Source organism: Tinamus guttatus, unplaced genomic scaffold (genome assembly GCF_059628265.1).
Source record: "Tinamus guttatus ecotype Peru unplaced genomic scaffold, ASM5962826v1 Tinamus_guttatus_pri_ptg000311l, whole genome shotgun sequence".
Classification (NCBI taxonomy): Eukaryota; Metazoa; Chordata; class Aves; order Tinamiformes; family Tinamidae; genus Tinamus; species Tinamus guttatus.
The window spans coordinates 3,384,410-3,672,767 of NW_028288845.1; the positions used below are offsets into that span (position 1 = coordinate 3,384,410).

General features: G+C 40.7%; 2 protein-coding genes across 2 annotated transcripts; one reads left to right on the forward strand and one right to left on the reverse strand.

The window, feature by feature from the left end:
• Positions 1-50,143: 50,143 nt before the first annotated feature.
• SLC9A9 (solute carrier family 9 member A9) lies at positions 50,144-158,962 on the reverse strand. Its single transcript, XM_010211800.2, has 14 exons — positions 158,688-158,962; positions 153,025-153,227; positions 148,668-148,745; positions 148,011-148,087; positions 125,691-125,806; positions 119,365-119,470; positions 101,496-101,634; positions 100,743-100,848; positions 96,836-96,924; positions 83,704-83,817; positions 81,772-81,883; positions 77,124-77,277; positions 55,563-55,611; positions 50,144-50,257 (listed from the first exon to the last, which is right to left on the reverse strand). The coding sequence occupies exons 1-14, from the start codon at positions 158,860-158,862 to the stop codon at positions 50,159-50,161; spliced, it is 1,617 nt and encodes a 538-aa protein (XP_010210102.2). The 5' UTR covers positions 158,863-158,962; the 3' UTR covers positions 50,144-50,158.
• A 17,552-nt stretch (positions 158,963-176,514) lies between these two features.
• On the forward strand, positions 176,515-189,516 carry DIPK2A (divergent protein kinase domain 2A). Its single transcript, XM_088528556.1, has 3 exons — positions 176,515-177,174; positions 186,064-186,367; positions 189,182-189,516. The coding sequence occupies exons 1-3, from the start codon at positions 176,521-176,523 to the stop codon at positions 189,511-189,513; spliced, it is 1,290 nt and encodes a 429-aa protein (XP_088384682.1). The 5' UTR covers positions 176,515-176,520; the 3' UTR covers positions 189,514-189,516.
• Positions 189,517-288,358: the final 98,842 nt, after the last annotated feature.

Below are 288,358 nucleotides of genomic sequence, written 5' to 3' on the forward strand. Positions count from 1 at the left end.
CTTCACGGAAGCAATCTCTAAGAACAAACTGTCTTTAACCTCAGTGCCATAATGAAAATAGAGGAAAATCTAATGACACCTTTAGTGGTTGCAGTGATCCATCACCTGGGCTTGTAGCCAGAGTGGCTGTTGAGCAGGAGCTGCTCTTGTCCTTTCTCTTGTTAGCAGAGACCAGGCAGTAACAAAGCCCTGGGTGCAGCCTGCACCGAGCTCGTTAATCGCGGGGCTTAATGAGCTCTGCTCCGAGTGCCTTGCTGGTGGGCAGGCGCAGTGGATGTGCTTTGTAGGTGACCCCCCTGCTTTTATCCCCGCGTGCTGAAAGGCTGCTATTGTGTCCACTTTGTAGCCACTGGGGTGAATTCGGAGGCTGTATGCTGGGGATGGGAATTTCTCAGGAATATTCTGGGTGGGATTCCTGCTGGGAAATGGGTGGTGTGCAGCTTCCCCAAAAAGTTTCTTGTTTTTTTTTGGGGAACTTTTTTTTTTTTTAAAAAAAACAACTCCGTTGGTTGTAAAGGCAGACCCCAAACTAGTGCAGACGCCTGCCCTTTCCTCCCGCACAAAAGCAGTGGTGGAGATGGCTCTGTTGCCGAAGGGATGCTAGCGGGTGGGATAGAGCATCCCCTAACCCTTCTGATGGGCAGGGCACTTTTTTTTTTGCCTTTTTAAAAAAAAAAAAAAAAATATATATAATGAAGACTACCTGTGCTATGGGGCCATTTTCAGAGTAAGTGTGGGAGGAAGGAATCCGCCTGTAGCTGTTAAACACACAAAAGCCCAACCACAGTTCATAAAGGATCTGGGCTTCCTATTCATGAGGACAGACAAGCTTATTAGCATTGCAGTAACCCATGGTCAACACAAGTATTACTACATCTTTTGAAATGTGCCTCAATGTTCAGGGAAGGCTTAATCTGCCTTTTGGTGTGCCTGACTAGTTGTATTGCTAATTGGAGTAAGTTTGAGGGCTGTTGACCTTCATGTGTCAGTGAGAGCTGCAGGCGCCCAGTGCCTTGCACGAGGCAGCCTCTCCATGGTCGCTTGCTGATGTAAATCAGGAGTGAAAATCCATAGGTGCTCTGGCACAGCTCATGATGAAAGGGAGAGGAGACTGGACCCCTGAGTTTTCTTGCTGTCAAAATTAGCTATTGCAGCAAGTATCTGCATGTGTGGAAGATGAGGGCAAATAAATTGGGGAATAAATAGACAGGAGTGAGTTGAGGAAACAATTGATGTGTGCAGCAAGAGATGGGCAATATGGTTAATATGGCGTCTGTCTCATGCTTCATCTTTTGAGGATGATGAACACCTGAAAAATAAGTGGGAGGCTGCTGCCTCCCTTGCTTGATTCCCAGGCACTCTCCCTTTTTCCAGTGTAACTAGGGGAACCTGGCAGTAACCACTGTTCCAGGTGACTGGGAGCAGGAGGGATTTTTGGCTGAGCAGTGGAGGGTTTAGCAGTTGATCACAATTTATCTAATCACAGCCATTGAACTGGCTTTGGTTCAGGAACAGTTGGTGTGCAGTTGGCAAACTCCGTTGGCTGTATATGCGGACCCCAAACTAGCGCAGGCGCCTGCCCTTTCCTCCCGCACAAAAGCAGCGGTGGAGACAGCTCTGGTGCCGAGGGGATGCTAGTGGGTGGGATAGAGCATCCCCTGACCCCTCTGACGGGCACGGCGCTGGCTTGGAGGCTGTGGTGAGAGGAGATAGCAGGTACAGAGGAGGGGATGGCACCAGGAGAGGAGCATCTGCCTCCAGTGGCTGTGCTCAGAGGCGGAGCAGCCCTCAAAACAAGCCCAAATGATGAGTCCGCTCTGTGCTTGACTTGGCCAAAGGCAGCCATGTTGCAGCCAGCTGGATTCCCCTTTGGGTCACAAAGGGGATGCTGTGGTGGCCTGTGAAATGAAGGGACAGTGCTGTAGGTCTGGGTGGGGGGGAATATCCAAGGTGAGACAGCGGGACCCTGGTTTGAGGCTCTGTTTGTGCAGAGGGATAGTATCATCCTAAGCGAGACTGAATTCACTGCTTTATCCCGGCCGGTGGACATGGAGGGCTGCTCCACTACCTATGTGTTCCCGTTGAAAAGTGGAAGTGGGGAGAAGCTGTGGCTTGGGCTCTGCCTGTGCTGGTGCACTTTGGGTCAGGCCATTTAAATGGAGGGGGGGGGCGGGGGGAGTTGTTATATGTGTAAACTCCTTTTATGCGAGAACATGAAAGCCTTGGAGTGTCTGAAGGGTGCAAGTGCCAAGTGGAGAGCAGCTTCATTTTCATAGTGATGAGCAACATGCGGGGAGCAGCTGGCTGAAATTAAGGAAGGGGAAGTTTCAGCCTTGCCTTGCTCAGCAGTGCCCATCAGCGGAGCCAGCGTGTCCCAGGCTGTGTCTGGAGCAGGAGGCAGGACACGAGCATGCGGATCCCTGGAGCAGGAGGGTCACACCTGAGGTGTGACCGGGACCCAGGGAGCAGGGCTTGGAGGAGGGAGAGGTTCTTTGGGACCTGCTGCCGGGCTGTGGCAGCAGCTGCCCCCAGGCCGCAGCCCTGGGCCTGTCCAAGCACAAACCCCTTGGTGAGCTCACAGGCGCCCGCTTGGACGCGGAGCCCCGCTGCGCCGCGGGACAGGCCAGCGCGCTGCTTTCGGAGGGGCGCTCGCTTGTCCACCTCCTGCAGCTGCGTGTGCCCCTCAGTGTGAGCGTTGGCGAGGTCTTTTGTAAGAGCACATGAATTGAAGTAATTAGCTGCCCTTGCCACATGTCTCCAGGGTGGAGGAATTGGGAGTCTGGACGTGGGCCTTACAGTGAAGGTGGTGGCTGCCGTCTCCCTTGCCACAGGGCAGGAGCCAATGGGGATGTAGCAACCTCACCGTTTCCCCCAGCGAGGGTTCAGTGGGCAAGGAAATAGCCATGAATAAACTCTGTTTCACACTCTTTTTATAACTGCACTCTTCCCAACCCCTCTGCATAACACACAGCTTAGAGCTGCCCGCTGATGCGCTCGCCGAGTGCGTGGCTCTGCGGCGTGCGGCTGCTCCGGGACAGCTTTCCATGCTGCCCCACTCCTGCTCAGCGTGTTGGAAGTCGAGGCACCGACACAGGGTTGCTTCCCATGGCCAGAGCTTGTGTGTGGGTGAGGGTAGGTGGAGCACAGAAGAGTTGCTTATCTGTTTTTGTGTATGTCAGCCAAATGAAACACACCAGCTCTTATTCTAGTAGATGAGGTTTTACTGGGGACAGAATTTGTGTCCTGTGTCCATTTTCAAAAATGATTTTTATCTAAACTTTCTTATATGCAATTTTTCTTTTTTCTCTTCCAAATTTTTCTCTGGAATTAAAAAGAAAACTGGGGAGCTTGCCAAGTTCTCTCAATTGGTCTTATTTTATAGATTTCCTTGTATATAAAAGGAGGCAATATTTGAAAATATCTGAATTTTTTTGTGTAAGGGGATAAAATGAATACATCTGCCAAGTGGACAGCATGTATGAATGACTTGTGATTTTTGTTTTTAACAGGAATCTGCCAGCTATGTGCAGCTGGGTGTATAATTCATATGGAATAATTTAAGCAGGAAACTTTCTTCTCCCCATTCTTCTTTTTAACATAATTTTAATTTTGGGCATAGCTCCAGTTCAACAGATGCATTTGCACCATGAACATTATTAATAGACAGCTCTCCTTCCTTTAACTAGTGGGAGCTTCCTGGCTTTGTTGTCATGTTCCCAAATTAAACCCTTGGGGGATTTGAGGTCTTGTCGTGGAAAAAAGATTATTCTTAAGGAGCGGAGCTTATTTGGGCTGAGGATGGGAAGAAGAGCTGGTATCGCGTGATAAATGGCAGCGCGCGGATGGGGTGGCAGATGCTGCTCCTGCCTTATCTGTGCGCGGTCTCCAGCCCCGGCCGGGGCTGCCGGGTGCTGTTTGGCAGCGCAGAGCTGGGGCCCTGCGATGGGCAGTGACGGCTGCTAAGGGCCCCTCCAGTGGTGGGGGAAAATCCATGAAGGTTCCTCCCACTGGAGATCATCTGCCCCTCCTGAACTGGAATGCAAACCTGAAATTCTGCTCTGTGAAGCTTCTGAAAAACTGAATCAATATTTTTTCATTATTTTGACCTCTAGTTTTCTTTTAAACTTAGAGCATGCAATATCAAATATCTTTCTATACTAATATTTAATGCAGTAAAGAAATAAATGAGTGAAACTAGTCAAAACTCAGTAATGATTAGTATTGATGTGAGCTGTTAGTAAGATCAGCACATTACTGCACACTGTTTGATTTTGCTGTAAAGGTGCTTTGTGCCTGCAAAGTGGTGGAGCTATAGTTTTGATTGATTCTGCTTCAAATGGCCTGAGCTACTCTGGATCCTGGAGCTTAGATTTAGTCTGTACTGTGGTGGGACAGCAAAGGCAGAGACCGTTCAAGGGGAAGAAAAATACAAGGCACAAAATGGGCTGTCAATGAATGCCAAAAACAGAGGACTCGGATTCTGCCCTGTGAACACTCTGGTAGTTGTACACCCTGGTGAGACATGACAGAATATAATATACAGAAGAAAAAGTGACTGAGTCTTGGGGCAAGAGGGTTCCAGGCTAGACCTGGACACCTTCAAAGGGTTGGTGCTTGCTGACCTCGACCTTGGTGTCCATCCTGTATTTTTAGAAGGCTTTTGAAGCCACTTTGCCTCATCCAACAGCCTGCAGGAAGGTGAGCAGCCTGTGCGGAGGAGTTTGGGCCACGCAGCTGTGACCGACACGGGGCCACAGGCTCTCCCCAGGCCCTGGGGCTTCCCCTTGCAGAGCGCATGGGGACACGGGAGCGCTGGCAGCAGGAGGGCACCGCGCTGGCTGGCGGCTCCCACAGCTGGGAGGCTCTGTGGTGCTCCTGGGCGCTGGGGACACCCTCTGCGGCTTGGCCCTTTGGGCAGCTCCGTGTTCAGATGCCACCCCCTTCGAGTGGTGATGGCTCAACTTGGTGCAGTGGTCGCTTAACTCTGTAATAATTCAGAGATATTAATTTCTAGGATAACACATTGATTTTTTTAAGGACTGTATGCAGGTAGGTAATGTATTAGAGAAGTTAGGTGGTTTATCTTTAGTTAGAAAATCTTATAAGCCTTATTGCCTAGTTTTGGCTTCATTTATTGCAGCAGGGCTGCTCGACAGCAAATTCATGTAATCCACAGAATGGTTGCAAAACTGAAGCTTCAGAGCTCCAATCTTGATTCCTGCCCGAGGAGAAGCCTTGGGGATCCCAGGAGCTGTTTTTCCTGTGTGCAGTGCACAGTGTGTCCCAGTATAAATTGCAGAGCTTGTGTGTGTGTGTAGCTGCTCATATTCCCTCCATGTTCTCAGGGCCTGCAAGAACAGATGGTGAAAGCTTGGTCTGATCAAACCAAGTCCCAACCAGGGCTCCCAACATGAGTAAATCCTGATTGCTAAAACCTCAAAGAATCCAAGAGCTGCAGGCACTGCTCAGCACTTGCTAAAATCCTCAGTTCTAGGTGTGCTTTGCTGTGCCTGAAATGATATGTTTCTGCTTGTGAGGTTTTGAGAAAAATCCCTGTCAATTAATGCTGTGACGAGCAGGAGGCCAAACAGCACTGCAGGTGTGTGCTGGAGCAACTGTGGAAGACGAATTCCTGCTGTGCACTCGGGGCTTCCACGTGAGTCCTGGCCCTCCTGGAAGCAGTGCAAGCTGCTCCCCATGGCCTCGCTCAAGGGCTTGAGGTGCTGAGTGAAGGATGTGCTCGCCCAGGGCTCAGCCATGTCCTAGGGAGCTCCCTGGGCAGCTCTGTGTTAAACTCTTATTATTTATTATCCCCTGGAGGGGGTCAGCACTGCTCAGGTCTCCAGGTCATTCCTTAGGCACAGGCTGAGTCATGCTGTGCCGGAAAGCGGGTCTGCCCTGAGTAGGGAGTTTACTGTGCTGGTCAGATTAAGATGCGCTTTAGTGCGGGGCCTTTGTTTTACCTCCAGGCCCTGCTGGGAGCACAGAGCATTTTGGCACTGCCTGTGCACTAATTTCACTGCGGCTGAATGCTGCACTGGCTCCAGCATGAACAACGGGGTATTCATCACTTCTGAAAATTGCATCATTTAATTAAGAGACCATGAATTTTAGGAGGTTAAGCTTAGATTCACTGTTAAGAAAAATCATGTCAGGATAGCTTACCACAAAGCAAAATCTTGGAAAGCTTTTCCAGAAGGGATTGAGCCGTATAGATGATAGGGGTTATCTGTGCCCCAGCCTGTTTTCCATCAGGTATCTTCACAAAGTGGGAGAGGCGCCAAGGGAGGCTGCATGATGCCCACAGCTTCCCAGTGCCACTTCCAGCACTGGAGAGACCTGGTTGTGCTGACTGTGCTAGTCCAGGTCACACAATCACAGAATGGTTGAGGTTGGAAGGGACCTCTAGAGATCTAGTCCAGCCCCCTGCTCCAGCAGGGACACCTAGAGCACGTGGCACAGGGCTGTGTCCAAACTGGTTTTGAAGATCTCCAGAGAAGGAGACTCCACAACCTCTCTGGGCAGCAGCGTGGCAAATTCAGGGGTACTTGAATGACTTTCTGAACATCCAGATGTCATCACCAGGCCTAGCCCTGGAGGGGCAGTGGGTGCATCCCTTGTCTTGTTTCAGACTGCCCAGAGGTTTATTTTATATAGAACACCTAATGTAAGTGTTTGAGGTCATTTAGACAATACTCGTGATAATCCATTACAAAATTCTAGAAGATGAGTCATTAAATCAGAAATGAGCTGTGACCCTTTTAATTAAGGGCACCCAAATCTGATTTTCTTTAATAAGCCCTGTTAACCAGGTCTTAAGTAATTATAGAAAGTGCTGTCAAGTACTCAGGGAATAACCATCTCTCCTTGGACTTCTGCGTAAGGCAAGACAATACGTAGTGTTTGTGTTGCTTATGCAGACACATTCAGAGTGTCCTGGCACACAAGATGTGTCCTTGCAGTTTGTTCCTTGGAGTGGTTTGAAGGAAGTTTCCAACATCTTAGAGCTACATGTGTCCAGGAGCAAAGCCTCTGTAATATAGTTAGAGGGGTCTTCCTTGGGAAATTTAGTTGCTGTATGTGCTTTTGGTTAGAAATGTATGTTGGTAGTACTCCTTACAGGCTTTGAAGCCAGGATGACGTGACTGGTGGCAAAGGTGGTTTAGGATTACTCTAGCAGAGCACCTAAACTATATTAGAAGCCTGGAAACTGTCCTTTTTGATTCTCATTCCTTGTTCTAAAACTGCAGCTTTGGCCTGGGCCATTGCACTTGCCAGTGAACCCTGTGGGGACGAAGGCTGTTTTGTTGTGCATTTAGATCACTAAGCACAGTGCTGCTCTGCTAGTTGGAAATGCGTTTTGGGCAAAGTGGCAGTATTTTATTTATGTCCCTCTACCTGTGCTGCAGTGTGCAAGCAGGCAGGTGGCCAAGCAGCAAAGAATGAGGCAGAGCAACAACCAGAACACGGTCCAGCATCCCCTACCGATGCTGACACTGGGACCTGGAGCCCTGCCTGGACTGCAGCAGGATGGTGTCTGTTGGACTTGCTTGGGCTTGTAGTCCTGAGGCCTGAAGTGGTGTTTGCTCTCTTGTTCCTCTGCGTTATGAAGGGGAATCATAATGACCAGGGACAAGTTAGGTGGGAAAATTGTGCTTGTTCTTTGATACCAGTGGGAAAAAAAGTGTTTGAGTGGAGTCCTTCCCATTGCATGGAGCTTGTGCCAGCACCTGTGGACTGGGGCAGGAAGAGCCTGTGGAGAGCATCAGCAGCAGGAGGGCTGGGGGAAGTGTCACTTGCTGCAGCAGGCTGCTGGGGGGGATGTTCACCTGGTCACCCCTGCCTCTGGCTGTCCTGCTGCTTTCGTGTAGGAGGAATAGAGAAAAAGACCAATATCCCATTGGCAGACAAAGTTTTCTTTCTTGCACTTGGATATCTAGATATGATCCACCATTATAAGTGGATAATAAATAATAAAATATAAACAGTATTCAAGGAAAATGTGTTCAGATGCTTAGTGCAATTATCTTGAATAGTAACATCTACTAGGAAAGCTAATGACTGAGCTAAAGGGAGGGAGGGGATTTCAGGTCTGAATTATCTGGTATTGGGACCAATATCGCAGGTTAGTTCAGTGCTTGCTCTGAAAATTTGGATCAGCTGGAGATTTTTTGAGTTCTGAAAGACTGTTTATAAAATAAAAATGTTGACAAGTCTTTCACAGTTCAGCAAGCCAAACTCGTGTCTGTTGGGATTATGCTGCCAGAAATGAGCTTGCTTGTGTTAAGTTATTTAAAATGCTTTGAAGTGGTTTGCTGTAAGATGCTGAAAAAGGCCATTTTCCAACTCACTAGCAGGAAGCAGAGGAAAATAACTTTGTCTTAGAGGAAGCATGTTTCCACTTAAGTGCTATTCAGGATATTTTCTTTGCTTTCTGAAGAGCACAATTAATATTGTATCCTAGGGGCCCTCCAGCTTGGTGAGAAGTTTTGAATGCACATGTGTAAAGCTAGTGTGTATCTGAGGTGTGTTCATGTGTATTGCTGCATTTATGTTTGTATGGGGGAATTGGAACCCTTCAGGCTCAATATTACCTGATGGTTGATAGCAAAACATAACTAGCTTTCCAAGAAGGAAACCTTGTTGTAGAGATTAGGGGACATCCTCAGCCCAGCAAGGCACTTGGATGAGTTCCTAGCTGAAATGGTGCGAGTTGTTCTGGTGCCTTCTGTGTGGTTACTTGAGCAGCTGAATGTTTTGCATAAGGCCTAGTGCTTTCCCAGGCTTGCTCCTAATGCAGTTACTGTGGAAAAGCTTGAGTTTTCTCCAGAGCAGGGTAAATGTTTACTTCTAATGGCCCACGCTTTCCATGAGGCTGCCAGATGCTGCACTTCTCTGGGAAAGTTATCATTGTAACCTGGTATTTTTAGTACAGTCACTTGTGTACTGGCTCTTCTGGATATCCAGGCTTCATTTGCTGCTTCTGGCCTTAGGAAGTGCTCTGCAGTTCAGTGTAAAACTTCAGTTATTACAAATTTTCACTTTTTATTAACATTTTGGCCTTTGTATATAGCTTTACTATACTCTGACGGTGTGTTTTAAAACTCATTTTCCAAGCGGTGTTTTATTAGATTAAGTCAGATGGGAAGAACAGCCTCACATTTATCATGAGTGACTTGCGTGTTCAGTCAAACACTGTATGATATTAAGTAGTTTAAATCTCCAGCCCGTGAACTGTAAATTAACATTAAAGGCCTCTCTTAACATCCATTACTCTGTTTAAACAGTTGTGTAGAATTACTAGCTGTCAGTAATTCCTACTTGAATACAAATACGTCTTCTGTTCTAATGTTGTTTTGGCTCTCCCAAACCATATGCTGTGAAAAGAATATCTTAAAATCAGGAAATGGCAAAGCTGAATAGTGTAATGGGTCACAGAGTTTTATTGTTATTTAATAGAAGTTTCAGGTTTGCTTGTGGCCCAGATTGTTGGTTTGCTTTGAAAGCAATGGTATTTTCCTTGCTGATGAGCGCACATCTCGCTAGGACACTGTGCAGCTCCTCAGCAGCCCTGGCATGATGATCTGGCCTGTGAGGACATGAAGAACAAGCTCCTGTGCAGCCAGGAGCCTCTAAGGCAAGTGAACAGGACAGTGTGGGGTTCTCATTACTGCCTCTTTATTTGGATCACCAGAGAATTTTGGCCCCGGAGCTCTCAATTTATCACATTTCACAAGTCTGAGACATTTGAGCATTAGGCATAATAGGCAAACCAGTAACAATGCCATGCTGTAGGGTACACTTTGCAGCAGACCTAAGAGCAGGACTTGTGGTAAACAACTTGTCATTTCCAGTTTGTGTAGCAGTTATGGAAAACTGCCTAGCATCTTCATGATACTGGGACGGAGTATTGATTTCACTATCATCTATGGGCTTCTAAGAAAGGCAGATGTTGACTTAATACTTTTGAGGACGGAGATCAGAAGATCAGAGCTGTGTTAATCCCCATGATAATTCCCTTCTCATCCTGTTTGCCAGGCTTTCACCTCACTGGAGTGTGTATCTCCAACTGCTTGTCCTGCTGCTGCCTGTGGTCTTTACCGTGTCCTATCCTGTGCTGCAGGATGCAAAATAACACCATATTATATAAAATAATCATAAACCAAACTTGCTCATCCTGTCTGCCTTCCTGCTTGCAGCCTTCTGTGCATCTTTTCCCACTGCATACTGCTAGGCCTGGCAAAGCCTGGGGAGGTTGACAATTCATTACTTTTCCTCCAGACTTGTTAAAAATCAGCCATGATAACATCATGTGAGCACCAAGATCCTTTGAAGTTCCTTGATTAGTGTTTGGGGGAAAATAAGATGCCAGTTTAAGCTTCTGACATTTCATGAGAGCATATAGAGCTCCAGTGCTCAAATTCCTTCTTTAACCAGCTGCTCTAGAATCGTATCCAACCAGTAATTAATTAGCTGGAAAAAATGATGAAAATTTGATTATACTTAAGTTTGTATTTCAGCTCTCATCTATGGTAAAATCAAGACCTATTCAGCTTTATGCTCCATCATGGAAATGAGATGGTTTTTGTTCTTACAGATTACAAGTTTCTTGCTCACAGTGCTAAGAATGACCTTATTAACAAGTTATCCTGGTTGAACTTTGTCACTAGATACATTTTCATGCACTGTGATAAGCAACTTAGGGTCTGAACTGGAACTTCAGAGGTGGGCAGAGATGCAGAGGACTGACACGAGCAGTGCGGCTCTCCCAGCAGTGCGGCTCTCCCTGCACTGCAGTATCCAGCTGCTCCGTGCATGCACCACTCTGTGCAAGGCTGGATAATGCCAGCTCGCTGTGTGGGATGGCTGTTCAGTTACTGGGTTTATGGGGGCACAAGTGATGCTTCCATGTCAAAATGCTGCTCTTGATTTTGTATCTACTGCTGTCCTGACTAATGTAGGATTGAGGGCCCACCACAGATACATGAAAGGGACATCTGTCTTCACAGTATCCAGTTTTAAGACATTGCTATTTTATAGGAGTTTTTGATTAGGAACAATTCATTTTCCTTAAAACAATAAATGCTGAAACATGTTTAAAATGATCCTACAGAACAAGAACAAAACTGTTCCCAGTTTGTCCCATACACGTACAAGTTGTGTATGCCACAAAGCTGTAATGTCACATGTGCCTTGTGCCATAATTGCTCTCTAATAGTGGTCTTGCCTGTGGAATGTCACAGCCCAAAGGACTCTGTCCCGGATTTCCTTAGCTTCAGTGTCTCATCCCTCTGCCCGTGCTTGGGGGCCCTGGTACAACCTGCAGGCCCCTAGGCTGGGTGAGGGGCCCCTAGAGCGGTTGTGTGGGAGAGGCTGTGCTCTGTTCGCATGAAGGAGATCGACCTGTTGAGTGTTTGAGATGCTGCAGCATGTCTTACATGTGCTCATACAAGATGCTCATTGGACAAAAAATGTCCCCCTTCTCCCGTGTGAATGTAACTGTTACTGGCCATTACTGGACCAGCCATTCCTTCTGCCATGCCTTGTGCTCACATGTCCTTGTTCATACTCTTCCCCTCCCTCTCCACCTACTTTTGTTTAGCTGTACCTAGCAGGACCCCCTCGGCAGAGGAGGTGTCCTTGAGATTAGTTTTCAGGCTTAGAGGTTGCTGTATCTTCAGATAGATGGAAGATGCAGCTTCAAAATCACACTAGGTAGAGGCAGGAATGGAGGCCTATTCCTATGTTATGAATGTGGAAAATCTTGATCTCAGGAATGCTGTGTGAGGCAGCTCCTAGAGTCTTGGTGCTGTAGAGACCTTAGGCAGTAAGAGACCTGAATTCAAGTTCTTTACCTCCTAGCATTGATACCTATTCTGTTTTTGTTTGGGATGCTGTGTGTGTTGGGGTGTGTTTTTGTTGCTGTTGCTTTGTGTGTGGGTTTTTGATCCACCCTGGTGTTTGGAAAGCAGGAGAGCTGCTACATATTTGCTCCTGTGAAAGAACTCCTGCAGTTGATGTGTGGATCAGTCAGGATCAGGGTGTTAGTGGCTGCGCGAGCTGTGAACAAGAGCACCTCAGCCAATACCTTAGACCAACTGGAATGGAGAGGTATCAACAGCACTCAAAGGCCGTTTTGTGTGTGACGGAGGATGTGACAGTCACAACTACACAGCTGTAATGTATTTACAGGGCACTGCCTTACATCTTTTTCATAAGAACTGCCCCAGGAAACTGAATGCTGTTGTATGTATATGGGCGATAAACTCCTTCTGTAGGGGAAGGGGAATTGCATTGGTGAGACTTGTTTTCTTCAATTAATGTGCTTAGTACATTTTTCTAGCCTCATGTGCATGATAGGGACTTTTTATGTCTTTTCCTTGTGTCTCACAATTAAATTGCGCTGCTCATGCCGATGAATTCAGCTGGGGTTGAGCTGGAGCGTGTTCAAGCTGGACCTTGTAGCTGCCCAGGCCGAGGTCCCCTTCGCGGACGTCCTCCCCGCGCGGGGGCTGTGGGGACCCTGTGTCCCGCGCCGGCGCGGCCGCGTGCGCCGGGGCCTCGTGGCTGGCGCTCAGCTCGTCGTTGTGCACAATGCAATCTGCATCCTCGTCCTTCAGGCGGTCCTGAGGGTTTCAGACAAGGAGAAACATCAGTGGAAGGGAGGTCTTGGAGGAAGCTCTTTGATAATGATCAAGTGAAGAACAGCTGAGGCAATTCCACTTCTATTTTGTTATTGGCTCTTTCCCTTGCTCTGTTTTACCATATTGATCTTATCTTGGTGCTGATCAGAATGAATAGCTGCTCACCATATTCTGCTCTAGGGGCAGTGCCCAGAAGCAGAACCCGCTATTCAGGCCCTCAGGATCCTTTTCGTGCCCGAATATCATCCATGTCAATAGAGTTGGGCAGACAATACTTTCAGAACCTGTGCGAACCACCTAAAATGTGGCACCCCTCTTGAAGACGTAATGCTGCACCTTTCCAGACCTCTCCAGCCTTAAAAATAGTAGGCTTTAGCAGGGCACTTTACCAGAGCTTTGTGTTAAGCATTGCAGGATTCGGGTTCCCCCTTCGATGCTGCTATGTGAGGTAGGTACTTACGCTGTAGGCGCTGGGGCTCGTGAGCAGCCTGGCCACGGGGCCGCACCACCCGGGCAGCGTCGTCGTGAGCGGTGGGCCCGCATGGGTTAAAATGGGCTTTAGGTATCTGTGCAGTTCGTTAAGGAATATCTCCCACTTGGGTGCTGATACAAACTTGCTTCTCCATTACACAAACCTAAGACGTAACTGAGTGACTTGTAAAAGTGGTGGTGAACACTTTCTCAAACATTCAGCTTCTCGTAAAACCTTTGCATTTCTGCCATAGATGGTGTATTTCATCAAATATTAAGTTTGCTTATTGCTGGGAGTGTGCATAAGTTGTTCTGTGATATTTATTTTCAGTATTCATGCATTCGTTCTACACTTCATACATCAATGCTCCTTTATATAAAATTATGTAAATAAGCTAGGAACAGGCTTTATGCTATCTTTTCACACCTGTCTTTCTGATCTTTTCATCCAAAGGGGCTTTACTGAGATAAAAGAAAAGCCTGACAGCAGAGGCAATTATATCATCCTTGTATCTGTCAATAACAGCTCTCCCTGGAGTGCTGCAAGTTGGCTTCTTTCTTGCTACTTTTACTCTCAAAGTCATTTTTGGCGTTGTTTTGGAAGCTGGCCTGCCAGCCACTCTTGCTGCTAGGGAGAATTTTCCTTATTGATTGTGTTTCCTTTCTCCATCTCCCTCTCGTTCCTAAAGGAGGAGAGGAAAACAAGTAACAAATGTGAACCGAATAAAGACTCGCAGCTCTGTGGCTCTTGCAGAAATAGTGAGCTAGTAAGAAAGGATCTTAAACCTGGCTGTTTCAGCCCTTCACTTTCTGTTGTTGTTTGTTTACAGCTCATCACAGCTCTGCATGCCTAGCACAAACCTGGGCTCCTAAGCAAACAGTCATGTAGAGCAGCCTCATGGTCTCAGAGGGCTAGATAATCGACTCTGCGCTATGTAATTCAGGTGGGGAAGTGGTTTTATTGTGTCTGAGTTGTTTGTGTGTGCATGCATGTACTTGTGGACTCTTTTCTTTCAAATTGCCTCTCTTAAAAAGATAATATGATTATTTCAACCAAGGCCACATACGAAATTGGCATAAAAATGAAAGATGAGTCCACTCCAGGAAAGACTGCATCATGAAAGCTGCTCAGAACCATGGTCTAGGAATCGAGGTGAGAGTCTCATGGGATAAACCCTAGAGAAAGCTCAGCTCCTCCTGCTTCTGTGAAAGTAACATCAAACCAAGCAACCTTTTCCTAATCCATCCCAGTTTTCTTTGAAACCTCAAGAAAGCCCTTCCAAAGTGCCAAGCAGTTGAGATCCTTTATCGAAGGCCATAGACTCAAGCCACCATTTAGAGTTGTTTTTTTCTCAGCATGTTAGAAAACCTAAGTGACAAGGTAAGGCTGGAGCTCAGAGCTCTAGGTTTTAGTCTTTGTTGGGACTGGCTTTGCTAGTGCAAACCCCTGGGGATGCTTGGAGTGAGCTGTTGGGCCCGGTGTGACAAGTGCAGGCTGCTGACGAAGGCTGAACCCATCCTGCCTCCTGGTTTTATTCTTTTCAGGAGTAACAGAAGATGCATTATTTTTCTTCCTTAATTTGATGGGATCTCAGCTAGGCCTTACTTCTAAGCAGCTTTATAAGTTTCTGGTAGCTTTATAAGCCTCCACGTTGCTTGAGCCCTGCGCTCTCCGCGCACAGGGCTGCAGCACACGCTGGGGTGAAGCCTGGGCGTTGCAGGAGGTGCTGAAGCAGCCTGCAGCGGGGGATCCCCTCTGAAGAGCATCAGTCACCCCATTCCTGAGGTGAACTCGCTACTCTGGCTGTTTCCAAGCAGTTAGTGAGGGAAGGCTTCGTTCTGAGCTGCAACGAGCCCTCCAAGGCCCCTGCCTATTGCTTTTGCTTCGACACATTTATTCTCTGCTCTCCGTGTGCTTGCTTTGCAACATCTTGAGATGCAGTTTAAACTGAAGGCAATTTTCTTGTGCTTCTTGAGAAGTTTCTGATGCTGTAATGAACTAGTTACTGCTTTGTTCCTTAGCTAACCAGCAAGCCCACTAAAAGAGCTTAGCTTGCATTAGCCTATTTTCATTGTTTTAATAACTTGCACCATAAGTTTTCACTCGATTTTTTTGGCACAGTTCTGTAGCTTTGCGGACTGTCTTTCAGTACAGCACGAAAGAGGAATCCTAATCTGTGCACAGTACTGGTGTTTGAAACTTATATCAGCCGTGGGTCTAAAATGTTTTAAGGTTAACAGAGGTCCTAGCACTTTCCAGCTGCTCTGGTTGTATCTTCCAGCATCTCCAGCAAGAAATAATCCAGATGGTCTAATAGAAAAAGGTAGATATTGCTCAAGGACTGCTTTAAAAATGAGAAGAAATCAAGTGTAAACCTCCTAGCAAAGAGTATCGTGCTCTGAAGCGAGGGGCCTCCGCTCACCTCTAGTAGCTCTTCTTGTTAAGAGCGTGTGAACAGAGGTGTTTTTCCAAGTTTCCCCGTGTGGTCTAGCTTGGGCTTTCAGAGAAATGCAACAGACATCTCCGGGGGGGCATCTGAGGTCTTTGCTCTAAGCACAGAGCACTTAATGTCCTGAAGGTTCATCAGAGTCAAGCATGGCATTTTTTGTTTTTTTTTTTGTTTTTTTTTTTTTTCCCTAGATCACATTACCTGAAACAAACCTCCATGATGGAAGCTTCCCTCTCAGATAGCTACTGTTTAGCAAAATTGTAAATATTTCAGAGCAGACTCCTAAAATGAGAACTGCCAGGCAGTCTTGATGTCTGGCATGGCCAGTGGCAGTAGTGTTGCGCAGCGTGTAGGAGTTCCATTCTGCAAAACACCTTTGAGATTTCAATAACTGATTTACATTTTTCCTCCTGATGGGAGGAGGGGAAGCGGCCCTGGCTGCTCGCAGGCTGGGCTGCAGGCCCTCGGGGAAGGCTGGCTCAGAGCGTTGGAGTAAGTGCTGCGAGCAGGAGAGGGGCTGCAGTCAGGAAGGCCAAGGGCAGCTCCGCTCCGGCTCTGCGGAAGCCCAAGCTGTTCTGCCTGCTGCCTCCAACGCGATGATCCTTCATCAAAATAACTGCCAAAGCCCCCAATGAACTTGGGGTTTTTGTGATACTTGTCAAAATTATGCTACAAAATTGCTTTTCAGAGACAATCTTTGTCTAGCAAGCAAGCTGTGCTATAAATACCCACTTGTTAAAAGTCTATCATTTATCTCCTGTTATTAGGTGTTTATTCTGTAGGCGTAAGTCCCTGGAGGTAAATATCAGCCCTCCTGGAACTCTTTCTTTGTGCTTTTTTTTAAAGATTTCTTGTGGTTTGCAGCCTTTTATTGTAAAGGGCCCCTTTTGTGAATATTTTGATTTAAATCAGCTAGTAAATTTGAGTTACAAGTGTACTTATGGTGAAACACATGAAGGAAGGATACAAAGGAAGGCATGCAACTTGTGCCCAATGAAAATGGTCTCCTTAGTAAGGACAAATCTTTGTTCCTTGGTAGGGCTTCACATTTTGCGAAGAGAAGGGTGTGTGATGGCCTGGGCTGGGGAGGCATGGGGATGGCTCTGGGTGTTAAGTTCACAGCAGATGAAATTGACCCCCTGAAGAGGTCCACAGACAGATCTCCTCCTGACTCTTGCAAGAGAGGATAATCCTTCCCTTGCACCAAAGAAATGTCCTCCATAGATGGGGCATTACTAGTGCAGGCCAACCAAAGAGGGCAGGGCATTGCTATATACTGTATCTTAGTATTAAGCTTTCACTATTAGCGGAGCAGAGGGTAGGCTTTGGGGGACCTGTGAGATCTAGGCAGTGAATTAACCTCTAAGGATAATCTAATCTGTGCTATGGAGGAAGCTGGGGGGAATGGCCCATCGCTGGGGAATTCTGCTCCGGCTCCCATCTCGTGTGTGCAGAGGATTACAAGTCCTGCAGATTCCCTCACTGTCACTGGAATTTGAAATGCTAAACAACAGCAAATAAACTGAAGCAGGCTGTAGTCATGTGAAGTCATGTTTATGGGTCTTACAATATTTGTATCATTTGAAATTCATGGTTTCTGTCTGTCTTAGGTCTGAGAGCAGGAAGGATGGGGGAAATCAGTGGTAATAACTAGTTCAGTGCATCCTGTTCTGTCTGACTTACCCTCTAGGGTCTGGAGCCAGACATGGTATCAGACCCAGAGAATTAACCTTGGCTTTTGTAGAGTAGGGCTGGAAATTTGCTGTTTTGGACTTGGAAGCAGAAGGTGTAGCACAGATCGGGTAAGAGGGACGGAGCTGATGCACCTGACCTTTGCTGGTGGTGCTATGGTTAAGTAGCTGCAGCCTGAAAAGTGGCTTGTTTAAGATGCATTGAGTGCAATATCTGGGATATTTGCAAACTGTGGGTTTTTAGTTGTGAGCTCACCGCAGCAGAGAGGAAGATTGAGACATTCTATTCAAGTGACTTGCAGCCTGTTTTATCCCAAATTTAACACCTCCATGCAAAGAAAAAATATGGGAGACATAAATGGGGACTTGTTTATGTAAGTCATGAGGGGTAATGCAGCTGCCCTTGGTAATAAAAGGATAGGGCTTGTGAAAACATGGGATATAATAGTCATATATGACTAGGAAGAAACATATGAACAGATACCAATGCCAGACAAATCAATACTAGAGAAAGCTTTGGGGGATGCAGACTACAAAAGGCAATTAAAAAGAGGAAAAATCCTTCCTGATACCACCTGCATAGTAATAATAAATGAATACATAATAAAAGAACCTCTACCCAAAACTCCCAACCACGTAACCTCCCCTCCTCCAAGATAACTGTATTGCACTGGTGACATCAGCCATACAGAAGTTAGTGACATTGTCCATATAGCTTTATAAAAAGCACATGAAGTCCCAGACAGGGTAGTTTTGAATGGGTATTTCATGGGGAATGCAAAGGAAATATTTAAGGCAAATGCCTGAATGCAGATGCCTCCAAGAAAGCAAACTTAGCAACAGGAAAACACTAGAGTGGTCCTTTTGGTTCCAGTGCAGGAAAAGGGTTTTGGTAACATACATGCAATTCTTAGCTAAACCTACTCAGTTTTGACACTATTCAAAACTGACATGGTCTCCCCCAACTTCCTATACCTGGTGATAGGATAACCCAGGTCACTGCTGATCTTCCTGTCTTAGATATCAATATGGAGAAATGGACAAGTCCTGAGGCAGGGAGCTCCATCCTGTAGTGTCTGGGCTAATTGGAGTGAATTGAAGCTGGGATGAGATTCTGTCCTTTTATTGACTCTAAAGGAGCTCAAACACCTCATTTAGGCTTAGTTACCCAATTAAGTTATCTGAAGTTGAGCGAAACGAATGTCTAGGACATAACTAAAAGCAGATCGCTGCAGCAGAACATAAGCAGCCAAACACAAGGTCCATTTTATCAGGGAGCTATAAGAGTATAAAAGGCAGCCATCTGCACAGCAGGGAAATACTTTCTGAAATGCATCTAGAAGAAAAAAGATAAAAATACTATGGACTTGTAGGTAATAAATATGACACCAAAGCCAGCAGCAAAACCAAAACTTGAAAATCAATAAACTTGACAAAATGAATGGTCTTAATGACCATGGAGGTCATAATTCCAGGGTGAAATTGCCTTTTATTTATATATAGTGTATATATCCCATCCTCTTTGCAGGAATAGGAAGTGTATGAGGATGCTGCTGACTGGGCACTAGGCGCAGTGCTGCAGGTACGGTCGGGATCTGCAGTCCCTCCCTGGGGACAGGAGCGTCGGGGTGGCAGTTGTGGTGCTTCTGTGCTGGGAGAGGAGAGCTGGGCACCGGGGGCTGGTGGGACGCGGGGTGGCGAGAGCAGCCGGAGCTCTCCGGGTGCCGCGGGCGTCATTCCCGGGAAGCGCCCGGACCCGCCGCAGTGTGAGCGGGGCAGCGCGGCAGCCGCAGCGCAGCTCGTGACACGGCCGGAGCTGAAGCCAGGGCGCCAAAACGGTGCTCAAGGAGCAGAAGAAATTCTTGGCACTTCCTCGGGAACTTGGGTATTTCATGATTATCTAGACATAGCTGTGCAAAAACAAAGAAAATACCTTATAAACCTAGAGATGCTTTCTGACAGCCCTCCGGCCTCTGCCTTGCCAAGATGTCAGGGGCTGCTCTGTCAGCTACAAAGGTGCAATTTGCAAGTGAAAGAAGACCCCACTGGGAAATGAGAGAGGTTCTTGTGCGGGGCTGTTCTGTGTGGGGCTGGATGGGGAGGTGGTGCTGTGATGGGAGGCCTGGAGGAGCAGCGCAGCCCGTGCTCGTTTGTAAACACGCTGCCGCGATCGAGAAACACACTGGTGCTCGGTGACCCTTGTAAAGGCAAAATAGTCACGATTATCTGTATGAAAATAGCACAGTCTTTCCTTTGTTTTTTTTTCCTTTTTTTCCTGCTTTTTGCTGTAGTTCAGAATACAGTAATTAAGAATCTAATGATTTTAAAGGGCACTCACTTGGAGCAAAAGATGTGCAGCTTAATGGAAGGTATTCAAACTGGCCTTCCATGCCTGAAGAGATCATGGAGCCTTTAGCAAAAGGATGTTTAATCCACACGTTGCAGCGCTGTACAGCTGTGCAAGCAGAGACAGCAGGGGATGCCAGGCCCTAGGACTGTTGGAGGGGGGAGAAAAATCCCCCCTAAAACCTATAACATGTGCTTGGAGGGCTCTATTTTTGCTTCTCCTGGTGAAACTGGTACCTGACAGGTCTGCCACAGCATGTGGTAATCTGTGACCTTGCAGTGTTGTCATTGCTATGTTTGACTAAAGTATAAAATGCTCTTGTAATTATTTGTAATGGATTATTTCAACGTGTTATTAGAGATGTTGCAGGTATTAGTCAAGCACCTATTTCAGAAAGGTTAAGCCCCTTTCTTGCATACCTCATGTCTCAGTTTGTTATGCTTCAGTTGAAAAAAGCTGGAAAAAAGGTTATGAAAGATATTTTTATTTTAATTTGAGTTCTTTCCCTTCACTGCTTCTTGTGTCCTTCCCCCCTCTGCTAGCATGCACACTATCTACTTGGCAGATGATAACCTTGATTGATTCTAAAATCAAATCCATGAGGGGATCCTAACAAATAAGGAGTGAAGGAGGGCTGTAGAAAGTGTGGAAACATTCAAAAATATTTTAAATCCCCCCAGACTGAGTGTCTTAGCCACCACAGTCTCATTTTTGTGGACTTGCTGGATTGTGCATAACATGGCCAGGTAAAAGCTTTTGGCATCAAGGTGCTGCCTAAGACCTGCAGAGCCGGCAGTGCGTGCCAGGGAATGAGCTGCTGAAAGATCACACACGAGGTCTGCTAGATAAAATAAAGGCTCAAATAAAGATGCTTGGCTGGGCCTGGAGACTGTTACTGACTTATACTAGATCTTTTCTAAAGCTTATAGAAAAGATTTTAAACTAGACTATCTTCACTGTACTTACTGTGAATTCTGGGGACTAAATACAAAACAGGCTTAAAATTGTAAATTGTCAAAAAATGTACAAAACAAAAAAACCACAAACTAGCCAATCATCACTGATTTTTAGTTTGGTTAAACACATAGTACAAATTTTGGAAAATACATTCTTATTTCTGGTATTGATGCTAGAAACCTTCTTCAGTATAGCAAATACTGTCAATGTAAACCCAGGGACTACACATTTGGTCTTGGTTTTTGAACTTTTTTTTTGCCCCATGGTTTTCCGGAAAAGACAACTGTACCACAGTGACATGGGTGACCCTTCTGCATGGGAGAGCCCTGTGGGGACAGAGGCTGCTCCTGTGGAGCGTCCGTGAGGTGGCAGGGAGAGAGGCTGGGCACAAGCTCCAGAACGCTGATTCCTCTAATCTGGATTGCTTAGTAGTTGGCAATAGCGTGACAACTTGTTTAGCGTCTGTATTGGGAGGGACTTGAGCTCATCTTTTCCTGGTTTGACTTAAATGGCCCAAAGGAAGCTCCTAGGAGCCATTTTTCCTTCATCTGTCCCAGCTGGACTGTTGGTGTTACCCTGATCCAGACTCTTGACCCCCCAGCTCTGTTCTTGCTGGTGGCTGTTTTCTCGCTGCCCCGGCGCGCGGCTCTGCTGCCCTGGCACACGCGCCCCGCGCTGCCCGGCCGAGGTTACGGTGTTCTGGAGCCCAGCGGGAGGCTGGGAACCCTCCCGGGCCTGTTGTGGCACTTGACACATCCAGGGGTGCTATTTTTGATCACAGTGAGGAGCTCAAACTACAGTTCCTGTGAGATACCAAATTAACATTTACAATAGGTAGTTCTTTGATTTCTTAGATGAAAATATTTCTGGGATTATATGCCTGACATTTCAATGAAAAATTAGTTTTCCAAGGGTGTTTTCATTCAGTTGAAAGTTTATTTTTCTATTGAAAAACATTTTTCTGGGGAAAGCACAGTTATGGCCCAACTGTCCACACAAACAGAGCAGTCTGACCTGGAGTAGCTGTCAAGGACAGTGTATTGCAAGTGTTTGGGCTGCAGGAGGGCTGCATTAGTCTGACCTCAATACTAAATAAAGTCTTTGAACACATTTTGAGGAGAAAGAGTAATCAAGGACATAGTTATATGGAAAATTGGATAAAATGCACTGCGTTTTTTAACAAAAGTAGATTGTGTCAGGCTAGACCTATATCTTTGATAACTGTTTTGCTAGACAGGGTCAAAACAGTAGATCAAATATATATCTGGGCCTAAGTAAAGCGTTGATGCACTGCCTTGTATGAAAAGAAGAGATGAGGGGAATAACATACAGTAAAAGATGGCTCAGATTTTCCTTTTTAGCTGGTTTGGATCTGTACAAAGGGCCTCCCTGGGATGCAGGGAGGCAGGGGGTGGCTCTGAGGCCTGGGACAGTCCTGTGATGTGTGAAGTCATGTTGCGGCCTGCACTAGAGCCCATCTGCAGATCTCATGAGCAGGTGCCAAGCAGGGGGTGTCACAGCAAGGAGGAGCAGCTCCTCGGGCAGAGCTACTGTTTGAAAAGTGTAGGCTGTTTCAAACTGAAAGAGCCTGAAAACAGTGAAATGAACATGAAAAGAAATGAAAATAGGATGGCTTTTGTAAACAAACAGACCAAGACTCACATTCCAGTCATTGGAAGGACTTAATGTGAGTGTGCAAATTTTAATATCAGCTATGCTCATTTACAGACTAGAGGTAAAATAAGGCAGGTAGTATAACATCTTGTCATTCTGAAATAGCATTGGAAGTGAAAACATGTTTAGATGACACATTACCGTACAGTGTAATGATTTGTGTCTGTTTCTCTGCAATAATATCATCAAGCTAAATAAACTTGAAATTTGCTTTTACTCGTCTCACTTTAGTCTCTCTTTAAATTCTCTTTATTCATCTCACTTCTGCAATTACGGCTCCCAGGTAGCTTAATCCTAAACTAATCTGAGAAGATAAGACATGCTTTCTATTAAAACCTCTGAAAAATGCTATTGGCACAAATAAATGTGATCTGATTATATCCTTTTCACAAAGCAAGGTCTGCTGACAGCAAATTAAGCTGCCTCTCATGATAAGATTATGTTGTCATTAAAGTCCCCTGTGTTTTGAAATGCGTGGCGGTGTGTATTGTTTGGGGACAAAAGGAGAACAATACCCGAGGTTTGAAATTTGCAGTAATACGTAGGCACTAAAATGAAAAGGATGGGAAAAGTCATACTGCAATTTCTGCTCTGTTTTTTTGTAATTTTACCTCCTTTGCCTTCCTCATTGTAAGGTTCATCCTTCATGGATGTTCAGCTTGCTTTTAAAAGTGGTATTGGTACTTAAACACTTAAACTATTGCTATTGTGCAGTCCCTAGGGTTATCAGCAGCTTTGGTTCAGACACTGAGGCATGGGATTTGAGGCACGGTCTGTCATGGGGAATTAGGAAGCAGATCAGTCTGAACCGTCATGCGAAGTTGGAGTGAACCTTTTGGCCTGTTTCAAACGTCTGCGAGATTTTGTTTCCTGGTGTTTATGTTCATGTGCTTACATGGTAGACAAGAGAAGCATCTTTTCTATGTCTTGTAGAGCAATTAGAAAACGAGCAGTCACTCATACATCCAACACACAAGTGTGGCTTTAAGGTTACTGTGGCAGTTAGCTCCCAACTCCTTGTTTTCTGCTCCCTTCCATAAGAATGAATCCATGGTATGTGAAGCTTACAAGGCTCCACAAATGTTTATGGATAACTCGCTGCCCCCTGTTAGCGTGGCTTCGTGTACCTACCAGCTAGGTTCTATGCAGCAGTTTCCTGCCGGTGTTCAGACACCTTCCTAATCGATGCTCTTGTCTTGTGTACAAGACACTTTCTTGGACCTCTGAGAAGTTCTGTGAGACCTCAGAACTTGTGCTTCCAGGGCACCAGCTAACTGGCAAAAGTTACAAAGTCCTGAGTTGTTGCAACCTATTTTATTCTTCATATTTCACTCTGACTCCTGATGCTGTTCACCTAAATTTATTTAGGCTGATGGTATTACCTCTGATAAACAGACACAAATCATTACATTCTGCACATGAATCTGTCGTCCAAACATGTTTTCATTTCCAATACTGTCTCAGATTAAGACCGTCAAAGTGTTATACTACCTGCCTTATTTTTTCCCCTGTTTTTGTAAATCTTTTTACAGGTTGCTCAAATGCAGGTTTAGCAGTGACATTTTGTTTTCTGCCTTGCTTAAGATTTTTGCTTTTCAAACTTACAGGTAGGATTTAAAAAAAAAAAAAAAATCGGTCATGGATTAGCAACTGTAAACTCTAATTCCGAATTCCAGAAAAGTGCTTTTAAAAAGAACTTAAAGGAAATGGCTGACCCATAATATTCAAACTTCCTTCAAACAAGTTAATGTTCACTTATACTGTCTTGCAGGAAGAGAAATCAAATTTCCCCACAACCTTGAGATTATGCTCAACTGTAAATTGTTTTTCACCAATTATGCAAATAAGGTAATAAAGACAGGGCTAGAATGATACTAGAAACTAGGTAAATGAGCAGTCACTTTAAATTATTGGAGGCAATTATTGAAGCAATACAATTGCTTTGCTATTCCTATTGAAACATAGGAAATGCCTGATGACATTTTGCTGTCCTATGAACTGTCTAATGAACTTGCTGGGTTTCCAAGAGGAGAGGTCTGACACACTGGAAAGAAAGGCCAATCTCTGACCCTGCTTCACAAGGTAGTGAAGGGTGTGGGAAGATGTATGAAGCAGAAAATATAAAAGGCCTGGGCATTTTTCCTAGTCTTCTGCTGACTACATCTGTGATACTTGACATCTCTCTTAACTTTCCTTGTCTTGCCTTTTTTAGTCCTTGAGATTAGTGGTAAAGACACTCATCCTTCTGTAAAGTGCTTTGAAATCTATGGATAAGAAACCTCTGTGCTTCACATGTGACTGAGGCCTGCTTGCAGCCCGGTGTGTGCAGCGGGGCTCGCGCTGCCCGGGACGGGGTGGAGACGCTTTCCTGCCGCCTTGCACCCTTGATCCCAGTTGGAGACAAGCTCCAGAAGGTGATATAGGATAGCGACAAGGGGGGCTGCCTTGGCTATGGAGGTGAATCTCGTTTCTTAGAGACATAAGAATGGCCACGGCTACATTTTCTCCCTGTGCAATTCCCTTCCTGGTTTTGTTATTTCCAGTCGTTTCTCCTATGGCATCCATCTGACTGTCACTTACAGTAAACGCTTTGACAATGTGGAGAAGGTGCCCGAGAGGGCCATGTCTCTGCTCCTGCCATCTGGGGACACCACGGTGAGGTGTCCTCCTGTGAACCTCGTCAGGTGAGCAAACCCGCAGCGCTCTGCGGCATCTGAAGCAGAAGGGACTTAACACATAGGTTTAATACCAGTCTGCTCTTTTGACCTCACAGTTTTGAGAGAGAAGCTTTTACAGTGTTATCTTATCTTGAGAGGCAAACGGGAGGCTGCTTCTGAAAGAAGATATGATGACAGATTATCTCTGATGGCTGCAGTAACTTTGTCTGAACAGACGCATCAGGTTCCTGTGTGTGTTTAAGAGACAGTACGATGCTACCTTGACCTAGTGTATTTTCTGAGATTTTGCATGTCAGGTAGCTTTATTTGTCTGCATCTTAGATATGTCACTGTGGAAACTAAGACAACTCCTTTGCAGTCTTTAGCCATAACCTGCTGAGCTGCAAAATGTTCAAATTCTGGCCCTAGCCTCAGTGAGTCTCCAAAAACTATCCTTGGGTTTCCTTGAGGAATTGAGGCTGGCTGGTCACAACTTACAACAGGGCTGCAAGTACTAGCTGGATCTTGTCACTCTGCCGTATTCTATATTTTGGTCCGTTTTATCACCGGCAGCGCAGTGCTGCCTAAAACACCCCCTCGGAGCCTGAGGAATGTTTTTTACTGTAACTTATGTGCAGTGCTGAGCAAGTGGGAGGGGTGCTTCTGCTTCCCCCTCTTCCCAATCCTGGCTCATCCCACCCCAGGATGTTGTTCATCTTGGGGCTAAAGCCCCTGTGGGAGCAGCCTGGCTCCTTACAACCTTGCTAACCTTCCCAACTGCCTGTGTTACTCCTTGCTGCCCCCCCTTACTCTCATTGACTTTCCTTAGAAAAGCTTTTCAGCTATATAAGCCTTACAGTTTCTTAAATGCTTCCTTCAAACAATGCTGCTCCAAGAGCACAAAGTGCCATGTTTCCTGCACTCCCTCCAAAACTGAACGACTACCCGGGTGAGAGGTAGGGGCTCCTAACGGCCCACGAATGAAAAATTAAAAAAGCAAAAAAACCAAAAAAGACCCTAAAAATAGTGAAGAAACGATGACTCTATTGCCCTTTATGTTGTGGACTCTGATTGCTCTTATTCAGTGCTCCTCTACCCAGTGCAGGAGCCACTTCCCGCAATGGGTTTCCCCTGAGCGTGAATGCTCTGACTTTCCCTCTGGTGCTGGATATCCCCTGATCCTGCAGCGTGCCCGAGGATCCTGGGCCGCAGCCGCTCGGCCGCGCTGTCCTGGGCTGGTTTGGCCTCCGGCGCGGGCGGCTGCGGTGGGCAGGAGCGGCAGCCGCTGCTGGTAACTCCTGGTAAAGCCCTGGGTCAGCAAGGGCGGCCTTTGCCGGGGCACGACAGCCTTAAATCGTGAGCTAAACTTAACGAAAGCCATATGGGGAAAGAAAGCATGAAGATTTTATGGAGAAATAAGTTAAGTTGGAGAAAACAAACTAAAACCAAGTACAGTTGCAAAACATGGAAAAAGTTCTTGACATTAAAATCACTGTTTCTCTTACAATCTAAATGCCAGAGCTGGGTAAAAGCAGTATTTATCTTCCCTTTAATCGCTGTTTTTGCACATAGTATGCAGTCTAACCGTTGGCCAGCTGGAGGGTTCACCTGGTTTGCTACCTCCAGCAAAGACAGGGCAGCCTTTCTGCGTGATGCTTCGTGCAACGTGTCGTGTATTTGGTAGAAGGAGGGTGTGTCATTTTTTGTGGAAAATTTTGTTCAAATTGAGGGAACATGAGCACAAGCCAAAGCAAGCACCAACGTGACGGCAGCTGGGCAAGGGGAGGAGACCTTGGTGCTGCCGCGGCTGTGGGCAAGGCTATTGTGGTGCTTACATGTATGTGTAGGAGAAACAAAGATTTAAAAGTTTTGTTAGGAATTGATTTATGCAAACAGTGTTAATAGTATAAAGGTCTCTAAAGTTTTAGAAATGATTTTTTAACATACATTCAGTCAGATTTTTGAACTTTGCATAAATATCTGAATGCACATAATACTTTCAGGTAGTAAATACATTTTCTTTGATGCTCTAAAAACACTGGGGTACAACTCTAAACTGTTTCAGATTTAAAATTAAAAGGCAAAAATCTATGGGCAGAACTCCAGGTTGGTGCTAAAGTGTGTGTGAGCGCCAGGTATCAGGTGGAAGTGGCTGTGTGGGTATCAGAGCAGACTTTGGCCTTAGCACAGATGCAGTCTGCTCAGAATCCACTTGGGAAATGAGCTACCCATAAAGGTGCCTTTTAAATGATTTTCTTCAATTCAGCATGCAAAAACTCAGAAGGGTCAAAGGTGGTGAATGTTGAGTACAGGGAAGTAATTGTGTGTTCTTAAAATAATTGTACCTTACAAAACACTTGTTCTTTTCTTTTCCTACTCTTTTTAAGTAAGCGCTCAGACTTGCGTTCCTCATTTCTATCTTAATATGGTTCCTGGTTGGGCTTCCAGCTGTGTTAAGACTTACTGCACTTAGCTGTGTTTGAGCAACACCACTTTGTACTGCTCAGAGTACTCTGCCCTCCAGGCTGGAAGAGGAAAGGGAGGATGGCGCGCGGGGAACGACGAGGAAAGGGAGGATGGCGCGCGGGGAACGACGAGGAAAGGGAGGATGGCGCGCGGGGAACGACGAGGAAAGGGAGGATGGCGCGCGGGGAACGACGAGGAAAGGGAGGATGGCGCGCGGGGAACGACGAGGAAAGGGAGGATGGCGCGCGGGGAACGACGAGGAAAGGGAGGATGGCGCGCGGGGAACGACGAGGAAAGGGAGGATGGCGCGCGGGGAACGACGAGGAAAGGGAGGATGGCGCGCGGGGAACGATGCCGGCTGCGCGGCCGCCTGCGCAGCGCGTGATTCCCCGCGGCCCGGCAGAGCTCACGGCTCTGCTGCGCGATGGCAGAGCTGAGTCTGGCTCCTCTTCTGGAAAAGAGTCTCCCTGTTGCCTCATCCCTGGTGGACCTGGTGCCCCAGCGTTTTTGTCAGGGGCTGTTCTGAGCACAAGGGGCCGTGGAGGCTCCTGTTGGGCGGGAAGCTTTGATGGAGGAGCAGCTTTGCCAGGGATAGTCCCATGTTCCCGGGAGCACAGGACCTGTGAGCTCAGGGTGTTCTGCTGAAGAACTTATGCCCCGAATCTGAGTGCCAGGGACTTCCTTGGCTCTGCACATCCAGTGGCATGAACAGAGGAACTGGGCTATCCTCTGTACTTTCAGTGCAGCCACAAAAATAACATTGTCTTGCAAACATAGGATAGATGTTATGCGTCCCTAGCAATCACTTCTTAGCCCTTAATCCAGTAGCTCCTTGCGCAGGTGCAAAATCATATAGTCAGAGTATGATTATTAAAAGCAAAAGCATTTTTGAAAGTATCTCAAACTTTGTAGGAGTTTCTATGTTGCCCAGTGGAGTATAGTTTCTGTTCAGTCCTTTCCACAGGCGACTGCCAGTCTCCTATGGAAGTGTAAGGAAACATGCAGTTTTTAGTCCATGGTAATAAAAACTTCTGTTTGTATCCACCCACCAGAGAAAGTAACGTTAAACTATTGTAAAGGGTAGAAGAACGAGGGCTTGTCTCTGTTCTGCAGAGTGGAGTGCTTGTTTTGACTCTTTAGTTTTGAACAAGCTCTAAATCTTCAAAATTCTTAATATTTTTAAAATGGAGTAAATCCTCTGCTTGTTTACAGCCAGCATGACCAAATGCAACCTCATTGGAAAAGCATTTGAAAACCTTCTTGATCTGGGTAATGAAACCTCATCTATATCATTAAAGGACTCATGAAGTAGCTTTGCTTGTAGACAGGAAAAATTGTTACTGAAGATCATAGGGTTAGTTTCAAGCTTTGATTCCAAGAGTTGCATTAATGTACCTATTCATATATATAAAAAAAGTTTGCAGTAATAGGTGTAAGTTATTTCTTTCAAGAAAGATTGGTCCCTGTTTTATATCAGCGTTTCTGATGGAGGCATAGCACGTTGATGGGCACAGAGCATGCAGAATCCCCACGAGCCTGCTGGTGTGCGTGCGCGCCTGCAAATGAGTGTATTCGCACCAGGAGATGGTGCAAAACACAGGTGTTGCTTTGAAAAATTGATTTTCTTCACCAAGTATGTTTATTCTATTTGTGTTATTAAATTTTTGGCATCTCTCCAAGGAACAACTAGACTGCTCAGACTTTTTGCTGTGTTTTACTGCTTAATTTATTAGCTCAGGGCACATTTACATTCAGAGCTGTTCCACTGAAACCTAAATCAGGCAATTCAGTCATAAATTAGATAACGTTGGGTTTCTAGTCCACTAAAGGTGTCTGCACAAGGCTTGGTGCAATTTTAAATATGTCCATTATAAACTATCCCTGCGGGCTGAGCCGGCGCGATGGGGAACAGAGACCCGGTGGGCGCCGTGGACCTGCTGAGCCAGGAGCAGAGGGGGGTTTGTCGTGCCCAGACCCGCGGCTCGGGGCAGACGGGTGTCCGGAACGGGGCCGGGAGCCGCTCTGTGCGGAACGGCCGCCCCGAGGGGGCTGTTCCCCGGGAGCAGCCGCGGAAGCGGCTCCTCCATCCAGCCGCGCGCGGTGGCTGATGCACAGCCAGCTTAAAGCAGCACTAATAACGAAGAGCTGTGTGTGCGGGGGCTGCCGCTGTCCTGTGGGAAGCGCCACAGCGGGGACCTGGCGCGGGGAGGCTGAAACGAAGGGTGTCCCGTCTGCGGCAGCGCCCATGAACGCCCTGCAAGCCTCTAGCTTGTCTGGGGGGCCTTTTGGGCCAGTCGGGTTGTGATACGCTGCTTTTCGTGCCCTTGTCCCTGCAGATGAGTATGCTGGAAGTGTGTCCTTGGGTTCAACAGCTTTGCTTTGCTGAGCTCAGCCTATAAATTATGCTACAGCTGTTCTATGAAACAAGATCAGAGCCCTAAAGACCCTGGGCATTCAGTGCACACTTTATTTTAGCTCAACATTGCAATCTGTTTGAGAAAACTATTTATGTAGTGAAAAACAATAACAGGAGGAGTAACTCGTGCACAACATCTCTGCAAGTCAAGGCAGTGTGTGCTTAAAAGCAACAAGTGATTGATGTCCTTGGGTGACAGGCTAAGAAGAAATAGGAAAGTGAAAAACTAAATTAAGTTTTTTTTTTCCTCAGGATTACAAACTCTTTTTAGGGGCATCTGCCTGTAAAGTGGAATAATAATGTATGGAATTTCATTTATACATGTTAGCCAAAAGAAATATTTACTGTGGCAGAGTGTGGGCAGCAGGGGAGCACGCCGGGGAATAAGCCCCTGTCTGGGTCCCTTTGTCAGAGCTGGGTCAATATTCAGCGTTTTGTTGCTGAGACTGGGTAAAGGCAACTGATGGGCACTGCCAGGTCACTGTGGCTACCGTCATAAATGTCCTATAATCTCAAGGAGACACCTACCCCCTGCCTCTTCCCAAGCCCATTCTTTTTTCCTTTCATAGACTATTTTCTTGGTAATTTTCTTCTCCTCCTTGACTCACTCTTTCATGTATGGGTAATAACTTATCTTCTATTTTTCACGTTCAGAATTGTATTCAGAATTCTCCATTTAATTTACTGCCTTGTCATTCAGTATCATCAGCAACTGTCTTTCTCTTCTTTCATTTTTCTTTGTATCTAAACTTGTAAATGCTTTTAAAATAAGTATTATTATATCTGCTGCCTGTGACTGCAAAGTCTGAAATTCCATTTTGAAGTTTTGTTATACTTTTTCTATGTCAGCTGAACATTAAGATTGAATTGGCTCTGTGTATTACATGCTAAATTTCTTGCCTGGCACTGAATACAGATTGTTTTGGTGGATTAGTTATAATTTATTGCAGCTTTTTAGAAAAGCAAGAACTGATGGAAGTGCTTGATATCTGCCCAGAGAACAGCAGGAAACACTGAAGTTTCTGCTCTTGAATGTGAACATATTCTTTGGTTGTGACCTGAAACACGTTTACTGATCTAATGCTCTGCTGAAAACCTCTCCGTTGAGTAGAAGTTCTTCAGTGCTTTTGACACTCCTTACAGCGTGAGCAAGGCACTGAGATTGATTTTAGTTTATAGCTCAGCTTGGATTTATTATCAGACATCGGATGTGATAGTAACGGTAACATTTTTATCCAGTGTTATGCATTTATCATGTAGCTTAGTGTTTGAGATGTGTTTTGGCTCCCTGGCAGGGACCGCTTAAATACTTCTACTCATTAGAAAGACCAAAGTAATACAGTACTTTACATCTTCATAATTTGAGTTCTTAAAATGGAATATTGGTCTCTGACTTCAGAGGCACACTAATAAATTCAGGGTAAGAAAACTAAATCAAGTCTATGAGGAAGAAGTCTTAAGTTCACAGACCATGGGCACACCATGTGTATTTCTGCTGGCAAAGATCTTGGAGAACAGTAAAGGAAAGCCCTATGAAGCCTGTTGAAGTAGCTGAGTGATACTCTGATACATTTCTAAGAAAACCTGTTCTTAAGATGCTGTTCTGATAGTGTTGGGATAGTGGACTGTGGATCACAGTAAGCGGCATGCAGAGCTTTGTCCAACTTTCCATCACCAAATTTATTTGGAGTTTTTGGACTATTTAAGGTACAGAAGGGACTAGGATTGAGTGATGTATTTTTGATGCTTAACTATTTTAATTACAGAAATATCTAGAGGTTTCTGTGGCAGTCAGGACTTGTCACTATGTACAGACAGAATAACAAACACACACAGATTTAGCTTAGATGGGGCAGAGTGAAAAAGCCCTGAACCACGAACACGGGTCCTCTCAGGTAGGGGCCAGCTGGGAGAGCAGCGCGGGCAGCGTGAGCGCCGTTCAGGGCTCCGTGGGACGCGTTAGTCTGATCCTCAGGTGCAGAAACCCATGCGGCAGGAGACTACCCGACAGCTTGGAGCGTCTGATCATCTCGAGCTCCCTGCTACAGCCACTGGGTTAGCTGCTTTCAGGGAGCTGGGTAAAAATACTGCATTTGTTTTGCTTTGAACTGGAGTGGCAAATGGGGGAAACTCCTTTGAAATCTGTAAAATAACACTGGACTTAGAGCACTATAGCTAAAAGCTGAATTTTCCCCCAGTGCTACAAGCAGTTTGCTTTCTACCTGTCTCCTTCAACAAATACTGAAAGATGTTAGCTGCAGTAAGGTTTCCTGCCAGTGAGCCAAGTGAAGCACAGAATATTCCCTGCATCTGGTTTGAGCCTTCTCCCCAGCAGCCTGTGAACCACTTGCTCGCAGTGGTATCAGCGCGGTGCTCCCGACCTCTCTGTACAACGTGCAACGTCAGCACTAACTGCACGGCACCTGAACGGAGAGGGGCTGCCCAAACCATTCTCCAGAGGCCACGGCTCTGCCAGGAAACATACTGAAATGGCCCAAAATATTGGAATGGGGGAACATAAATGGGAGTCAAAGCATCAAGGTGTGATGCCTCTAGAGAGGGTGAGTCAGGGTTTGGATCTCTCTTCAGTTCATCTGAGGAACTTCTATGCCAGTGTGATAAATATGGTAAACCACTTTCTCATAGAGCTTTGGTTTATTTAAAAATTCTCACATGTTAAACACAAAATATAGCTAATGTTTTTAGTCATCTGAATAATGCATGAAGGGATTTTTAGTCCCATTTTTGCCAACTGTGGTACTGCAGAGGTACTTCCCCCAGACTGCATCCTTCTCACTACAAAATTCACTGGAGCCATCAGGTTTCCTTGTGCAAGTGGATTAAGGAAGGTGTTTTGCCTAATTTGTACTTTTTAGTTGCAAATAGGAAACTTACCCTCATTTTCATATCCAAAAGCCTATCCTAAACCTGACCTCAAGCTTATGTACAGTTGTGCCTGACCTTTATTTAGAGTCCCTTCTGCCAAAATTCCTGTTTTTGTCAGTTAAAATTTATTTCACTGTCAAAGTTAGTCAGAATTCAAAGAGAAAAGCTTTCAATCTAGTTATAGAGGTGGGGTGCAATCCTGTCTCCGCTGATGCCAGTAGCAATATTTCTGCTGTTTTGGTGGGACCAAGGTAATTTTTACTTAGCTTATTATATCAGTTGCTTTCACTGTATTTTTCCTCCATTTTTTCTTTTGATTACAAAAAAACACATTATTTTGACAGAGCAGCATATGCACTTGTATACATAGAAACATTTAGTTCCTCATTTATGCAATGACAGCTACGTTAGCATAACTGTGGCGTTTTCATGTTTTCATCACTCTCATCTTTATGGAAGAAATTGTATTTTTGCATCTCTTGAACTGCATAAGAATTGCACAGAGTAGATTCTAAAACATTCTTGTTTCTTCAGAAACCAACCTACTTTTCCATAGCGAGAGCAGTGACCCTGCCTACAGACAACAAACTGAGAGCATGAGAAATGCTCAGTAGGGAATTTTGCATCTTTTCTCTCTAATGACACCAAATCTGATGAGGTGCCCTCCCTGAGAGCAGGGGCAGTAGCAAAATGAGGGTGTTTTATGTCTGTGACTTTTTTTTTCCTGCCTACTCTTTTCCCCCTCTCTCTCACCATAAAATGATGTAGGAATATTTTGATGTTAAAAGTTTTCTTTGGTAATTAAAAATAATGTGGTATTATGAGGTGTTCAAAGACCATCTCATAAAATATCTGTAGCGTCTAAGAGAAAAAGTAGGCTTTCCAAACAGGCTCCATCAAGTTAATGTTTTCTTTCCACTCTTTAAAATGTTTTCCCTGGACTATTTACCACAGCGCTGACATTTTTTCTTATCTGGTGGCAAGTCCTATTATATCCAGAGTCTTGTCTGAAATGAAGAGGGGAAAAAAAAATCCCCATAAAGCTCACGAATCAATTGTGCAGGTAGCTTAGTGTAACTGCCTCTGTATAAAGAGATGTCTGGGTCAATTTGTTCCTTAACAACTTTGTACTGTGGTTTATTCAGCTGTAAAAAGGGAACAGTAATATTTACATCATAGGCCATTTTGAAAGAACAGATGCTGTGAGATGCTTGGAGACCTGTGGTGAAAGACTCTGCTCAAATCGAGCTGTTGGGGCTGATTTGAAAATGGGGCCCCAAACCTGCGCGTTTCAGCGTGGATGGAAATTTCCCCTTCTCTTCATGGGGCTGAAAAGCCTGAGAGCCCTCAGTTTGCTGTCCCAGCCAGTCCATAAGCTGATGGTGAAAGAGGGCCTTGAATTGTAAGGGAGTTTCTAATTCAGCAAATCTGCAAAATATTTGTTTTTGTGAAATTTACCTCCTAAACTCATCTATGTGGGGAAAAACTTGGAAATTCATGTATTCATAATGTTTTAATATGATTCAGAACATGTCCTCATCTGTCTGGGAAAAAGAAAGATGAGTTTCATTAGCAAGATCATTCAGATTAGCTGAGGATCTTAAATCCTTAAAATCCTTAATTTAATATTAACCTAACTCAAAAAACATTCCAACCAACCAAAAAACAAAAAAAAATAAAACAGTGTGGAACAAAATCAGAAAGTTTCTGCTAAACTGTAATGTTCTTAGTAACATAGGGTGGCTAGAGTTGAAGATCTATTAGAGCATCAGAGAAGAACATGGATAATTCTGTGAATAAGTTTCTTGGAAAGAACCTGGCCATTCAGTCAAGACTGTTGTGATGAATTCAGAAATACTAACCAGTCCCTCATAGCTAAAGGAAACTTTGACCATTTTAAGGGGCATGGATTTGGGGTATGCATACCTAGAAAGTCACTAAATGGTTAATTATGAATCAATCACTGTGTGATTATGAATCAATCACATAATGATGCCAAGGAAAAACGGCCACTGCACTCCTTAGTGGGAAAGCAAAATAGTCTCCTAAAGCACTAGAGAGAGTTTGTAAATGCCCAACTGGGAAGGATGAAAATGTGAAAGCAAAGGCAAGAAAAAGATGGTTAATGACTACTCGAAACTCCATCATTGGTGGTGTTTTATGCAGGGCTGCATCAGCTGTTAGCATCTAACTGACCGTTTCTTCCTTGGAAATTACAGTGCCTCAGTCTGGAGCTAGCTCGGTGCTGAGGCGCTGGCCGCTCGCACCTCGCGCGGCTCACGCGTCACCTTGTCCCCGTGCCCGCTCACAGCCTGCAGGTCAACCTGTGCTGTGCCCTGAGTGTCCTCAGCTTCCCAACGGCTGTGGAGTAGCCCGGTCCGGCTTTTCGGAAAGAGCAAGCTAGGTCATTTATCCTTGCTAAGTGCCATCATATCTGTGAACAGAGCAAATAAGCACAAACAAGTACAGCTTTAGATGTAAGCTGCTTGTTTTTCTCCGCTGCATCAATAATAATTAGCCTTAGAATTTGTCATTTATATTTTTAAATAATGCAGAAATCTTAAGGGAACACTGAGGCTGAGTGAAGTTTTTACTTGTATTCTTATTGACTACATATGTTTTACATGATCATGCTGATGAAATGTCACTCCTTAATATCTGTCTGATCCCCTTTATTGCCTGTTCTCTTCTCCGCTTGTCTGCATGATTTATAAATAGTGCATGTGCATTCTGTTAAAAATGTAGCTGCCGTTCGTGAGAGCATCCTACAGCATGGATCTTTTTGCTTGGGTTATAGATGTTGAAGGGAGCCTGTCTCCCATGAAGAGGCACATGCAGAGGTTGGGCCCCTGCTCCCCAGGGAGATGGGGAAGGGTTGGTGCTGTCAGTGGTTGCCCGGTGTTTGCAGCTCCTGGTGCTCAGCTTGGGTTGGGCTTTTGTGGAAGACAACAGGGAAGGAAGCAGCTCTGGCCATGGTGGCATTGACAGAGAATGTCCTTCGGCTTCCAGAGCCAGCAGAGCTAGTTCCAACCTAGTGTCGGTGGTTTTTGCTGCGTCCTGGGAGTGTGGGAGGGATTTACGATGCAGGGATTTATGGATAAGTACTGAAGTGTACACTGAACCGCGCAGCCTTCAAGAGAAGAGAGGCTATTCTTGTGTGGTGCGACCATGGCATCAGTTCTCATAACTCAGTGAAACAAGGGAGAGGAACCACCAAGAGAAATACTGCCCTTGGTTGCCGCAGTGTTAATTCAGAATAACTGACTCCATCTGTGCTAGATGTAGCACTTGGAGCAAGGGCTACTTTATGTCAGGAGTCATATCAATTCCATTCATTCCAAGAGGCTTATTTTGGGATTTACATTTTCATTGGGTCATTTGTTGTTTTATTGACACTAATACAAGATGGCAGTGAACGTGTGTGCTATTTTTGCATATTTCATGTGTATACTTTTCCTGTGTGCCATTTTCATAACAATTTGTGTAACTACTTTTAAAACAGCACATAAAGTAGACAGGGCAATCACAACATAAAGTCATCTCCATGCAGTGATAATGCAACTTCTATACATGTAATTAATGCAGTGTCTAAGGGGACTAGCTGCAGTTCTGTGCACAATCATTGCACCTTGTGACCCTCTGAACTCTCTATCATTTACTGTTAAATTTGTAGCTAAAGCTTTTTCTCTCTCCAGTTTTGCTTCTGCCTCTGAGATGTGTGCGTGCTGGCAGCAGGCAGCAAAACCGCGAGTGTTGAGGTGTAGGATGCAGAAACCTGTAAGAATCCAATAACCTCCTGAGTGTGATGGATGGTAGTTTGTTCTTGAGCGTTGTTTGATAGTCAATTTTGCATATAGTAGCTCTAAAAAAAGAGAAACGCTCATTGCTGAGGAGCTTACTCCCACCTCTCTAAGCAGCTGGGATCCATATTAATGAGAGTTGCTCATACAGTACAAGGAGGAGGAAAACGCAAGAAAAGTCATTGTTCTCCTGCAGCAGCCCCCTGTCTCCTCGCCTCCCTCAGGAGAGGGAACGTGTACCTCAGGAAACCAGTCTTCTCTGGTTAATTCCAGCTGAAATGTCTCTGAAACATTTCTTGTGACTATTCTGACAGCACGATAGTCCAGACGAGGGGACCTGTTCCTCTAGTGCTCTAACTGCAGCAAACAGGGAGGCTGCTCTAAAGGGGAGAGTGAGGGGCTCTGTCCTCAGATAATACCCAAGCCAATAAACCAGAAGGCTCTTAATGGATCAAAAACATATAACAAATGGAAATGGATACTCAGCCTTCGTCTCCAGCCTTCAAAAGAAGGGCTTGCAAAGACTGGTGCTGATAGCACAAAATCTTATGAGAGGTGGTGATCAGGAAGGGCCTCAAATGTAAAACAAACAAGCATTTTAATTCAATCTATTAAAATAAATTAGGAAACAAGGTTTAAAAAAAACCCACCCACCCACAATCTGATGAAGCATTAGCTTGTTAGTGGTAATTCCTGTTGTGTTGCTGTTTGTGATAAACTGAGTCATGGTTATTTGCTTTGCAGCAGATGGGCTGCTCTGCAGAATCTGTGTTTTCCTTCTACTCATCTATGGAGGTTTGGGCAGAAAATACCCATCTGCAGTGACAAGCTCCCAGGCAGCCCCATTCCCCGTTCCTGGTCTCCAAGCCACGGGAGGGGACGAGGTCTCCCCAAGGGCTCTCCTGGACATCTTGAGAAGGGCCACGGGAGCTGCTCCCACACGGATCCTCTACAGTGAACTCCTGGGAGAGGGAATCTGTGTTGCATTTGCCCTTGGTTCCCAACCTGATCTGACACACAGGTATTTGCCGCAGCTCCCTAGATGTATTTCACAGTGCACTGGCTCAGTGTTTTTAGTGCCACGTGCATTCCAGAGGTGGTGGTTGAGGCTTGGCCCTGCTCTAATGTGAGTGCAGCCTTCAGATTTCAAGTCCCTTGCATGTGGAGGCAGGATATTGTGTCCTCTGGGATGAACGGTCTGCAGCCTGGTCCTAGTGTGCTCAATCTAGTCTGAAAAGTTTATTTTAGTCAGACATGGCTAATGTGAGGGAAACCTTTTCATTCTGTTGTTTTCAGAATAGATCATAGCTGCCTCCTGGGTATGAAGGACGGATTTGTAGCAAAGGCTCAGAAAGCAATCTGAGATGTACTGCTTCCTTTGGAACTGCCCCCAGAACGTACGTGTCCCTGTATTTATGCGCAGGAAGTAGGATCCAGCTCTCCTCAGCGGGAAACCAGCACAACCCACTATCACAAATAGAAACGTGATTGGCTTGTTGAATCTGCAGCTACGCAGCTTAAAACTAAAACACCCAGAGATGTGGATGTAGCTATTGCCAAATAATAAGTTAAAATTTAAATGCAGTTCTCGGCGGTCTTTTACGGTCATGGAAATATTGGTAAAGATGCATAAACCAGTAAGAAGAGCACAGTTGATATTTTGTACTCCTAGGAATGACCCACAGTCCCTGTGTTTTTAGGTACAAATCTCTTTGGGTTCCTAATCACCTGCCTATGGATGCTCTGAAGCAACCAGGGCTGGGGAGAGAAGTGCCAAGGAGGCAGCTACTGCATCACTGCAGGGCAGAGGTGGTTGGGGAGATATTTCATTTCTGCCTTCTTTCCTGGAGTGACATGATAAGTTAGGTGTCCCTGTACCATGCCTAACTCGCTGAGACAGCGGTGAACTCGATCAAAAAATCTCAGCTGCCAGGTGAGTTACTGGCCATTTTTTTTTTTTTTTTTTACATAATAGTCTAGTGCCTAAGGGCACTTATCTGGGTAGCTGAAGATCGGGATTTTTGGTTCCCCTTGGTCCAAGAGGGTTTGAATCCACTGTTTCTCTTTCCTAAGAGAATATCCTAGCAGCCAAATAGAGGGCAGTGTGGGGTGAGGACATGCCTTGGGTGCTGAACCCTGCTGCTGAGGCTGTGCGTTGTGCAACCAAGAATAAAGGTGGGTGGAAAGACAGCGTTGCAAAATATTTATATATTTGATAGGGACTACATATGTATGTACACATGCATATTTTTTCCATTTCACTTACCTCTTAAGATTTTAAAATCTTGTTGCACTAAGTATTGCAGATAAGAAAATGTGAAACCGGTATGTCGTTGCTTCTTTAAATCTGTATAGCAACCTGTGGAACAAGCGGATCCAGAGCTGCTTTATCTGCCTTTTTACCGATCATTAACAAATAGCCTTAGCGTGAAGTATTTGTCTCTAGCTAGCACAATCACAGACCAATCACATCTTTATTCACTCCAGCTCCACACTGAAGTTGGCCATGATGCTAAATAGCAATGGCAGCTTAACTATCTCTTAGAATACTGCATATATTTTAAAATCTGAGTTTTAATTAAATGTGAATAAACCTGACACGTAGTCATTTGTACGGGAAGTATGATCATATCTTTTGCTTTTGAAACTCATGGATGCCTGCAATACATGAAAAGCACTTTATGAGTACTTGCATTATTGCATATTTCATTATAATGTAATTCTATATTAGATATTCTATTTATGCACAATCCTAAAATAGGCTGTGCTATGTAGTGATGCAAATTTCAGTGAATAATCCACACAACTTGAAAACCTGAACCAGTTGTGACATGCACTACTCTATCTTTAATGAAGGACCAACCCTTTAATAAATCATGCTGTGCTTTTTGATGACCAGCAACTCTTTCCATGCTCCCCGTTAGAGAAGGATCTATCACTTCTTTCTTAAACATATTGAAAATATTAGGGTTTACTATTACTGTTTTAAATTCCCTGAGCTGGTTTTAGATACCTGATTTTTTTTTTTCCCCACTCATTTGGGGGAACAACAGACACGGAGGGATGTGTTTCCCTAGTGTAAGGGGACTCCTAAGAGGCTGAAGCACAAGGCAGGTCGGTCTAAGTGCTCAGAGGTTTTACTGATTGCAGCTTCTCCAGCACTGGCATAAAGTGAGGCTAATGGACTCTGCTGAATTCAATCTACCTGCACTGGTAACAGCCAAAGTTCAAATCACCCCTGAACTTAGACCACAGGTCTGTAGTGATGCACCAATTGCACTGCAAAATGAGGTAGGAACCTCTTGAACTAACAACCCATGTTGCAAAGCAACAGGGGACCTTCCAGCCTTCCAAATAGCTAGTGCTGAACCCTTGGTCTCAGGAAACTCTGAGCAATGATGCTGGAATAAAAGATCCAGCAATAAGGATTTACTATTGCTTAAAATCTCAAGATGTCTCTATTTTGATAGGCTTACCAACATCCCTACTTTTAAAAAGCAAAGAAAACTGTTTTGGTTTTCAACAGATTTTCTCCACTTCTAAAATTAAATATTTAAAATACCATAATGTGGCAGGGAATTGGTTCAGAAAATCACCAGGATGCTTTTAGTAGATTGAATAAAACAATCCCTACGAATTTCTACGAACATATAGTAGAACACTCCAAGTCCATCAGCACTGCCTTTAAAGAACATGAGAGAGATTTTGCTGTTCATAGCGCAACTGCCCCCCACAGCCCATGTTTATAGGGAAGATGGAAAAGGCTTCAGAAAAGCTGCCTGCTCAGCTGCATTAACAACATGTCCTTTACAATAAAGCACCCGAGTGTGCGCCGTGTGGCCAGCTCCTCGGCTGCTGCGGAGCTTTAGGAATGGCTCCTATATCTGAAAGCAGGCAGGCCAGAGTCCATGAACGTTAGTTCTGCTGTCCCATTCTGTCACAAAGGACCAAACTCTCCAAGTTGTGGAGTTTTCCTGTCTCTTCCTGAGAGTACGGCTCAGTGCTCTGAGAACCATAGGTTTTAGGGTTATGGTGCTGTTCTCAGAGTGGTGCAGCTGGGTCCGTGATGGGAACCGTGGGCTATTTTCTTTATCCCTAGGTCAAACTAGGCTCAATTTATGCCAGATAACTATCTCAAGTTCTAAAAATACCATTTCTGAAATGCCTTCATCTTTTGGGCCTGCAGGAGAAAAATGCAGTGCTCAGGTTTATATAATTACTATAAGTAACTAGGCAGATCACTACATACAGAGAAGGTCATGATGATGATTTTTGTCAAATGGCCTTCGTGGGGAAGCCCATAAACATGTTCAGCTGGAAGGAATCATGACAGCTTTCCAAAAAAACTGCTAGGGTGACTTGAAAGAAATCATGATATTTTTCATACAGTCTCACTTTCAGTATAGACCTAGAACTCACATAAGACCATGGTCTTGATTTTTCAGAAGTGCTCTGCCCAATTTTTGCAATCTAAATGAAGAGGCTGTGTTCCTTGAGGGACTGAGCTTCCCTCTCACGTGACGCTCTCAGTGTAGTGCAAGGTGGAAGGCAGCCTGTCTCACCTCTTTGGGCCTTCTGCATCCTCTGAGAATAGTTAGAGTTTGCTTGTAAGATGTGCCTCATGCAAGCTTGAGTATATTAGTAGATTTTTAATTAGAAAATACTAAATTAGTACTTTCACCCATGTGATTTATCCTCTCTACCTCCTCTTGTCATCCTCTTGAGAAGAAGTGCTGAATTGAGAACTGGCACTAAGATAGTTGATTTGCATTATATTTGAATGCGTGATGATCCATGTGTTATAGTGAATCAGGTGCATTTTTCAAAATCAAAAATAGCAAACAGCTCTTGAGTTTGTCAGCTGTCAAGAACTGCATTATTTTGAATCACTGATTACCAAAGTATTAAAATTAGAGCCAAACAGGTTTTTTTTTTTTTTTTTTTTTTTTTTTTTTATGCACTTAAAGTGTTGCCTTATAGGTGGTTCTGTGTTTGCAAGGGCTGAAGTAGTTGTTTAGCTACTCACAGTTACCATAGCTAACACAAGCCTGGAGTGTCTTTTCTCAAACAATCCCCTAGAAATGAGGGGTATTTGAATATACAAAGTTTCCAAGTGATGAAGCTTTGATGGATGGGGGTATTGAGGGGGCTGGTCCAAAGCCTGCTGAAGTCAATGGAAGGACTTGAAACAAGTCCCCAGGTTTTGTGTCTAGGTATTGGCTTTCCATAAAAGAGTTCAACAATACTCCCTCAAATGTGGAAAATCATTAACGCACTCCTTGGTTTTCCTGGTAACCTTAATCACACTGAATTGCTTTGTGTCATGGCTTTTATAGCGATTCCACTGTAATTCAGCATTACGAAAAGATGCTTAGTAGGAATCAGAACCAATTTCTTATGCAGAGTTATAATTATGAGTATCTTGTTGTGGCAATTGGGCTATAAAAGAAGTACCATTTATACATGGCATTTGATATGCAGCATGTGCTGCAGGCAAGCTGAAGCATTCAGATATTTTTGCTAAGTGACTGGAAAGGCAATGGAGAAAGAAACACATGCGGAAGAACATCTGAAAACACCTGAGCTGCAAAGTCACTTTTTGCACATACAATGCTGTGAATGAAATAAGAAGAGGCTTGAAAGAAGGTTCCAGGTTTGATGATTAAGCCTGTGCAATGAGGTTTGGGTGCTGCTAAATCATACCTGGGTCTCCTGGGTGCTGTTAAGTATTGTCAGCCCACAAACTGTAATTTCTTGCATGGCTGCAGGAACACAAGCCTGGGCTTCTGCTGCTCTGCACAGTCAGACTACAACGTGCTCCAAGAATCAAGTGGGAAAGGGAGGAAAAACTAAAGCAAAATAAACAAGTGGCACATGGAATAATAATCAGCGGAATCAAGTGCTAAGGTAGCCTGAGCTATAAAGTAGTGATGGTCAGTGAGCTGTGATTGCATTTACTTTGCCAGGCTTTGTATCAAAACCTTAAAATGTCTAGTATGATTCGATGGGTGCTATAACAACAGAACAGACAGAAATGAGCTGCAGAACTGGAAAGTTTTTTTTTTAATAACATGCAAAGTGTTTTAAATACAGTAACTTTTCTACTAGTATTTTTTCCCTTGCAAGAACATTTGGAACTCGGCTATTAGCTATTAATATAACAACTCTGTATAAAATATGTCTGTAAGAGGAATCTAGTCAGTCTCCGTTCAGTCCTGTTAATATATGTCCTGAATTTCTCTTATGCTAAAACATAAATGCTAATGCTGTCTAGACTTCGCATGCTAGAGTGAACGGTGGTTTAATACAGTTGTAAAAAGCATCAAGTGACAAATAGAAGCAGCTTTGGGAGCTGAATTCCCTTGTCTGAGGCCTGGGTTCTTCCCCTTGCTGCGAACGTGGTACGGTACCAGGAGCTACGTGCTGAGGTGCTTAGTGGGACCTGAGTGTCCCTCGGCTGCTGGAGGGCTTTGGCCAGGGCCCTCAGGAAACAGGGAGAAGAGCAGGGGGTTCTCAGGTCGCAGTGCAGAGGGGTTGAGGCCGGGGGACTGACCTGAGAGGCACCGAGCCCAGAAGAGCGGCCTCAGCAGCCCTGCACCTTCCCTGGCCCGGGCACCCCAGGGGCAGCCGCTGTTCTGCAAGGGCAGATTTCTCTGTGCTCCAGAGCTGCCGGTTTGACTCCTCTCTCTCTCTTTCTCTCTCTCTCTTTTTTTTTTTTTTTTTTTCTTCTCCTTTCTCAGCTTCCTGACCTACTTGATAGTCTGCCTGACCCTACACAGTTGAAAGACCTGGGAAACATTGCAGAGATGTTAAAGCATTTTTAGTTTTCCAGAAGACAACTCCAAAACTTATTTAAAAAGTCAGAAAAGTTTTTTTTCTTTTATTTCCGCTATGTTCATTTTTATTTTTATGTTTTAGAGTGCTATATATGGAATGAGGAGTCTAGTTTCTAACTACTACTGATTGTAATGTTGTTTTTTTTTTTTTTTTTGTGAAAGAAGATAATATAGTTGCTATAAAGACGTGTGCATTTATAATTGGGACTGGGAGGGTCTGTGAAGCATTTTCTGTATTCAGATGTGGTCCTTGTTATCAAATCCCAGAACCAGGCATGGTGTGTGACGCTGAATGAGCGAGGTGGTGGTGACTTTACTGATGGCCTAGAATAAGCTGCAACCCAGAATCTGCCCTGGCCTCTATGCAAAATTCCCACAAAAATCCCTGTTGGGTCCCCCAAAGAGCCCAGAGCAGATGCTGGCGTGCCTGCCTCGGAACTTTTCAGAGGTTTCCATTACTTTCTCTTAGGGTGGTGCATTAAGGGAAGAAAGATGTCGTGGAGATCAGAGATCACACATGACACTGCTTTTAAATATTGAATTTTGATCTGCAGAAATCTTAGCAAAATGACTTGCAGTCACTACCCACAACAGTGTGTCAGTCGGGAGGAGAGCCTGGCCCTGCGCGTTCAGCAGTGACGCTTCTCCGAGCAGGGGGTTTGGAGCAAGGGTGACTGTAGCCCTTACCTCTGTGCTGGGTGGCTACTCAGGAGTCTGCAGATAGGCCAGACTATACAGAAATGTATGGACAATTGCAGAAAGGGAAGGACACAAAGACATGGCTCCTCTGTGTACAAGCAGGGAATGAATCCCCAAATATTAACAATGTAAAAATCCTAATAATGGGGACCCCAGGATTGGGGAGGGGAGGACTGTCTATAAATACCCGTGCTATATGTGTACGTGCATTCTTTCTGCGATCATAACACCACGTATGTATCATTTACATATCTTTCTTGGTGTGCTGAGACTTTATACATGTATTGAACAAAAATAAACAGAGATGGAGGTGGAGATGATGGTGATTTTTTTGCGATAAAAATATCAAGGAACAATTGCTAATTTTTACCTGACTCTTAACAATGCAAGCATGAAAAGGAACAGACATCAAGTGCAAAGCAATCAAGGTTTTTTTAACCATCCACTATCATCTCATAGCCATTATACTGATGGGAATAAAATGCTATTACTGTCCTATGCAGTGCAAACACTGAGAAAGTGCTATGGTTTTAGAGCTGCTTTCTGAGCAATAATCTTCCCTTGATTCTATAACAGGGCACACACCATCTTATCATGAAGTCTTAAGTTCTGACTCAGTCTGCTGAAATAAATATATCTAAAGTAAATCTTGCCTATTCTCAGCTATCATGTTGATGACAGTATTTAAATGAGTGCTTAAATGAGTAGTTAAAATAGTATTTAAATAGTGCTATCTACTCTGCAAGTAAAACACTTCATATTAGCTTATATTCACAGTTAATATTTAGTTTCATGTTTTAATAATGTTCTTTTCACTTGTAAAAATATTTGAATGATGAACAGGCTTTCAAAAATTGTCAGAAGAAAACTTTACTAATGAGAATTCTTTTCCTTGAATATTCAGCACGGAACTGTTCAAAAACTGTTTATACAGGTTCAGCCTAGGGATGGAGGACAAAGCGAGGTCACTTATTATTGTGGTGAATCGTTAGCCATGTTTGTTTATTATGTTAATCTGGAGGGTTTCAAGCAGAAACCAAGATTGTTTCAACAATCTTGTGTCCTTGGAAAGGGTCAGGAAAGGGCCCTAAATCAGATACAGTGATTACCTGTGCCAAAAGAGAACTGTGAGTTTTCTTAGATCAGATGTTTGCACATGTGTGTTTGAATGAGTTTTGAACCAAGCTTGGGGTAATGGCGATTGCCGCCAAGGGCAAAATACATCTGGGGACCCTGCCCTGCCGGAGTTTGCGGAGTCTGAGGAAGCCTTATGATGTAGTTAGCTGTTTTGCTTCATATTCTTGATATCAACTACAGTTTGCTCACTAGGCTTTGTTTTTTCCTCTTAGCTTTTACTGTCACTTGTTTATCATGTGTGCAAAGCGGGTTCCTATTTCCTACCGGCCGGGCCGGGCTGTGCTGGCTGCTCCCTGCGCCCCTGCCTTTCCCGCTGCTGCTTGGCTTCCTAATGAGGCTGGCATCTCCTGGGATGGGACTGTCTCTTCTCTGTTTGAAAACTGTCTAGGTCCAAAACTAGGACACTGCATGCTATTTTGATGTTCCTACTGAAGTGCTAAAGATAGTAACAAAATTACTAATCAGGAAACCTTTCATTTATTAGCAGATAAAAGAAATGGCAGAACACACATTCCTACTGCCTCTTCCCATCTCTTTTCAAAGATTTCCCTGATAAAGCAGTGGAAAGCCATACCATAAGGAAAGTTCAGCTGAATGCAGGATGGTGACTTTTGGTTCAATTCACTGTACTCTAGAAAGCATTTTTGCTTTTAGTAACTTTTCCATTTTCTCCCAGGCGCAGGGTAGTACTTATCACACCTCATAGGCAGTCATTATTTCCATTTTTATCCATGTCCAAAGCACAGGAGAAATAAAATGACTGGTGCCCTGAGGAGTGAAGACTTCAAAAGTTTGTCCTCTTTAACAAGTGATGCAATTCCTTTGGCTGATGGAGCCCAGGTAACTGGAAAGACCACACACAAGTTTTTTTCCAACTGAAAGGAGTGCAGCCAAAGGGATGCTGCCACTCAGGGAGAAATGGAAATGTTCTTAGATGTTTCTTTAGGCAGAGCTGGTTGACTCTTTAGGCAGAGCAGACTCCTCTTCCTCTTCAGTATACTTGAATGCTAATTCCTTAAATTCCAAAGAAATCTCTAAAGGAGGAGCAAGCTCTGCTGCTCTGCTGTGGCCGTGTGCGAGGGGACCGAGGGGGCAGCTCAGTACAAGCTGGGTGTCACCTTTGGTGGCTTGGCACAGGAGCAAGGGCCGCGTGTGCGGCGGGGCCCGTCAGCACGAGGCTGCAGCACCCGGCTCTGCAGCCAACGACACCCACGGGCTCTGCCTGTGGCTCCGCTCACCCGCAGCAACGTGTGCCGGAGCCGCGGCGCTCCAGCCACGCTCCGCCTTGGAAGATGCATCACACCCAGGTCCTCCATCACCCCATGGCAATTCAGTGCTTATGAAGTAGTAAAAAGAAACTTACCTTGCATTTGAGGCCTTCGTCCCTGTTTTTCCTTCCCTTGCGCTCTGCTCTCGAAACCTTGCCCACGTTTTCCTGTTGCAGCAGCCCTGGTTTTACAATGTGCTTGGGCACGTGAGACGGGCAGCCGGCGCTCCTGCTAGACGTGCGTGTCCGCAGCGTCAGGCAGGCTCCTCCATAGGAAGGGGGGCATTTATGCAGGGAAGCAGCATCTTAGCATATGCTCTGACTTTCTTTTCCTTCTTCAGATTCAATTATTTCTGTGTTTTTGTATTTTAGCACAGCAATCTCAAATACGTCTTTCAATATGCAGCCTTAGCAGCATGGAGGGCAGTGTTGTCACCTTCCTGAATGATGCTACAGAACGGCCAGGAGAGCAAAACTGACCCCATGGCAGGAAGTGGGAATTACGTGAAGAGTGAGAGAAGGAAAAGGGGAAAAAAGCCGTAGTGAACAAAAAACCTTGCACAAAATTGTGCAAGTTTAGTCCAAAGTAAGTAGAAAAACAGAGAAAGATTATTTGCAATCTTACACTATTTATTTTTACCTTAACTTTTGGACTAGGTTGTGGCTGGGAATGCAGGCTTCGATTAAGGAGAAAGAAATCTCTTCTGATGCTAGGCAAGTACCCCATGACTTGGGACGAGGCAGGCAGAAACCAATGGCAGCCTCATGCATGCCTCCCGTGTGCAGTAAGTGGGAAGGCAGGTTTGGGACTGAGGTTAAAATCAAATTGCTACTACCTCAGAGTAAAGTTTTAACTTTCTTGTGAGAGGCATCTGTAATGGGACTACTTTCCTCACTGGTTTTAGCTGTGGCCTTACATACAGGTGACACTGCTCTTGCAGCAAAAAATCTTTATAGTCTATGTAGTGCTTGTTTATTCAGCCTGTTGTTTTTCTTTAATTCCTGAACTATTTACTCATTTTCTCTCCCTTTTTTTTTTTTCTCCAGTAGCTTTGAACAGTAAAGTACTACTGGGTATGAAAGTAAAGAAGCTGATATAGATTCACTGGCATTTACACTCTTACAAATACTGTGCATTTTATTCTGCATATTAGTAGTTTTAAATTATTGAGATGAAAATCCAAGAGGATACCTCTAAGTACTCCAATGATCTCTTCAAGGTAATTGTTCCAATATTAACATTTCTTAGCATTGATTTTAGAGAACACTGTGTTATGCTCAGTGTCAATACTTGACTCAGAGACTCATTTAAATAAAAGGACCCTACTGAGTCCAGCTGGCTTTCGAGCAGGCTCCTGCTGCTCATTTCAGTACAAGAATAATAGTTGATTCTCAAAGTCCATTTCTGTTTTTAATATAGCCCTCTCTACTGTGGTGGTCGCCTTTGTCCGAGACTACTGAATTAAGTGGAAGTCATTTAGAATGACAGCAAAAAAACAGCACAATCTTTTGGTTTCTTCAGTGATATTTCCTCTCTTGTTTTTTCTCAGTGAAATGAATAGGCAAAGAGATGTTATTGCCAAAAGAGTGGGTAGTGCTCTGCTAATGCCTAAGAGCAAATGTCGAACTATAGAAATGTCAGTCACACATGGTTTCGAAGTATAGAACCAGAGAGATGATTATTTTTGATATCTTTTCTTTGAAAACTTTATCATAATCCAGAATACAATCCTGTATAAATACTGTATAAATCCTGTATAAATATAAATCCATGGTGATTTCTTGTTTTATCTTTATTAGCACAGCTTTGTAACCTTGGGCAGTGAAGGGTACAGACATGAGGAGTTAGGGTGGATAATCTCCCTAAAAAGAATGTATTTCGGAAATACTCATATTGTAGAAACACACAGAGCTGTGAGTCCCAGCACTAATGAGACATCATTCTCATAATCATCATCATAAAATGTAGGAATATTAATTTGAATGAAAATATATTTTAGCAGAGTAGCGGGGCTCTAGTCTTTGAAAATGAGTTCAAAAAGAAGATTATCACTTAACTAGAAATGAGATTGCTACTTAAGAATCATTTTGTGTTGTGTTTTGTCTTTTTAAAAAAAAATTCTTAAAATATTTTGTTGAAGTACAAAAACTTTGGAAGCCAGACAGAATAAAGCAGCAGGGACCCAGATTCAACGTCTCTACCATGCAAATAACCTCAGAGAAAGCAGTAGCAAAGATGACCTTTGTTTTTGCTCCTTGTGAATTTTATAGCCCCTTCATTTTGCATGTGCTGCTGTCAGACTTTCATATTGATTTTTCTCTTTCTCTTTTGCCTCTGTCTCTTGTTTTCCATATCTATCCTTGCTGTCTCTTAAGTTTTTGACTCACCTCTGCCCTGTTCTTGCCATTCCTGTCCACATTTTTGCATGTGTGCTCACTCTTTTTCAGAGCACATTTTTTCCCTTGTTCCTCTCTCCTTTCTGAGTTATTGTTCTGTTTCTAAGATATACCACAACCGTAGGCTGTTTCTCTCTTCCTTCTGAGGGAGTAGGACTGGTGGTAGCTAAAGCCAGTATTGCTGGTACTTGTCATTAATTTTTAAACATATTTCCCCCTTTCTACTGCATTCACATACTATTTCTAAGTATCCTTGAAGAATTATCCTAGGGAAAAAAATAATTCTAATTGCTTTTTGGCTCTTACAACTGCTCTGGTAGATAAATTAGGGCAATGCATTCATTTTTAAATGAAAATATGTTTTTGCCATCAAAAGTCTTTTTGAAGGATAACTTTGCTTGAGCTCTCCTAGGAAGCTGTATTCCCGAAGAGTTGCATTTTATCAGCTGAAATATTATTTCATCTAAGTTTGCTGCAGCTCACAACAGAAAAAAATACAGATGTAGTGTGAACACTAATCTCGGCTCAATAGCGGAGGATAAGAGGACAATAGTCATGCCTGGGGAGAGTGGGGGCAGCTGTTGCGTTCCTAAGGCAGGGTGCATGGAAAGGAGCAGAACTGTATTCTCTGCACTGTGTCGGGCTGCTAAAGGCTTAGGGTATGATTGTCACTGTGGAATAACAGCTAGATCTGGGAAGCCTTTGTGAAGAGAGGATAATAGGATAGTAAGGCAGAAGGAGAGCTTCTATGTTTCTTTGCCCAGGCATTATGATAGGTTGAGTGTCAAGGAGGGAATCAGCACGTGCTCCACCAGAACTTTGGGAGGCAGACGTAGTGCTGCCTCAGTAGGAACATGAATAGAGGTACAAAAGTTCAGGAGACTGGGGATGATGAAGCCTGAGCTCCAGGGAAGCCCTAGGAGCTTTGTGTTCACAGCGGGTGCCCCTTTCTCTGGCTGTTTGTAGAGATGTGGGTGACCCAGTGGCAGCAGCCTTTGGCCTGAGGCGTATGGAGCTGCCAAGGGCCTCCAAGGAGGTCTGGGAAGGGCTCTGCCCACCAAGCAGCCTGTCCCCTTCCCAGTCAGTCACTCTGGAGGGTCCAGTGTCCACGGCTAATTAATAATTGGCTTAAATTTATCCTGAAATTCAAACGGGTTCCAGAGAGCAGCAATTCTCATTTCTCTTCATTCTCACTCCCTGTAGCCTCACTCAGGAAGGCCCTGCTGCTTCGCCTACTTCTGCAAAACACCTCTTGGTTTCCTAATTTCTTCTCCTTACCAAGGCTGTAATTGAAATGAACGTGCTTAGGTTTGGGGTTTAGAAGTACAATCATGTTTGGATTCTTAAACATTGTGAAGGTGTCTTATAACAGAAAAGGATACTTGTGGTCAAACCCATACCAAATTCTGAACAGCCATGCACTCTCCGCTTTGGTTGTATTTTTATCCAGGTTGGATGCTCTCTGCAAAATAAGTAAATGCATACAATGGAAAGTGTTTTTAAAACAAAGCAAAGTTCCAATATGAAGAATAGATGTCAAACCAAATGATAATTAACTTTTTTAAATAATTTATAAAGTTTTTTTGGTCTAGGAATTTAATTTCTGTGAATCAGTTCATGAGCAGATTGGCTCATGCAGTGCATTTCTCATTGCTATATGCTCATTGGAAGGCTTCAACATTTACTTTTAATTATGAAATAATTAATTGGAATTAATTATTCCAATTTTATTAAGCAGCTGCAAAGCACTATACTCTGAGATCAATAAAATGATATTTCAGTTTAATTACTATTGTGGGATTACTTCGGTTTACTTTTTTCAGCACAGATGCCATTTGTGTATGGCTAGCAAAATGTCATTCCCAAAGGGCTCCTGACAGTCGGATCATGACATAACTTTCCTTTCTGTGTTCCCTTCCACGGAGAATATGGCAACTTTGGAAAACGGGTAGTCTTAAGAACCAATATGTGCTGGCTCAAAACACTGCCCTACATTCTGCAAATTAATTCTGGGAAGCTCCGTACAGAAATACGGGCCGTCCTTTTGCTCAGAGTCATAATTGGGAACAGCACATTAGCAGCAGTCCTCTGTGCAAAGGCAGCTAGTTTGGTTGTGCTCTGGGTATTGCATCAATATGAGCAGAAGAATTAATGGCAGGATGGAATTAGGAATGGGAATGCCAGGTCCCTAAAGGATCCTCCAGTATTGCCCTGCTGCTGTTTTGCTGCAAGTTAGATTGTTTTAATGGGAATGTTTTTCTTTATGCAATTTCAAAGCAATTCATCTGATGATTTTTATATTTTAATCTAATATGTTCAAAATTCCATTTGTTATTGTACATCAATGTGCATGTATATTCATTAATGATAATGTTAATGGTCTGATCCTTAAAACTCTAAGAGTTAAGCCTAGCGCAAATAGTTCAAATATAATGTTTGTGTAGGAACTTTTACATTAAATTTGTTATGTTATATGGCAGTGTTGAGTAGAGACTGAAATTGTGACTGATCTTGGTACTGCCCAATGCTGGTCACAAAGAATTTAAAAATGCACCAAGTAGGCTGAATATTATTCTTGGGATCTGATTCCTTGTGCTGAATCGAGTTTCAGGGCCGTGCCTGGCAGCTGCTGCAGCGGGAGTAGATGGTGCTAATCCTTCACAGAGCAGCAGCAAACTCGTCTAAGCCACTGGTACCTAACAGTGTGTGTTGGCAGGATAGGTAGAGACAGAGCAAAGGGCTACAGCATTTAAGCAGTAAGTGCGATGGCAGGTAAGAACTATGGCAGGTCTGTATTTTAAAAAATAGTTTTTGGTGAGCTGCTTTAAGAAGGCATAAGCCAAATGGAAATCAAAGGAGAATACTGACACTAGGAGGAGGGTGTGGATGAAGTTGGGACAGGGACAGAGATGAGAAAAATCAGCATGGAAGAAGACATGCTTCTGAGCCTGTGCTTGGGAATGACCAGTTCACCACCCAGCCAACAGAGGAAGCTGGTGGGAGAGAGATGAATATTTTCCTCTGTTACCCACAAAGATAGAGGAACCAATAAATAAACTTAGTTTGTTTAATGAGCATTAGTTTAACTGAGATGATTTTGATAGGTGTTTAGCGGGCTACTTAAATTTTCCTCTGAGATTAATACTGTATCTACAACATCCTTCCAAAGTGCTTGTAGAAAATGCACTCATATATGGTCTCTGTGGAGATTAACCTAGCAGAATTTCTGTGATTTTAAAAAAACTGCCTCAATAAAAGATTTCAACTATCTTTGTTCAGGGGAAATTAGTTTTAAAAAAACTAACAAACAGAAAAAACCCAACCAAACAAAAACAAATTGCCAGGCAAGTTTTTGACTTTTTTATTGTATCAACTGTGCAGCTCAGCTTGGTGATTATTTGTCCTGTATTCTGCTCACCAGAGTTAGCTCTTTGTGTTTGAATGCGTAGGAATGTGTGGGCATGTGTAGCAAACTGGCTGCTTTTGGTTATTTCTATATATTATTTGTGTTTTTTTTTTCAGACCTGACTTATGAAAGTCCCTAAGTAAAGGAATAGTTATTAATGAGTTTGTTTTTATATCCTCCCCTTAAGCATAGTGGCTTGATGATAAACATGTTCAAAGCAAGACAGCCCAAACAAAGAAACCACGAGGTGTTGTTGATGGATGCAATCTTGGCGTGGTGAAGTCCAGGTGGTGATTATAAATTAAAAGACTATAACTCTGCTAGGCAAGGAGCCCAGTTTCTTACAACTGAAGTTTTAATCTTTCTGTGAGCTGACTGCCCAAATCATTGCTTGAAACAGTCCAGAATAAGCAATGAGCATAATCAGAAGGCCAGAAATGGCTACGTGTAAGGAACTCATAAATAATAATTCCAGGCCTTCAGTGAAGAATGATTCTGTGGGAGGAGAGGGGAGGGAAGGAGAGAAGAGGGAAAGAAGTAAAGAAATAGGAAAGGAACAGGGCTAAACAGCCATGTAGCTGCTATTGCCTTCTGCCGTGCTACTCCCAGGTAGGAAAGCTAGGTCTGATTACAGATACAGAGTGAGTGGCGCTCACCAGAACACCCTGTGTCCTGGGGGTAACGGCAGCCACACGGGACACCAGGATTCAACCTCCTCAGCAGTCCTCGAGGCTGCCCTGTGCTGGCTGAGCGCTCTGTCTGGAAGCAGAGGAGCCTACAGGATTGGTTTCTACTAAATTTGCTGGATTCCACACATCCTACTCTTGCGTGCATCTAGTCCTTATTTCTGGTCCAAATCCCACTGAAGCCATGCTTTAAGGTTTGCCTGGGTCAGACCTTTAATTGGCTGTGGGGGACACTGGACTTTTGTATGTTATTTGCCCAGGTTCTAGGTGAAGCTTATGCATTCTGCAGCTGTTGAAAAAGGCTAACAAAATTTAGGAGAAATCATGCAAGTGTTCAGATGATGGTATGTGCTAATTCACCTATCGTTTTCCCCGGTCATGTCTCCCTGGGAGAGGAGACAGAAGTTTAGGTACTTTGGCCTAAGTTGCATGTCTTGCTCAAGTAGCTTCATCTCTGCTATTGAACGAATGGCCTTTAAAATTAAATTTGAAGGTTCAGCAGCATGGCCAATGTGTCCTGTATATCTATAGTTCCAGCAAGTCTTAATCCAGAGGAAAGGGAGTTAAGTTTGCTGCTTTTCTCTCTCGCTCTGCATTGAGGGCTATGGTGTGGGGGACATCTAGGGCAGAGAGGAAATAGGACTTGTTCTTTGCAAGCTGCTTAGCTGGTGAGAAGTGAGGGGAATAAATGACTGCTGGATCTCCAGCCACAGATCTGCCCGTCCCAGCCCCGCGTTTCTGCCTCTCCACGGCAGCCTTTGCAGCAGGCAGGACCCTGGTGTCACCCACCAGCCAGAGCACCCGCTCCCTGTGTCCTACAGCCCCCAAGTCCATCACTCACAGGGCAGCCGGGGCTGCCCCGAGTGCAGCAGGGCTGTCCTGTGTGGGATTATATGGGAGCAGGGAGAGTCAGTAGGTGTCATCTATAGGGAAGGAAAGTGTAAAAGCAAGATAAAAAGATGGAACTCTGGAAAACTGTGACTAAAAGCTTGGCTTTGTAGTCACTTCAGCAAATCTGCGCTTGGTGTGACAGAGCTGTATGAGATACAGAACTGAGTCACCAAAGAAGTCAGGAAGCGTATAATTTGGAAAATCATGAAAGAAAAGAGAAAATTTAAAGAAATAATTGGAAGTAAATTGAATAATAAGGATGAGTACTGAGTTGAAACAAAGAGATCTCGAGCAAATGCAGTAGAGGTCTGAGATAATAAAAGGCTGAGATGTCAAATAGAAGAAAGTCAGCAAAATGAAAAAAGATGACCATGAGGGGAAAAAGAAAATCAGAGCAAACAAAACTGCCTTCCAATGTGAGGTTTACTGCTATAAGTAATGCTGATTTAGGCATGACGGGGCATGATATGTGTTATATTTATCTACACCTAGCATATTGTATTGCTGAGATATGTCAACAGAGCGAGGTGTTAATTCACTGGACGCAGTTGGGATACTGGGTGTGTTATTGATAATCATGATTTTTTTTCTTTTTTAATAAAACAAGGAGAAAATGAGAAGCCTTTTGAATTCAGTAAAATTTATATCTTGAAAATAATTCAACATTCTCTGATGTTTAATAATTCATGAGTGCTGTTAAGTGGATATTTTCTGAAATTACAGTTTTGAAATGCAAACAAGATTAAGTTGAAGTTAAGATTAAGGTTCTGGACCATAGTCTTGGTGTGGTTGTGGGCAGGGACTTTGCAGGAACTCTTTCCAAGATGTTGAAGAGGGTGATATTAGTGAAAATTCTGCCTAAAGTTATTTTTCATGTATTTTCAGGTGAACTGCCATAACTTATTTCCTATGTTTATCTCACTGTTGGTTTATTTTACTATTGGTTCCAGCTGTGCAGTCTGAAAGAGCAGGGGAATTATTACCTGAAAACAGGGACATGGGTGGCATTAGGCAATTATTTTGCCTTTTGCTTTTGCACCTTAGCTAAGGTAGCATTGATTTTTTTCTCTAGTCCTATTTCTGTTCTACCTACCACGCTAAAGGACGTGTTATGTCTCTGTATTGACTGTCTTATAGATTTCTACTGTTGTTGCAGGCAGTGCTGCGTTTGAAGCAATTTCACACGGATATGACAAAAAAGAGGAGAGGCAGATGAACAGCTGCAGCTTGTTAAATAACTCCTTTAGTTTAAAGTTTTTCCACTTCACTAGATATTCAGGTTGTTATGTGGGAAATTAACTGTATTTCCAGGAAAATGACCTACTAAAACCTAAAATTTGAACATTTCAAATTTTACTTATTTAATGGAGGCAATTAAATGTCCAGGGAATTCAATGTCTTGTTTCCATAAATGCAGCATTTGGGAGATCATAAATGTTTGGATTTATCATGGCACTGCTTGCTTTATTTTGTGTATTTGACCTCTCAACTTTATTTTTATTTGGTCTTATTTACAATTGTTTTCAAAATTCTGTAACATTTTCAGTTATATATTTCTTATATATCAGTTTGTGTGTGCATCTATATATACACACGCGCATATATATATGATTTCCTCTCTCTAGCCCTTGGACAATAAATAGTTACAGAATGTTTTGTAGCTCCCATTATTTTAACCTGCCTGTTTAAATTTTTTTTAGGTATAATGTTATTTTTTACACATGTGATTTGCGAACAATTTAATAACTTTTAATTCAGCAAATATATTTGAAATCGTAACATACCTGGTGTGCAGCTTCTGCTTTCAGGTCTTCATCTGGATCCACACCAACTCTGTTTAAAACAAAACAAGAGATGGTCATGATCTGCTATAGGTTAGAGTTCTGTGGGTGGAAAAGTCTCTCCTGTGCCTCCCATTTTCCACCAAGAAAGAAATGCAGAGAAGAGCTGGTAAAAAACTAATATCACTTTCTTTGTTGAGATGAGTACCTAGGAAACACAAGATTCTTCCTAATGTCTGTTTGTAATACCTGGGATTGGCATTTTATTAACTTGACAGGAGGAAAAAAAAAAAGAAATAGACTGAAGTGATGGGGTGGAGGAACTGGCAGGTGCTGGGTAGGGTCCTAGCGCAAGCGGAGGGGAGCGCAGCCAGGACGGATGGACGGGAGCAGCGATGTGGGGCGGGCAGCAGCCTTCCCCCTCGCTGCGGTCGGGATCCAGCCCGTAGCGCCCGGGCGCCTCCCGGTCCGCCGAACAGTGCCAGGTCCAGCGAGCTAATGCAGGAGTCAGCGATGCAAAGACAATGTATTATTCCAGCAGATGGTCAGCGAGGCCCCCATCCCTCTTCCCCTAACATCCTCCCGTGTTGAGTAGGTTTTTGCTCTCATTAGCAACACATCAAAATACCTTTAAAAATCATATTTATTATTAACCATTACTTGGCTCAGCAACTTTTGGTGTAAATATTAAGCACATGCATGTATGCAGCCAGAGCCAAGGACAGGAACGTATGCAAAGGAGCCGCTTTTTATATGTAAATTTGAGTGGAGGAGAGAATGGAGGCTTGTTTCTATCACAGCTCTTGAGCTTAAACAAATCTGAGTCCTCCAGGCGTAAATATTTCTTTTCATTAAAAATAATGATCCTGGTGCTGACTTGACAAGGAGAGAGAATAAATATAGCTTTTTTTATTATTTGTCCTGTTGTTCTTTAAGTTGCTAGAAGTTTCTAAGGGTGCTACCCTATTCATTTGTTTGGTGCAGCAGCATTGGTGATGTTAGTGATTTTATTAAGTACGCACTAAGCAGGCTCCGTTTAGTCACTTCTGAAACCGAGGCTAATTAGTTTGTTTCCAGACATAGGCTTTGGAGCCTGACATTGGGCATCTAGCATAGAAAATCATGGTCTGCTATAATTAACTCTGATATACTAGATAGGAACTAGAATGTGATTTTTTTAAATTGCAAATTTTGAAAAAACGTAGTATAACAAATTACAAGGGACAGTCGAGACAACTGAAATTAAGCACGGACATGCAATTCAAGCTTCCACCTTTGGCTTCCTCAAGTCCTGCAATATCTAGTGCTACAGCTACTACAATCTGCAAACTTAAAACTGTTTGCTGTGAAGACCTCTAATAAATATGTTATGGCCAATTATGTGTTTAAAAAAAATTACCTTTTTATATCCTCATGTTTTTCCATTGTCTGAGAAGATAAAATGGATGGCCAGAAAAATATTCTTCAAACTATATATTTTTTCTTCTCTAGTCCTACTTGCTGTCCATTTTGTTCTTTTCTTCCACTGTTTTCTTTTTATAATTTCCCTTTTTCTTCTGTCCTGCTTTCCAAGCTCCTCTCTGTTCCTCCTTCCTTTATTGTTGGATATTCTATGGCTATTGTATGTTTTTATTTCTGCTTTTCTGTTTCTGCACCTTTTCATTTTATACATTAAGCATTTTGGATGACCTTTCAACCAGTCTATTTGGAATGAATGTAGGTTAGATGGCTTTCTCTTTGTTATAAAAAAGCAACTAAGAAAGATCTTTCTTTTCTTATTAAAACACTGGCACTGCTGTGATCTTTATCAATTTTCATTGTTAGTGGAAACTGTTGCAAAAACTGAGCTTTTGTATAGGAATCTGTGTTTACTGGAACATGTCTCTTTAAGAGACAAAGAAGCAAAAATATAATAGGATTTTTTTCTCCAAAAATAGATAAGGAAGTCACAGGGGGAATCTCTTCCTCCATCCTTCTCTGCTCAGACTTGTCTCTAGCCACAGACCTGGTTGAGCTTACTTTGGCAGAAAACCTTTAATCCTGGTTTCACAACAGAGTGAATGTTTTATGTTTTCAGAATGTGAAATATGACATTTTACTGAGCAGATTTTTCGTCATCAGTTTATTCTTAGGTAGCTTTAGATAAGCTGAGCATTAGGATTGGTAGAAAGCAGCTGTAGGCAATGCAAGATTTCTTTCCCTGACAAAATCTTCCTTTTTCTAGTATCTGCTGCTTCTAATGTTTGTTTGAGCCCATGGCTTGGACCCTTAATATTCACAAATTAGGCCCCATAATATCCACAAATAATATGGTGGTTTGTTTAACAAGTGGCTTTTCGGATCCCAGTAGCAGTCAGGCTTACTTCAGTTGCTGCCAATCACCATGAAACTCCATTTTTTTCTCCTACAGAAATCAGATTGTACAAGATGAGAATTAAACTTTTGTTTTAATTTTCAAATATCTGCTGTATGCATTTCTGTTTTTGTATTTGTGTTCTTTCTCAAATTTGCTAAAATATAAGGAAAATTTGGCTGAAATGTACACATTTTAAAGAGGATTTAGCTTTTATTAAAAACAACATTTTTTCCATAAAGACAAATGTAGTGAAGACTTCTTAAATCAGCTCTGCACGGCAGCACGGTTCATCTACCGTTGGTATTTAGATAAGCTTTAATAATACCATAGGTTCAAATGCCCCAGATATTAAGGAGTTCCAAACTCAGAGTAAATACCTGAAAGCTCTTCTTTGTCTTTGGTTTTTTAAGAGTGGCCGGTTCAAAGTCTGGATTCGGACCCTGCTCAGAGCTGCTGGATGTGAGAGCTGGAGCTGAGGCCGGAGCCTTCAGCTGCTCTCGCAGTTAGGCCCAGCTGGTGCCGAGGCTGCAGAAGGGCTTTGCAGCTGATGGTGTTTAACTCCCTGTGTGCTATTGAACAGCAGTTGGAAGGTGTTTCATAATAAAAGGAGGAATTTGTCACAAAGCTGCTGAGAACATCTTTTTCTTATGTTTGTAATGAAAAATGGATAGAAAGATAAATCCCGAATTGTCAGGGAAAACAGAAGCAAGAAATACACAAGCAATCCATAGGAATGCTGGGCAGTAAGTCACTTTGAAACAGAGACCGTTCCATTCCCTCACGTGAAATTACTTCAAATTCACCATCGTAGGATAAGATCTCCGCTATCTCTGGCATAACAGAGCTATGATTAGCTATAAAGTCTAGCATAACAGAGCTGTGATTATATTTGAGCCTTAGGAGTGCTACTGCAAAATAATAATTACATCAGCTTTTTTTTTTTTTCCCTCCCTTTGCCCCCTGTCAAAGATCTTCCTGGAAGGAGCAGCCTTCTCAGTGCAGCTTTCTCCATAGCCTCTGTCCCAGCCCCCAGCTGTCTCATTGTAACTGAAACAGCCTGTAAGCCTCAGCCTAGATCTCAAAAGCTGCTATATCAGGAAGGGTTTTTTGAGTAAGTGATTTATAACCCAATTTTCAAAGACAGACATTAAACAGCTTTTGCAACAGGAGTCTTGAATATTTTTGCATGAATAAATCTGAAGTTCGTGGCTATCCATCAGCCTATTGCATTGAGTACAGAATTATTAACTGTAAAGACTAGAAACATGAACAAAATCCCAAAGATTGTTTCACCATCCCAAATAAATCATTATAATTGAAATTAAGAAAGCTTCAGAATAAATAATGATTGCTCAGAGCATTTTTCTTGTCCACATGGCTGTAACGGTGCTGTCTGTTCCAAAAAAAAAAAAAAACCTGACACCTAAAGTGTGTTTTTTCTTATAGATTGCTTACTCTGTGCATCAGCCCCACAAGAAGCCATCCAAAACATCTGTGCTTTTATAGTGCATTTTGATTGACATAAGTCCCATGGAGAATTATGGCATGTTTATAAATCTTTACTGTTCAGCTCAGACTGATACGGTTAGTAAATGAAAACACTTTGGTTTAAGTTTAAAGCTAGAATAATCACTTGTGGCTCACAGCAGAAAGAGCAAATCAGTTTCATTTCATGCTGAGAGGGATCAAAGAAAATTATCAGGTAAATGATGCTTCTTAAATGGTTCTGACAGCTCTTTATCACGTGGCTAATGCTTTCTTTCCTATGTATGCAAAATGCTAAAATAAAATGAAGTGAATGGAAGCATGTAAATAACAGAAATTTTGCCACACTTTGAATTTTGAACTTTTAGTTGCATAAAACTGGAAACACCATGTTTTTATAAAGGTAGTTCTAAACATAAGTTTTACTGCCAAGGTTCATGGCACATTTTTGGGTGACTTATGGAGAAACTATGTGGTTGCAGAGTTGGCAGTCACACAATTAATATACGGCTGCAGGACATGAATGACTGTGGAAGTGCAAATGAAGCAGAAGGTTGAACACGCAGCTGGAGTGCTCTATCAGCAGGCCACAAGTTTTCTAGATGTGGTTTTAAATATCAAAAAGAAATTTGAATGATGCTACTGCATAAAGTTTTACACATAATTTCCTTAGAGCCAGGCAGCAGCTGTATGTATTTAAATGCTGCAAATTAAAAAAAAAGTTTGCATTCACATTTATACAACGTGTGTATGCAAGTAGCAACTAGAATGATGAACTACCTCTTTACCTAGCTGGGAACTTGCTTGTTACTCTGTTCCTCCTATTTTTTCTTGGTATTAGTGGAAGCACTAAAAATATTTATCATCAAAATGGTATTGCTTTGAAGAAACATGATCTACATCTGTATGAGAAAGGCAATAATACAGGTGGTGCAATCAGGCAGTCTAGATGGTGATTTTTGCTAAGTTGTGATCTATGTCTCTAATGCTTCTGGCACCAAAGTGGATCAGGGCACTGTCCTGTGTGGTCGTACCCACAGAGCAGGCTCAGCCACTTGCCTGGAAACAGGAACCAAAGCAAACTCAGGCAAGCACCATTTCCCTTCTTCCATGTGACTTTCTGAAATCATGAACTGAAATCATCAAGTGGTATCATCACACATGAATAAAATTAGAGCAGAATGAGCGCGAAGGCTGACAGCAACCAGAGTCATGAGACCTTAGTTCTGTGTAGTGGCAGCTTTACACATTGTGCAAGTAAAACGGGTCTGTCTTGTACAGTCCCTGCTCTGAAATTATCCTGTTTTCCTTTTTATTTGTTGTGGTTTTGCTTTTCCTTTTAATATATTCCTATAGACATATGCTGTTCTTGTGCCTTTCATTGCATTGCAGTATGTGATGTAGCTTTCACATCCCAGTTTGCCATTTGCAGTTTTGCTTTGCCAAGTGACAATTCGCTTGCATGTTATAATTTTCTACTGCCTTAGGGAGAAGCAAAACTTTCATAAAATGGATTTTTTTTTGCTAGTCTAAGTTTCAATTAATAAACTTTGTTTTAAAGGATGTGGCAAACCCAACTCTTCCCCCTTTTTTATATCCTTATCTGGAAAACATATCTTATGGATGTGGCATTTTTTTAGGGAACATAATACTGTGTGGGCCCGTCTGCCAGCTTGGCTAGGCCGCGTCCTCTCCCTGTCGTTCGTATGGGCAGGACAGTGCATGCTGTGCGTGTGGGGCTGCCATTCTCCCTCACAACAGAGCGTTTTCTCTTCAGTCTTTCTCTTTCTAGATTTCCCCCATGGTTTCTGTGTGTGCACAGGGCTCCCAGTGTGCGTGTGCCACTGTGGCAGCGACGGCAGAAGCAGCCTGGGCACCAGCACCCAGGGCCTTGGCATCCCCTCCTGCAGCTTCCCCTGGGTTTGTGGAAGTGGTTTCAGTTCTCCAGGTATCCTGCTCCTGGCATCTCTTATCTGGCATGTGTTTCTGTAGCTAATTCACTGGCCAAGGGCATTTGCTGTCTTTTGCTGTTTTCTCAGTGAAGGGAAGTTTCAAGCAGCTCCCTTGTTTTGAAAACAAGAACTACGGAGCAAGATGAGCCTTTTACTGCCTGCTCTTGAAGCACGTAGCTCCTGTGTGTAAGCACCTGAGACTATTTGGGTTCCCATTCTGAACAGCAAGCACAGAAAGGAGTTGGGCACTTGAAGAGATGTCGTGGCCACAGCTGGGTAATAGTCGCTTCCTTCTCAGTGGCACATATCTAATGGGCAAATGATGGGAAGGTTGGCAGGATTGCACTCTTCCTAAATTTTTCTTTTTAAACTCAGATACAGCAAAACATCTTCTTCTGGGGCCAACAAGGTGTTTCTTCTAAGCAGCAGCCCCAACAAAACTGAGCTTTTGAGCCACTGATGGAGATATTGTGAGATATTTTTGGACCACTGCACAGAGTGGCAAGGCTGTCCTGAGGTGACTCTGCCATCTCCCATCCAAATTCATAGCCCAGGAGTGGCCCTAAGACCAGAAACCAAGGGCTCGGGTGCTGTATGCGTGACTTCCCATTCCCTTAAGCCGGATGAGCTTATGTTTTGGATACCACCTGTTGATGTGTTGATCACTTGTTGTTAACATGTTGTTATGGTGAGAGGGGGAACTAGCAGTAACGGCAGGTGCTTTATTTTTTTTTTCAATGGTTGGAAATGTAAGATCTTGCAAAAGGAGGAGGAGACACAAGACACCTGCATTTCTCTGTAGTTCCTGCAAGGGCCGGCAGTTTGCAAAACACAATATTGATGAGCACCCACATGCTTTAAGGAACCCAGCATTACGATCCCTCACCCTGTACTGGGAGGAAGTCTGTGGATCAAATGCTCTGTGTGTGGTCTGAGACTGTATTAATAATAATAGTAAAAAAAAAAAAAAAATCTGGAATATTACTAAAAATGCAAAAACACAAAACACCATCACATTGCAAGAACTATCATTTTACATGTAACAAATGACCCAATTGCTACTTTTATCAACTCTATGGAGATGAATGCAGCTTTCAGAACAAACAAACAAACAGGAAAAAAGTCAGGAATTAGGCCATTTTGTTGGCATCTTACTGAAACTACTAATGAGCTTTGCCTGCCAGGAAAAAAATGAGAACTGATTTTACAAAAGATCTGTATGAAAAAAACAAACTGTGCCCAGATGCATTTTGACAATTTCCTACAGATGAGGCTAGTTAATTCTTGGCTCTGAAGTAAAAGTTCCCTCCAATTAATTATGTCAATAAATTTAAAGCAGTGAAACACTTGTTCTTTGAACCACTTTAGGTGTCTGTTGCTTTACTTTCCTTGAACATAAACAGTACAGTTTTGAAAAGAAGCCCAAGCTATTCTAGATGCATTAATATTACTGCTAGTGTGATTAACTCAAAGTAAAACATAACGTGCTCCTGAGGCATTAATGTAAATGATGAGCTGACCAGCGCTCCGATGCCGGGGCTCATGGCATGGGAAGCGCATCTCAAACCTGCATCTCTCCCACCCCCTTTGGTATTTCTCATGTACAGCTGGTGCTCTGCATAGCTGGTTTAGGTCAGTCCCGAAGCTAGTCCAGCTAACTGTACACTGCAAAAATTCTGCTTTAACCAACTTAACATCAGTTACATAACTACTGAATCACTACCAAAAAGACTGTGTAAATGCTGCTGCCTTCCCTGCTGAGAACAGGTGACAGCGGTGGCACCAAGGATGTAATATCTTAACTGGATCTATTTAGGCTACTTAATTTCATACCACCTTGTGAAATATCTGCTTTCCTTGAGTTCTTGTTTAATTTCCAGTTTCAAATGCTGTCACCTACAAGCTGTCTCAAATGCTCCAGATAGCAGGAAATGGTAGGGACTTGTGCTGACTGACTGATCCCAGGTTGCATACATGCAGAGTGCAGAGTGTATTGGAGTATATGTTCAAATCTATGCTGTACAGGAGTTTAGCTCCCACGTGGCTCTTTCAGATATCGTGGCCATTCATATGAAAACATACAGGCTGTAAGAGATACTGATCAGAATGTCCTGCTCTGGCAGCTCACAATGCTGGGCAATACGAAGCTGTGGTCAAGGTGAACGTGCCTGTGTGCTCACCGGTGGCCACCGCAACCGCCTGGGCCTCTCTGCGTTGCAGAGTGTACAGAGGGGCAAAATATCTTGTAATGTGGTTGACAGATGGGAGTGGATTTGGACCAGATATCACCCATAATAATCTAAGTTCCACTAATGACACAGAGATCATAGGGCAGTATATAGCTTAGAACATTACTTAGTGTTTTTTTTCTTTTTTTTTTTATGGAAGAGTTTTACTTGCACATGAAAAAGGATAAGTACTTATCTTAATTGCCAAGCTTCTCCAGAACTATAGGAGCCATTTATCTGACGGTCTGTGAACTTTTTTGGGATTCAGAAAATACACTAAATGCAGATGTAAGGTTTGATTTTTATACCTTGAACGTAATATTCGTACATTCTTAAATATCCATGGCTTGGTAAAAGATTCAATCATAGGGAGAGGGTAGGAGCTTAATCAGATGCAGTGATTGAGAGGGCCAGGTCCAGTGCTGTTAGATGGATAACATTCAACCTGCATACGTGTATCTGCATTATATCATGCTGTATGCAGAAGAATTTAGGAACTGTCAGCCGCTTATTGTGCATTTGTAAGTATTTTGCTTCTTTTAGGAAAGCAAAGGTTTCAAATATGACCACAGGCTGCTGTCATTTGTGTCAGCAAGTCTGTGGACACGATTCCCGGTTCTGCTAATTCAGGCCATTTCAAGGAAACTAAAGAAATCAAACATTTCCTTTTCACTTCTGGTGATGAGGGGCATTAACGTTCTTGTCTGGTTTGCTGGGGGCAGTTTTGTAACCGCTGCTGTTTGAGATGTGCTGGTGCTTGCAAGCCTGAGCACCTGGCAAGGAGGTTAGTCACCCACCTGTTAAATGCTGCTTATCATCTGTGACACTAATTATGGCTGATAAAGCACTTTCATTTTAAACAACTTAAACCTTTATTTATTTTATTTGGTTTTACAAGATTATTTGCAGACATTCACCAAAGCTGCTGTTTTGTTTAGTTTTTGCATTGAAGTGTAACATTGGAATCTTGAGAGAGTATATACAAGAGCTGATTTCTAAACCACAAAAGTGATTTTAATTTTTTTTTTTTAAGTCCTATAAAATAAAACTTTCCTTTCATCCAGTGAGAGAAGTTACTGACAAAATCATCAATAAAACAGGTTTTCTAAAACAGGGATTTTCTTTAGCTGTTTGGTTCGTTATGGGCTGACAGTCTGCTTAGCTTGGAATGGATCTGGATGTTGTACAGAATTAGCTTGCAGGCTAAGCTACAAAACTAGGAAGACAGGATACAGTGGGAAACTCAAATAAAAGATTAATTAGTTCTACATTTTAAATGTATGGCTGCTCCTTTTTGGAAACCTCTGTGTTCTTTCTCATCTTTAAGTGCATTGCAAAATGAGGTGCCTGTAATAAATTGGATTGAAAGCTGTGACATTTGACTAATCTAGATTGGAGGACCTGTCACTTGTTTATAATTCACATTTCAATGGAAGTGATAGCAGAATGGCACACAGCCATTATGACTTAGATTTCAAAATGATATGGCAGTACAAAGACCTGCCCTGACATTGCTCGAGTCCAATACAATGCTTGTTCTTGCAGTTTTGTATTGAAATTAAGTTATCAAGCCTGTAGGCTGCACATTGTATTTTGGAATCAGGTTGTGCCAATGACGGTTTTATTACTATTACTGTGAAAATGTTTAAATAGTGTTTTTGAAAAGGTAAGAGAAGGGAATAATGCAGCTTTTTGGTCAGTAAACAGATACATGGCTATTACAGCAGCTTTGGCAACTCACTTTATGGGCTCAGAAGTACTTTCAGGAACAGTGAAATGTTAAACCGTGCCCAAGCATCAGTTTCAAAAGGAAGTGCCGAGGACTCTAAAATGTTACCCATTTCAAACAGGAGCTAATCGCCAAGAGCCCGAGCTTCTCAGATTAATGAGACACTGTCAGGTTGACGGGAGATAACACAGTCCCACTGATTTCAGAAGGAAAAAAACATTATCCATGGTCTTTTTTTGAAAACTTGATCTTAAGCGAATTCAAATGCGAGTATATGAAAGAGTCCCTAGGTCACGAAGCCTGTGAGCATCATTATTCTGCAGCATCAGTGCTGCCTGCACTGATCTAGAGGAAAAGGGACCTGCTTGCTTATCTTTGCTACCCAGCACATTGCTGTATTTTAGTGTATGACTCTCTTACATCAAACGGCAGCACTCATCCAGGGGCTGCAACCTGCCAGTGCAGAGGGCAACAGGACGGGGAGCCCCGTCCCCTTTCGCTGTGTCTGCAGCGGAGGCAGAGGTGCCTCTGCTGGGGTGGGGATGCCCCTGAGCACAGGCAGAAATGTCCTGAGAGCCCAAGCGAGCTGCAGGGGTGCCTGGACCTAAACAGTGGGTTCTGGTGGGTCCTGACCCCTTGCATTTTTTTTTAAATCAACTTTTTTCAAGTAAGAAAGGCCATTAGACTTGCAAGTAGAAGCACAGCCAAACTAAGATTTTGGGTATTTCTCCTTAGTTTGTATTTTTATTTATATAGAAAAGATGAGGTTTTTTTTTCTTTTTTTTAAAAAAAGAATCATTTTGTGTATGATTCTAAGATTCTCTTATATAACAAATTATGTTTTTTGTCATTATGTTACAAAATGGTGGTAACTCTGAAGATGCAGCTGATACTGTATTTTTAAGAGCATTGAAATCAATTACTTTCTTGCTGAGATAAGAAGTAATTTTCTCATTTAAATCTCAGAGATGTACTGACTAGCAAATCACCGCTGGGCTGTTTCTGCACTGATAATTCACTATAAAAAGCTTGTATTATAGCGTAATTAGCTGTTTAGTAAATGCTAAAAGCCCACACTGCTACACAGAGCCTTGGTTGTTAAATATCTTCTTTAATTAACCTTTCACATTTAACTAATTCTGGAACCACGCAAGTGCCAGAGCTTTTCCCTTTCCGTTTTCAAGAAGGGCACAAAGTTTGGAATTCTAGAGGGAGTGTTTCCTCAGGGCTGGGCTTTGCGCCTGCCCTGTTCAGGCAGGAGCAGGGCAGCTCCGGAGCTCTGTGGTGGCCTCCTGAGGAGGGGACATGGTGTCTGCCAACCTCCCCGCTGCAACCCCTGTGCCCCTGTGGGCTTCTGTGTGTTTCCATTTGCACCGAGTTAGATATCATAATTTGCCTTCCCCTCCAGCATCTTCTTCCTTGTTGGAAAGCAAAGCATATATTTATTTTTCTGCATTCCATGTATAGTTTGAAGGCAGAATAAAGTGTTCTTCTAGCGAGTAAAAGGTTGGTTAGAAGGAAACCACAAGAAAGATTGAAAAAAAAATTGAAAAAGTTAAACTGAGCAATACTATTCTCTCACACCAAACTGTATGATTATTTTCATTTCATTTTGCCTTAAAATATCAATCGCAATGAAATCTTCACTTCATGTTTTCTTGCTGAAAAAGATCAATATTCTTTGCCCAGAGAAATGGGAGATGAATACACAATTTGGAAACCGAACAAATCAAAAAATCTGAGGAACAGATTAATCTTGTGTTCTTCAATTTTGGGGACCAAGTGACAATATTGAAAGTTCCATAGGCTCCTATAGCAACTCTTTTGTAAGAAACAAGAGCATAAGCTCAATTACAGAGAATTAAGAGCTAGGTATATGCCCTGTACCTAAATGCCCTTCCCAGCCCCAGCCGGCCCTGCCCAGGGGCTGCCGGCGCTGCCTTTCACAGCCGGTTGGAAAGCCCAGGTCTGTGGCTTGGTTGTGGTGTTTTGTTACCAGTGACTGTTCCAGAACGAATGTTTATAAACCTTCTTTAGTGTCATTCAAGCAAAATGCTATGGTGAGGATGGATCAAGTACACACCTTATCCTAGCAGAAAGTACCTTGCAATAAGTGATAGGCATTTGAGCAGTTCACTGAGATTCATTACCTGGGTGGTTTCTTATTTTCAGCTAAAAATGAAAGGAAATTTCCAATTTCTCTTTTTATAATAACTTCTCATATATTTAATGTCCAATTTCATACTGCTTCTTGATTTATAGCATTCACCAGGCTAATCATGCTCTAGCTATTCTTATGAAAGCAGCTATTTTTTATCAACCCTACCAGTGTGCTATGCCCTGGGAAGAGTCAATGTTACCAAGTGCACGGAGCTGGCCAGCTTAGTGCATCTGGAAATAATTGTGCTGTTAATGATTAGACGTGTTACACTTAATTACAGGCGTTTCTGGATTTTAGGAGTTAAAAGCCTTTCCAGGTCTCCACCTGGAAATCTCTATTAAAAGTGTGTCTGGGGTTAACTCATTGGGCAGCAGTAGCTTGGCTTAAACTGGACTCCCAACAGAAATCTTTATTGTAGCATAATTTAAAAAAACCTTACTGCACTAGGGATAAAGAGGAATCTGTCCCTGGAAGCAAGGACAGAGCTTTGCTCCTGTGCTGGCACAGCAGCTAGACTGATTACAAGTATTCTAAAACCACCCAAATCCATAACAGTATGCAGTGCACAGAAATATAATGGTCCTTAAAAGCATACTGCCTTTCATTTACCTGTGCATCTCGATGTTGTGGTCACTCACAAATTACAGTGATGGTTAAATACTTGGCAGTCATTCCTTTTGCAATAGTAAATCAATGGATCCTGCATTTTGCTGTATTGTTTTGTAGGACTCCGGAGAAAATATGACCAAGTGAAATACAGTTATGGAAGGCAGAATGTGCCAAGGCCAGGAGTAAAGTATTTAATTAAACCTCTTTTTCTAAACTGACCTTCTTTCCTCTTAACAAATGGTGAAAGGAAAATGTGTTCAAAGGAATATGAGCAAAACAATTAAGGAAGTTCATAATAAATATTAGGGATTATCTGAAGACTGGAACATTAGCTCTTGTTGGTTGAATTCAGAGTATCTCAAGGACTAGCTATGTTTCAGGAGGGAAAATGGATAAACTTGTTATTCTATTCCTGTGTGGGGCTGAGGAAGGAAAGATTAGATGTATTTACTCAAAGCAGGCCTTCTATTTCATTTGGGGGGAAATGAGGAACAGGAAAGAACAATTTCCTTTTCTTTCCCCTAACGGCTTGATCATTGCACTTGTGTTAAGTGTTAAGTAATACATGAATCCAGCATTGTGCCTGCAGCTCAGCAGATGCTGATTTGAAAATCATGGTGACCATGATTTGGGAACATTAGGTTTTTTACACTGCTTGTGTCTTATTTAGATTGGTTTTTAGCCATTTGTGCTTGTCCAGGGATTTCTAATTAGCACATATCATTAGGATTATGCAATGGTAAGATAGGAGTCCACTTACATTGCTCTCTTCCAGATTTCCCATTCATGCAGATTGACCCTACAAGTACGATTTTGAAGAAAAGATGTAATTTTCTGCTAAAACTCTGATTTGACTAAGAATGAAGAAGGCTATCCAGAAGGCAGAATTCTTTCCTAAGCTATCGGGGTGTGTGTGTTTTTATACATATATATATATATATGTATATGTATATGTATATGCACACACATATATTTAAGTATTTAAGCTTGTTTAAAGCTTGAAGTATGGACCATACCAGATCAAAGCTTCCCAATTGGCAGTGTAGAACCCTTTCTGCAGTAATTCTTTAAAGACAGCTGCTTCTAGGCATAGGAATACCAGCACAGCCTTTGGGAATAATGAAAAGAACATTTTCTGTTATTGAAGCAGTAGCACTATAATATTGGTCGATGGCACGCTGTAGCAAAAGTTGAAAAACAGAAACTCACTCTGACAAGCAATTCTTCTTGTTGGCAGATGGCCACTGCAATGGTCACAAGCTGTCAAGTCACGGCTCTTCACCCATTCCCTCCAACAACCCTGCCCTTGTATCCCAAATGAGATAGTCTCATAAATAAACATATTTCCTTCACCTTTCCTTGCTCATTTTTAGAGATCCAAAAAATGATTCTCAGACTCAGGCATCAGAGCAATGGATTATAGAGTTGAAGGTGCTAAAGATGCCGGAATCTTGTCATCTTGACAAGATAACTTATCCAGGAAATCTTTTACCTGGGCAAAGTTATGCAAGTATTTTCAGTGACAGTGAACTCCACTGGCTTATGTCTTTGTGGTGTAGATGTCTGCTGAACATTTGTTTCCTATCCTATTCAGCTGATTTGCCATATGGAAGTAGGTGGGAGGTTAGGAGCTACCAGTGTTTTGATCTTCCTGGTTTAACACCATAACATTGAATTATCTAATGATATATTTTAAATGATACACAGTCAAATAATTGGCTTTATTTCAAAAGCATTAGCAGGTAAGCCAGATTCTCGACTGTTTTAGATACAGCTCTAAAAATGTTTTTTTTATTATTATTTTTCATTTAGAAAAGCATGCTGTAGCCATACTGCAAGGGAACCCACACAGGAACCCAGTCTGTTTATGTTTTGTGGCAGGACTTCTAAAAGTGTAACAACAAAATCTCAGAATGAAAGTGTAATCTTTTAGATTTTTACTTTGCCAAAATAGCAATATATTGCATAAGTTGGGGAGCAACTTCCTATTAAACCTTTATTCTGCTCCAAGTTTCTTATGTTCTATGTCAGTGTTATTCAGTGCAGATTTACAATGAAAATATTGTAAGTCCTATAAGGACTATATGTTTGAGTTGGGGAATGAGTGATTTGATCTATAAGGAATGAATGGAAGGGCTAAATGCATCCTTAAGACAATTTTGGTGGCATCATGTTAGTGATATCTATAGAGTTCTCCCTATGTGTCATCTCTAATGGGGTTGTTCTTTTCTCCATGGCTTTAGACTGGGGGCAGTGGGGAAAGTTGCAGCCTGCTTGGCCTTTTCCAAAGGGTGTGTGTTTTTTTTTTTTTTTTTTTTTCTTCTTCATTGCACCTAGCTTATCTCCCTTCTCCACCCAGCCAGTCAGCATTGTTTCCCTTGCAAAACAGAAGAGTCTTCCCACAGCAATGACACCCTATTGATTTATTTAGTTTCTTTAAAGAGGTAAGTCTAATGACTTTTAATTTACAGGATATGAATCCTTTCCTTCTGTTCTTGTTACATTTATTAGACTATTTTTATGTTTTTTTATACACTTGACATATTTCCATATTTTGTGTTCTCAGAGATCACTGACCACATTAAGGTATGTGTAGTGTGAATGAATGACCAGCTGCTATTCATCATCAGAGACCATCCATGCCAAGGAAACTTTGGAATTGCATGAGCTTGACATTTTTAGGTTTAGTTTTAGGTTTAGTGAAAGAAAAATAGCTGTCAGAAATTATAAAGCTGAAGTATGAACAATGAAGAGAATCAACATTGCTCTGAAAACCTCTGAAAGTGAATTTGAAAGTTTAGGCCATTTAGAAGGTAGGAAGGGCAATAGTTAAATATTGAAGAATAGTTTGGATTTGTTAATTTCATTTCCCCTGTTAAGTTTCAAATAGAGAAGTGCACTGAGGAGATGTTCTTGCTGAGAATGTGAGTTTGGACAAGCTATGTCACAGAATCACAGACTGGTTGAGGTTGGAAGGGACCTCTAGAAATCATCTAGTCCAACCCCCCTGCTCCAGCAGGGACACCTGGAGCACGTGGCACAGGGTGGCATCCAGGTGGGTTTGGAAGGTCTCATTAAGTGCTGTGGCATTGCCAGGTTTCGGGCACTGGTGCTTAGGGAAAGCTCAAGTTCTGAATCCAAGGCTTAAGGTGAACTAGAGATTTCCTGGGTGAGTAATGGCCTGTCTTAGAGGTCAAGGGCAGCCAGACACACAGACATACAGGTTTGTAAAATGTATGCCCAAGGCAATGACCGGACAGACATAATATTGAAAGCTACTGTTCAGTGCTGCTAAGTATTTCTTCAGATAATGGAATAAAAATCTCCTTATTCATTGAAGAACTGCTGCAAATAAGATGCACAAAGTGCTTGGAAATCCCTTGACAAAGATTTTCACACGAGGTGATGATAAACAAACAAGATGTAATACCTAGCACGATAATACTTTTATAGGCCATGTTTTATTAACAGCTTTGTGTATCAGCTCTGCCTGTTAGGAGAATCCGTTATCCCCCAGCCACTCACAGCAGATTTACTGTAAAATGTAGCTCACTTTTTAATCAGAGTATGGGGAATGAAAGGAGACGTATATTCAAAAGCATTAGTAGGTAACACTCTGTGTCTCTGAAGGCACGTTTATGGAATCCTTGATTTTGGCTGTGAAATCATGCTTAAGTTACTATCTTTGTTTTGCTGTCAGTATATCAGGGTATCGTTCTCATTCACTAACTCAAGCAATATATTAGAGACCTTTCACGCAGGGAGTAGGGACAATTTTTTTATTAGTTATTACTCTCAGATAAGCCAAATGATAATGTATTATTTAGGAATGGTGCAGCCAGTTCTGCTCTTGGGTGTCCAGCCGATACCTGTGTCAGTGACTGTGCATGTGTCTGCATGCTCAGAGGTGTTAGGGTCCCGTGTCAGATAACTTTATATATTTAAATAGGTTCTGATTTTCAGAAAGAAGACACGAGGAACTTCCTGAAGCTCATTTTTTAAAGGCATCTAAAAAAAGTAGAGAGCTGAAATAGAATATTGAAAATGTACATCCTGACATACTTTGTCAAGAGTTTTAAGACTCATTTTGAAGGTTACACCTCATGGGTAAGTCTATTAGTGAATTGACTCAAATGATTAGTATGGATGTCTTCTAAAATTGTGCTTTGAAAATTTGAAATGTGTAAGTGTTAATTTTGCCATTAAAAGATCAGACTTTCAGGACATTCAGCACCTTTCTTGGATTCATGCTATAGTTTAAATAGCAACATATCTCTCAGTGTAATTCATTTGCTAATGTAAGGGACTTGGGTTTTCAAACCTTAGGCAACTTGGGTGAACTCCTAGTTCAATCAATTTAAAATTCTTTTATGAAGGCCTTCAGCACAGGTGCAACCTTACAAGGTAGCTCAGTGATGGTGCTGTGTGAAGTGGGAAGTGAAACAGAGTCTGTCCTTGGAAGCCCATGGTTGGTTTTGACCTATATCATACTATGGGATTTAGCAACAGTTTGGAAGTGTTAAGCGATGCATATTGTAGGAAGAAGTCAGATAATAGTTAAATGTGAGGGCACATCTTTTCTGTAGAAATGAAGTGACAGATTATATTTACATTAAACTGAAATTTAATTTAAAAAGAAAAACATATTTGATATTACTATTGTGAGAAGAGGTGGAAGATTATGGAAATTCCAGATGTTATGGAAGCAAATATTGCTTTTTAAGATTATTACTTTTATTATAACTTTTTTTTTTTCTGGCACTCTGATATATGAAGAGTTTTGGTCACTATTATGAGAATTTTATAATGTAAATTACAGAGACAGGGCAATAAATCACTGAAACACAATATAATGTGCAGAGAATAATATATGATAAGGAGGCTGTACAGATCTTGCAAACTGACTTTTCCTTTGACTAAAGCTGCAGTGCATTACGGTAGAATAAATGGTAACTACCTTAATGCTAATTATTTGTAATTTACCTTATTTTTACATAGCTTTAACTTAATGTGTGACAGATTTTTTGTTATTATGCTAAACCCCAAATGAGTAAACTGCCAGTAACATGTAAATATAGGAACTTATCTCTAGGATAAGACTAATGATCGGCTCTGAAGAGGTAAGAGCTGCCTCTCCTGAACTACTGATAGAAACTGCTGCCTATTCTTCATGGCTAGAATGGGCAGAAATTAAAATGTATGCGAATAAGATTCCCTTCATCCAAACAGATTCAGAAATCAGATATCTATCTTTATTATTTGCTGAATGGCTCCCATATTCTGTAAAATAAATGACCTTCTGGATAATCATTTTATGAGAAAAACAGTTAATGGGCAATACAAGCACCCTCAGTATTGGTCTTTTGAATCTTCACAGTTGACCTTTCCTGTCTCCTCATCTTGCCCCTCCATGGTGGCTCTTAGGTGATAGGGAAACCCCATGTCTGATGTGGTCATTGTGAACTTAATGCAGCCACTGATTTTTTTATTATTTATTTCAGATAAGTACTTATTTAATTTTGACATGCAAATAATTTTATTTCTAGTTGTTTATATTAAGTGATCCAGCACTATGCTTTGGATGTGGCCACCAGTAGTTAATCAGATTCGCTAAAGCAGCCAGAAGGAATCACTCCATAAATGATATCCAACTGCTCTGGGATGGTACCTGATGCAAATCTGCACTGGCGGAACACTTGAGGGCTAGTGTGAAACCAGGCTCTGCTGTACTCATAGGTAGAGGTGCAGTGTTTCACTGGCTTAATTTTTTTCTTTTCCTGTAATTGATGACATCCAACCCATTTCTTGGGGACTCTTCACAGATAGTCAGACCAATAGAATCTCCCATCACTTCAATGAGCTGAATGCTTCCAAATACAGCCTTTCACTCCAGACTTTGTAGAAGAGATGCGGGCAGATGCAACTGTGAACTACCTTTTAGGCACAGTGGCAAACATCTCCCAAGCAAGATGCTGTACTTGGGGGGAACCCCACAGCACTCTCAACAAACCCATGCCTGCTAGGATCCGGTCGCGTAGTCATTGGGATCAATTACCATCGCTTTTGGAATCCAATTACTTAGCAAAATTGCTTACTTAAGGCTAAGATGACAAATGCTCATAGCTAAACCCAGAATTCCACACAGGGGTGTAGTTAAGTATAAAAGATGGTTTAAATATCTTCACTTGAAAGATAAAATAGGGCATCAAAATACATTTTTTAATAAAAATATCTGTTTGTATCTCTATCTTAGTTTGACCATGAATCTGTAGGGTTTGAAGCTGTGTGCTTGGGTACAGAGAAACTAAGGGGGATCTTACCTTTATACTACAAAAATCTACATCCCAGTTACTAAAACTTTTTTTTTTTTTTTTTTTGGCTAATAAATCTGTCTTGTGGGGTTTGGAAGGCATGCTGAAAGACATGAGCATTTCAGACCAATAATAGCTGTCTACTACTTTGATAGTATCGGTTGTATAGGTGGGTAAAGTAAGATGAATATGCTGGTATTCAATAATATGAGTAGTTAATATGGAAATCAACCCCTTATTTGTAGTCTTGCAGATCTTTCTGCCTCTGGATAGCCCTAAGATGAATGAAATTGCTTTTGCTAGTGAAATCACTTGCCAACAATCACTTAAGCCTGAATTTCCTGAAACGTTAGATGCGTCTAATGACCTAAGGGTGGTAGACCACATGACTACTACCCCACCTTCTTTTTCTCATAAGCTATTCTCAAAATTATTTATTCTCCTGCTTTAGTAATCCACGTGATTTGGTCCATGAAATGAGAGGAGAATACTCCTCCTCAGCCACATCTTTTTATTGCCATACAGAGCAACCCTGTAGCTGACTGGCAGGAAATCTGGCAAAGCTCAGAGAGATGCCTTGTACTGGTGGAGTGTATCCAAATGGGAGAGAACTTGATTGACATTATGGGATGAAAGAGAGAGAGATCATGAGAAAAATCAAACTACCAAGGAAAAGGGAAGCTCCCACATTGCATATGGATGCCTGCATTTTATGTTTATACAGTAAATCTGTATGCTAGACCTTTGTCTACAAGCTTTTATCTATGCTCTTTGTTGAAGTTACAAATTAATTATCTTCAGCTAGTGCTTTATAGTAACAGTCTGACATGAAGGCTTGTTAAACAGACATCACTTTGTAAACAAACTATGTATAGAATAAATGATAAGGATTTGTGATTTACAACTCTCTCTCGGTGCTGAGGTTGCCTTTGGTGACATTAGAAAGCATGGCAGTGAATCCTGACTAGGTAGTGAAGTAACCAGATCTCAGCAATAGTGTTAGGCTCGTATTACTGAAAGCGGTCTTCAAAAAAGGCACATTGGGCAGGGCACCGTATTAGAATTAAGCACTCTTCATCCCAGCTTCCTGCTTCCCTCTCTTTTCTCATTTAATGTCCCCTTCTCATTTATGAATGCAAAATTATTATGAAGTCATTCAAAAACCAGTGCATTGAAGGAGCATATATAAAACAATGAGTAATAATTAATCAATGGCTGAGTGATATACCAATGCAGGCAGATTTTCCAGTATATTAACAGGTATATCTGTTAGATATATTTAATTATTAATCTCTGTATGGGTTATAAGGTGATCACTGCTGGAACAGATTTTACAAAGACTCTGATGGATTCAGAAAGAGAAGACAAATTCTGGTGCTGTTTCCAGATAGTCTTCTGAGTGAAAGACTGGGAATAATCTGGACTCATTTAAAGTATCTCAGTTGCAGTAGTTTTCATATGGTTAAAAATATTTGGCTAGATATGTAAATAGTGTGTCCTTTACTGTCATTGAAAGTTGCTGTGTGTTGGTTTCTTGGACTTTGGATTTCTCAGTCCCGAAGCTACAAAACCTAACTGCAGGAAAGGTAGACAAGGACAGTGTTTGTGCTCCTGGTCTGTGTGCAGGCTCTGAACAGCTCCTTCATTTGAGAGAGGATTGTGTAAGAGATAATGACAAACACTGTGAGCATCCACAGAAAACAGAAAATCCTTGTGCCTGTCCTGGAATTTGTGAGTTTCTGGCATTTTACAGGAGCAATGTAAATTAAGAAGTGGTTCCTCTTAAATTCTTCACTTAAAAGGAAACTTGCTGGCTCACATGTCTGAGAAGGAGCTCACAATTTTTCTCGAGTCTGCCCTGCGGCAGACAGTGGTTGTTAGTTTCTCTTACAGCTCAGAGCTGAATCGCTGAATTAGGATGCTCAGGTCTGTGACAGCCTCTGCAAAGGAATGCAGCCTTCTCAGCCACTAACTTAGTTTTGATATTGTGCAGTCATAACATGTGAACTGAGAGAATAAATAGTGGTGTATAAAAATATACTCTGAGCCAAACGTTCCTGTGTGCTGGTATGCCCTATCAGATTAGGTCAAATCAAATAAGAATATTAATTATATGTTGTATGGACTATGCAGAATTAACGTTCTGTGAAAGCATTTCGATTAAAAAGCCCATTTGCAATTATGAATAAACAGAATTAAGTAAATGATTTCTTCCTTTCTACAGTTGGTACAGAACATGCATGCACTCACACTTACCCCTAGAGAATGCCAGCAGATTCCACCAGCGCCTTCCAGCAAGCTGTACAAGCATATTGCTTGCATGTTGGCTTTCTGAGCCTTTGTATTATGAAAGTGTGAGTGTGATATTTTCAAAAATACATTACTTATGACATGTTTGTGTAATATCTTCAGTAGTAAGGAGAACACAATTATTTAGAGTGTTTAAAAAGAATAGTCATGAACCAGACTCTTAGGAATCGAGGATGGATCTGATGTAGATCCAAACCCATAGCGAGCTTGAGAGGAACCTGTTTCTTGTTGCCCAGTTAGCTCTATCAGGTGGGGTCCATAGCTACTCCATTTGTAGGAAGTATTCAAAGTCAAACGCTACCTTTGTGCTTATAACTGCTCTACAAATAACGTGACTAGGACTTAGAAAACTGTATGAATTTAGTGATTGAGCATATTGGTTTCATTGTATTTGATAGTTAATATATTAAAGGGAGTACTAACCTGATCTGAAGCCATGTGAGCATTGGTGTGGTGCCCCCTCCGAACACCCAGACTGTGAAGAAGACAACTAGCAGTGTTGTTGTAAACATCATTTGTTTGGGTTGGGATTCTGTGTCTCGAATAGCCAGCGCAAATGCTATTGCACCACGTAGACCTAAAAGAAATAGGCAAACAAACTTAATGCGATGGGGAACAAAATTTATAAGTGAGGAAGGGTACTGGGATAAAAAGCTGTGTCCAAACAGGCTACCTTTTTGTTTTGCTTGAACCAATAGAAAATTTAATCTCCTTAACATCTTTGTGTGTGGTCATAAAAAATTACGATTAAAAAAAAACAAACCCGAAACAGTGAATAGTTTTTTTTTTTTTTTTTTATAATTATTTCAAGTATATGAAAGGGGCAGTCATGAGAACTGTAGACTTTTTAGCTCCTAGTGCACTAGAATTATTACAATAACTGCAAAATTACAAATCTACAAAACTCAAGTAAACAGAAAAAGCTACAAAAGTGGAGGAAAACCTAACAATGATTTTAAAAAAATGCCCCATAAGCAGTAATAAGCTAACTAAAGAAGTCTTCACAGGGTAATGCACGCGCACACACACACACCCACAGAAGTATTTCTGGATGCACAATATAATATATGCCTTTCGTTTAAATATTTAAATTTTCTGTATTGTTTCCTTAAAAAAATTTCACAAAGTGTAGAAAGCTATAGAAAGTGAAGTTACTACATGTATACAATACACACAGAATCCAAAAGGTATTTTGCAAATACCAGGAGATTAAACCTAATAATTAAACCTCTTGTAAGGCACTGAGGTTTATGCAAAATCATTTAATCAGCGGCTAAAAGCAGCTATTTTGGGAGTGGAACACTGAGGCTCTTCACGAGAACTGAGCCAGAATGTGGAATATTTTGTATGGACGATGGGCACTTTATCCACAGAACAAAACACGCAATTTGTGCAAGCAAGCAGCCTATAGCTACAGCAGCTGAAATGGATCTGTGGCAGCATGTTTAATATCCCTGCTTTTATGAAAATGATTCAGAAGTCAACAAGTAGGCTTTCTCTTGCTGTGCTTTTGTTTATCAGACACTTCTAAGGATGGTCATGGTTTACTGTTTTCTCGTGCTCTGTTCTCTTTTAAACATGAATCTGTAGGAGAGCATAAGCCACTATTGAAGCTGTCTTTTACTATGGGTTACAGTGATAATCTAGAGGACTAGCTTAGGAAAAAAATGGTTAAATTCTAGGTAGCTAAAATTAGCTGCTGCTTTTTATAATGGCAGTACAAGTGTCAATGCAATATTAAATTTAGAACATCTCTTTTGAGAAGAGGAAATGCTTAAAAAAAATTATGCTGCTAAGAATGTCCACTACTTGAGGTGTTGGACCTGGTTTGTTCATTTTTGTGAAATATCGAGTACCTTCTTCATATCTTTCATTTATAAAGGCTCAGCATGTTCTGTAAGTGCTGAAGAACCGAGGAGGGCAGCAGTGTTCGTGGCTAGCGCAGGGAGCGTGTGCCAGCACAGGAGACTCTGTGTAGATCTGGGGCTTGCGTTTTCACAGCAATTCTATCTTTCTTCTTTCCTGCTTTATCTTCTTTTTAGCTGATTTGTTTTCATATCTATCTTCTTGGGTAGTCCCACTTGAACACTCCCCACCACCGTGTATATCCGAGTGTGCTTTGTAAGTGCCTGCCCAATAGCTGCCTGTGCACAGATCGTCTTTTTGTATTTCTGCATTTGTGTTTCACCCTTTCAGACTGCACTGCAAGATCTTATATTAATAGCAACTACCCCTGCAGCATTGTGTCTCACAAGCCATTCACTGACTGATTTATATACTGGAGAGAAGAGGAAAGTGCAAAAAGGGTGAACAGAGGCATTTAAATTTGAAATATTGCTTGCTCTACTCCTGTGGCAGTGGTGTTCAAACATCAAACATGTTACTGCCATTAATAAACCTATTCAGATCTATTCTTTCCTTTTCTATTAACCTTTTATTTTTATTTTTTATATATATATACTTATTATTATTAACTTGTAAAGGCATCATATTAGGGTCTTCACTGAAATGAGGCTTTTTTTTCATGCAGCATAGACTCCTAGTGTAGAGTGTTAGTTCCCTTATAATTTAAAACAAAATATTTTTCATATGAGAAGTCTGCTGGTCTGCTCATTTTAGCTGATGTTAAACTTAATTTGACAAACACAAGCTTAATTAAAAAATAACAAATCTAGTTTTGATCAATGATGGGCCTAGAAACCTGACAGAACTGGGATTTTATCAGGGATCATGATTAAACACAGTTGCAAAAGACAGTTCATCCTCCACAATGTGTTGTTATAGGAGTGACATGAATGAAGAATATAATAAATCAAAATGCTACATAATCTACTTCCAGGCCTAACTTTTCTATGTTTCTTCATACATTTTAATACTTCTTAAGAAGTGGCACTTGACTTCAGTGGAATTCTTGGCAGACTAGTATATACTCAAATGCCAATCAACAAAGTACTTGCATGACCTTAATTGCTTTTTTTTCCCCTCAGACTTTGTTATTTGTGGTGACTGTCGCAGTAAAACTCAATTAAGACAATAATAAATACTGGATGTATTTGGAAATGACAAGGTTGAAAGCAAAACCACCCCTAAATTCTCTGTTTTCTACATCTTACTGTGTTATTAGTCTGGAGTGAGAGAAATACAATTTTTGCATGACCTTTTATCTTCTAGAACTTGGTGCTATAGGAATGTATTGCTGCTGTGAAGCTGTGCTGCCAGCAATAAGCCCATTCTTCCCAAGCTCGAATTCAGTGTCTTGTTTGCCCGTATCAGAACAGACTTTCTCTTCTGGCAGTTGGTTTCCTCTGTTTGTCACTCTACACAGTATGATCAGCTCATAAAAAAGTAGATCATTTGTGGTAACTTGAGCACAAATCCTAATGCATGTTACAAGTATAATTACATGGAAAAATCCAAGTGTTACTGGTGTTGTGAAGTTTGCAGCTGATAGCAGTGTGAGAAGCAGTCACTTTCGTTTGTTTCTCTAATTACATATTATGACTTTTTATTGTTTGAAAGTATTGTAAAGGCATTTTTTTTTCCTCCACAAAACACAGTATTTCTTTGAGAGCAGTTAAAAGTTACTTTTCAACTATTTTAACGTTTATATTTTAGGAGCTTTCAGTTCTGCCATTTTCAGTTCTCAGCTGACAGACTGTACTGGAAACCTAATGTGTGAGAGTTCTCACCTTCAGCTATTGGCTGCAGGCTACTGCTAGTTATGTGGAGAATTAAATTTCACTGGAGAAAATGAGGACAGAAAAGATAAAGATGTATTTTAGATTTTTTTTTAATCTGTACTTTATCTGTAAGCAAAAATTGGGCCAAGAAGCTAGATAACTAACAATATGAAGCTTTTGACTTCTAGACTTTTGATCTGAACCCAGTTCATGTGGATGCCCAGTTACAACCTTCTAGCTGAGTTAGTGATCTACATGTGCATTCTACACTGCTAACAATCTGAGATGAGCAGGTGGCGTGAAAACCAGTTCCTAATAGATGTATGTCATCATCCCTCCCTACTATATAGCTGCTATTGACTAGATTTTCATCAGCAGCTTTTAGGAGAAGGACTGAATAGATATAGAAGTGAGCTACTGTGTTCATGCTCTGGGCATATGGAGCTATTAAGACATAAATGAGGTGTCCTGATGAGGGGTATTTCTGATGAGGAAGCTTGAAACATGGCCTGTTGTATTCTGCTTGTTATGTGGTTGGTAGAGCATTGTATTCAGGACGTCAATCAGAAACCTTCACTCATCAAAACTGCAGTAGATATTTCATATAAAAAGCAAGAAAATGAAAGGAAGTGCTGACTTCCTCACTTCAAGAGATGATTTTATAAATGGCATTCTGGGATCTGTATCTATGTCTTTCAGTGACTAAATGTTCTCAGATTCTAAGCCAAAGAGTTTTTTCTAACAAGGATTAGAAAGTCAAGTGGAAATATTTCTAGCTTGTGCATGTCCAAAAATACAGTTTCCAGATGAGATTGAGCAGTTCAGTGGATGATGTACAAATCAGAGTAGAACATGGCTCCCTCTCTTGGATTTTTTTTGGTCTTGCAGTGCTAAACATAGTTAAAATCAGTAAAACCTTAATTTAGAAAGTAAGGCAAACATATCAGATTGGAATATATGCAAAATAGTTTGCAGAATAAAAGTCTGTTAGCCTCATGTTTGAAAGTATAACTATTCTTGAAACTAAAAAGAACTGCTAAAGATCACGTGTGATCTGTGGGTAGCAGTACTAAAGCCTTCAAAGCTGGATATTTATTTTCCTGTATGTGAGCATATGGTCTAGTACCTATGTTACAGGTGCCTCTAAAACAACCCAAACTAAAACCAGAATAATCCCAAATTGCCATGGAAGTGTAAAGACAGATGATGGAGTAAAAGACTATCTCCTTGGGTAACAGATCTCAAAAAAAAAAAAAAAATTAAAATAGCTCCATGGTGAAGTTGATGAGAATGTGCCCATTTTTCTGAGTGGCTCTGATAAGACTATGCTGAGTTTTAATTCTGTCAGGTGTTAATCGTGGACAGGAAAAAAATAGCAGAATAGCACTTACCTGAAAACATCATCATGTGCTGAAAGTTCCTGGGAATCTTTTGTTTTCGACCCAAGTTCAAAATGAAAGATAGTGGATATATGTTGCATGCTCTTGCTATGAAAACTGCCACCTAGAATGCAAGATGTTAAGGAAAATAGTGGAGGAGCTACTGACAAAAATAGAGCTGACATTATTTCTCCAAAGTTAGCTTAAAAATATAATTAAAATACATATGAGTTTATCTCATTTCATATTTTACATATCACATGAATTTCTTTGGTTCCAATAAAACTGCAGTGGCAGAGATTGTTTCCCCAGACATCCTAGTTTTAAATTCATCGTTACATATTCCACTTGAATCACTCTATTTCTACTCATCACATTTGTATTGCATTCGGTTTCATCTTCAGTCTTTCAGTAAAATGCCCGTCATCAATCGCAGAGATGGCATTATCTCCTTCAGCAGCAATTTGCAAAAGATAAATGTGCTTTTGGACATGATTACTTTCTTATTTCCTGACAATTTATATTGTCTATATCCTGCAGTCTTTGCTTTTTCTTTTTTTCTCTTGGGATGTTTTTAGAAAGATGATCTTTAGTATTGCTCTGTGGAACTGTCACAAAAGTTACCTTAATTAGAAACATGAAGCTATTTTAGAGTAAAACAATCATACCTCCTTATAGACGCTTTTAGCGAACTCCATCCTGCCCTTGTCTTGGGACCTCTGGGGCTCCATTATGGCTCTAAGGACTTTGACAGGCTGTGGATTGTAGCACAGGGGATACCTTGAGAAGCAGCGTGTGGATGCATCCTCCCTGCAGGGCCAGGAGCTGCTAAAAGCTCCTGTGGCCTGGGGATGCCTCGCGCATTAGCTGTGCTCGCTTCTCCCGTGCGTGGTGTGCCCGTGTGCTCTGCTCTGGTGCGCCCTGCGAGCCCGCTGGCTCAGGGCGAGCGGCTGTGGGACCCGTGGGGCTCCGTTCCCGTGGGCTGTCGGGCGCTGCTCTCACTGAGCTGAACTCCCCACAAGTGGAGCGGGAGCAGGAACGGGTTTGGACAGGCTGTGCGGGGCTGCTGGCGGCGATCCTGGGGTTCTTTCTGTCCTCTAGAGCAGTCTATAGCCAAGGGAGCTGTGGTGCAGCTCTTATTCTTTTGGAAATTGCATGTAAAAATTACTGGGGGGGAACTATGGTCCCAGCTTTCAAAGCTACTACAGTTCATCAAAAAGTGATAAGCAGAGGGCTGCTGCTCTGAGCACCCAAAAAAAAAAAAATCAGTGGGAACTGCCAGAATAATAAAAATAATAGTGCTGTACAAGCAAGCAGTAGGCTTTGCTGGGAAAACTGGCAGAATTAGAAACTGTCTCTGTTTCCTACCCATCTCTGAGGTACTCTTCATGACATAAATAATTCCACTATACACTAGAGATATAGCATACAAAGCAGGTAAGCTTTGCACACTGCAGGACTGTTTGTTTCTTAAGGACTTAATAACACTCACATTGCTCTGGCAGAGTTCTGCTTACAGCACACATCTATTTGAGGCAGCTCCACAGTTTGTAGATCTGCTCTGGCTCTGGACAGGCAAAAAGATTTTCTGCACCTGCAGATGTCCACACAGATGTGCCCCAACACACATCCCAATTTCCCACCTCAAAACAACATCAAGGCCAGTGGCAGAAATTCCCCATGTGGTTTAAAGCTATTTGCCGAGCAGTGTATTTGCAAAAAATGCAGCTGCCAAGACACCAGTCACTCCCATGGACTGAGCCAGATGTTGACATCTGTGTAATGAAGACGGTTGTCTCTGGACCTGACAAAAAAATGAGTTTTAGCATTTAAGAAACTGATGGATCTTTTCCTTCAATTTGGCTCACATGGAGCACACATTTATTTTACCTATATGTAATTATACGCACACATACATGCATAGTTATTTGAAGCAAAGGATACAAATGCACCAAATATAAACAATGTGTTGAAGATATGATTTTGGAATGTGAATAGTGCGAGTCCCATGTAGCAGAAGATGACATTCTCAGCCAGAAAATTCATGAACTCGAACAACTTGAACAAGACAGAAAGAACATAGTTATGTCTCGTGCCTGGAACTAGCTTCTGTTCATCACATAGTTAATCAAAGCTGTCAGCTTGGAATGCAGGACTATTTAGTTAAGAGATAATAGTTTTAAAATCCATTTCTAAAGTAGATATTCAAGTTATTACACAGTATATGTGGTGCCTTTGGTATAGCTTTTAGCTTTAAAATCACGGTTACTTGCATGCTTTTCCCTATTTGCATTTGAAAACTTGACACAGACAACTGGTAAAATATAGGGAGAGCAAGTAAGTTACACAAGTGTCAATGCCAATTGCAAGGAAGCTGAGGGATGAACTGAACTTCACTCATGTTTATCCAGATGAGTTGGGGATATTGATCAGATCCTGATTACACAAGTGAGTTACTCCAAAATGTAACTGGGTATGGGCTCCTGCCAGAGAGGAAACATTTTCCTAAATGGATTTTTTATGAAGATGTTTCTTTAAAGTGTACATGCACATATATATATATATATATAAAATAATACTCTAGAGTCCTATTGCACTACATGAAAATCAAGTACTGATTTCAAATGAATCTATTTAAATATCATTTAAACATATTATAAAGTATGCCTAGGCTATGCCATTATGAAAGAAGTTCTGTGAATAAAACAACTAAAACCAAAACATCCATTTGCCTTGAAGGGATGGTCTTGATTGCATTTGTAGATGATTATATAAAAAGTAATATAAAACCCAAATTTTCATATTAGTCACACCTGGAAGAAAATAAATCATTGCTACCGAGTAACTACAGAAGGCTGAAGAGAGACTTTACTCTTCTGAAGCCACTTCTGGGCTCAGGAGTCTATGCTAACAAGTCCTGTTACAGAATTGGGGCCTAATTTTGTCAAGTCTCTTTCCAAACAGTCATAAATCTCTCTATGGGGAATGTTACTATGGAGATATTTTTCTTCATCTTCTGTGGGGCTTTTGTATTTTTTGTAATATGTTTGTGCTAAAAATACCCAATAACAGTCACTAAGATCTAACAAAGGAAAAATAAGAGCTGTCAGAAACATTATTTAAAACGTTTCCAAGCAGAATGGCAAAACAGTCAGCAGTTCAGGGCATGATATTTTGGGCCCCACGGCAGCACCCTCATTTATGCCCAGCAGCCTTCATGGTCCCTGTAACGTGCTGCATTGCTGAAGAGCAAAGCATAGAACAAAGCGTGGAAATCGGCATTTTGGAAGATGTAATTTTATAATGAGAGAAACCAGATGTCAAACCAGATTCAAATTACGGCATTGTTGACCCATAGCGATTCCTATGATAGCTCTTTGCATTTCCATTCTGGGAGCAAACATGATCCCACCTCTTTGCTGGAATGTCATTGACACGTTTTCTTAACTATTTGAACAATCTGTCAGGAATATCAGGACATGATTTTGTATATATATGCACACACGTATGTACGTTTATATGTGATAGATTAATCTATTTTGAGGAAAGGGCACTACTATAAGGAATGACAGATACTTTAGATGTTGGGGTAAGATGGAAGTATTCCATAGTTTTAAAACTGAATGATGCTTCACTCTTCAGTTGCAAAATCTCTTTCAATGCTTATATATAAAGTATGTCTATTTTTGATTCAATTTTAAAAATCTGGAGCTACATTTTTTTTCTTTTGTCCAAGCTGTTTTGACCTCTATTTTTGAAGAAAAATAGATCTTGCTATATCATTCCTTTGTTGTATGCTTTTTCTTGGTAGTCTTCAAGAGTAAACTCAAGCTCTTAACTCTTCCCTGAAGTGTTTTCATGGCATTACTGCTTTTAGACTTCTCACCCCTTGCCCCCTGGCAGTCTGGTCAGGACGCAGTCTTTTTGTGTGCCTTACAAATTCAGTTGTAAATGCTTGATTGTTGTCTGTGTATTCTCATCAACACAAGTATTTTGCTTTTAGGGCCATTTTTTTTCAGTGCGACTAGCACAGGCTTATTCGTTTGCTTTAAAGAATATGTGACACTTTCTAGCTATGTTATCTGTATTAAATACATGCAATGCTGTAATCTCTTGCATTTCTTTTCTGTGAATACAGCTGCTGAACTGTGCTTTTTTCTTCTTTTCTGCCCCCTAATGCCCCCCCTTTTTTTCTTCCTTATCCCTAATTTCTTAGTATTTTGATCTTTCAGTATCAGAACACTACCCACTTGCTAGAAGATTAAATCCAAACCAGTTTATTTCCTTTGTATAGCAAAAATCCAGGTTCTATTTCAAGAGTCAATTTAGAATAGACTCTTTCTTATTGCAATCACAATCCTGACTTGGTCTCTGATGAGGCACTTCTCTCCTTAGAGAGGCCAGACTAGCTCATCAGCCTCATTCATTCACATCGTATGCATCCTTTCTCTCTCTCTCTCTCTTTTTAAAAAAAAAAAAAAAAAAAACTCATATGTTGCATTTATTCATGAAGTGCAGCCAATCAAAATTCTCACCCGTTCTTAAAAGATATATTAAAAATGTCAAGTGCTTCAAAACTAGCTATTGTCACAAATAAAACTATATCTAAGCATCTTTTCCTGGAACACAGCACTGATAGATATAATGTAAAACTCATCTGCTCTCCTCAAGATTTCCCAAGAGTTTCAGTTCCCCTACCCTTTTAATCCATGTGCTCAGCATATGTTTTATTTAGGATTTTTTCAATTTCTGTGTTTTGTTCAATAGTTATACAGAGCTCACGGCGATACTCCATTAAGCATCTGTCAGTGTTGTGTAGCTTAAGTCCCATGAAAACAAAACCATTTATTGCAAAGGGTTCCTGTGAGAGCCCCTAACTAACCTCTTTTTAGTATAAATGAAGTTGACTTTGAAGTGCTCATATCCAGCCATTAGTTTTCCTAAGGCTGCAAGGAAATAATACTACAGACCATTTTAATACACACTAGTAATAGCACTGTTTTGTGTTAAACCTAAAATTCTCATTTATAGACTGCCCTTTCTACCTCTTCACAAAGTCTATGAATGTATTAAACGTTTTAAAGTAAAAGTTCTAATGAATCACTAGTATAAATCTGAGGTAATTTTAACACATCTGAGAGTAAAGTTTTGCCAGATACCTTTTTTTTTAATATTAATTACTGTAGGATTAATGCAGAACCAACCCATGCATTTAGTTTAGGTGTTAGCTCTGTGACTTACTGATATTTGCTGTTTCATTTCTCTTAAAGAGTAAATATTACAATAGATTGTTATTAAAAATGCCTATTAAAATTGATATAATACTTATGCAAAAACTCATCCTTCACCAAATATACCGAGGCTTTATGTTGTTCTTAACTTTGTAAATACTGAGAGGGATGTGTAAAATATCAGTTTAAAGTTGGGATGTTGCTCTGGGAAATGTCACTTGCAGATCAGTTCATACAGGCAGAGGACAGAATAAATGTGAGTTACCTACAGCTGGAGCCTTGCTGTAACCACTAGGGTTTATCTTCTACAAGTAATTAAGTGAAACATATAATATAAAAACTGTATTACTTTTATATTTTGAGCAAGAAAAAGAAAGCATTTTTAATTTTTTTTTCTCCTCCTTTCCCTCTGCCCCACAGTTAGAATCAGGCCAGACAGGGAAACAAGTTACCCCAAAAGGATTTTTCATGTTGTCCTAATACAAACATTTAAATTCTCTCTGAGTGTTAGGGAGACTATCTGGCTAAGTTGCAATCTCCACTGCAGTAAAATACAATCAAAAAGAGAAAATGAGCATATTTTATACCACAATCTCCCTGTGGTTGAGGAGAAGAAAAATGTAATGTTTCTCAAATCTCAGCGTTTTTAAATAGCATTCTTTCACCTCACTTCACTTCAAAAACTTCTTTTTAGCAAAGCTCTATAACTTTTATTCACTAACTGTTTTGATCTGAACAATATTCTATTCTTTTAGTTAATTTAACCAAGGGAAATCATCCATATCTACCTGCGAGCCCTCTCTAGTTGCATTGATTTTGTGAGCAACATGTAGGAATTCTGCCTGTCTAGGGGTTACATCTTTGTGCTAGAGCCAATTTCAAGTGCTTTGCCACACAGCTAGCAGAGAAGACTTTGACACTTTAAAATATTTTAAGCACTTTTAATATCTCTTCCTGCTAAAAGAAGAGTAGTATTGTTATTGGTGTAATCCAGTTGTCTGTAAAGTTTCAATGAACTAATATATATTTATCTTTGTGTTTCTCGTTTATGTTAGAATTAGAGGCATTTCTGCTGATGCTTCAAGAAGAGAAAGTACCAAATCAATCTCATCTTCCTCTTTTCATCTACTCCAAGTGCTTTTTTTCTGTTACTTGCCATCACATCCCTTACCTCAAGCGATCAATTCAATTTCTAAGGAGGAGAAATACAATTTATTCTGTTTCAATATGCTGGGAGGACATATTCTTTAATATTAATTCTTCAAGTCCAAAAAACAATTTACCTTCTATGCCAATTTTGGGAGTTTGAAATAAATTTGCTTAGTCTTTGAAACATGAGGAGCTAGCGCAATATGAGGCCCTTTGGCCTATCAGAGAAAAGGAAGTCTATGGTGTCTTTTAAGTCAAATTGTGTGTTTGCTGGCAAGAAGCAAGAGTGTAAGAAATTATCTGTTTCTCACCATTACAAGTTTTTCATCCCATTGCAAATCCAATATAATTCAAAATAATTGTTGTGTTGTAGGGTTGTTTCACCCATGCTGATATCTCTTTTTACAGTCTTTTTTCTGTGAAAAACCTTGAAAAAGCTTTAAGAACCACGAATCGGGAAAGATGCACTTTCCTAATGTAGCAAACTGGAGAAGTATTTGCTTGGGTTTTTCTGATGCAGATAGGGTCCGGCGGCCGGAAGATATCGTGCTGTATGGAAAGATAGGGCCCCTAATAGCCAATAGCGTTTAGTCTGTGATGTAAGCAGACGGATGTGACGTTGTAAACCTAGCTATATAACGCCTTGTTACCCATCAATAAACGCCATTTGCCGTCCACCACATTGGTGTCAGCGAGCTGATGGCCCGAGTGGCCTGGGGGTGGTCGCCGTGCTGTTCCTGAACCAGGTTGCCGCGCCGTTTGAACGGCAACAGACATGCTGCTTTGCTTTTATTCAGGGCTTATTCTAAGATAAAAAGAGATACCTACAAAACCACTTTGCTTTCTGGGGGGGTGGGTATTTGTACAAGGTCTTCCAAATATGTGTTCTTTTATTTTAAGTCTGTTAAGAGATGATTTGAGGGTAAAGGACCCAAGACCTTACCCCGTTCTAGCGCAGGGAGAGCGCACAGTCCAAGAACTGCTCTTGCTGTAACTGGTGCTGAACACTAGGAGTTTCTGACAATGTTGAATTCCATTTATTATTCTTAGAGACTTAATGTTCACAAGACAACTCTTAAATACTCTATCCTGGCAGAATGTTATCCTATATTGATATTTTGCAGTGTGATTTAACAGGATATATGGAATCAGTGGGACCACTAATCTGCTTTTACACAGTAGGGTTTGGGGTGGTGGCTTGAATTTTTGTTTTGATTTTAGGAAGATCCTTAACCAGCTTCCCTGCATCTTAATGTGGGATGTGTTCAGGAATCAATGATCCATTTGGATGAAATATGAGAAATCTGGAGGATGTGTTTTACAGGGTTATCCTATAATCAAGGTTAGGAGGAGAGATTGGCTCTTTGTGTAGACACACCAAAAAGCTGGGGACAAGCAGCTAGCTAAGGCCAGGAAGGAGAAATGCTTCAGAGTTTGCTCTTCAAACCCCTGTGACAAGACTAAAAGAGACACAATAGCAGTCGTGGCTGGAGTAAAACTACCTGATCTACACAGTGACATGAAGGAGCTCCTCGATTCTGCAGTGCTCACACACACGCGCTCCGTTTGACTCTGTGCAGGTGAAGACGTGCGAGGTGTACGAGTCTCATTTGTGATTCGGTGCTTCTTGCAAAGAAAAAGCAGCATATGTCTCCCTTTGAAATTCCACTGTGCGTTTCTCTATTTGCCAGTGAAAACGTGGCCCGTAGGTTTTAATTCCGGTTGGTATATGTTAGCCAACTGGTGGCATCTGCCACTGTGCTGTAAAGAGCAAACTATGACCTTAACAAAGAACTTATTAATATTTAAAGAAAACATTTAACATTTAAACAGATTATAAAACCTTTAATGAGATGGTCTGGAAACTAGTTTGCATATGGCATTATAAACTGGATATACAGATGAGGTTTCTGTTTGGAGACACCCAGTATTTTTAGTGTTATTTTGAGGATAGCAATGTTTCTGATACAATAGTGATTCTCCTTTCCTTCCTATAACAAACAGAAGATTTTAAAATTATGCTTGTATTATTTTTTTAAAAGTTTTATCCACCTGGTAGCACACAACTTAATAAATAAATAAAGTAAACAAAGTATTTCTGCAGAATTTTAAAGTCTCTATGTAAAAGACTGCAGATGAACATTCTTTTAGCATGGTTAAGTAATGGGGAAAATCAGTCAGATAATGAGTCATTTTGCTAAGAAATTGAGATTGAATGACGTGGTAGTATAATTGCTTTTACAGAAATCAGCCCCCCCAGTAAGCAGCTTTAGCTTTCTTTACAGCGTTATACTGTTCTAGGGGGTTCCGCACGATCTTATGGTACATCTGGTCAAACAATGCATCTGGCGTATTTCCAACCTCCAGCTTTTTCTGGTAAACACAGAAAATAACTGTGTAGAGTTCTGGAATTCATTGTATGCTTCCTGTTAATTCCAATCCATTTCAAACGTAATAATTACTGCAAGCATTATGCATGCGGTACATATGCAGTCAGAGCTAAGAAGGCAATTTATAAATGAGAGTAACCTGTTTGCAACCAACGCGTTGGCTCTTGAATCCCGCAGAGATGCGCTGAGTTACCCTGCTCTGAAGGGGCGGCTTTGGCAGCCTGCCCGAGCCCCAGGAGGCCAACCTGGAGCTTAGGAGAGAAATTGTAGGATGAGGGTGAAGGGGCTACTTCCCTTCAGAGGGTTGGGCTACGTATGCACGGATAGCTGATGCTTAAAGAGAAGTGAGAAAAGGACTTTTAAAAGGGTCTAATTCTGTGACTGCTACTGATTTCAATATAGGTTTGCATCTCAAAGTTATCAGAAATTCCTGCCTGCAGTTTCAGATACCTGCCCTTAATAACTAGGGACTAAAAGCAGCATAAGTCTGTCTGTCTGTCTGTCTGTCTGTCTTTCCAAGCTTGGCTGGATCTGCAGAGGGGAAAGTGGACCTTACAGAATGGCTCATCACACTGAATGGCTGCAGAACGCGGGCTTTGACGTAGGCCTCGTCTCACCAAAACATAGGCTTCCTTTGTAATGCAGCTTGGTTTCAAAGAGTCTGCCTACAACACGAACAAAAATGTACTAACACTGATCCATGGGGGATAAATTGTCCCAAGATCCCATTTATTTTCTCATTCTTTTACGAGAAGAAGTTGCTTTTTTAGACCTTTGTACTGTCTGCTGTGATTTGGTCACCTTGCGCTCTTTCCTCAGGAACAGTGCCTGCAGTCCCAGGCTTTATGGCTTTTGAGAATACTGGTGGATTCAAGGAGGCTGGAAATTAGTTTTTCTTGTGTTCACTTGTTGAAAGGAAATCATGAGAGGGCAGTATCTGTCAGAGGAAACTTTTATTCCCTATTTAAAAGGAATAAAGTACTTCACGCTTACAACCTGTTTCATGGTAGCTGGGAATTCATACTTTCTTGGAGCCTGTGGCCAAGGATCTTGTTGGTTTAACGTATACTTTTTGAGATTGCTAGACCTAAGAGCTAAGTATTAGTTAAACAGAATTTTCAACTTGTATTAGAAACAGCATTAAGTATCTCATCCTATTTTGGTATAGGCTGAGTACCATTTTCAACCAGTGGTACTCAGCTAGCACCAGAAGCCAATGCAAAATCCTCCTACAGGTCCTATAACTGTGCTGTGCTGGAAAACAGATTCCTCCTGCACAATGCTTATGGCGGTCTTGTTTCAAAGATAACTTTCTTTTATCTCAGTCTTTCTCTCTGACAATCATTTATGTGGAAAAAATCGATCTCTTGCAGTACCTTTTTTATTGCGTAGAGCTCCTGGGCAAATCATAACAGCTGCAGATAAGTTACTGATAGCAGAAGGGCCCAAATTATGGACTTATATTTTGTGGTCGTTGTTGTTTTGCTAATTAGTAAGGACAATTTGCTCTATGTAGAGTCTAAGTCTAGGAATAATCTTTAATTTTTAAAAATCAAGGCAGAGAATTGTAAGTGCCATTAAATCCTGACATTTTGTGGTCTTTTTTCCACAGAAGCATAAACTAATCATCTTTAGGTGATCTAATGTCTGATAACGGGAAGTAGTTGGCATTGTTAGTGATAAATTCATATAAGTTGTATGCTGTAGATGTATGCCTACTTCTAGTGCTTTGCTTCTAAACATGCCTATAAATAGCAGGACCAAACCCACAGGGTGCACCTGTGCCCTGCGTGACTGTGGAGGCTTTAAGATGATTGGCACTAAAACCATTTCATTTTGTGTGGTTTCTGCCTCTGACTTTGTAGCGTTGCTTCTCCCACATGCAATGTGGGTGCTAAGCAGCTAGAGTGGGACCCCTTGCAAGCAGCAGGTTCATGCAGCTTTGTTAGTGGTACCTAGACTTTCTGTACAGCCTCTTCCCTTTTCTCACTACAAACATAAAAACTGTAGCCCCTAGCATGGGCTTTTAACAGCAGTTTCAAATGCAGGAGAAAAGATTCTGCCACTGGACCAAAATTAACAGCACATGATTTTTCTTCTTAGAAAAAATGACTGATGGAATAATCCTATAAGATGCTCATTGTACCACGGGTGTAGAGAAGGGAGACGCGTTCTTTCTGTTCTGAGGGTAGGTCTGCTTTTCTGCAGCTTGTTTACAGAGACGTTTAGGCCATCAGAAATGCAGTGGAATGACTGAATTGACTTCTGCTGTCTCTGCCTACAGGCCTAGAGTACCTTTTTTTTCTTTACTTCCTCTCAAACATTGTTTGTTATTTGGGACCCTCTGCTTTGATTCACTGAATTCCCCTGCCCCGCTCTGTAGTTATGGATGGAAGAGCGTCACATCTAAAGATACTCTTTTATGATAGGTATTCAAGGCACTATAACGATCTGATTTACATTTTTGGGGTAGAATTTAGAAAATAGTTTTCATGACAGTTTCCAGTTTGTTTCAATTCATATGGAAAATTAATATTAAAGAATATGCTTATAAACACAACACTGACGCTAAACTTTTGCTGTAATACAAATCAATTTGTGATGTAGCAATTGGCTGACTCCCTTGCCTGTTTACATGAAGGAAAATATACAGCTATGTTACAAATGAGGTAGGCAAGTTTTGAAAATTTGAGGTATTTTCCATGGAGTTCCTGGAGATAGATGCTGCTTTTCTGCAAGGTAATGACATTTAATATTCAGAGATAATCATGTCTGCATTACATTGTGGATATTAAAATCTGATGCAGACAGTACGATGGCCTTCAATGAGACCAGTCTTCAGTACTACGCCCATTAGTAAGACATGCTCAGTGTGAACTCCCAGTCCTTCAACGTAAGTTGATTTCCTCAAGCAGTCCTAGTAGGACTATGTGCCTCAGTAAAGTTACTCCCTGGTTACACAGCACTGGGTTCTCTTGTTTTACTCTTATCCTGTTCTAAAGCTTCTACGAAAACTCGTAGGTGAAGGGCTGCAGAAAACTTTATATGGCACCTTGTAGGTAGATACTGCACTCTCAGCACAGCTCAACATTGAGAGCAGAAGCTTTTTCTCTATGAAGTGAGTATTCCCCATGAGTTTGCTGTAGGAACAGCAAAATATGTGGGTAACCATTTACCTAGTAATGTATTTAGAAGGACTGTTGCACTTAACTTCAGAAAGCAACCTGTATGAGCTTGTTAACACAAGTATTGCAGAGATGGCTCCATAAACCAGGGATAGACTGGTGGAATGAATGGTGACAGGCAGGGCAGTAACTAACTTACCCTCTTCCTGGCTGGATGCTTTCCCTGTTCCTACTGAACTTCCCTGTTCCTGCCTCCACAGGAGGTCTATTTCAAGATACCATTTCCAATTCCTAACTTGTTGGCACCATATTTTGCCTGAAAGCAGCATACTCCATCCCTTTGCACAGTGATGCAAAGAGAGGTATCGCCCTGTTCCCAAAGGGTTATGTGTTTTTTTAATTTTATTTTTTATTGTAGCTGTGAGGAATGTCTTTTCTTCTTCCAGGAAATACAACACTATCCATGCATCCCTTTCCAGAGCTGACCTGTAGCAATTTAGAGACCGTCAGCTTTCAACAAACCGGTGACTTCTATACATGTAGATGCATCCTGCTCAGCCACTGACTTGGCTGTAGCTGAGCAGATCAACCCAACCCAGCTGTACAGCTGGAGGGCCGAGTGTAAAATCTGGGCTATAACGTGCCAGGTTTTAGAAGCAACTGCTGTTTGCCTGCAGCATAACTTGAGGTTACGCTTGTACCTGTAAATAATGCACAGAATCAAGTAACTTTCAATCAGGTCTTAGCAGTTATATTTTCACCTTCACTAAAGATATATTGGATAAATTAAACCTTAAATATACCAAACTCAGGAATACTTTGTTGCACTAACATGGTCACCACTAAAGGCAGTGGCAATTTTAATGTTAAAATCATTGTGGTCATAGCAAGGTCAGTGAGGATGACTTAAGAATTTTACTATAAAATATCACTATTCATGTTAGAAACAAACAACAACAACACAGAGAGGGAACACACATAAATAGTAAAATTTTGGTTAGCTGGATTGAGTGAAATCTCTTGAAAATCTTCCTTTTTTTAATCTTTATGTTAATTTTCTTCTTGCAGTGTTAAAATAATCTGATATTTGTGACAAGACTTGTATTACTTTAGAGTTTCGGATTCTCTAAGTTTCAAGTTCCTGAAATGTCATATATCTCTTTTCTTGAATGCAGAATAGTGATTGGATAGATAATAGAGGATATATTAGAACTAATATTCATATGGCATCTTTCAGTTGAGAAATTTTCATTTAAGAACCTTCGATAAATTTTCATTCTCTATAATATCTGAAGAAAATCTTACAGAACTCCTTTTTTCTTACATGTGCTCTTAGGAGAAATGATGAGGAATTATGGGAAAGACAGAACTCGACATAATGGTCAGTGAATCCCAATACTCTCATTGTACTGCATACAGAATTTTATTATCAGTTATGAAATTTTAATGGCTGGTAAATAATGTAAAGAAAATTATGTAAAGCAGAAAAAAAAATACAAGTAACAATTTCACAAAGTCCATTTAGCTTTAAATCTAATTTCATGTTTTTTTCTGGCCTTAACTTCATCCTTAATTCACTTGTCAATGTGCATTACAGCTCAGGAATCTTACTGAAAGATCTATCATATTGTAACAGAAGATACTGACTGTTTTGGAATAATTCTATAAATGAATTGAAAAGCCATTGATTTTTGCCAGTAGTGAGTAATAAAAATGACTTAAATTGGGAGCAAAGCTGTCTTTGTTTTAGAATCAGAATGAGCAACAATATTCATTTAAAATGCAATAAGGTCATATATGATTATGAGAATGCCAAGTGTATGTCTTGGTGGATTTTGCTTCAAGAGTAGGAAAGAGATAGTGCAGATCTCACGGAAACAGCTGCATATGAAAGGGTAATCTATGGATTAGAAAATCAATTAGAAGAATTCAAAGTAAGTCGGAAACAATTTTTGAACCATATCATAAGGGAGACCAGGGATTAAGATTTTATTGGGGAAAGGAAAAACAACAGAAGAGGTTCATAAAACTTTTAAGTCAGTAGGAAAAAATAGAATGCTTTTTCTGTGTGTTCAAGGTTAGATTCTTTTTTTTTTTTTTTTTTGCTATTTTATTATGAAGGTTTGAATGGGAGGGAATAAATGACAGAACAAGAACAAAGAAGTCACTTGTATTTAAATTAAGTGTTAGTTAATTCTATAGTTGGAAAGATTTGTATATAAATAAAAATACCATGGCCTTTCTCTTTCTCTCTTTCTCACTTTTTAATTAGTGGCTGACAGTGGAGCTGAGTACTTTTTCTCTTGATCTGTTTTTAATGGAAAATTGGATTTTTGATTAAATTTAAATATGCAAGAAATTACAAAATTTTGTATGTAAAAATCTTCACTTATCTGAAATACATTTAACTGAGGAGCTGCAGAAAAGGTACCAGATTTTATCATGAAAATTATAGTCTTGGACCACATGTTTCCATTTTGCTCTAGGAGATAGATTTTCTATGATTTGGGGTTCGTGGCACATATGAGGGAAGAAAATAGTGCATTTAAATGAGTTTTCACAGGAGCCAGTTAGTGGCTAGGTACCATAAGCTTATTTCTTGTGCTGAAATGTGTTTTCAACACTGCAATGTCACAATTCCTGTACCAAGACCCATGTTTTCCAAAATATTAACAATTACAATACTCACCTGTTTAAGTTAAAAACAGAAAGCTAAATTTTTTTCTCTCCAAACTTTAAAGGAAAAAAAAAAACCCTTTCTGACTGTGTCAGACTTTTAATGAGGTAGAAATGAAATGATTTCATTGCTCCAGGCTGTGGGCTGCCTTGAGCAGTTTTTAGAGCCCATTTGCAAACACGCATATGGGTCTAATCTCTCAGAATATTTTCTTCTAATTTAGCGGAGTTCTTGCATTTTCTTTTAATTTTGCAACCTGGTATAAATTATCACCTCCTTACCTTTCACCTCCTAAACTGACATTTCAGGTCTCTTGGGAAGGACAGATTATTATATTTGTTTACCCAGAAAATTGTTAATGCTTTCCTGGCAAAATCTCTAGTCTTTTCCCCAGAACAATACATAAAATCATCCCTTGCATTAACAAAATCCCACCCAGCTATATTTTTCTACATATTCATTACAGCAGCTGAGGAAACAAAGTCAGTTATTTCCATACCCTACCTGTTTCGTCCTCATTTTGGAATCTGGCGACAGGTTGTTGTAGGTGTAATGGGCCTGTGTGACACCGCAGAAAAGGACTGCGACAATCCCTGCAATGCAAAGCAAAGCCGGAGTCAGCTGTAAGGAAAAACCAGGGTTGGCTGTAAAGCAAAGCTGGAGTTAGCTGCTTACAATTTCTTCCTTAAGTTTGTCAGAGGGCTGCATAAAACAGCTCATTAGACCGTGTGTTAGATGTGTTTTATAGAGTTTATTGCAAACAAGCTAGTTATTGTTGTTGTTAAGTTTTCAAAAAATCATAGAGATTTGGTCTCTTCTAACTCTCCATTGCATTTTGTAGCATTTCCACTCCCGTGTGATTGTCCCGTGTGTGTAGTACAGTGTGTCTGAATTAATACATGGCAACATCTGATCACAGTCTGACGGATAGTTAACCAAGATTATAACATAACTGTCACGTAAAGAACTGCCAACTACAGAAATATTCTGGCAGCAACTGAACAGGAAAGGGAGAAATTGCGATGCTTTTATTACGTGAGGGATTTGTGAGCACTTGGTGCTGAATGAGCCCAAGAGCAGAAGGTCGTTCAGTGTGTGGCACCTCACAGGCTTCCTGCAAGCAACAGCGTGCAGTCTGCGAGGTGCGCGCTGGTCACTGCTGAAATGGCGCTGCTCACGCACGGCAGCCCGTGAGGTGCGTGCTGGGCGCTGCTGAAATGGCGCTGCTCACAGCGGCCCACGAGGTGCGCTGGGCGCCGTGAAATGGCGCCGCTCACGCACGGTGGCCCACGAGGTGCGCTGGGCGCTGTGAAATGGCGCTGCTCACAGTGGCCCACGAGGTGCGCTGGGCGCCGTGAAATGGCGCCGCTCACGCACGGCGGCCCACGAGGTGCGCTGGGCGCTGTGAAATGGCGCTGCTCATGCACGGTGGCCCATGAGGTGTGCGCTGGGCGCTGCGGAAATGGCGCCGCTCACGCACGGTGGCCCGCGAGGTGCACGCTAGGCACTGCTGAAAATGATGTTCCACCACCTAAAAATTGTGCTGCTCATGAGAGCTGTGCAGCCCCCAACGGCAGTGATGCCGACGGCTGTGGCTGCCGGGCTGGCAGCAGTTGTGTTCCCAGCCTCTACAAAGCCAGCAGGAGCAGGGCAGCGTGACTGTCAGGAGTACAATAATATTATATTGTAGTAGAGTTTTTTATATATATATATATGTGTATATATATATATATATATATATATATATATATATATGCTTCTTCCTCAGCCTTGGCTCTGTTTCTAACTCCTTAGCAGTGTTGAGTAACAAGATTGCAATGCAGGATTATAATTCAAGTACCTAGAGAAATGGTAACTGCAATTTCCCTGGACACAGGTAAAACAGGAGGAAAGAGGGAAATAGAAAATAAAAAATAAGTGTCCACCGGTGACCAAATGTAAATGTCCATGCAGGAAGAAGTCTCTGGTTTGTTTTCTGTAAACCTGTGACATGTCTATGCTGAGGATCATTGTCATTGCTAATTAGCAGCATTAAGAATATGTAATAAAATTTCAGTTAAAAAAATACAGCCAGGCGGTAATTTTTACTAGCTGCAGGCTCCGAGACAAGATCAGAGATAGTGTTTTCTGATTCATTTTTTTTTACATGAACCATCATGATGCCTAGTCTAGCACTTTTATATTGACTGTTAAATTCAAATATAATTATAAAATGTTTTTGTGACTGCTAAGAATCCATGAACTATAGGTAGTGAGAGAACTGAGACAGTGATGTGAAAAAAGTAAGAACAAGCAATGAATAATGGCAAGAACATTATATTGCAAGTTGTACGTTCCTCATTTATTTTGACAATTGCTTAATTTTAATTATTTATGATTTTTTTTCCCTTAACCTTCTAGCAAATATTCTGTAATGCAGTTTGGAAATTTAGTGCAGATATACTTGAGACTGACCTTACTATGGCATTCTCTTACGGAAACTTTGCTCAGTAGTCAGGAATGACTATCACTTTGGGACAAACTATAATGTGCGCAAATTAGATTATACTGTATAAGAATCAATTTATCATGCATATATCATAGCCTGAAGAGACAGCTATATTATTAATATCTGTTACATTAATTTATAATTTACAGATATTATTATAACAATAATTGTGTTCTCAACCCAAATTTTTATTTTGATTACCTGGTTTGATCATACCCATTCCTCAGCCATGATCTGGCCCATACATTGTGTGTTAGCATGGCATGTCTTGAGGCAGGGGAATGAAATAGTTTGTAAAATATGGACCTGTACTGATATCCTTTCATTAAAAAACAGCAACAACAAAAGCCCCCCAAAACATAAGCTAAATAGTGAGCTTTACCACTTACTGAGGTATACAAAACACATTACAGGTCTGACATATTTCAGTATTAGAAAAAAAAAAAAGGCTTTCGGAATTATTTTGCATTTACATTATTTAATAGCTGCATGGAAATATTAATGTCTAGTATTAATCCTTTGTAGTTCTACTCAGAATGTACTTAGGAAAAAAGGGCTAATGACAGACCTAAACTGGCTTGATATGTTTTGCTTGCAATTTGTGTGTGGGCAGAGCAATCCTCCTTTAATATGTCTATATTAATGCCTTAGATATAAGAAATAGCTTAATTTCCCTGCAATCTTCTTTTCTTTTTCCCTTTAATTGGTTCTTGACTGTTTATCACTTGCTTTCTGGCCAGTTAAAGTAGCTTACCATGGTGACAATAAAAACAACTATACTGTTCAATAATTGAGTCTTCTACTTCAGATACAAATGGTTACAGAAAAACAGTGAAACACTGCTTGGGGTGAGTAATGAGAGAGGCTACAGTGTCTGTACCCCACTGTGCCAAAAAGACATATGCTGATTATTTTTGTCTGGGTAGGGAGCCTGTTCCTTGTCCCAGGAAATGGAAATTACCTCTGGTACCGGAAGCATAGAGAAGATGTATTAGTTTTTCCCTTCCAAACTGACTTTTTGGGTATAATATATAACTTACCTACTTTACATTTATTTTCGGGTGAAACACAGCATCTTTGCTCTTAGCTGGAAGGTATTTTTAAATAGCCTTTCCTTGGAAGTCACTGGCTTGGGAAATCATTGCCTGCACTTGAAGGGATTGTTCAGCAATCATCCTTCTTTGCTACCAGTTGTATGTAGTAGGCAAAGAATCAGGTCATGGTTTTAAGAGCCATTAAGCATGAAGACAACAAATGGAGCTTTATTCCAACTGATACCTGATTGTCTCCATATGACCATTCTGTTCACCTCAAGCCTTACTCTTGTTATTTATTGTGCTAAAGATTGTAGTATGAGGCAGGACACATAATCATACATTATAGAAGGCAAAGATGTCTAAAGATGCAGATGTGTGGCTAATACTAAAAAAAAAAAAAAAAAGGTAACATGATGGCTCTATCAAAGCCAGTTGAAATGTATCTGTGAGCTTTAGAAAGGCCAAGATTTCCCTCAGCTTCTTTGGCCTTGAAAGCTTTTCAACACTAATGCTTGTTGAACTTGGTTCTTGAACAATTTTGCTAAGGAAATAGAACAGGCTAACTAACGCTCCATTAAGCAGTTTTCATGACGTCCCCTGACACTAATTAGAGCACTAGATTTCAGAAATGGCAGCACTGAGAACATTAAAATGATCAGGCTAATTTTTTTTCTTCAAATCACACTAACAGGTTGCAATAAAATATTACCTGGGTAATCTCTATCCATTTACAGTTTTTATCTAAACTTCTGTGGCCTTTTACATGCTAAAAAGCAGTCCCTGAATATGCACTTGAACTGTGAGTGCACAATACAAAAAAGTGGCATTTTGTCCCACTAGAATTGTATTGTAAAGCTCTCTCTGTTCAATAAAATGCAACACCTACCTGTAAGACCAGCAGCTTCGGCTGATAAGAAGGCACTCCAAGATAGGAGGAAAAACAGACCTGTTTCCAGCATGGGGAATTCACACAGCTTTGTGAATTTTGTCAAGTGCTGAAAGATAATTAAGGAAAAATAAAAAGCATCTATTTTGTAAGCTAAAATGGCCCCCAAACTGATGACAGAACGAGAACTGTCCCAGTGTGATCATCTATGCAAGCTGAATTCAGGAAAACCTGCACAGCTTCTGAACTATTTCAAACAACGATGAAAATCCTGCACAGGGTTGAAACAGGTAAATTCTACAAGTCTGCCATTTAAAGTTACATGTGGTAAATTGACTGGCTTGGTGTGTGGTTTGCCTTTTGTTTTAGTGTAAATAGTAAGGTAAGAGTATAGTAATTAATTGTAAATGCTGTTAATCTGTAGCTCAAAAATAAGACAGATACAACATTTGTGTTTTAATCTCAAAATGCTTGCACACAAATGTAATTATTTACAAGTAAAAAAGTCAACAGTACAAACAGTCTTGTCTAATGATAAATAGAGATTTGCATGAAATTTGGAGCTAGAGATGTTTATGCTTTTTGTGACTTCAGACAGACGAAATTCCTGTCAGTTTATGCCACGAGTGTTTGCAGTCTCGAATGCAGAGTGCAGAAGTTCAAGCCCAAAGCAGAGATGGTCAGTCTCACACACTGCACAATCTTTCCAACATATATAGATTTTACCCTCCGAGAAGAAACCATAAAGGATATTAAAGCTGTGACAACAGCGTAAGAGGAGCCCATGGCAAATGATCCAGCAAAGATCCCCAGAAAATTTCCCACTGACTGGAAGAAAGCAGCAGCATCAAATGCATTAGGATTCTCCTTGGGACTGTAAATGGATATAGAGCTGAAAAAAAAAAAACAAAGGAATGGGGAAAAAGAGAATAATTAATTCAATCTATTGTTATTATATTGAAATCAATAGTTAAAAATAGACTTTCTTAGGGACTCTGAATGCAAAACAAACTTCTCTATGCTGACAGCAGGTATGAAAGCAGAGCAGATAGAGACTGGGAGGAAAACAGTGTATTTGCAAGGTATCACTCTGAAATCAATAGTTTACTGCCAGTCAGTAAACATTTTTATACTAGAAGTGCAGTAAAGAATGCTGTTTCCAGGCCAACTAAATATTAAAAGGTGGTAGATGTATAAGAAATCTGCAGGGAAAAGAGATAGCTTTGAATTATTTATTGACCATGTGTCTTCAGAGCAGTTATATATTCACAAATAGGCCTGCTAAAAAGTATAACTTTATGGCTGAGGCTCAAATGGGTGACACAAATCACAGAACGCACCCAATCTGCAGCAGCTATCTGTCAGAAAACACCTACTGTTCCCTTCCTGGTGTAACCCTTAGTAAACACCACTGTAAGCATATAAACAGCTAAAGAATATGAAACCTGCTGGAAAACAGAATAAATGTTTTTCCACAGAAAGAAACTGCTGCAGATGTCAGAGGTCGTCTCTTGTATCCCACCTCTTGAGTACCGCCATCAAGTGTATTTTTTACTGGAAATTATGCCACCAAAGGCAACTTAAATATTTTCTAGAGTATTTGCCGCAAGTCAGTTATTGCCTTGAATTCGAGCAATACCAAGCATATATGCCTTTTTGCTGTTCAAACATTAAAATTGAAAGATACGCAGTAGCCTTACACATCCTGAACGCTAATTGAGCCACATTTCAGATTTTTGTGGTTCTGTTACTGAAGGTCTTTTATGTTGTCTGTCAAGGAAAATTGACTGAGCTTGGCACTGGATTTCAGGAAGTAACTTGAATTGCCGGAAAATGGTTGGTATTTTAAACATGAAAAATTTAGAATTTTAAATGTGTTGAATATTTTATGTTTTTGCATATTAAGAACATGTGATCCCTGCAGTCTGATATCTTCCATCTGGACTTGAGGCTTAGAAATGCAGTTGTGTATGGAGGATTTTCTAAGCAGGTTCTAAACAGTTGCATTCATTTGGAGAACTGCAAACATCAAGAAACATGCAACTAGATCTTATGCTTTTAGTCTGTAAAAAGACGCAAGGTTTCTAAAAGTATACAGTGGAGACTAAAAATGAGCAGCAAATATTTTTTACAAGAAAAATTACTTAATATCAAAATCGGTTATTTCTAGACATGGATGATTAGCAGGACCAAAGAAAGAGATGATCTTTTAATGGAAAATGCTGTTAATACTAGTATGTAAAATATTGCTAAAGAACTGTACTAAACCTCGCGTACATTCTCGCAGCAGTGAGAGCAGCTTTCCCTCAAAGAGACTGCTCTCAGCTATGACACTGTATGTTACTACACTAACTTGCTAAGTGCATTTTATGTAACTAGGGAGGAGTTCAGTTTAGTTAGAGTCGAAACTATTGCATTAGTATAACCTGAAATGCTAAATCTAAACATTCTAGGGATGTCTTGAGGCTGTAGCTGCTAATACCGTTTGCCTAGCGATTTATCAATCCTTAATTTGATCCTTTGTGTCACTGGTGATGACAGCAGTACTGAATTCAATGAGGTCAACATAATAACATCCTGGAGAAAAAACAACAACAACAACTATTTATTATACTGAAGAGTATCTCTGCCTGCAAAAGGGATGTTCAATGATAAAAAGAAACTGACAAAAAATCCTGTTGTGGAGTATAGTTAAATTTCAGCTCTAGCCATTAACTTTAAGGTAAGAAAAGATGACTTTGTTAAAACTGGTTAGGATTCTAGTATATCTTCCAATTTACCAACAACTTTCAGATGTGATAAAAGTTAGAACAAAGCATCAAATTATTTATTAAGTTATTTCAGTAACAAATACAGAGTGACTGTCATCTCAATGGGATATTTTTTTTCTACTAAATACGTCCTGCAAAATCTTTACATTTTTTAAACCTATGGCTGCAAGTCTAGATCTTTCCAGAAGCGAGGTTCCCCATCTATATTTTTTTTCTTGCAGTTCAAAGTGTATTTAGCACTATTTTTCATCATGCCTTATTCTGTATTGGATCTATGATTTATTTTCCTGAACATATTTCTTCATTAATGCTGCCTTTTAACTCTCGCAAGTGTCTAAAATACACGCTAATTTATCTGATAATTTTTCTATATAAATTGTAGTTTAATGGAACAGGATTTTTTTCCTTTTTATCTCAGTACTTTTTGTGAAGCCAATTGTTTGACATAAAAGCAAAATTTCAGAGTTTAACATGGCACAAAATCGTAATTAAACTTACAGTGCCTCTAGTCTTCTTCCCTCTCAGAGCGCGGTTCAAGAAACCTGCTGGCAGAACTCACTGCTCCTGCTGGTCTGACCTCTCTGACTGAGGGACAGACAGATAGAAAGGGGGGATCTCAGCTCACTAAGAAACAGTGTGCAAGAGTTTGATTTTAAATTTGAAAACCTGTTTAGTTTTTAAATATTACAAGATTTCTATTTGTTGAACTAGTATAGGAACGAAATGGGATGGGATATTTGTGTAAATTTCTATCAGAGCTAGTCTCGAAAAAGAAAGGGAATAGAAAGTTATCTCAGAGATTGATAATTGAGCAGAATAATTCCACAAATCCCTTTTTCTTCCCAATTTTTCTGTGCTTCATTGGTCAAATAACAATGGGCAGGTTGAATTGCTTTCAAAAAGGATATATAGACAATATTTATTTATGTAATAACTTATAAGTTAGGATGGTATCTTTTAGTTGAAGCAAAAAGGAGGATTTCTTGTTTGTGCCAGTTGTACCACCCTGACCTCTTCTCTCTTATGATCATTTTATATCAAAAGATGGAAGTGTTTAAGGTTACAGCAAACGTTTTTTAGAAAGTTGGAATTTTTTTTTTGAGGAAAAATCTGCAGATGAGATTAAAACTTGCATCTAATCTTTTGTTCCTGACAATAAGGTAAGCTTAGGGTTAGGGTGATAGTATCAAATAAAGAGATATTAGTTGTAACTGTTGGAAAAGCTCAAAAATAATTGGTTTTGATATTAGCCAAAGTGACACAGTGCATGTTTTAGATGAGTTTTGGTAAAAGGCAATATCCTGAAGACAATACAGTCTAGCATCAGAAGAAAAATGTGTGCAAACAACAGAAAATTAATAAACCAATTTAGAATCAATAATTAGCAATGACTAACAAATAAACTATTCCTTCCTTTCTCCCTGGGTTATGTGGCTGACATGGAAACAAAAGCTTTGGAAAGGAATGTTCCCTTCAACTTTCTTGGTCAAAGGGCCCAGTGGCCTCCTTCCTATTTGCTGCAGTATCACATGATACATAATACTGCCGAGAAGAGATGAGAACTATATAAAAAGATAAAAATTAATACCTAAAAATACAGAAACCTCAAATATTCCTTAAAATACCTTCAGTAAATGAGGAGTGATCTCCCTCAGGTGATAAATAATTACAGAACCACCTGGTATTTCATCGGTTGCTAATTAAGAAAAATAAAACAGGCTAGGAATAAAATAGCCAGAATTCAAGGTTATTTTTAAGAAGAAAAGGAAAGGGTTTTTTTCCCCCTAAAACTATAATGATCCAGATATATGTAGGTCACTATACTGTATTAGAAAACATGGACTTTGATGAGAAGTAGATTAAACAGAATAGCTTCTATTTCCACACCATTTTTTAGCAATGTCATTTTCCTAAGTGCGTCAGAAGAAAATCCCTGAGACGGAGCTGCAGTTTCTGCAGACTTTGCGCCACCAGAGGCTGGGTGTGGAAGTGCCCGCGCAGCAGCAGGTCCCCACAGCTCCTCTTGGCAACCCGTGGGCCACTACAACCCTCCTGGCTGCCCCATAAAATACCTCCTCGCACAGTAACAGTCGGTAGATGACCTGTAAAAATGAGGCTGGGGATGTGAGTATGCTAAGCCAACCAAAGCATGTGTACGGTGGAGATGGGTTTTGCATGCCAGTTAGTGGGGGAGAGCGATGAGACACACCAAGGCAGGAATAATCCGGGGCTAGAAGAAGCCCTACAATGTAACAGCAGCCTGAGGAAAACTGGTAGAGATCAAGTCCTCTAGATGAAAATTTCCAATAAGAAACAAATTTGTATTTTTTAGCAAAGTGGTGATCAGTAAGCAGAGCAAATACACAGCAGATGCACTTAAAGGAGATAGGTGTGTATTCCCTACAACCTTCTAGATAAGGAATGCTTTCCTGAAATTTGTTCCTAGCTATATTTGTGAATGTTTAGAGAAGTAAGGTTCCAGAAACTTGGATTTCACAGGAATATGCGCTTTGGCTTTCCGTTTGTGTGCGTGGGAACTGCTAACAAAGCCACTAAGGCTACTGAGGTTAGCAGTGTTTAGCAGCTCAGCCTCCTTCTTCCCGAATGTCCCAAACTGTGCTCGCCCTGGCCCAGCTCATCATGCCCTGGTTTTTGTCCCAGTCACAACCTGGTTGCACGACATTCCTAGCAGTGCCACTTCGTTTAATTCTAGAAAAAGGTTTGACAGATATTTTATAGACTACCTTCTAACTGGGTTTTTACTCTATTTCCTTTTCAATACATCATGACATATTTGTTTCCTGTCTTTCATACTGCTAGATCTAACCACCTAAACTTCTAAACATAATGATTTGTATTTCCTTAATAATAAAATACTGCATAGAACTTGCTTTCTTCAAATATGACTAGATCGTAATCTCCTATGACCTTTATATTGCACCTCAGTGCTTCCGTTCTTGTTTCTAAGTCACGAGTATCCAAAGTTACTCGGGAGGCCTAGAGCAGAGCAGGGCGACTGAGCCACGTCTCTGGTAAAGCATCTTAGTGACTTCCTCCTCAGAAAGCTTAAACCTTCCCTGTAAGTGACATCACTGTGTAAAGAGCTAATGTTATTCTGCCTATATGCAATATTCACTATATTCACTATGCACTATAGTGATTGTATATAACAAAAATGTTTGTTTCAAAAACAAATATATATTTCATAAAATATTAATATATACTTTAAAGTTTTTTTTCTCCATCAGCTAATTATTCCTCTATTTCCCAAGAAATCTGTGATGTTAAAAGCCATCTATTTGAAGTGAGAATTTTATTGATCTAGAGAAGGTGGAGATTCTCTGTCTCCTCTTCCACTTCTTATACAAGTCCAAGGTGATGAGCAATGGCCTTGAAATAAGGTTTTTCAGTGAAAATGAGGTATTTCTTTTGAAATACATGAATTCATGTGTAGTTGTAAATATTCTATGAGTGCAGGGCAAAGAGTTTAAAATGCCCTTGGAGGCCTAATCTATCTACAGCTCTGCTTTATCTGTACTGAAGTGGCACAAGGTGATACTATGGGACTTACTGTGCACACCCAGGGTGCAAAGAATAAAACCTGTGCACAGTAACAAAATGTGGCTGGTGGGTCAGGCATCAAAGGTGTCTGCTGATTACTGGCAGACAGGTAGTGTTAAGTCCTCCCCTTTGTACTGAAATTGCTGGTATGAATCAGGTTGGGACAGTGATGTTGTTCAGCTACCTTTGTCTTTTATAGTGCTCCCACTCTTGCAAATAAGTGTGACATTTATCTATTTCAATTGAATTCTAGCTCCCTGTTGATAAAATGATGCAGCGTGATGGTTGCCTACACTGAGCGATACGTGTTAGAACAGCAGAGCAGATTGCATTAAATGACTGTGATTTAGTGTCATTCTGCTTGAACACCAAGATAAAAAACTGTTTCAAACTCTATTGATATATTGATGAACATCCAGTGTAACTCCACTGACTTGACACAGTTTTTCCATATTCATGCTAGAGTCACAAATAAAGCAGAATATTACACATTAAGAAGCGTTTAATATCTGCTTTTTCATGTCTAGCCAGTTCTGAGTGCCTAATCCTCTCTCTTGAGGAAAATGACTTGATCCTTTTTGTCTTGTCTCTTCAGTGCTGGTTAAACAGGAAAGAAGCCCATTTTTACCACTGCTCTGCCAAGCCTCTACATTCTATATAAATGTCATGATTTACGTATAACAGAGGTATTTAAGTGTTTAAATAAAGCTTATATATGGATGTCAAAGAGAAAGGAAAGAATAGGCTACCAAGGACATTTACAAAGAATTCAAAGCATTAAGTGGGGGTAACGGGAGTGACTGAAAGGGAAAAAAAGCTATGTGATTGCTACCACATTTAGTCTCTTAAAAATAAATGGTATGAAACACATGCTTTAGGTAGATTTTTCTCAGACATGGCACAAGGGATTTTGTTTTTACTTCTGTTTCCACTGTATGTTGCCACCCTGAGCTAAACCGCCCATGGCACAAAGCACTTAGCGAAGCTGGATGAAATGACAATCTTTGTTCAAAACAAACGTAGACTTTAGTAAGCGAGGAATGAATACGTATTGTCTGTTAAGAGATCTGAAAGCTTATTGCAGAAAAGAAAAGCTACTGTTTGTGACTAAAATACTACATCCCCGGCACAGCTAAATCCCCTTTCAGGAGGATGCTTGTAGGAGCCGGAGCTATTGGATGTCCAACTGTCGATAGCAGAGAGCTGCGCCACATCTGTGGCCAGTCAATAACCTCAGGCTCTTTCACTTCAGGATGTTTTCTGTAAGAGATTAAATCCCACATGAAAAAGAGTGAAAGGTGTCTGAAAGTCGATATGAAGCTTTTTTTTTCCTGTCAGCACTCTCCAATACTTGCAGCTAAGACTCTTTTCTGGGTAATAAATAGCAAGAAATGTGAGCTACAACTTGGTATGTGGTCACTGCATGGTCTGCTCTTACAAGCCATGGTTCATCCTAGTCTGAAGGGTCTTAAGTAGGAAAATAGTTTTACATTTCACGTATGTTTTCAGAAGCTGGAATAGAGTTTGTTGGTTTTCTACACAGATTTTTGCAGAGATTTTCAAAAGGGGTTTAATGCTTTGAGTACCTGGACTATATGAGATGAACCTTCCTCAGTTCTGACCCGGAGCTCTGGGTCAGAAGTTCTCTCTTTGGCCTCATTTTTGTAGGAAAAACAGTGCATTATTATCTTGGGTAGCTGAGTAGGTTTTGTTAGGAAGCAAAATGTTAAAGGAAGGGAATACTTGGGTTAGTATTACAAACTGCCTATAAGATTTTCCTGTGCATTAGACATTAGAAGCTATCAAGGACAGGTCACATTCTTTCTCCCCAGGTGATGATGCCCCCTCCCTATGTACTGTTGATGGAAGTGAGATTTTCAGACCTTGGTGGCCGTCAAGAATATCATGCCTCTTCTAAATAGATGATAATTCTTGGTGTTGGCTAATCTGGATTTGAGATTAGCCAGTAATGTAAAGAAGAAAATCTCTATAATCGCCTGAGCTATGCAATCCTACCTACATTTCGTTATTGAAAATATTTTCTATATTCTTCTTAAAAAATGAAAAAAGAAAAGGCAAGGGAAATATGACTCTGATATTGTGTGAACTAAATACTATTCCGATAACAGAGCTTCTCTCACAAATATTAGTTCCACGTCTATAGCTTTATAATAAATGGTTACAGCTGTTGCCATGGTGATTTTCATTTTTGAAAATGTATCCAAGTGAAGACAAGAAATTCAGCTGTTATCATGAGAAAGTCTAAAATAAATCCAGATGTGAATTGCATGCTCTGGTCTTGGCAGTAATAATGCATATTTTGTAATCTTGATATCCTGGATCTGAGGAAGGGAATTTAGAGGTACCCTGAGTTGTAGGACTCTGTTACTGATCCAAAAGTAGCAAATGGATAGAGTGAAATTTCAGCTCAGGGAAAGCCACTTCGCTTGCTACACAGGCTGGTCAGTCTCGCCTGGATAATGACAGTAATATTCCCGTGGGAGCTGGCAGGCCAGAAACTCTTCACTTTCCTTTTTGAGGGTATGTTAACATTTTGTTTTTACAACTTTTAAAACGGAAGGAAAATAAAAGTTATGGTGGAATTTTCCAAGTTGAACTCTTATGTATTACTTTTCGTCTTAACATTCTCCAAAGTTCTTTAAAATCACTGCTGTATATTTAATGCTAGACCTAGCACATTAAAACAAAATGATCTGACAGTAATCTAAAAAAATATGTAATTCAACAAGTTCCAACTCATGTACTCATAGTCAGCCACTGGGAAAGGGTGTTACGTTGGGAAGATACAGTCTACTTAAGTTTATTTAAAGAGAAATGTATTTAAAGGCTTAAAGTACTTTCTGAGGAGATGGCAGAGGAATCTGCACTTCTGGATAGAAGCTCTGGACTTTCCAAAGTGGAAAGGTAATAAATAGTTTGGTGATTTTGCTGACTGAAAATCCAAAACTCATAATTGCCCAAAGCGCAAGCAGAGGAGTGTCTAGGGACAGACTGTCTATGTGGTAGAATAGGGGCAGGTTGGGAGGTGCCTTTGCCCAGGGTCAAGGCTCCCTCCTTGCCTGGGAGCCCGAAAGCCGGGATGGCAGCCGGGATGGCAGCCGCGATGGCAGCCGCGATGGCAGCCGCGATGGCAGCCGACCGCCCGCAGGCTCCGAGGCTCCTTCCAGCAGCTCCTGCTGCTGAGAACAACAGAGCTGCGGCTGCCGAACCTCTGGAAAACCGTTCTGCTCCGGTCTACGGGCTGCATCCACTATGACACCTGCAAATGCCATTTCCTTTGAAGGATTAATGAGCTTTCTACTCATGATAAAATAACACAGAGGAGGAATCACTAATTAGGAAATGATGGTGGCGTAGCCAGAATATCAGTCCTGATCTCTCTGTCAGTCACAATGGTAAAAATCCCTTCTGTCTTTACAGATCACAGCAGGAGGAGGGTAAGAGAACTGCTGTGCTATAGTCCTTACTTTTCTCTCCAGGGACATTTTTCTCAAAACTCTTTGTATGGTCTTTGTTCCTCTATCCTTGATAAAGGAGTTTCAAATGATAAGTCAATGGATAAGCTGTGCTATATAAACATGTGTCACTCTTGGAGGAGGGGAAAAAAAAAAAAGGCTAATTTGCATACTTAAAACCATCTGGATAATTAGGTCCATAAAAAATCCCTAAACATATTGCAAAAGACATAATCAGAATGGTCATATCAGATATGAAAGTTCTTACATCAGATATATCAGTTGAATGGTAGTTTTTGTTTTGACAAGGATGTGCTGCCCATAAGCACTAAGGTTTGAACATGTAACTGGCAGCTGGATTGGAGCGATTTCTCCACTAGAGGATCAAAGAGGTAAGATCTCCCTTTATTTAAAATTAAAAAATCTGCTATAACCTAGATCCAATGCAATAGAAAATCTCACAAAAAATGATAGGCAAGGAAACAAAGATTTTTTCCTCCTGAATTTGTGAAAATGCCATTGTTTTATGGATAAACATTTAGTTTAGCTCACTCATTTCCACCACTTAGTTTCACTGTAGATTATTTCCACAGTCAGTTCCACGAGGCTTAAAAAAGCTATTAATAAAATGAAAATAATTCTTACCAGCTTCATTACCCTCGTAATTACTAGAATAAAGTAGTCTTTCTTCAGAAGCTTTTGCATTCTCCTCAGTGTAGCAGTGTGCAATGAAAACACTCTGCCAACTATGGGCTAAGAATGACTTAGAAATGGGATGCGGAACTGCAAAACGGATCCTGAAATGATGGCTCAGAAATACGTTTAGCTTTATCTAGGTGACAGAGCACTGCAACAGGCTGCCCAGAGAGGTTGTGGAGTCTCCTTCTCTGGAGATCTTCCAAACCCGCTTGGACGCAGTCCTGTGCCACGTGCTCTAGGTGACCCTGCGTGTGCAGGGGGTTGGACTAGATGATCTCTAGAGGTCCCTTCCACCTTAACGATTCTATGATTCTATGATCTATAGGAATAAAAACAATGTCCAGGAAGCTGAAATATTTTCTTCAGGAATTTTCAACTACCTATAACCTTTTCTCAGTGTGCCTAAGGCAGGAACATGGGCACTCTCTCATTGTTATCTCTCTCATTTCTGGCTGTGCTAGCTACAGATCAGTAGAACAATGTAGAAAGGAAGAACTGTTTCATTTCTTTTAACATGTAAGCATGTGATAAATGGGGATACAAAATGAAAATGCCATTTAAGAATGATTTCTCTTTTTGAGGTTTTGTAATGCATAAATTATTAAGGGAAAATAGTACATATCAATTTATGAAACGTATTTTTGGGATGCTATTTTAATTCAAAGATTTACTCATATTTAAATCTTTCCCTTTAAAAATCCAAATTCTAATGTCACCAAATCTTCCCAGATTTTTTTTGAAATTGCCTTATGATCCCAAATAACATATGCATACTGCATTCAGAGTATGTAGATCATTATAATTAGCAATCAGTTGGGGAACATCAAAGTACCAAACACATTAAAAGGAAACTGATAATAAGGCTGTTCTTTTTCCTTGCTACAATGGTCTTCACAGCAAATGTTTTAAGTCCCATTTCCCTAAACCCAGGAGAAATTAATGAGCTTCAACTCTGTCCTCTCTCAAGGCCACTTGCACAACTGCTGCCCTGATGTTTGCTGTTTCTCAGTCTAGCTCGTAGGTGTAGCAGGCCAGGCAATGTCTGAACTCTGAGTGTTTATTTTCTGTAACTTACGACTTTGTCAAACTGACGCAATGTAGGCTATATTTCCATGTTGCATTTGCACTTTTATTGAAGGCTTTTTTGTCTTTCTGAAGTTTCTGCAGCAGAAATTGAGTCATCTTGCACTACAGAGAAAATGTATTTTTGCCTGTCTTGGCCAAAGCCTTACAGTCACATAATTCTTACCCATGTGTTTTTCATGAAAATATGCCAGAATGGAGCAATTTGTTAAAGTTTCTAAAATGTCTATTTGATGAATGCTCAGTAAACAATGCTAGTTGACAAACTAATAAACTTCATCAGCTAAAAATCTCCTACGACTTCATTTGCATTAGGCATGTAAACGTGGAGCGTGGTTTCCCCTGCCGCTGCTGCTCCCCCGGCTCCGCTCCGCTCCTTCAGCAGCCTTCGGAACGGGCCAGCAGCACCGCGCACTCCGCTCCTCCCGTTTCCTGTTCGCCACCAAGTAGTAAGTAGGAAAACGAAGGGGTTTATGTGTGAGAAACAAGGAGGAGGTATCTCCTTAGCACTAGCTAGAGGGGTACACTCCCTCCTCCTGCTGAGCCTGGCTCTGAGAAGGCTATATGCTGTTTTTATTGATTATTCTCTTTCCTCAAATGGCACAAGTATATTCTGAGGCAATAAAAATTCCAAATCCAAATGGTGAACCATGTGCACAGGAGTAATGTCTTGGGTATGGACTGAGGGAGGATTTTGTATATTAAAAATAAGCCCTAACATTTGATGAAAATGTTTACAGAATGTGCCTCCCAACTTATCTGCTATAGTATATATTTTGGGCACTTTGTAACTTTGTGCTGTGTAGACCCTGGAAATATGCAGACCATTCTACCACAGCGTGAACAGATTCTTTCTCTCTTCCATGTAATCACAACATGACCTCCAAAGACTAGAGGAATTTTCTTGGGGTTTATAGTGTCCTAACAAAGCCTCTGTTTTTTTGAAATTGCCATAGTCTTCCAATGGTGTATTTCTGGAAAGATTTCAGCACTGAATAGGTGTAGATGGGTGCATGGTAAATGAAATGGCAAGCTCTCTTCATCTTTCCAGTTGTTATTCCTTTTCTCCTGCCTTTTCCACCAAGAAGACTTGAAAAATAGGTTGGTCTACTGCAAGTGCCAGTCAGATTCTTGTGTACAGTAGTTCCATACAGGGAGGGTGAAATGAGCTTGTTTTTGGAATACCTAAAGGAAATTAGTATCAATACATTCATTTTAAACTAAAGGGAAGTTGTCTCTGCAAGTAAAATTTGACTCTATATGTAAGTATTTTGCTCTCAGAAAATCTGTCTTATTCACTAGAGAAAAATTATTTGGATAAGAAAAAACATCTGGAAGAGCTCAAAAAACAAGCTGACTCATACCAGGGCGTACTTCAGTTCTGAAGAGCTCCCAATAGAAATCTTTGAAATGAGGAAGCTTTGATGCCAATTCGGTCATTTGTACTGAAAATGTAGCTAAATAATTGCCTCTCAGATGTGATTTGCAAGCACTGCAAGCAGAATTCTTAATTTTGAGCCTGCATTTCATACTTTTAAATGTTATCAGTGTGGTTGTGTATAAGTGGACAGAAATACCTGCAGCTAGTCTGATTTGATTGGGTATGACAAGTACAGACATTCCCAGCTGATTGGAGCTAAGTTACATTTTCATACATCCCTGAGGGCAATCTCCATAACAGTGCTCGCTGAAATCTATTCTAGCTTACCAAACAGACTGCAACTAAGGCTGCTTGTTCAAATAAATTGCATAAACAGAACAGAACCCAATTAGATAACTTATAGTGGGAAAGATCTTTAGCATATAATAACTAGAAGCTAAGTAGAATTTTTAATTTGGAGCCAATATTAAAAAGGAATATGAAATATTTAAACACAAATGAAACAAAATGAAGGGATATGGTTTAACTCCTGAAAACTATTCTGTCTCAAGCCCGCTTTCAGACAGAAATTCCGTCTGTAACAAGGGCAAAAGAATTCCGTAGCACTGTTTTCCCTGATTTCCATGCAACATTGTTCTCTGCAGCCAGGCTCTTGGAGAAAGGAAGGTTTATCGTGCTATGTGGGATTTCCTTCATTCTAGGAAATATGAAACCTTTAAAGTTTCTGATAAGAGCTAGTTTGGGCAATCTTCCAGTGCTCACATCTCCTGTTCCAGATGGTCAGTGACGTGAAACTCTAATTATCATCAAGATAATAAGCAGGGGCTAAACCCTCCCTCAAAGGTAAAAAGAGCAGATGGGCAACCATAATTTCATTATTATAGAAATAATAGATAGAAAGAATTTCTCATCCACCTTTCTAAATCACTCGCTAACTTGCTGCACAATTAACTCCTCACTGTATTACTTTATTGGTTACTCTGTTATTTGAATAGCTGCTCCATCTAACAACAGTGACAATAGGAGCCAGATTCATTTTATTTCAGTAAGTAAAATGTTTGGGCTGAGCTTCCATCCAGCATTTTGCTTTCTTTCAAGTTTTCAGTAAATTCTACGCTATTCCTCTCCACAGTGTTAGTTATTTTTTCTGACCTATTATTTGAGGTATACTTGATCAAAATAATGTCTTATATTTCTAAGATATCTCAACTGAAATATGATTAGTAGGATCATGACTGCATCTATCAGTAAGAATCACCAGTGCGACAGAAGCAAATCTCTTGACTACCTAAGGCAATTACAGGGATCACTGTCTGAGAAATGCCAACCTTAGAGAATGCCAGTACAAACCGAACTCATCTCTGACTCCTCAGTTATTTCCCCTGGATATGGATGCTGTCTCAGTTACCTTTGCCATGCTATTTATAGGAAGCTCTATACAAGTTTCAGAAAAACTTCTGAAAGAAAGAATGATTTGAGCATAACATTAAATTGTATATGGTACTGCAAGACTAGAATGTAAGCACTGTTGAGCAGAGGTGATCTATGATATGAAATGTATTGCTACACATCCATCCTAGAAAGATTCAGGAGGAGTCATGAAGCTATTTTTATTTGGCATTCTTTCTTTATTCTTTATCCTACTCTAGTGGATAAGCTCTATTGTGTAGACTAAAGGAGAGAAGACACAAGCAAGATGAAATGTGTAATCACCAAATTATTTCTCATAAATTTCAAGCATTTAAACTTGTAAAAAGGGGTATGGTTTCTAAGGATATTTAATTTATCAACCACTGACACAGTGTCATATCCTACTTGGATCATGAAAAAATGGACTTGAAATATATATACTATTAGAGAAGCACTGTCCTGCAGCAGTTTGGAAAATGAAATTTCTTTATCACCAGAAACGGCTTGGTAAATCTTTGACCCAAACCTTGTTATATAGCTGAACAAATAAGAATACGCCTTTCTAACAGCAGAGATGTTAAAAAAAATCATAGCCCTGTCTATGACATATTTTATTGAAAAATAAAAGCATCATCAATAAATGAAAAGTTAAACTGTATCACGCAGTTTTAGTAATAGTTCTACTAGATGCTAGAAGGATGGGAGGAGTCTACACATGACTGAGAAAAGTTTGATCTCTGGGGAGCTATGGGTAGATTTGATTCCTTGAGTCAAAACACAAGTACAGAAGCCAATAATGAAGTCCATGGTGGTAGAATAGTGTGCATGCTGTCTATCTTGATGAGCCTCCTAGCTTATGTATCTGATACAGTGAAAATGCTACATTTCTGAAATAAGGAAGAGATCTGTTTGTCATTCCTTTCAAGGCACTGCTCGGATTAGCGCGGTCTAGCTGCTTGACTGTTTAACAACTCCTCCTTCCCTCAACCTAAACATGCCTCCATTTCTTCCAGATGCTGAGCACTCCTCTGAGCGACTTTCTAAGGGGCACCGTAAGGGGTAGTTTGCTCCTAAAATGTGCACCACGCACCATTTACTGCAAAACCCTGTGGTAAGATTGCAGCCATATCTCATCTATCCATCTTCTGGTGTTGATTCAGCAGAGCACTGAGCTTCGAGCCTATCCTAAAGGACTTTGTCCTGTCCATCACTGTCCTTGGCAGTGTCCACATGCCTCCTCTCCTTATTGTACCGGAGAGCTAGGGTCTTAACTATAGGGACAATCTTATTGTTCCTATAGATGCATTCCATGCCACATGTCCTGTGTCCCAGCTCCCATTCAATTGCTTTGATTCCATGTGAAACACACGTGCTATATGCTGCTGTTCCTCGAATTTTTGTTCATATCAGCCAACATGCCTGCTGCCCGTGTGACTTCCACACTTCTATCAGGAAGGGGATGAAGCTCATCAGACCTACTGAGTAATGATACAAGAGCCAGTAGGGAAATGGAGTCATATCTTTGACATAATGATGATACAAACCTTTCTGACATTCTCTATGATGGAAACATCTCTTGTGTAACATTCGTATAGATAATTTCTCTTCTTATAGATAATTTATCTTAGTAGTGAACATATATCAGTATTCATTACTACTTTCCATATCCTCCACTCACTGAGCATTCAGCATGAGAAAGATTAAATAGCTCTGCTAAATATACTATCTCAATGCTAATGACCTATTCAGCTACTTTCCAGTCACATCTCTTAACTATTCAGTGCTATTCCTATACTTTCTTCCACACTTTCTTCATCAAATTTCTCTGCAAATGTGCATAAAATATGTAAAGTGCAAACCCACAACATGTACATTCAAAATATATGTAGATTTTTGCTTCAACAGTAACAGACAATATGGAGAGAGAGCAGTAGAAATGGAACGAAAGGGATATTCACAGTTAATCTTCACAGTTATCATAAATATCCATAAATTCTTAATATTTAGCCAAATGCATCACATAAGACTCCAGCTGAATTTACTGGTATGCTTCTCAGTTAAGGTCTTCAGAATATGCTCCGGAACCAGCAAGCTTGTCACTACACAATTTATTGGATTTATTATATCTACATATGTTCCTGGCTGTGAAATCTGTGAATGAGAAATGTCACCCTAAGGGTTGCATCCTCCAGTGAATGGCCAGGGACACCCTGGGGCTACACTGAGCAAATAGCTGCATTATTATATTTGGGAAGAAGAATGGCAGAAGGTTAAATCTGCAGCTTAGAAAACAGGCTTATGTGTGCTGGACCTTTTGTAAGCTAAATTTTGTTGTTGTTAATAGCTATCATGTTAGTTTTCAGGCATATAGCATTTGTGCAAAAGCTTATTATTTACTCTGGAAATTAAAGTATAACTGATGACACCTTATATTCTTTTCAGTCTCTACAAATGACTTAATCTGTTGCAGAAACCAAGGCATCAATCCTACTGAATGCACTGAAACACTACGTTAGCTTTCCAGCCACAAGCTGTAAGGTAAAGAACAGAGTTGTAATTTGCTAGATACAGCAAAGGAAACATGAGAAGAGGCTGGGCAGCATTTTCAGTGGGTTTCTTAGGGTTCCTGTATTCAGGCTTTATGCAGGGGGACATAACCTAGACCTGAGTACAGGGAGAGCAGAGATTAGAAATTATGAATCATATGCTGCATGATAGTACTTTCTAGATATGTTTTGCAGTTCAGCAGCTCCTTGGAGCTTCACCTTTGAAGACATCCATACACTTTGACATTGCAGTGGTTGAAAACTACAGACACTCAGTGGGTTCTGGGCCTCTCCGAGTTGATTGTAGCCTTACCTGTAACACAGTCACTAGCAGCCTTGAACTAGCAGAGGAGTTTAAATGAATTTTGAAAGTGTTAGCCTGTATTATATAAAACCAAGTACTTACTATATAAAACCAAGGGAAACAGTAAGAGAAAAAAATCTCAGACTTTTGTCACCTACATGCTTCTTTCCTATTTAAGAACCACTTTAGTGGCTGCTAGTCTAGCTGCAGTTTGTGCTTGCTCCTAGACTTCCTTTTGTGCATTTTATTTTCTGATGTACTAGATGCTCTGCAAAGTGACAAATTCCAACCAGAGTCACTGAATGTGACAGTGGTGCTGTGTCTAACCATCAAGTGCTCTGCTCAGACACTTGACAGTATTTGGAAATATTCTTGCTTTAAAAGCAGTGCAAGGAGATTAGCATAGGTGACTGTAACCAAGTTGATAATTGCAGAATATAAATTTAATTGGAATATTATTTCTCTGTATTTTGAAACAATTTTGTTTGTAGCAGCTAACTATTAGACATTTCTCCACAGAATTTCAGAGAAAATGTAAGCTCATTTTTTAATAAACATAAACTCTATTTTCCTTGAGGACAGAATAAATCCCAGTTAAGGAATGCGTGAATCATTTATTTGGTATTTTAAGGAGATAGGTGGCAATGAATTGGTGCTTTTTGTGAAATATCTTCAAGCATCTTGGGAGACAGAATTGTTTTTGCAAAGTTATGTTACTATTAAGATTCCTTGAGAAGATTATTTGTATTTCTAGCAAAGCTCCATCAAGTATGTGATACATACAGAGAGGAGTTAACATGAGACCCTGTTAATCATACACTTTGCATGTATGCTTTTAGGACAGGATATACTTGTGATTCTGGCTCATTATTTGTGATCTGTTTGAGGTTTCTTGCGAATGAAAAGGCTATATATAAATTTAAGATAATATTACCAGCTGAAGCTCTGTCAGATGTAATAGGCAGAGAAAGATAAACTGGGATACAGTGTACCACTTCATGGTCTTAATCTTGGAAAGTAATGGATTGCAAAAAATAAGAAGGATATGAGATATCTTCTGCTTCAGAACTTCTGTCTCTAATTTTACAGTTGCCCGATGTCCTCAATGCCCAATCGGCATTATTTTGTCAAGATATCTTTTTCTTAGATGAGAAAATAAATATAGAAATGAATTACAGAATATACTGTTTTCTAGGCTAAAGAAATCAATCACAAATTGTAGTTTGGCTATATAGCTACCATTAATAATATTTGGATTCTGGTGATTAACAAACCAAGAATAATTCTAGAACTTCATATGCTGTATATGTACTTGCACAGAGAGAATTTTATCAGCAATTAAATTCTTGGAATTCCTTCACCAAGTAAAGGATGCAGGTGGATATACTTACTACGTCAGTACGATTGCCACAGCGTCATTTAGGACACTCTCTCCGAAAAGGAGTGTGTACAAGTCTGTGTCGACATGGAGCTCATGGAAAATAGCAAGGACCGTCACTGCATGGAGATAAAGCAAAGCGAGTCTGTTATCCTCATATTGCTTTAGCAGCTCAAAAATAAAGCAATGCTAGGGCAAGTGTTTTGAAAAGTCCACTCTGATTTTATTATCTAAGGAGGTGACAATAAGGAATAGCGATCAAATGAATTTAAGATGTAAGATCCTTAAATCCAGCAATGCTATGAGTTTTGTTGCTTCAGCAGAGTTAGGAAAGAATTTTCCTTGTTGCATCCAGAATCACACATAAATAAAAGTATCACTGTGTATTTCACTGTGCATGATCTTGTCACCCCAGAGGAAAAAGCATGCTAAAAAGACTTTGGTTTTGCCATCTGCTTTGTAAGTTATGAGAACAGCAGTTTAGCTATTTTAAGAAGGATATGTTTATCCATCTGTAGTGTGTGTTTACAGGGGGGCAGTTATTGGGATAAATAGCCTTATACCCTGCCCCATTGACAGCACAAATCCTTTCACGTCAAGTGGAATGTTTGTAGTCATGAAGCCCTCTTCTTTAGATTGGGACGTCTCATATCTGTAAGTCATTCTAAAATCCCTTCAGCATATAATTAAAATCCCTTTCCTCTCCCTGATTTATATGTTATATTTATATTTTATCTTTCCAGTGCAATATAAGAATTTAGATTGTGTCAGATTTTAATTTTAAAGTTTGACAAGTCATTTAGGCACACATATCCTCACAGGCATTTAGAAACAAGGTCTGTAATTAGAAATCTAATTCGTATAGATGTTAAAGGAGGTCTTAGTCATTTTAGGCCTCAGTTTCCTTACCTGTAAACAGAGGGGCATAATGCTTTCTTTAACTGACATATTACTTTGTAATCTCTAAATGAGAAATCCTATATGTGCTCAGTTTGAGATTAGTATTTTCTCTTTGTGTACAGGAAGCAGAACTTTCTCTTTTCAAAGTAAATTTAATGGAAAGGCCCAATTATTTGTAAGGTGGGAAATTACACAGTAGCTCTCTGCTTCACTGGTGCTCTTTCTCGTGAATAATTGTACCTTTGACTTAATCCTTGTAGCACAGGAGACTCTTCTCGTCTCCAGGATGTCATGTTAACATCTGACATTTCCAAAATGGAAATTGGAGACTTGTACATTAAGGCGGCTGCGGAAAATTCATGCAAAATCATGAGCAGGTGATTTTTTTTCTCTTAATCAGAATTATTGGAATTTTGCACATAATCCTGGTAGCACTGAATCATTGTTCAGAAAATTTTCTAAACTATGCTTAAATATCTGGGAAATTAAAAAATCAATCTATAGCCAGTTTGTTGATTATCAGTTTTTCTGTGTAATTTTATGTCGTTAAATGGTAAACCTGAACAATTTTGGTCCTACCGTATCAAAACAGCTGCTTTGTGAAGGATATTTTTTTTTACACACGTAAAAACAAATTGTCTTGTTATTAATTTAAAGTATATTTATCACCAAACTACAAAACCTCCTGAGCTAGCTGTATCTCATACCTCTTTGTTGTTATTTTGTGTGAAAGGAATAAGGAAATCCAGAAACTGAGACCAGTATATGAACTATTGGTATTATCTTAGCTTAATTATCTGACAACAATAATTAATATAATTTACAGCTCATTGGTCTGAATTCTTTTTGGGGGCAAGTACCAAATAGCAAGAAAGACGAGGGAAATCTTGTTTTTGATTCCCATCCATTTTTCTTGAAAAAATAACAATTACAATTTAATTACAGACTCTGCTAATCAGTTTTGCCACTCACAGATTGCCTCAATGGCAAGTAAGGAGAAAGCATTAAAATATTTTAATTATGTTTATATATAAACTTTTATAAAACAATTTATAAAATGTATTACCTGCTGTATAAATTATCCTTTTAAATGCAAAAGTCTGTGATTTTATGAGAAATGGGGCCTGCTCTTTATGATAAATATCCATTTTTATCAATAAAAACAGCAGCACAACTCCCATCTTTGGCTCAGCTGTCACCATAGCAACTTTAAGCAGAAAAGGGCCTTGTGATTATCACTATGACCGAGGTAAGAGAGTTCATGCAGCTCAGAAATAGCTCTGCTTCAGAAAACCTTTCTGAAGGGAAATCTCTTTTCTATGCTTGAAATGTCAAAAGTTAAAAAAAAAAAGTGTTGAAGATACATGAAATGTCTTTGGATTGGAAGGTCGTTGCACAGGATGTGTTAATAAGAGTGGCTAAGACAAGCTGCCAGAGTTGTTCTGTCCGGTTATTTGTGGTGGCCAAAGCAGAGGCCACATCTCCTCCTCCACAGCTGCTTTGGGTCTGTCACCCTCCTCGCTGCTCACAGCCGGCGGCGCCCGCAGGCCTCCTTGCTGCCGGTCCCACCGCCCGCCTGCAGCCCTCACCATGGCGGGCCGGGCTGCGGGCCCTGCGGCCTGGCTCGGTCACCTCCTCCTGGCTGCAAGTGAGGAGCGATGAGGAACCGCTCACGGCCCAAAGCTTCCACTCTCTAGAGCCAGGCTCTGGTGGAAAACAAAACACAGCACTTAAAAAAGGGAGAACCTTAAACTGAGGAAACTCGGAGTGACCGTTTTAACTATGAAATTTGCAAATGACTCTACCTACGCTGTCCATGCGGGTTGAGTCCTTTCTGGTCCTGCTCTCCAGCTGAGAGCAAGCCATGGGTCTCCAGCCATGGGCTGTGGTTTCTCGCCTGTACAAAGCCCAGCAGGTTCACAGGCCTCAAAATAGGCATTTTCTGCTCTGCCTGCTTGTCCCTTGCTCTAAGGCTCTGCTCAGGTTTGTCAGCCCTGTCCCACCCTCGACAAGGCTAACTGAGGTATTTTGTATAAAAATCATTCCAACATGAAAGAGAGAGAAAGGCTATTACCAGCTGCTTTGCTTTTCTGACCAAAAAGAAAAAAAAAAAAAAAAAAGAATTTTCACTGTAAAAAGTGACATCATTAGTGATGCAAGCTTAGGCTAAGACTAGATAAAGTAGGATTAAATTCCTTTCATTAATACTATTGCTTAAATATAATCTGGTCAAATGGCCATGAAACTTAATGGTACTTAAAGGTGCACCTGTAACAGTGCTAATAATCCCACACCACGAGAGGTTTTCTGTGACTGATGAGGCACTTGTGTAAGAAGATGAAGTGTAAGAAGAGAAGAGATGATATCCCCAAGTACATTTGATTAACTTTTGATAAATGATACCTATCAATCAGAATTATGAAAAATATACATATTAGTCTGTCATTTTAAATAAAAGACCAACAAAGAGTCTGGCACAGAGTTTGAAAGCCCTGTGCCTTGAGAATTAAAACTCTCTTCTGAATTATTGAAATGAGGCACTTTTTTTCTCCTGAAAATGATAAATTATCAGAAGGAGATATTTCGAGAAAAATGAATGATGTGCTATTAAGCAAGTTTGTTTTGTGCCTAAAGATTCTAGCTTTTTTTCTAGACACCTGAAGTTTTTTAAAGCATATCTAAATATTAGAGATAACATTAGGGATTTCAGATCTCAGCCTAAAATTTCAAGTTTAGAAACACAAGCAAAAATTTTGGAGAACTAAGACTTTTCAATTAAAGGATTTTTTTAGTTAAAATTTTTATTTTTAGTTGAATATTTGACTTCATGTTCGTCTGTATACCACCTTGCTGTAATTCAACTTTATTTCATTGAGATTAGAGGAAACTAAAGGAATCCCAAAGAGTATCCCTGATATAGCAAATCATGACTTCAGTTACTAATCTTACTTAATATGCAAATTTTCTATAAAAGGAAAACTAGCATATTGGAGAAACCCTTCTGAATTAATTTTACAGAAAAATCTGTATATTAAACATCAATAAGCATGCCTCAAACCCTGCAAAGTGCTACAAGATCATTTCTTTCTTCTTTCAGGCAACATTAGGAGCTTCTAGCTGCATACAGTTTTTAATGTCCTGGTAATAAAATTTCTCATTTACCATGTAAACATCTACCAGTCTTATCTTTACTCTTACAAATAAGAAAATTGAAACAACTTCTGACATGTCAACAGATCAGCTTTTAGCATCTTGTTAGACTTAATTGCTTTTCACAGCCAAGGGAAATTAAAACCCTTTTTGAAATGAGTTTATAATTCTACATAGTGAAAAATTAAATGAGAAATCAAGTACCAACTCTGACAGTAATTTACTATTTTATCCTAGTAATTTATTATTCTATCCTTTTATAACACTAAAAACATTTGACCAGAGAATTCTTTTTAAGCTAGATATCACATATGAATCATTGGACTGATTATTTTATGCCCTTGATCTATCATTCCTCCAGAGGACCATGTTTGAAATAGTTTGGGAAGTCCAATGAGCAGTTTGCATGGCTTGAAATTATAATTCACTTGCAAATCCTTCAGCGCAATGGAATATTTTTACTGACTTCTACCATTAAATTCAACAAAATTTTCATTCAAAATTCTGTAATTCTTTGGGAGGCAGGAGGTTACAGAGAGGTATAATAGTTTAAAGCATTGTAAATCAATAACAGAAGGGGGAAGACTGAACATTAAAATGATGCATAAACACTGTATAAGCAGAAGACAAGCTACAAGCAGCATTAATTGTTCATAACTTTTCACACTAGAAATATTTTTCACAAATTCAATGTTAACTATTTAAACTTGTTAAGAAACATTTGTCACTTCTTATTCTTTCCAGCAAAAGTGGAGTACCTTCTTTTTTTATCATCAGTGTTCCAGATGAATGAATGGTGAATTAATAGCGTAATCAAAATCAGTGTGTTTGTCTTCTACATGTCTCTGCAAGCCAACTTGTTAATTTGTGCAACTAAATAGTATTGGATTGCAAATCAGAAAGAGAAACTAAGCCAATTGTAAAACTCTATTCATACTACAATTAAGAGCTGTGTTTGGAAGCTTTAAGCAACCCTTATCCCATAAGCAATTTATTTTCCTAGGTTTTGTTTGTGCTCTCAGTCTCTGTGTTGTTCAGTTGCTCTGAAGATTGGCTCCTATTGTGTGCTGAATCTTATTAAAGAGGTTTCATAAGAGGCAGGGTACTGAATGTTTGGATAAATCTGATAATAAGGATTTGATGAATTTTATACAGCAATCTTGCAACAACTGTTTTTGTGAAAATAAATTATTTTAGAGCATATTTTAAGCCATCAAAATGATACAAGTTGTCAATTTTCTTTGTAAAATACCATTTAAATAATGGAACTAATTGGTAGAACAGTCTTGCTTTTTGTCATTTCTTTTAATAGTCACAAGCCTGAAAGATTTATTCACAAGTTCCTCAAAGAAGTTTCCGGGGTTAGTTAGCACCAGTGCGTCTGCCGCGTGCATCACGCGGTGCCGTCTGCTCCCGCCAGGATGCTGCGGGAATGCCCTGCCAGGCCGAGTGCGGGGAGAGCTGACGGGTAAGACTGCCAAGGTCTCTTTCCAGCTTCTATTAGATTACAAGAGTCAGCACAGTTTTATTATTGTAGATACGATATCAACAAATTCACCTCTTCCTTCATGATTGTCTTTTTGATGCAAAAAGCAAAACTTTTAATAGCATGGTGTTCTTATTAAAACCTTCAGTTTAACAGAGACAAGTCTCTGGATAACTTTGAGGTTAGCCTTGTTTCAGTTAGGACATTGGATCAAATGGCCTCCTGAGGTCCCGTCAAATCTAAGTGATTCTGTAATTATAAATTCTCTGTCTGTTTCCCAGGCCAGAATGTTTGCTGTAATTTTAGGCTTCAAATCTCATATCTGCAAATTCAGATCAACAGATTAGTATTTATCATGCAACACTGCGTTCTAATTGCAAATCAGTACCTTAAAAATAGTATTTATATACCCAAATCTGAAAGCTGGGTTCACTGTATTGTTAAACAGGCCTGGATCATGCATGGATAGAGAGCCTAAGCTATGAACACGAGGTTCCAGAGTGACAGCAGGCCTTGTATCAGCAGTCAGTACTCAGGTTTGTGAGGAATGAGACAGAGTCACCTCATAATAACACAGTAACCTTGTTCCAGTCTCCCCTAGTTCATGAGCTAATCATAGCTTAAGCAGTTACTAAAATAAACAATGAATTACTGGAGTACCATGCTTTTAAGAGTTATGGCAATAAGTAAAATCAAGAAGAATACTGTCTTTGAACATTTATATAGAACATACTTTTTTTAAAAAAAAATATTCTTATTTATCCCCCTAAATATTGAAGAAAAAAAATATTTTAAACAGTTACCTGGGTCTGTGGCAGACATCAGTGATCCAAAAAATAAACAGTCAGTAAAGTGGAATTCCCATCCTTTTAGCTGGCCAATGTGTACCATGGCCTTCACAAAACCATACATTATCAGCCTGTCAGAGGAAGGAAAAGACATTCAGGTACAGTATATCACACTTATGACTGATTCAAAATATTAAGGAGTTTCTTCTTGTTCTCTTCAGCTTCTTTTAAATGCACAAATTGTATGAATACTGAACCAAAACACTGCTGGCCTATAGAAATTCTATTTAATTTTAACTGTTCAAGTCTTGTATCAAAATTTCATGGACATTTTAAAGGAAGAGACTCCTCTGAATAATTTCCATCTACTGGTGGGAGAGGACAGTAAATTTAGATTTTGTATAGATGCTGTGTTTTAACTTTCAGATGAGGTCTCCAAATGAGACACATATTTAGCAACTTACATTAGTAGTGAGTCAATTAAGTGACACTTCAAAATGCACTGATAAAACCTCACCAATTTCACAGAAAATGTTATCTTTGACCTTTATAATTAAACAATAATAGCTAAGATATGTAATCTAACAAAAATCCTCAAATAATTTGAAAAACTCAGTTCATTTGCTGTCAAAACCTATACTAGATTTTTGTATTTTCCATACATTTCCCATCTAGTTAATAAAAAACAAATAGCTTTCAATACCATTCCCTTAGACACAACACACAGAGTTGACAGCTGTGCTCTTCTAATTACAGATTTAAAAAAATGTTTTAAACATACCCACTGTATACAGAGATTTAGCTGTATTTTGCCCACAGCTATACTCTTAGGATGCTTCTGAAGTCATGGGAGTACAGAAAGTTTGACAGATTCAGCCCTACTGAATAGGCAGCTGGAGAGTTAATCACAAATTGTTTTCAGATCCTATAACACGCTTTAGATTTTCTGAAATATAGTAAAACTATTAAATTAATAAGGATGCAGAGTGGTCACCACAGAGATCCCCAAATGTCCAAGTACTTGGACCTCTGCATTTACCTAATCTGCCTAGCAAACAGATAATCACAAATTGCACTAAACCCCCTTATGCATCCGTGGTGCTCCTTGACCGATGATCTCACTTTCTCTCCATTCCCAAGGGAGAGTCAAAACACTGTAGTGAAGTTAGCTGTTTTTATTGCCAGCACATATGTTGTTAAGGAGTTTCTTTAAAAACTGACTGTGGTGCTGCTATCCAGATTTGAAATTGTCTCAAAAATCAATAGGAATCTAAGTTTGCCTGTGCATGTCTTTTAGAAACAGCTGCTCAAACCTGCTTGCAATTATGACCAGAGATACTCCTCGGATTCAGTTAAAAGTATTTAAAAAAAATATAATTAAGTTTTGACTATCTGGTAAATTTAGTCATGCTTTTTCTTTAAACATTGAGTATAGATATCATCCTAGTCTTTATTTCTGCTTTTCATACAATAATAAATATATTCCATCACATCAGTGATGCAGATGATTCATAGACCATTAAAGAACATACAAGAATATCAGTATTCTGCTTGTTCAGATTTCCCAAGATTGACTCTGATGAGCGGTGCTGTCTCCAAGGGTTTTCCTGCTTTGCTATGCAACTATAGAGATTTCTGCTCTGTGCTTGTTTAAGGTAGCTTAGGTACATGTGAGGTGGAACAAATACAGGTTGAAATAATTCCTACAAATGGCTCATGGTAAAAAAGTGCTTCAACAGTGCAGTCAGGTGAGAAAACATGCGCTGAGCTTTGCTTCCTAAAACATCCTGGCCAAATCATCACCTTGCATAAATTGGCCTCATGACACCTGTGCCTCTTTATTGGAGCAAAACTGGAAAAAAAAATGGTAATCAAGGCATACTCCTCTAAATAAATAGCTGCCTCCTCCTATGTGAGTGACAAGGAAAATCTATCAGTTATAAAAGAACCTGCTCTTAATTTGATATTGCAGGGGGCATAGTTAAAATGTAATAGGACATTCTAAATGAAGAAGTATAATTTACATCCTGTAGCCTCAACATGAGCAGCTCCATCTGTTTAATGGCACTATCAGAAGTTGTTGTTCCTTCAGTTTTATTAGTGCTAAGTAAAACACTGCTGAATCTCACTACTGAAAGTCTTCATTGTGTTAAAGATTTAAATAGAAAAATTCTCAATTTGAAGTTTGTGCAGTTTTGTTATGTAGCATGAATGAGACTTCTAATTTAAACCTTTCTGGCCAAATATGTTTTCTAATCTGCAGAGAATTTTTCATCTCATATTTTAACTCCCTAAAGAATCTTACTCTATCTAGACATGATTATCTTGTAGCCTGAAGCCAACTGAACATAGCAACAGACTGTGATCATGCAAGCAAAAGATTAAAAAAACCCGAGGAGATGTATTTCTTCCTTTTCACAAGAAATAGCGAGATTAATAAGCCAACAATGGGAAAGGTAGAGGATTTTATTTTCTCTTAGATATGGTGTAACACAGTGATTGATATCACAGCAGTATGAAAAAAGAATCATTACTCAGAATTAAATATGCATGCTGCAAAACATAAATAGAAGAGATAGAAATGAAATATTAATTCCCTTATTCTGCTCTTTCTATTTTGCCATATCAATATTCTTGACAGTGGAATGCTTCACATCGCACATTTTGGCTGCAATGACTCCCTGTTTCAAAGTGCTCTGTGTGCTAGTACATCCTTCTTGTTGTCATCTTTAAATCACTTTTGGCCTTAAAAAAAAAAAAAAGGTATGTTCATGTTTTTCTTTTCTTTTAACAAATCACTAAGTAGCTAGGGAAGACCTCACTCAAGTGTCTCAGGTAACAATAAACCAATAATACATTTACTCTAAACTATTTCTTAGAAATCCCACCTGGAGAAAAGCCTTTTGGCTATGCAAATCACTGGAAGAACACAAAGGAAACTGGCTTGACAAATTCTCAGCATCCATAGCTGCCCCAAGCCCCATGATTGCTCATCGTCAGGACTGCACACCTACTCACAGACTCCATAGACTGGACAGAACAATTCCCATAGGCACAGCTGCGCCCCGGTGTTACTCAGGTGATGTAGGAAGGGCCTTTGCTTAATGTTTCCCAGTGAGTTATGGGTTTTCAGGTTATTTTTCAAAACAAAAACACTCTCCTTTTCAGATTGTTTTTCTTAAGTCCTCACTATACTATGGTTTCAAAACATTTTGGTTGAAATTGCTGCAAACAAAATCACTACAGCTCACAACGGCACAATATTGCTTAATGCATTTTTAATATTCCTCTAACGAGTGTAACAGTCTGAGGAGCCCCATGTTCCTGAGCTCCATCCAAGTCTGAGCTATTATACATTATATAAAGAAAACTCTGAATCTCTTTGCAGTGGGAAAGGTGCACTTCACCTTTGAGTGATGACTGAAACCTCATAATCATTTGGGCAATTGAGCCACGAAACACAGTCAGCTGCACTGTGTCCAAATCACAGTGCCATTGCATATTTTATTGTGTCACAGAGATTGGAACGGTATATCAAGATTTCCTTGATTCAGTGTTATTTATTGAGAGAACCTCCAGGAAATACTGGGTAACTGTAATATGTATTTTGAGACACAGGTATCGTCATGCCAATGAAAGCTATAAAATGTACAAAATCAGGCTTAAGTGTAGGAGTTTCTAGATACCCGTTAAAGAATCATTTTAGAAATTAATATAACAATCAATAAATAGCAGTTGTACAATTATTGGTGGAAGAGTGAGAAAAAGAGACAGTAAGAGAATTCCTTTTAAAAAACAAAGAAGAAAAATACCTATTTTACCGAAAAGCAAACAAAAGGAGAGTTGAAAACATCTTAATTTAATGACAATTAATTCTGAGTTTCTCAGAGTAGAGAACTATCGTTACATACAGCACTAAAACAGAAAGTCAGGCAGGCAAATCAGTCACTGATTGTATTGGCTAATTTGGTCACTCTGTACTGACTCCGTCTTCAGTCAGGCATTTCCAGGATGATCATTATTAGAGCAATCATCACCTGAAAGGTTTGTTACGTACGTGAAAGGTGTGAATATCCCCAAGAGTGTGGCCTAGGCTACACAGTAGCTAGGAGAATATGTAGTCAGGTTACAGTTTTTAAGAGTAGAAAAAAAAATGATTTTTATAAGGATTGTGTTCTAACAATGATCAAAGACTGTATTGGTTGTAAATGTTGTATGTTTTTCCAGAGAAAAAGGGAGACTCTGTCTTTCCCCCTTGTCCATTTTAGATCCATTTTCAACATTTTATAACAATTAGATCTCCACAATACCAAATTCAGTACTGTGTTTCTGAGAGCAGTCAAAACAAGAAGTTCAGAAAAACCCTGTTGCAGACAAGCATAAAATTGCTTTCTGAAAGAGATTCTCTCTAGCTGAGGAAGTGCTTTGTGTTCATGCTGAAATGTGAAGACTTCTAATCCCATCACATTATCAACATAAATGTTTGACTTAAAGATTCTGCTAAATCCATGGCATTAATGACATCTGATAGCATTATCACTGACTAGCTACAGACTAAGAACAAAAGGTTTTTTTCAGTTTTATTTACTTTCGCTCAGATTCAAATATGGTAACCATTCATGTAATTGCATTTCACATCATTGTTATATTGGCAGAAGGATGAAGTGAGGGTCATTTTGACTTTTCAACCTCAGAAACATCCCTTGTTACACAACACTTTTATATAAGAAAATTCTTCAAAAGTGCAGGAAAAACCAAAACCTTATTTTAGAGCTTTTTTTTAAAAAAAAAGAAATGAGAAATAGGTTTCAGGACAGTTGAATAAGAATGTTAGTATAAACAACCTGTCCAGGAAAAATCTCCAAGCATCATGGATTTGAAGGATGCAAAGAAAAGCAAAAACTTTTAGCATTTTTATTGAATTAACTCAATCAAATAGAGATACCAGTGCTTGAAAATAAGGAAAGGGAAAACTCATACTCAGATTTTAACTAGACGTTGTCAGGTATCCTAGATGGATATTTACTACTCTATTTTAGTAGTGAAAAGTTTCTACCAAATATAATGTTATTTAAGAAAGTGGTAATGTCCAAGATGTTAAAGATAAAAAAGCATCAAGACATGAACAAGTCAATTTTCTAGGTATTGAAAAGCTTAGAAGAAGGGAATATGAAATTTGTGCTTCTTCAAATGGGCAGTTTGTTGCACATTATATTTACCAGAATGAAAATGCTGACACAAAAAAACTTGACATACGTACACGGAATCAGGCATGAACTGGAGGAGAAGAAAAACTATGAACAAACCATTTTGCTAAATGTTTTAGGCAACAGACTCACAGTTTGTTGTTTGGAGTTTATAGGACCTGAAGTGATTTCAGATTTAGATTTGTTCCCACTAATCTACTTTATTCGAGGTCTCATAACAGGTGATTGATACTATTATGATAATCACGTGCTTATTTTCTTTTCAAAGTCAACTTGAATATCATTAATTTTTTGCTGACATTTTGGTCAACATGATATTGAAAGTATAGATTTTATTCAAGTATTATAAATTGATCTCAAATAAGAAGTATAAAGAGATTTGGCAAAACAAAAAATATAGGATGATTTAGTCAACACAGTCAACACAGATGATACCCCGGAGCTCTTCTATGAACACCACTGGCTACAGCTTGCTGAGAAGAATTTGTCATTTTTTTCCAAGGTGGCCCAGTTACAAGGTAGGTCTATTCAATCTCATTTTTCCCACAAAGAGATGGCAAACTTCTACATTCGTATGGATTCTAAAGTGAAAGCATTTACTGCAAAACAGTAAAGTTCTTTCTTTTATGATCTACTTAAAGAAACATCCCCCTAACATTTTCAATTCATTAACAAAAACAACAACAACAAACCCAAACAGACAGGCATTTAGCCTTACAACTAGCAAAGGAAATTAATGCCAGATGTAACTAGTATCAAAGTTCTAAACTCCTATAAAAAAGATTTTAATTGAATGATAGACAGCCAGGTCTAATGTGACGCTCTTCTAGACCAGTCAGTAACTTCTCTGGGTGAAAGTATTCGTCCTGCTTGGAATCCAAAGGAGTCAGCAGACACTGCACATTAGCACACTACTACTTAACCTGGGGCAAATGGGTATCTCCTGCTATGCTGCTAGCCCTAACTGGGGTGTTCAGCAGAAATAGTCTTTTAATACATGAAGCACGCCTGCAGCATCCCCAGGAAGCTCAGTATTCTTCTCCTGTATTTTTATTAAAAAATGCTCATATTCAATAGGTCTGCCACTTCTAAAGAGGTAATAATAATACAATTTGACAAGGATCAGTGTCCTATAAAAAGGGCCGGGTCTGCAATGTTTTGAGAGCTGTGTCATCCTCAACCATTATATTACCTTATCATAAAGATTACATTGTTCAGCGGATACATATTTTGATTAGTCCTTTCATGCAGTGATGTTGGTTCTGCTTCATGCGACATGGCTTTCCCTTCATTGAACTTCCATAATTTTTATACCAAAATACAACTAATATGCATCTGTTAAAATACTTCCTTAATTATGATGATGATGCTGTTGTGCTTAAGATTTAGCTTTTTTTTTTTTTTTTTCCTCTCTGACACCATAAAATGTCTATGGCTGAATATCTACCTACAGCTGCAAGTGGACTTATTAGCTCCATCCTGAATGGGACAAGATGCTTGAATGCCTCTCATGATGGGTGCTGTTCTCGCCTCCCGGGTTTACACAAGCGCAGGCACAGGACAAACTATTCCCACTGTAGGGTCTTTGTAAAGGCTTAGGCAGCCCTTAAAATCTAAAGCTATTACTGGTGCTTTTACTCAGAAGGATTAAGTGGAAAATTGCCTCAAATGATTCCTGGGTGAGGCAAATGAATGATAATTCAATTGACTAAATGGAAATGTAGTTGCAAAGCATTGGCTGCTTTAACATGGAAAATTTACTTTGTAAATATATGAAGAATATGATTTTGACGAGAAAAGAATGAGCTACCTATAGGAAAGATTTTGACTTTGGACCAGCTCTTGCAGAGTGATGGTAGTTTAGATGGGAGGTAATTCTTCAGTGTGTAAGACAAAACACCAAACCAGGTGACAAATCATTTTTACATTGCTCATGTGAATTACATATCAAGTTAAATGAAACTACAGACATGAATAAGGTAAACATGTGGGATCTGGCCTACTATAACTGAAAATAATACTAAAAAACTGCTGTCTTTTTCTTCCTTTGCTCAGATTGAGCGTCACTCTTGTTATATATAATGCATATAACATGTATATAATGCAAAATGTATAAATGCAAAGTAACTTCATGAGGTGCTTTACAAGGGACAGTGTTTAGTATCACAATTTAACTGAGAGTAAAAAGGAGGAAAGTAAATTTGGCTCCCCCAGTAACAGGTTGATTATTTCATAGTAAGTTACACTTTTTTTTTTTCCCTTTAAGCCAATAAAAACTGGCTGAATGACATTTTCCCTTTCACCTTGCACGTTAGGGCTGCTTTAACTGAACCAAGGGCTACCAAGGAGCAGAGCTGGAACGCTAGAGAACCGAATGATCCCCCCTCAACTCTAGCAAGTCCTTTGCTCATAGGAGTGTGCCAGCTGTGTGGCCAGTCAACTATTGCTGTGCTGCATGAGCGGAATAAAGAGGCTGGATCCAGCCTGAGAACTGTGTACTGAGCTTACCCTGGCCTTAAGCTGCTTGTTCGTGAAAGGAGAAGTGACTGGTAGAAGCGCAGGTGCAGCCTGCTGAGCTTCAGGCTACGTTTATAAATGTGTTCCCTCACGCTGTACGGCTCCGAATGCAGCAGGAAGGGAGACATGGGAGACACGATAAAACTACAGGGCAAGTTTGGGGGAGAAAAATGCACTGTAATTGCTATGTATAAAGCTGGCAAGAACACTTGGGCGCGTGTCACTACTCCTGCAGAAGAGTGCCATGGGATCCTTACACATGCATTATTCAGGACGTCAAGCAGTTTTACAGATCTTCTTGCAGCACCGTTACCTGTGCATGTTGTACTTGGCAACAGTCTATTAAAGGGGAGAGGGATATTTTCTGAACCACTGACACTGCTATATTATGCTTCATGCACATCAGCACTGGCTTCAACAGCTCACACCGTTGCCCTGTGCTGATGCAGGCCAGGCCAGAAAGGGAGTCAAGCGGCTACGCTGTAACTGTCGCAATCAGCTTCGACAAGGGGCTGGAAAATACTGCTCCAGCAATTGAGCTGATTAGACATTCACAGCCAGGGCTGCAGTGCTGTAGAAATGCTAATAATTTGTTCTCTATAATGGAAGCGATTACAGCTTTGCTTCATCCTATAGCTGGATCCAAGCAGAGAGAAAAGAGCTGATATTTCTGCACGCCAGAATTGTTCCCTCATTCTCTGCATGCTCCCAGTTATTATGTATAGTGGACAAAGCGTTCATGGATGAACTGCAGAGGGCTCACGTAGGGATGAGAGTAATGAGCTATAGGGTCTAATAGTTCTTCTCCTCCTCTAATTTCTCTGCCTCCATGGTTTATTCTCTTATTTCATGACTTCAAGTGTCAGAGAAAGAAGCTGATTTTCCTAAACAAGCAAGACCAAAGAACATTCCCTTCTTGGGAGGACATTTATATAAATTAACTGATATTACATCACTGAGTATTGCCTACTGCGAGCTGTGTTAACTTCTGGTTTTGATATTATACAGCAGCTGCAGCCACATTTGTCTAAAACAAACAGTCTTACAGAGCATCTGTTTAGAGTTCATTGTACACTGTAGCTTGCAGAAATCCCTTTTTTCTTCTTTTTTTGTAAATCCAATATAGACAATCAATTATTTAAAACATTTGCCAGTAGCATTGTGTATTGTGGGTTGAACCACATTGTTCATGCTGCTCATATCCCATTAGGGAAGTCCTCTTTTCTAAATCAGACAGGGCCTCCGCAGATGTGCAATTATTTTGAGGCTATGCACAAGCATAAAAAGTGCTTCAGAAATGAAAAACAAAAACAAAATAGGTTGCCTCTTGATAAAACTCCCAGTAATTCTGTTGAATAGTGGATTTGGAATTATTTTAAAGAAACTTTAAAATTTGGCCTCAGGAGCTTTACTTCTTTCATTATCAAATTCTTGCTAATGTTAACTTTAAATTATACTTTTTATACCACATTTTGTTGTTGTTGTTGTTATTTCTTTGTTTTGTTTTTACATTTGCACACACAAAGCCTTCATTTTTATTGGAGATTTCTCCCTTAGAGTAATCACTGTTCTGTTTTGGAGGAATCAAAAGGTTAGATGTTTCACCAGAATTACTTGAACTTGTCAAACACCAATTGAAGTCAGCCCGGGTTTGCGCTGCACAATGAAATAACAGTGTCCAAGTTCTTTCTAATAACTGAGCGGACAGTAAAAGCTAAGCAGGATCTGAAAGACAGGACAGAACATGGCAGAGCTGTCTGCAATTTAGCACTAGCAGTAAGAGACTAGAGAATAAATCTCAGTTCCACATGATAGCTGAAGAACGTTCAGGTCTGGAAATGAATTTTAAGCATCCATCCAGGAGCACAAAACCTGCATGAGCTTCGAAGGCAGAGGGGAGTCACCAGTTATTTCTCGAGTGTGTTTGTGGGCTGCACTTTGCCACCCTCTGCTGCCCAGATCCTATACAAAGCAGCACTGGGTAAGTTAATTAAGCCATAAGCTTATCTGAAGCAAATGATATTTTGTGGGACGCATAGGGTGGGTATCGGTATCTTCCAGACTCATTTCACTCTGCAAAGGTTACAGCTGAGCTTCCTTCTGGGCTGCCCACACCTCCCACGTCAGAACCAAGCAGCAGCCTCCGCGCACCGCTGTGCTGTGTGTTGCCTGGCACCTCTGTTGCAGGCAGCCCAGTAGTGGTCGCAGTGACAGGCTCATCTTCCAGTGCATGGACGGAGGCTTCCCCAGCTCTCCTTGTCCAGAAGCCGGAGCGTTGCTACCGTGCAGCAAATGGCTTTGGCCTGGCTTAAGGAGCCCACCGGGATGAGTTTTGCCAACCTTTCTGCTCCTCCTCATCCTTTTTCAGCTCCAACCTACAGAATGCCAGAGCCCTGTTTGTCCTAGAATGGTCCTATTTGTACCTGCTTCTGCTGACTGAAAATACTTTCAACCTCAAATTAGTTTTAGTGAGCGTTAGAACTTCTAAAGGATAAAAAGCAGCTCCAGAAGCTTCATTTACATGCACTGTAGCTTGAATTTATTTGGTAGCATAGAAAGCAGAACCTGCCTGCAACACCTTGCCAGAAGAAAAAGTGCAGATGAAAGGAGGAATCGTGGCATTAAGGATTTTACATTTCCGTTGTGCTTTGATGTTCAGCTCTCACTCCCCTCTACACAACACAAGCTCATGGTGAGCGGCTGGGTCTGCCTCCAGGCACCCTCCTCTTACTCTTTCTTGCTCCATTTGAAGGATCATCTGCCTCCCTAGCATCTGTTCAAGAGTGATGATGATCAACGCTAAAGGAAGAGAAATCCCAATGGCAATTTTGTCAACTGGAAATTATACAGGAGACTTTCAAAATGCTATCACAAGAGAAAATAAAGAATAGGGTAGAAGACTAGAATGATCAAACAATTCAAAGGAGGGAGAGAAAGAGGGAAAAGTCACTCTGACATCTTTTTAAAGGCAGAAACCCCTGCAGAAAAGGAAACATGAAGGCACAAGTATCTTAGCACAGCATCTTGGCAATGCACTAATGTTGCACGTTCCTTTCAGATAGGGCCTTACATAGTATCAGTAAGGAAAAAAAAAAACAAAACAGTATTCCAGCAGGGGTATTAGCTGAATAGCACTGCAGTGCTCCATCCCAAACATGTTAAATAAGCATCAGAATATAGGAAGATAAGTCATCTTTCATTTCTTAATTATTAAATGACATATTTTGTATTCTTTGGATTATTCAGCTTATACTTGGATCATATTTTCAAGTTTTTCTTCACAATGAGACATCAAAAAAAGAATGTGAGGCCTTTGAACAATAAAAAATGTCTCACTGTGGCAGTTTAATTAAAATATAAAAGATAATGCAGTTTGCCAGTAAAACCAGGCTTGATAACACAGAAGCATGGCACACCTCTGAAATGTGTTTTTCTGCTTCCACCATCTGATCTGGCAGTTACCAAGAACTTACGTCCTTGTCACACAATGGAGGTAGTATTTAGTTGTGGCTGTTGAAAAGAGATATGTAGGAAGAGTTTGAATAATTAATTCTTTCAAAGGGAAAGCCACCCAGAGGCCAGTAGCTAATGAAAAGAGGAGGCACACAGAGGAGAAAGTTTTGAAGGGTATAGCTGCAGACTCCTTGTTTATAGCTTATCTTCTGGTAACTGAGCGCTAGAAGTGGCCCAGCCCATGACAAGCTAATCTCATGTTGTGGCCTTTTTTCTTCTCAGCAGAGATTTACTTGCTAAAGCCCTTCTTAAGGCTCTTTAATCAGGGGAAATATTATTTGAGCAGCTTCTTGGGATCGTTTGTCCTTCACAAAAGCATCTGCGAGCAATTACGGGAGAACGTGTTAAGCTGCTATCAGTGTGATATGGAAGCAGCCCGCCCGGATGCTCTGCAGTGAATTGTCCCCCAGAGAACCTAATGAAAGAACAGCCTGATTTAAAGATTAAGATTAGAGAGAGGCAGAGGCAGGTTGGAGGAAACTGCAAAGTGAAATAAAGCTATCCAGGACACTTCAAGAGGGAAGGAAGACAAAGACTTTTTTGACAGAAAATTGTCCAGTTAACTGCTGGTGTTCCAGAGGTCTTTCAGACCAGAACGAATTCAGGGGAAATAAAAACAAGTTTTCTGTGAGTCAACACCTGCCGACATTTATTTTTAAGTTTCTTTATTCTGTTTATATTTATACTAGTATCAGTCTGGTGTAGCTCTACTGTCTTCAGTGCACTTAACTTGGTTTCACTAGTATGAATCTATGGGCAAAATTTGATTCTGTCTTCAGTTATATTAAGCATTTTTGCCTTCACAACCCAGCAGCTGCTTGTGCCTATTCTGCAAAGAAATCCTGCCAAGTGACAGCTCAGATGGAGAATGAAGGTGGCTGCTCTGAACAAACGAAGTCCAAACAGCCCAGAGAGCTTTGGTGACCATGGACACCTGTCCTGCTGGCAGGAGCATCTCCTAGCCAGACTCTAACACTCATGGATTGGAATCCCAAGTGTTGACCAACAGTCGCCTGGTCTTGGTGGGGGACACTGAGACCACTTTCCATCCCAGCCCGCGATGCTTTCCTTGCTGTGGTGGTAGCACATATCCTGGCCTCTCAACCATCCACCTGCAGGGGAAACACCTTGCTTTTTTAGAAGACACAGATAAAGATAATAATACTGCTTTACAACGTGCATCGCATGTGCTTTCCGTCAGGCTGTGCTGTGAGTGACATGTGAGGGAGCACCTGAGGGACAGGGTGATCCATTTGTAGCAGACCTCCTTCCAATTATACAAATGTCTTTGCTTAATGGGGTATATTAATAGAGCTACCGACTGCCTGTGTGATAACTATTGCTTCAGAGTACTGTTAATGCATGGCAGGTCAATATGTCATTAATAGATTAAGCCATTCTTTTGTTAAAAAATAAAAAGATATATGAAGTCTCTATAATGCAGCAGGCACTGTTGAAGAGAGAAATTGATAACATTTTTGGCAGCAAGGGAGAAGTTACATTAGGTGTCTCAGCTCATGGGCAAAAAAACAAGATTTATGTGCTTAAAATTATCATTTGATCTTAACTTTCAGCAGGTTTAAGTACTATCTTCTCTTCCCATTTACTTTTCAGTTGTGTTTTCATGACTGTGCCAGTTTGATAGCCCCAAGGCAGAGAGCATCTGTTGGCCTATAAAGGAAATATATTTATAACATTGACTTCCAGAAACTCCTCCCAAGAGAGCTCTTCAGTCTTCCACTTTGGGGCTAGCCGGGGGTCAGTAACGTCACCCCTGTCGTGTTGTGCAAATTACTAACCAGGCTGAAATTTGCCAGTGAGGGGTGGTACCTGTGATGGGTTTTGCTGTCCCTGAATTTCACTGGATGATGATTTTGTCACATCGTCACATTCATGTCACTTCTGATCCTGCAACAAGTGTGCCCATAACTAGTGTAATATTGTCACTGATGTCCTCAAAGTGTTGTGGTCAGGCTCAGGTAACTAAGTTCTGTCTGGGATAAAATGACCTTTTCCCCCCTCTCCTCATCGCTTTTCTCTAATCACCTAGACGCTGTCACAAAACATGTCTCGGGACCAAGGGGACGTTTTCGTGTCACTTTTCCCGCGCGCCGCTGCTGAGGCGAGGCCGGCGCTGCCCCCGGCGCGGAGCGCGGCTGCCACCTGGCGGCGGCGCCGGGGCGCTGCTCCCCCGCTGGCCCGGCCCGGTGCCGGTGCCGGTCCCAGCTGGCGCCGCGGGGCCGGCGCCTGTGCACAAAAGCCGCGGGTTCGGGGCCGGGGCATCCCTGGAAGTGCCGTGTTCTCGCAGTTGGTGCGCGGCTGCTGTGCGCGGCAATGGGGAAGGAACCTGAAAAGCTCAGAGCAAAGTTCAGGTGTGATTCTGGGTTCATTTGGGATTGTGCTAAAAATGTGAGTCTGTCTCCTGCTTGGAATGACTGACATGGTTGCAGCTGCACATCTTGGTTTTGGCTGTGGTAGAAGCCTGTTTTGGAAGGGTGCCAAGCTGTGGTAATGTTTTGGCCAGGAAGCTAGGCTTGGTGCAACTGTGTTGTGTTTGCAAGTTCTCCAGCTCTTACATTACAGTGCTGGGTGTTTGGGGTCTGTGTAGTGGGTGAAATGCAGTATGACTTCAGGGTCTCCATATGGGCAGGTGAGAGGTATTGCTTGGGTTAAATTGTGCTAATAGGAGGATTGCTGAAAGGTGGCTGAGTCAGACCCCTTGGTGATCCTGGCGTATTGGGGAGGACGGCTGTGTAGAGCAGCTGATGGGGGTTTGCAAGAGGAATGTGCCATTCCAGGTAGGTTTCTCTATTTGCCTAATATTGCTTTATGATATGCCTCATAGAGGCTCTGTGAACCCATTCTTCACCTCCCCAAAATCAAATAAATGAAGATAACTTTCAGGAAACACACCTAATATTTTTCTATATAGTCTTGCTTGGATTAATTCAAATGAGTGAACAGAACTGTGAATATAACACCTATTCCATGGTCTTTCCTTATTGTTGCTGTGGAGTGGGTGGTGAGGAAGGGTAGAAGGAAGAAAGAGAGAAACATTTTATTTTAGAAAAATTTAGTTACTCGTGGCTTCTCTAATATGTGTAATAGTAACTATCTTATATAAAGGAGCTATAGACAGCACCATATAAGGCTTTATCTAGGTCAATCATATGTGTCTAGTCTATGTATGACCTTATTCTGGAGTTGCGCTATTAGTCATTGTCTTTTGGTGGATCAAGCTTTTTACCACTGACATCATTCTTGTGTTTGCAGTGTGTAGATGAACATAACTGAGATAAAAGCACGCATGCTTCAAGTAAGGAAGAGCTCAGAAGAGCATAGAGATGGTGGTGGTTTAACACTTCAGTTTAGTTTGCTGATGTGCTCCAGAGAGAGGCTATGTAGCTGGGAGAGGTGCTGCTGCAAAGAGTTAAGCAATGGCCCCATCAGTGTGTTACTGATATAAGGGAAAGTGATTTTTTTCTATTCTGGGTTTGGACCTGGCTGTGAGCAGGAGCTGATTAGCATTTCAAGATCCATCTTTGTGTGTCAAGTCCTTGATGCAGAAGGAAGTAGGATCATCTCAATCACTTCTCTTCTGTAAGAAGAAATATGCAGTCTGCATATTTCCAAAAAAGGTGATAAAAAAGGAAAAACTGCCCGGGAAGCTAACTGCTGGGTGAGGAGGGATGATGAGGACAGAGCTAACCGAGTCGAAAGAAAAAAAAAATATATTACAAAAGATGAAAGCATAAAGTTTCTTAAGCAATAGACTGGGGACAGAATATGTTTTGCTGTAATGTATATAATGGATCGCATAAAGAATAATGGGATAATACAGGCTGAAAGGGATCACCAGGTGCCTCTAGCCTGAGCTCTTACTCTGTAGGCAGGATCAGATAGAGGATCAGGCCATGTTGCTCAGGGCTTTATGCAGTTAGGTTGTGAAAAGCATTGAGAATAGAGAATGCACATCTCCCTACACAACCTGCACCAATGCTGGAGTGAATAGTTTTTTTCCTTATATCAATTCAGAGCCTCTCATTTCTATTTATGTCTGTCATCTTGTCCTCCCACCATACACTGCTGTGAAGAGTCCATTCTTGTTTTCTAGATGACCTAGAACTCTTCTCTCCAGTGTGGCATTTCCTCTTAGGGAAATATCTGGATTTGGGTGTTTTTGCTATTCTGCAGAAAACACCATTTTTCACAGGAGTGCGTCATATAAACTTCTGCTGGCTTCCTGGAAAATTTACTGGATGCCAAGTACTAAATCAAGCATCTTTTTGATTGCAGGTGAGGTTCTCGGCACCCCAGGTTCTGCTTCTCTCCCAGGCCCCATGTCTTTTGCGTTCTCTACAATTCTTGAGCCTTAGTATGCGGAGGGGTTTCTCTGGAAGATAAAAATAGTTCATCCCCTGCTGCTTACCACATCTGTTTGAGAAGACAAATGGGGTTTTCGGCATCTTCAACTCTGCTGCAATAAACAATGTCAGATAGTTATTGCAAAATGGCTGCAAATTCTAAGACTGAACTTGCACCAGCTCACATCCTAAATGCATCAATTACAGTACTCTGGGAAGAGCCTTCAGCTCAAGGTGGCTGTTACCCTGATGGAGAGACACTATTTTATACCAATGTCTTATTTTTATAGTGCTTTTTGTCTATCACTGGACAGCAGTGATGTAGCAGGGCCTTTTTACTGCTCTAGAACTCTTGGAAATGTTAGAGCTGAATTATATCTGAAAGAGAGAGAAGGTGTTTTTAATCCCTCTACAAAATACCTACACTCAGACATCATAGTGGGTGTTTGTTTTCCAGCTTCTCTAATGTTGTGTTTTTACAAACATGTTTCACAAATCCAAAACATCTTGAAAGAGAAGTAGTAATCAGGGATCACCTCTTGTAACTGCAGCCATCAGTTGCTGCTTGTGACTCCACAGACTGCAGCAGAATTATCTGTTGATTCAGGCTGAAGAAGGAATCAGAGCTGCCACATTGGAGCACTGAGCTATGCACTTAGGACTAAACACACTAATTCTTTTTCTGACAGGGTTTGGTGTTAGGTTGCCGCCTTTGGACTCTGGAGAGAGCTAGTTAGATTTTTAATCTAAATCATGTCTGATTTTGCACAAGTCCATGTGAAAATGGTATAATTCTGCTCCATAATTAAAAGAAGACCTGTGTTCACCCAAAGGTGGAACATGAAGAAAGTAAAAAAAAAAAAAAAAAAAAAAAAAAAACTCTGGAAGAATATCCACCACATGTACTATGTACATGTATATAGGTTACACTACATTCAGAGGAATGTTTACTGGTTTTGTCTTTGTTATTCCCAGTCATACTTACAGGCTAGTTTCAAAGGATTAACGGAAATGATTAAAGACAGATATCAGAAGGATGTTCAGGGGCTCTATCACTGGGGAGGGTTGCTGGTCTCCGTTTAACCTTCCCCTCTCTCCCTGTCACTCCCTCAGTTAATATAGACAGCAGCAAGATACTTTAAAACATTCTCACCTCCCATGCCCAGTTCTGTTGATACCAAAAATACAGTTTTCTCCATGAGGAGATTAACATTTGCTGTTTACAGGTGGAGCGTGGAGGAGAGAGAAACTTGTTTTCTTTGAGGACATGTAGCTTAAAGGAGAGAAAAAAAAGAATCCTTTTAATCAGGAAAAAAATGCTACTTTTTTTGTGGAGGAACTATTTCTGACCTGTGGAAATGATCCTCTGGGAAAGCAAGAGCTAGATGCTGTAACAGTGGATACTGCTTGTAAAGATATTTGCTTGGCTCACAAAGGGGAGAGCTCTAAAGGTTTTCCTGTTACCCTTAACCTGGCCCCATTTTACTGCAGGAAGAGTTTCCAAAATCCAGAAGAATCACATAGCACTTCCTGCGCAGGAGACTCAGGCCAAACAACATTAGGTTTTGCTCTGCTGAAGCACACAGCTACAAGTGTCCAGTTTCCAAGTCATGGAGTCTGCCTGCAGCCGCCACATGAGACGGGCTCGCGGAGCACGACCCTCTCGCGTGCGATGAGCAGCACCAGCTGGATGTTCTGTATGTGCAGCCCCATAATCCAACCAGACACCAGGCATTTCCAAACTACCTGAGTTTCTATGGAAAAGGCAATTGGAGAAGAGAGTCATGCCGTGCTCAGTGAATGTGATTACCAAGCGCTGAGCTACGCAGGTGGGTGCTGTGGAAACTTGTGTCTACTGAACATATTGCAGTATCTGCACAAGTCTTGTCTCCTGTTACTAGGAAGCCACAGCTATCTGTCTGTTGAGAAGAAGGATGTAAAATGACCTTAATTTTCAGGAAAAAATCCTCTTTGTAAGGATTAAGGTTAATAAAGATTAGTGGGTTAGGGGGAGTGGTTTGGGACACTGATGAGGGAGCAAAATCTTTGACTGGACAGTTCTGCCAGGATGCACTATATCCATGTAACCCATGGAAGGAAAAGTTGAGCATTTCTTGCAACTGCCACTTCTAAATAAATTCAACCCATCCCTTACAAAGTACTAAAATGGGTTGTTGAAAAGGTGGTACTAAGAGTGAGGAAAAAACATTTCTAAATAACAGTGGGATTTTGATACCTCGACACTTGAATGGAAAGTGCCTACTTCCTTTAAAATCTTATGACAGAAAACCAATCATGCTTTTTTTTTTTTAAAGTATTTGGAGTTGTGTTTAGTATTTCTTCATATGTACATTCTTCATAGAGATATTTTTCTGTCTTGCTCATACGTATATGCAAACATGTATGCATGCATATAGTGCATATAGCATGAAGTGGCTCCCCGCAGCCATAGTTTGCTCCAGTGAACACATACAAAGCATGTGCAAAGGATTCTCTTCTCTTGCTTAGAGTTTTAGAGGATATTAGAGTAACTGATGATATAATATCAAAATGATACCTCTGCTACAGGAACTGGTCAGCAGGTTAGATGATGAAGCCATCCATTCCTTCAAAGAACAGTCTCCCCAAACAGCCCCAAATCATGTTTCTGTTATGACCCCTGCTTTTAGCGAGCATTAGTAACACATTTAAGCATTCAGTTGTAACATGGTGAGGCAAGGGTTTTGTGTCTGCCTACAAGCTTTAAGTATGAAGACTTACTCCTTAAGCCCTAATTTAAATTTCAGGAGAGGCTTTGTCCAAAGTGTTAGTCTCCACGGATAAATTCAGATGTGCAAGGAAAATATTTTCATTTGAGGTCAATTCTAATCATTTCTTTGCTGAAAAGACCACTTTAAAACACTAGTTATCATAGACCAATCTAATGTACTTATTGTGAAACCAGCATCCATCCATGCCCAGGCTAGTCCTGGAAGTGAGCTTTCCTCCCCTGCCTCCCTGGGATTACGCTGAGATGCAGAAGGCACAAATTAGCAAGGGCTGAATGATTGCCAGGAACTTGTCAAGGGAAAAACAACAGCTCTGTGGATGAAATAAAAGGGGTAGAAATAGGAAGATGGCAATGGTAGGGTAAAAGTGTAGAAGTCGGAGCATGGCGAGGGAAGACATTTTGAGTGTGAGAAAGAGCAAAAAAGAGGAAGGGCTGTAAAGAGCCTGTGGCCAAAGGGAAAACAAGAGAGGAACGGGAAAAGAATGAGGGCTACCGAATAGCGAGAAAACTATGGAAGGAAGGCAAAAAACTTTTTAGCCCAGGGTGCTGTCTCATCAGAGATAATATCACAAATTTATCCTTCTAAGCAAAGGTGGATACTTCAAATTTTCACTCCATTAATGTGCAGTGGGAAAATACCTTGATCTATTTTTGAATACTAGATTGGAGTATGGAGTATCCTTCTCCTTTTACACTAAATTTTGAGAAAATTTCATGCCAGCTTTTCAGGGGTTTTCTATTCTTCAGAAATTTGGCATATCTGTTGAGTATATATTATTTATAAATTACTATCCAAGGGCTTAATCTTTGGAGTAAATAGATTTTACAAAAGGAAACATCAAACTGTTAAGAGAGGGCATAAAAGTGTAATGAACTTTAAATAAGTCAGTTCCTAATGGCATATCATATAAGGGAAGCTTTTTATGGGACTTCCATATTTAGGCACATCATAAAAAAGGAGTGGCGTTCATGGGAAAGAGTAAAAACCCATGTTTAATTAGTCTGCTGTAGCCTTTTTGTTTTTCTGTTACCAGATTAAAGCCAAGCATAAATCTTCTGCCTGAACTGTGCACTGCTTGAAGTAAATTTAATGAGAGGTGAAATCAAGACGGCAGCAGACACTTTGTTATGAAGAGGCAACAATGATGATCTTGAAAGGTTTCTTCCTAACACTTATTTCCCAGCTGTTTGTATTTCATCATTCCACTCTCTTGAAACTACAATTACTGTCATCTTTCTAATCCAAATCCTACATTTAATAAATAATCTTTATACAAGCAAAATTCTCATTTCTGCCATGAAGACAGATCAAGTTTGGTCTGAGCTGTCTACAATACTTCTGCTTTCAAGTTACACATTCACAGAGTTTTAAATTCCAGGAAAATTAGGCCTTGCCAAGCCTCCTAGACAGTGTGGAAAAATTTAAGTAAGTGAATGCAAACATGTTGCCTTCTGAATATATAAAATGTGTTATTGGCATTGCAATTCAAGAGAACCCAAGTGAAGCCAATTTGAAAATCCCAGATAGAGCCCGTGTTATGAAAATAATCACTGCTCTTGTACACAGACAGCTTGGCCCTGGCTGGGAGTGGGGTAGCTGATCTAAGAAGTAAATATGATTTCAAGCAAATCTCTGCTTTCCCTGCCACTCAATTCCCTAACCATTTTAGGACTTCCTGTTTCTTCCCCTCAGTAAAGTTTTCATATTATTTTCCTTTGTTCTTCATGTATGTGTTTCATTCTTGTCCTGATGTGTGCATTATGCAAACAGACTTCATATTTGAGAGGTTTTATTCTGGACATACCATCTACCCCTCTGCAGGGATTTCAGTGGGAGCTGTGGGTTTGTATGAACACAACATACAGCTAATATTCAGTGTTTGTTCCTGTTTCTTAGGGTTTTGTTTAGATCTTTATCCCTCACTACAGACTTGAACTTTGAATTGCAAGATCTTGCTGTAGTAGATTATATCTGCATTTATTCTGTTTTAGATAATATGGATACAGAAAATACACGATTTGGAATTTGGGCTAAACTTTTTTTTTTCCCCCTTTCCTTTTGAGGGGGACGGGGAGTGTGTTTTTACAGGCTTATCAAAGCTGTTTGGTTGTTTTCCTGATACCAAGGGCAGAATCTCCTGTGAGAGCTCAAAGAGCAGGTAACCCATGTGTAAAGGCATCACTGCGCTGGAGAGTCCTGCTGCTTTTCTGCAGTCTTGCAGAGCTATTGGCATTTGGCTTCAAGGAGAGATATGTCCAGTGGTCGGGATAAATGAGAGGAAGCACAGGAATAGTCCTAATGACATCTAGAACCAGCCTTATCTCAGAGAGATGTCAGCATTCAGCTCAAAGTATTATCAGGATGCAGAATCGTACTGAATTTGTTATTCTAAACCTTAGTGGCTCTCTGTGGGTGTGAGTGGAAGCAACTCCAGGAGCTGGGGTCCTACTGAGATGGACGTTACTGCAAGCAGAGATGGGAGAGTGAGCTGGGCAGCTGTCCAAGCTGTGATGCTCCTAGATCCCTCGTGCAGGATCCGTGTCGGGATCATCCAGCTCCTGACAGAGCGGTATGGCTGCTATTTCTCTTTGGCAAAGGTAGGTGCATTCCTGGGCTTCACCACAAGCCATAGAGCCTCCCAGAGAAATACACAGGGGCACATGGAGGTGCATGGAATAACCAGACAGTGAATTGTAGTGCTGTGGGATACTGCGTGTTCCAGCCTTTTGCAGCTCTGTGGTGGTCTCTGTTAGAAAAGAAGGACCCTGTGGTTTCCAGAGGTTTGTGCTGCACATTTGTCTCCAAAGGAGATCAAGCAAGAGGAGAGGTCAGAGGATGAGATGCCATTTTCTGATGGAAAGCAAAAATTTTAAAAAGTCTCTTCCAGCTGGCTCACAATCCATAAGGCCTCCTGCCCCCGTTGCAGTCCGACTACCTGCAGCTGCATTAAGCTACAAATAGTGCATTCGAGACCCGGCACAGCCCGGGACCCCAGGTAAATCCTACAAGATCCAGTGTTTCCTAGTCTACAAGCTGAATACCAGTCTTTCTTGCTAGTACTCAGCAAGAACAAGGCTCTGTGCAGGCACAGATAGCCACTTTACAAAATCTGGCTCTGGTCATTAATTATCACCCGGAACATGAGAGCTGAAGCACCTGCAAGGTATTCGTTAATGCTTTGAAACACCTATGCTTTTCAGTTCCTAAAGGATTTTTAAATGATTTGTTTGACTTTTGCTTGAGCTACCCAAACAGATAAGCCAAAGTTTCACTTCAGACTGGCTTGGAAATATATAATCTGTCCTTGGCTCTTCTTTCACTAGGCAACTTTTGAAACAAAATTAGAAACTTTTCATTTTTGAAATACGGAAATATAATGAGATTTTTACCCTCTATATTTTTCTGGCTTCTTTTTTTAATGCAGATACTATTTAGTCATACCCAGGATAAATTCACATGGAGTTTCAGATTGAGCCTTTTAGCAAGAATTTCAGCTAAAACTTTCCCTTGGCCCTTAGTAATGACTTAGCTCTTTTACACATATGTCAGTAGCTATCAGTATCCCCCTTTCATGCCCCCTGAAATTTAAAAATCTTCTTGTTAGAAAGCTCCTCTCAGAATGAGTTCTGTTTTCAAGCATAATTTCAAACAAGAAAATTGTTCTCTTTCTTGGAACAGGTTGTTCGCGCTACGGAATAGTGCGAAGCTGTTCATATTTGTATTGGTCACAAACCAGAATGAAGGATTCAATTTCTTGAGTGTCTTAGAGCTTACTCTTTAAGAGTATTGGCTTTTCCAGCTCAGCATCCCCTGATAAGGAATTACTTTATCTGCCTCGCACATTGTGAAGTATATTGACCATGCAATGTCAGCAGTTTTTTTCTGCAGTCTAGTTTGTAATTGGGAAAAAGTACAGAGCAGTGATACCGACTTCAATAATAACAGCAGAAGGTGTTCACTTACCCTATGACAATGCAGGAGATAGCAGTTCCCAAAAAGGCGTAGGTTAAAATTGATCCTAAGTTACGAAAAAAATGTCTCTGGAGAGGAAAGTTTGAAAAAAAGCCTTTTTTAAATAGTAAAGCAGTAAAGCCAAATTGAAACACTGCATCTCTAAGTTCCATTCTATCTATTCTTGCTCTTGGTGTAGCCAATAGTTTGGATGTCAAATAAAACAGTATAGGCTACAGAAGGTGTTTTTGAAAATGATCCATGTTTTCTGCCTGGAATGCATCGAATTTTCCTCTTTTATATATGGTCAAATGCTCCACAAGGAACAGACGTTCACCTTAAAGGTATCTGATGCAAACATTACCATACTTGCATCCCTTGCACACAGCAAGTCCATGATCATATAAAAGTCTGATGAGCTACTGCCTACCTGCAGTGTCCCCAGATTCAACGTGGCCTTTTCTCACCACTGTAATATGCTCAAACGGCACAATCAAGACAAAGGGGAGCAAAAAATTAAGTCTACTTGTTTTCCATGTTCCCCCATTCAGGTTACTGCCATGCAATGTAATTGTTAACTGACTATTTTTCTCTGTCATTAGCTTGTTGGATCCACAAATGTAGTAATCACGTCCACCTACTTTTGTAACATAAGAAAGAAGCACATACCTTTTTTAAACTATATCCAGCATGAAATATAATGGGTGGCAGCAGAATGTTGAAGAAGATCGAAGGATCAAATGTCATCTGTCAGAAAGAGAAAAGGAAACTATAAGGGGAAATAAACCAGCATTGCATTTAATGTAGTAGGTTTTTATTGTACATTTTTATTAGGATTTATCTCAGTGTCAGCTTTAATAAGTCACATATGAATGTCTGGAGCTCAGAATGTTATTTGGAGTTATTCATGTAAAAGTACGAGTGTGTGTTTTCTTACTGCATATTTATATATATGTATACATATAATACTACTTAAGTGTTTAAAATATGAACTAGAAGGAAATCAGCCATGCACTGGTCTACCTGGAACACCACAAGTGATGTTACAGCTGGCAGTAACTACCATCCAACCTGATGGTACTTCAGACCATCCAACCTGAGAGCTGTGATTCAGGCACAGGCTCCCTGTTCAGTCTCAAGAAAGGTGCAAGCTTGTGCCTCAGTTTCCTGCACACAGAATGTCAGTGACAGAAAATAACTGCACTACCAAAAATCCAAATGAATGTTTCTCTCAAACCATATCTGTTATGTTCAGATAGAGCCTACTAATGTTGCTTAATGAAGGTTACCAACTGGCAATATATACTTTCTTGTGCTACTGCACGTGAAAAGTGTGCACACCTAGACCACCTTCATTCCTTTATGACAAGTTAACCTAAAAGTGGTACATTTCACCTCATGTTTTTAGCAGGCAAGGAAAATGCCTGTGGTTAGGTAACACAAGAATATGCAATGTGATTCGTTACATCAAGATGTTATCAGCTTTGCACAACTGCCAACACCGTCGTCATGAAGTCACTCAATCCACTGACTGCTTCTGTAGCTTCTTTTCCCTCTCAACATATCTAGTAAAACATAATCTGTCCAGTCCATCAGTTTGGGCTGGCTGCAGCAAAGTAAATTCTAGGCTCTCCACAGGAACCGGCTGTTTCTCCTGGCTGAGGAAATGTGAGTTTGGCAAGGCACAATCAGCCCTTTCCTGCAAAAGCGCTGCCTGATGAAACTTGAAGCTTACAAATGGCATGAAGCCTTTTCTTTCAGATTTAAAGGTTTTGACACTCCTTTTAGAAGAGGTTATTCATTTTAAGGGGTTTTGGATTGTACCTAATTATTAGCAACTTGCTTTAGCAATATTATCTTATATGTTGTTTTTTCTATTTCTATCTGTGCTGACATTGCAGGTTGTACTGTCACAGCAATGAAACTGAAACATCTTTGTGGTGACAGCCATCTAGACCGAGAGAGCAGCTTATTAACTTTCCGTGTTAGCAAAACCACAGAATATCACCGAGCACGGAAACCTGAGAGGACCTAACTGGGACTGTCCTTCAGCAAGAAACTGATGGAGAACAACTTGGCTCCATGGTCAGAGAGCAGCTGACTCCTCTCCTACGTGTTCCAGTGTGTTCCTGGCATAAAAGGGGATAAATGGTTGGCATAAAAGCTGGACAAACCAACTTTACACTAGCAGAACATTCCCTTAAATGGATCTAGGGATGTAAGAAAAAGACCAAAATACAACAGAATATGTTAACCATTTCAGTCACCATACGTGATTCTGCTCTCCACCTGCCATTGCAAGTAGGGAGCTGTGGTGAAACCGGTTATGCGCCTGGAGTTCAAATAAAACGCAATCATCAGCTAACCCTGTATTTTATATACTTCACACAGATGCATTGTTGTTAAATCTCTTAAATAATGCTGGAATGCACGTGGCACTAGGCAGGGGAAAAGCCATTCCCCTGCTCTTGCTCTCATGTGGCTCCTCTTTGCCGCCTACTTGAGGTAGGGGGAGCAGTGAGGACATTCAGCCACGTGCTTCATTCCAGGTAATGTTCAGTAACACCGAATCCTGTTTAAAACCACAACGTTGCAGGGGAAAAACATTTTAATAAGTCTGTGTATTTTGCTGTTCTGACATTGGGATATGTTATATCAAGATCTTTAAAAGCAACACGACATAATTAGCACAGTGGCTGGCAGGTCCTTTGTTTGGATAAAGTCCCATTTTAAGGCTAGAGTATACTGGATGAATTATTTAATTTCAAAAGAATAAGATACATCAATAAAATTACTGCTGTCTTCTTGCTAATGTATAACTTGATTTGATAAACAGGAAGTGAGGGCTAAGCTTTTTTTTTTTTTCATTCTGCTTACTTTGAAAGAACTAGCTGGAAAATGTGTTAGCAACTTTAGCTATGCTGACAAAATTATGGAAAATAAATTTTTGTTTCACTTACAAAGTAAGAGTCTCAAATGTTAATTTTGAAATCAATTCAGCAAATAAGATAGCTTTATTTTTTTCCCTCAGCATCAGAAGCCCTGCCTGTATGTCCTTTTATGATAAACTGCCCTGTAAAGGATGCATATTTGTAAGTCATGGCACAGACTGTTGTTTCTGACAAATCCACATAGTAAACTTTTACACTGAAGTCAAGAGGGAATTGCAGTTGTACAAGCAACCAGAGCATGGTGCAATCCCGTTTTCTACTTTCTGTGCCAGGCAGGAAGGCTGCCCGCCAGTGTTTTTGTCCCTTCAGTACTGGTGAATTCTTCCCTCTCTTCCTCCCCTCCTGCCCCTCTTTTTTTCCAAGAGGGCATTTCCCAGAGCCTTTTAAGGGGAAAAGGTGTGAAAATAATCATAGGCTGAGCCTTCTCTCTTAATCTGGAGACATCCACAGTAGTAACTGCACAGCGGAGGCTTTTAACCGCCTTGCAGCAAAGTAAGGCTGTGAAAAGAAGACCAGGCAAAGCCCTTTAAGGGCAACGGAAATTTCTGTGCTCCTACTTTCTTAGGATACGAGCCAGCTCCCGTATATCTGCTTTGGCGAAGATGTTCAGATGTAAGGGATTAGTACATATCGTTTGGAAGCCCACACGTGCTTTGACTGAGACAAATCTCTCGCAACCGACTTACGGGAAGCAGGATGAGGACTCAGCAAACCTGCCCAGGGCACCCAGCGCTCTCCGGCTGCGCCGCTCTGCAGCAGCCGGCGATTGGACCGATGCTTAAGTGCTGCTGCCACCGACCTGTAGGTACTCGAGCTCCCCAGCGTGCTTTATAAGCCAGGCTTAAACATTTCTAATGATAACAGTATAATACTATGTATTGAGAATACTTGGGAAAAAGCAAAGCGATATATTTCAATATTGTAAAAGAATGAAGATAATTTCTGAGGGGTTTAGAATCTTCAGGTGAATATTTGATGCCTTTGAGCATAAAATCTGTTTTTAAAAAGTCCCTCTGCTATCATGATTTTTTTAATTTGTCATTTTTTTAGGAGGTTCACATTACAGGAAGCAGAGGTTGCATAGGTGTATGATCGTAACGATTTCTCTTGGTAATGTAACAATATATCTCTTCAAGTAGAACTGTTTAACACTGACAACATTTTTCTCTACGCATTTTCCGTGATCGATGAGGGAAACGTGTTGAGCCTGGGTGTGATTTGCCCACGCTGCCTCCAGAGCAGCAGCAGCTCCAGCCTCTTCAGCTGGCCGGGCTCTCGGTGGGAACTTTGGTCGCAGACAGGGTGGGTGGAGAGGCACGTGTGTGTGTTCACGCACACATCTAGCACACTTTAGGAGAGGAATATCATACAAAACATGAGCAGTGCAAGTCATTGGGATAATACCAGTGAGATAAATATTTAATTGTTACACAGTAGAAAACAGAATAAAGGCCATGACCTTGTAAGGGACTCTCAGCTTCCTCCCACACTTCCCTTTTGCGCCCTGCCAGAATTGCCGTATGACTGTCTGCAGACTACCAGGGAAATGCCAGCTACTGCACGGATGCAGGAACGCAAGAGATCCCTGTAATACCCATCCATAGAAGTTCACTTGTTTGCAAGCTCGTACAACATATATTGCCCATTCGGGGTCTGCAGTTACCCGCTGTGCACAGGAGGTCACCCGTGCTGGGCCACGCTGCTGAAAGCAGTCGCGTTTCGGGCAGAGGACAAGAAGGGTTCCAGTGAGGTTTATGAAGTGCTGGTGGGGTGGGCACAAGGATGAAACCTGGGTTTTAAGGGAGTGGAGCTGTCATGCAAGACAGCCGAGCCACTTAGGCTTCTAGCGTATGGCTGCCTGAATTCAGACCTCAAAACCAAGTGATGATCAGGCTTCTACTGCATCTTACGTCCTTTTCCTGTTCTCCCTCCTTTCTTACCTTTCTCACCCTAAATTCAGAGCAGCCTCTCACTCTCTGCATTGCATTTTAACTTGAAACTTCCTTTTCTCTCTCAAGTGTCGAAATGAAAGAAACATCTTACATGGTCTAGAACCAGAAGAAGATAGCTTTTACCTTTTGAAGAATTGCATTTCCTTGGTGACTGTTGACGTTGTGATGGCTGATTTCTCTTTTGTACTGATATTCATAGACTTGGTTAGTTATATTAATGAGCAGCGTGGATGGCCCAAACTTCAGCTTTTCACATTCATAAACAGTTCCACTTTCAAAATCTGATGGTTTTGTTGCATATCGTATAATTAATCCCATTACAAGTCCTGGAGAGCAAAACACACACACACACACAAACAAAAGCAAAGTGATTCAGAGATGCTTTGCAATTTATTGACCTAGAGAAAAATTAACTTTCCTTCTTCTGTTCTACTGTAGCTAGAACACCACTTTCTCGGCACACCTCACACAGCATTTTATGGATGACCATAAAACATTCTTCCAAAATAACATTCATTGCAATACAGATATTGATTTGGCATGTGCTCAGTTTAAATCCTGTTTTGCGATCCAGCTGCTGGAGTCATTCTGGGGGGTTATTAACTGAGTTAGCATCACAGGCTGGCTGAGGAAGGAAGGGACCTCTAGAGATCATTTAGTCTAACCCCCCCTGCTCAAGCAGGGACACCTAGAGCACGTGGCACAGGGTCCTATATGGTCATCATCACAGTAAAGTTCTTCCTCATATGAAGGTGAAAGCTCCTGTGTTTCCATTTGTACCCATTACTCCTTGTCCTAATACTGGCCACCAACAAGAAGAGTTTGCCCCCCCTTTACATTCTCCCCTCAGGTATTTGTACTTGTTGATCCCCTCTCAATCTTCTCCAGGCTAAACAGGCCCAGCTCGCTTAGTCTTTCCTCATAAGACAGACACTCCAGTCCCTTAATCATCTTCGTTGCTCTACACTGGACCCACTCTAGAAGCTCCACGTCCCTCTTGTCCTGGGGAGCCCAGAACTGCCCCCAATACTCCAGGTGCAGCCTCACCAGAGCAGAGCAGAGGGGCAGGATCCCCTCCCTCGACCTGCTGGGCCACACTCCTGATGCAGGCCAGGATCTTATTGGACTTCTTGGCTACAAGGGCACATTGCTGGCTCAGAACTCCCCAATCCCTCTCCACAGAGCGGCTTTCCAGCAGGTCAGCCCCCAGCCACAAGTTGCTCGACCACAATTTCAGTAGATACTCAAGGATGAGTGCATAACTGAGTGCTATCCCAAGCACATATAAGCCAGCTGAGCTCTTGGTGTTTCACTCCATTCATGGGGGCAAAACTCTGCCGCACTGACCATGGTTAATATCTTAGTTCAACTAACATTTATGGAATGCACTGTCTCCTTTAAATGTTTTTTTTGTTGTTCAATATTGTTCAGGAGCCCAGATCATATTCTAACAGAAATAATTAATTATAACTAGGCCTATCTATAATATACTTTTTGCCCTACTGCTTCTCCTTCCCAAGTGAAATAATGGTTTTGTAACGTATTTTCCAAAACATCCTTTATATTTCATTTAGAAAGAACATTCAGGAAAAATCATAATTATTTTGAATGGCATTAATAAGCGAAAGACTAAGAATTTTTAGTTTACTTGCAATCAGTTTCTCCATGGCAGAATATGTAAACATTAAATTATTTTCAGAATTTATATGGACTTAATACATAAAAACACATCTTCAGTATAGGTAACAGCACCTCGTTGTGTTTTGTCGCAGTGGCACACACAGAAAGCCTGACTTTACCATGGAAGGTATCACGGAATTAAGCGGTTAAGAATCCCTAAAGATCAGTCAGGAATGATAGTGGATCAGCAGTTACTTGACATGGGAAGGAGGCAGCGTGCTAATGCACTGTTAGCAAAAAGAAGCCAGTTTCAAAACGCGTCACATCAGTGAAGAACGCGGTGACCGCGGCTGCAGCAGCTTATCGTGGGCACGCAGTGTAGCCTGCACGCCTCGGGTTCCAGCAGCCCAAGTCCTGGAACCGTTTTCACTCCAGCATCCTCATTTTTAATATATTTTCCTTCAAAACGATTACCAAGGGTTGATTGAATTCATTTTTAAAGCACATTTATTTCAAAGCTGGATTGAAACAGAAAAATTTCTCATTACTATCACTTTTTTTTCTGTCCTTTGCAGTGAGCTCTCCCTACAACAAAATCCCCAGCCAAATTCCTGAGCCAAACACGACTAAGTTTCTAGCTCGTGCGCAGTTAAATGCCTTCCGTAAGTAAAAACACCCACGGATGCAGTTTTGTGCATTACTTGATTTTCCAAACTATTTTAGAATTTCTTAAAAAGCTCTTTATTGGGCTTAAGAATGATATCCCTTTCTTCATCCACCCACTATAAAATGCTGATTTCTGATCTAGGCCAACCATGTCCTTCATACTTTTTGTTTTCCTTCCTGTTTGATGAACTTCTCCCTAGAAGCACCACTTCGAAGGCAGGTGCGTCTTTGACCACCTGGATCAATATCACAGTGAAATCTGTTCAAGCTGAGGATAATCTTCCACCAAAGTTGCTAATTAACCTAGCAGATAAAAAGAGCACAGATTTTTCTTTCCAGTAGTGGGTGCTGGTGCCTGTGCCTTTTTTTTCCTTTTTGCTATTATTTTGGGAAGGATTATTTCAGTCTGCCTACCAGCAGGCTTGCTCTAGTCTCTTAATCATGTGTAATTGTGCACAGTGGATCTAGCCCTGATACCTAATTCTGTGTGGATTAGAAATTTGGATGTTCACAGTCAATGCTTCACTGAGCTAGCCCTGTAGACAGGTAAGTCTGTGCTCTTTTGCGTTGCTTGAGAGTAGCTGATTTTTCAGCTGGGTGCCTGAACACCCTCCCCCTTCACTATCTAAATAGTTTCAAACTATTTTGAAATGTGTAAGTATAAAGTCTGAGTTGAAATATTCTGTTCTCTTGTGAACTAATTCTGAGACAAGCCAAATGGTTTTTCTTTGCAGCTATTGAAAGGTGTTTAATGTGACTATAGCTGTACTTAGTGTAGAAACTAAATATGGGATCTTTCTCAGCTGAAGCTCTTTAGCTGACAGTGCATTTTGCTATGAAGCTCATGTGCCAGGAAAAAAAGAAAAAAGAAAAAACCAACTTCCACTTTTGCTATTCTTCAAAACAGAAGTTTTATCAGTATGTTCATAGTGTCCAATTTGAGGCTGTTCAGCACTTGGCACTAACGTGCAAACTTCTCTTCCTGTTTTTGTATTTCTATGCTTTCTTCCTGGTCTTTGTCGTTTGTCACTCTCTCCATGCCTTCCAGCACTCCACCTCTCACTAAATGCAGTCTTGATACAGACTTGATTACAGCCCCATCTATCACAGCATGGGGCACAACCTGCCAAGGGGTGCCCGTGCTCTTCCACTACCTGAAGCATCTGCTTCTTGTGCAGTCATTTATGTGTAAATCTAGCAAGCTCAAAGGGCTGGGCTGAGGCTTTCAGTTTGTGCAAAACCAATATAAAAATAATTATTACAATGAAGATAAGTGAAAAATTGCACAAAGTGAAATAAAATAAGTTGTAGCAGTTACACAGGCTTAACCGCATTGTAAGCGAGGACAGAAATTAGCTCAGTGTCAGCACTTACTGCAATGAGTATTTCCTGAGATGATTTTTTCCTGAAATGTCTGCCTCTCGATCTGACACTGCTGTCAGGACCCCTAAAATTCCACTTTCTTTTCATTATTAATATTTCATGCCACTAAAGATACCCAAACCCATATCCAAAATTTCTAAGGGTAAAGGTAAAATTTTCACAAGCTTTTAAGATCCTATGAATAAGCATTTTCTCTATTTGAAGGCTGCCATAAATAATACAAGACTAAATGGATTAGTTTGTTTACAACCATGAGGAATGTGTCCTTTGTTCATGGATGTATTAATAATTCAACAGCTCTGTTCTTCTGGAGGACTCATCTCTTAGCTGATCAAAAGGGTCTCATAAGGTGGTTATCCTCACGATTTGCAGATTGTTCTGGGCAGAAAGCAGGATGGTTCCCCAAAATGGTTAAACCCTAAAGAAATACTGATTTGTTTGTTTATAGTTGTATCCCACCTCCCCTTATTTTTATAGGCTTTTGTCTAAATCTTCAGCTAATGTTAAGCTGTATGTAGGGAAAGTGTTTCAAAGTAGTGAAGGAAGCTGCTAAAAGTTACCCATGTAATTAGAAAAAAGAAAAATATCTTGTAATATTTTACAGGGTTATTCCAGTGAATATGTTGCATGGCATTTCATGTTTTTTTCTTTTGGCAAATACTAATAGAAATGCAACAAGCTAATGTAGTCTCAGTGATGCTATGCAGCTTGCACAGTCTAAAGCCTTGAATACCTATCAAGGCGATGCATGACGGGAAAAACACTGTATTTAAGTATCATGTAATATATGTATATACTAGTGTCAAGTGATTCAACGAAAGTGTATTTTATAGGTGTGACAGACTGCAAATTAATAAAGGGCCATGTTTTCAAATAAATTATTTTTCACAACTTAAAATACAGGACAGGTAAGTGAAATATCTCACTGACTTTCCCTACCCAGGTGACAGAGGCTTCATATAGGAGCTGCTGCTTTAGTTGCTTAGAAAGTGAGCCAAGATGATGAAATAGGCCATGTTTCTCAAATGTAAAAATTTAATTAAAATTAAACAACTTAAGTAGTTTGAAAGGGATACTAGGAGGGCTGTGGTATTCCTATGCCATCCTCCCACAGAATGGAGATCATCTTAAAGGGCTTGGTAGAGAAAAGAGCTAATAAAGCCTCCAGCCCTAAATGCAGGGGTAAGCAGCTTTTTGAGCTGCAAGTTTGCAACTGAACCCCCACAGGAGTTTGTCATGTGCTGTGACAGGACAATCAACAGAATATGCAACCTGAATGAGAACTGGTTTGGTTGCCACCCCTCTCTTGTATGTGATGTGCAAGGAGTGAACGGGAGTCAGACAGACCGGAATTCAGATGTCAAACGATTGAGCTTTAGATGTGTTTTTCTCTGCAGTCTTGACAGTGTGACTACTAGATGTGTTTTAGGGCAACAGAAAGGGAAATCATGTATTTGTCTCAAAACAAACCAGGAGTAAGAGACCAGACCAGATCATTATACACATAAGGGCTTTGAATTAAACTGGCAAGAAACTTCCTAGCAGGGGGACAATGCACAAGGTTGTACATGAAAGTGATGCATCATGTTGCAGAGCTGCGAGGCGGATGGGCCAGGGCAGGCAAGCTGGAGCAGCGGGACAATGACACCATTCAGAGAGGCCAGAGGCATTCTGCAGAGCTGCCATCCAAAGGCACAGAGGGGAAAAAACAAATCGTGAGATGGTCACAACTTTATCAGAAACACGGGTAGACCTGCAGGGCTCGAGTCCAACACATTTGAGTGTTGCACAAAAGCAAGCAAAATATGCACATTGCATGGCCTCCTTCAGTGTGGGCATTTCTTTCATTTGAAAACAGGACTACCAAGTGTTATTCAGGGGTGCCGTGCCCAAACAGTAACAGAAGGGGCACATCTTGAGGGTAATAGGATATTTGCTCCCCTGACCTGTCAACCTCTAGCTACTTCCCGAGTGATGGCTACCTGAATTATTATTTTGCATTTAAGGGACGAAGACATTTCAGCAGATTTTCTGACCTTTGTCAGACTTGATATCCACTGCCCGACTGTACATATACAACTAGTCCCATTTAAACTGGTGCTGGAGTTTATACTCACCGTAAACCATGGCTCCTCCGGTTTCATGCAGAAAGCGGAATCGATGGTTTTTAAATAACCAAATAGTTAATATTGTAAGAATGAGCAGAAAGTTAAAGACCAGCAACTCCACAGCTCCCTGGTGATAAAACTGATCTTCATCTTTCACTGATATATATTTCCTTAACTTGTCCATTTCATATCCTTTATGGAAAATACATGCAGAAGAGGCTCCCAGAGGAAGGAAAGCGTTATCACCTTTGCTGCAAAAATGTCCTAGACCCTACAGAAACTCACATCTGCTTCGCTTGCAGCCACACAGCGAAGTGCCCCAGCTCCGAATTCAGCTGGATTCTCGTTACAGCTTCCTGTTTCTCTCTTAAAGCCGCCCCGACTCGTTTCTCATGGTGCCGTCGCATCGCGGGGCTGGGCTTCCTCCAGCTGTGCGCAGAGCTCTGCGCGGCCCCCCAGCTCCGCCGCTCATGTTAGACTGAGCCTGGGCTCGGAATGCCTGTTCCTGTAATTTACAGCATAATCTGAAACACAAAAATCATCTTCGGCCTTGGTAGCTTTAGATGCCAAAACATAAATGATATGGAGAAAATGACATAAGCGACACTCACTGCATTTGGGAACTTAAAAAAAAAAAAAAAAATCCACTTTCCCACTTACCTTTATAAGAAGCATAGAAGGAAGGTTACTACTATCCAGGGCAATGGATACGGACTTCAAGATTTTGGCCCTGAACTTGCCTTGATCTTGCAGGAGAATAGAGAGCAGAGGTCTGGTTACCTAGAATTGAAAGTGGTTAAAATAACCTAATCAAACTGAATACAGTGCTGTGAAATTCACTTTTCAACTTTTCTGCTGTTTGGACATTTTAATTTACATTAGTACAGTTAAAGCAGAATGATGGCAGAAGTTGCCTTTTTCTTTATAGGCAACTGTCACAGAAGTGTCACTGCCCTATCCCATGGCTTGTGCTGTAGCGGAGAGAGGAAATCCAAATAAACCCTCATCTTCAAAGTATCAGGAAAAAAACTGCTCCTGCTGCTCAGCGAGAAGGGCAATCTTCTAATTATCTATTGTCACAAGTTGCAGATAATTTATTTCATAAAAAATATTTTAGGCTAAACAGAGCAATACAGTATCCATTCCAAGTCAGGTATTTTTTGAAGGTGAATAAAATAGAAATAGATGCCTGGATATCTTTGCTCTCAAGTATCTTCAGAGCTGTAGCTCAGCTTAGCATGACTACCCTAAGCTTCAGTCTGCAGTGTTTTTTAAATATTTCTACTGAGCAAGCAAGGAATTGTCTTCTACGTAAGCTAATTTCATCATAGTTTTTCTTTCCCTTTGTGTGAAGTAAAATAGTATTATCACAGTTTTGAACTCATGTTTTTTTCCTTGTTCACTGAACTTTCTCTCATTTGTTTTTCCTCTGTACTCTCCACTGCTTCCTCTTCCTTTTTCTCCCCTGCATTTCTGTTGTTTTCCCATTCCTCTTAATTTTATCAGACTTCTTGCAAGATCCTTAAAAATGTTAGCAATATGACTAAGGATTATAACTTTTTAAAAGAGAAGAATAAAACTGAAGATTTGATTTAAATATAATTTTTATGATTTGGAAATAAGTGACCTTTCTTCAACATTGGAGTGACCTTAATTATCAAAAGCAAAATAAAATAAATTTAAAACTCAGTGCACTTAACCTTTAACAGGAATGAGAAACAATATTTCTTCTTTTGTGAAAGACACAGCTGTTTGCTACCCTCACCAGGTAAGTGTGTGAACTTAGTGCTACTAAGCACTTGGAGCTTGCGAAGCTTCCAAAAATATTTTAAATGGCCAGACTGAGGCAATATAAGCTCATCCAAAATATCTGAAAACGCTCTGGTGCAGTTCTAGCAAGTAGGAAGCTAAGATGCAGCAGACGTGGGATGTGCTTCTCTAGTGACTGAGTCACATAGGCCAAAATATACAAATATTTCCTTTGACCAGGTGATCTGTGACTGAGCTTGACCTCTTGTCTGGACTCAAAAGCTTATTGAAGTGTCTCTAGATATGACTGAATACTTTTCTTTCAATGTTATTTTGCTTATACAAAAATAAATCAGAAAGTATAAGAAGCAAAATGTTTGCAAGTGGATATTTTACACATATGTTACTGGGGGAAATATATTGGCACTAACTGATATGGGACCATCTTAAACTGATGACATACTGGCGTATATAGGCTACACAGAAGGGTGCCCCAGACATTCGGAATCGGGGTTTCAGCTCACAAAAGGGCAGTGCAAGCTAGTGTTTTGATTACGCTCTCATTTGAACTTTGCTGGCAGCGTGACCAGATGGTTTGATTCTTTCTGTGCTCAAGAATTTCCCTATCTTATATGAATCCACAATTCAGTGGCATCCATTTCCTCACATTTTTTTCCTAAGTGGAAGAATTTGTCTCCAAATTTTGGTCAGTTTTGAGGCCTGATGGAATGTAATTGCTTGCAGCAGCTACCTCATGGTTACAATTTTGATAGCAGGTGACGAATCAAGAGAGAAGAAAACTGGCCCAGAATAAAATGTTAATTTTTTCTTTAATTGAAATGTTACAAAGGAAGAAAGCTTTCATAGGAAGATACTTCAAATATTAAAGAATAGGTCAAGGGCAAAGCCAAGCTAAGTTCAGCTCTGAAACTTCCTGTTGGAAGTTAACATGTCAGGTGATTCTATATTGTGCTTTGATAAGCATGATAGCTAAGATTGTGATAGCACGATAAGCTAAGATGGGCTTCATTTCTTTTAACGTAATTTTTCTTCCTATGGCCAAGAGGCAGTAGCTTGCCCCCCCCCCTTTTTTTTCTCTGCTCTCTATTTTTACCTTTTAGATGCTTCTTTTTTGCATGTCATAAAAGCCTTGTCCTTTCTTTCCTTCTTAGTTTTGCAGACGGGTAAGTCTAGTCTTAGAGAAACCTATCAAGCAGCAGAGACTGAACAGTAAGTAAGCAAGAAGAGTCTTGTATTCTCCAAGATGAGAATGTCTCTATTGATTTACAAGTCAGAAAAGCAGTTTGTTTTAAAAAATATGATTGTAGCTAGTTATAGTAATTAGAGTTGATGGAAATTCCAAGCAGAGAGGCAATGCTTTAGCAACACTGGCAATTTTACAAGAATATGAGAAGTACAACTAAAAGTAAAATTGAAGAAAATTGCACATAAATGTGTGTGTATTTGTAAATACATTTTTTAAAAAACAAGCCTGAAATCAGCCATGTTGCCAGTGCACAAATAACTGTCCTGTCACAGCACACTTGTCTGAAAGCCCCAGACAGATTGGAATAGGATTAGTGGGATCGCAGCTGGTTATCCCTCTCTAATCCATTCCATCCAGGGGGATCTGCCTTGCTCCTGCTCTCACATGCAGCTGCGAGCTGGGGCCCAGGCATGTCAGTTCACAACTACCAGGCCTCAGTGTATTTTGAAATGTGGTTTGCTGCTGCTTATAGAAGTCTTCCCAGGAAATCAGTTCATTCCCTAGTTGCTATTGATTCTGTTGTCTCTTCTGAAGTCAATCTCTGCCTTTCCTACCATTGATAGATTGTGATAGATTGTGTGGGCCTTCATTGCCACAAGGGCCAAAGGCTGCCTCACGTTTGAGTTGTCCACCAGAGCACACTGGTCCTCTGGAAAGTGACTTGCCAGTCACTGCCTCCCTGTATTATGGTAGGGGATTACTTTGTTTAGGTGCAGGATTCCAGACTTGCCTTTGCTAAACTTGAAGTTCCTGTCAGCCAATCTCTCCCTCTGCACGGCAGCCCTGCCCCTCGGCACATTGATATCGGCCCTTCCCAGCAATTTGGGTTGTCCGAAACCTTGCTGAGAGTGAACTGTCTTATTATCTGAGGCTATAGGGAGAATGTAAAGCAGAACTGGCTGCAGTTTGATACCTGAGAGATGCCAACAGTAAGCAGCCAAAGTGGGACTTCGCATTGCTGATCAAATTGCTTGAGAGACTGGTCCAGTCTTTTTCAGCTATCTTATCATCTGCTTCAACCCCAGCTCAGTTTTGGCTTTCTGAAGCAATTCTGTATGTTCAGGCAATGTCTCTGTATTAGTTCTCGGTTCCCATTCCAGCTTCCACCCTCTGTGTGCTCGATGTCTCCACTTGAGCTCAGTGAGGAGTTGTTTGTTCATCCCCACTGGCCTCCTGCCATACTTGCTTGCCTTTCTGCATGTTGGGAAGTTCTTGTGTTTGAGGAGGTGTTCTGGAATATCACCCAGCTCTCATGGGCTGCTGGTGTTAATGATACCCTTCCATATGAACAGCAGTATCACATGAGTGATTCGACTGGGCTGAGAATACAGAAGCACAGAAAAGCAGTAGAATTCACGTGCCATACAGCAGCAAACATCCAGGGCACAGCTGACATTTAAATCAAAAAAAGAAACGTCATCTGTGAAGTATATTACCACAGTATGTTTCATTTTTTTCTAGTATAAGCTGTTGGACTGTTCAAAAATTTGTCATTTGGTGACTTTTGTTTCGGGATACAAATTGCACTGTGCACTTGAACATTATATTGTACTGCAGGGTAGGAAAAGGCTCCTAAGGACCGTGGTTTAAGCGGTGCCGGTACCGGAGGCAGGCTGGCCCCGCGTGGGCCCGGCCCGGGAGCAGGTCCCACTGGAGGGCGCGCTGCACACGCGGAAGGAAATCCCGGATTGGAAACGGAGGGGCTGGTTTAAGCAGGAGATGTATTGTGGTGCCTTAGCAGGCTGGCTAAGAGCTCACTTGGAATACAGTAATAACTGGCTCCGTGCCTTTCTCAGAGGAAGCTTCCGGGTACAGCTGAACTATTTTTGGTCAGGGAACAGGCATGTTTGAGGTAACTCAGTCTCACTCAAATTCATACCTCTCCAAGGTCAATGGGAATGAAATTTGGCCCAAATGGTTAATATGAGGATCTGTCAGTTATGACAGATTTTTAATTTTTGGTGTGGTGCTTATGTTAACATAAGCCAACTCTTCTTTTGTGAGGATAGCTCTGCTATCTTCCTACCCAGGAGTCTAGAAAACATGTTTAACTAATGTAGACCCCTGTTAAACAGCGCTGTTTGCCTCTCGCTCCAATCCAAACAGCAGCTTTTTTTTTTTTCTCCCACTTGAGCACTGTTTGAAAACTTGTAAAGAAATGCTAAGAATCTGCTAACTACTGTGGCTATATAACTGCCCTGTGTTATCAGTCCAAGAGCACAGATTTCATTTTCCCACATTTTCCACGTTTGTAAAGAAACATAGACACAAGAAGTGCAGCAAGTGCTCTTGAAAAATTACAGTGGGTTTTAAATTTCACTGCAGCTAAAGCTTCTCTCTCATAGTAACCAACCTCTTTAAAAGAATTATGTCTAAAATGTAATTATTTTTAAACCTGGCAAAATCTGTCTGGAATGCTGTATGGTTCCCTTACCCAAGGAAAGGCCTATCCCCCCACCTCTCTGAGGGCCAGTCTTGCTGCTGGCCTGGGCTGTCTTGGCTCTTTGTTCGTGCAGATTCCAGACGCTCATTTCTCTTTACTCGAGACACGTTTTATCCTGATGTTGCTTTTGGTTCCAGCCCTCTTATTCACAGCCCTCTTTTCTTTGGCTGACAGCTCTCTGATTTTCCCCCATTCCCTGCAGCCTCTGGTTGCTATAGTGACACCTGAGGATGCTGAGACGGGGACCACCTTCGTTAGCGCCTCGGTTGCTATGGCAATGCCAGGCGGCTGCGGGTTCAGCGAAATCCCCATCATAGTTTGTGCCCTCTTACAGCAAAACAGCTTGTAAGAGCATCTTCTAATTGTCCTGCTCAGCAATGAGACTGTGAACCAAATGCTGCTCTAATTGGAGTTAGCGGGAGTTTTGCCACTAACTTCAGCAGGACTGTGGCTTGCTCCTAAATTCCCCTGTGTGTAGGTGACAGAAGGGCCTGATGTTCAGCACGGGGCAAACAGTGTTGCTTCCCTGGTCAATGCAGCTGAGCTTGGGTGCTGGTGAAGGCAGATTCTTGCTCTTTTGCAAAGGTTCAGAATATTATAGAAATGGTCAATGCTCAGATGAAAAATATTGTAGCCCTTAAGAAATTTACTAAAGAAAAAACGTAAAACTAAAATATGTTCAAAATTCTTGGATGTTCTCTCTTCCTTTGAGGAGAAATGTTTCACTAGTGTTGCTTTGTGGAAATAGTCGCAAGGGTAAAGAACTATCTGCACATTACAGAAGGGTTATCATAGCTGAAAATGGCGATGCCTTGCCATTCTTCCTAAGCATCCATGAATTTTTCTGACATTATGGGAATTAGCTCTGAATCATAGAATCATTATGGTTGGAAAAGACCTTCAGGATCTTCAAGTCCAACCCTAAACCCATCATCACCCTGCCTGTTAAACCATGTCCAAAGTGCTTCAGCTACATGTTTCTTGAACACTGCCGGGGATGGTGACTCCACCACTTCCCTGAAGAATGACTTTAAGTCAACTTTTTCCTTTGAACTATTTCTGCTTTATTTAAAGTACCCAGAGATAATTTTGAAGTTGTAGGTATTCAATACCAATTGAGAGTGGAAAGCACAATATTTGATGCTTCCCCCTGCAGTTGTTTTGTAGGCTGTATCCTAATAATGACACCTTATGCATCTTTTGGTCACTTCTTCCTGTTCCTGAAGGAATGGCAAAAATCTCATTATGGGTCATAGGTATCCACTGTTTTTCTGTAAAGTTGTTGGGAAATCTGTTGTGAATATGTGCGCAAACACAAGTTCTTTCCCTGATAATTGCTGAGGTACAGGCAAAACTGTGAAATATCTGATTTGTAGCATGCTCAGAATAAAATCTTTGACAATGCAACTTTATCTGCTGCAAAACTAAAGAAATTCTGCATGTTGAAGGAAGTCCTACAGATCTCTACCACACCCCTTGTGTTGGATGTTGGAGTTTGACAAAAATATTAATATAGAATAGATAGGAGATGTGTAATGTCAAAGATGTCCTTTCTGCATGAAAATTTTTTTTTTTTTTCTTTTTTTCTGCAGTGTCTTAAATCTCTTGGCCCCAGCCTACCAAGGTTAGGAACATAGCTAGGTTATTGGCTCTGAAAGTAATCCACTGGGTCAGGCTTGAAAAGATATTTTCCTAAGGATTTAAAAGAAGCAAAACTGTAGATATTCATGATCTGGCTTGATGAGTTGGCCCTTTATCTAGGAACTAGGCATTAGACGACAAAATGTAAAACACTTGGGATGTGGATGCTGTCATTTTATACAATGATATATCATTGCTTTCATGTCATAAGAGGAAAGGCTGGAAGTACGTTAGCATTTTGGTAATAGAGCATTTTTCCAATGAAAATTTAGATTTAGTCTTAAGACTCAAACAGAAATCACTTCCCTGTAATTTTAAAACTCGCATCTTGCATGTGGTTTTCAGCTTTACAGGATTTTAAAAGAATATTGAAAAAAAATCAGAAGAGCACATCTCACACCAAATTACGGTGACAGGCAAATGGAGGAATATTTGTATGTCAAGTATCAATTGGCCAATTTAAAGGCTTTCCCTAACTCTTCTAAATTTTCTATGAAAATGAAAACATCTTAGTCTGGGGAACAATAGCAAAGACTATTGCTTTTTTTTAATTTTATTTTTTGGTGTTTGTTCAAGAAACAAACCATGTGAAAAGCCCCCAAAAGATATTAAGTATAGAATTGTGGCAGACAAGAAAAATATTGGATAGACAGAGCGGATCTGATTAGTTGCCCACTTAACCAACGGCAGCTGCTGCTCTCTTCAACTTGGCCATTTCTCCCTTTGTGCAGTATAAATCCAATGCGGATACTTCTTTTTTTCAGTTCGTAAAGGCATTAGCTTCATAAAAAGAAGCAATTTGCTGCTTGTGACATGGTTGGGTCGCTCTATCTAGATTTATAATAAAAATGAACACTGCTTCAGATTTAGATACGTATTTAGATGCTTTAGCTCTCTATTTCTGAAAATACTACCTAAAAAAGAGTATATGCTTTGTCCCAAGGAAGCATAGACTTGGAATTACTTTAAATTGTTCAAACATTATATAAGTGAGATAACACTTCCAAAAGAGCTGCAAATAATGTCTTTCCTAGCATTCATATCAGTAAGCAAAAGTTGCTAGCAATAGCATTCTTTAAGCTTCTGTTACAAAGCAAACAGAAAAGTCAATCTATGTTAGTAATGCAGGAAGAGATTCATTTTTTAAATAATCTTCAAAAATGTTTGTTTTTTTTTTGTAGTAGCACTCATTTTTTTTTCCTCCTACTCCTTTTTCATGTAATCAGCTCCATATTAGCAAAATAACAGCAGGGGACTTTTCTTAAACGTTTAGGATTATTTTTTTTTATTATTATTATTTTTTTTTTTTTGAAATGAAGCAACCTTTGAACTTCTCCCTCTGTTTGTTTGGGTTTGTTTGCTATTCTTGAGATACTGGGCAACATCTTACAGCCACATTCTAGAACAGAGAGACTGGCACTTGGGCCCATCCTTCTCATGAAGAGGTAGGAATGAGTTCTTGTGGGACAGCCATTCTGTGTTATGAGAACTCACATATGGAAGATGACAAATTTAGCTAATATGTAGAACCACGGAAAAAATGAGGCTCTCATTACTGACTAGTATTGAGATAAAGTGGGAGGAGGTTATTTGTGTGCGTGGAACCTGTAACCTGACAGAAAATGTTGTGCAAAAGCACGCAGATGTTAGAAAGCCACTATTCCGAACCTCCTCCGTGGGTTTTTTTCCATCTTTATACCTAACAGAAATAGCTTTTCTCTTTCCTTTGCAAAATAATTGGCCTCTCTGGCATGAGAAAGTCAGAGTAAAATCTGATAATCAGAAAAAATAATTACAGAATCGAGGAGATGAAGTCTAATCTTTCTTCCAAAGAGCATCTCTGGGACATGGAAGAACAGAATTCCCTGCCTCACACTTCCTGTAGGGACCGTATCAATTGCCTGTTGGGAGGTTTAATCTACCGAGGTTCCTAAGGGCTCGGGGGTCCTTGGATAGTTCCTGTGCGAGGGCTCTGCAGTATTATGACTTGCCAAGTAATTCAGGGCATTTCCTTTGGGGAACAGGTCCAGGTTCTATGATTAATATTCTGAGGCTGACATGCACAATCCTTTATTTGAATATACTACTGCAAAAAAATCTGACAATCTTTCCATTTTAGATCCCTATTTCAATCCCACTTAGAGACATTTAATGTGTCTTTGTTCCCCAGGCACTAGGTCTGGAGTGGACCATGTGAGCCTCTGTTTTTAAGTCACTTCTGCAGTGCACAGACGTTTCTGTGCGAGAAGGGCAATTCTGTAAATGCAGAAACACAGAAAGCTGAGTTTTTGCCAGTAATGCAGCCTGAGCAGTAAAGGATTACAGTGTCATACCAAAAAATATCTGCTTGGATATGATGCTTGTCACTTCTGCAAAACCAGACATAAGTTTAGAATCTGCTGAGAGATTAGAAAAGTCTGTGCTATAGTCAATGTCCTGGGTGATGTTTTCATTTGTACTGTGAAGCTGAAGTAAAAATTTTTGTTTGCTTTTAAGATAGTAGGCAAAACAGAATCAGATCAACTAGCTTTAATTTTGGAAGTCCTTTGTACTCCTATAGCTGGTCTGTAGGAATCCAAAATTCTGGTTATTAAATGTGTGTATACACAAATTGTATCTGTATAGTGTGAAATGAGTATCAAAAATAAGTGGACTAGAGCTCTTAGTTAACTTGACCACTGAATAACTCACTGAGGAAGATGCAATCAGGAACACTATTTAGAGCGCTATGCAAATAAATGCAGTAAAAATGATGGACTCTTGTATCTGGCTGTTCAGCATATCTCTATATGTTGCTGCTCTCACTACATCAACTGTGCAGCCTTATTTTCCTTGTAGCATTAACATCTAGGCATCCTTGTAGCGTTAATGTCACTGCACCAGAGCTTTTCAAGGCTGATTAAAAGAAGCGTCTCAGTGAGCTGGTTCACTGGCCTTCACCTACCACAGACCTGAATTTGAGTTATGAGTGGGGTCACAAATGAAAGAGTAATTTTAAGCCAGTCTCCATCCATGCAGCATCACAACATTACCACACACTTTAGCATCATCCAGAATAACATCGAGTCAAAGTTGCAACGACATGTATCTTTGCCATGGTAGTGAGATGCACTGAGTGTCGCTTGGGAATATTTAGGCATTACTTCTCTATGATGCTTCATTCTGTTAGCAGTTTGCTTATTGAAAGTGGATTTTCATCTCTAGTATCTGGAGAAATGAGATCACAACGTGGCCCCATAACTCTGAAATAGTTCATTTGTTACCTAGCTTGATAGTCCATTAAGAACCAATACACCAAACAGTCACAAATATTATTGCCTAATTCTTGTTTTAATCCTGCTCTGCTTTCAACTGTCTTGCAAAGGATGGAAACTCTGCAGCATTTGTAATGTTGCAGAGTCTTCCTGCATGGAAATATAATTACATCTTTAGGTTTGGCACTGTGAAACATTTGCATCTGGCAACAGTAATTCTGATACCTACAGCTAGATTGCATGGAGCTAACTATGCTACGGAAAACTGACAGGGCCTGCAATTACGCTGTCACTAGATCTGCAGAAGCAGAGCAGGGAAGCGGCATTTAAAGGAGCGCTTTGTGCCAGATGGCACACCATGTCAGGAAAATCTATGTGAGCCCTTGTGTTCCTGCACTATAACCAGCAGATTGTCAGCTGGAGTAAAGAACAGAGAGCAGGCAACTGAACTGACCTTGTCTGGGTGGAAACCGGCTCAGAATCAGAGGATAAAACTACTGATGCTTTGACTTGGGGAGGCCATTTTCTTTATTCTTATCTGTCTGAGAGATGCCAGTGATTTATGCATCAGCAGGACTGCTGCAAAAGTTGCTCTGAAATATGAATGGTGTGTGAACTTGAAAGATAAGGCATTTTAATAAAGTAATGCTTTATAATACTGCTGCTCAGACCTGCGGCCGCCTCAGATATCTAGCAGTAAGTTTCTCTGGATTCCATGCTACAAAGTACGGCTCTGTTCATTGTCATGGTTGCAAGCTGGGAACTGTGTCTTTTCAGACGTGATCTTGAGGCCGAAGCTCAGCCCCAGACGCGGGCTGCTCGGTGCTGGCCGAGCACAGCTCCTCGGGCCGCGTGGTTCCCTGCGCCCCGCAGGCACCAGCGCTGCAGCCATCGCCAGGTTCCTCCAGGAACCTGCAAGGACTCAGCTCTGGGGCTGCCCACCACAGCTTCGCCTTGTCAAACAATTCTCCTTTCATTTTTATTTTAGTAAGCAGTTAAGCAATAAGTTAATTTTTTTTATATATATATTTGTATGTCTTAAGCCTCTAGACTTTTCCCAGTTAGTGACCATCTAGATCAAACTGAATTAATGTAAAGAAAAAAATTAAAAAACCTCTTTATCCACACACACATTAACACCCTTAGGCAGAGTCAGGCTGATGGACATTCAGTTAGTTTTGGGTCTTGTTAATGCTTTCTAGATGTAATATTTAAACTATAGAGGAGGTCAAACGATTTCAGTGGGAGCTTTGAACAAAGTACACTTGCAGACCAAACACTTACTTGGATGTAGGTAATTACATTTTCTCACTGTGATAGCACTAAGGTGATTAATATATGTAATAACCAGTTCCTAACTGTTGTATCTTTTATGCTTCTAATCTTTAATTTTTAAACCTATTTATACAGTACACTTGGATTTCATTCTTCATATTTTACTCTCTGTACTAAAGCTTAATTCCTGTTATCTTTATTGTTTAGAATTATATTTCTAGTTACTACCGCTTTCATTAACTGTCAGAAATTGTTTTAGACCATACTTTTATGAACATTAATAAGTTTTATTTCATTTCTCTTGGGCTTTTGAATACAGTTATTTATTCATCTACCAGGTGGAGCTTCAGGATCATTTTTGCAAGAACAGTATATTCAACACAGTTTGCTCCAAGATTTCAAAAGTAAGTTTACAACATATTCATAATAGAACAGGAAAAAAAAACTCAACTGTTAAAGCAGTGTCCTCTGTGACAACACTTTCTCAGTCGAGTTCTGCGTCTCATTACTGTGGTGAAAAGAGGAGTTTTCAGTCAACTCTTTGCTACTTCCAGTATGACTTAATTTTAATGAGTTCAATTATTTCATTTTATGTTTCCTACTTTTGAAAGTTCACAAAATCCAGTTAAGAGAACTTTTAAATCCTTTAGAAGATTCATCCAAGTGCCAGCAAACGTTCAAAATTTTTTTTTTGCGTCAATAAATTGACATGAAAGCAAGTCTGTGAGTCTTTTAGCTCACACTGAAGATCAAGCATTTAAAAATACAATGTTTTATAAAAAGAATTACAGATCTACTGTCAAAGAGTAGATCTGCCAATGCAAGTATTTGCATTTTTTTCATGTTGAAAAACCAACCATCGCAAGTATCTTACTTTTACTCCATCATATGAAGTGCTGTTTACAGGGTGAGGGCTAAAGGACAAGCCTATTGGGTAAAACCAAAAATCCATGTAATTGCCATGAATTGGATGCCTCTGGAAAAGTAAGAAATGGGCAGGCCTACACTTTCCCCTAATATTTCTGCAGCCCCTTTATATCCAAGTAATAGTTTTCAATGCAAAGCCCTCCCAAGTCAGATACGGTCTGTGTACTTAGTCTCAAAGTGATTCTCTCCTGTGAACTTGTCCAGTCTTCCTTAGAACCAGTCTAAGCTCTGCATATCCACAACATCCTTGGGCAAGGAGTTCTCCAGGTCTATTAACTGCTACCTTGTTTAATTTTTTGCATTGAGAGTAGAACCCACGAGCCGCTTTTGAGTTTTTGTATTGGTTCTTGCAGTTCTTTCCTGGAAAAGAGGATGCAAACTGATATGCAGCCACGCTTGCTGCATTTTACCCTTAGCACATTCTTCCAAGGTATCTTTTCCCCATTGGAGCAGTCCTAGTTTATTTAATCCCTCTTAGTAGAAAAGCTATATATTGTTCATCCTTGAGGTTTCCTTGGAACATTTTCAGGTTCTAGCTTATGTTTTTTGATATGACAAATAAGAGGATAAGCATGCAGAACTATAACACTAGATCTTGATTCTTTTGATGCCTTTTTTATATCTAGACATATTTTACTTTTACAAATAATAGAGATTTCAATCTGACTTATCTTGCTGTGTTTCATTTCCCTCATCTCTGAAGCACAGATAGAATAAAATTCTTATCTCACGAGATTGTTAGGAAGATCAGTGTGCTTACTGCGCTCTTGGTAGCGTGAGGAGCCCCCTTCCCCTGCCGGCTGACCCAGAGGCAGGTTGTTCAGCAGGCGGCTCCGTCCCAGAGAGCGCTCTCAAACCGGGCGGCAAAGCGCAGCGCAGCATCCCAGGATAAATGATTGCTTCTTCAGGCATTAGTGTATGGGACACTTGAAGAAGAAAAACTAGTGGAGTGGAAGCCCCAATTAAATGTGTGTCCTGTAAAGGGTTTCATGGGAAGAAATTTCTTCATATTTACTGGCTTCAATTACAATTAAAAAACATCCTAAGTGTTCATATTGTTCAAAAGTATTTTCTGAATTACTGGAAAATCGTGGTGGAACTCCTTATGTGTGTACAGTAGAACTCACATGCAGCCTCTTACAGCTTGTTATGGAAACAGAACATTATTTATTTGGCTTATTATGTATGTATATATAGGTATTAATTTGCAGCTCCAGTAATATTATATACACAAATTAACATGTGAAGGTACCACAGAATACTTGCTTGATTAGCTCTGGCATGGGTATAAAATAAAAAAATGCAAGTTAGCTTTTAAAATTGTTAAGGTTCAGAATATTAAATATCTGTTGTCTGATTTGTTTTTAGGTATAATATTTTGAATACTGTACAGACTCCAGACGTATTTTGAAGTAACCTAAACCATTAAAAAAGAACGCTTTTGATGCATTTCATTGAAATTTAAAATATGAAAGACTAAGGAGACCTAGCCCACAGATTGGCTTAATTTGACATCAAGTGTGTAGCTTTTGAAATGTTGACATTTTTTTTTTTTTTTTTCCCCCCCTCAGGTTTAACACATTAAAATTAAAAGAAGCACATTAAAATTAAAAGAACAGCCATTGTTATCTTTAACGTGTATATGTAACAGCAATGAAAATCAAGCAACTGCTGTTGTGAATCATAGTTACCATAGTAATATGTTCCCAAAGTCATTTGGAGATCTTGGAGATTCATTTATATTAATAGCAGTAAAGAAGAAAGCCCCAATAGCGTTGATGTGGCTTCCTGTATCACAGACTTTCACTGTTTACAATAGGGTAACTTTTTATTAGCAGATGACCCCGTCATTGCTGCTGGGACATGACTGAGTAAATTACAGAGTTGGTTCTCTCTCCTTTTCTTGCAATGCTGAATAATTGCTTATAAATAATCCTCTGAAATCAGTAGTGGTAGGCCCAGGACAAGTCACTAGACGTCCAAGCTAATGTGCAATTTAAATAATCTTCTATTAATTTCAGTACAGTCTGGTCATGTTTCTACTTATATAAAAGGATACCCCAAACTGTTAACGCTCAGTATCCTCCAGTTTCCACATCAAGTGTTGGATGATACTTGCACTTGCACGTCAAACTGTACAAAATCAAGACACAGACAAGTACAGAGAAACTCTTGCACTGAAAGAAAAGATTTTATAGCTTTTATGAGAACACTATTGTGTAAAGCTTGAAGATGAAAGCAAATAATTACTTTCTTTAGAGGTTTCAGAATTCCCACAAATAGCATGGCCATTAATACCTTTTTGTTGCACCAACATAAAGAATGTAGTGCAGGACATCAGAACTAAGATAGAAATTGACTTTCAAGGACAAAAATCATGATCTTCATTGAGCTACACTTGGAGAGATGAGGAAAGAGAAAGGTCAACTAAAAATGTGTTTGCAGATGTTGATATTACACACATTTGCTGACTATAGCACTGAGCTTTATCATGATGATAAAGCACATTTGCCAGGATGTTGATTCAGCAAAATAATGTATAGTATTATTCAGCAGCTCAAAGAATCTAAGACAGCAATTAACAAGAAAAAGAAGGTGAGGAGAAATGCCAAATTGCTCAAGGCAAAAATTCTACAGAGATGGTATTTTATGTTATGCTGCTTCATGTACAATACGTTGTTCACACAAAATTCAACCCAATGAAAAATTCTGTGATTATTTATAGAAAAGTTAACCTTGTTCTTGTTTTTTTATTATTATTATTTGTCCTGTTGTCTAACAGGAATTAATGTAATAAATGACTAAAGCAAATCTATTTGTTTATTAGTTAAAGGACACTCCCTGACTTAACCATTTTCCAAACAATAAATTGACAGCAAACATCTTGGAGTTTTTTCCAGGGCCACATACTGATTTCACTTTGCAGAGCAGTACGTGGTACAACACAGTAAAATAGATTTTGAGCCAGCTGAAGGCAGCACAGAGGTTGGGCTGACAGTGCAGCCAGAGTCCCTTCCTCTTGCAGTCTGAGCACTGGATATTTTTTATGGTAGAGATAGATGGGTGGACAGACAGACAGATGAGACACCCCACCACACATCCAGGTTTCTTCAGATATGACCTCTTTCTGCCAAGAGATCCAAGCGTTCCCGGTATGTGTATGTCTTGTCAGAGAAATATTCAGGAAGGTTGTGCGTGTCCATTCCAGTCATGCTCAATCCTATGATTGGAGCTGAGCACAGGAACAGGCATACGCAGGCCCTGGTTATACATCCAGAACATGCAACTATTGCTCTTCTGGGCATGTTTGCTTGTTTTCTAGATAGAAACTTGCACCTAAGTTACTTCTGGTTAAAGTAACAGTGACCTCCTCTGAAAGCGGCAGGTGACTATGTGATTGGATGTGGGAATAAATTTTCACAGAATGGTTTAAAAGAAAGGACATTTGAGACTAAATCCTGGGATCTGCAAAAACTTGGGAATAGCTGTGATTCTGGAAAGCTGCTCGTTCTGTATTTTGAAATTGAAGAGCTTGGAGTACTGCAGCAAGCAAAGAGCTTTGTTACCAGAGCTTTACCTAGAGTTGCTAGATATATTTTCATTCTAAAATACTTATGTTGCAAGAGCCGTAACTGTTTTCCCACTAAGAAAAGCCTTGGATCGCTCCACTTCTGCTTTCAAATTAATGCGTAATATGAAGGAGTATAGCACAGGACAACTCCCCAGCCATAAGGTTTGTGATTTTCACAACGGTTGTTGACATCTCGGAAAACAGCAGGAATATATGTTTGGCTGCATCAAAGGTTCCTGCATAACTTGACCACAAGTGTATTAGAGGAGCTGTAAAAATATGCTGTATCTTAACATGACATTTTGTAACGTATAGGAAACTGCTCAGCTGTTGCAGAGAGTGACCTGTGTAAGTAAACTGCTCGGCATCAGAGAACTTCATCCTTTGCTGTCCGCTGGTGGTCTGTATTTTCATTCCAGTCACTGGAATCTTTGATGAATTACATTGTCACATGTAATTAAGTCTTCATAGGAAAACTACTGTACTTGGATGCTTAGTGAGAAGCAAGCAGCTCTAGAAAAACAACTTGGAAATGAAAATATTGCACCACATTATTTACCCTATTGTATATTGTACCTTGGATTGGATTCACCTTTCCCCTTGAAATGGTTCACTTGCAACCCATGATTTTCAAGAGTTACAAGCTATGTGTAACGTTCTTGCAATATTAGCAGTTTTTACTTGCTTTACTTGTTTTCACTTTCCTCGTAAAACTGGTGGTTCATAGAAAGGGCCTTGTTGACTGGATGATCTGGCCCTGGCTACACACTGCACGCCGCACGCAGAGGGAGACACGCTCGTGCCTGATACGCGAATGCAAGCTGGGAATTTGCTGTCCACATCCCGTAGAACATCACCCCAGCATGATGAATGCTCTAGAAACTGTTTACATGTGTTTTCAATTTTTAGATATGTAAGCACTAAAATCTATTTATTTATCATGCCAAAAGCATCCCCTTTTACGACACTTCTCCAAGCAGTCCCATCCCTACGGGATTTTTGAGGATGAACAGGGCATTATGCCAGGCAATAACCACTCTCAGTCTCTTTCGCTGTTTTGTGTGACTTTTACAGCACGACTCTTAACCCCGGTCCGTGTCAGTCCATGCGCAGGAGGCGATGGTGAGGCCGGTGTGTGTGGTGCCGGGCTCTCCTGCTGCCCAGGCGGAGCTGCAGAGCCCGGAGGCGTCCCCGTCACCGCGCGCCCCGCGCTTCCCTGCCAAGGCGGCCGTGCTGCGCCGCGGCCGCGTCGCGGCAGCGCTGAGCCGCGGGCCCGGGCGGCGGGCGGGCGCGTGACGGGGCGGAAGCTGCGGAGCGCGGCGGGACGGCGGGCGGGCGGGCGGCGAGACAACATGGCGGCCGCGCCTCAGGAGCGGCAGCGCCGCGCGGGGGCGGGCCACGAGGGCGGCGCCCCTCGCCCCGCAGCGCGCGCGCGCACGAGGCCCCCGCGCGCCCGCCCCTCCCCGCGCGCCGCGCGTCACGGGCGGGGCGGGGCCAGGGGCGGGGCGGCGCGGGGGGCGGTGGCGGGGCCCGCCCCGGGGGCGGGGCCGCGGGGCCCGCGCGCCGTTGGCGCCGCCCGCGCGCGCCCTCCCCCTCGCGCCGTCCCCTCAGTAACTTGGCGGCCGCCTTTTCTCGGGCGGGCGGGCGGCCGGGCGCGCACTTTATTGGCGCCGGGGCCGCGGCGCGGCCGGGCGGGCGCAGGGCGGCCCGGGACGATGCTGCGGCTCGTGTCGCTCAAGTTGGGGCGGCTGTACCGCTACGCGAAGCTGGCCGTGCTGGGCAGCCTGGCGGCGGCGCTGGTGCTGAACACGCACTCGCTGCTCGCCTCGCTGCAGCGCAACGAGCTCTCGGAGCGGCGCTTCCTGCAGCTCAATAAGTGCCCGGCCTGCTGGGGCACGAGCTGGTGCCGCAAGTTCCTCAACGGGCAGCTGCGGCTCGAGAGCTGGGGCCGCCTGCGCCTGCTCGACTTCCTCAACGTGAAGAACGTGTTCTTCGCGCGCTACGGCGAGCCCCGCGAGGGCAGCCGCCGCGTCGTGCTCAAGCGCCTCGGCTCCGCGCAGGAGCTCGCCGACATCGACGCCAAGATCTGCCGCCGCGCCACCGGCAGGGGCCGCTGCGACCTCCTGCAGGCGCTGCACGCCACCGAGTTCGCGAGCCTCAACGGCGACGTGCGCCTCCTCACCCCCGACGCCGTGGAGGGCTGGTCCGACCTGGTGCACTGCCCCTCGCAGCGCCTGCTCGACCGCCTCGTGCGCCGCTACGCCGAGACCAAGGACTCGGGCAGCTTCCTGCTGCGCAACCTCAAGGACGCGGAGCGCATGCAGCTCCTCATCACGCTCGCCTTCAACCCGGAGCCGCTCGTGCTGCAGGTGCGTGCGGAGCCGCCCGGGCCGCCGGGCGCGGGGCTGGGCAGCGCGGCCCGGGCGCGGCGTTGCCGGCCGCCGGAGGTGCCCTGGGCTCGTTCTTGCCGCCGCCGCGGCCCCGGCTGCCCCCGCCGCCGCTCGGGCAGGGAGCCCGGCCCCGCGGCAGAGCCGCCGGCGCCCGGCGGGCACCGACCCGCAGCCCGTGGGCGCCCTCCCTGCCCTGCGCCGCGGGGATCCTGCACGACAGGGGCTGGCGGGGGTGCCGGGTGTCCTCGGGAGGCGGCTCCTGGGCCGGTCGTGTCCTCCATAGGGACCACGCAGGGCTTTTGCTTCTCTGTGATGGAGAAAATCAGATGCAGACATTGCACAGTGTAATACGGGGGTGACAGATAAATAGCCAGGGTTCGCTTACTGGTGAGTTAAGTATTTCCTGGCCTTTAGGAGGATTGGTTCTGTGTTGTTACAGTCTGATAGACAAGAATATGGGCTTTAATATGTGTTGTAAAACTTGGGTTCTGTTTAGATTTTAGATTGAAATCTCTGGCACCGTTCAGTTGCATCTCTTCCATGTATCTATGCAAACATATAGATACACACATGTATTGGATGGTGCCTCCCTTTCCTTTGCATTTCAGCTTATAGCTCTATTGAAGCACTTCTAAGCGTGCCATTAGTGTGTAAGCTTGGACCCAGGATTGTTTTGTCTAACTGCTGTACTATCCTTGGCTTTATCTCATGTATGCCAAAAAATACTTGCAAATGCATTTCACGACATCACTATGTAATTACTGTTATAAACGGCTTGTTTTTCTCTTGTGAGAGGGTCAAGAAGTTTCTGTTGCCCCCAAGCAGTGCTATAGCGTTTGCCCTGCAGCAGATCTTGTAGAAATGCGCTCGTGCAGGGGTGTGCCACTGCTCAATTTAAAGTGTGTTCTTTAGGCAGTGTGTCCTCTGGCCTTCAGGCTCCCTACATACAACTTTGGGGGGTTGGTTTCAACGTTGTCGGTTTGCTGTTTAATGTACCTAGGGTAGACTGCATCCGTTTTTCAATGAAGTCTCTCCTGAGGACAGTGAAAGGGAAAATCCTCATAAGATTTAAGAGCATTACCTTCCTCTCACTGCATTTGTGAATTCTCTGAGCATAGATTTGTTTTTGCTGTTCTTTGTACAGCTCAGCTTTTGATTTGAACACAGGCTGCAACATACACAGCATGTACCTAGCTGTCTTGAAAGCAGCACTGTGTATTTCTTCATAAATGTAATGTAATGTACCCTTTATAGGCAAAGGATATGGGGCAGTAGCAGCATTTGCAATTACCTGGTAGATCAAAAGGCACTGGGCAGCACTCGTTAATTTAAGAGCCTTGATTGCTGGAAGCTTCTTGATAAGCTGCAGATGAGCCTTGAGGCTGTCGGGCAGGAGGTAGAAGAAGTGGAAACGTTTGGATGTGGCTGTGGGAGCACTCTGTTTGCCCGACGTGCTGTCAAGCAGCAGAGCACATTGGTGGGAAGCAGGGCACCCTCTTGTCTGGAGTCTGGTAAGATTCTCCGTCGCCTGATTTCAAAGTCAAAGGTATTTTGCAGAGACTTAAAAATTTGGATACTCAGGCATACTCTGGGGAAAAAATAGAGGGACTTCAGATCAGCATTGTGTTTTAAAAGCATCCAAAGTTGATATATTCTGCCTTTATTTTTTCCAGAAGAGTGTTCATAAACTTTGGTACTAGGTGCTGAAGGCTCGTATCTCTTACCTCTATTGAGAATTGTATCTTAAAAATCATTCATAGGATTTTCTATTAACTCTTCTCATTTGCACTGCATATAACATACCACTCCATTTCTCTCGATCTCCAGCAGCAAAACACCTGAGGAATGAATGGTTCTGTGTTATGCAGCCATTGCAGTAGCAAGGTGTGCTTGAGAGATGAAGTTATCTTCTTATCAGACATGATAACTGGCTACTGAGAATTTTGCTTACACATCTTAGTGTGTAATTTCTGCAATATTGAGTAGGGCAGACACTGGTATGGGAATGAGACCTGGAGAGTGTTTCAAAAAAAATCATCTGCCTCCAAGAAAGAAAACCTGCATGCAATCATGTGAAGAATCAGATTTTAATTATTATTTTTTCCCTTGATGTGTTTCACTGATGGTATTCACTTGTAGCGATAAGGCACAAGGAACGGGACTTTAAGTTTTTGTGTTGACCTTTTAATGATGCTTGGTAATGTGACTTTTTAACATAGTCATGCGTGGTCTTGTTTTTGGCCAAGAGCTGGAAACACTTCTAGGTTCTCACTGTTCAGAATGTGAAAGTTTAGCTTGCTCCTACGAATTAGCCCATACAAATGTAGCTGTTCAGGCCCTGAATTCCTGTGCGTTCCGCAGCGAGGGCCTCTGCAGCTGCGTCTCCCCGGGCCGCTGTCGCGGTGCCGCCGCGGTGCCGTGACGGAGCGGTGTCCGGGCTGCGCGTTCCCGCAGCCAAGCCGGGAACCTGCCCGCCCCGCGGCCGGCAGAGCACGGACACTCCGGTGACAACACACGGCTCTGAGTTACAGACACGTTTTCAGTAAAATTGTTTGTGTTTCCAGCACCCCCAGGATCTCCTGGTTGGCTCCAACAGACAGTTTACGTCGCAGCAGGACGGAGCCATGTGCTCTATTAACTGGTGTGGCATAGACACAGGCAGAGCTGGTCCTGCAGGACTCTGGTCTTGCCTTTGTACTGACTGCTGTGTCCATGTGAAGGATCACTGAGTAAACTTCTGCAAGGGTGGTGTGTTTGCTTTGTGTTCTGAGCACACCCCTAGTCTACAGAAACTTAGCATTTTTAAATAAAATGCTTGCAAACAATTTCTTTTTAGCCTAAAGAAGGTGATTGTAAATTGTATCCAGAAAGTGTTACTGTAACTTTGTCTAAAATAACACAGGTTGCATTGCAATTTAAAGCAAAACTGTAGTTTTCAACAAAACTGCACTTTCCTTCCAATTCTGTTTAAAATAAACTTTAAAGGAACTATTGAGACGAGCAGCATATTTTTAACATGTAAACTATAACACTGTTTTGATTCTAAGGAAAATTCCAACACCTAAATGGAAGATAGTTATGTTTCTAGATACGTTTAGCTTTCCACATCCTTAGAGCTAATAACTTCTCGTGACTTCTGATCATCCTTACTCCTCGTGTAAAGACCAGCTATGGAGTGCCCTGCGTGAACAGCCTGTTCCTGCAGAATCTAAAATTTTCTTGTTTTCTGTTCATGTTCCTGGTATCTTCCTGTTTGTTTTTGTGTTGGAAAGGTAATTGGCATCTGGTATTCGTATATTACAACATTATCTGTGACCTCTTTGAAACAGTTTCTTGCTCTGAATTCACTGAAAGCAGCAATTTAGTCAATTGTTAGAAAATTGTTTTGCTGGTTCATACCCAAACTCGGTAAGAAGTGAGTAGGCAACTTTTTTGCGTGTTTTGTCTTCTCTTTTTATCTGGCACCACTAATTTAGCTGTAGCTTTGTTGTTGTTGTTGTTGTTATAGTTTTGTGGTGTTCTAAACCCACTAGCAGAATCCTGTCTGGTATTAATACTTGATGCCTTTTAAACCTCTTCGGTCTTGGTGTTTTTGAACAGATAATTGTTATGTAAGATACTGAGTGGACTCTGAAGTGTCTTCTAGTGAACTTGCATTATTTCCTGTAATTGCCTATGCATACAGATAATGGCATTTTTAGGGGATGGAGAACAATAAAAAATACCAGGTAGGTCTTTCAGTTTTCTTCATGCGGAGGCCATGTTGTCCATTTGCTTCTGTATGTGTATTGTGGAGAGGAAGTAGCATTTATTTTTCCCTGAATTATATAATTGAGGTTTTGTTTTTGTCCCTTTCATTTTGAAAATTAATTTTTAGAAGTAGGTATAGGCCAGTTCTGCTATGATTTCTTTGTAGTCATGTATCCCTAACCCGTAACCTGAGAAGTAGGTAATGATTATCAGCTATGTTGTCAAACTGAAAACTGTTGTGAATAGGTAACAACCATTCACAGCATTCAGTTTTCTCCCCTATCCTTACATTTGATCATAATCTATTAGTTTTTATCAAGAAATAGCATACTTCAACTATAGCTGTAAAGTTTATGGGCAGTTTAATTGTTGAGGAACTTCTGAGGTGGTTTATGTTTAAAATTCCTGGCATGTTTTTGTTCTATTGTGTGGAAGTTAAACCTGATATTTTCCACTTGTTGTTATGAATTGTATTTAGTAGCTGGTTGAAAGCTAAAAAACAAAAAGCCCCAAACTCAAATAACCTGGTTTCAGTGGGGAACACTAGTATTGTGGTTATTGAATGAGATCTGTTCCTCTGTGTGTGGTTGGGTTCATATGCAGGCTTTTGGGGGCATTTCAGGTGAATGGTGAATGATTTGGCCTGCGGTTGAAAGTCAAATTGTTTCTGTTATATAGACACACATACCAGCATCCACAAATACTTTTGCATGTGTATATTCTAAATTGCATTTCAATAAAAGAAGGCATCTGCTTTTAGGTTATTTTTAAACCTCCTTTAGATCTGAAACTTTGCTTTGTAAAGCCTGATCTCCAAGTCTGTGTGGCTGCAGAGTTGTGCTCATTTGCCTTGGTGGCTAAAATAAGTCTGTTTACATTGCAGAATCAACAGTGCTCTGGGAGAGAACTAAATTTTTTTTCCTTTTGAGGAAGAGCATATTATGTAAATTCCTCTTACTGTGCCAGTTTGTGCCCAAGTAAATGTAGTTTAATATGATAGTTTTTAAAAAAGGTGTTACAAAGGGGGTAACATTTCCATCAGGACCTTCAGGGTCCTGATGAGCAGCAGGAAAAGTTGCTACTCTGCTTTGGGAATATTGTTCAATTTTGTCGTATGCCAGATGTGTGGCGAACTCTGTGTGTGTGGTGTGGTTTTCTTTTAAATCACTTTATTAAAAAAAATAGAAGTAATGTAGCAAATTCTAGAGTAGTTTTTCTAATGGAAAGGGCGTTTTGTTTTTTAATGTTATGGTGGAACAATAGTTTAGAGGTATAAGTAGTCACCTTTTCATCTTTTTGTGGATTTTATTAAGATGAATTGTAGGTTTGATTCTGTGAAGGGTATTCTTTAGAGATTTTGATTCAGAGGCTTTTTTTTGCTGCTGTTACTGCAGACTACAATAAGCTTTATCAGCTTGAAGCTGCTGAGCCTTTACTACCTCATGTAATTCACAGCTCTGAGCATTCAGCAGCAGCCGAAGATTTGAGCTTCGGCTCATGTTGAGACGGGTGGGAGTGAGGAAGACAAATGAGCTATTGGTGTGTTTTATGCTCAAGTAAAATGATAAATTCACTGTATTAATTACCAGTATTTCTTTGGAAACCACAACATGCTTTTTTGTTTTACCTTTTTAAGACAAAAATGCAATATGATTGTTAGGAACAAAGTGTCTTTTGTCCCTTTGACAGGATTTGTTTAGGGTTTAGAGTTTTGCTTAGAGAGATGTCATGTCTCTAAGCAAAGACCTTAGCTACTCTAGGGTATTAAAAGTATTTTTTTTTTTATAGTTGGAGTTTTCTCGTGTTTACATTTTCCATCTTTGCTAAGCAAATATACATTTTATATGTATTATATAATATGCATACTGCTATGCACCCTGTTCTTCGAATAGAGAAAATAGCAACTTCTTTAATGGGGAAAGCTTACTAAACTACCAGCTTGTAGTTTTCAGTGTCCACTACGGTATTTTTTCAATCTTTTAAAAGCCTGTTTGTCTGTGGTTTCCATGGCATTTGTGTGTATATTCTCAGATAGAATGTGAGTGGGTGTATCGGAATTGTAGACTCTTTCATCAAATAGCTGTTCCAAAGTTCTGAACAAAACCTTATTTTTTTTATCTGAATTGTCAAATGTGCAGGCTTTGCTAACTAGTCTTTGGCCAGTGTATTCAAGGATAGATCTGTTTAATCAAGTCTTTATGCTGCTTGAGAGTTTAAATAAGAACTATGCCCTTAATTCTGTGCAATAGTCTGAGTTTTTTGGGGTTTTTTGGCAGCTACTTAATTAAACTTTTTCTTCTCAATCCGACTTGCTTGTGGAAACCCTGTTTAATGGCCAGGCAAACCTGTGTTTGTGTGTGACTGGCTGGTTAAAATGGTGATGCATGGAGGGGGAGAATCTTCCTGTAAACGGCAGTTCAGTCTAGAAAAAAGCTCGTGAATGAGAATAGTACAAAAAGTTACAAATCTTTGCCTACCAAGACAACATATCTGCACTTCAATTAATATTCTTGCCAAATTCACCGTGTGAACGTGAAGCTGGTGAATGGGGTGCTTGTACGTATTTTTATCCCTTCTTCAGCTACCGACTCGGGTAATGAAGTGTAGATGTGGCTGTTGCAGCCGGTTGGAAGGGAGCCAGCACAGAGATGTTTGTACATGTGCAGATGTTGGCAGGATTCCCTGTACTCCTGTTGTCAAAAGAACTTTTTATTGCCGCAGACTTATAAATATATCTGTGTTACATTAGGGCGTGCAGATGCTGTGGTATTGCTGAGGTTCACTTCTAGATAAACTGAACTGCTCCTAGAGTTTCTCGTGTGAAACGGCTTTGGGTGCGCACTGCAGGGCATGTAATACGTGTGCTTTTGAGATTGGGGCACAGTTGTGGCTAATGCTGGACTGGCACAATCAGTTTAATCCATTTTATAACTTGGTGCTGCTGCTGCTGGGAGGAACCGGTCCCCTTGCCCTGCTCTGTTCCCTGCAGCAGCCGGGTTGGCCCCTTCCCTTGGCCAGGACGGGCACAAATGGGACAGCTGGGATCCGGGTGCTCATCCAGCTGAATCCCAGCTCAGTAAATAAGACAATTTCCAGCTGTGTCGCTTTCTTGGAGACATGGAGGGGATTGAAATGCAAGTGTTTGACAGGCTGGGAGGGATGCATAGTGTTTGTTTTAAGCTTTGGTGCTAAATAACATCATTTTTAGTAGAGGAAGAAATTCGGTGATGCGAGAAGGTGCGTGGGTCTAGAGCCAAGGCTGCCCTTATGTGCAGGAGGGCTATGAGGTACATGGAGATGCTCCTGATCTCACAACGGGGAAGAGGCTAAAGTTCGCCATCATTTAACATGTGCACGTTTGGAGTAAGATTAAATAATTCCTCCATGCATTTTGATTGTATGACAATGAAAACAGAGAAGGCTGAGTCAGAGTTGGCAAGGAATGTGCCAGCAGAGCAGAAACCTCTCCTGAAGCTTCTCCTTCTGTCTTAAGGACCTATGGAAAGAGGGCAGAGGGGAGCACCCTGTGTGCCCGCTGAACTCGTGCCGCAGTCGCAGCGAGAGCCGCAAGTGTCGTGAAGTCCTCGAGATCGGATTCAGTCAATAGAAGCCACTGCTGCAGTGCCCAGCCGGTCTCCTTATTTTGCCTTTTCTTCCTGTGTACTTACCGGGAGTGAATTTTAACAAGTAGAGAAGACCTATGATCTTGTGTCATGCCAGGGGCTTCATTGATCCAGTAAACTTTTCAGCAAGAAGCCAATTAAGAAGTAGTTGTGATCAAAGTTGCCTCGTGCTGTGGGAGTGTGGTTGCACAGAAAGCTAGTGAGATATGCAAGCAAGTTCTGTGTGTAATGAGTACAGAGCGTGTCTTTCATTACTGTATGGACTATCATCATCTGAGCAAAACTATATACTTTTTTTTTGGGGGGGGAAGACTTCTAGTTCTTGAATTTGTCAGTGTAGTATTTGTATCAAATGTAGCTTTAGCTTCTCTATTTTCATTTTCAGAAGAAATATTAATTCTTGGGGATGGATGTGGAATACAGTTCCTAGTGTTTTGCAGAACTTCTAGTGTTTCTGGCCCATATAAGTGCTCTAACCTTGGCAAAGAGTTGTTTGATATCTAGTCCTTAAAACGATCAAAGCTTTGTTGTCAAAGGAGGCACAGATACAGCAAATTTTAATTTTATTTAAGGGAGATAAGAATTTCGAGGTTATGATGATTGCGTAGGTAACGCCTCTTACTAGTATTTTTTTTCATTTGGTGAGCAGTGGGCTGCTCTATTCTGTGCCTTTCTGTGACCCTTCTCTCCGTTTACCACAGCTGCTCTGCCGTCCTGTATTCTAGTTGGTCTAGAGCTCCCCTTCAGGCTGAAGCCCTGCTGTGATTCAACCCATGTGGCAGAACCTTTGCTGCGTTAGCATTGCAAAGCTGGTTGAGTTGTCATCTGGTGACATGACAGTGGTACCGCTAAAGGAAGGGTAGCATCTACAAATACTTACTAATAGTTAAAGTTAGTGTGCACTTTGCTCCTAGGGAGTATCCAGCTTAACAATCTAGGGGTTTTTGATCTTCATTTTTTCTGATATTTTGTCCTGATGCATACTCTGGAGGATACATTTTCAGTGCTTGAGTATGTTCATTTTGAAGGTTTTGGACACATTCAACAGAACTGAAATACAAAGATATATATTTTTTTTTTGGTTGCTTGTAGCATATTCTTAGTATTCTGTCTCTTGGCTTAATTTCCAAGAAAGCTACTAATGGAGAAAGATTTTTATTATTACCATTTTATGTGGTCTTGTATAATGCCTGTGTACAGATGCATGCAAACATGCACACAAAGTTCATATATGGCAATTCATCAAGCGATGGATTGTTGGAAGTGCTAGAGGCATAGAAAATCCTATACTTCTTGTTATACCTCAGTGTGTTCTGCATTCCTTTCTGGGAGATCTCCATGTGAGAGGATCCTCAATGGGAAGCCAGTCAACTGGGGGGGAAAACCAGGAAGAGTTTTAACCTTGTTTTTTCTTTTTTAGCTTATAGTTTAAAAAAAATGTAATTGCAAGCATGAGATTTATTTTAATGAAAATGAAACTTTTTTTTATATACAGAGTTTTCCGTCGGATGAAGGTTGGCCGTTCGCAAAGTACTTGGGAGCATGCGGAAGAATGGTGGCTGTCAATTACGTTGGAGAAGAGCTGTGGAGTTACTTTAATGCGCCATGGGAGAAGCGAGTGGATCTGGCCTGGCAGTTAATGGAAATAGCTGAGCAGCTGACAAATAATGACTTTGAATTTGCACTCTACCTCCTCGATGTCAGCTTTGACAACTTTGCAGTTGGACCAAGAGATGGGAAAGTTATCATTGTAGATGCAGAAAATGTTCTGGTAGCAGACAAAAGATTAATCAGACAGAGTAAGTTTCTTCTCTTTTCCCCTCACCCCCTCATTTCTATTGTTTCTATCTCTGTAATCACAAATTATTTTTAAAGTATATGTAGTTGCTAAAACCCATTTTGTCATAGTGGCTTTATTCAACAACTAATTACCTCTATATGACAAATAGACTTCTAATTAGATTAACTAATTTGTCAGTTATGCAAAGTGTTGAGATTACCTGAATTTGATTTACATACGCTTTTAATGTCTGTATTCCTGTTTAAATGGGTCTAGCAGGGTGGAGGATTTGGACACACAGCGGACAGGCAGAGAAATGGCCCAACTGCCTGCACTACCTTAATAAAAATAGAGAGAGTGCTCTTGTTTTTCCAGACATCTGTCAGTATGTGTTCCCTTGGTATTCCCCTTTCGGTGAATGACATCTTACTGCCATTTGCCCCCAATTACCTAGCCTGCCTCTGCTCTGCTGTAATGGAAGTGAAGGAATGGGTGATTTTAGTGCTGTTTCCAGGTTAGAATAGTGAAAATCAGTTCATCTTTTTGTCAACTGTAAAAAGCTCAAAGCAGCAGTAACAAGATAGGTGTTTGACAAAGTAGCATTACATGGGCTGATATTTCTTTTAAGTTTATGTGGAAAACTTTACAAACCTGGAGGCTGGAAATACTGAATGCGAAGTCGTAGATTCTGCAGGAGTTTTTGGCAGTAGGCCAAGCAATTCCAATTTGCTTTGAGTGAATGGATTTTTATAAAGCTTTGCAAGCAGACTTCATGTACTGAGTTGCAGAATTAATTTTAAGACCATGTTCTCTCTTCATGCACTCTTCTAAAGGAAGTAAGGTTTACTTATTTATCTATTTCATATTAGACTTATTATGCATTCTCACAGAACTTAAAGTCATTGGAGTACACAAAGAAACCTTTTTAATGTACTGATTATCCAGCACATTTACTTTAGCACTCATAGCCACACAAATACTTGCATTTTTTTTTCCTCCACTCTCTTAAAATGTCTGAATTGCTGGATTGCAAAGATGTTTAAATGAACTCTGAAAGCACCGATTCCTATGTGGAATAGGAGTAATTAATGTCTGCAGAAACTGAATCTGGAAAGTCTCACGCTTGCATCTGTTGTGTGTGGCTCTCAAATCATGTTGGGTCTAATTGAGGTTTTGATGCATCATTTATAATTAACTAAGAAAATGAAAAAAAATTAAAGTTCTCAGTTTTAGTATAATCTTAATATTTAATACTGACTTCCTTAATCTCCTGAAAAGTTTCGTTATCAGTCTGTCCAGAGTGATTAATATGTCTGTTTAGATATCTGAGTATGTACAATCTTGTCCAATGGTGCTGCAGTGAAATATCTAATCCTGCTTCTGTGTTGGGTATCATAGTTGAGTTTGCTTGAGTCACTTTTTCCCCACTCTTTTATTACTGGCTTTTTTTTTTTTCCCTCATTCCAGGTTTGCTGTTCACTGTACTTTACCTGACACTTTATAGTTTTAGCAGTCAGCCCTCACTAGCTTTTTCTAGGCCACTTCAGTGCACCATAAATGAATACAGTAATAGCCAGCCCCGACACTAGCAAAACCTAGTACATTTAAACCAGTACATTTCTCTGTGTACCTCAGTCCCTAAAGAGATTTGCAAAAACTCTGAGACTTCCTGAAAAGGACAACTTCTCAAACCTGGCAGTAACCCAACAATGTAGGAAGAAAAATTTCATTTACATTTTTCAGTCAGAAAATAGGAACAGTTGAGGAGGTTTCACACTTATTCATTATTGTCAAGCTATTTTCTGTAGAATGAGGTTTCCAGTTAAAGAAGGCTTTGTGGCAAGACAACTATTTTAGCTCTAGCAGAAGTTTCTGCATGTATAGAGCAACAAGCAGTGGTTCCCTGAGCTGTCTGACTTGTTCTAAGTCTGCAAGGCATAATTCTTAGGAGCCTTAGAAAGGATTTTAAGCTGATATTCCAGTCTTTTGTGAATGTTCAGGTCACTTATCTCTAGATACAATGAAACTCCAGGATAAAACCAAGGCATTATCATAACATATATGAGCTCAAGTTTCTGTTCAGTTTTGTATTTGTGTTCATTATTATCTTTGTAGTTGTAGATTAAAATGTTGCCTTTTTATTTTTTATATGTAGAGACGTGTTTTTTGTGTTCGTAAATGTAATTTGTTTTGCTCAAATTTTTTTTTTCAGATATTATATGTAATGCATCTGCTTTTTAATATGCACTGCACTTAGTAACTACCTTTCCAGTGTGAGAATTGGCAGATAGTGTTTCAGAAGTTAATGGGAGTTTTTATTCTTTGGTAGATCATTTGCAAGTATTAGTTCACAGGGCAACTGGAACAACCAAATCTAGTTGCTGTTAAAATAGATCATGTTTGTGGGTTGTGTTTTTTTTTCCTCTCTTGACTCCAGCTGTGAATCATTTTCTTGTACTTGTTTGTGCTTCATTTTCCCCTCTGGCCATGTGTGCGCATGGGGATTTCTTGTGTTTTCTGTGTGGTAGCAAGTGCGCGCACGCATGTTCTGTTTGTTTGTTTTTACTTCCTTCTCTTTAGCTATTTATATTATCCTTTCTTTATGTCTTTCTGGTATTTTTATAATGCCAGGACTGTTTCACCAGGAAGGCAAATCAGGTGAAATTTGAAAAAATTAGAACATTCCAGATTGCACCCGAACAAAGTTGCTTTGGATTTTAAATCTCACCAGTTAGCTTTGTGTTGAGCACTAGGTTGTGTAGAGCTGTGCCCGTGTTCCTTCTTCTCTGACCTCTCTGTATTTTTTCCGTTTTTGCTGTCTGATATTTCACAGATAAACCTGAAAACTGGGATGTATGGTATGAAAGCAAATTTGATGACTGTGATAAAGAAGCCTGCCTGTCCTTCTCAAAAGAGATTCTGTGCGCGCGCGTCACGGTGGACCACAACTATTACGCGGTTTGCCAGAACCTCTTATCGCGACACGCCACGTGGCGGGGCACCTCGGGAGGGCTGCTCCACGACCCCCCTGCCGCCATTGCCAAAGACGGCCGCCTCGAGGCCTTGCTGGACGAGTGCGCCAACCCAAAGAAGCGCTATGGAAGGTTCCAGGCCGCCAAGGAGCTGCGGGAGTACCTGGCGCAGCTCAGCAACAACGTGAGGTAGTCCGCAGAGGAAACCTCCTGAGACACTGCCTGGAACGCTACTGCCGAGACGCGTAGAAAGCAAGGTCCGGAACTGACGGGTCCGGGAGAGAACAGAAATGACACTAGCTTATCGGTTCTATCAATACCATAAAAATATAATTTTATGGTGTTACGATGTTCCTCTGCAAACAGACAAGGTACTTCCCGAACTAAAACTTGAGCTTCTATTGACTGTTCTCCCTAACTGTTTAAAATGGGGGAGATCAAGAAAAGACTGTGATACAAGCTGTCAAATAAGCTGTGTCAGAGGGTACTTTACATAAAACTGCATTAGTATCACAGTTTTGTGAAGCTGGTGTTCTTACTTGGAAAGTCAAGTTAGGCTGGCCTGTTTTAAAGGCCTTTTTCCTGACGTCGTTGTCTCATTTTTGTGTTTGTTTAAACACCTGGAAGTGGCATTTACATGCAGGTAAATCTGGCTGTCTGCATTGTTTTGAATTTAACAGGCTTTCATATTAATGCTGTGCAGTATGTTTCTACTGTGAGTGCAGGATTCCCATGTTTACCGTCTAATTTTAGGATTTTTACACTGTGTTTTAATATGCTTAGACGTTGTGGATTTTTTTTAAGATCACCGTAAACCCGAATGTCATTAGAAGAGACATTCATTTGGTCTCTTTTGTATTTCTGCCATTGGAGATATCACTTACTGTAATTATTGTACAAAAATTCTACCCTTCATGCCAGTATATATACACAGGACTGTTTAGCAGGGAACCGTGTTATGACCAAGCTCTTATTTTTAACAAAAATAATTTGAGGACTGTGGAGAGGCTAGGATTAAAAAAAAAATCTTAAGAATTTGAACTGAAGCTAGAAGTTTGACTTAGAATAAAAATTCACTAGTCCAGTGTAGCTGAGCATAAACCAAAGAAAATGGTTTTGTTTCTTAGACCTTAATCTAATTTGAAATTAGAAAGTGATATACTCCAGTGAGATTAACCCTCAGAATTCAAATTTCAGTGGTCCTTGATTACTCTTTGCAAAAAAACTTGTAAAACTCCTTGCTGATGCCAGAAGAAAAGCATAATTTGAACAAAAATTCAGGTTATGAATTTACTTTACAACTTTTCTTATTCTGTTGAATTCAAGGGAAGAGAAGTTTACCAAATATTCATCTTTTCATTTAGTAAAATAGATTAGGCTCTATTCACTCTAGACACCATCTCCTGAGTTATGCCTAACTGTTCCCAGGGCAGGTAAGGTTGGATTGCTGAGGTTCTGTAAATCTGAAGTTGTTTCCCTAAATTATAATCTTTCTAGAAACCTCCATTACTGCTACAAGAACTGTCTTGAAACTTTGTTTTTATTTTTTATAACTCCTATAGCACTTCATTTTTTGCTGAAATCTTAATCCTAATAAGATCCTCTTAGAAAATGCATGCATATTTCTTCTTGCAGCAGGAATGAAGAAAACTAAAGTTACCGTGTGCTTGTATAAGCTAGTGCTTTGTGCAAGCTAGAATTCCTGGGTGAGTGACATCCCAGGCTTTGAGGGTCTAATCAGTTTGCCTCTCTGCATTGTGCAAGTGGTGGAAAATGCTGCCCTGCCGAAGTGCTGCAAGGAGAAGAAACCGGGGAGCTCATCGCCCTTTCCTTCCCAAAGCTGGAAAACTAGGGTCACAGAAAGATACGATGTTTCTCCTGTGTGGGTGGGTAGGGTGTTTTTTTATTATTATATTTTTCCTAAATTATTTAGATGACTGTATTAAGAATTCTTTAAAAATCTTAATTTCATTTCAAAATTTCTTTGCATATGTAGTCCTAACTTACTCCCAATCTCTTCCCTTGCTTCTTTTCAGAAGTTAGTGATCAAAGCAGCTTTTATCCCCTCCCTTCTTGTGAAGGCTATTTTACATACTTGTTGTAGGAGAAGATTTCAGAGAGGGTTCACTTTCAATACTTTAATTTTTTTTTTTATCACATGATCCATTTATTTGAGGAGAACAGAACAGTCCTGAGACTAGGTAATACTATCCTATGATAAAAGCCTTGACTAATCACTAGAGTTGATTTTGTTTGCTTGTTTTAGACATCCACCACATTTCCTGATGAGTGAGTGTAGTATGAGTGGAAAAGGTTCAACGCAAACACTGCCACTGCTGGCTACTGCTCGAGGCAGGGCTGTACCTGCCAGGCTCTCCTGATAGATTTGGTTTGGGGTCTAGTCCCCCCTGGGAATAAGTTACTAAAGCTAATTATGAAAGGAATTTGGAACTTAAACAAGACACTACAGGGAAAACATTGTGGAAAGCAATAAATCTTGTTCAGTTTGCACCGATCAGATGTATTGTACAATAACAATTTATATTTTTAGTCATTGCCCATTATTATTGATGAACACTTGGTGAAATATTTTTGAATGAGATGTTTGGGGTTTGTATGTGCATTAAAATTGTCTTTTTGTACTGTAAGTTACTGTTTGATTGGAATATTTTATCAAAACTGTCTCCCTGTGCCTTTATATTACAAGAAAGTTGTTTCCACAACTTCTAATGATATTAATAAAGAATACTTTAAGAACCTCATCTCACTGATGCTCCTTTTCAGATCAGTTAATATTTGAAATGTTTGTTTTAATGAATAATGCTTATTCATTAAAATGTGTAGTATTTAGTATCGTAGAATGCGCCAGTGAAACCAGGGGACAGGGGAAACCAGCTCCGTATGCATCTATATATTTATATTTTGAAGGAGGGGGTAAACTGTCTATTGCAGAGCATAGATGTTCAGTCAGGACTCTTCACTTTTTAGGAATCATCATTAGATTTAGATTCATTTTACTAAAGCAAATTCAAGCTATATCTTGCTATTTTATTAACTGAAAGATTGGATAGCTTTCAATTCTTCACATAAAGCAGGTTGATATCTTGTCCTGTTCCTTGAAGACTTTTTGTTGTTTTTTTTCTTGTTTTTGGAGTAATTTAGCTTGCTAATAGCAATGTCTTTTCAATGAATATTGTGATAGTTAATATACATTCATACTGTTTTTTTCTTTGTTTCTTTTATTCAGGATTTTCAGTGAGTAGTTTTATTTGAAATTAAATCCTGTAATGATTCCCTTCTGACTTTCTGTGTAAATTCTTTAAAGAAGAAGGAGGGAGGAGGAGGAAAAAAAAAAAATTCTTCTTTAAGATGCAATCCTGCTACTGGAACTTCAGGAACGGTGAACTTGCAAACTGAAACCTGTAAAATTCTCCAGTTACCTTCAGATGTCCAAGATAATCATAGTGCTAAGCAGCAGTGTAAATAATCACTACATGTTTTCTCTCAGCAGTTGTGTAACGTGATTCCTGCCACCTTTGTGGACTTCTCTTTCTTCTGTCTGACGCGTCTGGATTCAGTGTTAACTCTGTGCTCTTATTTTGTCAGTTATCTGTGTTGTCTGGAGCCCGCACTTCTGGATAGCAGGATATTGCGTGTCTTTGAAAGTTTGTATGTGCATTTCAGCACAGGGAAGGATTTCTTGTTTTGCCTGCAGACTGGGCTGTTGTCACCCAGCTTACTGTGTGGGAATATGCCTGTTTTACCTGGGTGTTTATTTAGATGCGTTGATTTTACAGGCTCCATGTCCAGAGGGTCGAACTCGGAGTGCTCAGGCTCTGCTTTGCTGAGGGCAGGTTCCAAGCTCTGGTGAGAGGAGACGGAGTCGGCTCCTGGGAACTGCCCTCCTGAGGGGAGCCCTTTCCATGCAGGGCAGCAGAACAGTCATTAACACTGAGCGTGCAAAGCTGGGCAGATCATGATCTGTCTTTTAGTTTCTCAAAATTCATTTCCTGGTGGTTACACAGCTCTAATTTGGAGCGTTAATTAGTGCTCTTAACAAACAAACAAAATCCTTACAGTTTTCTCTTTTTTAGTATTTATCTGGCCCATGTCCCTTCATTTGTTCCCAGCTTAGACTTGACCAGAGAAGGAAATAACGGGGGTGGTGCAGCCGTAAGCCCGTTGATTTGCATGCTGCTGGTTGTGGTTGGGTTTTGCTGTTGTTTTGTTTAAAAACTTCCTGGTTACAGAGTGTTCTTTGCGGAGCGGAACTTGACAAGGAAAATAAACAGCGTGGCAGATATTTGTCCCAGGGCTGTTTACCTTGCAGTCCTCCTCAGATGTGCAAATGGTTACAGTTGTCCCCAGTATTTTGGCAGGTGTTTTCACTATGCCATCATAAAGCTTTTTTTTTTTTTTTTTTTTCTCCTTCTAATTACTATGTTAGAAGAGATGGTATATTTTTTGTTACCTAATAGTAAATAGAGATTTATTTTTATATATATATATAAAATATATATATTATATATATTTTTATATATATATAAATCTCTCTAAATACAGATTTATTTATATATATTAAATTAAATTTCTCTCTTTTAAGTATCCTATTACTTTCAGGATAATCACTCAGCACAATCATATTCACCAAGTATAAACAGACTTTCTATTAACATCCTTTTTTTTTTTTTTTTTTTTTTTTGAATAATCGGCAACTGAAAGAATGAATTTCTTTTCTCATTACCTGCTGCTTTTGGGAAGGTGGTAATTAGGTAAAAAATCTTGTGACTGGAAGCATGGTATTGTTTGCTGTTTAAAACATCACTGAGTTTTGTGTTACATTACAAATTGTGGAACAGTATCCACTTTTTATAGGGCATTTACTTGCTAAGATATACAGCTGCCCAAATGCAATAAAATACATTATTAAACAAATTAAAAAACAAACAAATACATTGTCTTGTACCCTGAATGCACATGTGTGTATCTGTTGAAGTTGTAAGACATTGCACATGGATAGGATTTTTGGACTTAGTTTCTCTGGAAGGAACCATGTGCTAACGCTGCTCTCTGCAACCAAACCAAGATGTGGAAGTGGGGGAGTAATTGAGAGATTTGCTGTCGTCTTTGAACTAAAGTGTCAATGTAAACTCCAGGCTCCAATAGGTAAAGATGTTGCTCACCAAATAGGGAAACTGCATTGAACAAACTTTCTCTGAGATCTTGCATTGATCATGCATCTATGTCTTTTATTGCCTGTCTTTTTTTTTTTTCAGTTTTTATTTGCGCATTTAATATAGTATCTTAGTTAAGTGGTATTTTATATGTGAAAAGCCTGATAACTTCATTACCCTGCTTTGTTGTCTGTATCCAAGTCACTCTGATCATAAGATCTGATGTCTAAGTACCTAAAACCTGATATTATACTGATATTAATTTATAACTGGCAATTATTTGGAATGATATCTTTGTTCTTAACTAATTCCTAAGCAAGATTTTTGATTCTCCATTGTTATTATTAAGGTTTATGCTGCCTAAGATTAGGACACCAGTCTTTTAGACTCCGTGTGTTGTCAATAATGAAGGATTGCAGCTCTGGATTTTAAATGTCATTTGGTCCCTGACAAGGCTTATCTGAAATACACTCACAGGACTGTGTCTGTTTTCGTTACTGTAGAAGCAATCTAGAGAGGTTGTTTGTTGTAATGCCTGAGTTCTGGAGGTAAGTGAATATTCCAATGTCATGGACCAATAGTAGTCCCCTTAAGGTAATCCCTGTGAGAAGAAGCTATATTCATATATATATACTTATATATACAATTTTGCCATTTATTTAATATTGCATTTTTCCAGACTCCCCTTAGAGACTATCATTTCATCAGGTTTGAGGTAAGACCTAACAGAAGTCAGATATCAGAGAAATAGTGGTTTGAAGCACTAAACAAAAGATGAAATCATTGCACAGAACAGCTTTGGTAGGTAAAACATCAGAATTGCCCTGGGATTTAATCCCTACGCGTGTTTTCCATGTTGGGCAGGTGTGATGAGCGTTTCTGAGCGCCAGCTCAAGGGGCGCTCGGAGGAGCAGAGCCCTGCGCCAGGGCTGCACCGCTGCCTCGGCACCAGGACAGCCGAGCCCCAGGACCAGCCTTCCTGTAGAAATTCTGCTGGTCTGAATTTATTGCTATTCCTGTAACATGGCAAAGCCCCAGCCATGCAAAGTCTGTATCTAAGCAGTGAGCTGCTCTGTTGATTAATCTACTTTTTGCTGAATAGCAAAGTGCTCAGCTATGTTTTAGGAGTGGCAGGTGGGCTTTCTGTTAGTCAATGTTCGTACAGCTCACATTATTAATGTGCCATTAGTTAAGCCCGTGTAAGATACAAACTGCATTTAGTGGATGGCAGATAATTCTTGCAGCTCAAACCCATCAGTCCAAGTATGCGCTTCTACTAGTGCTGCTTTTAAAATAAGTAATTCTCCTTTTCTCTTAGTGTAAGATGGGGCTATTATTTTGCATCCCACTTTGCCTGGGCCAGAGCACACAAATGATGATGTGGCACGTGTTCACATACCCAAGAAAGTCACCAGCATGAGGCAAGCCAGCTCCTTGCTGCTGCCACACTTCCCATGCGTATGTGGGGGCACGCGACGCAGCCTGGGTCCTGGGAAGTTGTTGGGCTGTGTTCTGGCCACTCTTTTGAAGGAATCCTGCTTCAGGCAAACTGTGTGACCTATGTGCATAATTTCCCATGCCATTTCCATTTTTTTTTCTCCTTTGCTCTCTGAAAATGTAAACATAAATGTACCTACAAAAGTGACACCTGAATGCTAATTTTTGCCTCCAACTGTATAAGGTACTGGAGACTTCAGAACACCCTTCACACTCAGTGATTTCTATCACGACCTGAGTGAGTTAAAACACAGGGGAGAAAAGCATAGTAGTTGTGGAGCAAAGAGTATCTGGCATTACAGATATTTAAAGCTTTTATTTTCTCTGATACACCTGTCTCAAAACAATAAAATCATCAAAATAAATTTGGAATTGGTTCAAGGTTATTTTGTGGTTTGGAGAGGTAAATAAGAAACAGATGATGGCTTTAGATACCGAAGAAGTCTTGGAGTTGGCAAGAAAACTTGCATAAAGAATGCAGCTAAATCAACTGCATTCTACAAGGTATTTATCACTTTTTGGTACTTTGGAAACATTTTTAATTCATTGTCCTCCAGGAAGAGACTCATCTTATTACATAAGCATTATTATATTCAATATTAAGATTTAATATTCCTTGACTGCTTCTATACATGTTGGAAGAAGTGTCAAGGCACGTAGGAAAATACACTCTGTAGGAATAGGCCAGTTGATACCAGAGGAACTTTCACCACTTTGCGGTGGATTCTCAAAAGATTGATGGTATGCATGGTGAAGATAGTGTCTTCTTCTTAAATCCATCCACCCACTCCTAGTGACAAATTTTGTTTAAAAAATGCTGGGAATAAGTTGAAAATGTTAAGTTGTCTGGTATTTAAGTCACAATAGGTTATATCTATGTTGAAAATGTACCATAAAGGTGGGTTTGTAAGTCAAACTTTTTTCCCTATCATGTGCATGTAGGAGAGTGAATCAAGTATAAAAAGCAACATAACTGAAGAAACAAAAGACTCTTTCCGCTCGATACCACAGGAAAGTCATCATGGGAGAATGATTTACATTTAGAAGTGCTTTTGTTCCAAGTAAGCTAAGCAGGTTCATTTGCCTGTGGAATGTAATGATTTAAGTGTATTGAATCGCAGGAAGAGCATGTATTGTGGGTCAGGGTCTGTTTCTAAGATTTATTTGTGCTCAATATTTAGAAGAAAAAAAAAAAGCATAATTAGAAAGCCATGAACTAGGTAAGAGTTGTTTCTTGCGAAGAACAATGAGAGAGGATGTAAGCTGCAATAGCCCCTCTGTCTCGTCCTGCAGCTGAGATGCCCAAGGAAGGAAATGGGTTCGACAGCCTGTAATCGCCACGGATTCAGGTAGAAGGTGTCTTTTGTCCTACTGACTTCCTTTGGGTCAGTGTTTTCTGTTTTGGAATCAAGATTCAGCATAAACTTGACTTATGCTGCTTCTTACCCTTATCTAGTGATAAAGGGGTCCAAGGCCAAGTTTTGGTGGTCAAAGGTTTCTCTTCAGGGAACAAGAAATGTAATTGAGGGAGCATGAGGCAGAGATGAGATGGATTTATGTACAAAATGTTTCAAAGTTCTCAGGCTTAGGATATATTGTTTTCTAATCCAATTTGATGAAAGTGGTGGCTTTCAAAAATAAGCCTAAGGTCATATTTATTAGTGAGTGCACCTTCAAGGTCTTGGTTGATGAGACGACTGTGTTGAACTCAGTCATGTATCTTCTTCCCTAATTACTGTGAAGGAGCCATGAATTCAGTTACTGTGGAACTTTTCCTCCACCAAATCATTGTATATAAATGATTGTAACAGAAATGGATACTGAGTAGTAAATTGACACGAAAAATGACTGAACAGCATGCTCATGTTTCCCTTACAAGAAGACTATTTAATAGAGTGTTCAGATTGTGGGTTTGCAATTCCAAGATCTGATATTTAATGGTTGATTTAATTGAGGCCTAACTTTTTTTGAGGATTCTGGTTTCCTGCAACTCTTCTTCATAACTGGTATTACACAGATAATACCACAGATAATGACTAGCAGATGACTAACTAGCTCTTGACACTTGTAGTGCTTTGACGAGCCGTGGAGGGAAACGACATCGTAGTCCACAAATGCCTTCTGACAACTAAAATGCCTTGAAATATTTTTCATGTGAAAAATATTACATGTATTTGAGGATGTCAAAAAACAGGTGGTATCTCTAGAATTTATCTGTTTTATATTATGATTTGAGGATAGGATGGTAAGTGGTAGGATTTAATCTTAAACCCTACTGCATTTTATATTCTTCAGAGCGTAACTACTTTATTAATGGAAATTCTAGATCAGTAGGCTCTTCTGTTTATCTGTCAGCTTGTTTCCTTAGAGGTAATAAAAATTCCATCCCTTGGTGATATAGCCTAACATAATGGATGTGTTAACCAGTTAAAACAGTACAGCAGATTATGGCAATCCGCTCTCTTCTGCTTATTTTCTGTGCAAGACACCTCCATTCTAATGATAGTATATAAAAGAGATCCTTTCTAGTAGGGCTAAGCACTGCACAGCAATGATGTTTCTGGAAAAAATCAAGTTTTGATAATGCCTTGGTTTTCAGTGGAATAAACCAGTGCCTGGGAAAATTCAAAAGGAGGGGAAAGAAGAGTATGAGGCTGTCTCGAACCCACCCCCGGGAACAGTTAGGAAGTAGCTAGAGTCTCCAGGGATTTTCACAAGGTTAGGGGAACTTCAGGGAGATTCTTGCTTAGTCACGTAGACCATTGACTTGATACTGCAGCCTTACCAATCCCTGGGGAGAGCTCTGGGGAAAGGACTGGGCTGGCTCGCTGCCTGCCCTGGCTCCCACGCCGCATCAGCAAAGTCCTTCCTCCAGAAATCCTGAGAGGCAACACTGTGTTTTGAAGGCATAGACCAGAAAAGCAGGGGAAGGTTCCTGTGAAATCTTCTACCAGCAGTAAATATATCCAGTTTCAATCCCCTTTCCTGTAGGCAGCATTTTCCTTTTGCTGCTAGTGTGCACCAAACTGAGGTGCAGTGCAGGTCCCTGTGATGTAGCCAGACAGATGCACTTGTCACACAACTTACCCTGCTGAAAAGACAGGGATATTGGCTTTTCCCACAAGGTGATGGTTGAATACTGAAGCAATATTGTGAAGGTGCCAAGGTTCATGTGAAGTTTCAAAATACAAGGTTTGAATTTCCATTACTGTTGTACTATCAGTAAGTGCAGTACATTACCAAAGACTTAACAATCAGTTTTTGAAAGCTTGTATTGGTAAACTACTGTATTAGAAAGGGAAATATTGATTGAAATATTGATACACTGATATAATAAATAAGGGATGTCTATAATGTTTAAGTGATAACTTTGTATTTTGATAATATTATTCAAAAATAGGTTCGCATATATCAAAGCAAAGCCCAGGCTTTTGGCTTTTGTTTCTGATACTGTCAGAAATTATTCTCTGAATGGTGTATATATTAATATAAGTAGTAGCAGAAATAAGTTTTATTAGGATAAAATCTAGGCACTCCATGAAAAGTGCTGTAGAAATAGAGAGGCAAGAAGAGAGTCTTGACCAAGAGCATAAGATAATTAAACAAATAGCTAATAGATGGATTCTTAAGAGGCTCTTTTCTGGGTGATTCAAGGACCCTTTTTAGAAACACGAATTTTACAATAATAACTAAAAATAAGAATAGCTAATATTGAGGAAACTTGGCCAATGAAACAAAGTAAAATGACAGTGCAAAAATATTAGGTCTGTTGGCATGGATTTTCTGACATAAGTCTTTAAATACGTACCATTTGGGAAATAAGATAGGTATGTCATTTGGAAAAAAGGAGAAAAATAATGGTGGTGGCAGTGGTGTGCTCTAAAATTGTCTCGGATGTTCAGTGTACATGAATGTAGGATTCACTCCTTCCCAAAAGAAGTTAGAAAGGTGAAAATTAAGAGATTCTGCTTTGAGTATAGCGCGTATGGAGGAGCTGCTTAAAACTGTAACAGATTCTTCTTTAGTACATGACCTTCAAAGATGAGTTTACTGAGAATTTCCTGAAATTTCACACTTCCATTACCTAGGGCTCATAACCTTTAAATGCGGTTACAGTAGAACAGAATGTATTTCAGGCCCAATGCATTAATCCTTGATGAGAGATGTGCAAAGCTGTCATTTTCACTAGGTATTTAAACATGGTCACTGGAGTTTCCGTGGAGCCCCTGGAGTGGCTGTGCTCTGCAGACACATTTTGCCTTTTAGCTGGCAGACACAGATTTTTCCTAGCAAAACTGCTCTCAAAGAAAAACAGTACAATCTTTAATCTTCGTTCTGTAAAACCTTCCAAGAGGGAGGAAAACTCCTTTTACAATGCTGCTGTAACTTCACATTTTTGCTTCTTAAAAGCTCTTATATTTCTTAAAATCTCCCTAAAAGCACTTATTATGTCCTAAAAATTCCTAATAATGTTGGTGAATTTGCATTTTCTCATCATAGTGTTATGTATTGTTCCCATACCAAGGGGTTTTCCAGAACTGGAATTTCCCGTGGAAGCAGCTCTGAAACACTCCCCAGCAGTGACCTGTCTCTGGCAGCTTGTGAATTACCCCAGTCGGCTCCATACTCCTAAACGCTGCTGGTCCAGAGTTTCCAAATGATTGAGGTGAAACTGAGAGAAAGATTCTAAGGGAATGCTGTTGTCACAGGCAAAAATATGCAAGGATAGTATTTTAACAATTTTATTTCAACTATTTATTGCAACCAATCATTCTGAGGCCTCTGGAATTCGGGAGGATTTTTTTCTTTTGGGGAGAGATGATAAATATCTCAATTGACTAGTAGTTTGTTGAACAGAACTTAATTATGGAGACTAGGAAATAGGGTCTAAGCATCTATACAAGGTTTGCATTTTGTTTTCATTGGGAGCAGTGAGAAAATTGGGATCAATTGCCATCTCTGTGTCACAAGAAAGGGTCATCCCTAGAGATGTCTTTATTATGGCCAAAAATATTCATGCTTTGCACATAAGGTGGTGATCCATAAGTCTCAGGAGGAAGTTCTCTGCTGAAAGATGCAAGACATGCATGCTGACTGTTGAACTCTAATGTCAATGGTTGGCCAAAGTATGTTTTTGGCCAGTGAACCTCCTTTAAATTGTTGAGAAACTGTACAGAAGTGGAAGAAATACATGATTTACTTCTCTGTGCTGTGCAGTTTTGGACAGGGAGGAAGAAATGTCTGAGTTTAGGCAACTACATGAAGGAGGACACTAAGAAAATCAGGAAAGGTCCAGAGGGTGCACAAGGCACCACTTCCACATGCAGAACAGAAGCAACTTAGGTAAGATAAGAAGTCTAATTGAGAGCAATATCTTGATAGCTGTTAGACAATGAAATATTGAAAATATTTTCTATAATGTGGAAATTATTTCTATGCCAGGGGAATGAATAAAACAAGGCAGTGAAAGCCTTGTTTTAGTTAACATTCTAATTGAATATTTTATTCTTTTCTTGCTTTACTTTAAACTTTTATTACCATGGACCTCTGAATATTTTTGCTCCAAATGAAGAAGTTGCTTTTACTATAATGTTAAAATATAATTGACTAAAATGAACTCTTCCTTTCTTCGTATTAAAAGTTTTGCAACCTTTCCTTGGTAAAACACATTTTAAAAGTTAAAGAAGTTAAAAGCAGAATGGAATTAAGCTAAGAAGCAGATGTCACGTAACCTAACTGTGCTTTTTCAGTCATGGGTAATCCGCGTGGCTCTTTGCTAATGCCTCTGATTAAAAAAGGCTTATTACTTCCAACTGTAATTGGAAGTAATTTCCCCCATCACTGAGAATTTGGAAGCTAAAAGAATTTTTTGGGGGGCTTTAGCATATTGCTTTGTATTGCAAAGTCTATTTCATGGTCTGCTAGATCCTAGTGGAGATTGTTGGTAATCAGATAACAATTATATAAAAATAATTTACTGCTAACTACCAGAAACTTGCAAGCAATTGAAGTAACAGTATTGGAAGTTTTTAATCCATTTTGTCAGTATGTAAGAAAATGTATGGAGATCAGAATTTCAACACCTTAAGAGCACAAAAATACTATGTGCTTATATTTCATTGGGGAACAGTTCTTTGCAAACATTTAAATGAGGCTATGCAACAGTGTTTATACTGGAGATGGTTTCGTCTTCGGAGCTTCCGTTTCTCAGGCCATTAAAACCATTTCACAGCAAGTGCTACCCCTGATTCAGTAAAATCAGATCTTACATGCATCTGTTCATGTAATCAACCCTAAAGTAACTATGGGCAAGAAGATGAGAAAACTACAAGTGCTTTTGAAAGGCTTTAAGAATGACCTTGATAATGTACTTATTAATAGCATTTTTAGCAGAGAATCTGCAGCAAACTTTTTGCCTAGAGCTACATTGTAAATTATTGCTGCACTGCAGATTACAATTTAATTGGTTAAAGGACATGTATGCATGAAAATTATTTTAAATTCCCAAGAGATATCTACCATACACTGGTGAAGGCCAAACTTAAAAACTAGTGTGACGAACTAGATGCTACTTAAACCTTAGGGAACCAAGAGATTGTTTTTTCCCCAAGAGCTCATTGTATATGAACATTTTCTAAGCTTTAAGGCATGGGTCCTTCTCCTATGCACATGAAGCTATATTTTCAAGTGATAGTGCCTTGAATGCCCAGTTTTGGGTGTTTTGAGGCTATTTAGTTTAGATGTCCTCAGTGTTTGTATGGTCAATTGTTCCTAGAATCAGATTTCTCATCTTGGGAAACCAAAGTTACATTTTGCAAATATGAGTCAGACTATGAACAATTAAACAGAGAGATTTTTATTTTATCAATCCATGAATACATTTTCTAGGAGGAGGAGGGTAGAGAGGAAAGAATGATGGGAAAAACCTATCTATTCACAAGATGAATAATTGGATTATGCATCGATTTAATGCTCAATTCTGTGTATACAACAGGACGATAATGTAATGAGTTCAAGGGTTTCATGAGTTCAAGTATGAAACAGTGAAGCTGTGATCTGATTATATAGGTCATATTAAACCTGTGCACATCACAGGTGTACCAGCTGCTTTTAAAAGGTATGTTAGAGATGTAGAGGACATATTAGAGATTATTTATTAGCTCTGTCTTTCAAATCCTTCATGTCTCCAGTTCTGGAGACAGCAATGCTGAAGGTTGCAGCTGCGGAAGGCCTGGGGGCAGGTGCTCTGCCCCGGCACTGGTGTTTGCCTGGATGTTATAATGACCCCCTGGCCGGCGGGTCTGGGCTCCTGGGGCTCCGGAGATGCTCCTGGTTCCTGGGAGCAGCGTGTGCCTCCGCGCAGAGCCCTGCCGCAGTGCAGGACGTTACCCGCTGGGTCGAGCCCGGGGTGAAGCCCAAAATTAAAGCTACAAATCAAAGTAATTCACCTTTTTGGAGTGCAGGTTAATCCTGGTGCAGATTTATTTTGTACTTTGCATTTTTCCTTTGAAATTGTTGAAGGATCAGATCTATCTGTTCTCCAGGCACTTCCGTTTAAGCTAATTTAAGGTACAGAAAACTGATTTATAAAAATTCTCAACCGTATAGAAAGCAAACAACTATTATTCACCAAACACATAATTCAATAACTATGCTGGGCCAGTGATTAATAATAATAGCACTATATCTGCTTTGTGGTTTGCCCTTCAGCACTGTTAAGACATACCCCCCCAAAAAGCCTTGCAGCATTTCCTGAGGGCAGAAAAGTGGCTATTAGAAGTCAGTGGGGTGAAGCACAGCAGAGAAGCACAAGTAGCTGCCTCTCATTTAGTGTGAGCCAGGCTGGCTTTAGGGCATTAGCAGATTCCAGCTGCCACATCACATCTGGGGGTTAGAGGCAGAGTCACTCTGCTAGGCACATAGCAGATCTGTTAGGGCTTCTTAGGCAAAATAATGAAATAAACATCTTGCACCTCAGAAACCTTCAGGTAGCTCATACGTGCTGTGAAATCCTCACTGAACATTTTCACGGTCACTTGTTCTGCTTTAATTTCTGCAAAAATTCCCTTTGAGTTTCTCTGCTGTCCTATTTCATTCTTAAGATGAATGTATGCCCTGTCTCGAGGCTTGTAGCAAGGTCACCAAACATAAATTGCAGAGAATAATACAGGTAAAATTTAATATGTAAAATGAGGAAGAGATGTCACTGGGCTTACCAGAGACTTGCATGGGAAAGCACATGGGGTCAGCATTAAAGGCAATAACATGTACATGAAAAGGTACATGACACAAAAAGTATCACTGATGTTATAAAATTATCCACATGCTGTTTGCTGGGTTTAAGCCCAGCCTGTGGTAGCAAAAGCTAAGGCTCTCATTCATGTTGGTTGTTTTTGGAATAATAAATGACACTTACGATTTGAGGTTGTTTGTTTTTTCAGTAAAGCAATCAGCATTGTGATAACTTTGCAATCAGCAGCATGAACCCATCTTGCTAATATCAATATAAAAAGAAAATCTCATTTTCCTCTCATTGAAGGTGAACATGTCCCAGATGCTAGGTCTGAGGCACTTTCTGCTCTAAGGTCAGCCAGTATTCCAGTGTGGATCTAGGGGTACTCGGTTGATGTTAAATTCCTGACTTTCCAACTTCATCTGGGTAAGTTGCCTTTTATTTTCTGTGAAAGTTGATATCTATTAAATGATTCCTGTGTTCAACATCTGCAGCACTGCTTTACAGTAACATGTAAACTAGCTCTAGTACAATTTATAAAACTCTTCCTAATTTATAAGACATTATAAAGACATTTTAGAAATATAAATGCTTATTTTTCAACATACCACTTCTCAATATACCTCTGCTTTTTTCCTTTTTTTTTTTGCCTTTTAAGCAAGTGCCTGAAATGCTTTTACTGTTATATTAAGAGGACATGTCATACTGAAATGTAAGATTAAGATTTATAGAATAAAAAAAAATGCTGCATTGTTTAAAATGCTAAGTATATATTTCATATCTGACAGCTGTTTTTTCAAAGTTGTGAAAGTTTGTTTTAAATGAAATGGGAGAAAACCTGTATCTGAAAGGGGTGTGCTCTACGAACTGTGGTGCTTTTCTCTGACCATTGTGTCTTTTGATACATCTTTTGAGATGTCTTATAATTCATATTCTAGTTACATGATTTTTGCAATAGTTTAATCAATTTAAGTAGACTTTTGATCTCCAAAAGGCATGTCATTGCTGAGAGGCAGATAGGATTGCAGAACTCCATGAGAATACATCTACTATGGTAAAATATTGATTAGAACGATTTCCATCTTGTGTGCATTGGCAGGGACCGTTAGCTTGAGAGAAAGCTGTCACAAAGCTGTTATGAGGGGGCTGGGACTTAGACTGCCAACCTAAATGGGAATGATGTGTAATTCTATAAAGCTATCTCTGCATGTGAAACCCAAACTGAAGGTAACGGGTGAAATTCAAAACAACAAATCTGGGGCTGTTGTAGTTACTGGATTGAGCTATTGTTGTAAACTCCTCAGTTTAGCCTTCCAGGATCCTGCATAGAATGAGGTTGAAATAAGCTACTCAATTTGAAGCTGCTTGTTCATCCCGGCAACGTTGTGGAGGGGAATCAGGCTAAATCTTGAAAGGGAGAAGGCGCTGGGAAGGGAAGGTGTTCGAGGTGAGCAGCCTCAGCAGGTCTTGATGGATTTAGAGCTTTGTGTGAGGTGGAGGGTGACCACAAGGGAGGTTGACCACGTGTCTCCTGGTTCATGGAGAGGTGAGTGGGTGAGGAAGCAATGGAGGAAGCCACGAGCACCAGGGGTGCAGGGGTTGGAGGGTGTGCGTGTCTGCTCGCAGGACCCGACACGGGGCGCGCGGGGAAGAGGCCCCTCTGCTTCTACTGGCCCCTCTGTTGCCGGCTTCTGCTGCTTGGCTGTGGCTGCATAAGGCACTTAGCATGGACTGAAGCACATAATAAATTGGGAGTATTTGAGATTTTTTATGATTACTGTATTTGCCAATAAACCTCCAGGCATTGGGTCAAAATCCATTCAGTCTCTCGAATGCCATACTACGTATTTTTTTTTATGGTTTCTAGATTTGCTAACTGATTTTGAGGCCCCATTGTGTTAGTTTAACACAGCTCTTTGCTTTGAAGAGTTTGAGATGATAAAGCTATAGTAGGAGAAATAAAGATGAAGAGTTTGGCCAGGATTATTAAGGAGACTGCACTTCTGTCCAAATCCACTGCAGCTTGCACTGTTGGACTGTTTTTTAGTGATGCAATAAATTCCAATTTAGGATGCTCAGTGCTGGAAAAATGCTATGGGCACATGGTGAAAATGCTGATCTAGTGTAAAACCTTTTGCAGGTTCTGATATGTTTTTAAATTATTGACAAGTTAACTTTGTACCAGCCAGTTTATGCTGACCAGGTATTATCTGCCCTTCGTAGCCAGAATACAGTCCCATAACAGTGTAAAGCCAGCATGAATTTCAGAACTGGGGCTTTGGCTGATTTGGCAAATGCAGCTCTCCGGGGCCACGTTCAGATCCAATTAGTGCTTCTAGGTTATACACAAACACACAGATCTAATGTTAGTGATTGTGGAGCCTCAAACTCTGTGTTGACTAAGGTGAGAAAAGCCTAGCAAAATACGTGGACTATGATGCATTGAAAGGGACATACACGCTCCTCATTAACTGCAACGATTGCTAGAGAACCCTCCCAGCACGTTGTGTGCCAGTGACTCGGAGCAGTGGATGTGCTTGGTGTGTTCAATTGATAATCCCAGTGTTGTCTGCAAGCCTCATCACTGCACTCTGTAGGTGCTCCCTGCTGCTTGGCAGTGCCCATTGCTCATTGCCTGTCACTTGTGTGCTTCAGACAAGACATTTATTCTTCTGGAGTTGAGTCATACCTGTAAACGGCTGCAAACAGTTTTTGGACAAGATAGAAGATGGCATTTAAATTATGCTAATTTTCTCCCCAGATCTGTTGCGTGTAAAGATCCGTATGTCTTAACAATGTGGCTCTGTGAAGACATGCAGGACTTTCTAAGATCATAACTACTGCTCATTTATAAAAGACAAATGTCATTAGCAAAATTTCCATAATTGAAGGATCACTTGCAAATTGTTTTTGGGTAGAAACTATAATTTTATGAAAATATAACTTGTTCCTCAAGTAGCATGGGATGTGGTAGAATCAAATCTAACTGTGAAGCAGAAACAGAAAAATAATGGGGATAAAAACTGTTCAGGAAGGAATGGCAGAAGGGTTTGTGCAGAAGACACTGATATTCCGAGGGTTAAAAATAACCTGACCTTTCTGAGCATAAGGAGGAAAAGAGGTAAAATGAATTCCGGATATGTCAGTGATTTAGTACATGACATGGTCACAAACAGTTGATGTCAGTGCAACTTATGCCTATGGCAAACTGCAGAGTGTTGCAGAGGAGACTAGGGCTTGACTTCTGAGGGGAGACTTGCTGTAAAACAGTGCACTGTGTAATTGCTCTGGAGAAGTGGGTCAAGCAGTAACTAATGGTTTGCATTCACCAGCTCTTTGAGAAACTTTGCAAGCTCTTGGAAGATTTTGAAAGAATATTTTAAAGCGCTTGAATCCCAAATATGGAGTTGTAACCAGTGTTTAAACAAGTTCTCGGTTTAGCTTTGAAAATTTTATAGTGTAATGGACAGGGAACGGGCTGAGGAAATGGTTACCTTGTGCATCCATTTGTGTGTTTTAAATAAGAAGGAAAGAAATTTGGGTCTTTTGTTGTCACGTCAGTGTGAAATACTGATGCTGATAGAAGGCAGTAACTTCTAAGGATGTTACATTTTCTTCCACTGATAATATACTTGCCTTATAAAACTTACTGCCTTGAAAAATTGGGCCTGTTCCATTTGCCCTTGTGACTTCTCCTTCCCTGATGTGCCCAGGCTGCAAAAGCAGAGCTGCTCTTCCCCTTTGGTCTGGAGGAAGAGGACTGAGAAGGTTCTCCAAGACACGACCAAGTGGGCCCCCATCCAGAAAAGATAAAGACCCGGTTGTGTCTGTGCTCTGTTCTGAGGAACAAGTCATCTTGGCAAATAAAGTAAATCTTCCTGAAGTAACATCCTGGAGAACAAGACACAATGAGTTGTTAGAGCTCACGGTGCATCTCTGCAGGGTAGAGGAAGCTGAGATATTGCTGCCTCTGGGTCCTTCTAACTGCTAAATTTCTTATGTTTATCAAAATTTACTAGAAGTGAGAGGTTGCCAGTTTTGATAGCAATAGCCAGAAACCTGAAGTGAAGGGTGAGAAGACAGTAACACAGAGTTGTTATAACGACTAACAAAATCAGAGTGAAGGCTGAATGACATTGCTGTACAATAAACACCAGTGGGTCAAAATCTGAACACTATTACACCGCAGGAGATTGCAGTTATATTTAGGAGAAAAAAATAAAGCCTGAAACTTGCCTGTCAAGTTGCATTTCTCTTACTTATGTTTACTTTTTCTGCATTGTCTCTTCATTTTTTTTTCTTTTCTCTGCATTTCCTCCTATCTGAACCTTAACAAGATAGACAAATATTGCTACACTGGTGCAGTTAGAAGTTAGAATTAAAAAAAAAAAAAAACTAGAAAAGCATTTTATGAATATGGTTGTCGACCACAACTTTTTGGTGTCGTTATATACCTTTATCCAAAACTTGGATAGTGGTGTCCTCCTCTTCTTCCCAATCCTTACTCCAAATTTTGTCTACTTTTTTTTTTCCCTCTGTGTTCCTATAACTGTTCTTGCTCTCCTTTCTTGTGTCTTCTCTTTCACGCTTACTCTTTTGTGAAAGACTAACAAGAGAGCTCTTTTGCCCACAGAGATCATATTCCTGGGCTGCCCCGCATGTGTCTCTCTTCGTGTATCACTCTTTTGTTGTGACTGTCTCTATTGTTTCAGCCATCTGGTTCTATAAAGGAACTCAGTTGTCTTTTTGCTCTTGATGGAACAGATTACTTAGAACTTGGACCTTTTTTTCTTTTTTTTCTTTTTTTTTCTGGAACTGATCTTGAACGTAACAAGCAAAATGCTGAAGCAACAGAGGTTATGATACAGGGCTGCCAGGTAAATAAATGCATTTGGTAAAAGTTAGTTTATGCTGCTGCCTGCTTGTGTGCCCAGCACATTTTTAGAAAAACAGATCAGTGGCATTGAAGCACATACTTCAGTGAAGTGTTTTTTCAATTACACTAAATTATGTAAAGTACACATGGTTTTGGAGCATATGTCACCTTTTTTAGATTGTAACCTAAAATAAACATGTCTAAATCACAGATGGAGGAAAACCCACATTCCTTTTCTACCCATTAGGCAGAGGATTCTTCTGCATCCAAGTCTTGCACTCCCAGTAAAAACCCCTGTGGTGAGTTGCAAATATCTTCCTTACCTCCCATCCCCTCTGCTAATGTGATTTCAGTGATATGAAGAAGTTGGAATTCATGCTCCTCATTTCAATTGCAAGTTGATAAAAGTATTTCTTCAGAATGGCACAGGTCTACAGCCTGGGATATCTGAACAGGTCTTTTGCATTGCATAGCTAAAAGAAATTTTACAATAAACATTTTCGTTATGCAAGAATCAAACTTCAAGTCAAAATGATATTTTCAGAAATTTCTGTCCTTGAAACAGGCATTTCTTTCAGATCTTTGCTTGTCTGAGTAATGAACCATGAGTTCTACAAGAGACTAAGTACAACCTAAGTGTTTTGCTGAAGAGGTTTGGGATTAATCATGTGCTTACAACTCAGCATGTATTTACTTGCATTGCAGTGTTGCTGATCAAGGATCTTCCCATGCCAATACTTATATTTTATGATTAAAAAAGAGTACACAGAAGTTCCACCTCTGCTCTCTGACTGTTTCCAGTTAGCAAATAATAACAACTACAGAAACCTTCTCAATTTAATAAATCTCCTCTCATATAAAGCAGACTTTTATTAGAGAGCTGTAGTCGTATGTCTTTTCTTACCCAAGGCTGATGATTCTGCAAGTGTAGACAAGATGAATGTGTGTCATTCTCTCTGGGATTCTGCACGTTCTTTATGTCTCACAGCTGCCTCACTTCTAGGGTGGACGCTCATTTAATCAGCATGGCGCTGCCAGTCTCATTTAGTCATTCTTGAAGACACAACCTTGCCTGGTAATTAATTATGTTCTGAATTTGTTAATGAACTCAGCTTCAGGACCTCCTTATATATATTCCTCTCTTGTATCATATACTGTGCCTATTCCCTATTCAAAAATGAATGATTATCTTTTGTAGGTGGATATTCGTGGCGTGCTTGAAAAGGAGATGGCCGAGTTCTCTGCAGCTCAGGTGCTGCAAGGTGAGGGTCCCCGTGCCAAGCCTGGAAGCTGCACTTCGGTCCTCGTTCCCTCTTTATTTGATGGGGGAATTCAGCAGCACCTCCTCCTCGCAGACGCTGCTTGGCGTGGGCTGCTGCCTGCCCATCCGCGCGGAGGAAGGAGCGCGGAAGCTTCCTCGTTTCCTGCTGCCATCCAGGCAGGGAAGGAGCCGCTGGCAGCAGCTGCTTTTCTTCTCACCACAAGCAGCCAAGAAGGCGTCACGAGGGGGTTAATACCTTTTCATTCTTTTGTTCCTCAGGTTCCAGCCTCTAAATATAAACAGTAATTAGGAAAAGGGAAGATTTTCTTATTGATAAACCATGAAATTAAATGCTCCTTTGATCTTTTTTGGAAAGGATCATATGTGTAGGCTTTTCTGCTCAGGGAAAATGGAGAATTAGTTGCATTAAACAACCAGAAAACAAAACAATAAGCATGACCATTTTCCTAGGGAATAATGGTGTCACATTATGCTTTATCGGTGTAATTTATCTGTGCATTGTGTGGAAAAATAAATCCTTTCAAAGGCTTTCAATTGTGAGGAATAATTAAATAGATGAATCGTGCCATTACTAAAAGTAATCAAAGGATTTTTTTTTCTCATTTATGGCTGGATCCCAAACCCGTTGAAGTCAGTGAAATGCCTCACATTGATTTCAGCTGGATTTCAGTGCGGTTTTGCATCATGTCTTTCCATCCAGCTTGGAGCATCCTGCATGTAGCTGCTGTGTAGTTTTTCTTTGTCTTTTCATATAGCAGACAAAATACTCAGAGGTAAGAGTGAGGAAATAAGAAGGTTTAAATCAAATATTAAACATAACTTAAAGCCAAGTTTTAAATATATTTAGAGGTCTAAAGATCAGGTAAAGACCCTACGGGCCTTATAAAAATTACTGCCTGCATGATAAAAAGGATTACAGGTCTGTGCATTGAAATCTGGTTGCCTGCTCAAAATCTGACTCCTAGGTAAGTGCCCGTCTGATTTAAAAAGGTTATTTAGGCACTGAATTATCTTTATAAATTATGCAGAAAATCAGTGTCTTCTAGAAGCTTTTCTTAAATTATCAGTAACTGCAATTTAGAAAGGTTAGTCAAACAAGGACTCCAGTCTCAGCAATGTGATCAGTGGTCAGCAATGACTCTGCATATATAGCTATGAAGTGATGAGAGTTATAGATTATTCAAAACAGAAATTTCGTTCTCTATGGTTAAACACAGCTACGATGCTGGATGAATTATATTTTAAGAAAAAGACAAACAAAGTATTAAAAATCAGAGGAAAAAGACCATAAAAACATATTAACAATAAAGATGTTAGAGCCATAATATAATAGAAGACTTGAATAGCTGACACATAAGCTAGAGTAAATTGTTGTTTTGCTCCTTCACAGCAATTTTGACTCTGTGTTACTGGTGGTAATGAAAAGTTATCTAGAGTTAAACGCACAAGTTATTTTAATCTAAATTCTAACTTTCTTCAGAAAAATCTATATGAACTTTAACAAGCAAGCAAAAAAAAGATGATTTTTTTGTGCATGTGGACTGGTATTTGAAGGTTTCTTCAAGCACTTTATTGGGTGATTTTCAGTCTGTGGAGCCTGTGTGTGTAATACAATGCTTCCATATGTGGAAGCTGTGTTTATGTCATCGCATATTCCCAAAAGGCTCCTTGTTATAAATTCTAAAGTCAAATAGTGAGCCAATGTAAAAGTGATTTAATGCTTAAACTGACATGAAGAACAAAAGCAGTCAAACAGCCAAGATAAATATAGTTTTCTTTTGATTATCTTTTTAGGCATATTCTAGAACTTTGTATACTGTCTGCAACTCAAAGTTTACAAGATGTAGACTTTATCTTCCTTTGTTGACCTAAGATCTTTGCTTTCAGACAGAGTTTGGGATTTACGATAGACACATTAATAGCTGAGGCAATTTTAAAGATTCTATAGCATTAAAAGGCTTTGTACATGAAGAACATGATTAGTCAGTACAGCTTGTATTTAAGACTTCTGAAATGACTTTATTCTCAGGAGAAACTGTTTTACAATGGAAATGTGATTTTCAAATACCAGGCATAGCTACCTGTGTCTAACAAACTCAGCATACTAATGCAATATAATATCCAAAGCATCTGAAGATGGATGCACACACACAATGCCAAGCATATGGCGAAGGTATGAAATTACATATACTTATCCTATTGTATTCAGCCATCTCTGAAAGTGCAAGCACTCACTGCAAAAGTCTGATCAATGAAACAGAGGCCCTTTGCCACAACCTCTTGCTTCAAGTGTATTAATTTTATATGTGTAATCTCCAGGAGAAGGGGGGCGAAGGCAAGAGCTGTGAACAGTATGGTACTCACAAACGGCAGCTTGCAAACTGTAAAAAGTAGTTAAAAGGGTTGGACCTCTTCATCAGCAATAGCTGTTGATAAACAGCAAAGTTACTGGAGAATTGAATACAAATCACCTTTACTACAAAATCTATTAGACCTCAGAGATAAGGAATTTCATGCTGATTTCTTTCTTTTTGAAATGAATCTTTTATTGATTTTTTTTTCTGTTCCTTTTTTGGAAAGTAAGCTAAGAGGAGATCACATTCGGTAAATGTGGAACTAAGTTTGCAGCAAATGTTAGCTGTAACAAAAATAACAATAAAAAAAAGGCAGCCAGCTGACAAATGTGTATTGGTGTATTGTATGGTTTAATTTGGTCAGTATAAACAACTAGCTGGTCAAGTTCCTTTAAAATAATGAGGTACAAAACATTGCATAAACCTATTTCTCAGAAGTAGAATCTTAACTGTATAAAGAATCTGGATGAAACCTTGATCATCCAGTAGCAGCAGCTATTGTCTAGTAGATTCTGGAAGCTCTCTGATGAAGAGTAAACATTTTGGCTAAAGAACGGGCTAAAAGATTACAAGGTATAAGGAAAAATAAACGTCCACGTCTTCATCAAGACCCAGGGAAACGTTTGCAGACTTTTTAGTTGGGGGATACCAAAGTGCAGGCAGCTGAAGTGAGGAAGGGTGCTAAATTTCTACTTCACAGTGTGGTCTTCTCCATGCAGATTGAACTGCTCCTGCAAGAACACCAGCGAGCTACAATGCAAAGTGGCTACTGCTCAGCTGTAAAAAGCAACATTATATAAAATTTAGAACTGTAAGTGAAATACCTAGTTAAATTTTTAGAAGAAAGCTTACCTCAAATATAGCTTACTTAGAGACTTAACTAAACTTTGATTTTCATTGGGAAAAAAAAAAGTGCTCTAAAATTTTAATAACCTCAGAGGCTGAGGATTTAGGTTTTACAGTAGCAAGATGCTGACTGAGCCCTTCCTCAGGATCAGTTCAAAGGCAAAAGTACAACTGCTTTGATCAGAGACATTTTCTTAATTACATCTTGATTCTAGCAAAGTCCATATGGTCTTGATAATTGCACCAGCCCAATCTTACACTTTCATTCCTCCATTGTACTGTACTGTCACACACACACACACACACACAAAATCACTTTTCACGTATTAATTTATCATGATAAGATTATCTCCTACATTGCATGACCTTGCTTCTCAGATCTTATTAAAAGAATAAGATTGTTACTGTACTGGAGGAAAGCTTTCCATTCCTAGGCATTCTGCCAAAAAATCAAGGAACAGAAAATGGGGCCTTCCTAGGTAGTGGGCCTACCTGAGCCACCACTACAGATGTTTGAAAACTGTAAATTGTGGAACATACTTATTTTTCACTTAATGACAACACGATACTCAAGTCTCATAGTCATATGCCAGGAAGGAGAAGCTGAGGCCTGAAAGGAGAACAAAAGGCCATTACTATAATTTAGTGCTCCATGCTGGAACAGAAGACCTGCCCAGGGGCTGCCCACATTTACAATCCTTACAAACACCCACTAAATACTCCATCCTTTGAGACTGTGCCTCAGCTTGAAGGAGATGCTGTATAACATGTAGTCAAACTGCTGATCTCTTCCTCAGCCCTGGTCTGCTGCAGGCGAAGCTGCTCCTGTAAAACACTCGAGAGAGAAACTGGATGGTCCCCAAACCCTGCCAGCTGCACCAGCGTGGAAAGGATGTTGTACCACACATCCTCACACAGTAACGAGGATCCACATGTCTGCAAGTACGTGCTAGCCTGTGTGTCTGTCCAGGTGTCATCTGTTGTGACGACCGGTGCTCACAATGACGTGCGGCCTTGTCATTATAGTAACAGTCCCTAGCCTGTTACTGCTCTACTGTGTTTCTGCTTATCCCATTTTATCCTCAATTCCTTATTTTCCTTGTTTTCCATTTTTCCCTTTTAAATTCTATTCCCATCTTTTATTTTCTATTTTTTTCAGGCTTTACACGATGATGTATTTTTAGAGTATTAGCTCTATGAAGTCTTTCTAATCTGCCATTTTCCCCAAATCCTTCCCAATTCTTCTGAATTACACAACTGGTTCCTCAGTGCTAAAGCTATGGAAAAAAAATAGCAGTTTCTCATGCATTATGTTAAATTACTCAAGGCAATTGTGCAATTATAGAAGAACTTCTTTAGTCAGGGCTAGAAACTGCATATTCAAAGCATTTTGCTGTCAGGCCATATTAAAAGCTTCTACTGTTTACAAGGGAACTAAATTTTGGAGTGTTGTAGCCTAGCCAAATTTGAGACCGATACCCTCAGTCTGTCAAATTTCAATTTTCTACTTCGTAGCCTGAAAGTGTTAAAAATTTAAATGAAGGTCTTGCTGATTTTCTTTTTTTTCTCTTGAATGGTAAAACACCATTTGCCTATGGGCATAATTCTTGACGTTGGCTCATCTGTTTAAGCCAATACCCAAATCTTTCAGCCCGAGGCAGGCAACCAGCATAGGAAATTACTGGGAGTGGTCAATGCTGGCAAAGTTGCAAGCAATTATGAATGGGTCTAATAGAAATCTCTAACTATACTTACTGTAAGAGGTACCATCTGTTCCATGTATACGAGACAGGACAGAGATCCTGGCTTTCTACAGAGGTACATTAGCAAAGAGATGTTCATCTCCTTAGGCAGTTCACATGTGTGCTGTTTCTGGGCACACTTCCAAACAGAGTGTGGAGTAAATGCTACTCTACAAGCCACAACAGGATTGAGAACCTTGCTCGATAGTCGCTGTGCTCTCCAAGCACTATGCAAAGCTGGTAGGCAGAGACTGTGGCTTCCAGCCTCTTTCCATATCCCAGAGGATACCCTCCCCAGGGGCTCACTGCCACCTCTCTGTTGGAGCCCATCCCTGGAGTGGGTTGGCAGCGGCAGATTCGAGGGGTTGGGATACATTAGTTTGCTCACCTGTATAGCAAAAGTAAAGGCAAAAGGGAAAAAATGGAGAAAACCTGGATATTTTTTTTCTTTCTCAGAGGATATTAGCATAGATATTGCACCTTGATATAAACACTACCTTTTTTTACTACTCTTACTGAACTTCTATTCAAGGAAATGTTAATGCCACTCAGTTCATGCACAGGTGCTGGTGGATTACGTAGGTGTTCACAGGTGTTCTACTTAAAAACATAAAAAAAAAGTTAATGTGGATAAGTATAATTTCTACTTTTGTGGTATGAACAATTTTCAGGCTTTTAATATCTATAATCTAAATAAAAATAGTTTCTGGAAAGGAATGAGTATGGTATGTCAGCTTGACATCCTAGAATATTTTTACATCCTAGAAGTGTGTCTCTTGAGAGAAAATTCCCAAGCTCCAATTAAATCTGTTCATGCTGCATCTGTAAAAGATGATGTTAACAATAGGGTTCTCATTTATTTTGTGAATTTTATCGTGTGGTCTGCTTACATATAAAAAATCTTTTCCTGCTCCCTGTTAGACCTGCAAATTTCACCTAACATCTGAAAGTCAAGTTGAATACTTTCCTTTTTAACCCTATTACTGTTAACAAGAACACCACAGGCTAAAGAACACCCTCCTCTAAAATGCTTGACCTTCTACTTTTTTACTTAAAAGATATCTTTGGATAACTTGTCCAAATCTATTAGCTTTCAGCAGGTGCAACAGGTGCAACTAAGGATAGTCTGGCCCAAAGCAGTTGATACTACTGTGGGTGATACCAGGTGAAACTGTGTAATCAATGTGAGATGTGAACAAAACTGCTTTTTTGTTGTTTCTTAGTGAGTGGAAGTTCACTTTCCAGAATCATAAAATGATATCCTTGTCACTGTACTTCAGCTGAAGTAAAAGAATACAAACAGAATAAATATTCAGTCATGGTAATCATGATGAAGACTTCTTTCCTCTTCTGTATTATTCCTCAGTCGATACAAGACTACTATATACCAGCTTCAGTGTTTTGGCTAGTCTGTTTTTAGATGCTCCACAGGAAAGAGCATCCGTTGTTGCTATTTACAGATTATTTCATGCTAATAATTTCCACCTTCTGGGGAATTTGCAGCTTCCCTGTTGTTTAACTTTACACTAGTTAAACCTGCCATATGTCACAGGATGCAATGAACTAAAGGAACTTCATTCTCTGTTCTCAGTTAGACAGTGGTTTGGAGTCCCTGAGTGCTTACAGAAATCGAACTCCTTTAAAAGGTATGGAACCCCTGCTAGCTATATTTGGCTATGTTTTATTCTCTTTAATCCCATTTAGTGCATTCACTTAAAATGCATCCTGCTGAGAAAATGACTTTTGATCCAAGACTGGCTTAGCAGCTTTTGGGACTGCCCAACTGGGCAGCTTGAGATGTGTTCTGAGTTAAGCCCAAGTGATAAAATAATGCTATGGGTGCCTGAATTCATACCTGAGAAATAATGATTGTTTCAAACACAATTACCATTCAAGGGCAGGTTTATCACCTGCAGGCTGTGATGGGAGAAAGGGAAGAGGGGTAAATCACACAGTGGGATCAGCTGTGCTGGATGTTAATGCCTGTGTGGCTGGGGCAGCTGTGTGGCTGATTTCTGCTAAAAGCATCTCGGGAGAAGAGGTTTGAATCCCGCCTCATGGTTGAGTGACCCTGCTAGTGGCTGCTGCCTCTTGTCTCGTCCTGGCTCTGCTTCTCTTTAGCTGGATAAGAGTCATAAATCAGGTATGGTGGAGATGGAGAATGATATTTTCCCTTTTGACATTGCCAGATGTGCCCCCTGCATATTTAATGTTTGGGGATGGAGTCCCTCGAGGTGTTGTTAGCCAGCACAAAGCACCAGCCGCATGTTGGCCTTGGCCTCCCCAGCTCGGTCTCACCCCAGCTCGTCCGAGGTTTGTGCCAGAGGTAGCCTGTGCCTTTGTGACTGCCTCCTTTCCTTGGTGTTTTCTTCTAGCTAAATGGTTGTGACAGGCGTTTAGAGATGGTGTCTGTCTGGCCCTGAGCTGAGGTGTACGCTGGTGGGGGTACCTAAGGGACCAGCCTGTCTTACCAGGGCTGTGTGCTGCTTTGGGTGGCTTTAGGAGGGAGGGACTTTGTGTAAGCATAGCCCTAGAACTTGGGTGAACCTTATTCCTAAGGTCTACCTTAATCTCTATAAAAAGTGTGTGGTGCATTTCCACTTGATCCAAATTAATTATTTTTTCTCTGAACAGTAACCTGCTTTAAGTATAGCAAGTACCTACACAGCACATGAAGAGACAAGCAGAAACTTATGCCAGCATGCTTCAGCTATATATTATAGGAGAGTTTTTACAGAAGAGCCAGCTCAGCAGATAGGAAAGAAATGATGTTTTGTCAATCTTGCACTGGATCTGTCTACTCTTATTATATATATGAGGTTGCTTAAATAATAAATCAGAAGCAAGTAAATTGTGTGATGGCAAGGAGTCAGTCATTTCTAATCATCGCATCACATTACATTGTAAAATATCTTTAGAAATGGCTGAAATGGCTCCTGCTAGGAAGGGGCAAATAGAAGCTTCCCTTGTACAATATCTACCAGCTGCTGTGCTCTCAGAGGTCTGATAAGGATAAGCTTATACCATCTTTAAAAGATAAACATCTGAGGTTTTTGTTCCCCCCCAACCCGCACGTTTCTTTTGGTTGAGGGGGCTGCAGTGGGGGAGTAGGAACAAGTAAATCTACCCCAACAGGGTGGCTGGTTAAAGACTGAGTTGGGAACAAGGCATGTGTTAGAAAACTGTTTGTTAGGCTTCACCAAAGCAATAAATCAATGTGTTTCCCTCCTACAAGGGTGGTTGTTGTTATCTGTGCTTTGTGTGCTTGCTGCCCATGTCACTTTGTTGTGTGGCTTTTTCTGTGGCCTCTTAGTAGAAGGTGTTCTCTTTATTAATAAAATGTAATTTCTTTGCCAAAATGATCCCAAAGTCATCTGTTACTTAAAATACACACTAAACCAAATTTTATTTTATGTTAAAGTAGATTCAACTCTTTCAATCAGTGTAAAGGGGCTACCAATGACCCTGCTTTATGGATTCTACAGAGAAACCAGACTCACTAAATCCAAAGACATATGTTTCTTTTGTCTTTTTTTCCTCTAATTCTCACACTATTTTCTCCCAGTATTTCTTCTGTTTGGAATAATATCCTAATTAATATACTTAAATTCTCCTTTCTTCTTGAAAAATGATCTGAAAATTCAACTGTTTTACAAACATTTCTGGTTATAATAATGACATCCCCTTCTCATGAGACATTGTCTCATGAGACATTTACCTCTTTTTTGCAAGGATATGTACATGATTTTTAGCTTTGGTAAAATGCTGTAAAAAGTTTTGTTAAATTATGTGGAAAAAGAATATTTTCCCTTCCCACTGAAATGGGGAAACCTTAAGGGATAAGCTACAGCTATTTCAGTATTTCTAGGCTCTATGAAAATCTGTACAGCTCAGATCAACATTAATGGGGAAAGAGGCTTAAATAGATACAGTAAAATCATAAGAGTTTGCTTTTTGACTAGGAAATGGGATGAACCTTCCAATTTATTAAATTATATTTTCTTGGAATTCAACCAATTAGTTTGTTTGCGAATTGCAAATCCAAAGATAAGTGAAATTCTGGAGTCCTTGAAACTAATTGCTCTTTATGGCTTTGCTATGGTCAGGATCTCATCCATCTCTCAAATAGTGCTTTTCCCTGAGCTCAGCTGATGCTCCATCAGTGATGGCCTTACTTATGAATAAGTAGAAGGTTCAGCTGGCCTGGAACATTGAGTCTGGAGCAACTTGGAAAGTTAGATTGTGAAATACAACACAGTCTGAATAAAGAGCTCCATAAGACTGTACTGCTCCATAAAATTGAGTGAGAACAAATCATGCTGTAGGATACAGAATTTTTAATAAGAAGGGAGAAGAAAGCAAACCCATTGTGACAGTGTTACTGAAATATGTATCAAAACTGAGTTAGAAAATCGGATAACACAATGCTGCCTTGCTTTTGCTTATTCAGCTGAAATGAACTGCCCGTTTTCATATTAATCCACCTCATCTTCGAGAATATGCCTAATGAAACCTGCGGGAATCTCAAGGGAAGGTTTATTGGAGGATACCAGGCTTTCTTTGTGTGTTCATTTCAGGCAAATATAAATGTCTAGGTTGGCACATTTAGCCTGAGCAGGCATTATTTTTCAGTTTTGCAGCAAAAGCTGAATCAGCAGCTCTGCAGTGGCAGGCAGAGCGCACACTGGCATATTTTATTGGTGTTGATCGACTGGTTGCAGAAACATCGTGATCTGGGGATTATTTATTTGTCCAAATCCTCTGTCTTGGCACCCCTCGTGCTGCACCTCAGGGTGCGATTGGCAGCTGGGGACATGGGCACTGCCTGGGCTCATGCTGTGCTGCAGTGCGTGCCCGGGAACGCGTGGCACGGGTGTGCTCTGCCCTCGCATCCAACCAACAACTGTAGTTGTTGTGTAAGCAAGCAGGTTATCTCTGTGCTGACCTGTGAATTCTACAGGACCAATTTTCACTTTTTGGAATTTGGTAACTTGCTGACTGAGGAAGTAAATGTTGCACAAAACCCTTGGTTAAGTGTATGCTCATGCAAAATTATGCAGCTCACAGGTCAATATTGCTGTCAGTCAACTTGCTGCTATTTTGCATGTTTGCCTATCTTCAGCTTTTTGTCCAAATTCCTACAGAATATCTCTTGCGTTCTCCACCCGGCTCTCCTGTACTGCACTGTGGCCAGCGTTTCCTAATGGAGTGCTCTTAAGGAACACAGTGTGGGCACGTGTTCTCACTCCTCCGCTTGGCTCAGTCCTCCTTGCAAGACGCTCCTGGGTGCAGTGCTTGGCTCTGGTGCAGTGGGCTGCTCACCTTGCTGCTGCTGCTGGGCGCCCTCTTCCCTGCGTTATGCCAGGAGCAGTGCTTTCACTTTAGTGCTGCTCTTCCCCTGCAAAATGCCAGGAGTGCTGCAGTGAGAATCACTGTGTAGTGGCATGGGCAACGGCAAGAACAAATGGCCCAAAGCAAGTGCCAGCGAGGTTAATCGGGCCTGGGGGAGAGGCTGTTATGTGTGCTGCACCTCTGCTCCCAGGGCAGGGTGCTGGTGGTGTTGCCTTAAGTGAATAAGGAGGGATGCAAGGGAAGAGCCCCGCTGGCCTTGGCCACCATGCCAGGCCTCAGCCCTGCGCTATGTACCTGGCTGGGCTCGGTTCAAAATGGCCGTTGCTGTCCTGTGAGGCAAGGTGCAGTGCTGCCGTGACTGACGGTGCTGCGTGAGCTCAATCCGGACGAGGCTTGTGGCTGCTGGGGACGGCAGGGCCGGGGCGACAAATCCTTTGTGAGCTCCCGTACAAGAGAGGTGGTGGCACCGGGAGAGACCTCCCCTGTCCATAGTGTGAGGTGGTGGGAGCCAACCCTCCCTCCATCCTCTGCCCTTAACACAAACAGTTTGCGGGTTTGAAATGATCGTGGCTCTCCTTTTAGAGTTGTCCTTCGGAAAGTTTTTTTTAAAAAATCTTTAGTATGTGTATATGTATATAATATAATGTTGTGTAGGTGAAAGTGTCCTGCAGGTGTGGTAGGGAGCTGCTGTCTGTCTGACTGTGGTCACTGGCTGCCTGGGCCCTTACTGATAGTCTCCTGCCTTAGCACCTTGCTGACATGGCTCTCCTTCCTCTGGGGAAGAAGAAAAAAAAATGTTGCTGTTGATTTTGTCTAAAGCTCCTGCTAAAAGCAAAAATCCCAACTCGGTGCCGTGAATTGCAGGCAGACTCGTGGCCCCGTGACGTGTTAGCCGCGGTACCTGCACATGGTGCAGGCGGGAGGCTTCTCAGACAGCCCTTGAGAAACACACTGAAGAACAGTGTTTTCCTCAGGCAAAATTACAGAATATGTACGTAACTTGCACTTAACCCCTCAGTGGTTTCAGAAGATTCAGGTTTTCAAATATTTTGTCACAAAATAAATGTACTTTCCTGGAGTGAAAAAAGGTGATGTCTCTTATTTTTAGTTTCCCGTGAAAATGGTAATTATCTTTGTTTTGCAATCCTATCAGAATTATTTGTTAGTATATCTATATTCCCAGCTTCTGTATACATGTGGCATTACCAGTCTGGATTTTGTTTTCAAACTTGCCTCTGTACATTTTTTAATATAAAAGCATGGACTGTATCAGGTTAGGCTACATTAAATTACTTCATTTTTATATCAGATAAACCCATTTGAGACACAGCTTGAATGTAACTGCCCGACATAAAAAGTTAGAACTACGATTGAGGAGAAGCACATGACTCCTCCAGGTAAAATAAAGGAGAATATAAGATACTTGATTATATTCTACCCGAATGACTGCTGAGATCACCAGAGACATGATTTTTATTACTTTAATATTGACTTATGGTCCTTCTATTTTGATTATGGGTCCTGGGTTGCAAGTTAGACTCTTCTTATACTTCAGATCCTGTGTTCAGGTCCTTGTTAGCAATCTCTATAGACTCCAGTTTTGGATTTCTTTTTTTCCTTAAGACTATTTTGTACAAAATTTGTCCAAAGGAATATTGGCGATCACAACAAAACTCTTCCTGCTTCTGTTGAAAAATGCCAGAGTTCTGCACAGCCTGCTCTGTTGGAAACTCCTGAAACATTGCTGGGATAAACTGGAATTTATTTATTTTAGTTTGTTTATTTCAGACCTCAAATCATGCCGGTGAATCTGGGAAGGACTTTTTCTACCTGACGTCATGCATCTCATGGGAAGGTAGCTCCTGCATTGTGCCTGTAGCTAAAACAATCGCTGATTTCTAATCTTCAATGTCTAATTTTAAGACATGGTAATATTGGAAGCCTGCCACTTGTCTTGACAAGCTGCTATAAAGTTTAATTGCATGCTACTTTATTGCCTTAAAATGTCCATTTCATGTTCTGGTCAAAAACTTTCAACTGCTGTGACAAGGAGACAGTTCGCTATACAAAACCCAGCCGAGTGGGAACTCCTTGAGGCCAGAGTTCATTGGAGGAATCCACTTTCTCTAGAGCTGAGGTCAGGTAGGTTTGCAGTGGGGTATCTGCATCTGGAGAGAAAGATGACATGGAGGTTGTCAGAGGAAGAGTGGAGGCGGAAGAGAATAAGAAGCAGGAAGTATTGGATTTAGGATGTGCCCTCTGCATGATATTTCTCTGTTTTAACTTGGTCTGAGTTTTTGTGTGTTTTTGTGGAAACATACTTTGTCAGTCTGTGCCTAGATTCCAGGGATTCAGCTTGTCTCTGATACCAAAATCAAGGACACCATAGAAGGGGTGAACTGTGAACTCTGCTGTTCAGAGCCTCTGAACAGCTCGAATACTGTGTGAGCTATGGGCATGAATTAACTGTTGTGACAATCTTATAGCATCAGTGTCGAGCAGAAGGAAATGTGGGTTTTTGAATCCATTCACTTGCTGCTAACTGCTGTTTGAAAGGTAACCAAGTATGTGATGATCAGATTTTGAAAGGTCTTTGAAACCTGCTCATGAAGACTGCAAGTTTGCTGAAGAGTTCCCTGCATTTCATGGGTGATCAGAAGTTACTTACTCGATAATGAGAAGAATGTACTTTTTCTTTTGGAAAGTACTTGCCTTTAGAGAAATAAAGCTGTTGCTTTGAGTATGCACTGTCTTGTTAGGACCCCGTGGGTCTGACCCCATGATCAGACACATTAATAGAAGAAGAGTGGAAGACCATCCTCCCTCTGAGGAAACAGCTACTTGATAGTCGTGCAAGGGTTGTTAGGGGCCTGTGCCGCCAAATTTAGAAACCCTGTCTGGCAACGGCTTTTAAAATCTGCAGTTATTTTGTTCCTTTAAATGCAATCACTACATTCTGTGAAAATACATAACCCACTGAAGCATGGAAAGTATAAGGCAAACTTTTAAAACAGAAAGTAAAACGCCTTCTGGCATTTTACATGTCGTGGCTCTTAGTTCATAAGCAGTTGCAACTCTTGTTGACTCTAACAGGAGTTGGTTTTATTTATGGAGAACTTCTATAGGTCAACAGAGTTGCTAAGATATCAAAGTGTATAAAACAATTGTATGTATTTTGAACTTATGCATGGCTTAAACTGTTTTCTCGTAGTGCTGCATTTGCATCAAGTAGGCTTAAACATTCAAAACTGAATTTTACAGTGTAGAGCTAAGCTTCTGACTTCCTACTATCTCTTTGAATAAATATTATCATGAATGTAGTTTGGATTTCCATAAAAGAGAAATGTCTAGTCTTGTTGAGTGGTTACTGAGGTTGACAGGACTTTGAAACTTAAATTCCGACAAGGATATACCTACAAGGTGTGGGCATATGTGCCATTTCTTTGTGATATGGAATGTTAAATTCATACCCTACACGTTTTCCCTGTTCTTATGGAAAGCCATCTCTCATCTATCGTAAGTCTTTTACCTAGACTTGTCAGATACTGCACCAGATACTTAGTGCTGTAATCAGTGTTGTGCTCTATTTTGGGAGAGCTTTTTGATTTGTACCTATAAACAAACTGGCCTTTGGTTTCTGGAGGCCTTCTCTCATTTGATTTTCAAATCTTTGGGGGAAAAAAATACAAAAACAAACCACAGAAAACTGCATCATTCTCCAGCTTGTATAAACTAAACTGACAGTTTTCTTCTAAATGCTCAAGTTGAAATCGGAGGCATGTGTCTTATTTTGAACACCCTTGAAGTCATGGTTTATCAAAAGTTCTGTGCAGAAATTCGTATGTAGATGTGCTGGACGTGGTCCATATTTAATGCTAAGCACAGAACCAATTCTACTTTTGAAACATCTGTTGCTAAAGTAGAGAAGTAATGACAGCCACCACCTTTTTGAAGCCTCAAAGAAGGCAACTGTTGTGAAAAGCGCTGTGGTGTGATGCACTGAAACCTGTGGTCCGACTAAACCACAAGTGATTACAGAAGCATCAAAATATTATCCATCAAGTGTCTGCCAAAAGCTGAAGTGCTGACAGGCTTAGCGGGAATCTGACTCCTGGTGATTGTTAGCACTTGCTGGCAACAACAGTTACAAATTGCTAGAAATTGCCAGCAAGCAATTATAATGCTAACCTTCCAAGGCATGATTGGGATTGCTTCTCAGAATTGTTTAGCTCAGTGCTAAATATTGCATGGGTGGTGCTTGCAGTGAAGAACAGGAACCACAGCCCTTAGCAAATCAAATAACTGGTTTTGTTCTCTTGCACCCGTGCAGTCTCTCTCTTTCTCTCTTATTTTCTCTCTCTCTCTCTCCCCCTCTCTCTCTCTCTCTCTTTTTTTCTTTCTTTCTTTCCTACTCTTTTGCCTTTAAACAAAAGTGCACTGTGTAGACAACACAATTGCCCATACAATCTGAGAATGCCTTTAATATCCCATTTTTTTGAAAGCTTATTGGTACAGGGATGCATGAAGACAAGCTGAAATATGCTAAGGCATTTTAACTGGGAGAAATACCACACCTACCTCCTTTTCAAACTAATAAAAAGCTAGCAATAAGTGAGCAGAGAAAGAAAAAAGACTTGGAATACGGTTCAGATGAATTGCCTTACACATTATGTATATGTATAACTTCTGACATTACTTTCTGTTTCAAGAAAAAAAATATTGTCAGAATCTCTTATGAAAGTTATAGCTGAATACAACATTTTTGTGTGGATCCCAACCTTCGCATATGGCAATTAATTTTTTTTTTTGTTATATCATTCTCTAGATACTGCTGTTACCACAACTTTTAAAGTGATTCCCCTCTGCAGTATTCTTTTATCACTCTTAACTGTTCCTGAATTCTTGGTTTTATAGACAATTCTATCTTTAGTAATTTGTAGCTACTCCGTGAAGTACTACTACTTTTATTCAATATAACACATGACAGATTTGTGTACAATCCTTTAGTATTTTAATCCTTTGATATCTTAATCAAGGTATTGTACCTTGACTTTCAAGAATAGTGCAAAAATACATTCACCTTCTCTGTGATGTAAAACTGTAACTCCATAGTTCCTCCTCATTTCCCCCCCACCAGTCACCCATCTCCTGTGCACGGTCCTCCTCTTTAATGGCCTCTCCTGTTTTTTTCAATTTTCCCTTTCTCACAAATCCTTATTGTAGTAACGATGCCTCTGGCAAAATCTCTCCTGTTGTCTTGCTTTAATAATGCTACAACTTCCCTGCAGCAGCGCTTGCAACGCTGGCTGGTGACTCGCTCCGTGTATCAAGGTCACTCAGCCTTCCTGCCGGCTCCCGCTCCTCCTCGGGGAGATGCCGCCTTGTCAGGGGCTGGAAAACTGCCACTCGCTGTGGCTGTGACTTCTGACCCAAACAGCAGCCCTCGGAGCAGCGCGTTCTACGTGTCACTAACGCTGGTACGTTTTAGAGGCATCATCTAGGGTTGGCTTCCAGAAATCCTATAGTGCTCTTCAGAGGGCAGAAACACTATTAGTGCTCAATGTTTTAATAATTGGCATTATCCTTTACTCTAAAAGTTCTTTGCAGGTCAAGAGAACCATCAATAATATGAATTTGCTTCATCTAAGCACTGCTTGATTAGCAATTTTAAGCCTGCATGGACTGCTTTTGTAATGAGATTAAGGCCTCTAACTCTTTTAGGATTTGATTTCTGGGAGGGAGACAGAAGCTTTGTTAAATATTTTTATTTTTTTTAAATAAGCATTAAATGGACAAGGGCATAGCATGTTAAATTACGTGTGTGTGTGTGTGAGGGAAATTTTTGCAGCATGCTTTTGCCTTTTCATCCACACACTGGTGCTCTAGTTTGACCTAGCAAATGTTGAAATAATGTCTAATGTGAAGATTGGGTGTAGTTAGTTGAGGTCATTAGCATGGACCTTCTCAAGCTTAAATGCTATTCTGGGTCAGTTCCAGAGTGGTAGACTGAGGGAGGTGTTTGTACATCCCAATTGTATTTCCAAGGGATAAAAATGTCTCCCTAGTGTCTTTTCTTCCTGCTCTGCTTGCTCAAGCCTTGTTATCCACGAGTGTGGACACAGCCTAATGATGATGGTAGCGTGCCCCTTGCAGTCCTCTAACTCTTGTGGACAGCAGGAGATTCTCAAAATTGCTGAAGGGTTTTCTTTGCAGATGCTCTAATGGGAACCAGTTATTCAAAGCTGCAGATACTGATATGAGGTTGACAAAATCACTTGACTGCACTGATGATTAATTTATCAAGGGCTTAAAGGCATTAAACCAGTGACCTGGTAAAAATTATTGGTGTCAGATAGAGGGATGCCTACATTAACAGAGCTGAAGCCTTTTAACAGCTTTTGGATGAAAAGTATGTGTGAAAAGAATGGTAAAAATGGCAGTGTTCAGGAAATGGAGTAGCCACGATCATTCGCTATGAGAAATAGTGTGGTATTTTTCCATTCAGGTGTTGCTTGTTGCAAGCACTAATATAGGGCCTTAGCAGCAAGGAGAGATGAAAGCTAAACAAAGTAAACTTGTGGCTTCTTATTCTCAAAGAGCAGCAAAAGATCTTTTTATGAAAAGCTTGGGTAATACAAATGCCTCTCATCTTGCGGTTTGGCTCTTTGCATCTCTCCATCCATCCAGGGTTTCATTTAAGCTTAGCAGAGCTCTTTACAGCAAAAGTGTCTCCCTGAGAACTGTAAATTTTAGTAATGGAGCCTCATCCTGAAATCTGTGCTTGTTCACCCATATCCTTGGTACTCTGGAACTGCTGTTTGTCTCTGACACATTTCTGTTCGTAATGTGTATATGGGAAGTGTTTCTATGAGCATTTGCCCTAGTAGTAGAGAATACTGTTAATATCTGCTAAGTCCTTCCTTGACTGACTAGAAAGGGGCTGTTGAATATCTAATTCTCCAATTAAGAAAAAAAATGTATGAGAGAAGTGTAATCTTTTACTTTTTAAATGTGTGAGTTAATGTCATTTGCAAAATGGTCGGCGTGATTCAGTTGTGAAACGTGTCTGCCTTGATACATCAACACAACTTCACAAATACTTTGCATGCAATATTCTGAACTGACTTTTTTTGAGGAGAAAAGGTTGTCAGCTTGCATTTATTTACAAATTGACTGTGCCACGGACTGGACCGGATAGGCTCTGTCAGGGTTATTTTCTCAGGGGCAGCGCTATATCAATGTGACAGTACTGCCTCAAATGATGAGACTAATATTATTAAGCCTTGCAGACCTGTGAGTTGTAGGCAGAGCCATCTCAGCACAGCCTGTTCAGAATGAAGAAGAGTGGAAGGCACGACACAAATGCCCGGGTCTCCCAGCAAGAGACAACACCAAGGGGACAGCCGAGGGTATTGACTTCGGTTTGGTGTCCCCCAGCTGGGACTCGCACTGAGCACCTCTACAGCAGCCAGGCTACCTGTGCTCTGCTCCCCAGTGCTTTGGGTCCTGTCTACGCGTATTAGTGGGGTGCACCCCACATCACATCCAAGAGATGAGCCCAACAGCTACTGTGCTTCTCAAGCAAATCCCTGGGCAGCTCTTCAAGACTTAGTGCAGGTTTATGTTGAGCTTGGGGCTCTGTGCTGTCCATGCTGAACTACCTGCAAGCAATGTGAACTGCAAGTTAGTTCCGCAAGTCTCTTATGCGGTATGATGAGATAGGACTGCATCTTCCAAATGGTATTAAATCAAAAAGAACCATGTTAGGATCTTAGCCACATTATCACCTATTGACTCATTTATCTCATGCTCTTGGATGAAGTGCAGCCTATGTAAAACTGCTGCTCTCATGCAAATGGACATGAAATGCACATAGATTTCCTATATACCAAAATTATGCTTCTGTGCTGCTTTTTACAGAATATGTGGCTGATTGAGTTGACTCCTGGAGCAGATAGGCAAGCTAGAAAGTAGATAAGATCCAAGTTCTAACTTGTTTTCTTTCATTCCCAAGACATGAAATGCAGCTTCTGTATGCATTAAGGCTTGCAAGAAACCATTCTTCATTGCAAGATGACAGATTTGAGGATACAAGTGAAGATGGGAAATATGAGAAATGGATTGGAGTAAAATAAGCCTCATGTTGAAATGGTAAATCTAACGTAAAATTCCTAAGAATTGAACTTTTCCTACTTTTTTTAGCTATTCGAAGAAGGTAGGGCTTAAATAAAAAAGAAAGTCTTAATGTTTTCTCACACACATTTCTACCCTGTCTCCTCTACTGAGCAGTGTTGTGCTCTTTACAAAACACCTGTTTATGCACAATTAAACCACCTATAATGCTGTTATCCCTCTCTCTTATGTCCAAATGAGAAACCCATTTCAGGCATTTCCTTGCAATGGATCCCACTGATCTGTATGTAGCTTCTTCTGTCACTCCTCTTCAGTGACTTGGTCTTGTGACTTTCTCTATATTTTACGATTGTAACTCAGGGCACAGCTTCTTCCTTTACATTTAAATTAGCTTGAGCTGATGCAGATTTTAAGCAGTAATTACCAGTATCTCAGACAACTTTTCTGCCCTAAGGAAGGGTCACATCAATTAGATTAAATGAGTATATGTAAAATGAAAACCACTTTCTAGAAAATGCCTCCTAAATTTACCTACAAGCAAATAAGTAGTGATTCACATTTCTGGTGATTATCAATGGTAGCATCACTTGCCTAAGCATTTGTCCACTTCCCTGCTCTAAAGAAGAAGGCATTAATAGAACATCAGGTTTTGGATGGGCCGTGTAGTGAGCAGTAGAGGCGACTCCTTTGGCACTGTGGTCAGAGCCAGACCTCGCTGAGGAAGCGTTCAGTGCTGTTACGGACAGGGAGGTGGTGATTCTGGTTTGCTTCTTTGGATCTTCCCTTTCCTCTTACTCTTCTCTCTCTTTTTTTTTTTTTTTTTTTTTTTTGAGAGAGAGAGAAAGTGCCTTTGGCTTAAGGAAGGAAGCAATCATCTAATTGCTTTTGGAGTGTAAATGAGCTAGCACAGCTGCATTCAGGTGAAACATCCCTGCTGATGTATTTTTATTGGCCAACAACTCGCATCTGTTGATGCATCTCTCCTAAGGAGTATTCAGCAGCCAGGTAGCCATCAAGACTAGGCTTTATTTACTAATGTAATCTTGCTTGGGTCACTAATACTAGAGATGTAGATCTGAGCCATGCCCCCCAGGGCAGCTCCTATCTCTTAATCCTACCTCCTTGCTTAGGCTCTTGCGATTGCCTGCAGAGCTGCCTGGCGATCGGAGGGAGGTGGCTGAACTGAAAACAAGCACTTATTTACTTGCTGGGAGGAAGCGCATGTTAGTCCAAAAGATTCTGCAATGAAAGGATACTTCTGCTTCAACATATGTGTACTGTCACAGATAATTTTGCACTGCTTTCCTTTGGATGGAGAACAGTCAGTGAACTCGGGAACATTGCCCGGACTGAAACATGGGCTAGATTTAGCTCCATTTTAAAAATTCATTTACTAATTTAAATCATCCTGTCCCCAAGCCACTGTAGAAATGAGAAGCAGAACTCAAAGGAAACATTAATAGTGTAATAGTGTTTTTAAAAAAAAAGGAAAAAAAAAAAAAGGACTATTCTTTCAAACTGCAGAATTGCAGCTTTGTTTAGTTCACTGGTTCCAAGTTAAAGAGAAAAGTAGAGGGGCTGGGAATTTTTAAAGAAAAATTTTTCGTTATGCAGAGTGAATCTGCCTTTTCTAAATTTTTCATGATATATTTTTTAGGTTACTTAAAAATGCATGTTTTATGGTTAATGAGTTTAGAAATGTATATTTATAAAATCTATATTGTTCTAATGAAGCGGGGCACTTCAGTTGACGCAAATGTAAGTTTTGGAGATGGTTTTGTTGATGAAACATTGCAACCAACTTTCTGCTTCATTCCAAGTTACATGATGCTTTTTCTCACATAGCTCTACTTACTGGTAAAGTTGTTTTTATTGTTGAGTCTGAGCAACATGAAATTGTTAAGAGGTACAGTAGTTAATTTTAAAATACACTTTTATTAAAATAAAAACTGGTAACTCTTTAAAAAAACAAAAACAACTTTTGTACAATTTCTCTAACTCTGGTAAGAGGTTGTCTTGCTTATTATGGGCAGGCAACAACCTGCCCTCTGTGCGCTGCCTATCCACGAGGTTTTGTGCAATATGTTCTCCCAGGGAATGTTGCAATCGGAGCTTGGGCTGCAGTTTACCATGAAACCTTCAGGGAACCTTATGTCAAGGGGATATGTGGTCTCTGTTTGGTGTATTTATTTACTCATTTTTTTTTTTAACCAAAGGTTCAGAAACAAATGTTCTTGTTTGCTATGGACTTGCTGAGCAAGTATGATTCTGTTGCCTTGTAAACATTTTTTTAAGTTTACTTTCTGTAATATGGTAAAGGATTTCTTAAACTATTCCCGAGCTGAGATTATTCTCTAAATGTGTTGTGTAAAAATGATTTTTATTCCCATGAGGCATCCTTTTATGTTGTTATAATAATATGTATTGTGTCTTTGAATAGACATGCATAGACAGTTATTAATAGCAGTTGTCAGGAAAACTCTAACTGACATAGCAGGTCTATTCAGAGTTAAAATTGGAGTCACGTATGTTGCAGGTTTTGCTTGGTGGTTTCCCTTCAGCCATCTGACCCAAATAGGTTTAAGTAAAATGGCATAACTGCATCCTTACATTGTTTCTTAAAAAATAATATTTTCAGCTAACATTTAGTTTCTTATAATTTTGTGAGTTATATGGGTTCTATCTCATCTCTGTGAGTTTTATCGCTCCAGAGTTTTAGAGCTCCTTCACTGAGGCACCAGATGCATAAGTAAGATGGACCTGTTACTTGGAGAGCCCCTGGGATTCCTCCTTCCCGTTATGTGCCACCTTCTCTGAACCAATGGTTTGGATTCAATTTGTTCACAAAAATGTGGCAGAAATCATTTAACAATTAGGGCAAGCTGAATTAGAATTGAAAATGTATTTCATAACAAAAAAAGTTTTAGTGGTATTAAGTGAGGGATGTCAATAAAACATGGAACCATTTGTGCAAATAGTACAGCTGCTTTTAACCACGCAGAGAGAAGTCAACCTGAACGACACTTTAAGTGTATTGGGGAATATGTTAATTCCAATATACTTAGAAATTCAGCTGTACGGCGCCTTCTTCCACAAAATTATTTCCAATTACCTCGCTCGTGACGCATGTTTCTGTAAAATCACCTGCCCTATTGGGGCAGGACTGGGGACTTTTGCTAAAATCTGTCCGTAGCAGTAGCCAGAACCAGTGTTGTGGTTCAAGGACCACAATGGATCTTGGATACAGGGATTCCCGCTTGGCACCTCTATTTCGGAGGAGCTCATACAAGAGTGTTGCAGGCTGCTGAAAACGGAGCCCTTGTGAAAACTCCTTAACTTGGCTCCTGGTGGAGTGGAGCCCTTTGGTCTCCGTGGGCTTCACTTCCTCCATGTTTTACAGGTGAACCCCTTTGCAGCATCTCTCTCTGGGGCTTCTTTCTGTGTATGGTGACCTCCTTCAAGGCAGGCCTAGCGCTTGCCGTGTGTTCGTGCTAGTGTTCTCTGAATAGGAGAGCAGCTTTCATCTCAAGGGGGGCCTCTAGCCAGTCTCTTGGCACCATTTATTATTATTATTATTATTATTAAGTGCTAAAGCTCACTGGCAGCAGAACAGTGGCCCCACAGCTCTTCCAAGTCGGCATCACTGAACTGCATTTTTCATTTTAAGTTATTCTTGAATTACATTTTGCTTGAAGTGGAGGTTTAGTACATCAAGAATATGTACTTCATGTAATTTTTAATGGGAAAATGAATAACACGCAGGAGGCTGCTGGATGTAGCTTTTCCACTTTCTCCCTTGTGATACACTATTGTCTAAATTTGGCAATTACTTTAAATAGCACTTGGCTGCAGTCTCTTCCTCAGTTCTTTCCCTCTGTCTGTCTCTGTTGCTCTGTATTTTTTCCCCCCTCTTTAGATGTAATAAATGCATATTCAGCTACTTGGCATCTTTGTTGCAGAGATGAAAGATTTGTGAAAAGTTCTTGCTCTTTCAGGCTGCGGCCTGCTCTGCCGGTGGTGGATGGAGGGCCCGCGGGCAGGCCGGGAGGCGGCCGAGGCCGCATGCGCTGGGGAACCCGCGGCGCGGCCTCCTGCTCACCCCGGCCTTGCTGCCCTGTGCAGCCCGGCTTGTTGGAGCGAGCGGGGTTTGCCATCAGGGTTTTCATTTTGGCTGCTTTCAGCGCGGAGCTGCCATGTTGTCTGTGTGCGCAAGGCGAGGTGTTTTGCGAGGAGGGTGTTGACTCGGTCATGTTCCACAGTGATCCTTCAGGGGCTGCCTCTGGATTAGCTGTTCTCACCTAATTCAGCCAAAAAACGTTGCTTTATTTTAGGTGTAAAAATTAAAAATTTTTCTATTGGAAAGAGTGCTAGAATAGAACCAAGATGGTCACTAAATGGATTTTTATTTTATCACAGAATCACAGAATGGTTAAGGTTGGAAGGGACCTCTAGAGATCGTCTAGTCCAACCTCCCTGCTCCAGCAGGGACACCTAGAGCATGTGGCACAGGGTGGCATCCAGGTGGGTTTGGAAGATCTCCAGAGAAGGAGACTCCACAACCTCTCTGGGCAGCCTGTTCCTGTTGTTTATTTATTTATTTATTTTTAAGAGGAAGCGACAGGGGAATCTTTCTTGGAGTGTAGATTCCCCTAAGATACCTCTAACGAGTGACTGAACAAATGGGGCTTAGATTTGTGGAGCAGATGCTACTCAAAATAGTAACAACAATTAGTACCTTTAAGAGTCATTAAACTATGCTTATACCATGCCTAGCTATGTAATTAAGTGCTCCTGATTTCAGTGGTGTCCTTTCTTTTCCCACAATTATCAGTTCAGATTTTGCAATTCACGTTTGGACAGAATCCCATTGCAGGCAGCTGGTGCTGAGCCCCCTCCGCAGTAGATTTGCACAGGCAGAACAATGTGTAGCCCCAAGGCTCCTACTGCAGCGCCTGGCGTTTGCAGGACCAAATCCTTACTGGGACTTTATGTGCTGTAACAATGATAGTGAGAGAGAAAATCTGTGTGTTCTGTAAAGCTGTTCTGAATCTGAGTACAGGGCTACAAATTAATTTATGGTAACTGTTCAAAACAAAAATTAAAAATATGAAATAGTGGTATAGTAAAAATATCAATATCAGACTGTATGGACTTGTAAACTGAGCTATAATGTTGAAGGAAAATATATTTTTCTGTTTGGATGAAAAAGTAAGGAAGGATTTGTACTTCTTTCAAATAACCTTTTTGTTTTTCCCCATCTCTGCCCAGCAAGGAAAGATGCCATTAATTTAGCTCCAATTAGTACTGTTCTGAAAGCAGCATCTATTGAACTCTCTGTGTATCAGGGAAGTTAGTAAAGAAATGTGGATGGTATATTCATATGCCTACTCTTATTTACCTTTGACGCTTGACCTTACTTGTAGTCACTGGAGAAAATTATATGATCTGCTTGTGGGGAGCTTAAGTTGGGGGCAGAGAAGGTGAGTGAGCACAGTGCAATTGTAGTAATATGATATTAAGTCTATTTTTAGACACATGCCATTGTTCAATTTACAGTGAAATAGCAAAAAAAAAAAAAAAATTATTTTCACCATTACTTTATCCTAAACTGGTTTGTATTGAAAGTTTACAAAATGGAGTGGAATAAAAGCATTTTTCTTTTGGAAAGGATCATCGGCCTAACTGTTTAAATGAGGGGGTTTGTTTAGATGTCAAGAAAACCCTAAACCGGTTGTTCATGTAAGGTTTATGTTTCTGGTGCAGTGTATTTGTATGCTTTGACAAATACTTTCTTGTTGTTTAGTCCTGTTTGTGTGATACCCTGTCAAAACGCATGAGTCATTCTGAAATGTTTGTCTCCTACAAGGACAGGAATCCTCTCTCCCCACAGAGGAGAAAGGGGGATCTTTGCTGTCCAGGGGCAGCGTTCAGTGATGCTCCTGCTGGCACCCGTCTTTGCCAGGCTGTGCCCACCAGTCCCTGGATTTTTTTTTTTTTTTCTCTTGCTGGGATCTCATTTCACAGCTTAAGAAAGGCAGCAAATCGGGGTGATTTTGAACCCGATTTTGATTCTCTTGTGTGATCTATTGTTTCTTTCTATTTTACCTTTCTTAACAACAAACAATTCAGACCAAAAGAAATAGGTTAATTGTGCAACAAAACTAGCTGCAGGCTGCTCTAATGAGATAGTATTCTACTGGGAACATTACTTTAATGAAATTTGAATCCCCTTTGAAATTAAAAGGATGAATGAAAGATAATGAGAAATTATAAAATCTGACTTTTTCCTTTTTTTTAAAAAAGACTTCCTCCCAAAATAGAGTACTGAATTTGAAGTGGGAACATTTTAATCTCAATGAAATATATCAATTTGAAAATAATAAAGAATCAAAATCTTCTATAATTTGTGATTAAATTATATTTCAAAGTCTCAGAAATTCTCGTGAGGAAGATTTTTGGTTTCTTTTCTTTTACACTGAGCTAGCTGTTCTGTGCAACCCTAGTTAGCAAGGCAAATGTTATCATCAACATGCTCATGGCCCTTACAATTTAAACTGCATTTGCTTGTTGTTAATGTTTCATTTCTGGAACTGTTTGCCATCCCTAATGTTATTCTTTAATTCTCTGATATTTTTGTTTCATAATTCGGGGTTTCTTCATATGGTTTTGTGTTATACTACCAAAGATTATTACATCTATCGCTCATGAGAGATGCAGTTGGCTTTCTGACCATTTCTCCAAGACAAATTTTCTAATTGTTAGTGTTTGTTTGGTGCCATATCAGTCCCCCTGGATGAAATTCTGACCTGCCTTGGGCTGGCTCAGGAGCTCCTGTGTCCTGCTAAACCAGCTCATGGCCTTGTATCTTTTAACACTGTATCCTCCTCTGCTTTAGGACTTATTCTCTGTGATTATTCATGACTTAAATTTTGCACCAGCAAAAATGCAAAATGCTTTCTTAACAGTCCATGGGGCCACGTGGTTTTTGTGTTTGCTTTCAAACTTGTTCAATTTGACCATCTGAGGCTTAGGAAAACGTTAAGTAGAAAACAGACTTAATTTTTAGTGCCTTATAGCTGCATTGCAACATTTTAAGGTCATTTTTATCCCCAGTTAAATCTGCTGATTGAATTTTGCAGTTTGGAGGACGATGTTAATTGGGCTGAAGCCGCTGCCCTGCCCCGGTGGAGGGGAGGAACCTGCAGGCGGGAGCCAGGCGGGCAGCCCCGGGGGCTCCTGGGGGCACTTGTTCCCCCCAGAGGTGCTGGGGCTGGGCTTTTAATTAGATGAACAATTTTCAGCTTAGACTTAAGGTTTTTTTTTTTTTCCTTTTCTTTTCTTTTTTGTTTTTTCTTTTGTGATTTACTGAATTGAAGGCTTTTAAATTAGGAAAAGAAGCCAGGTGAAAGTAGCTATGCAAAAGAGCCCATGTAAATGTCAGGCTTCCTCCTCTGTTTCTTGGCTTGTCCCTCATTGCCTCCCACTCACAGAATTTAAAGGCTTGTATTTCACATAAGGGCTTTAGTGTGTTGACATTTCTTTCCAGGATCTCCCTGGCTACCCCTTGATGAGTCTAAAGGCATCTGCAAGCTCCCTGCATGTCCCCAAACATTTAGTCTGTCAAATCCATCAGACTTCAGTTCTCAGTCTATCTGTTTGGCCCATAGGGTTTTTATCACTGTGAACTCACTACGACTTTTTAGCCTCTGGTTTATCTTGTTTTAAACCTATGTTGCTTTGTGGTATTTTCCCCATTATGGAAGCCCTTCTTGCACTAGGCCACAGCCCTAAATTGTTTTAAAACTAATGCTTTTTCCAGCTATTTCACACACTTTCTTGCTGAGCTGTACTCATTTGACAGTTCCCTCTGCAGGTCCCCGTGGAAGGTCATGGTACATAGAGGCTCTCTTTGTTTTGCAGCTGTGTTTTTGACACAGCTCTGTCATCCCCTGGAATTAACCCAGTGCTGACCAGTGTCATGGTATGTGGTGTGTAGACAGTGACTTTTTTGTTGCTTTCACGACCCCTTGCCTTTTCAGAAGTTATCTTGTTTGCATAACCAGAACCTTACTATAAGCTTTGCCCTGCTTAGCTGTTCTGTTCCTACACGTAGTGTGTTAAAGCGATCCACCCAGTAGCTATGAATAACTGTAAAGGAATAGTAAAGCTACTGTTTGGGTCTAAAGAATGTGTTTTATTTAATCATTGTAGGTGGTTAGAATTTCTGTAAGAAGTGAATATTTGAAAGAATGAAAGATATACAATTGCTCTAGATAGTACTGAATGACTGCTTGAACCAATTAACAAGTATTAAATAATCTCAACTTCGGGGTCAGAATCTGCTGCTCCTATGGCCCTGACTTTGAGCTGCTTGTGGGGAACTGTACGATGAAGTATTGTTCACTGCGAGGGGGAACTGCAGAGCATAGCAGTAAGACACTAAGTGCGAGCGAGACTTGCACATATATTAATCTGGCACGTATTTATATTGTTCTAAGGAAATCTGTCCATCTTGCAGTTTATAGAAGGATGAGGAGGCCAGCAAAGCACTCAGTAGACTATCTACCGTTTTCTGAATGGTGGCCAATAATTATCTCTCTCTTTTGAAATGATCTACAAGTAATTCAAATTGATGAGAATGTGGGATGTGCCAAATGATCTGGCAAAATATCAGATACCTCTGAACATGGCAGTTCCTGCTGACCTACTATATAAAATGACATAACGTGATGTGAGTGACACTGCATAAAATTAAGCACTTTATAGAAACTTCGAAAATATGGTGTTTTCGGTGGCAATGTAGTGGGAAAGTTCTTGGAAGTCTGTTTGTGAAAGTCTTTCTGGTCTGGTATTTAGAGACAAAGAAGGGACTTCCTGAAAACTGAATATTAGACTTCTCTCTGCAAGTGCTGTACAACATAAAGGTGCTCTTGAAGTTATTGGGAAAGGTGGTAAATTAGAGGATAAGGTATTCTGATCACCCTAAAGTCTTTTTTTGTTTTGTTTTGTTTTTCTACTGGATGGAATAAATAAATGGAATAAGTTCCATTTATTAGACTGAATCAAAAGTTTAAATAAAACAGAATGATACTGGGCAATGTCAAAGACTGGGTATTCTGTTCTGGATTCCATACTTTAACCCTAAAAATAGGTTCCAAGGAATGGCATTTAAAAATTTAATCTTCTCTCATACTCGTTAGTACTTTGCCCCCCATCCTGACCTTGCTGGACCAAGCTGTGCTCAGAGCTGGGGCATGCAGGGTCCAGTCTGGTCCACACAGAGGTGCTTGTGTGGCCTGTAGACTGAAAAAGAATGATCAATTCTGACTAGGAAAAGGTTTGTCAATGAAAACAGGCTGATAGATGTGCTCTACCATCTTGCCAAAATGTCCTAGGAAATGGGTAATTGCCTCTAAAGAATGAAGAGTGGATCTTTTCCTGTTTTTATTTCTGTTGTGGTTAGAGTGCAAAAAAAAAAAAAAAAAAAAAAAGTGTGTGGGGGGGGGCGGTGCTGGTGGAGGAACCCCGTGCAGCTGTGTCTGACATGCAGCAGCAGAACTGAGAAATGAAACCCAGTCTCCTGATACCCAGCTGGTATCCTGACTGGCCAGCTACTAGCTCTCTTTGTCCTATTAAATTATTACTGCTTGCCTTTAATTTTTCATGTGTATGAGCATGTATCCATAGTATGGATTGGTATTCCCATAACATAGGAAGGGCCAAGCCAGCCAGGTGGTGTTTCTAAGATGTAAACTATTTCTCCCAGTTGTTGGCGAATGTGTGCACGTGCACCTTATTTTCTCCTTAGCTTTCTTTGTACATTTTCACAGTTGTAAGAAGGGGGAACAGAACCTCCTAGATCAAATATATTGATATGAAAATAAACTAATGCAAGAGTATGAATTCTTATACCCAAGATATGAAATAGGTTTTAGCAAGATGTAATGTGGAAGAAAGGCCTCCCTGAAGGAACTTTGCAGGTGATGTTTGTCAGTATTCTTGTCACAAAGTTAAATGACTATTTTGTGAAACATAATGGTTTCTCCTTTAACAGGGCGTTATCCGAAGTTGCACTACTCAGTCGAACATTACTTATCCTGCTCTATTTGGAATAGTTGCTACCTCTGTTATCTTGGAATGAGTAGTTCAGATCCTGTGAATCTCATTCTTCTCTATCCTGTGTTATCTCTTGTTCCCTGTGTAAAGCCTCTATCTGTGTGTAAAGCTGTTCTATTCCAGGAGCATAACAAATGACACCAGATGACAACATGAGGTTATAGTTTAGTTGCTGCTTTTGTATTTCTGCTGTTTTCCATTGTTCTACTAGCAGGACTTTTTAGATCATTGTGAAATAACATCAAATTGATTAAAATAACATCAAATTGCCAGTCCTGGAAGTGGTAAGGCTGAAACTCTTAGATCACTTCTATCCCAAACAAAGGCTGAGTTTGCCTCTATCATCTTGGCCAGGTTTTGTTTGGGAGTTCTGCCCTTCCTTGGTTCTCGCTGCTTCCCAGTGTAGAGCTCAGTCTTTATTTCAAGGATGACTTCCAGTAATTATCTCACATTTTAAAGTCTCCTTAAAATCTCCTGTCTTCTGTAGCACAGGATTTCATCTCTAGAGCAAAGATCTGGAATTATTTGGCTATGGAAAACCTTTTTCTAATTCAGCAGAAGAGTATTCTTCTGCCTTTTCAGGGCCGTGTGGGCCTCTTCCCATTAAAATCTGTTTGCTTTACATCCTCTAAAAATTGCCTCAGTTGAAACACAAACAGACTTAAGTCCAAGGCAGAGAGCGATTTCTTCCTCTCTGGATGCAATGAGCAATTCCAGTTTTCTAGCTTGGCTCTTGGGACTTTTGCAATCCTGTCCCTCCGGTGGAGTGATGCGACCTCTGGGGAAACCCTTGGTGCTCAGGCAGCTGCAGGTAGAGCCACAGTAGCACAATAAGTTGTGATCTCCAAGATGGCCTCATGTGGTAGACTGTGGTGGTTATAGCCAGTCTCTTCTGCAGATGAATTCACTGAAATTTCCAAAGGCTAACTGATTGACACCTCATTATTCCTGACTCCTGCTACCATGATTACATGCCTAAGACACACTGCCACAAAAGGTGAATTTCATGGCGTGAAGGGTTTGGATAGGAAAGAACTCAGTGACTTGAGAAATGCACGAGGGAAGAAGGAGAGTAACCTGAACCTCGGATATTTAGAGGGAGGGAGACATCTGGCAAGTAATGCTAGCACAGAACTGAGCTGATAGCAATCAGCAAACTAAATTACAGTTAACTATGAAGTTTAGAAACCAAATCAGAGAAAGCAGAGTGAACAAAGGAAGTGTGTTAAAAGGAGAGTGGGATGTAATGGTGGTGTATGAGGCTGGACAGCTGGTTTTGGTTCTAGATTTGTGTATTGGAGGAAGCTGAGGCACAGGCTGTGCGGCTCAGGCTGAGGACGAGCTGGGAGGAGTTGTACAGGGAATGCTGTTCTGAGAGTTCGGCTAACAGGGCACTGGAAAGGAAGTATTTGAAGAGTGAAGACAGCAGGGAGAAAGATAAGTCCCTATATGATGTTTTCACATTGTCATGAAATCTGAGAAAGAGAAAAATGAGAATAACCCAGAAGACTTTCCAAAAATTTGGTTACACTGAAATTTTGATCGAAGCCCTGAGCAAGCGGTGACTGCTGTGGGAGGAATTTGGGAAGCATTAGTTCAGAAATACAGTCACAACTGCCTTCATTTTTAGTTTTGTTTGAGGGCTATAGTGATTTCCAAGCTAGCAATAAATCACTGCTTTGTCTCCAGTGCTGATTCAGCTGCCCTGGCTGAGAAATAAGAGTGGAGCCAAGTCTGTCTCCTGGCCTTGTCTGGCCCTCTCAGCACTCGGGTGAGCATCTGCCTCCATGCCGTGTGTCACGGCTTGAAGCCTGGGAAGTGCACCAAATGAAAGGGAAATAGTGCCTTGTTCTTATCCTCCAGCAAGGGAATATAGCTTACATTTCAATTCAGCTCAGCGAGATTAGACTCTTGCAGGAGATCCCTAAGGGAGAAAGGAGCTGCTGAAAGAGCACGGATGAGCTGGGAAGGGGCAGTGCCATCCAGATCAAACAAGAGTCTGACATGGAGAGTGGGAGCAGAAGGGAACAGTGAGACCACTGAGCTGGTACCACACACCTCTCCTTTCTCTTATTCGATACCCTCGTTTAAAATATTCCAGCAACTCAGTCTAACCCTTGATGTAAGACTACTTAGGCTAGCCTGGGCCTACACTTTAGCAGAAACTTTCTCATTGCTCACCCTGTGTAGCATAAAATCAGAACTACGTCCTACCAAATATATATATTCTAAAATCTAAGCTTTGCCAGAGCCAAAATTTGCTGGTAAATGCACAATGTTCTAGTAATAGGATGAATTTGATACTACCACCAAAATGTCACTAAAACTTCTATCTGTGGCTTATTGGGCAAGTTGGTGACATGCACAGATGCTTGTGAGTAGCAAGGAGTGTGGAACCTGGGAAACCTCGTGGAAGTGAGGCATTAGCAAGTGAAGCCAAACAAATGGGGGAAAAAAGCTCCCTATCCCTTATTTTAATCAATCCTCTTCTGAAATGCAAGAGAATATGAATATTTGATGAAAGCTAATCAATATTGATGCGACCTACATGTCTGTGTGTGCTCTCAACCATTTTTTCCACTTTTTCTCAGGACTGTTTTCCTATTGAATTTGGGCTTGATGTCTCGCATTTCCATAACCATTCCAGTCTTTCACCATTGGCCAAAACTTAGCCAAGAAGTTGCTCATAATTCTCCTGTGTTACCAGCATAACACTGTTAATGGATCATGACTCCTCATTTTCCAAACCATACTTTCCTCTTGCTGATTCCAGAAATATGTTTCTGTGCATGGATCCTAGTTCTCACAACTGTAAATATAGGTTTCTGCCTTTCACTTTTCTTTTTTTTTTTTGCGGGCAATTCTTTATAAAAGGCTTCCTCATCAATACTAGTGACTGGGTATTGTAGAAACTCTTCAGATGTATATGTGGTGCGTATAAGTGACACATGATATATTAACTTGATTCTGCATATTTTGAAGTCAGTGGGGATAATTCTTGGATGCAAAATTACTCTTCTTTTTCTGAAAGATCGAAACATAAGATTACAGCAAATAATTTAAGCTTTTCTTTTTGTGTTAGTTAATGTAGAACAGGCTGAACTCATTTTTTTTTTTTTAAAGATGATAATGTCATTAACTTGCACTGGATGGAATGGCAAGGAGAAGAATTTTTAGCCCTACTAAGGTAAACGAACCCATTTTTTTGATTTCTCTGGAGGCAAAGAGGGAATAGGGAACCTTAGTTGATTTTTTTTATAATTTTTTAATTGCTGCACAATACTAATGAATGCAAATGTTCAGTTTAGATCATAGTCTGTAGCTGCCTCTCCTCACCAAGCTGGTGACACCTTTCCATCTTGAAGGAAGAAGTAGAATAAACATTCTTTGATCTCAACGGTAGTGTAGGGCAGGGTGATTAATATGGAAAAAAAAATGCAGTTTAGCTATATATGATCTCCATTCATCACCTAAATAGATGCATATATAGATCGCGTGCATCCTAGCATGGCTGCAGTGGAAAATGGAAAGGTTAGGAATGCAGATAAATATGAAATGGGCAGATTATGGTAATGCTAGCTTACAAAAGCTAAGCATTATCTATAATAAACCCAGTGATATAAACAGAACTTATTTATTTTCAATTTGGGAAACACAGTATTTATGCTCTTTATTTTCCAGGCTGGAAAGACTCCCAGGTGAGTTTTCGTTCTTTTTCGTTAGCTCACAGTAATGACCATCAGTGCCAAACAATAAACATTGGAAAGGGCACTTTTTTCCCTTTTAGTGCTAATCTAAGCAGTGGTGGTAATTTTAGTTTTAATTTTTTGTTCATGCTTACTGATCTCAGGCAGCCAAAGCTTTATGTCCCATTTAATTCTGAGTCAGGGGCTGGGTTCAGTCAGGCCTGTGAAAACTTGTCAGCTTTCCAGCCATTAGTCAACACAGCCAAGAAGTGGGGAAAATGTCTGCAGTTTGAGGCCGCTCCTCTCCCAGACCACTTTTGTCTCTTATTTTACCAAACTGTTCCTGAGCAGCTTGCGCTGTGATGTCGCGATAACGCCAGTGAGGCTTTCTCAGGTCTATGTTGTTCCTGCTGATTATATTTTTCCTGCCTCTACAGCTGCTCTGCTTATATAAAGAACTGGCTTCTCATTTAAGAAAATAAATAAATTAAAAAAATAGACATAAGAATTCCAGTGTCCTTTTCTAACTTTCATAAGGGAAAAACAAGTTTTTGTCACTTGTTATTAATTTCCACGGTATGCTTTCTGTGTAACGGGACTCATCAAGTCATTTCATACAGTTATGCTCTCTGAATAGTTACAATTCAGTTTTTCCAATTTATAGAAATGGATACGAAATTGTCGTACTCAAAGGACAAAATAGTCATTGTCGGCTTACAGTTGCTACAGGTTTTGTTCTTTGAATGATGTTTCCTTAGCAGAATTTCCTTAGCAGAGTTGAAGGAATATTCCATGTAGGAGACTTCATTAAGGAAAAGGCAGAACTGGAGAGTTGCTTTTGCCCCTGGATGCCCGGGGAGGAGCGGGGTCCCCTGCAGCAGCAGGGGTGCTAATGCTGCCCGTTCCCTGCGGCAGGGCCAGGCCCCCGCGCCAGCGATGCTCAGGGGCTTTGCAGTTGCAGCCTGGTTTTAAGCAAGGCGCTTCATCCCCCTTCATCCTCTCTGTCCATGAGGAAGCGTTGAAAGGTCGGATCCTGCGGGGGGAAAGCCTGGCCATGAAGCGTGTTCGCTGGAGTGACACGGTAAGTGGTTCAGGCCAACGGGGAGGGCGGGCGCTCCGAGGGGGCGGCAGCGCTGCTGGCTGTGCCCTGCGCTGGCCCCTCGTGCCCGGGGGATGCCCACGGGATGCCCTGGTGAGCGGGTGGCCACGTGGGCTCTCGTGGCAGCCCATGAGCTGCCCAGGGGCTGTGGAGCTGCTGGGGCTGCTCGAGGCACTCTCATGCCCTCTTTATGTGGCCTTGTAATCTGTGTTGTGGCAAGGCTGAGAAACATTCACTAACTGGGAGACTGCAAAACTTAGTCCTCCCAAGAACTGCTTTAAACTACCAGACCTGGAGACTTCTCATGTATGGAAAAACTACTGAACAGCACAACAAAAATGTCTGGCATGGGCAAACTGGGGAAACACCCTTGGATTATCATATACTGTCCTTCAACGTTAAAATATACCTGTGTTCACCTGCATGGTTGTAGACTGTTTAAATAGTCTCCTGCCCTGTAAGCGCAGGCAGTGATGTTTATTAAAAGGAGTAGTTCATTTTTGAACACTGATAAGCAACTGAAAGAGGCTTGAGCACAAGAAGTGGAGGCAGGAAGCAGCTTCCAATGGGTATCCCCATGGGTCCATGTGCATCCCTGTGCTTCAAGCTTAGGAAGTGTATGTGAGCATGAGCCATGTGTCATGGTGGGGAAATGGCTCTTTAAATTAGCCTGTTGAATTAATTAAAAACATGGGATAGAAACCTGTGCTCGATTAACCATTGTCTTTGCCATCCTGCAGCCCGTTCCTCTGCACGGCTCCCTGCTGAACCCCCTGTGACAGATCCCCATAGCGAGACTTCCCGAGCAGATGCCAGCAGTGCTCCGGGTAGCTGTGTCTGCTGGAAACTTGTCTCCTCACCCTGAACTCTGCTGGTTCTCGTTTCAGCCGCACATGTGGGCAGGCCGGGGCTCGCAGCTCGGGACAGCAGCTGTTGTGCAGCAGGCTGCAGCTGCGCGGGCCACCAGGCCCCTCACATTCCTTTCTGCAAAGAAAATGTTTATCCACGTGTTCATTCTAGTCCTGCAGCAGCAGGGCTCATGCTGGAGACCTGGTACTGCCTTTCTTGCCTTGCTGGCTTGTTAGGAAGGTAGGGCTCGATCTAGACGAATGGTTCAGTAATAACATGATTTGCTTTATTATAGCTGAACTCCTACTGGTTATTGCCTATATCCAGTTGTAGTGGAAACTTATCCAGCTGTAGTAGAAAAAGAGAAGGGGAAGTGTTTGTCGGTTTCTCAGTATTTTCTCAAATGAAAAATTTCTATTAAAAATAGTAGGCATAGCTTTGTTGACAGTGGCACTCTCCTAGTATAGGAAACGGCTTCAAATAATGTCTCACTTTGTTGCTTTACATGTAACAGAGTCAAAAGCTCCTATAAATATAAGGAAAATAAAGTACATTAAATAGAATTTGTACATCTTAACACAATTAAGTTCTAAAATTACTCAGATTTCCTTGTCTATTCTTGGTATGCTGTTTAAAAAGATGCAGCTTTTCTGCTTTCTTTGCAAAGAAATTGCATTTATTTTTTAAACTGCGTTTTGCCCCTTTTTCCCTATTTGGTGAATGGATTTTCATATGTAGCTGTGTTCTTCTGCAGAGCAGCCTTTTCCTCGTTCTGGCTCATGACTCAGCTCTATTTCTGCCGCCTTCCCCCTCCCTCTTGAAGTGGAGAATTTTTACAGAGCGAGATCATTTTTCCCAATAAGTTTTTAGTTGGTCACTTTGAGTTCTGAGCTTTATTTGGCGTGGCCGAATTCTAGTTCATAGCATCCAAGCATGCAGCACTGACTCACTCTTAGTTAAAATTGCACATATCAAATCTGGCATGTCTAGATGATATTTAATATGGCTAATATCAAACTACTATGTGTCATCTATCTATAACAGTCATATACTTTGCCTAATTATGCTGCTGCTTAGAAAGAATGCTGCTTTCCTTAAAAAGAAGGGAATGTGTTTTCTACCCCTGGCACAACTTTATTTTTTTCGTATGGAGATTAATCAACGTTCAGAATAAGATTCTTTCCTGAGAGCTGCAATTTCAGCAGAAATGCAAATGACGCTGTGCTTCCAGCCAGCGTCTTCCTTGTAGACATCTGCAAGTTCCTAATCATCAAATGCACTAAGAGTGTCTGGGATTGTAAGGAATGCTGTTTTACTTATGGCAAAATGAAGAGTTTCTGTCTTTTTTTTTTTTTTTTTTTTTTTTAAAGGGTCAATCTTGGGCTAGGAAGGAAAGACTATCACGTTGGTTTCCAGCTCTGCCTTCTCCCATCTAGTGTCTCCCCTCCATGGCTGTTGGTTTTCTTTAGAATGCCTTCAGCCACACACTTCTTAATTCATCTTGGCAAAGTTTTGGAGTTCATGAAGTTTTCCGTTTTCAAATGCAACCTCTCCCTTAAATGTTAATGTTAGCTTAGGAACAATGTGTTTGAAACCTAGTTTGAGATCAATGACTTCTCTACTCATTTAATGGCAACTTTTAAAAAAATAATATGCTGTTACATCTTTATTATCCTTTAGTGATAAGGACAGTGGGCACAGTAATAACTTTAAGCTCCAGTAGGTTAATGGAGTTAAGCATGTCACGGTGCATTATGAAAGCAATCGAAGGTGGTTTAATGAGCTTGAGCTGAGCAACAAGCCCAGTTTGATACAGCTCAAAGCAGAGAGCGCCTTATAACAGAGCATGTCCTTCTGATTGGAAAACCCACTAGAGGAGATGCAGTTGCTGTCACTAAAGACAGTCTGACTATCAGGGAGACTGTGAAGCTTACACAGAGCAAATAGAGGTTGAAGGAAGGAGAGACTTGTGAATGTTTCTTGGTCTTTTCCTTTGCTTTCTCTATTTGTTATTAAAAGGAAAAAAAAATAGGGTGAGGAGGAGAAAAGGAAATAGTGTAAAATGTAGTTTATGTATAAGTTCAATTTGGGTTTATGAGGGCAATTCAAAGTCCGAGAGGATCTATAAACACCATTACATGGTAGCGACAGAATGCTTTTCCAAGAATGCTAGTGATACTGTTAGAAAATTGCTGGTATTTTAACTTACGATGTATTCCTGAATAGGTTCCTGCTAATTTCAGTTGCTTTTGCATCATGTTTTTCCTTTTCTAGGGTAGATCTCTCTCAGGTGAACCTGAAGGAATGGCAAGGATCACTTTGCTGCCATGTCACTTAGTTTTAATGTGTTATTTTCCCCTTGTGGCTACCACAGCACTATTTTGTGTATTTTTATGACTGAGGTGTGAGCTAAATGCATGGTACCCTTTGTGCCTAGATGTCTAAAGCTTTTGAAGTTCTGATTTTGTGACTTTCCTAAGATAATGTATTTGAAGCAATTTATTCCCAAGCCTATGTTCATGTCCTAACTCACTAGACCATTTTTCCAGCTTCAGGAAGACGTCTCCCCATTTTCCTAAACTCTGTTGGTCGATTTAATATATCCCATGCGAGTCTGGGCCCTTATAAGCCCTTTCAGTGAAAGGCAGCTTCGTTCTGATCCTTCTAATCTCAAATATAAAATCGCTCAATGTGTAGAGTGGCAGGAGAGGGAGAAGTTGCTGGTTCCCAACACAACGTGCTTGAGCTAGTGGCTGATGGAGACTCTAGCAGGACGTGTCCTTCCCTGGATCACCAGCCTCCGATGCTCTGCTCTCAAGGCGTTAATCCTGCTGGCTTGTTCTGCGTACTCTGTCTCTTTGAATAATCCTTTCTGAGTAATTTCAAATGTTTTGATTACAACTTGGTAACACTAACATCACAACAGTGTACAACTGTGATAGTTGAGTTGCTATTTTCCTATAATTGGGGGTGGTAAAGTAGCTTTCTTTCCAAGTCCCTCTTCTGATATGAATGTAATTTTCTAAATAACTTTGACTGCTATGCCTTGCTCTCCACAAAATGAAATTTAAAAAATAAATTTCAAAGTTTTTATGCTATTGATAGTCTCCTGACTGTGTAAAGTTATGTGTGCTGAGAATATTATTCAGAAACTCCCTTTATATTTCACTAAGGTCGTCATCTTTTTTAGCAGTTCAAATTTTACATGTGTATAGGCGAACTATTTCAGTGTTCAGATTTCATGTGACTGGTGCAAAAGATGATGTAAGGGTTTAAACATATCAGCTTTGGACCTTGGCAAGTGGAGCTCAGCAAATTTAACTTCCAGTGAGAATCTTTCTCCTAATAAAATGAGTTTTTATTGTGGTGTTCTTGGGAAATGGTGTCATCTTTCATTTTGCTCAAATGTGAAGACTGGTAGAGTTCACTTGCTGCTTACTCCGTATATAATTGCTGATTTCACTTCCTGTGGTGGCTATGTGAGAGAAGAGATGGCTTTTCTGTGTATTTACTTTGTAGTTCAATTTGGGTGAACACATTTGCTTGTCAGTCAGATCCCTGAGAAATTTTCAGATCTTTCTGCTTACGGTGTTACTCTCTGTTCTGCAGATGCTGATGATGGGTTATTCATGTTCCTCCTAGCAGTCCTCTCTGCTCCACTCTTTCTCTCTTAAGTGCCAGTTCCGTTTTTTTCTTCTCAAATTTTCTAGCTAATTAACCTAATTAGGTTAAATCACTGTCTTGAAGGCCATGATACTGAAGACTCTTTCCTTGAGCAATTCCTGTACTTGTTCTTCTCGTTTCCCACCATTTGTTTTTATTGCTGCAGCACTCAGTAACCAGATTAATGTAATTCCCATTCTCCTCTTCTAAAGTGTTGAGCAATTCAGTGCTCTGGTTCACCAGAGCGGCCTGGTTGCAACAAATGGTTGCTTTGGCACAACCAGACAGTGGCAGCAAATGAGCGCATGGACGTGACCACAAGGTTGGCGATAGGAAGAAGGAAAGGAGGGCTCTAAGCACTGGGAGTTGTTCAGGAGCCCGAACGGGAGCTGTTGTCCCAGCAAAGGCGCAGGCCGCCTGCTTTCCTGAGGGCTGCTTTGGGCCCTGCGTAGGTAAGTTAAAAGCAAACGATAACTGTTGGGCATGGAAGAGCCGTGAACAAGAATTTATGCATGTCGATCCTCCTAAATTAATAGTAGATGGTGATCATTGGTGCTGAGCCATGAAGTTTTGGGAATTCATTTGTTTTTCATGAACACAATGGTTGTCTAAACTGGTAACCATCACAACCTACAGCAACCCAAACCTGCTGTAACAGTGCTATACCTGTTCAGCTATTACGCTATACTTGGAATCAGCATGAACGGTATGTGCAGTTCAGCCTTTAATCGAGGCCACAAAGTCCTTGGTTTGCTTTTCTTCTTAATGTGCACGATTCTTTAAAAACAAAGCACAAAAACAGGCTCCTGAGAAGATGTGATCAGAAGTGAAGCTGTATTAAAGATTTGTGCTGTGAAATGAGAAGTATGAGCTCTATATAAGCTCATAAAATTAAATTGCATCTTCGGGAACACAAGCCATAGCTTTCAAACGCAGCAGAGGTGGCTACTGGAGGAGCTGCAGTGTCAGCCACGGGATGGGAGGAGGGGAGAGCCTGGAGGGGCTGCTGAGCTTGTCGTGGTGGGGCTGCTCGGGCCCAGCACGGGTGCAGGTCCCTGGGGAGCCGCTGCTGTCTCCAGCTCACCAGCAGGCCCTCCCAGGGGCACACATAATAGTTGTGTGGGATTTTTTTTTTTTTTTCCAAACTTTCTGCTGTACAAAGGTTTTGATGGCTGGTAGAATCACAAAGATTTGGTGACCAAGAACATTAGCAACTTCATTTGCCAAAAAAAAACATTACCTGAAAGGGAATCTGATTTTTTGAGTTTTGTGATCTAGCTCATGAACAGATTTTTAAAGCTATTTAAAGTTTTAATCCCTTAAGAGCAAAATCTTTACTGAACAGACTTGGATGCTATTGGGTGGTAAGCTATATTTTAAATTCCAAGGGACCCAGAATTGATACTGCCTAAATTTTTGTGTTATTTAGTTTCATCTCCCCCAAGCCATAGTGCAAGAGACCCAGTACAAGAGATTAATCTTTGTGCTCATAGAAGATATTTTTACCCTGTAGAGAATAAAAGAAGAGCTTTTTACTTTTCTGTCCAAAACCTTTTGGCAGAAAATCACTGATAAGATTAGAAAGGTTTCTTTGATTTTCCAATTTTTTAATTTTATTATTTCTAAAGGGTAGATGTCAATCTAATAAAATGAGATTTTTTTTTCAGTTGAAGAACTGACTTTGAAGGAGTGAACATTCAGAGCTTTGTGAGTGTTTGTGATAAATCTTTTACAGAAAACTTGCAAACATCTGGCTCAAACAAACAGTCCAATTATTTTAGCACCTCGCTGTGCAGGATGTCATGTTTTTGGTGAGACTAGTGTTCTGTTTGCTCAGCTTTGATACTAGGAGAGATTCAAGGAGGGGATCTGTAGCACTCGGTGCCCGTTGGAGAGCTGCTGTGTGAGCTCCTTCCCAGCAGTGCCTGGGGAGAGGTCATCGCGCTCCTTAAATCCCTGCAAGGCGGCTGGAACGGAGCTAGGGACCAGCCTGCTGGCCAAGGGGCCTGGGGTGGTGCCCACCCTCCGTACCGGGCCCTGCCGAGGCCGCCGGGTCGCTGTGGTGCCGCCGTGCTCGGTTACGCTGCGCTGAGGTGACCTGCACCGGTGTGGGACGCAGCAAGGGGCGGCCACGGAGGGGAGAGGTGTTTTGGGAGAGCGGCTCCATAGGAGCCTGGGGCCCAGGGCAGGGGAGCCCTCGCTGCGCGCGAGCGGGTGCAGAGCTGCAGATCTCTGCTCATATCTGTATTCCACAGGGGCTAGGGGAAGAGGCTTTGTTTCTTATCAGCCCTTCTTGCTTTAATGTCAACTCTCAAATCATTTGTTTTTTGCTGTTTTATTTTTTAAGGAAAAAAATCCATTCTGGAGGGCAGTTTGGAAATGTAAAGATTTATTTTGCAGTCCTTGAATTTCTCTGTGGCCTTCGTATGCGTGATGTGTACAATTTGTTCGAAATAATGTCTTTGTAACACAATTCAACTTAATTCTCACTTCCATGTTTAGCCTTTTCCTAATTTTCTTTGCAGTTTCTCTCCTCCTTTGGCATGTGGTTAATATTTTTTACGGGGAACTGTGGCTTTGGCGTAAGTGGAAGGGATTTTTCTGATGTCACTGCACTTGCACCTGATTTCACCAAGTCCAAATCCAACTTTGTTGTGTGCGTTGGTTTCCTCCGATAGGCGGAAGAAAGTTGAAGGCCTTGGAGCAGGAGGCTGCGGCAGAGCTGGCAGCGCGGAGCCAGGACGCCCTCCTCTCCCGCTGCCTCCGGAGCCGGGGCTGGAGCCGGGAGGGCAGTTTCCAGGCTGGAGTCGGGCGGCCTCGGCCAGCAGGAGGGACAGGGCCGGCCGGCCCCGCGTGCTGCGGTGGCTGCCGTGACGGTGACACACGCGCATCTCGCGCCGTGGGGGCAGGAGCTTCTGGCAGAGGAGCCAAAGGTGGTTAAATGTGCACTGACCTCAGTATCACCTGACGTTATCTTCAGAAATTCAGGCCGCTTCTGCTTTAGCATGTCTTTTTTTTCTCTGCCCTCGAAAATAGGAAGCAGTGAAGTCCCTGACAGAGAAAATTATCTTCACTTTTCATTTTCTTGCGGGAAGAAATAGTCTCTCATACCAATTCCTTAGCAACAAATCTAGTGCCTTGGAATCTCCTTTTCTTTTGTGAAAATGTGGTAGAATTAATTCTTATGTAAAATGCATGACTTTGTGTTCATCACTGCCATTAATAGATTCTCTCTGTTTCTTTTTTCTAGAAAAAGATAATAGCATTTTTTTTCTCTGCTTAGTAGATGCAGAGCTTAGTTTAAAATCATGCTTAAACCTTATGTGTAAGGTGCAGGTAATGGTTGTAAGGTGTATGTAATGCTATGCTTTTTCTTATGGGCCATTTTTTTGGTAAAGCTTGTCACTTCTCAATTATTTTTCTCTGAATCCCTTATTCCTGAAGCCTTTATTTATCTCATCTGTGTCTTTGCATTATGTGCACTGACATCCTAATCCTGCCAGATCCGAGTTTTCTGCCCTTGCAGTGGGTTTAAGTTTGTAATGGCTGCACAGGCAGCAGGGCAACCAAAGAGCTGGCGCCTTGTAGCCCTGACCTGCAGAACAAGGACATCTGACTTCTGGTTTGCACGGAGCCAAGGAGATTACTCCTGTCAAGGGGCTTGCGATAGCAGTTGGTGTGCTGAGTTATAATTACAGTAAATAACAATGGATTGGGCCTTTAAACTCTAGTTTGCCCAATTTATCCTGCTCATACATGCAAATCATCCCAGAAATAGCCTCAAAGCTCCTTATGCAAAATGGACATTTTCTGTTCTCTTTTTCTATTCTTCTCAGAAACACAGTCAGCTACAGGTAGGACGGGTGTTCTCCAGAGACTGAGCTGTGGTGTTAGAATACTATATTTTTCTTTAATAACCTTCATACACGTTTCATTATGAAATTACCACACACTGATCCCTTCAGCCTTATTTTTAAATGTGCATTGACTTTCTGGTAGAGGATTGTTCAGTCTAGACCCTAGCAACCTAGTTACCCATAGTAGTGTACCTCAAAGTACTTCTAGAAACCACCTCAAAATTAGCAAATGTACTTTCTTCTCTCTTTTCTCTTTCTTTTTTTCCTCTCTCTCTATTTTTTTTCCTTATTACATATAATATATATTATCAGCTTTAAGTGTACAGGAAATCACATCACTAATTGGTATAAGAGGTAGTGGTGCGGCTTTATTACATTAATGTGTGTTCAGTAGACAATGTGTTTCACTGAATCACTTTGAAAAGGTGGTGGTTTTTAGGAATGACTAATAGAGGCCGGAGTTTTCGAATATATTTTTATGGTAAATTTTCATATCCTGTTTAACAGTAATAATACATTATAGATAGTATAATGCTAAACATGAATACTTCATTCCCAAAACACTTGACAGTTATATTCAAATATATTATTTTAAAATGTATGCCGCTACAGACAAATATATACGTGTGAATATTATTTAATATATCATTGTTTTTTTCTTTATGGACTCTTAGATCAGAATTGCAAATCATGCCTCCTATGGCTAAGCGCTTAAATGCACAACATCTAATTTAGGTGACTGAGCATGAATTTAGCTGTCTAGTATTAAGCATGTGCTTTTGACTGTACTTATCTTCAGCATTATTTCTTATTTTAATTCAGAATTTAACCTTTCAGTTGCTGCTACTGTTCAGCTTTACTCATTTCAAAAAAGAATTGGTGTGCAGTTTCAAGCTCCCTTTTTTAATAGTTATGTTAGTGGAGTCTCAAAGGTTTAAAAAAAAATTGAAGAAATGTCTGTGCGTTAATATAGTAACTAAAACTTACTATTATTGGTCTGTAAATGTGTCAGGGGAGTCCTTCTTGTTAAGTTTCTGATCTTTTTCTTTGTTCCTTCCTCATTTTTACATTACAAGCAGAATCAGGAAGCATAGTGGGATGCAGGAAAGAAAAGCTCTTAAGAAGTGTATGCAAATTCCAGCTAATGGTTTTCTAGACTTAACTTTTTTAGAGGATTTGAGGGATAGGTGGGTTTGTGCTCAGTGTTTTTTCCTGGTTTTGATAAAAGGGAGGAAAACAAGCCTTTTCAATATTTCAATTACATGGAGATAAGAAGGAAAAAAAAACCCTAATAATATGTACTGCAAGACAGCTTAGCATACATATGAGATCCTGGGCATATGAAGAACAGCTTTTGCAGCCATCTGTTCCTTGCTGGGGCTGCAGCAATCCGCATCGGTTCCAAGTGTTCACTAAGGTAGGCTAAACATGTTTAATGAGAACCTATGGAGGACACAGGGTAAAAGAGGCAAATCCCATGCTGTTTGTAGACACATCCTGATTTGTGTTGTGGTGTATGTCCAGTCAGCCTGCTTTTGTCTATGCTCTTTTGGTTTTGCTTGGGAAGACAGTGGCTCCTCTGACATGGTTATCTGCTGATACTGGCATATTCAAGGGTCAGGGAGACTTGCTGCCGTCAGAGATGAAGCTCTCTTGCCCCAGGGATCATGATCTCTTCCCTTCCAGGTATGCAAAAGTCTACAGAGCGAGAGCAGTGGATGGCAACTTTCTGTTATTTGTCTGATTGCAGATTTGGGGAAGGTCACAAGCCAAGTATCTCTCAAGTTCAGACAGCAACTACAATTCTAAAGAAATTACAGATGAAATAAAAAGTTGGGAAGTCCTCGCTCAGGAACATCCTGGTATATTTATTGTGCATAAATTCTTATGTTTCATCAGTACTAAGCTTACTCTGTAGCTGTGCATACAATTTATCCTGTAGAAAGGAAACCATCTTGCCCATCTTTCGAGTTGCTCTTACCCCCAGAGCACAAGATGCCATCTAGTAGCTGACTCTGATTCTCCAGCCTTTAACTGGGATGAGTGGCTGATGCACAAGAAGGCTGTGCAGCTGTTCAGTGGGACCTTGGAGGGCTGGAGAGATGGCCAGAGAGGAACCTCATGGAGCTGAAGAAAGAGAAATGCAGCCCCTGAAGAGGAACAACCCTGTGCATGTTCCCCAGTATAGACTGGGAGCTGACCTGCTGGAAAGCAGATCCAGAGAGAAGGACTTGGGCAATAAGTAGACCATAAGCCACCAGTGTGACCCTGTGGCCAAGAAGGCCTACAGTGTTCTGGGTTGCATTATGAAGAGAGAAATAAGACTTTGAGATAAATATTCATTTCTTTCCTTATTCTTATAAATCACCATTAAGAAAGAATTCATTCCAATCATCATCTATCACAAGGTGGCCAAGGTCATAAAAAGAAACATTCAAAAACTGGAGTGCAGGTAATTCCTATTGGCTATTACTTCCTTGGAAAACTGGGGAAAGGGATGGGTTATTTGGGTTGCACTGTAATTTAGCCCTGATTTTCTCAAATTTTCTGTTGCATTTTTCTGGAAATCTAGATTATTCAGTCAGGGGACTTCAATTGTACACTACTTATTAGGAGGAGGTTGATTTAACTTATTTTCTCTTCTGATCTTCACTCTGAGATTACACGGAAACAGGAAGGAAGGGAGATAATGTTGCTATATTTAGTTGATGTTGCTAACTTTCTCCAAATTCCTCTTTTTCAGTAGTTGCCTCACAGATTTCAAAATATCTATCTGTAACTGTGAATGTGTCAGAAGTTGCTAACGAGTACTTGTAAGTGCAAAAACTAAAGTATAAATATTTTTATAAAAATTGTTCCTAAATTACATAATTGGTGAATGAATAAGCATCTATTTAGTCCACCGATTTTTTTCCAGTGACTATACCCAAGGGCATCCGTGCTGAAGAGACCTATGACCACATTTTGAATTAGTGACCAGGATCCACCAGATGGATGTGTTTAAACATATGAAGTGTCTAATATATAGCAGTAAGAATGCACTGCAAATCTAAACCTGGGGGAGAAGGTTTCAGATGGAAGAATTTCTGGATTACACTTTTACTGGACTCATATTTATAAACTTCTTAATGCAATATTCACTCTTCACCCTCCCCCCCCCCCCCAAAGTAAATTAATCTTAGGAATGTAAAGTTGATCAAAGACTGGATATTTCTTTAAGGTGGATATGAAGAGGGTGTATTCATATTGCAGGTATGATACCTTAAAATTCCAAAAAGTCCTTAACAAAATATATGGCATGTTGAAAGATTGTTTCATAATAGGATCAACATCTATGAGATGACTAACAAATTCCTGTCTAAGTGAGAAATTATTTCATTGCAGAGCCTTGTATCACTACTGAAACCAGGGGCTCCAGTGAAATCCAAACGATTTTGATTGTCTGTTCTCTTCATGCTTCAGTTATCAAAATTATGTCCAGTTAAATGCAAATGAGTATCTGTTATTTCTGAGAGGATGAAGAAAACAAGACCGCCTGGTATAACTTGAGCAATGTGTGGGTCATGGTGGCTTCCAGTGAGAGTGACGCTAACTTTTCCCTGCATCCTTTTTCTAGAGTATAAATCAGGTTCTAGAAAGAGGCCTAGAAGTTTACAAATTCAAAATTGAAGAATTAATTCAACCCATCTTAATTAAGCTCCATTATTCAGCAGCTGAATAGGCATATCCAGTGAAAGATTGTGACATGAGAAAAGCTTGGCACCATCTTGAATGAAAACTGTCATTTATTCCTGGGTGCCCAGGATTGTTCTAGGCAGGCTGCCAGCGTCCAGCTGACCAGACATCAGGAGAGCTATTGTTGCAGGAGAACTGCTCAGAAAAATCATCCCAAAACTACAGAATTGGAGCTGTTGCAGTGACTTCTTAGTCCCTTTAAAGAGACTGGAGCTGATGCTCTTGACCCCCTATCTGAAGTTGCAAGAATAGACTGGCAATTCTGGAGTTGTCTGTCTAGTTATTGAATGGAAATTGGTAAGTAAAATATGTAGAAGTGTTTCTCATTTAATGATCAGAGGTGCATGTAATTATGAGGAAAACCATACTTGGGAAAAAGTATGTTGAGATGTGCACAGATATGGGGTACTTGGGTTATAGTCTAGGCCATAGAATGTTTTATGGAGAAACATGGCTGCTGAAAGAAGACCTAAGCAAAAAGCATAATATCATTAAATGGAAAAAATATATATGTAGAAGTAGGACTGCCATTCCTGACAAAAATTATGTTTTAGTAAAAGTGATGACCACTTTTAGTAAAAGTGATGTCTAATTACATGAAAAATAAAGTGTATGCAGTTGATTTGTAGTTAATTATGAGCAAGTCAAAATCACAGTGATGAAGAAGCATTTCTTCTTGCACAATTTAAACCTGTAGGTCATGATAGCTGGAGATCTTAGGCTTTGGGATTAATTTGATTTGATGTTCTGATTAGCATACCTAATGAAAATGCATTGCCTTTTGCATACAGGAGATGATCTCTGACATTACGTCTTAGCCTTACAGCATTTCCCCTGTAAGAAGCCAAATGACTGTGCGTTCACCTTGCAAAGGCTAGAGTCCAAAGCACTCAAATTCAAGATAATCTCGGTAGTCTGAGTAGCTGGAGGAGAGTGATGCTGCCACCTTGCACTCTGTAAAAGCCGTTTGTAATTTCGTGGGAGGATTCCCCTTCACTTCCCCCAGAAGTCATGTTAAGGGCTGATACGGGACATTAGCATTCCTTTGTACCATAGGGCAATGCTCTTCCTTGGGTTGCTGGAGGTCCTTCTCCCAGTTTCTCGGTAGCTCAAATCCTGGAGCAAATCAAACTAATTTGTGATTTTAGGCGCTCTCCAGATGGGCTCGTGTTGGGCTCCCACGGGGAGGCGGCTGCTCCCGGCAGCTGTCCCGTGTTATGTAGCTTCCTGCAGGATGGTGCCAGATCTTGAGATTTTCAGCTCACTAGCTCTGATTTTTGGCTCAAAACTCCAATTCATTCAGTTATGAGACTGCGGTTTCAGTTTTCATTTAAAATTACAATAATCAAATCTTTCTAAAATGTAGAAATTAGAAATTGTGAAACAGTGCAACATAAGTTGTGGAGTGGTTAGAAAATAATTTGAAGTGAAATAAAGCAACAACAAATAAACTCTAAGAAATAAAAATGATAGTGTTTTTGTCCCTGAAACATGGTTGCTTCCCTGTTTCTTACCTGCCAGCTATAGCACCAATGATATATGGCCCTAAACTCCCAGGTTTTCTTCTCTGCTTTCTGAGTTCTGTCTCTAGAGCCTTTTAAAAATTATTAAATTATGTCACAGGGTTGTTCTAAATGAGCTTTAGTGTAGATAGGTTTTTCAGTGTTTATTTAATTTTTTAGTGTATTTTAGAGTACGAGAGTTTTATAGTGTTAGTAGATTTAATCCTGCTTCTATGTAAATCCACCAGAATAACTTCCATTGATTGGAAAGTAGAACACGGTGGATTTACTACACCTGAAATAGAAATCATGTCCTTTCTGCTTCCTTCCCCTCCTGCGCTGCAGGCTCGCAGTGGCTTCTGGTAAATCCAGCTGTGTGGCTTGTACTCGGCCAGCTCCGTCGACACAGGAATATCAGGCGTCTGGAGGCCAGTAAAGGATGCAGCATGAAGCAATCTCTCATTATGTAACACTAACAGAAGTAAACCCAAATAGTGATGTTTTGTTTGCAAGTATAAGGTCAGGCAATGTTTTATAACCCACGTCCAGAAAAGCAGAGAGCAGCAGGAGCTGGAAGGGCAAAACAGTTTCATGCCTCTGGTTTAAACGATTAGAAGTTTAAATGGAAACAAAGAGTGTTTCCTGATAACAGAGTTATCTTGTCTGACACAGGAAGAAATGTAAGACCCAAGGGACGACTAATACGCAAAATGTAGAATAATTTGCTTGTTTACCTAGCTATGGTTGTGCTGCATGACATTGCTTTTAATATCTGTTTGGCTGCTTCTGTCCATTTGTTTTGCTTTCCTCTATTGTTTCAGGGAAGTCTGGGAAAACGTTGTTTTCTTTTAAATATATAACAGCTGCTTAAGACCCATATTCTTGGTGTTTCTGATGAGATTATTGTTTTCTTAGATCTCTTAGTCCCTGAAGAATTGACGAGAGGCAAATTTTTATTGATACAATTTATTGTCTGCTTTTGTACTAACATTTAAAAGTCCTGTCATGAACTGAGATTCTACTGCTTCAGGCATAATATTTTTAGAGGAAAAACATAGTTGCTACATCCCCTTCTTTCTACTTACTTTCCTTACCTTTGGTCTTATTGGAATGAAAAGATTCACATTTTAATAATGGTCCTATATATTTACATATATTTTCAGTAACTTGAACTCTCATGTTTTAGGATCAATTGCCATAGCACAGGGTGTACACTAATATGACTCTCAGTAGCAGTTGGCTGTTCAGGTGTTGTCCGTCTGATCAGTTAAATACTATTGGATAAATACTACTGTGTTAAATAAATTAAACCCAAGAATTGGTGTCCATGTTTTCTCCTGCCTGCTCCGTTCCCTCTTTCATCAAAAGCGCAGCCGCTTTCTGGCTGTGCTGCATCCGGACAGCAGCTCTGGGAGCTGCTGGGTGGTACTGGGCTAGTAGCCGAATGCTACTTGTTCAGGCTTTATTTGCTAATAGAAACCTCCTTTTGGTCCACTTCATATGTTTGATTTGTTTGTTGGCACCTTAATCTCAAGACCAGGTCTGAAGAAGGACTCCACACTCTGCAGGGCTGGACCTTAACTTGACCAGGGGAAGGTTGGTTTGAAGTTGTGCTTGAAGTTCTTTTACCTGTTATAATGAACACCAGCAGTATAAAACGCCCCCAGTTAATGGCTTACAATGGGAAACAATTTTTTTCTCTTTCCACATAGATGTATTCCAAGTTAACAAAAAAAACACAACTGTCTAGCCACATGATGCGTTTCATAATGTTCCTTTCCCAGGAATGCCTCTTTAAAGTATTACTTCTGAAGCAGTTGCTAGGATTCTAGCCATATGGGAAAATACAGAAACGCATCACACTTAGGGTATTTTATTTTCCTTATTATCCAAGGCAGCAACCCTCTTCTTTCATTAAAATTTACAATAGTATTCCATTAATTTAGCTTTTGGTGGGGAAGAAGCAGAATGTCTTTTAGATGGGATCATTTCTATTTCCCACGGTAGCAGAGTGCCTGAAAATTAATGGTCACATTATACTTTTGAATAAGATTGCTGCAATTTTTTTCCTAAAGTAGCATATTGTGCTTGGCTGAATAGACTCACCTAATGTCACTTGTAATTTCAGTAATGGGATTGCTTGGTACCTCGTTAGAGACTTTTTGTACTAAAGATGGGGAAAAGCAGCAGAAACTGTCATGTTTAAAAGCTGCATGTGAAATAACCTGGGCATCACTGAATGTGACAGCCTTTTTAGAAGACTTGCAAATCAAACTAAATGCTCTGCAGAGGTGAAGGACGGGCACCAGGTCTTGGTGCAGTGGGCAGTGTCAGAAATAGGCTGAAACTGATGGGACCTGAAGTGACAGATGAACTGAAAGATGCAACATACTTATTGTCTAATCATGTGGGTAGATTAGAAAATGGGAAACCCTGAGAATAAGAAGCTTAGAGTAAGAGCTACCGCTTAGTCTGCACAACAGCCTCCCAGGGTTCTTAATCTACTGGGGGAATTGTTGCAGAGATGCCGTAAGTCTGACAAAATAAATAACGGAATGAAGCACGCTGTAAGTCAGTGAAATTCTAGATTTTAATTTCTGGTATTCTACAGAGGACTGAGGAAGGAAAAAAGAGAGGGGGGGGGAAAAAAAAGACTGTGCTGCTGGTTCCGTCCATGGTTTAGGAAACAGAGGAAGGAGTTGAAGATGGGACATTTCTCCATATGGATGCAAAGCAATTGCACTGCTGATTGACGTAGTTTGTAGTTAAATACTCCTGTGGTGCCAAAGGCCTTGGCCAGGCCAAAGAAAATCATGTGGCGGATGAGAAACCCTGTCCTCCAGTGCTTGCAGTTTACAAATCTGCAAGGAATTAAGGGATGCAAAGGTCTCGTGGAGGAGCCTATAACCACTGCCCATACTGGTGTGTGCGCAGGCTGGGCTGAAGTAGCCCAGGCTTGATGTGAATGACGTGCAGAGGGTGGCAGTACAATGAGAAAAAGTAGGAGATCCTAATGTGCTCTTCTTTGATCTTTCCTAAAACTTAAAAGCATTAATTTACCAGTAGTTAGAGGGGAAAAAGATAACTTACCTATTTCAAGAATGTGCTGCTTGTCGCAATGTATTTGGTGAATCATAACTTAGTGTAATTTTTCCAAGCTAGGGAATCATCAAAGCTATCCGTCGTATCCATTAGTACCAACTGAACCGCTGACGTTGGAGACAGCGCTGCGTGAACAGGCGGCCTCCCCGACCTGTCTGTCCAGCCAGGTGTTCAGCAACACGTTAGCTTGAACAATTGCAGCAACTTCTAACTGCTCCGTGGAACATCCAAATTGCATCAGGAGGAAATGTATTTTAGGAAATTTAATTAGAAGGATACCAAAGCGTGCAGGTACTTGTGCTTTAATTGCTCAGAAAGGATGAATTGCTAAATACATTTCATGACTACTTTTTGGTTGCTGATCTTTTGTTTGCTTAACGCACACTAGTTCCACAGTGCTTTTTTTGAGTAGAAACTTTAATAAGCACTGCAACAGTGAGTTAAAATCATAAACATTTTAAATGTTCTGGAATCTAGTAAAAATATGATATAGAAATTTAAATTCTTTATGATATTTAAGGATATCTTTAAAAAATCTGTATTCTTTCCAAGTCCTGCAAAACATGCACAAGAAGGAAATGCCTCCTGTGGGTTTCTACAATGTTAAAAGACAGTCTGTTTTCAGCCATAAGCGTTTGAAAATGTAAATCAGGCTCCAGGAACATCCCTTCTCTTTCTCCTGTCTTGGCTGCGCTGGGGCTCTGGGCTCCTTGCAGCCCAGCTGTGTAACGCTGGCCTGTTTGCCACTTCCACTTCTCCTTGCCAGTTATTTCCTACTTCTCCTATGTTCTGCTTTTCCCTCAGCTTTCCCTCTTCCTGTCACCTCTCACTTGCTGTTTCTCTGCCTTCCACTGACTCCTGAACCACAGGGCTGGCTCGGAGCCTCCTTCCCTCCGCTGGGGGTGGCGAGCAGGACCTGTCGCTGTGACCACGAGCAAGGACGGTGAAGCAGCATCCCCCTGTGGCTTCAGGCTCTTGAAAGACATGGCAAGAATCGTTTCTGCAACTAAAACAAGCATTGGCAGTTCACGGTAACGCTCACCTCTTCTGCCTGTCTTCTCTTGCAGAGTGAGGGCCCTTGAGCCCTTGCTCTGCGGGCTGGGTACGGCCAGGCCGCATCCGCTGCCTTCCAAGGAGGGTTTGCTCCCGGGAAAATGCGAAGCAATAGGTTGAAATCCCCCAAGCTTTTAAATAAAGTAATAAATGAAAGAATTATTAGCTCTTCAGGGCCTTGATAGAAATAAGATATATATTTGTGAACTGAGATGAAAAGTATCAGCCAGCACTGAAAAGCAGAGATGCTTCCTTTGGCAGGGCCCTGTTGTTCCTCCTCTTCCTCCTGGCATTCTGTCCCTATTCACCTGAATTTGGTGCTTTTACTAGAGAAGAATTAGCCCTGCCAGGGAGTGTCCCAGGGAAAGGCAGAAAACAATGGAACGGGAATGTTGCAATGTTCCTGTACTTCACAGCTAAGTGTATGTCCTGTATGTCTTGCTTCATTCTGGGGGAACATGTTCTGACTGCAATACTTGGAAAGCAGTTATAACAAAAATATTTCCATGTTGTGAGATGAGAAAGATGATACAATAAAAATACAGCTTTACCAGTGCTAGTTAGCAACCCAACCTGGATGAGGGCTTTTCACTATTTTGTTAGTAATCATTTACTTTCAGAAAGTCAGGCTTCTTGGCAGGGCCAATGCAGTTCACATGTCCAACAGGAAACGTTTTAGGTTCAAAACTATGGCACAGATGAAAGACTGTGGATATGGTAACAAATTAATTTTCTGTTGTTTTTTCTTTGATTTTGATAATATTCATTCTTGAATTTTAATTTAAGAAAATTAGAAGCATAATGAAAAATTAACTACTAACTGCTAATAGTAACTACTAAAGAAATTTTGTAAAAGGGTAATTTGAAAACAATCAAATTACATAATTATCTATGAAAACACTAACTTAAATTATTTTTTTGATTTTTTTGTATAATAAAACCACCAATTTCTGGATGTTTATACAATTATTGGTCAGAAAATAATGCAATAATGCAATGAAATCAATGGGATTACCTTAATTGAGAAGAGTAAGGATCATGGAGTTTTTCAAATGCTTAAGTACAAATATATTGCAGGTAAGTGGCTTATAGTATCAGCAGAGTCAGGTCTTATGGGATTTTTATCATCATGACTTAAATTAGATATGATAATCATGTGCTTAATACTTCTGTCAGTGGGGACAAAATGAAGCCAGATTATTTTAATTGTGTTTCCATGTGTGGAGAGGCATTGGAATAGCTGGAAAATCTCTTTTTAGTAAAATACACCTGTAAATAATTGTTCTCTCTAAAAGAAATGTAGGTAGAGAATGTGAAAGGGCTTTTTTTTCCTTATTTTTTCCCTCTCTTCTTCTTTTTTTTTTTTTTTGGTGAAACGTCTATTTACTTCTACAATGATCATAAATTACTTCTGTAACTATGGATTATATTGCTGTGTATGATATTTCATTGTTAAAGAGTATTTCTCATCCTTATCGCAGGGCTTTGCCCCAGTGTTTACAGAAATCAGAAACCTGTGGTTTCTGCTCAAAAATAAATGAGCAAGGAATGAGCATTTGCCAGTTTTTTTGCTGATATGATCCAACTACTTTGAATTCCTTTCCAAATGCTGATTCAATATAGAGTCATATCTATCTGGTGTGCAAGAACTTGCAGCTGTAAGTGCACCTGTTATGCTCTCGTTTCATCTCTTTGTTCCGCATTTGTGCAAAAAAAAATGGATTGAATGATTGTTTTTATTAAAATCTACATGGCTGTGAAGGTCAGTTTTTCTTCTCAAAAATCTCATTTTACATCTTCGTGCCTCTTAGAGTAGAATGGTTTAGCCAAGTAAACTAAGGATTTATTTTTTAAAGGGTGGAACTGTTGAAAAAAGGTATGGTGATTATGTTCTTATAGAAAAGTTCAGTTCAAAACTATGCATGTAAAGCCTTGAAAAAATATGTAAAAATAATCCTAAAACAAATGTGTTGTCACGTAATTAGATCCAAGAACTAAACTCAAGTAAGTATCCATCAGCAGCATCCACGTTGCATCATTCATAAACACAAATTCGCAGACAAAGGAAAGCAGCAAAGAGACATTGAAATCTTTAGACCACAGAGAATTACATCAGTGAAGAATTGGTTTATTTATATTTCCGTTCAAAGCAGTAGACTATTTTCTATGTATGGAGGGGCTGGTATTCTGAAGAACAGCGATGAGGAAGACCTTATTAGTAGATAATATTTGGTAATCACCAAGAGAAATGAAAGGAGACAGCTCCCAGCAACTGTTAGGCCTCTTAGTGCCTCTATTCAGGTTTTTCTGGCTCAGTGAGATGAGTGCAAAGGTCATTAAAGCCACTGTGAAATAATGAGAGATATAGATAGTTAAAGGAGATTTGTAGTCATTTGCGCTAGTTAGTTTTGTAATTAACCTGTGCTATTTCCTATTTATAATCACAAATAACACATATTACATTCTCTAATAGTGACTGATGCTTCGCAAATTAAATCTATTTGCTTAATCTTCATCCTATGTCTCTGCATTAAGCAAGTGGTAAAACAGCTGAATATAAGGAAGCAAATCAAAGCAGCCTTCTACTTCAATTTGTGATAGCCTAGAGAGTGATGTCAGTGGTGGACAACTTATTTCACATGGCACCCTTGGAAGAGGCTTTAATGAGAGCAAATTTCTTGTTCTTTAGGAAACAGCTTTAAAAATATTGCCACAAATATATCCCTGGAAATCACAGGATGGGGTAATGTGAATTTTTATTTACATCATATTAAATTTATGCTGCATCATTGTTTTTTATATTCTTAATGAAGATTTATAATATCCTTTGACTGATGTAATGCACTTTTACAAAGACGCATCCTTTTGAAAAGAAAAAAGGTCTCTTTGACATGGGGGTAATGATAATTTATCATTCTCTGTGTATGGGCACGTGCACATACGCATAAACATATACCTGAGCCTTTTGTAATTCTCTGTGCTCAAGTCATGTCCCAAGTTGTATTCTTTACTGGACAGTTAAGCTGATAAGATTGTTCTTAAGACAGTACTGGCTAAGATACTTTCAGCAGATTAAAATGAATAAGTGGGCTGAACAGCAGTTTTAAATGTATAAAGAACACTCTGTCCTGAAAGAATGTCCTGCAGCTACCCTAGAAGATTTCTGCTCCATGAATTTTAACCAGTCTAGCTACAGGTGACACTTGTCATAGATGGGTCACAAAGAGCTCATAAGAGCTCTTAAAATAACAGCCCATAAAAGTGTAAGAGTAGCAGACTAAGAGTACTCTAAGTGCTCCTATTTAGGAAAAGAAACATATGAGTATACTAAGTACGAAGATCAAGAAAAAAATCTATAAAATACAACTTCAGTATTTATTATGGGGTCATCTGTTTTTGTTTGTTCATTATGGGGTTTTTGTTTAGCTAAAGAGCAGAACAAAGGTATATCCCCAAAACATAATTTAGATAAGGATTTACCTTGAAGAGATACAACCAGAGCTCCTTGAGGGCAGAGGAATTTGTGAACTGTAGCATTCTAGGACTGGCTTGAACCATGTTTATTGATGGTGGTTTTTTTTTCTTTTTTTTTTTTTTTGTAAAGAAAGTGTATTTATTATTAGCGTAAGCGATAACTGAAGTTTACAGTATTCACAGGTCATGGAATGTATTTTGCTTTTCTATTTAAAAACAACAACAACAAAAAAAACACAATGTGTACCAAATGTTTGATGGGCTGACTTGGAGAGAGTCTTTTTTTTTTTTTTTCTCTCCCTTGTTCACACCAATGTCTTGGACTGATTTTTTTTAGCCTGGAATAGTTGACTTCAGAGATCTCTTTATTCATAGAATTCCTAATTGAAAGCACATGGGCTGACTCTGTTTCGTCAATGCTTAACGGAGATGGAGAGGTCTGCTTTTAGCAGAGGTGATGAGGAGCCGTTTGAGCGTTGCTACACGACGGTGCCCTATGCCTGAGGTATTCTGGCTTGCAACCTTTGTCCAGGGTGCCCAGCTCATTACTAAGGACAGTAAAATATCTATGGAAACATCGCAAAGAAAGGAAAGCCTGCAAGTCATCATCTCCTCTGAAGATTGTACTGCTCAAATCTGTTTACGGAGGGCTGCAGACTGGAAAGCTTGATGGATGAAGCAAATCACTTTGGCTGAGTTTCACTGAGAAGCTGAAACCGAAATGTGGGTTCAGCATCTTTCCTGACTTCTCAATTCTGAGACAGATGCAAAACCAGCAAATTTCAGTGAGATGGTTTTCATGAGTTTCACCTTAGAGGATACCAAGGAAAGAAGTTTGGGAGTCAGCGAGTGCCTGAGCCTAGCACTGTGCAGGAGCTGTCTGCTTTGGAGTACTGCATTTCTGTAGTTAGGAAAAGAAAGACAGCAAAGAAGGATGAATGGGGGATGACAGAAAGATAAAACCACTGTATTGCTTCCGTTTCTTTGGCCTGTTCCCCAGACTCATATTTCAGGCAGGATATTTCAAGTACGAGAAAGAAATCTAGTAGTGTCTGTCTTGAACAGAGCCAGAGCGCAGCAGGAGCCGCGGCCACGTTGGCCCGTCTGAAGGAGACGGGTGACAGCGCAGGGATCAGAAAGAGCTGGCGGCGTTTGGGCAGTGCGTCTGCGCCGCGGCCTGTGCCGCTGCGGCGGCGAACTGAGCCAGGCCCAGCACCCCCTTCCCTAAGGCGGGGTAGCTCTGCTAGCACCACTGAGGAAAAAGAGGTGACAAATACCTCAAATTTAGTCCTGTGGTAAGGGCTTTGTCAGGTGGGAGAGCAGCTCTGTGCTCTGACTGTTCCCCTCCTAATTCTGTTACCTCCTAATTACCTCGGCATGTAACACATCTGCTGCAGGGCTGCAAAAGCAGGCGCTTTCTGTTCTTTTCAAAGAATGCATTGAAATACACCCAACTATTTTTAAACCCACACTGTTGTTGTTGTTGTCTGCTTTTAGTCAGCTCTGTAATGTGCCGTAGCTGATTTACAGCTGTTTGGAAAAAGTATGGGTCTGGTTCAAACCGCTGTGCAGCGCTTGGAGCAATTGCTTGTTTTATCTGGACGCGGTGATGCTCGCGGGTCAGGCTGTCGCTGCGAGAGCAAGGAGACAAGGCAGGGGAGCGGGGGGGATTGTAACACGTTCTTGAGGCTAAGCAGATAAAGAGCTATCTCTGTTTGGAAAAGCCTATCCCTGCCCAGAACATTATGCAGTATAAAATGAAGGTCATCCTACTCAGCAGGTTTTACAGTTACTTAGAGAAGGCCTTTTCTTTTTTTTAATCTCTTTTTTTCTTCCACTCTCCTCTGTTTTGGCAAAGATTGACACAGCCTTTTCACTCTCTTGAGACTAATCAGCCAGGCTCCAGTCATTCAGTTTCCTCTTGAAACTACTTTCAGAAATTGCTTGAGGGGAGAGAACACTTTCAGAGCAGCAGTAAGAAAAATATTTTTAAAAAGATGCATTTCAGAGTTTAAACGAAAGGCAACTATGTTAGAGAAGTCCATTAAAAATTGGCTTTCTCAGCAAAAGAGAGACCTTAAGTTAGGCTACGTGCTACAAAGTTTGAGTTATTCCTACCTATTTGTTTTTATAGCAATTTGACCTTTTATACTTCAAGTGTTTTTCATACATACTTTTAATTGTTTTGTGCAATTTAAATACCTTAAGTTGGAAAAAATGATATGGTATAGGCAATGTGTTTTGGGGAACTCTATAGAGCTGTAACAGGGCATACGGGTCCTGCTTGGCGGTCTTCACTCGGTTGGTCTTCATTGCTGCCCTAGTTGTGCTAGTGGTGTGGCTGGGCTTATTCCAACAGGGAACTGACTCAGTCCCGTGTATGCTGTTGCTTAACAGTACCTGTCATACGCGCCGAAAGCTTTGTGCTCTTGTTATTGCTTATTCCTTAAAGCTAAATTCTACTGTTCTCCAAACAGTTTGGAGAGTATCTCTAGCTTATAATAGCTGCCTCTCCCAGCTTGCTGTCAATTCCATTTAGCTTAATACACGCACTAAATATTTCATCATCCAATGGCACAAGGTTTTACAGAAGAGAGAAAAGCTATCTTCTCTTACACCAGCTGATGTAAGCAGGAATGCAGAAGAGAAGATTTCTGATACTTAGGCTATTCTTTAGCCCGCAAATATTTTTAACAAAAACATATTTTTTAGCTCTGAAAAAGTGTTCTGCAATGATTGTCTGCTTTTCCTCTGCTGTACCTCTGAATCTTTGGGATTTATCAGGCTTTTTGCAGGAGCCCTACAGGAGATGTAAGAATAGGTGTATAGGCAACAGAAAATTTAGATCTAAACAATGTTTTTGTTTTTTTGAGCTTAATGTTATACAGATACTTCGTAATCCACAAACCTTAAGTAATCAACTGAAATCTCTTCAGGTTGTATTATTATAAAAAATGACCCTATCTTATTCTCCATAAAATCGGTACGTGCCATTGGGCCTGGGTAGAGGCTGCACAAACATTCTGTGACACGGCACAGAAGCAGCACATCTCTGTGTGCGCGTGCCACTTCATACTTCTTTTCCTCCACGTATATTGACCTTGACTTTGTAGACTTTCTCTAAATGAGAGGCCTTAATTCAGCCTTGTCTTCATCAGAATGCTGTTATTTAAGCTGACATTGTAATTTTAACCCAGTTAAACACAGATGTCACCTGAGCTGTTTACAGTATGCTTAAAGATTTTAGTGTACAAGGGAAATAATAGGATCCCATCTGTACTACAGCACTCAATGGTGTAGCGGGGAATAACAATGTTCTAATCAGTTTACTGGGTTAATTATAGTTCTGGGAATGATGAAACTTGGGAGAGAGTGAGAAGGAACTGGGATTTTTAAATTCATGTAGATGCTTCTTTTCCAGCAAGTGGTTTGACATCATGTGGCCATTCCTTGTAGTCTACTTAGCAGCCATCAAATTAGTCTGCTTATGTAGTAAGTCCACAGTCAGAATCTTTTCTTAGGGAACTTTCATGTTCTAAAATGGTTTCAGAAATGGAGCTATTGGTCTTGTTCCCACAACAGGTTTTTTTTTTTTTTTTTTTATTTTTTTTTTAACTCTGCTGCAGTATTGCTGTGCCCTACCCATGTTGGCCCAGACATAATTTTGGTTACAGAACTCAGAAGTGACTGAAATCAAGTCCTGCAAACCCAGGAATTATTTGCTGAGCACATAGAGCTGTTGCTGAGAGCAGGTTTTGATCACTAGTGAGCAGGTGTGTGCCGTGGTGGCAATCACAGTCATTATATTTTAATGCCCACACTGAACAGGCTGTTCACTAACAACAGCTTGCTGCTGAGTGAATTCTTTAAGTCTTTTTTTTCTTTTTTCTTTTGTGGGTTTTCCTTGATTATGTGCTCCATGACCTGCTTAATGGATCTACAGAACAGCATGAAACAATTACCCCCTTTTTTTTTTTCCCAACAGGGTAAATATGACTGGTGGAGGAGGTAGTAAGAAAGAGGAGCACCAAAGAAAAACATAAATAATCTAGGATATAGTTTATCATTTGGGCCAAAACTGTGCCTAATGTCAATGGCAGGTCTGTGCATATGATAAACCATAAATTAATGTTATCATTAATTTCGTCAGAGTAAAAACTGTAGGACTTGATCTTAAGAACTGGTTTCAGTAACTCTTAAGCTAGCAAAATGAAGTCATTCTCTTCACTCTTGATTAACATATTACTATCACATGCAGCAGCTTGTTGCTAGTTCTTGTAGGATTAATCTCATTTCTCCCAAACTTGCCAGTGCATTACAATAAGGCCAGCATGGGCAGGTTGTGATGTGCCTCCCACGTCAATATAACAACTGTGGCAAAACTGTGAACTCTTAGAGCTCTGGTTACCTTGGAGAAGGCAGCTGTCTGCCCCAGGCAGACTCACGCTCCCTACGAGATGCTCCGGGTTTGGGGGTTGAGAGCTTCTTAAAGTCGTGACCTGTCTTTGTCACATTCCCCTTTCCAGCAGCCCGTTACCAGGAAGCTCCTTTCTGGCAGCACTCTGTAGCTGGCAGCATCAGCCTTCAAAGTGATCCCTGAACCTCGGCGGGACATTCTCCCCAAAGTCTGCGTTTCCACGGGAGGCCGCACGCCCAAGGGATGGTCTGGTCACCAGCCCTACCTGGCCTACTGGCTGTTAGGCAAACAGACATAATCCTGGGCTTGCGTCTTAGATTTGCCCTTGATGTAAGCAGAATGAAGGATCGTAACAAGTAGTATACAAGCTTATGCAGTAAAGCAGGAGTCTTTAGGCCCCTGCTCCTTCGATGATTCCCCCAGAAGGTTCTTTCTGCATTACTTCACATAAACAAAAAGATCTTGCACTCTGTCTTTAAAGGACAATTGTTTAAGTACGAAAGGACATTTTGGTTTATATTTCTCTTCCTATGGCTGTACCCCACTCTCCAGTCTCTACAGCTTGTAGCTGCTGCTTAGTGAAATGGTAAAAGCAGTAGGAAGCCATAAGCTTAGGTTGAAAAAAACGATGTAGCACAGGAGTTGAAATCTCAGTTCTTGTGAACAGCAATTAAGTATTTTTAAATGCTCAGAATGATGACATTTTATTATGCTTTATCCTTCATCTGCAGAAAGCTGAATACAGTCTTGTGAAAACGCCCATTTTCCCCTATAAAATGAAGGTTGTCATGTGTTTAAATAAGGCATCTATCTGCTTGCACACTTCGTTTGGTATTACCCTCAGAAACACAGTGATGAGAGTTCCCATCTGGTAGGTTCATTTCATGTTGCTCTTGGATCAGGCAATTCCTTGTCCAGCTTGAATCAACACTCATGTGGCAGTTGTTCATCAGCAGTTTTTCAAAGAAGGAGGACAAATATGCAGTGGGAAACTTAACAAACAATTCTTCTGCCCTTTTCCTTACAATACTTTTTTTAAAAGAATATTGTAAAAAGAAGACTATACTTGAGTGCATAAAAATGCATGTGTAAATACTACATTCTGACACAAGATCTAAATTATTTAGAGGTCCTACTCTTTCTATTTTTTGTTAATCCCAGTGACACTGCTAGTACTTTCTCTACTATAAGGAACTGCTCTGTTTAAATGGAAGTCTCATATTTGGACCAAACCATAAGTCTTTTGGTCTCTTGCAGGATGAAAAAACAAAGAGTTCAGCGACTGATCTGCCCTGAAATGCAGATGCAAATGATGAAAAATAATCTTCTGTGTCTTTGTACTGTTGCTTGAGAGGATCTGGATTTTAGACTGTGTATCTGTTTTTTCTCCCCACTTTTGAGAGCTTCCAGGTGATAGGCCTTTGCCAAGCATGTTTAAACTCACAAGGAATTTACACCCAAGGTCTTCGGCAGATGTCAGTGGCCCTGATAACAGTCTTTAGTGCTATTGATAAAATAATTATAAAAGATTTTAGTAGAGCAAAAGATTTTATTAGAGTACTCTTTAATGTTGAGCTGTTGGTTCGTGCAGCATGCAGCTTCCAGGATACCAGCAGCTGTTAGGCAGATCAGATGAAAAATGGCCAAGGCCACTTATTTCTCTAAGGATTTGGCCAGCTTTTCACAATTCCTAGTTTGACAGTAGGCTGGAAGGAAAACTTTTATTGTGAAGTGGAACTGTGTTTACTGTAGTGTCTGTAATACTCTGTATTATTAAGGACGGCAGTAACACTGAGAATTACTTGATTTTGTCGTTGTTTTTGGAGTTTATTTATTTATTTATTTAGAGTTTTTATAATCGGAAGGGAATGCCAGCACTCAGTGATGGATATAACCAGACTGCATGGGATAACAGTGGTCAGGAAGCTTGGATCTCTCTCCCTGAAGACAATTGGAGTTGGCTGTTTGGGACCAGCAGAGAGGATTTGTCATTGAGGCTTTTGGCACTTAGGTAAATACTAGCAAGCAGAGGAGAGTCTGATGAGGTTCTGGAATATCTTAATAGCTTTTAGAGAATGGATGTGAATGCAGACTGAAAGCCACTGGCGCATCTATTAACAGGAGGCCATAAGCTTCTTGTTTCCCTTTTGAGAGCCTCAGAGCCCACTGGAGCCAAGACAAGGCGGTTGCAGAGGAGTGTCGGGTACTGAAGCACTGTGCTCTGCACTCAGGCTGCGGCTCCCACCTGCAGGCACTTGCAATAGGAGGGTGTAATTGATATATTTTGTGTTTTTAACTCCTTGTATGGCTTTGAGCTACAGCCTGCAGTTCAGGTAAGGAGGCTGATGTTCCTTCGGCCGGTCAGGGAGGCTGGTTCTCTGTGCCCTCTCACATGGACACGGTGAAGTTTGTTCTCTGTCTGATACCACACACCACCTCCACTAGAAAAACAGCTGCTGACTTCAGTAGGATAAAGATTAGAGGACTTTGCAAGATACCTCCTACTATCTGGTCAAAACCCCTAAAAGCTAGGCAGAATAACAGCATGGTGCTTCACGGTACTGACTGAAAGTTTTTGAACTTACTTAAGGTAAGAAAAACTTACATGCTGAGCTGGATCAATCTAGTTTGATTGCATCTGCTTGCTAATTGTGCAGACATTATCATGAATTCATTCCAGAAATCCATAGCTATCTCACAGATTTTCTGTGGAGGAGAAAAAAAAAATCCAATGGGATGTGAACTTGTAATAAAAACTTGTTTTCATGGAGACTGTAGACTACTTTGCCACTGATTAATTCCAGAATCCCGTACTTGAAGTGTCCCTTGAGCATTAGAAATCAGACATCAGTGATTTTTCTTTTTAACATATATAAAATAAAAGCTCACCTCTTACCTGGGAATCTGAAAACTGATGCAATGTATTTGCTTGAAAATGTCTGCTGGGTGTTGAGTTTTTGAGAATGCAATTATGGGCTTTGGATCTTCTGAAAGTTTGCACCAAAGCAATCAAGCCTCCTGCCTTTAGAGTTGGTGAAGTGTTGTCTTTTTCTTTGGTAGAAATAAGTGTATAAATTTTATGAGGGAGCTAAGAAGGAATTTTAAATTAAGCTCCTTTAAAGAGAGGAATTCTTTGGCAGGCTTAAAAACAATCCAGTGGGATGCTTCAGAGAGAACAAAAGGGAGCTACTGCCTGGCACTGTAATCCATGTGTTAGTGTGGTTTGCAGACACTGGGAGATAATCACCAGGAATTTTCATTTCAAACAGCTGACTGGATGCTATGTTCCTACTTATTTTCTTAACTTTTTTTACACATAGGTGCTGGTTTTCCTAACTCTGTAGCTGGTTGGTGTATTTATATTTTTGAAAGTACATTGCAAGTTATCAAGCATTTTTTTTCCAAAAACAGGTTTTAAGCAATCAGTCATCAAGACATTTAATATAAAATCTAAATTTCTACATGGCTTAAACATTACAAGGGAAGAAAACAGAAATTAGTGCTACCCATTTTGTGAAGCTAGCGTGGGTGAGAAAGTGCAAGTTGGTTCTGAGGTTAAGACGTGCGTGACCCGTAAGGGAAGAGGTGCGTGCAGAGAGCTAACAGTTTCTTGCCCCCCTCCATCCCCTCTTTCCATGCAAATGGTGTTTATCATGATCTGTTGGCAGCTGAGATGGAATGAAGTGTGGGTGCATTGATGTTAATGGGGTTTTTAACCACAGAATTCAATAGGCCAAAATTTTACCATGCACTTATAAAAATGCTTTGTGAGGTATTGCAGTGGGGGAGGCAGAGAAGCTTTAAACCTTCTGGAAAACAGTGCAAATTTGCACCAGTTTATGAGGCCATAGAGACCTCAAGGGTTTTGTGTGTTTGTAATTATCACTGTGTGATTGCATGTAAAATGGCTAATGAATATTGGATTAATTCATTCAATTGCATATTCACAGAATTCAAATGACTAGAAAGTTTGTAGCTATGGTGAAGTTATTAGAGAATATTTTTGAAAAGCCAGTTTGGGTCTCCTAATTTTGACTATTCCTACAAAACTCATTTATGAATCATGCACATCTTTCTCACTTTATTAACATGCCATATTTTTTTTCCTGTGTAATTCAAACTAATATGAATAGTTAATGAAATATTTAATATTAAAAGTACCATTAAGATCACAGGATAATTCGGACTGGGAGGAACCTCAGCCCAACCTCCAACTCAAATCAGGGTAAGCTTTGAGGTCGGGTTTTTGTTACTGTTGTGGCTGTTGCAACTTTTCTTTTTGCTCTTGTATGTCTCAGCAAGCCTACGTGCTTGAACAACGTTCATTCTTCCTTTGTAGCTCAAGAAAAAAAAATGTAGAAATTTGAATAGAAAAAATATATACTGCCTATAGAGTTAATTGAGGAGTCAAGAGGCTGGATATTCTGAAATAATGTTGTGAACATGAGAGAGAAGCTGATCCCCACCCTTCCTTGAGGTCCCCTTACAGTCCCCATTTCATGTTTTCTTGTCTTGTACTTGACCCTGCAAGCTCCTGAGCTTTCCGACCTACTTTCACCAAGCACTCAATATTTTATGCATGTGAGTAGGTCCATAAAAGTGCAATGAGCTTTTTTCCCACGTTTGAATACTCTGTCTGACTGGTTTCCTGGGTCACATGTCTCTCAGTTCACAGGTCTGAATTTCTAATTTCATACTCGCGCAGGATAGCTCATCAGTTTTTGTTTCTGATATAACTTTTTTATTCTTGCGTACATCTGGGGATTTAGATATTTGAGCAAATTCCATCAGAAATGACAGTAACACAATATTTTGGTAGAGGTCATCTAGGTATGAAAAAATGAGTGATCTGGTATGTGAGCAAGCAGGCTGTCTTGTTTTCTTTTTTCTTTTTTTTTTTTTTTCCTGATTTTCAGGCTGTGAAAGTGTTTTTGGAATTTGCCTGACTCTGGGGTCAAAATAAAAGAATCCATCATAAATTTTGTTATCCTTCTGTAATCAAACCTACATGTATGGAGAAGTTTAGTTCCAATTTACCTTAGGCGGTGATGAGAGAAGTGTAGTCTAATATTGTCGTTTAGTGAAGTTTGTAAATAATAATAATGTGAACATTTGCTTATTTAAAATGTTAAGTAATTGCAGAACAAGACCCTCTAAAGGAAGAAGACTTTTCTTAAAATGTCTGGATTATATTGCCAGGAGCAAAAATTTAATGTAGGATAGTGTTTGCATTTGTGTTATGAATACAAATCAGGTCAATACAGTGGTAAATAGATGACATATTGTCTTTTGGTCTCATGAGACACTCACTGAAAATGTAATATTTCACAAGTCTAACAAAGCTTCTGTTTTTCTCTATAGTAGAACTATAGAAGTAACGTTGCTTCGGGAGGCAGGGGCGCTGAAGTTGCTGGAAGGCTGGCAAGTTCATTCGTGGAGCCCTTCTACCTACCCCGCCACGGCTGTGGAAATTAGCCAGCCTGGTGTTCCCCACAGGCCTTGTTCTCCTCACCATTTTGGTCCTTCTGGAATAAGGCAGTCCCTTTGAATGGTGAGTGGTTGCTGCAAAGGGAGAGAGCCAACAGCTGAGTAGAAAACACTCTGAAAGGACAGAGAAACTGGGCTGAGAGCAACTCCCCAGTAGTTAGTAGGTACTTGCATTTACTTGCTCGTTTGTCTTGTTTTTAAATTTTAAGGGATTTATTTTTGCCTGCTTTAACACTCACCTCTATTTTCATAAGTGTACCCTGTGTTCCTGCTTACAAAACAGATAATATACATTTTTATTTAAAATAGGGATTATATGATATCCTTTGAAGTTTCCAGTTTATCCCACTGCATGGTTTTGACTCTAGCATGCTCGTCGAGCAAGGCTGCGGCTCCGGGTTTCGTTACAAGCACTTAGGGCTCTTCAGGTGTTAACGTAACCGGCATTTCTGCTCCCTCTGGCCTCCCTACCAACTCGGCTGAGCTCACTGACTTTTTGGCACTTCTGGTGCTTGAAACGGCACTGGCTGGACAGAAAACCAGATGAGTGAGTGCAGTGTTGGGGCCTGGCTGGCAGCTTCCCAACCTGGTTATCTTCCTAGCATCACGCAGAAAAATTCCTTTGCAGCTGCATTAAAAAAACATGGAAATCTTTCAAACACGATGGAGTGAGTTTCCTTCAAAGCTGTCTTGCTTAATAACAACAGCTTCCCTACAGCATAATCTGTGCGGCATCTTGAAGATCCTGCTACCAGACATTTCTGAGTTAGGGCATGTGTTTCATTTTTCAGACATAAACATAAATAGAAGTTATCTGAGTAGATCTTAATGACTAAATGGGTGAGAAATAAGAAACTTCAGCCCAGTCTTTAGTTTTGGGGTTAGGGATGATTATGCAGAAGGAATAAAAAGTCTAATTTGAATTTGATAAAGTATTTTGAGTTTGAAGGACAGAAAATTGTGAATGTCTACCCCTTCCCTTGTAAGATGGGCACACTGGCATGGAAGAAATTGCCTGCCAAGATGATCCTTGTTATTTATGTTATTTATTTTAATTAAGAAATCAAACACACTATTGATGATGAAGAATGTAGCATTTAACTAAAGATATGTCAAAGCTTGATTTCAAATAAACCCTTTGCTTAGCTTGTTTTGATTGACACTGGAATTGATACTCATGTTATAAGAGGAAATACTTATATCCGTAATGAGTTCTGACTCTGAACTTGGGTTGCTCATAGTACGGATGCTTTCTTCACCCACTTAGTCATTCTGCAGGTTCTTGTTACTGGCAAGATTACCTCAAAATTTAATCTTTAGCTTCACCACTATTGTAGTCCTTGGGGTTAATTCTAGTTATTTCTGTGCTGTGGGAATTGAGTGCCTTTCACCTTTTCAGTGGAATGAAGTTGTTAAATTTTGCTCTTATTTGCTCTTGTAAAATCGTAATAATTGAGCACAGAAAGAAACAAAAGTCTGTCAAACACTCCACTTAGTAAACACAGAATTTCAGAGCTTTACATATTTTTCCACTTAAACTGTCTGAGAAGTTACTGCAGCGATGCAGTATTGCTTTTTGTTCAGCTTCAAAGTGCACTTTTCTGAAATCCCTTTGTGCTGGGGAAGGGTGCTATTCACCTGTTGTAGAAGTACTTAAAATCCCAAGAGCGTGCGCACACCCGGACAGTCTCTCCAGGCTGGGGGCAGTGTGTTTTCAGTCTGCGACAGGAGCAGGTTTCTCTCCGCTCTAGGCGGTCGCTGCCCCCCTGCCCGTAGCCGTGACCCTGCGCGACGCGGGGAGCCCGTTCCGAGCGCGGCTGCGCGCGGTGCCGGGCAGGACAGGCTGCCCCGAGTCCTTGTGTCGCTGCCTCCTGCCAGCCACGCTCGCTCCTACCAGGAAAACCTGGAATGAACACGTGCCTGGGGAGGCATAGAGCGTTTCACCCGGGTGTTTTTACTCCCTGAGATGTAACAAAATAGCACTGATCCCCAAGGCAACCCTTGGGCAAGGCCTGTCTTTGCTCGGCTGATTTTCTCTGTTTAGCTATAGGTGCTTTGCCAAACTTCTTGTTTATCAATTTTCTTGTTATTCTGCTTTCTAAAATTGCATTATTTGTTCAATGCTCCCAAGATCTTCACAAAATACTGTACAAATGTCAATGTCTGATTAACAGCCACAACTTGACACATTTCGTATACAAGTGTATAGCTGAAGTACTGCTGTAAGATTCTTAGGAATGATTTTGAACACCATTTTTCATAGTGCTAGCACCGGTAACTGCTTTAAATTTGTTTTCATCTTTGGCTTCTTATAATAACTCAATAGAAGCTTTTGAGGGATCTCAGTGTTTTCAGTGACTTCGACTTTGCCCTTATGTCCCTTTTTATTTACATGCTAGGTCAGTAATGTTCAGCTTGTTTCCCACAGGCATTACCTACCTGCGTGGGGCTGTCTCGAGGACTTGGTGTGGAAGGAACTGGCTTGTTAAGAAAGCATCCCCATATTCCCTATACACCAAAGGCCCTGGAAGAGAGATGCATGAGATGCTGTGAATGCTCACAACAGTTAGGAAGGATGAAGAGAAGGATGGAGATGTGTGAGAAGGGAGGTGTTAAACCTGATTCTGAACACACATTAGCTCTTCACACCTCCATAGACAATCAGGTGAGCATTTTGCATTAACACCAACAAAACCAGAATTCTTTCCAAACAAAGCAAGCAGGAGATGAGAACAGGCTCTTTCCTGATGGATGTTGCAGTGCTTTCTGATTTGCTGCTGCGTGGGCCGTGGCCCAGGACACAGAATCATAGAATCATTAAGGTTGGAAGGGACCTCTAGAGGTCATCTAGTCCAACCCCCCTGCACACGCAGGGTCACCTAGAGCATGTGGCACAGGACTGCATCCAAGCGGGTTTTGAAGATCTCCAGAGAAGGAGACTCCACAACCTCTCTGGGCAGCCTGTTCCAGTGCTCTGTCACTGTTAAGAAATTTTTCCACGGGCACAGCACTTTTGCCAGCTCATGCCACAGGGCAGCACTTGACACAGCGGGAATTGTCTGTCCGGAGTCTGATTCCCCGGCGCTGCCGGCGCAGGGCCGAGTGTGCCCGCGGGTCTGCACTGCCGGGCGGGCAGCTCTTCTGCTTCACACCTGCACGTTTCCCTTTCTCCTTGCCCTGACATGTGTGCACGAAGTCTCCAAGTCGTCTACCACCAGCGGGTAGAGAACGAGCCCTTGGTGCTCGTAGGGGCTTTCTGGAGGTGCTTGTTTGTGCTTGCTCTTTCCAAGAGGGTCTGGGTTGTCGGGTAGACGTAGCAAGGTGACAGAAATCTGAGGCTGCTAACAGATAACATATTTTATGCATGCCCCCTAATGGTGTAGGAATCGAGTAATGGAGATTACTTTTGACAGGGTAGGCTGAACAGCACCACCCTTTATCATTGGAAATGCAAAATGCAATGCAAATTACAGGTTACTAGTTTGCTAAAAATGTGAAGGGTATGTACACTGGAAATGTAGGTCATAGTGCTACATATGAAAACCTCTGCCCTTGTAGCTGAAGATATGCCAGGCCTCCTCTCCAGGGGCAGGGGAAACAGAGCACACTTGACCTGATGTGCATAGTTCACTGGTTCTGACATCTGCATTTATGATACCAGGGTTCAGCTTCAAGTTTGTTTCTCGCTTTATTTAGCCACTTCAGTGCTGCCAAAAGAGGACTGAAACAAACCAATGTTTGCATATGTCAATGAATTTTTCCTATTACATTTTTGGAAAGTGATTTTTAGAAAAAAAAATGGCTATTGAAAAGTCGCTCAGCAGCTAAAATGAGAAACTTATTAAATATTTAATGTCTTTGAACCACTCTGAGACAGAAATAAACCTGTTCCTGTAGCTTTGGTTTAACATAATGGACTGTGAAAGGAGGCCAATGACTGCTTGAGAGTCAAAGTCAAACCTAAATCAAGTATTTGTGCAAACAATGAAACAGTTTTGATAAAATCACACTGACAAAAATAATAAAAAAAAACCTACAGCTTAATTCATCCAGGAATAAAATATAGATGTAGCATATGACAATTTTGATGTTCATAAGATAAAATATAGGCTAAGATTACAGAAAGGAATCTATGGTGCACTGTATTGCTTAACCGTAAGGGATATTTTTGCCATCCTACTTCAGTGGGAATAACACTATATTTTGTGAATGTACCTGCTAGAAACAAATATACTATTACTGGCATGAAATAGGGTGCCTACAGCCATCTGATTGCTGCTCTTTCTGACCAAGAATAAAAAAAAATCAGAGAAGTATAGAGCTTAAATAATGTTTAAGAAGTCATTTGATGTTTTGGAAGATTATTTGTATCAATATAACCCTTGAAAATCTTCGGCAAGCATCCTTTTACGTGCGTGTGGCGGGGATGTGTGGGACATGGGTTCTTTTTTAAGCAAATTTAAAGCCAGGGTCCAGACTGGTGGGGAGGTGAACGACGCGGTCCGTCAGAAGCAGTTAAACCATCCTGTGCTAGGTTTATCATTTGTCGGCACTTGTGCAACCATCAAAACTAATGGAGTTTCACAGATACAACTAAAGAAAGTGAAAACGTCATGGTTTGCCTTCAGATACAGTGTAGGCTGCTGAAATGTATCTATTTGGGTGACATCAAGTATCCCAAATATTCTGAAAAGAGTCAATCCAATGCTGGGATCTGGGGGGCCGTTCCCGCTTACTCCTGTCTGCTCTCAGGGATGGCTGCAGGGTAAAGGGTGTTTCTCAGACAGGAGCTGGGCCTGTCCGGACGTTTTTATTTCCCTCCTTTCTTAGAAGGCTGAGCAGCAGCCACAACCTTGCACATCCAAGACAGCTTCATGCACGTGTGAATGGGGTTTCATTCAGCCAGCGACTACTCTGTTGAATTTGCCCTTGTAGAATCAATACACGGCAGTGAACTGTGGCTTCACAGGTGGTTTTTCTATTCAGTGTTTTTTTACTCAATAATATGGAAGAGTTGAGGCAATTTCTTTGTTCTTTGTGTTAGCCATTGTAATTATAGGTGCTTGGCAAGAGGTGATAAATTGCCCTTTTATCAGTTCTAAGCAACAGGAGCAGAATGGCCTTTCCTCCTTTGAAGTAAGAGCCAGGCATCAAGGGTAAGTGTACAGTTAAAAAAGCCAAAGGAAAAAAAATCAAACCTCTTTATGTCTGTTCTAGCATCTATTTAATGCTTATACTAATGCCTTTGATTTTTTTCAAACCAGACTTACATTTCTTTGTCATAATAGAATATGGCCAGCTAATTCTTCCCCTTGTGTGCTGGTAGCACAACTCTAAATGAAAATCACATTTTTCTTCATGTTATTATGAGACTTCACTGAAGCACCATCATTTTTGACATGAGGGGAAGTACTTTTTGTAACATGGAAATTTTGAAGTCTGATATTAATTTAAATGCATTCCTTTTAATTGATTCTGCTCAGATAATTCATGTTTTAGAATGACAGAAGTTGTTGCAGTAAAGAGAGACTAAAATTAGACTTGCTCTGAGATTTCAGCAGTTACCTTGTATCTGTGGTGGTGGAAGCAAGACAAAAATATTGTTCGTGAATCAGACCTTCCTTCCCCGAAACAGTAAATGAGAACACTTCAGCTGAGCAATTACTTGAGGATAATAAAATCTCTATTTCCTTCCAAACACTTAAATTCCTTTTGATTAAAATAGTTTCATGTTTGAGTGATATTCACAGGTAGGACACGCTTATGTAAACTCACCTGGTTAGAGCAACCTCCTGAGGAATTTATCACCTGGTGATTCAGCGCGACCTGCCAAGGTGCGGCTCGCTCGCAGTCTGCGCGTCTGATCCACACGACTCTTGCGTTAGGTTTAGCATAAACCCACGAGCCTTAGAGCAGTGCCTAGAGTTTGCAGCCGCTGAGTGTCCTCGGGGGGTCTCGTCTACATTGGCTCTGTGTGTGCGTTAGCACGGAGGAGCCCGCGGCCCTGTGTGGAGAGCCAGGGCCGGCGCCGCGAGGCTGCGGAGCCTCCAGGGCATCCACCGGGTGCAGGAACCTGCAGGGCTCTGGGAAGCAGTGCAGAGACACAGGACAACCTGAAGGTGGATTTTGAAATCAAACACCACTCATTGCGGTGGGAATATCTGGGATTACAGAAACCGGGTTTGAAGTATTTTGTGTAGAATCGTGTCGGCAAAGCCTGTAGGACACTACTGGAATCAGGCTGTTGCCTGGGTAGCACTGCTGAGAGGATGCCTCATTCTAGATGGTGATCGGGTGTAGGGATGTGCTCCGAAAATATCTCCATTTGCAGCAGCCAGTATTTCAAAGAGGGAGGTTTGCAGAATCTGGGAGCAATACGAAAGACATTCTACTTAAGGTTCTGAAACGTTCAAAAAATATGCCAACAACAGTGTGGGTTTTAGAGAAAATATAATCTCTCTATATTTTTTCTGGATGTATGTAGTTTCTTTGAGGATATTTTATATAGCATATTTATAAATTGTAATGTACAGGTGCACATTAAGGTAGATTGCACAGTTTCTGGTCATTACTCATGACTCCTGCAGAAGTTAATGAAAACCGTGTATTTATATGGAAGTAGGATGTAGACTTGTCTAAGGTATCTACATTAACTTATTTAATTTCAGACTTATTTCACACACCACACACTGTAAATACACATCGAAAGCTGAGAAATACTTAGATATACTCAGTTTTAACATGCCTGGTTGCCTGGTGCAAAATATGAATGCCTACTTTTTCTTCCTCTGGCTCCCTACCCTCAGGTATATGTATTTTTTATGTTAATTATAAAGACTGTGGAGGATGAATTGTAGCAGTTAGAAAATAAGTCTTAAACTGGAAGTTAAAGTCAAAACTAGGCACCACTTCTTCCCTTTTTTTCTCCTCCTTTTTGCAAGTTCCCAAGAATGTCTATAGGCTTTGAAAACATGGCAAGGTTGCGAAGACTTTGCCAGGGTGGGGAAGAAAAGAGTTTCTCACTCAATTGCATAATTCCCAGCACAGCTGTTAGTGTGAATCCATATTGAGTTCACTCAGAGCCCCACTCACACATGCAGCCAGTCAGAAATTTTCAAGAGACCATTATCTAAATCAAAGTTGATTGATGTTGGTGTGGAATTATAAATTATTCGCAGCTAGCTAAGAAATAGCAATATTGCTGTACCTGCTTGCCTATGTTGTTGTGTTTTACTGTGGCATTTTCCCGCTCTTGAAGCAGTGAATAAATTATGAGATTTGCAGTTTGCTTTTGGAGGAATTTGTTTATGTGCATATGACTTGAAAATATATGGAGGTGATGGACTCAAGATTATGGCTGCAAATGGTGTACACGGTCTAGAAAAAGCAAATCAAAGTGTGTAATTATAGAGCAATCTGGGGTGGATTTCACTTTTCACTTTTATATCTGCTTTTGGTATGTGTTAAATGTTACTAGTCTTAGGAGATTAAAATATCTATTAAGTATATGGGTATAGACAGGCGCATTTCACTTTCTATTAACCTGATGAAGTGTGGCATTATTCCAGCAATGACTTTATAACACTATGAAGTTGCAGGTCGTGCTATATATATATATATATATTTTTTTTTTTTTTGATTATGAGTTATGATGTGAAGACTGGTTGCAGGTTAAAATATATAAGACAACTGAAATAGACCAATTCTAGTTATTTAGTTGCAGGACATAACACAATTATACATTTTTTTTATGATGTTTTTCTGATTAATGCTGACTCAGAGATAACAGTTGGGGTTTGGAAAAAAAATCTTAAGTTTTGTTTTTTAAACCTCAAACCTTTTTAACGTTAGGTTAAAACAAGATTTTTAAACCTTTTGTTTTTCTATCTTAAAGTTATGAGTAATGATTTTTCCTTATTTCTCAGAGGAATCTTGCAACTATTGCCGATATTGCAACATTTGCATTAGGTTCTGTTTGGGATTATTTAAAGCAAAATCTGGTTTAAGTTTATTTTTGTTATTTTTTTTCCAAGATAGTGAAGAACAAAATAAACTGTTTAAAGGAGCCTAGTGTAAATGCAACAAGAAGAAAAAAATAAAAATAATAAAAAAAGGGAGGATAGTCACTGTGAAAAGAGCTCACACCTGTGCTTGCAAGGTAAGAAGAAACTATTTTTCTATCTGTTTCAGGTAAAAGCTGTTAGCAAAAATGAAGGGGAGTTGGTTCTGAGCAAGCGGCAGTTTTTCCTTCAGTTCATCCCTTGCAGAGGGATTTGTGGCCCGTGCACTACAGTTTTGGTGGAGCAGCTGCTTCCCTGAGCCCTTGGGAGAAGGGCTGGGGTCCCTGCTGGCCCCCAGGGCTCCCAGTGTCCCCGGGCTGGTGCCGAAGGGCCCTGGGAGCCTCCACACCTGAATTAGCTGTTCCCGATTGCAGGCAGCGGAGCACAGAGGAGGTGAGCCTCAGTGGCAGGGCCTGTGCCAGGGCTGAGGGGTGCTGCTGTTCAGAGCTTCACTCTGCTTTCCCCACTACTGTGCAAAAGATGTTCCCCGACGCTGAGCGAGAGAATGCGGGTAAAACTGAGTGCGTATTTGAAACGTGCTTCTGCCCTATGAACTGAGATGACGGGTGAGGTTTGTTTACATGTATTTGCAAATTGCTTTGGTCAGGGACCACGTGAGGCATTCACGTTTTGTTCTAGATGCAAAGGCTTCCCTTATTTCTCTCTTTTCTAGTTCCTTGGAAGATGTGAATTAAGAGTTACACATTTTGGTGCTGTGAAAACCTCAGACTGGAAATATTTGAGTGTACGTGGTGCCTCGTTAGTGGAAATTTAATCTATGCTGTGATTAATGGAAAAAAAAAAAGCTGTTTTTATCAGAGTCACTCTAATGCTACTAATGAAATACAATTTTATGGACTCTGCGCTTTCTTGGATAGATGAGAAGAGACAAGTCACTTATGGATCTAATCAGATCTACAATTTATACTGTTAACTGTAGGCAGAATTGTCACGAATTAATGTGAACAGACAAGTGTCTATGTTGATGTGAAGTTTCAGGCAATATTACTTTACTGTTGAATTACTTCATTTCCATTCAGTGCTTCCGGCACAGGAAACCATTCTGGTGTAGTGGTTTTACCAAATCAGAGCAGTCTTTGGGACTTGTGGAAGGAAGAGAAAGTGTACATTTTTTCTCACTGTTGTGTCAGAGCCATATGCTCAAATCTGGAATGAAAATATTTGCATATTTCTGTTTAAAACACTTGAGATTTTTTTGCAGTGAAAGAAATGTTTTTTTCCTTCATGTGGGTTTTTTGAGGAGATTGCTGTGGGCACTTTTGGCTGTATTGATAAACATGCATTTGCCTAATGCTAGTTTGACAGATGTGCACAAGATGAATCTAAAAGTCTTTCAGATTGTGACAGTGTCTCAAACAAGTTGTATCTGGAGCCTGTTTCTCTTTCCAGTCCCAGCTGCAGCTCTTTCACTAGCAGTTTTATAGTGTTTCTATAGGAATGCAGCCCCAGGAAAAGGGTCAGTGCTGCTTTAGCTTTTTTGCAGTGGGATTTAAGAGATGGAAATGATGAGGATGAGCCATCCCCATCTGGTCAGTAACTTTCTCCACCCAGAACTAGTTCTTTTTAGACCATTTTTAGGTCCTAGCCAAGTTTTTGACCCTGACCAACTTCTGCATGATACTGCTGTTTATTTCAAGTCTCTCTGACTTTCTTTCATTAAAAGTTGCATGAACTAAATACATATGCTCAAAAATAAATAGGAAAATACATTTATAATTTTTTTTAACTCTTATGTTAAACCCTCAAGGCCCTCTGATGTAATTTTTAAGAGCCTGTTAGCTTCACTGTGGCTAAGAAACATGCATCAAATGCCTTAGACTGGTAAGCGTGTTTTTTTCTTTTTGAACAAAGTAATAGAGCGCATGGAAAGAGCAGGATGAAAGGGAGAGGAAAATATTAAGAAACTTGGGGAAAAAAATGTAATTGACTTAAGCCTTTGAAATAGCCAGACATCAGAGAACACAACAGCTCAAAGATACATTTTTGCAAAAAGCCTTTTCATGTTTGATGCTATTAAAAAAAAAAAAAAAAAAAAAAAAAAGAGAGAGAGAGATCCTGTTCAAGCAACCTAGAGGTATAGACCCATGAAAAGTAAGCAGTGCAAAATCCAAGAGGTACTGAAATATCATTCTAATTTTAAAACATAAGAAGTAGCCAAAAGTCAAGACCCAACCCATCCTCCTTCTCTCTGTACACGATTTTTTTTTAAAAAAAAACTGTATTCACATTAACAAATCCAAGGAGTTGAGTGTTCCTCACCAGGCAGCTTGATGATGAGTTCAGCAGATTTGCCCACTTGCTGCTTCTCGGCTCTGCTTTGGGGAAGGACATCTCCATAGAGCTGGAGCATACGGCTGCGTTGCAGCACATACCTCCGGTGCTTGCCTTAAAGACTTGGTTGCTTGGTGGGAGGAACCTCAGAAAAGAGACTGTTGTAGGCAAGGAGGCACCCACGGTGCTCTGAGGAGAAATTCGTTGGTTTTGGTGGGTACTGGAGCAGGAGACCCAGAAACAGAAGGTCCCATGCCAGATGGATGCTCCTGAACACTGCTGACGTTTATTTCCTCTCAAAGTTTCTGAATAAAAAGAGCCAGCTGGTAAACGTGAGCAGGAGACTGAAGGCCTGAGCTACCTGCTGGGGCTGCTCCTCAGAGCTCGTCCGCAGGGCGGCAATACCTGCTGGTGATTAATATCTCTTGGCTCCTCTCAGGATGAAGCACATCCATTTCAGAGGGTGAGTGTTTGCATAAGGAGCCTATCCAGGAGAGTAATTTCACATTTGCACTTTCCTTTCAAGTCAGTTAAGTTTGCTGTGCAAACACATCCTTAGAACATCACTTACAAGGGAATGGCATTACTTTGCACGGTAGCTGAAGGCCTTTGGTACTCGATTGAAGGGTTTTAAGATTATTTGGATTCAGAAATATTTTAACTTATCTTTAGCTCTGGCTCCAGTTAATGCAGGAAGCTCTCCTGGCAGTGTTTTTTTCCTGAATAAATCTCCATAAAAGCATGAAGTACAACTAGACCAAGCTGTAAATGGGGTAAGTTAAATAGAAGGTATTTCCGGGGAAGAAACGTGACAGCCAGTACAGTGAAAAAGTGAAGTCGTTCGCAAGAGGAGTTGCTTTTCAACATGGGAGTAACATCCCGAAGGGCGGAGGGGCCCTTTGGGCAGGGGAGCACTCAGACCTGAGCACGTGAATGAGATGGAAGAGCCCAGGGCCACGTGATGGACCACGTGAATTCAGAGCAGCGACACGGCCTGCGCAGGATTATGTTGTTTTCAGGGTGTTAAATAGCAGAGATGGAGATCTGGCTTAAAATGAGCATTCACAATTAACAAACACTCAATGTAAATTCTTATTTCTTATTCTGAATATGTTAAAAGATACATTATAAATTTTAATTGCATGCTTCAACATGAAAGCTAGCTGTTTGGGCCTAGTGAGATGTTCATGTACAATGCCTTGTATATCCATATCTGGAAATACTTGAATCAAATGCTGTTGCATATACTTCTGTCATCAGTAAAAATATGTAATTCCTACCTCTCGGTATGTTATTAACTATTTGCAAGCTGTTTGCAAATGTAGCTTTGATGAAAAGCAGGACTGAGCTGTGGCTTCACTAAGCCTAACATAAAGAACATGAATATTAATGCCTGCAGCTAATCCTTTTGGAAGGATTTGAAGGTTGGTAACAGAAATTCTGTTATTTCAAAGAGATAGGAGGGAGAATAGATACAGAAATACTAGTGAATAACATAAGGGAGAGGAAAAATCCTGAGGAAACATACAGCACGGAAAACTCAGAAGACACAAAAAGACTTCTACAATACAAAGAGTTATGTGCTGCTGAGAAGCAAGAGAGTGATATAAGGCATGTATAAATTTAGCAAATGCAAGGGTGTTTATTACCTTCACATGCAAATGAAACATCATTTATTTAATCAGTTTTTGATGTCTGTGGCAGTGTGCATACTGTGTTTTATATGGTTCCTGTGTGGCCATAAATAAATTTTATTTAGAAATTGGAGGGAGATGTTATTAACAGAGTTACTCACGGCTAACATCAATTATCTCTGGTATTGTACAAATACTTGTTTATGGATACAATAAAATGTTCTGTGGAAGTGCTGTTCTGTAAAATTACCTAGAATACCTGATATGCAGACTTCCTTTTCTAGCACAAATTCACTTTTGTACACTACCAAAATATGGACAACTGAGGAGTCCCTGAATAACCGTCAAAATATCAGCCATTGTGAATTAGCATCTTCCGACAGCGTGTCACTGGTAAAAGGGGCTTTTTGGTCCTAAAAGGAGAAAAACAACAACAACAACAACAAAACCTAAACAGCAGCAGCAAAAAAACCCCGTAGCTGATTATTTCTGTGGGTTACCTGGGATGTAATGGCTGTAGGGATTTAACAGGGACATGCATGAATATGCTGTGCTTACAGACAAGTGCTCGTTACCATCGTTCATCTCTCTTGGTACGTGTCCTTTCATCAGTTGTCATGTCTGGAAGAAAAGTGGTTGGTACCAATAACTCTGTGAGCAAACAGCGTAATCTGGAATGCAGTAGCCAAACGTTTCATCTTTTATAAAATTAAACACTTAAGGTTCCTCAGCAAACTTATAGACTTTTATAGACTTTAAGTGTTTATGGGCTTCTCTTACAAGTAGTCTGTTGGTTTCTCTCCTTTTGTGTCTTGTAGAGGTAACTGAGGGGATGTATTTTTGTGATGTTTTGATATACGCATGTCTAGTCTTGGACAGCTTCAAGATGCTAGTAAGTTGCTTATTCTGCTCTTTGTCAATAACAATTTTTAAATACAGGTTTATGTGTGTTAGGGTTTTCTGTTTCTTGTATGCCACTGATCAGGAACAATAGGGCTACCCAAAAGCTCATTATTTCAGAGTTTATTTACCTCTGTATTGCAAAAATCCAAGAGACCTCATGGATATTGACAAGCGTGTGTTTGTTGTATAATGGAAAAGGAGCATTTGCGGTAAAATAATTGGAAGGTTATTAGTGACTGCCTCCTCCTCATCTGAAAGGGGCTGGTGTAGTCATTTGTGCACAATCAGAGCTATCAGCCTGCATTAGACAACAGTATTTATGAGCTGTACTTGGTGAGCTGTAAATCACTAGAGAGTTCCTGGATTAGCAAAGATATTGGTGTTTAACCATGTAAGATTATAGTTCTTCTTTTTTTCTTTTAAAGTATAAAGGAATATAAAGACACTGCTATGATTTCTAAGGAGTGTTGTATTAGTCGCTTTACTGGTACATAATTCTATTGTCATTGGATTATTATAAAGTTTTTAAACTTGTGGCTTTAGAAGATTAGACTCTTTAGCAGTACCAGCAATTTATGTGTGAGACTGCCATTAGTGATAACACTTTTTTAATACTTTTA

Coding starts and splice junctions, on each gene's coding strand:
- SLC9A9 (XM_010211800.2), bottom strand. CDS start 158,862: ATGGACAAGTTAAGGAAATATATATCAGTGAAAGATGAAGATCAGTTT. Junction 101,635..119,364: donor GTGGCAATCGTACTGACGTA/GTAAGTATATCC, acceptor TTTTTTTTTCAG/CTCTATATCCATTTACAGTC. Junction 83,818..96,835: donor CCAAAATGAGGACGAAACAG/GTAGGGTATGGA, acceptor GTCTTGTTCAAG/TTGTTCGAGTTCATGAATTT.
- DIPK2A (XM_088528556.1), top strand. CDS start 176,521: ATGCTGCGGCTCGTGTCGCTCAAGTTGGGGCGGCTGTACCGCTACGCG. Junction 177,175..186,063: donor CGGAGCCGCTCGTGCTGCAG/GTGCGTGCGGAG, acceptor TTTTATATACAG/AGTTTTCCGTCGGATGAAGG. Junction 186,368..189,181: donor CAAAAGATTAATCAGACAGA/GTAAGTTTCTTC, acceptor GATATTTCACAG/ATAAACCTGAAAACTGGGAT.